Source organism: Rattus norvegicus, chromosome 3 (assembly GCF_021556685.1).
Source record: "Rattus norvegicus strain SHRSP/BbbUtx chromosome 3, alternate assembly SHRSP_T2T, whole genome shotgun sequence".
In the NCBI taxonomy this organism is placed as follows: Eukaryota; Metazoa; Chordata; class Mammalia; order Rodentia; family Muridae; genus Rattus; species Rattus norvegicus.
Genome location: NC_141536.1, coordinates 152048470 through 152278799, shown reverse-complemented (window position 1 = coordinate 152278799; position 230330 = coordinate 152048470). Strand labels below are relative to the sequence as shown.

Below are 230330 nucleotides of genomic sequence, written 5' to 3'. Positions count from 1 at the left end.
AACAAGGCTCTGCGGTAGAATGTTCCAGAGGGAACAGCATGTTCAAATGTCGAGAGGAAGGACCTCTCATAGCTGCCTGGCATACTCAGTGCAGAAGGTGGCTTCTTGGGCACTGGACTAGGCAGGACTATGCAGAGAATAAAACACAGGACTCACACCACCAACTGTATCCACTGGGTACAGGGGATGTCCCTTAGGTCCTATCCACAGATGTTGGGTAGAAGGACATGGGATTTGAAGGTCAAAGTGTAGAGATAATCTTCTGTGTTCTGTGTAGAAGCATCATCTGTCAATAAAAAACTGATTGGCCAATGAGCTGAGGCAGGAAATAGAAGGCGGGACATCTGGCAGAGGAGGGGTGGGTGGGATTCTGGGATAGAATCAGGCGGGAGGAAATTCATCCCGAATGTTGATGGAGACAGACGCCTGAAACTGAGTAGAGGTAAAAACAGGTTAACTGATTTGTGAGCTAGTGGGGCGGAGCCAAAGCTTTAGGCCTAGGCAGTTATTCAGAAACAATTCCTTCTCAGAGTCATTATTTCAGGAACTTAGGTGCAGATAGAAAAGTCTGCGGTCATACCAGGGTTACAGCTCAGTTGGTGGCGCTTGTGCCTGGCACGCACAAATCTCTCAGTTCCCCAGCATTGCGCAATAAACCGGTTGTTCTGGTTCGTGCCCACAACCCCAGCACTTGGGAGGTAGAGCTGGATATCAAAAGTCAAGGTTGTCCTTGGCTACACAGAGAGTTTGGGTCTAGAATGGCTACAAGAGAACCTACTTGAAGAAGAAGGGGGCGGGGAGACAGGAGCTGAGGTGCTTGGAGAAGGCTGTGGCTTCCAACACCTCCACCAGTTACAGTGCAACATACCTGTGAGCCCAGATTACAGAGGGCTAGCCTGGGCTACAAAGCAAGACCCTATCTCATAGTAAAAACAAGCGTGGAGTCTACATACTCCATCCGGGTCACACCCAGGCTATGCCTACTACTGCGGGTAGAAGATGAACGTCTATGTGACCTGCCTCAGTCGGGGCCTGAGAGAGAGATGGCGTGGCCACCTTGGGCGCTTGCTGTTCGTAGCTCCCTGTTTGGTCCTTTCTATGCTCGTTGAGACTAGGCTATGCCTCATGTAGGCAGATACCAGGGAGACTGGAAAGGCAGATTGCAGTCGTTTGGTTAGGTGGTGGGAGCAGAGGAGTGGCACACAGGACCCGAATTGGGCAGGCGTGGAACGAGAAGCAGCTGGGCTGTGTGGCTGGCATGCCGGGGTGGGCAGACAGCTGCTGGTATGCAGTTGGCTCTGAGCCAGGCTTGACACCCTGTCTTGATTGCTCTTCCACTCTGTGGCCTCACAGAAACTCTGTACCCTCTCTGGGTCTCAGATAGATGTGCACAATGTCCACGCCAAAAACCGTCTTTATTTCCTGTTGCCGTCTCCAAGACCTGAGTTTATGTAGGACAGTGATAGGCTCAGCAAGGCAAGGCCATGTGGCTAGCTTCCTGTTGTGAGCTGTGCAAAAGCGTCAAGTGCAAATCCTGAGACTGGTCCCTAGAGGAAAGGCCTTTCTTTTTGTCCCACGGACATTCCTTCTTTTCTTCCTCTGTTTCTGGTCAAAGGTGGGATGGTGATGTTCTTCAGTGGCCTTGTACCGTGGGGGTACCTGGAAGACAGATCTCATGCACAGGGGGAGGTAAAAATAAGGCTTTTTTTAAAAAGGAGCTTGGAGACAGGCAAGGGCACGCACACGTGTCATCCCTGTGCTTTTTTTTTAAATTTATTTAATACTTAATAATAATTCTTTGGTTTCCGGGCAAACATCCCCCTCCCCCCTCCCCTTCCTTATGGGTATTCCCCTCCCAACCCTCCCCCCATTGCCGCCCTCCCCCCAACAGTCTAGTTCACTGGGGGTTCAGTCTTAGCAGGACCCAGGGCTTCCCCTTCCACTGGTGCTCTTACTAGGATATTCATTGCTACCTATGAGGTCAGAGTCCAGGGTCAGTCCATGTATAGTCTTTAGGTAGTGGCTTAGTCCCTGGATCCCTGTGCTTTTAAGGCTGAGGCAGGAGGATAATGAGTTTAAGTTTAGCTTGGGTTAGTTACATAGAGAGACCCTGACTCATAGACAAGAGAGGATGGATCCCTTATGATGTGGAGAGCTACACATGTGTCCTGGATGCTCCTTATAGATTTAATTTACATAATTAAGGGGCAGTGGTATTTAGTGTGTGTGTGTGTGTGTGTGTGTGTGTGTGTGTGTACACTGCTGCTTTCTTCAGATACACCAGAAGAGGGCATCAGATCTCATTACAGATGGTTGTGAGCCACCATGTGGTCGTGAGAGTTGAACTCAGGACCTCTGGAAGAGCAGTCTGTGCTCCTAACCTCGGAGGCGTCTCTCTAGCCCCATAGCCACCGTTTTTAGTATGTATATAGTCTCATAGGCCCTGCTGTTTGAGCTGACATGAGTTTGGGTATTCCTGGAGTTACTGGTGATGTAAAAATACCATTTTTGCTGTTGTTGTTGTTGGTGGTGGTGACCACACATCCGGAAGCCATGCTGAATCCCATTTACTATTTTGTCTGTTGGTTGGTCTAACCTTGTCTCTCCCACTTCATGAATGGCATCTTTACTTGCCTTGCTGTCTGGCACCAGGCCTCAGGCCACAGCAGCAGTATCTGCTCTTCTTGCCTTTTCCTGGCCCTTCAGAACACAGACGCAGCTTTTGGTCATGAAAAGCTCTGTGAGATTAAGGTACTTCTTTTCCCTGAAGACTTGGGACCTCCTCCAAGAGCCGTCTCCTCCAGGCGTCATGAATACTGGGCTATTTTTTTCTCCTTGATCCTCTGAGGCAGATATGCTGGCGCGTTCTCTGTATGGTGTTTTCTCTCGGATAAACTTCCTGATAGTGAGGGAATGTGATGATTTTAACCTTGCCGGATTGAGCCAGTATTTTATTTAGTGTCTCCATCTGCTCATAAATGAAGTGGGCCTGTACCATTCTTTTATGTGTTGCCTTATCTCGCTCTTGTCACGGCGGACATTTATGAAATAGCTCCCTTGGCAGCTTCCCCTCTCCTTCCCCAGTCTCCCTTGTAACCTGTACAGCATAACAACCGTCTCCTGCAGTTCAGCAGGGCTTTGCCATCAGAGTCCCTGGGGCTGCTGATTTGAGACGGGGAAGGTCTTGACTGCCATCAGACTGGGAATCTGATGCCTCAGTTTCGATTCTCCGCTTGTCCTCGGGCCAAGCTTTCAGCATGTCAGTGTTTGTGTGCACGAGAGCAGACTTGCATGTGGGGAGGCCGCAGGTCAAGGTAGAGTTTCCTCCTCTGTGGCTCTCCACAGAGACAGGGTCTCTCTCTGAACATGGAGTTGCTGTTTCCCTAGGCTGGGACCCTCCTGTCTCTGCCTTCCAGTTCCGGCATTACAGGTGTGTCCTGCCATTTTCAGCATTTTTATATGAGGTTTGGGGATTCAAATTCAGGTCCTCGACCTTGGATCCACTACCCATAGAGTTATCACCTCCTCTTTAGTACTTTATACCTCCCTAAAATGCCTTGTTCCCAGGTTTTAGGCATTCAGATGCACAAGTACAGCACTGGTTCACCGTGGCCTTAAATTACTTAACTTCTAGGTCCAGGTCATTGCCACCATTTTGCTGTATATTTTATTTTACCTGGTGAGGGTGGTGCTGGGGATGGACCCCAGGGATGTGGGTAAGTGCTCTGCCCCTGAGACACACATTCCAGCCCCTCCTCTGCTTCGTAGCTCTGGTCAGCCTGCTCCAGCATGTGTGTCTGCTATTAATTTGGTCTTGTTTTTATGAATTCTTTTGATCTCTAGCTTGTTGATTTGTTCGCACACTCTCCCGCTGCACACAGCACTTTCTGTTTGGCCCTTTGATGCTGACTTTTTCTGCATCTTTCGCAAGGTCCTGTGGATCACAGAGGGGGCATGAGCTCCCACCCCTCAACTGGGGATTGCACCTCCAAAATGGATGCCCCCACAACCCTGCCTCTGCCGTGATAGGAGGGGGAGGTTGGGTCCCTCTGTGGCTTCCCTTCCACATGTTCTGAAGGCCAGGCAGGAATTCCCAGGTGCCGTGTGACAGGCCCCTAGGGACAGCTGTGGACTTGGATGGTTTACCAGTTGGCAGAAGGTTGAGCTGGCCAGGAGCCAGTAGGAGATGACACCCGCTCACAGAATGGCTGGAGTGTGGTGATCACAGCGCATACCTGTGACATAGTTCACATGCCCGTGTGAGCTGGGGTCTCAGAGAGAGGGGAAGGCATGAGGATGATGCCAAGTGTGATGCCCTCAGTGAGCTGAGGGTTATGGTGGCACATGACAGGGCTTTGGAAATTTGTATGAGGATTTACTCAAGGCATGCTGGGGAAAGCCTAGCATGTAAGTGTCTGAATGAGTCAGTGTGTGACCGGTCTTTGCTACTTTGTGGGAGTCTTATTTTCCCACCCTCTATCCTCCTCCCGATTTCACCTCCTATCACTAGATAGGAGAGAAAGAAGGAGAGAGGAGAGAGAGAGAGAGAGAGAGAGAGAGAGAGAGAGAGAGAGAGAGAGAGAGAGAGCCCTGAAACTAATTTATTTCCTTTTGTCTCTTCTTTGAACAAACCACACACACTCCCCCCAACAACCAACAACACTAACCTCATCTCAGTCCCTAGCGTTTAGATAACCTTTGAAAAGTTCCCAGAATTCCAAACATCACACAGTCACAGAAGCTATCTGCAGCTGGCAAAATCATGCTTCTGCTAGAGCGCAAGGCAAATCATAGTCAGCTGCTGCGTGCAGTCTGAAGTGGCCATAGATCCCCACACCTGGGATTCAAATGAAAGCACATTCTTATACTATTTCTGTGTTTTTAAAGAAACAAAAATTCCAGAACTCTCTCAGACGTCAGTGACCTGAAGAAGCCAGGCTCCAATCCCAGCTTTGTCGCTGTGCACCTTCGGCCAAATCCTTTGACTTTGTTGGCCTCAGTTTCTTTTTTCTTTTTTTCTTTTTTTGGCCTCAGTTTCTTAATCCATAAAATGGGTGAGAAGCAACTCTGTGTTTTCCAGAACCTCTAGCCCCCAGAGGTCTACATTTTATATTACCTGGAAATCACTTATTTCCAGAGGGACAGCTCTGACTCAGTGAGAGGCTTGGAGTAAGGACCTCAGCAGAGAACCATAGATAACTCAGAATTCAGGATACTGAGACCAATTGATCAGGACCAAACCAGGGGACTAAGTTATTCCTATCCCACCTGAGAGCCCCTGCCTTGGACAGAAGACCCCAGCTCCAAGGTCTTACTTCTCCATTAGGGTCCCTATAGGCGCCACTATCTGTCTAACACACCACTCAGATGTCCATTCTTCCGTTCATGTCTGTCTTACCCATTGTCCGCCTATTTGTACATTCGTCCATCCATTAACCCATCTGTCCATCTATCCATCCATCTTCCATGTATTCATTCTACAAACCCTGGCTGTACAGGCCATGCCTCGGTGTTAAAGAAGAAGGAACAACATGTCCCTGCCCACAGTGAGCTCATGGGGTCAGGGGTCAGAGACCAGCAGAATATTTCCACATAGTTAGTAGGGAACGCCGAGGAGAAAGAAAGAGAGGGAGGCCTGAGCCAGCCTCGGAGGATGAGACACTGAATTTGGAAACAAATGCAGGGGTCCTCTGGGTGATCTGAGCAGGGGCAGGAGGAAGCAGAGGCCTGGAGGTGTTGGGCTTGAATCTGGATGGAGCCATGATGTGGGGAGGGAGCTGAGGGGATCTGCAGTTGAGCAGGCAAGTGTCAACTGGCGAGCATGTTGGTAGCTGGGGTGGGAATGATGCCAAGGTCTTGGGTACACTGCAGGGCTGCTTGGAGAGGTAGAAAAGCCTTCTCCAGCAGGTGTCAGAACCCCACTCCTGTCCCTGCCTGAGTGATGTCAGGTGACTCTATGAAGCCCAGTCCCCAGGGATGACATCACAGGTTGTCTTTTTAGCCTCCCAAGACTCTTCTGGCTCCTGAGTCATATGTGGTCAGCAGACTGAGGACCATGTGAACACGTGGCCTGGCCTGCAGCTAATTGTTCCCATCCCTGCTGTGCTGGGGGGGAGCATTGGCTGGGGAGAGGGCAGGGCTTGGTTAGTAGCCGCCCCTGAGCGTTCTAGTCACGGGGTGGCTGAGTCATTGTCCCACTATCAGCTTGGGCTTTGGAGTTCCTGATTGGGGGATGGGAGATCCATTTTCCCTGCTCGTGGCTGCCTCCAGACAGCAAACTCTCCACTCAAAACATAGCCCTCAAAACTCCCAATGTTTAAAATGGCTTCGGATGCAGCAGGAAAAGGGGTCCTAAATGGAGCCATCCCTAAGACCCACCATGGAAGACTATATCTTGTTTCTCTGAGACATTCCCACATAGCCCAGGCTGGTCTCAAGCCTGCTATGTAGCTGAGGATGACCATGAACTTCTGCTCCTCCTGTCTCTAACCTCCAAGTGCTGGGATTACAGGATTGAGCGATCTCACCAAGTTTTTGCAGTGCTGGTAATTGAACCCACGGCTTCGTGTTTGCTACATAAGCATGATACCAACTAATCTACATCCCAGCCTGGAGAAGCCCTATTCATAAGAGTCCCACACCCTCATGCTCAGGAAGGCAGACAGAGGCCCAGAGGTGGAAACCACACAACTAGGGTTTGTTCCTGCTGATCTCTCCTGTGCTGGAGACACCCCGGGTAGCTAGGGCCAGCTCTGTAGGATCTTAGAGTCTGGGAGACTAGGAGTTTCTCCTGGGGTATATGCAGGCAGCTCTAAGGTCAGGTCTCCGTTGGGCAGCCACCCCATCCCCTGAGAAAGCGGCTGCAGGGAGCTGTGGGCAGGGGTGCACATTGCAAGAAAGTTAACTGTGACGTGTGTGCCCTAGGCAAACAACAACTGGCTCCTCCTCTGTGTAGAGGCTGAGAAAGCCCTGGACCAGGAGCCCCTAACTAGAAGGCTCAAGACCTACGTCATGCTCAGGGCTCAGAGGTGACGCTTGTCTGTCCATCCCAGAGCCAGAGGAAAAACATGGATGTGGGCTGATCTAGACAGTGCCCCCGAAAGAGCAACGAGTGACCTGAGGGCGTCAGTTTGTCCCCGTTTCTCCAGAGACTGAAAAGGCAAATAGTACCCTAGCCCACTGCTGTTGTGACTGGGGATGGGCGGTGGCCCCCAAAGTATTCAGTGCTTCTGCATAATAATAAAGCTCCCCAGATGGGATCTAAGTCTGATTTACATTCATAACTTCAGCTTCTCCATAACTTCAGGCCTATTTCTACAACAAAGACTTTAGGGTATTAATAGGAGACACGGATGGTTCTGGGCAACCTTAAATATTTAACCATTTAATTCCGTCAATAGGCCCATAAAAGGTACTTGTTAGCACAGTCCCCGATCCAGAGGTGGAGAAACTGAGGCACCGAAAACTCGCATTAGCCTTACAGAGTTAGCCAGCCAGTGGAAACACAATCAGAGTCTGAACCCTTTGCCTCCAGAGTCACCTCTTGTGTGTGTCTCTTGAGGGAATGACATTTTCCCGGGAGTATCTAGTAAAGGCCTGGTCCCTCTGTTCAACCATTGCAGCAGGATGCCCATGGATGGTCTGGAGGGTTGCTGTTCCCTGTTCACTCATTTGGCCCTCACTATCCTCTCCCAGGTCGGCCATGAAGGTAAACAGGGCTCAACTGCAGCCTTTCATAGTTCCTGCCAAGCGGGCACTCGGGGTCCTGAGGATACCAAGGGGATCCCAGCCCAGCAGCTGGGCGACCTCAAGGCCAACATTTCTGTAAACATCCCAGTGAGCCAGCCCCCCGAGGTTTGGCAGGCCTTGTGTGGTTTCCTCTGACATGGCCACTTCCGCCCACTCTGCCCGGCTAGGCTTCCAGTAATGGTATGTTTTCTCTGGAGTTTGTGGTGCTAATGGTATGGAGCCCTGGGGACTTCCTTCCACCCCATTCCCTCCAAGGGGCCTTCTTGCCCTTGAAAAGGCTGAGAACGTGCTGCCCAGTGGCCCAGACACCTTGTTCTAACCACGGCACCCCCAGGATGTATAGACCTGAGTATCACACCCATCACAAACCTAGTGGGGATCAGGCAGAAACAACCCTATCCACAATCCTGAGGAGATGGCTGAGTCAGTAGGGCACCGGACACTCCAACCTTAGAGGTACATTGCCTATGGAGACCTGGGAGAAGAAGATGTGGCTCAGTAGTGGGACCCTTGTCAGGCAGTATAAGGACCTGGAGTCCACCCTCAACACTAAAGGAGGAAAAAGACCAGCAAGCATTTTCTAGATACAACTGCCTGGCGTGAGAGGAATAAGACAGACCTGGTCGTGGCCTGTCGTTCGCTCTGTCACCTTGATTGTGTCATGTCACTCTGAGCACAGATTTCCAAGTGGATTCTTTTTTTTTTTTTTTTTTTTTTTTTTCTGGAGCTGGGGACCGAACCCAGGGCCTTGCGCTTGCTAGGCAAGCACTCTACCACTGAGCTAAATCCCCAACCCCTCCAAGTGGATTTGTTGTGAGGATTACAGATCTGGGACAGGGCTTTCACAGATGAGGTATAAACTAAGGCTGGGGAAGGCCATCCCATGTGTCCCACATCTTCAGATGACAGAGCTGAGAATGAGCTCACAACCATGCCTGACACTTCCCCTTCTCAACCGCTGAGCCACTCACTACCTTCCTCAAATGTGAACACGGTGTCAAATTGCACAGCAAGCCTCAAGCCTGAGAGTTCTCGGAAGCTCCCAGCCCCACCTGAGAAGAATCTTGAGTCAAGGGCACATTAAAATGGTGGGGTGTCCCACTTGTGGGAGGGAAAAGGGGTAAGTCAATTTTCTGCTCGGTGATGGCCCCTTCGTGAAGTGACAAGCCCTGGTGTGCAGGGCTGAGGTGCATGGAGAATCCTCAACAGAGTCCACATGAGGCAAGGCACAGGACCACTCAGGCAGCCTGGATGGAAAGTGAATTACAAGTGGGAACAGGGAGAGAAACTAAGCTTGTACAAACAAAGAGGCTTAAGATAGCTCCTGTGACAGCCCACCTCCCTGAATCAAAACTACTCACTTCGTGCCCCACTTCATCCGAATCAATGTGTTCTGTGTGAGGCTTGAGCCTGCTGGGGGTCCAGAAGTGACCCTCCCTCCCACTGAGTCCCAGCTCCTACAATGGCTGGGTACCAGCAATGGGAGGAGGCTGGAATCCGGATCCTGCAGGCCCTCAGAGCCCCTTCACCCCACAGGGAAGTGAGTAGTGACTCAAGGTCCATATCCCAAGGCTGGAATGAAACCCTGGCCTGGTGCCTGGAAGTCTGGTCAGCCCCTGAGTCCTGCATCCTTTGCATGGGTATGTTGACAGAGGAGGGACTCTCGTGAGGATCCATTTGGACAGAGAGTGAACAGACGTCTGTACCGAGAGTCTGCTCTGCAAACGGAAGTCAAGGTTGTCCTTGTTATCAAGGCATCAAAGCATGAAGGCAAGACCTGTGGTCTGGAAAGAACACAGAAGTAGCTTCCTCTGGTCCAGAGATGCTCAGGGAGCATCCGCCCCTTCTTGTTGTTGGCATCTGACTTAACTGAGGAAAGCCAATTCCCTTGGGTAGGCATTGGGGCGCCTGCCTGGAGCCAGCTGTACGTCCTCTGGTGGATGGAGCAGGTTAGAAGAAGATCTGGAGGTTGATACTATCTTGAATCCTCTTGATTCCAGTCTTTCCTCGATCTGCATCTTTGGATGAATTCTTTAACGGTTACGTGCCTCAGTTTCTTCAAAACATGCGTGCCTATAGTTTAGACTTCACAGGAGCATCATAAGAATTAGAGGAAGCCAGCATAGTGCCTGGCACATGCCAAGCCAAACACTGGACAACTATTCTATATATGAGGGTTGGGAGGGAGAGCGTGGTCAGAGGTAAATTTCTGGTGTCATTCCTCAGGGTCTACTTCGTTTTCTGAGACAAACAGGTTCTCTCTCTCTCTCTCTCTCTCTCTCTCTCTCTCTCTCTCTCTCCCCTCTCTCTCTCTCTCCCCCTCTCCCTCTCTCTCCCTTTTTTAGAATTTCATCACTTTTCCTTTTTTCTTTCTTTCCTTTTCATTTTAGATGTATTTATGTGTAAATACACTATAGCTGTCTTCAGACATACCAGAAGATATCAGATCTCATCACAGATGGTTGTGAGCCACCATGTGGTTGCTGGGGATTGAACTCAGGACCTCTGGAAGAGCAGTCAGTGCTCTTAACCACTGAGCCATCTCTCCAGCCCCTAGATAGGTTCTCTCACTGGCCTAGAACTAGCCAAGTAGACTAGGCTGGCAGGCCAACAGGGGCCAGCGATCTGCCTGACTCCGCCTCTCCGGTACTTGGGTTTTATTTGCTGCACCGCACACCTGGCTTTAGGTGGGGGATCAGTTCAAATCCTCCTGCTCTCCTGGCAAGCCCTCTGTGACAGTAACACAGAGGAGGCCTTGGATGGAACCAGAGAGACTAGCCATTACGCATGCTAAAGGGGACAGGGTGTGACTGCATGGGCAGAAGTGGAGGGACGCTGAGGGGAACCCAAGAGGGACCATGGCTAGGAAATGGATCCTGTCTACTGCAGAAAAGCAGCCAATAGGACATATAGGAGCTGGAGTGGCAGCTCTAGGACGGAGCAGTTTTGTCCCACGTGGTATCCTGGTCCCCATCTGCAGCAACATGAAAATGAATGTTATTGTAGGTGCCCGGTCACCTTACCCTGCCAGACCTTTTTTTTATTTTTTATATTTTTTGGATAATGTGAGAACAGTGAGTGGTTCGCCCAGACTGGTGCCTGTCCAGCCACATAGCTGGGACGGAAGGAATGGAGCGTAGGTCTCTTTGGTGTTAGGCACCGGACCTCCTCTCCAGCAGCTGGATGTCCACAAGAGCTGCTTAGAACCAGGGCAGTTGAGAGAGCCAGTTTCTAGTAGTCTCTGGGGTAGGGGCTGGAAATGCCTGTCCACATTCCTGGGTGTTAAGTCTGGGGACACAGGCTCCTGCCATCAGCCATCACATTCCCCAGAAAGAATCTCTATTCATAACAAACCCCAAAGGTCACCAGTCTGGGAAAGAGCCTCCACCCCAGGGCAGGGCGGAAGGGCCCAGGCTTCATGAGAACACTTGGCTTTCCAGAGGTGTGACCTGCTTTTCTGGTAGGCTGAGTATCCGTCCTCCCTCAGGTGCTCCCAGCATGGACTGTTAGACAGGACGAGTGGACTAAGAGAGTGAAGGGGTTGCCCCTAGAGAGCCCCAAGTCACTCAGCTTCCTCACCTTCTCCTAGCTGGGTTCCTCTCCTGACAGCACCTACTGCATACGGTTGTCATGGGGAGCCCTAAGATATTTTCATTCAGTGACTATTTATTGAAAGCCCACCAGCTTTCACCACCACGGAGTAAAGCAGAGTCGACTATCTGCTGTCAAGCTTTTTTTTTTAGAGGAAATTTTAGGATGATTACGATTCCCTTTAGAAAATGTTGGCACCAAAGACATAGAACAAGTTGAGGAAAATGTCAACAGCTGCGGAGTTGAAATGATGGATAAATAGCAAATGCTTTCTGCATGTCTGAATATTTTTTTTAGAAAGGAAAAGAAAAGAGAAGGAAAGAAAAGGAGAAAGAACAGGGGGAAACAGGGTTGTAGTAATCAATCAGTTATAACCTCTTCCAGACAAGATGGCTGCTACCCACAAAAGGATACTCTAAGTACTTGACATGGTGTTAGGCACATAGTAGGGCTCATCTAGAACTGGATTCAAACCCTGGCTCTGTCTCTTCTATTTCAAATGTCCTTGGGTCATCTGTCCTTGTACTTCAGACCGCCCTCCACTGAGGTGAGGCTAATGGGTGTCGTGTTGACTGACAATGTGGTAATAAATTCTTCACCTCGATAGACACCAACGGATAGGAAATTTATTATGGCCTCTCGTTCATAATGGGGAGACAAGGTGAAGAAGAAAGGTAACGTGGAAATTGGGGTGTGGTGTTCCAGGCCAAGTGCAGGGAAGGCCAGGTAGGGGGTGGTGAAAGAATTTACAGGTTGCACAAAGGAGAAAGGGTTGTGTTGAAATTCTCAGGTGTGTTCTCAGAGAGGCCAGCACATCACAGCATGGCTGGGCTGTTCTTTTACCTCAGCTGAGGGGGAAATACCTCAGCCCCCTCAGTGTAGGACTCCTGGGGAAACTGATATTGGAGCGAAGGAGGGTGGCAGTGGGCGTTAACTGTTTAAATGTTCTTTTGAGTTGGATCATTGGAGTAAGATACTGTGGGTTGTTGAAATTAGGCTCCAGCCGTGTAAGACTCAAGTCCAAGCGCTCGCAGCCTGATTGTTAAAGGATGGGAATTTTTGGTTTATTTTTGACCCTTTGCCTCTATATTTCTTCCTTGACAGATGGGCAAAATCAAACCATTGACAAGTGGCCCAGATTACCCCACCGTAGGCACCAGATGTTTAATATTGGCGCTGCAGGGGTTGGTGTTCTCCTTGCTAGATGTCAGCTCTAGTCCAGTCTTTCCTCGCTCTACCCTGTCCTTCCCTTTGGAATGAAAAGGCTTTACCCTGTGCCATTTTACGTCGGAAGTGCATGCTTTTTTTTTTTATTTTAATCTTTTAACTGTACAGGGGCTCAAAGTAAAGAGATTGCCTGTCTCAGAAAAGACTTTGAACTTATACGTTTGGACAGAGTTGGAACTTTGAAAGACTTTAGGGAGTTTTGGCATTAGAGGTAGCAATGACATAATTTTATGGTTGGGGAGCATCACCACAACATGATGAACTATATTAAAAGGTCACAGCGTTAGGAAGGTTGAGAACTACCATTCTAGAGGAACGAGACAGACAGAATGAACTTATTTGTATAGAAGGGGCTATTAGAGTGGCTTACAGGCTCTGTTCCAGTTAGTCCAACAATGGCTGTCTCCTAACTGAAAGTCCAGGAGTCCAGTAGTTTGGTCCATGAGACTGGATGTCTCTGTTAGTCTTTAGTAGGCTTTGGAACACTGAAGACATAGGCTTTAATACCAGTGAAGCAGGAGCAAAGACAAACAGGAAAAAAGAACAAACCCAAGAGCTTCTTCCTTCTGTGTCCTTTGTCTAGGCTGCCAGTGGAAGGTGTGGCCCAGATTTAAGGTGGAACTTCCCACCTCAAAAGACCTGGATTTAGGGTAGATTTTCCCACTTCAAATGATTTAATTAAGAAAAAAAGGAATCCCTCTCAGGTGTACCCAGCCACTTGGGTTTCAGTTATTTCCAGATGTAGTGAAGCTGACAACTAAGAATAGCCGTGGCAGATGGTGGCGGTTGATATCTCTGAGATGGCAATGGCCCGAGACAGTATGATCTGGGACTTAATACAGTGTAGTCTAGAAGAGGATAATTATGCTGTCTATTTTCATGTCAACTTGACACACCCTAGGGTCATCTGAGAAGAAGAAATCTTTTTCCTTTTTCTTGTTAAGATTTCTTTATCCCTGTGTGCGTTGGTGTTTTGTTTTGTATTGTGGCTTGCATGTTTGTGTGAAGGTGCCAGATCCGGCAGAACTAGAGTTACAGACAGTTTCAAGCCGCCATATGGGTACTGGGAATTGAACTCAGGACCTCTGGAAGAGCAGCCACTCATCTTAACTTCTGAGCCACCCCTCCAGCCCCAAGAGATCTAATCAAGAAAATGCTCCCTTAGGACTCGCCTCTGGGAAAGTCTCTGGGGCATTTTTGGCCAGATGACATGGGAGGGGCCCAGCCCATTGTGAGTGCACTGCTGATGTCCCTCCCCCACCCCCACCCCCCCACCCTCACCCCACCCCCCACCCTCACCCCACCCCCCGCTGGTCTCGGGTGCATAAGAAAGTAGGCTGAGCAAGCTATAGAGAGCAAGCCAAGATCCCTCCATGGCCTCTGTTTTGGTTCCTGCCTCCAGGTTCCCACTGTCCTGGCTTCCCTTGGTGATGGACTTATATGCTGTAAGAATAAATAAACCCTTTCCGCCGCAAGTTGCTTGTGGCCATGATGTTTTTATCACAGCAATAGAAGCCCAACTAAGACACCGAGACAGCAGAAGGTTAAGTAAGCAGGGATTGAAAAGACAAAGCCAGATGAAATGACAGCGAGGGGAGCCGGGAGCGTCCAAGTCCACCTGGCGAAGTTGCCCGGAAATTGTCCCCCGCAGAGATTCTCGGAGAAACAATGTAACTAGATTCTCGGAGAAACAATGTAACAATGTAACTGAGTGAGACCCAGACTAAATAAAAATACAAAGCCGAGTAAGAAGTCCTACCAGGGAGACAATGGAGGCCAATCATGGCCAGGACAGGTGTTTTCCAGAAAAATAACATGCAAGCTGTGAGAGAAAGAACAAGGCAGTACTCCAGGCTTGATGGGATACTCCACCTATCAGAAAAGGGAGAAGAAAGACACCAGCCATGACCCACGCCACAGTGGGGGTTGCTTTATTTTTCATGAAAGCCTCCCTCCATGAGGCAGGAGAGAATCAGTATGGGAGACAGGCTTAGATATGATCAGTTAATCTGTACTTGGGATACCCTGGCGCTCCTCTGGAGTCTGAGACTCTTCAGCTGAGTTACGGGGTGTGTTTGTGTGGGGACTGAGGTAACTTGAGTTACAGGCCCTTTAGGGGAGCCTGAGGATGGGTGTGGGGAACCCTGCTGGGATGGAGATTTTTTTCCAGCAATAACAGTGTAGAAATGAAGCAAACGATTTAGTTTCTCTTTACTCAGAGCCGGACAAATTCGTTTTGACAGAACAGAACATCTTGAAAAGATTTTTATAGTAGTTGAGAAAAGATCTGGTGGGACATGGGTGAGGGGGAGCCTTGGCCGAGTAAGGATAATTCCAAATCAGAAGTTATGCCTAGTGTGTCCACAGGGTCACTTACCTGGTTAGCCCTTGGGACCCCCTTAAACGGGCTGAATTTGGTCACCCAAGTGACTGTCATTGTAGGTCTGTCTGAAGGATCACCAAGCACCGCCCCCCACCAATCAGGTCAGGATGAGAGCTGTGGCCAGAAGCTGAGAAAGGTTTGTTTCTATTGCTAAATATGTTTGGAAATGTTTTCCTGCTCAGTGTCTGGGACCGTATGGATGGTCAAAAGTTAACCATTTTCTCATTAGACTGTTAGGATCAGAAGTTCTTCGTGGGTCACTCCTAAGGGACTTAAATTTCCTCCTATCATCGCTGTCTGTGTCACCTGCCAGGATGAATCAGGGCCTTGATGACCATGTAATTGAGGGGACATTTATATCTCCAATGACTAATTTTCCACTTTGCAGGATGTTCTCCCATTAAGAGTTTCATCTCTAGGGTTTCATGGTATTTCTGATCAAGCCAACAGATTTTATGAGATGAAACCAAGTTTTTTTTCAGACTTGTGGGGCCCTTTCAGAGGGGCCTCATGGTCCCCTTCATCCTGCCTAACCTCACAGGACAAGAAATCAAATATTGGTAGTATCATTTGTCTTCTTTGGTTTAGGCCTTCAAAATTAAGAGGCTGAATACTCAGGACAGTTTTTATCCATCTTGAAGATGAAATAACAGATTCTAGTTTTAATTTCTGTGTAACATTTAGAGAAAGCTTAGTGAAAAACATGTTTCTAAGCGACCGATTTTCTTAAGACTTCAGCTTCTAAGTTGGGCAGATTTTAAAAAAGGAGTAATTATCTTGATAAAACACAATCTTTGTTCCTGAATTCAGTTATTGCCAATGTTACCCAGAACAGATCTTAAGAGAACAGAAGAGGCACATCGGTTTTATGTCATTGTACTGACCTTGGGAGTTTTAATAAGCTTTCATCATCGTGGGTACACTGCCTTTAATTCCCACCTTTTGCAAACCTCTGTGCCTCCACCAGGCCTCCTCCACTGTGCCTCTTCTCTTAACCTTTCTGGTTTGGGCCTCCTATTTCCCAGTCTGTTCCATACCACCCCTCAAATTTTTCAGTTTTGTTTTAACCTTTTTTTTTAACAAAACAAAAAAATCTTTTTTTAAAGGTGTATTTATTTATTATATACATTGTAGCTATCTTCAGACACACCAGAAGAGGGCATCAGATCCCATTACAGATGATCGTGAGCCACCATGTGGTTGCTGGGATTTGAACTCAGGACCTTTGGAAGAGCAGTCGGTGCTCTTAACCACTAAGCCATCTCTCCAGTTCCCAACAAAACAATCTTTATGCAATATATTCTTTTCTTTTTCTTTTTTTTTTTAACAATATATACAACCTCAGGACCTTTTCATAAAGTTCCGGGAAAGAAGACCAGGCCCTTTGTCCTGTTGTTTCTCTTTCTTTTAGTGGTCCCATTAAAATGGTCATTCTTTCTAACCTGGAAGGAGGAGGAACAGGAAGAGGAAGAGGAGGAGGAGGAGGAGGAGGAGGAGGAAAAGGGGAAGGGGAAGGGGAAGGGGAAGAGGAAAGGGAAGAAGACGAGGAGGAGGAGTTGGGTCATTGTTAGCAGTCCTTATAAGAAATAGTGTGAGTGTGAGTGAGAGGAAGGTCGTGTGTACTTTCCCAAGAAAGGGCCCCTTTGGTTAGACTCTGTAGTATTTAGTTTGTCAAATCAGGAAGCTGCATAGAAAGAAGTAAACAGTCTTCAGTGCTGTTCCCAGAGATGCAAAAAGAGGCCACAGAATGAGCAAAGTTAAGTATGACACTGTGGACACAGTTATAGGTGGCATCAGGCAATTGGAGGTGGAGAGAGGCAGGGCCACAACAGAAGAGAGAAGATCAGGGGTCCCACAGCACAGAGAGCAGTTAGAAGGGACATCCTTGGGGAGAGTCAGAGGGAACTGTAGGTGTGGAACCCACGAGGGACTTAAGGACCACTCTAAGCCAGAGTGTCTCACTAAGAATGGAGGGCCTCCGGCTTAGGAAACTGAAACTCAGATTGACTGCAAAGCTTCTGGGAACACTGGGGTCAGAGTGTCCAGTTGGTCAGGCTGAACCAATATCAAAAGGAGACTCACAAACAGAAACCAGCTGTAGATCGGTTATGAGAGATAAGAAGGCTTGCCACCCTGGAGAAGAGAAAGGCTGATCACCTGTGTGTTTCGGGAAATCTGCCCGAGAGAAGTGGCAGGTTTGTAAATGCTGGTCATGTAGACACTGCTCCCTTTTGCTCTGGGAACATGGGCAGCGTGTGGAGTGCTAGAGAGAAGTAAGGAGATGGAGGAGAGAAACCCATCACCATGGTGCATGGACCCTCCACCATACAGCAGCTGCCAGTTTCCAGAAGGAAGGAAGGGTAGCCCTTGCCCTCATAGACTGATCCACAGAGCCCTAAAGGAGACCCCTGGCTTGTGGCCTGACAATATGCAGCAGCTTTAAAGCTCTAATAGGGTGCTAACCTAGCCTGAGTTCCTCAGCTCTCACTGAACCACCCATCCTGTCACCACAAACACCAAAATAAATAGTGGCCAAGAGAGGCAGTGTGGGACATTTCTGACACTACAGGCCACCGACACACTGTGAAAAATGGCACAGGGGAGAACGGTGATGTAGAAAGTAAAAGAATTAACCAGGACATGAGACACAAGCGAGAACTTAGTGAAGGACACTACAGAAGAGGATAGGCCAGGTCCCAGTGAGAGCATCACACTGTGGAGATGCTGGCCCTGGCGGGACAAGTTATTGTTCTTACTGTGAAAAGCCCACACCTGAGGGCCCAGGTGAGACCTCACCCCCTTGTTGAATAGTAGATTTTACAATGGGGGTTGTTTTCTTGAGACTTGAGGTAGATCATAAGAAATCAAGCCCAGGGACTGGGGAGTCAGTGAGTACTTGCTCAGTCAGTAGAGTGCTCACTGCCTGCACTTGAGGACCTTAGTTTACCCCCCTGTGTCTGAGTTTTAAAAGCCTGGTTAAAGTGGTACAGCCCTACAATCGCAGGACTAGGGGAGGAGACAAGAGGATCTGTGGGAACTACTAACCAGCCAGACTATAAGCAAATCTGCAAACCCCAGGTCTCCCTGAGACCTGTCTCAGAAACCAAGGTGGATAGCTCCCAAGGATTGACTCTCTCTCTCTCTCTCTCTCTCTCTCTCTCTCTCTCTCTCTCTCTCACACACACACACACACACACACACACACACACACACACACGGCCACCTGTGCATGTGTGCATCTGCTCACGCAGGAACACATACATGCATGCTCACATATGCCAAAGCAGAAGGTTTTTTTTAGATTTATTTTACTTTTACTTATCTGAGTGTGACTGTGTGAGCAGATATGCACATGTCTGTAGGCACCCACAGAGGACAGAGGATTAGATCTCCTAGAGTTAAAAGCCTTACAGGTAATTGTGAACCATCTGACATGGGTCCTGAGAACCAAACTTGGGCCTTCTACAGGAATAGCAAGTGCTCCTACCTGCTGAACCATCTTTCCAATCAAAGCAATTGAAGGTGGCTTTAAGTGCCCACCACCAAGCTTAATTGTCTTTAATTCCTGACACCCAATCCTTAAAAGAGAAAACTAACTTCTAACTGTCACACACATGCCATGGCATGAGCCTTTGTCAGCACACAAAATAAATTAATTTAAATGTAATTTAAAAATTAACAAGAACTCAGCAGGTCTTATGTAAGTTACCCCAGGTCAGGCTCCAAATGGCTGTGGCCTTATTATTAAGCCTAGAGTTCTGAGCATAGTTTTGGCCTTTTGTCTTTATAGTAAGCACCTCGGTGTACCTCAAGCATTGATGTTTGGCTGTCACCAAGCAGTGAGGAGCACTCAGATACTATCACCCTGCCCTCCTGGCCTACACCTCCAAGATTTGGTCTGTCTTGGCTTGCACACTCCCAGACACAGAGCTCTTTCTCAAATTCTGTGCATCAGGCAAAAGCCAGTCTTGACGTGGTTGGTCCTCATCCCAACTTCCCATTCTGACCAACATGTCATAAAGCTGTTCTAAACCTTAATTGTCCTGCTTGGGCGATGGGCACAGAGAGCAGAGACGCCATAGCTCTGAGGAGACACAGGGCATGTGTTCTGCGAACACATTTCACAGGCCCCTGTCTGGGGTCTGATCAAAGCTCTTGCCTGTTCTCATTTTATGACTTTGGAAATGTCTTTGAACTTAGGATCCAAGGCTTTTGAACGGCAGGGTGCTGGTTCCAGGCTCACAGAAGAGCTGGCGTGTAAGCCTCTGTGTGACAGTTCAGCTCCATGGATGCGGGAAGGGTTCAATCACTTTACTGTGGTTTGGGGCAGGCTCCATCTTAACCAAGACATGGGAAGGTTAACACATTGCTGTGAGTTGACTGGGTCTTCAGACCCATGTCCCTGAAATACGAAGGAACTCTCAACCTGCTTCTGGGTTCTTGCTCCATGGGGCCTTTCTGGACCTCACCTCTGAAGCCTTCTTCCTAATATCAGTACCAAGTAGGAGCTAGTGAGACATGGGTGTGTCTGAGAATTCCTCACACACCCCCCCCCAAGTTCATTCCCTTTGGCTTTGCAACTCTAGGCAGACATATCACCCTCTCTGAACCTCCTTAACAGCTATGTGTGGCACTGGAGCTGGAGGCTCTATTCCTAAGAACTTGGATGCTTCTGACATTCACAGACTCTTTTTCATAGCAGCAGTGGCCCAGAAGAGAGGGTGTGGCTCACCCAAGGGCTTAGGGTCAGGGCCCCTGCTCCGTGTGGAATTTGGATTTTGTTGCCCAGAACAGCCTCTCCTGGTGCCTGGAATCCCATCAGGAATGACTCACAGCTCTGGGAAGCCACTGGCCTCTCACCCACTGAGCAATAACAATAACAGTCTCCCGCAGTGGTGGTGGCTTCTTTGCTGAGAACTTTCACACTGCGGTCTCAGCTGCCCCTTGGCACACTGCCGAGAGTAGGCATGAAGGTGAGGGTAGGAAGGGTCAGGAAGTTATCTACCTACTCAAAGCTGCATGGCAAACTAGAGCCCAAACCCCAGTGACTCAACTTGCTTCTTGGACAGTGCCACACACACACACACACACACACACACACACACACACACACACACACAGCTTTCAAATGTTTTTTTTTAAACTGTATACAACAGCAAAACCATGAAAACTACCCAAATGCCCAGTGGCCAATGAATGGATAATCAAAATGTGGTATGTCTGTACAATGGAATATTACTCTGTCCTGAAAAGTAGGGAAATTCTGACTCATGCCACAACATTCTGCTATGGGAAATAAATTAATCTCTCTCTCTCTCTCTCTCTCTCTCTCTCTCTCTCTCTCTCTCTCACACACACACACACACACACACACACACACACACACAACCAACCAAACACTGGATGATTCCAGTTAAATGAAACATTTAAAGTAGCCTAGTCGCAAAGATTGAAAGTGAAGTTGCCAGGCCCTGGGTGAGGACAGAGGGGTAGTTGTTATTTGATGATACAGTTCCAGCTTTGTAGGAGAAGAGTCCTGTAGGTGGATAATGGTGGGGGCTGCAGACAAGGTACTCAGTGCCACTGAACTGTACTTTTGAAAATGTTAAGATGGGCTGGGGTATAGTTCAGGGCACAGCACATTCTCCCTGCAGGTGAGGCCCTGAGTTCAAATCCTGAAAACTCAAAAAGTTAAGACAGTAAATGCTATACTATGTGTACAGTACCACACGCATGTATGCACATAAGCATGTGGGGTACACATGCCCAAATGTGTGGAAGGCAGAGGTTGACATCAGCGTCTTTCTCTATTGCTCTCCATTTGTAATTTTTTTTCCATGTCTCTCACTGGATCCAGAGTTTACTGCTTTAATGAGGCTGGCTGGCTAGCAAGCCCCCAGCACTTGTCTGTCTCTGATCCCTGTCTGTCCCTGATCCTGTGTCTGTCTCTAATCCCCCGGTTGCTAGTATTTCAGACAGGCACCACTGTGCCTGGCTTTTTTCAAGGGTCCTGGGGATCTGAACTCAGGTCTTCATGCTTGTGCAGCAGTAACTGTACCCACTGAGCCGTCTCCCCAGCCCCAAGATTACAAAGTTGCAAATGGTGTTCCAAAGAGGAAGGTGGTGCTAAGTCTTGACATTTCAAAGAACGTGCACCATCGGGCTGGGAGACAGCTCAGCGGGAAGGGCTCTTGCCAGAGCAGCATGAAGACCTGGGTTCCATCTTCAGAGTCCATGCAAAACAGTCTGAATAAGATGTCACACACCTGCAACCCCAGCATTAGAAACCAGGGACAGGCAGATCCCAAGGGCTCGCTGTCAAGGGCTCGATGGCCTAGCCAGACTGGCATGGTGAGCTCCAGGTTCTATGAGAGACCCTAGGTCACAAATGAAGATGGAGTATGGTCAAGGAAGATACCTGATGATGACCTCTGACCTATACTTGGGCATGTGTACCCACACACTACACAATATAACACACACACACACACAGAGGCGGGGGAGGGAGGGGGAGGGAGAGAGGGAGGGAGAGGGAGAGGGAGAGGGAGAGGGAGAGAGAGAAACCCCTTAGTTTTTCATGATTTGTATCTGTCAGGATAAGTTATGTCATGCTGCTGTAACAAACAGCCCCAAAATTTGCTTAGCATCAGACAAGTGTCCCTGTACCCTACCACCTTCACGTCACATGAACCCACAATGTCTTCTTCCTTTCTACTCTAACCCTCCCCGTCTGCACCCGAAGCCCAGGATAAAGCCACTCACTGACCCTGAAGCACACCCATTCAGCTAGACTGGGTGGAGGGCAAAGCCCCAGCTTTTCCCAACACAGTGGCTCACCTGGGAAACAGACAATCCCTCTGAGGTGAGAATCCAAGGTCGATGAGAGCAATCAGCATGGCCAGGGGTCTGATGTCCATGTTTTTTAACTTCAGTGCTTACTCCGGCACGCAGGCAGGGATGGCAGGAGCTTCATCCCCTGCCAGCAGGGCCTTGTAATGAAGCCAGGAAGAAATGCCTCGCTCCAGCCAGCCTTGCATCAGGGCTGGGGAATGGTGGGATGGGGCCAGCGGCTACAGGCCCTTGTCTCACGCCAGCCTGGAATCCTTCCTTCCCAGGAATCTGTTTCCAATCAGTTGGTCTTTTTCCCCTTTCAACCCGACCTTGCCAAGGAACAAGCATGCGAACCAGTGTCAGCTCCTGCCTAGCTAACACGAATCCCTTGGAATTTCTGCTTTTTATCATGGGATGCAGGACTCTGCCACCTACCACGGGTGCTCTTAGTCTGCACGTCTGTGTACCTGTGTGTCTGTTCCCACTGTACTAGCCTCTGTCTCCTTTGTCCAGGCCCATGCAACCCATGCCCAAGGCCAGGCCTCGGACCCTCTCCTGCCACAGCCTCTCCCACCTCCCCTCTGCTAACACAAGACCTCAGGGCCGGGGTCTCCGTTCTTACCTACTCTGGTTGTCCTTTGAGGACAGGGGCAGTGCCATTCGCCACCTTGCAATGATCACCTCAGATGATCACGAATTGATAGAGCACTTCCATGGCCACAGCACCCTTGGGAGAAGTCAGTAGATTGTCCCCCATTTGACAAATGTGGAACCAGAGGCAATGAGTGGCAGGGGTTGGGGGACACAACCTGTCTCTCTCCAGGGCCCCACCCCCTCTAGCCACCCTACTGAGCGGAGCACACAGGGGTTGTGCTTTCAGGAGGGGGTGGGAATTGGCAACTCTCTCTGCACTTGTTTTCTCTTCTGGACATGCAGTGGGTCTGCATCTCAGCCCCTACCCTGTGCTGAGAAAGCCAGGCCTTTGTGGCAGACATATCAAAGTGAGTCTGATCTCCCTGTTGCTAGAGGAATGTCACTTTGCTCCCTAAAGCATGTATTGACCTTATCTGGGGAATCTCCTTCATCAATACGGTGTTCTAGAAGAGACCTTGCATTACATCTGAGTGAGCCTAGGCCTCGACCCTTTGGGTTCTCCTCCCAGTCTCTCTGTCTCTCTCCCTGTCTCTGTCTCTCCCCGCTAGTCTCACTGTCACCTCTCCGCCCCATAGGGACTGTGTACTTGTGGGAACACAGTACCTATGTAAGGTCAGCTTAATTTGCAAACACAGTCTCAATCTAGAAGTGAGAATGTCCAGGACTAGGGTTGTGGCTCAGTTGGTAGACTGCTTGCCCAGAATGTGTGAAGCCATGGGTTCAATCCCCAGCACTGCATGAATGGGACCTGATGGCCCACATGTGTCGTCCCAGCACTCGGGGAGGTGGCAGCAAGAGGATCAGAAATTCAAGGCTATCCTTGGCTACCTAGAAAATTCAGTGCCAGCCTGGGTCCATGAGACACCCCATGTGAGGGGTGAGGGGAGGGGAGAGGAGAGGAGGGGAGGGAAGGAGAGGGGAGAAGAGGGGAAGGGAGGGGAGAGAGGAGAAGGCAGGGCAGGGGAGGGGAGGGGAGGGAGGAGAGGAGAGGAGAAAGGGGAGAACAGGGGAGGGGAGGGGAGGAGAGGGGAGGGTCCAGTCAAAATATGACTGAAATCCCCCATTTGGATTTATACCCTGTTTTTCTCTAGCTCTCCTGTGATGCTCCAACTGGGTCTTGAGGTCCTAGAGGCCCTGGTAGAGGTCTTTATGAAGAAAAGGGGTCACTCCAGGTGTCCTTGGACTGGCTGCTTCACAGTTCTCTGGACCCATCACCCAGTGGAGTGGTTCTCACAGAGATGGCCTCTCTCAACCTTGACCTTTGAAGAGGCACAGCTCTGTTTCTGGGGGACCCTGCAAACCTCTCTTTTGGCCCTTGGGGTCTATATCCCACGCTAACTGTTGCTTCCTTTCCTCTCTCCAGCAGGTCCTAGTGGACAGGACAGCCTTCCTCCCCATATACGCACACACAACTCATATGTGATCTTGAAAAGCCCTGCGTCCACCAACCCCACCCCCAGGTCCCCTGACACCTAGAGTTGTGGCCACAGTGTGCTCAGCTGAGGGCCTGTCCGGCTCTCCCCCACACAGCTCTTGACATTTTTTCCCTGCATTTCATGGTCATTGGTGGGGAGTGAGAAGTGGAAGGCAGGCCCTCCATTTCCTCCTCTTAGCTCCTGTGCTTGTGGTCCACTGGGGAACAGGCAGGCTTGCAGACTCCTGTTTCTGCTTTCACACTGATATATTTAACCCACAGAGCCCCTCCCCTCTTCAGCCCCTCCCTTCCCCCTTTGGCTTGTTGTCTCTTACTTATTCCCAAGACGCTGAGGATCAATCCCAGAGTGTTGCAAGGCTAGTCCAGGACCAAGTGTACTCTCAGAGAGTTACACACCAGCTCAATCTCTCCTTGGATATTTGTATGTGTGTGTGTGTGTGTGTGTGTGTGTGTGTGTGTGTGTGTGTTGGGGTGTCTTTTGTTTTATGTTGTTATTTAATCAGGTGGATTGGGGTTTTTTTATTGTTTGGTTGGCTTTTTGATTTGGTTTTTTGAGACAGACTTCTCTGTGTAGCCCTGGCTGTTCTTGTCCTAGAACTCTCTCTGTAGGCCACGTTGGTCTCAAACTCAGAGATCTGCCTGCCTCTGCCTCCCAAGTACCAGGATTAAAGGTATGCACCACTATGTCCCACCCTCTCCTTGATTTTTATTACCCATCATTTCTGGGAAATTCTCTCACCTTACACACCCTTCCCCTTGCTTGGTTTATTATGTGCTAAGACACCTAGCACTAAGCACACTTTCTTCACTGCTTGTAAGTGTATGCTGAGTGTGGCCCTAGACGGCTGTTACCTCCGTTCACTCTTTCACATCAAAAGCAGGTAACAGGCTCGGAGTGTGGTTCTGTGATAGAGTACGGTTGTGTGCAGTTTTAATATCGTTTCTGCCTTTTGCCGGGGACCACAGCCTGAGCTCTGGACCCTCCTGGATCCCTTTTGTACCCACCTTATTATGCCCTGGGAGTCACTGCTTCACCAGCCCACTCCTATGACCCTTGAATCCACAGATAAAAGACACTCAGCCTTGTTACCTTAACTTGCCTGCAAGGCACAATTCCTGGGTGTGAATATCTCCTCCCTGGAAATTCGTGCCCTTATGAATTTATTTTCTCTGTCTCTCCCTCTGCCCTAAACTGAGTGGCTTGTATCAGTTAGGCCCTGCCAACATCCTTGGCCATCCACCTATAGAGGAGGCCGCAGGCCCTAGCTGCCCTGAGACCTTAATGATTACAGCAGTCTCCTTCCTCCAAAGCAAGGCAGAAAAGCCCCCTCTCTCTTTCCCTGTGTCTCCTTTTCCTCTTGGGACCCAGAAGTCCCACATGTACCTTCCACCCAGCAATTCACCCCCCAGCCTTCTTTATTGACAAACCAAGAACCAATTAGGGAATTAGACCTTAGTATCAGGACCTCTCCTTACAGAGTACTTGCCTGGTACAAGGTGAGGTGTTCAATTCCCAGCACTGCAAAAGCAAACAACCTCATCACCGTGTGAATTGTGTGTGAGGTGTGTGTGTGTGTGTGTGACATATCTAAATCAGAACCAGTCACATTCCTGCACTTGATGACCACAAGCTGCCAGCAGCTGGTGTATAGCAGCTGGGAGGATTTTCTGTCAGTTACTGCATGAACATTCTCGCTTCTGATAGATATTGTCAGGTTGTCTTTTATAGTCAGTAAAGCGGGGCACACCCCACAGACAACATCCAAGCTTATCACCCCTCATCCATCCCATCCTGGGTAGCTTCTGCCTGCTGGTTAAACAGGGCCAGCCGGGCAGAACAGCGCCAACACACAGTTCTCTTACAAGGCACAGAGTCTTTTTGTGTCAGGAGGCACGGCATTGCCTGACTGTGGACCAGCATCTGGCTTGCAGGGAGGTGGATGCCTTTCACATATGTACACCTCTCTCTTTTCTCCTCAGGCCCTCTTGGAGCCTGGGATGGGTGAAGGCTTGGTACTTCACCGGGCAGTGAGTTCTGCTGGCCACAATGCTGGATGCTGGGTGTTATCTCTGAGTCCATGCCACCCCCTGCTGGTCAAAATGAGTTTCCCATCACTGTCCTGGATAACAGAGTGTCTGGGGCAGCAAGGATCCCAGGGAAGGCCTTTAGATTCCAGGTAAGGTGTGTCAGCTGCCTGGGCTCACCACCTCCTCGTCTGCTGAATGGAAATGACTGTTCTCCCCACACACAGGCCTTGGGGGAGAGTGTTTAGGTGGTGAGATCAGAGTGCACTTGAAGGATGTGATGGATAACCAGGGCCAGCCATGGGATGCCTGGGGTTGCTGGCACTCTGAAGGGAAGAGTCCAGAGATGGGAAAGGAGACAGCTGGACGGTTGCACTTTCATGACCTCACAGCTATCCAGCAAGGGTTTAGACCCCAGTTTTCTCTTCTGTGGAACGGCCTCCTCACTGTCCAGCAAAGGGTGTAGACAAGAGGGATGCAGAAACCTTCACACCTGTGTAACCCTTCCTTGTGCCCAAGCCATCAGGGGCTTGGCCTCTCTCCCCACATCAGGCTAGGCACACCACATCCATTCAGTGGCATCTGAGGCACTAACTTCACCCTCTCCAGGAGCAGTGGACACTTGGTAGTGCCTTCTGCAAACGCACTTGCCGTGGTTTCTGGAGGCACCGGGTGAGAGGAGTGTATCTGACATAGTCTGACCCCAACCATTGGGCCCGATTCTCTTTGACGTTCAGCTCATGCCTAAGTGACAGTTACATTCAACTAACAGACAACTGCAAACAAACGTCTTCCTTTTGCAGATGTCACAAGCCGTGTGACCATGTGAATGCATTGATGGGGTGCACCAAAGGGAAGAGATGTGTAAAGGGGTGAAGAGCTTAAGGGACTCAGGATTCTCATTAGTCACCTCCAAGTCCAGCTCCTGGCCCCTCTCCTGGCCCTGGAGTGTCCCTTAATGGTGCTTTCTTCCTCAATGTCAAGGGCTTCTTTCAAACGAAAATGGCTTGGAAGCTTCTTTTTGAGGAAGGGGGGTTAGATGGTGTCATCTATCCTAGACTATTTCTGTAATGTGACAATAGTGCATTAGGAATTGTACAGATATTATATCCTTGTACTGTGCCTGCCTGTGAAGATACTCATTGAATGGGGCCATTAGTATGATAATTTTAATCTGAGTCTGGACTCCCAGCTTGGAAGTCTCGAGAGCTTTGCTCTCTTGACCACTAGAGGGCCCTAGACATCACTAACTGGCCCTGTCTGGCTAGAATGTCCTCATGGGCAGAATTAGCATAGCTTCCTTCCTGGCTCAGAAATGGCTCCCAGCTCAGCCAAGGATACAGTAACTGTCCTATGTCCCTTGAGCCACAAGTGATGAGGGTTGGTTGCACGGGTCCACAAAAGTTCTTTGAACTCCAGAGCTCAAACGGCTGCTGGCTCATCAAGTCCAAAGCGCAGGCGTCCCGGCTGCATCCCATTGCCTGGGCCAGGGTGGGCAAGCGAATTTGTCTGTGTGGTGCCTACCTCTCTGAGCTTCCTTTGCTCTGCGGTGTAAGTATCAACACCTGCCCCGGAATACAGTCAAGGTGGAAGAAACTCTGCTTTCCCCAACCTTCCACATCCAAGGTCAACGCCAAGCTACAGCCGGGAGCAGCCATTAGAGCAGAAGAAACACTTCAAAACGTTTTCCTAGCCCTATGGTGGGGAGCTTGTAAGGCCCTGGCCACCGGGCTTAACCTGAGAGCAAGTCGAGACTCGACTCCTTTGATGCAGGCATAGGCAGGAACCCAGCCCAGCCTTCCATTCCACCATTACAAGGTATTTCATCACTGCTGCCTGAAGCAAGGACGGAGAGCCCAGCATTTCCACAATGTCCAGAGGAGACCTTCTCTCTCGTCAGGGAGCACAGCTGCTTTCACTGGTGCCACAAGCACCGGGACCAGAGGGAGTCCTCCCCAGACCCTGACATCCTCAGGACGCTGGCAGCTCTGGAAGCCTAGAGAAAGCTCTCAGTCTCAACCTGGAAACCTGGGTACCAAGGTGGAGATGGCCCGACCCACAATGAACCGATCGCCATGAGTTCCTGAATCTATAGAGAGGGCCATTTTCAGACCTTGCAGGGCCATACCTGACTTCCTAACTTCCAGATCTCCAGATATTTAGCTGCAGCTTCCTTTTTCTTTTTCTTCTTTCTGAAATGGCTCATGTACCCTAGGCTAGCCTCCAGACTTAATAGAGCTGAGGATGACTTCCAACTCTTCCCCTGCCTCCACCACGCCCCAGGCAGTGGGAACATAGCCCCTCTCCTTTCCGTGCTCCAGGAGGAGCTGCCCAGCCCTGCCACTCCTCCCCACCACAATGGACTTGATCCTCTGAAGCTGGATCTTTCCTCTAAGTTGTTTCCGTCGGGTGTTTCGTCACAGCTTCGAAACTCGATTATTTGTTTCATAACTGGGCTCAGAGGTCACTGTCCATGACTGCTTGGGGCCATGTGCTTAGTCAAAGCATGGTGTTGCTCCCCAGGAGCCAACCTGTCTTCCTTCCTGAGACACATTTCCTCACCAGGACCTGGGGCTTGCCAGCTTGGCTAAACTGGTTAACCAGTGATGTCCAGGGATCCACCAGTCTCTGCCTCCCCAGAGCTGGGATCACAACTGTATAACCATCTGTGACTTTCTACGTGGGTACTGGGAATTGAACTCAGCTCCTTATGCAGGCATGCTCTCCTCTGCCTCTTTAACAAGCGTCTTTAACCATGACTACGTGTATACTGAATAAATATATTTTCACCCCAGTTTTATTCCCATCCATAGGTGTTGTCCTGTAAGTGCCCCGTCTTTGTGATTATTAGAGGTCAGAGCACTGGGGTTTTGCAGTGCTTAAACCAGGTAAATAATTGTCTCCATGGAAAGGCCACTTCCAGGCATGCTCTGTAGATGCCACAGTCATCTTCTCCCATTGAAACTTAAGTTAGAGGGGCTGGAGAGATGGCTCAGTGGTTACGAGTACTGGCTGCTCTTCCAGAGATCCAAGTTCAATTCCCAGCACCCACATGGTGGCTCACAACCATCTGTAATAGGATCTGATTTCTGGTGTGTGTGTGATGACAGAGTACTTATATACATAAAATGCATGAACAGATAAATCTTGGAAAAAAGAGGAAGGAAGGAAGGAAAAGGAAGAAAGGAAGGAAGGAAGGTTAAGGGCTGGAGAGATGGCTCAGCTGTTAAAGGCTAGGCTCACAACCAAAACTATAAGAAAGAAAGGTTAAGTTAGTAGTTCCAAATAAGGAAAGGGTATCCTGGGATTTATGACCTAGACATGAAGCTGACAGAAGTTGGCCATCAAGGAAATATCTATCAAAAGCACAACAAGCTACCTACCATGGAGATGGCTACAGCCAAGACAGACATAACAAGAATCGCCGAGGATGTGGGGAAAGCTGAGTTTTCCTGCACTATATTTGGGTGGCTGAAAGGGGCAGCTCCTTTGGGAACCGGTCGGCCGGCCAGCCGCCAGCCCCCCCCACTCCAACTCCAGAGTATCAGAGCTCTGCTCAGACCTGGAGTTTCCGCTTAAAACAGATGTGTGAACCAGCTCAGGACTGCCACAGGGGACAAAGGGCAAATAAACTTTATCACTGCTCGAAAGCATAGTATGTGTTTGCTTCAGTCCGTCCTGTGCTCTCCTCTCTGCAGCTTTGTCATAGAACTGCTGATTGGACCACAAGGTCAGAATGTCCACAGATTAGGAAGCCACCGTTACAGGACTGAGAGAAAACTAGTAGAGTTCAAGATGTCCATACACAGAGACACACGACACATGTACACACAGAGACCCACACACACAGAAGCACACAGACACACACAGACTTCAGAGAGAGAGAAAGACAGAGACAGAGGGGCAGACCCAGAGAGACACACAGAGACACACAGACCTCAGAAAGGGAGACAGAGAGACAGAGAGACAGAGAGTGACAGAGACAGAGAGAGGCAGACCCAAACAGACACACCACACACACACACACACACACACACACACACACACACTAAACAAAAATAAAGGACCATTTTCACTGAACAAAACTAGATAAGCCCTCTATCCTCATGTACTCTTGGTAGGTCTTAACACCTCTGGTTTTGGAGATCACACCCTGAGCAATGCAGTATTTGGCTCCCACGGCAGGTAACGCTTCTAAGCAGCTGGCTATGAAAACCCCAGGTACTTTGTAGATAACACCTGAGTCTGTGGGTGCAATAAGAGTTACCTAGACTATTTTGTAGAAAGCCACTGTTGCTAAGAACACTGACTCTTTGCCTGTACTTATGGGCACTAAAGGATGACCAGCATGGGACAACAGGCTTAGCTCGTCTGTCTTCAAACCTTTGCTGGCTCAGACTTTGAGCCAATCTGCTCAGTTCTACGTGTGTACACACTGATCATTGGGAAATGCTATTTTCCCAAGAGTATACTGCACATTGACCTTGGGCATTCCCAATGGAGCAGACATGTGTGTCTTTTACAATGCCCTTGTACTTTCCGAGCAACACAAATATGGGAGTTCTTCAGCCTGATCACAAATGGAGGTCATTCATGTAAGAGGGGGATGCTAGACGCAGGTGTTCCTGAGCTGGTTTGGTTATTACCAAGTACAAAGCCAAGGTGCTCACCCACAAAATGTAGAGTTGTTTTTAAGGTCATGACTATGGGGAGATAGTTCAGTTCTCAAAATACCTGCTATGCAAGCATGAGGACCTGAGTTTGATCCCCAGAACCCAAATAAAAAAAAAGCCGGGTGTGCTGGCTTGCACCTGTTACCCCAGTGTTGAGGAGACAGAGATAGGAGGGTCCCTGGCCCAATCCACAAGTTTCTGGTTCAGTGGATCGAAACTGAGAGACACATCTGACATCAACCCACGCATGCACACACACACACTCCTGTGTACACACATGGATACAGACATGTACGGCTGTGCCTGTGGTTATTAGAGCATCGCCATACTTAGCTGACCCTTCGGCTGCCTCCGTGAAGCAAGCAGCCTGCTCACCATCAATACTGCCATGGCTGGGGCTGAAGCTTCAGTAAGGGAGCTGTGCCTTTCTTCTTCATTGTAGGTGACTTGGTCTCATTCCTTCTGTTCCTGTGCCATCAGATCCCATGGGCCAGTAACCAGTATCAACATGCAAATGTTCTTCATGACGTCATCCATAAGAGTTGAAAGAAGAACAGGACCCGAATGCCTGTCACCTGAGAAAAGGGCATATTAGATGCAGTTAGTCCATACAATGAAATATTGTTCATCAATAAAAGGGGTTATCTCAATTACGGTTTTATTGCTGTGAAGAAACACCATGACCATGGCAGGTCTTTTAAAGGAATCCCATTAAATTTGGGGTTTGCTTATAGTTTTAGGAGTTTTGTCCATTATCATTATTCAGGGAAACATGGTGGTGTGTAGACAGACATGGTGCTAGAGAAGGAGCTGAGAGTTCTACATCTTTTTTTTTTTTTTTTTTTTTTTTTTGGTTCTTTTTTTCGGAGCTGGGGACCGAACCCAGGAGAGTTCTACATCTTGATCTGCAGGCAGTAGAAGGAAACTATAGCTCAAGCATAGGAGACCTCAAAGCCCGCCCCCATAATGATGTATTTCCTCTAATAAGGCCACACCCACTCCAACAAGGCCACACCCACTCCAACAAGGCCACACCCACTCCAACAAGGCCACACCCACTCCAACAAGGCCACACCCACTCCAACAAGGCCACACCCACTCTAACAAGGCCATACCTCCTAACAGTGCCATTCCCTATGGGCCAAGCATTCAAACACATAGTCTATGGAGACCATACCTAGATGAACCTTGATAAAAATCATGCTAAGTGAAAGAAGCTGTCACAAAAGGCCATGTGTTGCTCAACTATGCTGGTATGAAATGTCTGGCAAAGGCAAGTCTATAGACGTGGAAAGTAAGTTAGCAGGTTTAGGGGGGTGGAGGGGCTCTTCTGGGGGGATAGGTATACCTACTGATGGGTACAAGATTTCTTTGGGGAATGACAAAATTCAATGTACAGTGAGCTAAATATTTCAAATGTATGAATCAGATGGTGTGTTATAATTGTATGTATTTGCACTGCGTGCATGCATGTGTGCACACATGCTCATGCAAGTGCAAACATTTGTGTGCAGTCACATGACTCTCCACTCTGTTTTCTGAGCCAGGGTTTCCTGCTGATTGTGGGGCTCCACTGATTGCTGGATGGCTGATTCTAGGAAGTGTAGAGTCCCAGCCAGTCCTGGGGAATCTGCAAGTGCTGGGACTACAGCTGGGCCGTTTTCTATCGATGCTGGAGATCTCAACTCCTGTTCTCACACTTACACAGAAAGCGTTTTACCCACTGAGCAATCCCCCTCCCCCTGTCCCCAATAACATTTAAAAAGAGAATGGACACTCTACATGACAATGAAAGTATAGACCATGACTTCTGGGAGCATGGACTCTTAGTCAGTCAGGACCTCGCTCATCCTTATTAGCTTTCATAATATGTCTAGCAGGTGGTTTCCCCTCACTTTGCAAGTGAGCACACAGAAATCCAAGAGCCACTGAGAAACTGACACAAGATCTCTTCAGTGGTGGAGGTGTGATTTGAACCCAAGTTTGTGCTGTTTAAAACAATGTTTGTCTCCTGAGAAGGCACTGGCAACTGGTAACCAAGTCAGTTGCCAGACTGGCGCACAGCAAGAAAGGGAGTGTGAGTTCTCTGGGCTGGGCCTCCTTTCTCCTTTGTTCATTATCTGGTCCAGGAAGCCGGAGACCCCGGTCATGGCTCTCTATCTGCTGCTCAAGACGTCTCTCAGAACGTCCCTGCTTGGGGCCCCTGGAAGAAAAACCCAGCCAAGAACTGCCCTTGTGACCTCCAGGCTGGTTTCAAACAGAGCTAACTCAGTCCTTCCAAGGTTCAACTCTGTCTACCACATGGCCTTCAGGACTCCCCACCATCATTGTACAAAGATAAAACACTTGCCCAAAGGCTTGTGGGCAAAGATGTTCGTCCCTTGCTTGGAATAGAGAAAAACTAGAAAGAGTCTCAGTATCCAACACTAGGGGCTGGTTATAAGACACAGAAGGAAGAGCTCTGAAGAAACCTGCAAGAAAGCCAGATCCAGTGACTGAATCCCTTAAGGCCAGAACTTGGGGAACTAGGACAAAAGGGTGGCTGTAGGTTCAAGGTCAGGCTGGACTACAGAGCAAGATCCTGCTCTAAATATAAAGGCAACAAACAAAAAAAAAAAAAAAAAGAAAAAGAAAAAGAAAAGAATCTGGGTTTGACCAGACAGCTTAGCAGGTAAAAGTGCTCACCACACAAGTCTGATGACCTGAGTTTGATCTCAGGAGCCTACAGAGGAAAGCAAGAATCAACTCCTTAAAGTTGTCATCTGCCCACCAGACACACACACACACACACACACACACACACTCACACACATACACACTCACATACACACACATATACACACACTCACACACATGCACATACACACACACGCACATACGCACACTCACATACACACACATGCACATACACACATTCACATACATATACACACTCACACACACATGTACACACACTCACATACACACACATGCACGCACACATATTCACATACACTCACACACACATATACACACACTCACATACACACACATACACACACACTCACATATACACATATACACACACATGCACATACACACACATACACACATGCACATACACAAACACACATACACACACATATGCACACACACTCACATACACATATACACACACTCACACACACACGAAGAAAAGGAAGGAGGGAAGAGAGGGAGGGAAGGAGGGAAGAAAGAAGGGGGAGGGAGAGAGAGAAGGGGAGGAAGAGGAGGAGGAGGCTGTCTAAAAAGACTTGTTGGCATCAGGAAGCATTCACAACGCATGAAGGGAAAGGGGCAGAACACACCCCTGGGCACTGCTGCTGGGCACCCAGCTAACAATCCAGCCAGATGACAACTCCTCTAATCACCAAGAGTCTCGGGTTTTGTCTGTTCTCACTGTTGTGCCTGCTGTTTCCCATCCTGAAATGTGGATGTTCCTGCCCGTTCTAGATCGTCTGACCTAGCTGACCCTGCCTCATGCCCAGGTCTCCTCACTGGGAACCTCTTAGGCCCCCTGGAGCCACCCTCCCCTGTTCTCTATCACACTCTGAGCTACACGGTCAACTTTCTGGGGACTGCAGAAGATGAGAACACACTGTTCTGACGCCTATTGTCTTCTCTGCTCGTGTCTGTTCACCTCCCAGTGACTTCTGGGTAACCAAACTCGGGGGAGGGAGCTGCAGAGTTGCCAGGGGATGGGACGCACAGGGCATGGCCTGGACAGCACAGGGCGGCAGCTGACAGAAGTTACTTCACATACTGTGAATTCTCTCGGGTCAGTGAGAATTCTACTCAATGTGCCTAGAAAATAAGCACCTCTTTTTGTGTTTGCTTGCTTGTTTTGTTTCGAGACATAGTCTCGTGTACCCCAGATTGGCCTTGAGCTCATTGCGGATGGAGAATGACCCTGAACTCCTAATCCTCCTGCTCCTACCTCCCAAGTGCTGGGACTGAAGTCCTGCAACCCACACCCAGCTTAAAAGCCTGACTCCTGTTCACAATCTACAAGGCCTCGTATGATTTTGCTGGTGCTCACATCTCTATCACATCTATTTCGAATCTTCTCACGCCTCTGCTCCCATTGTATTCTCCTTTAAATGGTCCTCCAACACGGAAAATGCAAGCAGATGCTTCGACTGGTTCTCTCCAGGTCCTGTTCTCACCTGCAAAATGGCCATCTACCCAGTCCCCACGGCCCACACCACCTCTCCTCTTCCCCTCCCTCCCACGTATCCCATTGTGAGAGTTCTGTGAAGCCTGGGCGGACCCTGCTTGGTGAACCGTGCAGGGTACAGTAGCTATGAATGGCTGTTATTATAATAGCATTGAAAGCGGGGGACCCAGCTTCCTGGTGGGCTGGGAAGGTAGGAACTGGGTGGGAGCAAGGACAAAAGATAATTATTCCCTCTTGGCCCCAAGCTGGGCTGGGCTAGATCTGGTAGATCCTGCTCTGAGATCCCTGTCAGCAGCAGGCGAGGCCTGACCCTTTCACAGGGACCTGATGAGGCCGGGAAGAGCGGGGCCTCTGTGGGGTCAGAGGCTGATGGTCGCTTATCTCGCTCTCCCAGGCCAAGCTGGAGGTGCCTGGGCCAGGCAACAGGGGGCTGTCAAATGCCCTTTTACTTTGCAAGTGGCCAAAGATTTGACTTGCTCCCCTCTCTGATAACAGAAGGTCGGATGCTGCTTGCCAGGGACTTGGGGGAAGGAAGTGGAAGCGGCCGCTCTATGGATCTAGATAAAGCTTCAAGAGATCGGTTCTATGACAACACATTGTTAAAGATCTACAGTTCTAAACCTGTCACTGTGGATTCTGTCTCTCTAATGCCACCATGTCTTGCCTCGTGTGTTCTAAAGTTTCCTTGTTAGACACATATGGTTAGTAACCGTAACCCCCAAGACGCCTTAGTCTCCACCCCACTGCCTGCAGCTCCCTAATTCTAGCCATGGGGGTATGGTGACTAAGGACACAGACTCTGAAATCAAAAAGTCCAGTGACGACCTCCACCCCCACCCCCACCCCCACCCCCACCCCCACCCCCACCCCCACCCCGTGGACTCTGTAAGCTAGGCACTTAACTTCTCCTCATCTATAAGCTGTGCCTCATGACTTTGCCCACTTCTAGGATTGCCATAAAGTCAAAGCCCACACAGCATCTGCCATGTGAGCCGGCATCAGTCTCCACATTATCATTAACTCTGAGGAATATTCTAGACTTCGGAAGCCACAACATCAGAGACGTCTTGGAACGATGCCAGGTCACCCTAGACAAGAACAAGGTGACTGACCCCTGTACCTCAGGTGTCTGCAGAGCTGTTGTGAGGTGGAAAGGGGAGTTAGCTGTGCCTGTAGCCTTGTGGATGCTCAGGGTCAAAGGGGGAACTGTAGACAGCAATCAGCCTGACAGAACTTCCTATAGCCATCACTTTCACCCATGACAGAGACAGCACAGGCCTGGAGGAGAGCCCAAGTCTGTGACGCTGAGGCTTATGGGAGAGGATTCCTGCTCTGCTGGGAGATCGAAGGAAATAACTTCACCTCCTTTTTTGGCCTTGATCTCACTAGATAGCTCCCCAAATCCTTTCCATGTTTGGTAGCACAGTTGGCGAGAGTTTACACCATTCTAAAATAAAACTTATTAAACACGCTAAAGTTACATAATAACAATAAACATTAAGTTTATATGAGATCGACTTTGCCTTTATGAAGGCAATTATGTAAATTAAATGTGCGTCAATGTTTCCATCAGTGTAACACATCTCTGTAATAATTTTACCACTGCACTTTTCACTGTGAATCTTTAGAATACGCTCCTGTCGTATATGAATTTTGTGATGTCGGTTTTCTACTAAAGAATGAGATATTGCATCTTGTCTCTAGTGGTTGAGCAACACTTTTTTACCATTGGCACTTGGGAAAGTTTCGACATCTCCATTCATTATTGGAATACTAAAATTTCTTTCATAGCGAAGCTTTAAGGCCAACTGGGCATAGCTGTGAGCCTCTTAATCCCAGGGTACTCAGGGAGCTGAAGCAGGAGGATCATCGTTTGAGCCCTGAGGATCAAGGTCAGCCTCGTCAACACGGCAGGTCTCTATTTCAAAATGAAAACAACTGAAAGATAATGGTTGTCAGCTTAGATTTCACAGCGCTGCAAAATCAAAAAACAAAAGCTTGGCTCTTTCAAGCTGAGTTTCCTTGATCTTTAATCTTGAGGATTTTTTTGAACTGCCACCACCTATTAAAAAGCCCCGTGTCAACATCCTCTTTGGGATAACATATTTTGACTTTAATTATTGTCACAGTCAGCACTGCTTCACAACTTCTCCTTATCCACCTCTCTAAAAATGTCACAGCTACATCATGATACCCAAGGGAGAAAGGAAATGGCGGAGGGAAGTTGGAGCAGACAGAGGCAGTGTTCTCAATCAGTTGCTGTTAAAATACCTGACTTTGGCAATTCCACAAAAGCATGAGATTATGTGGGTGTTGGGCCTGGCCCCTCATGTTGTCGGGAGGCACCAAGAGCTGCTCTGAGACTTAAGCCTCTGACTTCACAGGAAATCCACCCCTGCCTCTCCTCGAAACAAAAGCCCTGTTCTCCCGCACTTGAACACCAGCAACTGCCTCTTGGACCTCTTTTTGCTCCTGTGTTTCTTCTTCCAGGGGCCCCCAGAGTAGGTCGACTGCCCATACCCAGCCCTATGGCCCTTGTGTCTAATTGCTCTGCCCCCATAAAACGAAGGCTGGTGAGATGGCTCAGTCGCTCAAGTACACAAGCATGAGGATCCCCAGAACCCATGGAATAATGTCAGGTGTATAATGAGCTTCTGCAGTCTAAGAGCTGGGAAGGTTGGCCCAATTGGTGTGTTCCAGGCCAGTGAGAGACCCCGTCTCAAGCCCACCCATGTTTCCTACATAATACTCTCAGAGCTAGGAAATTGCCTGAATGAATGAATGAATGAATGAATGAATGAACAAGTGAATGAGCCACCAGATGACCTCCAGTTTTTCAGGCTTGGGCAGGGAAATGTAATTTCTTAGCAGAACCCTTGATCTCTGCCTGACTGTGTCCCACCATGACTCATCTGGGACCCCAGGAGAAGCTGGTCTGGGTACAGCATAAGTGTCCTCCCTGTCCCCTTATCAAGAGGCATGGGGGAGTGTGGGAAGCAGTGTGAGAATCTTGTCTTCCTTTTCACAGTATTGGGAGTCACATCTAAGACTTCAGGCCAGAGCTCCTACCCCTGAGACATCCCCTTACCCTATGAATTTAAATATTTTTTAAAAATCTTTTTAGTTAGCATGCAAAATAAGGGGTTTTGCTATGACCTTTTTATACAGGTGGGTTGGAATTTCTCTGGGCAAGTTGGCCTCACTAGACAAAGTCATAGTACATTGATTATGTTGGTTAAGCCCTTTAGGTGTTTGATCAGCTGTTCTCAATGAAAGTGCTGACAGGATCTTAGAATAGATCGTGTGTAATAAGGATGGTGAAACATTTCAAATATATCGACTCATTTTTCATTTTATGATTAGATGCAGAGTATGTGTTAGGTATCGGAAATATGGAGTAGATGAAGCCTGAGGAATTTTGGTTAGGAAAACTGTGTTTGCGAATTACCAACGCTCTTCAAATCTGGCCTTGCTTTTAAGTCATTTCCAAGTTGGGAAGACAGACCTAATGACAGAGAAACGGATAGAATATGTGATGGAAATTAAAGTGGGAAGTGAAACTGAAGAGGTAAAGATTTTAGCCTGAGTCTGTAGGTAGGCACTTTAGGACTCGTGTATATCTTGGCGTAGCTAGAACTTAACAGGTCCAGTCCGACGGGGATCCATTTGAACAAAGTGGCAGCCTACAGAACGGGAAAGAGATTTTGCCAACTACACATACAAAAGAGTGTCAACACCCAAAATACACAAATAACTCAAAAAATAACTATATATCAAGAAAACAAACCGTCCAATTCAAACATGGCAGACAGATCCACACAGAGAATTCTCAATAGAGGAAATTTGAATGGCTGAGAAGCACTTAAATGTTCAACAGCCTTAGTCACCGGGGAAAATGAAAGCAAAACCAGTTGAGATTTCGTGTACCTGGCAGAATGGCAGAGACCGGTGAGAAAAGATAAGCTGGTTAGGCTGTGGAGGAAGAACACCCATTCACGGCTGGTGGGGGTACAGCCTCGCACAGCCTCTGTGGAAATCGGTTGGCAGCTCCCCGGGAAGATGGGAATTGCTCTGCCTCAAGATCCAGCTGCACCACTCTTGGGTGTATACCCAAGTGCTTCCTCCTCCCACAGAGACCCTGCTCGACCCTGCTCACTGCTGCTCTATTCAGAACAGCCAGAAACAAAACATGCTAGATCACCAGAGAAATGGGTAAAGAACTCGAAGTACATTTATTTACGCACTGGGGTATTACTCAGCTATTTAAAAAAACAAAACAAAACAAAATCGTGGAATTTGATGTCCTCACCCATGAAATGAGATTAATGACAATGCACAGGACATACGAGATCAGAGGAAGCACCCGGGCCCTGGAGACAGAAGTATGGTAGAGCTTCATCTTTAGGAACAGGAAACCCAGCAGAACCTGCCTTCCCGTGCAGGCCTGGCTGCCCCATGCCCACACCTTCACACCATTTCTCCTGATGTTTCTCTGTGGACGTCAGTGAAGGAGATGGACGCTTGTCGTTTGAGCTCTTTCCTCCCCGCTGAAGTGACGGGTGTTGGCCTTTGTCCATTGAGCAGAGCTCTGAAGTTCTGCAACTGTCCCTGCACTTGAGTTCTTGTAAAGAATTAAGTCAGTGCCATCCCATGTCCTCAGCATGTGTCCTGCAGGTAATTGGCAGGGGAGTCGGGAAGGAGACACGGTGCCTCCTGTCCCCAAGTCATCAGCACTGCCTCACTACAGTGGCAGCTAAGGAGCCTCCTATGTGCCCCACTTCTGGTTCTCTGTAAAGTAGCTGACATTGTCTCTAGCCCTCAGAGAAAAAAAACCAAGGCTCTGCCTGGCATGGCTCCCAACAAGGGGTCTCTTCTCAGCTAAGCAATTCCTTTTTAAATTTAACACCTTGGCAAAGTAACTCTAGCAAACAGAAGGACTCTCCCTCCCTCCCCTCTTCCTTCCGTCCTTCCTCCCTCCTCCTTTCCTCCCTCCCTTCCTCCCTCCCTCCCTTCCTCTTTCTTTGCATTCTGGGAACCAGACACCATGATCGGCAAGCATTCTCACTACTGAGTTGTGGTCCCAGACTTTACAATTTAGTTTTTAAAAATCTAACTCTTTTTCTAGCCAGGAGCAAAAACAGCAAAAAATAGCCACGTGTTCCGTAGCGAAGAAACAAGGACTTATCCCAAGCGTTCACACCTGTCAGCCGGTACGGAGTAGACGTTGACATGTTTGTTGAATAACTGGCAATCACTTCATCTATCACTTGTCTGCCGTGGAGAATGATAGCTCAGAAGACGAGGCCCACCAGCCCAAGGGCCAAAAAAAGCAGGAACCTGTGAGGATCCTGATCAGTTGTTTAATCCACATGTTATCACGTTAGAAGTTAAATGTCTAGGGGCTGGGGACACACATCTCACTCAGTTACTACTTACCCAGAATGCACGAAGCTCTGGGTTCAATCCCCAGCACTAAATAAAACCAGCTATGATGGCAAATGCTTGCAATCCCAGCCCTGGGAAAGTTCAAGGTCATCAGGTCATCCTTGGCTACTTAATGAGTTCAAGGCCAGCCCATGCCTCAAAAAGTAATAATAAAAGAAAACTTGGATGTCTTGGTAACATTGTAAAAATCAGAAGATTGTGAGAACCCTTTGGTCTGTGGTGGACATTGGCACCTGTGCCTGTTTTCCTCCAGGCAGAGTTAGATGATCTTTCCCAGGCTCCCTTGCAGTTAGGCCCGTGGGACTATGTTCCAGCCAAAGTGATGTGGACAGAAATATGATGCTGCCTGGTGCATAAAACCTCCCTCACCATAATCTTCCCCTGCCGTTGGCCAGACAGAGAGGGCCTTGGGAGATGGCAGAACCACAAAATGAGAGTCTCAGGAGCTCTTCCACAGCCAATGGAGCCCCAGATGACTCACGTTGGACGCAGGGGAACAGGAAGCAAACCTTGGGAAAACCAGACTCTGGTCTACCTTGCTTCCTCTCTCTCAAACCAGGCCCACATCCTTCACTGCAGACGCCAATCCCCTGGCAGATAGCAAGACCTCAAAACCAATACATTGGCCAAAGAATCCCAGGCGGAGTTAAGGAAGCCATTTCTGGTTTGGGGCAGAGCTGGAGAACTTAATGAATGTGTTCTCTGTGGGATCCTAACAGTGGCTATGCTGGGTGGGGAGGTCCAGCCCATCTCGAAGCCACGGGGATCCTCTCATGCCTGTTGAAACAAGCATTTGCTCCCTGTCCTTCCCACCAGCTACAACCACTGCTCTTTAAGTACCAGGAAGACATCACTACATGTAGGGCCTAGGGTAGAGACAGAAGACAGAGGCCCCTGGTCCTCAAACTTAATTTAGAAAAGGCCATGCTGGAAAATTCCTAGAACCCAAAAGTGTTGTGTATACAAAGGTTCTGAGTTGTCCTCTAGGGCTGACATGACAATCACACAATGCCCATTAAACTATAGAAATATCAAGGGCTCACACAGCCCTGCAACAATCCATACAGCTTTGGGGTACACACACTCTAAATACAGGAAGTTTCCAATCAGACTCATTTGGTAGCAAAACACCTGGCCCAGAGGTGCGTTTGATTGGCATGTCCAAAGCCCTGGGTTCGCTCTTCAGCACTGCAGGAGCTGGGCCTGGCGGTTCACACCTGTAATCCCAGCACTGGGGATGTAGAGGCAGGAGGATCAGAAGTCTGAGGTGATCCTCAGCTACAGAGTGAGTCCAAAGCCAGCCTAGAATACACACGTCAAAGGACCAAAAGCCAACAAAAGTGAAATCCTAACTTGAAAAGATGCACGGCAGAAAAAAAGAAAGAAAGAAAGAAAGAAAGAAAGAAAGAAAGAAAGAGAGAAAGAAAGAAAGAAAGGAAGGAAGAAAGAAAGAAAAGGAAGGGAGGGAGGGAGGGAGGGAGGGAGGGAGGGAGGGAGGGAGGGAGGGAGGGAGGGAGGAAGGAAGGAAGGAAATATATGTGGCCATTAAAACCTTATTCTTTGCATGAATATCAATGCGTTAAATTATGGGGCACTAATCTAGATCTCACTAGTGTGGTAAATAAATATATCATGAACTCCAAAACACTCCACATCCCAGAATGCACTGGTACCTTGAGACACCACGGTTGCTGTTACAAACCTAAATAGAGGGGCTGGGGATTTAGCTCAGTGGTAGAGCGCTTACCTAGGAAGCGCAAGGCCCTGGGTTCGGTCCCCAGCTCCGAAAAAAAAGAACAAAAAAAAAAAAAAAAAAAAACCTAAATAGAGGACCTGTTTATCAGCACCGAGAACGTAGACTCCCACACAAGCAAGTCAGAGGAGTTTGTCTGAGCCAGGCTCACCTGGGAAAACACACACTCTAACTGCCCAGAATTGGTACTCTGGAACCGATCCCAAGGCTCTGGTGTTACAGAGTTAACAAGAACAAGATGGGCAGTTATGGCTGGTTGGCTTTTGGTGACAGGAATGTTGGGTGTTGGTTGGTCCCTCCCGCTCAGGTAAGATAAAGAGAGAAGCTCAGGGAGAGCATTTCCGAGGAAGCTTTTGCCTCACACAATGTCAGCATGTCCATGACGGACAGAGGTGAATGCTTTAAGACCCAACTCAATTAGAGCATGAGATTTCAGAGCCCTCAAGCCCAGCAGGCCGAGCAGGAACTTACTGGTCTCTTTTCCTTATTTATGACATCACCACCTCTTCTCCCCATCTCCTTTTTTTTTCTTTTTTTCAGAGCTGGGGACTGAACCCAGGGCCTTGCGCTTGCTAGGCAAGCGCTCTACCACTGAGCTAAATCTCCAACCCCCATCTCCCTCTTTTTGAGATGGGGTCTTATGCACCCCACACTAGTCTCGAATTCACCATAGAGCCAAGTATGCCTTTGAATGGCCGACCTCTGTCTCCCGAGTGCTGTGTTTACAGGCATGCACTACCACACGCAGTCTACACTTGGTCAGTGGAACCCAGGGCTTCCTATGTGTTAGGCAAGCATCCCACCCACAAAGACAGATCCCCAGGGGTCCCGAGCTGCTCGACACAACCAAGTAAATATTACATCTGGGGGTGTCTGGTAAGAGCCTGGGGTGGAGAGGGCAACACTGCTCTCACCTAGGACTCTGAAATCGGCAGGTCTACGGTGAATAAATGTCCCTCCCAAGGAACTGAGGAGACGAGGTGAAGCGAAGCTTGTCTGATTGGTCTTTGGTAACAAAAACCAATAGACCAAAGGTCGAAGAAGCAAAAGGTTGCTGAAACCCATAACCCGTTATTTGAAATCAAGCCGCTCCCGTCTTAATTTCGGTATTTCCCGTTCTGCCTGTTTCTGCCGGGCTCTTTCACAAGCTCAGTATCCATCTGCTCCTTAGAGGTCTGGAAACCATGGCCGTCCTATGATATGGTCCCGGCGTTATCAGAAACCCGTCCGCAGCCCGGTATGTCTTCAGTCCTTTTCCTGAACCTCCTGGAAACGTGAGGATTACTGTTATTTCCAAAAACCATCCAGACGAGCTTGCCCAAAGCAATTTGACTATGGGCAAGATTTTAAGTGGTCACGAGTAAAGGACCAGCAACACCTCATAACACAAAGAGAAAATTTGTTTTTCTGTGACGTCCAGCACGTCAGCATTGGCATTAGGACTCACGACAATCAGACATCGGAATGTTAGAGTTGTGGGATTTGGATTTGAAAGTAGAGGCCTCGTGTGTGTCTTTTGGAGTTTGAGGTGCAGTGGTGAAGGCCAGGGAGATCTCTAAGATAGACATGACTCAGACTACAGACAACTTTTCATGTCAGTTCTCTTCTTCTATCATGTGGGTCTGAGTGTTCAAACTCAGGTCATCCGGCTTTGTGGCAAGCTCCTTTACCCACTAAGCCATCTTGCCAGCTCACGGGAGGAAGTTTTACCCCAGAGTCAGAGACTACATTCCAGAGGTTACAGTGTACTTACTGTGCCTTCTCTTAAAGCTAAGGGATGTGGGGTGAGGTTATCTGAGTTATTTTTGTCTGGGTGGCTTGACAAAGAATATTTTATTGCTCTGTCTGGATGAAGGTTAGGCTAGATGTGATATCTGCAATTTAAGTCGATTTTCACACACACCCCAGTCTGGTGGTTATTGATTTCATGTCTAGATACCGTAGGCAAGCATGTCCAACCTGTGGCCTGCAGGTCCCATCTAGTTGTATGTAACCAAGCTATGAGTGTGGCCCAACTCAAAGTCGTAAATGTATTTAAAATATTATGAGCTGGTTTGTTTTGTTTTGTTTTGTTTTTGTTTGTTTGTTTGTTTTGGCAACGTTTTTGTAACAACATAGTCTCCATCTTGAGTGTGAACTTTGTGGGTTGTTTTGCCGTGTCAAAGGGTCAGGCACCTCTGTCCATGCACTTTGTGTGCTTTGTGGGCCAGTTGTGTGTTTTTCTTCATTTTTGCTTCTCTCCGGGGTCCTCCCCCTCTGACCGCTTTCTACTCCCTGCCAGGTCACTATTGCATCCCTCCCTCACAGATTCCCACCTCCTAATGTTTAAGAAGCTGCAAGAGGATGAGGGTTCATTTTCTCCCAGTACTTCTGGCTGTCTTAACTGGAAATACCTAGAAGCCTGCTGCAGGAGATCCAGGGTTGCTTTTTTAAGGGGATACAATGTTGCCACTTTTTTTTAAAGGAACCTTCATATTGACAGAGAGGGCCTCGATCCTAGAAGGTGCAAGATTTATAAGAATTTACTGGGCGGTGTGGTTTGTAATGCCAGTACTTGGAAGAGAGAGGCAGGAGGACTATTGCAGGTTCAAAGCCAGCCTGGACCATGAAGGCCAAGCAGGGCTACACAGATCCTGTCTGAGAAAGAAAGGGAGAGGGAAAGGAAGAGAGGGAAAGGAAGAGGACAGAAGAAAGAAAAAGAAAAAAAACCAAGAATGTTTAATATATAAGAGTCAGAGGCTGGGAAAATGGCTCGGGGGTTGAAGGCCCTGGCTGCTCTTTCAGAAACTCAATTATAACCCAATTATGCCTCCCAGTTCTTAGGTCAGGTGGTTCACAGCTGTCTATAATCTTAGCTGCAGGGGACCCACCACCTCTGAGGGCACACACATACATGTGTGCATGCTCACACGCAGACACAGACACATAAAATACTTTTAAAACGTAGGGTCAGATCCAAAGAGTAGACTAACAATTACCAGAATCCCTGAGAATGTTAGGAGTGGTCTAGCCTCCAGCGAGCATGCCTGAAAGCCCTTGTACTTACTGGCTGCAGATCCCCCGGATGCCCCACACCTGAGGTACTTACTAGAACTGAAGATATATTTGAATGTAAAGCATCCTTGAAGGGCTGAAGGATGCCTTTCTGCAGGGGTAAACCGCACTGGGTGGGGAGGGCAGGCAGACATTGTATAGCTGCAGGGTAAGATGCTACAGCTGAGTCTGGAGAATGCTGGAATGTTCTGTCTTTTCTCCCTGCACAGAGTGGCCACTAGAGTCTTTTCTTGAATAGATCCTACAGTAGTTGTCACAGCCCTGGGAGCTCATGTCCCCTCGCTCTGTGCTTTGGGATAATACCAACGACTCCAATTATTGGTTAGACTTTCTTGTTGGGTCTGTTTAAGACCATGGAGGGAGCCAAAAAAATCAATCAATCAATCAATCAACCAACCAGTCAGTCAGTCAATCAGTTCCTACTCCCATCCCTGTGTTAGAGCTTAAATCTTCTTAACTTTATAGGAGTTTGTGAGTGTGCACATACATGGCATTTGTGTGTGCATACATGACATTTGTGTGTGCACACACATGTGCTCATGTAGAGGCCAGCAGCAATGTTGGATGTCTTCCCTAATTGCTCGCTGGTTTTTTTTGTTTGTTTGTTTGTTTTTTGTTTTTTGTTTTTTGTTTTTTTTGAGACAGAGTCTCTCTCTGAACCTGGTGTTCATCCATTGGTTAAACTGACTGCCCTGGATCCTCCTGTCTGAGCCCCCAGTTCCGGAGTCAGGTGCACACTGCAAAGCCCTGCAGCTTACATGAGTGCTGGGAATCTGATCTTCTGGTCTCTGTGTTTGTGTACCTTACCCACTGAGCGGCCTCCCCAGACCCTGGGATTCTCTATATTACAAACTTTTCTTTTGACCCAGTGTGGTGATGTACACTTGTACACCCAGCGCCACCTCAAAAGAAAAAAAAAGGAAAACTTTCATTTTGTAAATCTAATAATGCACTCTATTTGACTCAATATTTCAAAATTATCATTTTTAACAAATAATCGGTATAAAAATGTTTTCTATTCTGTGGGGTGAACTCACAGCCTTGAGATAGCAAGTGAGTACGGTACCGCCGAGCTATATCCTAAGTTCCGGTCTTTTTGAGACAAGGTTTTCCTGAACTCAGGCTTGAGTTCACAATGTAGCCCAGGCTGGCTTGAAAGACTTATTCTTTAAGCTGTCATATAAACTAACATGTTTGGGTGACATGTTCACATGTACGTGTCCTTAGACTTTGCTCACATTTACACACAGCCCAGTATGTTTTCCTGTCAAAGTCTGCTGAGGCTCTTGGGGCCGCTGGTAAGGCTGCGTGAAGAGTCCTTTTTCCTCTAGCAGCTGTATCCTCTGCTGGGGCAGGTTAGAGTTGTTGAACAGGTGGCTTCCCTCAGGCTGTCCTAATGACTGTTTTCATCCGGTGTGGGGGAGTAATACGTACGTGTGCACGTCTGTGTGTGTGTGTGTGTGTGTGTGTGTGTGTGTGTGTGTGTGTGTGTGTGTGAGCATTTGCCTGTGCCGGCTAGCACAGAGCCGGAAACTGATGCAGACAGCTTCCTCTCTGTAACCTGGAGCTTGCTGTTTCCACTAGACTGTCTGCTCTGCTAGCCCTGGGTTCCACCAGCCCAATGGCTGACTTCTGAAGGATGTGTTCTGAGTAGAGCTCAACTTCTATGGTCTCCACAACCCCTCTGATCAAGAGACAGGTGACTTGCTACGATTGTCACTTTCTGAGTTTTGGCCGACTTGGAGGGTAAGGGCCTTACCTTACCTGACATCTCTTTAACTTTGGAAGATCATTTCTTGTCTTGGCCTTGAAAAAATGGCTGTTGGACACTCAGAATGGTTTGTCTGTCTCCCCTCCCCCTCCTGTGCTGTGTGTATGTTTGTGTGTGTGTGTGTGTGTGTGTTTGTGTGTCTGTAGGGTTTGGCTGTCTTCTGTGTGTGTGTGTTTGTATGTGTGTATGTGTATTTGTATGTGTCTGTGTGTGTCTATGTGTATGTGTGTATGTGTGTGTCTTTGTGCATGTCTGTGGGGTTTGACTATCTGTTTTTGTGTGTGTATGTTGTATGTGTGTGTGTTAGAGTTTAAATCTTTATAACTTTAACTTTGTACAACAGTAGTAGATAAAGAAGCTTGGACACATAACACACTTATGTGCATTTAGACTTATGTGTTTACAAATATACTATTTAGGTTATTACTAATAACCTAAACTAGTATTTACTTAGCTGGAGTTATAGATTAGTTAAAAGGCCTAAAGACAAAGAGAGACACAGTGGGGAGCTGAGGGGATGCATAGCTCACCGGTGAAGAGCACTGGCTGCTCTCCCAGGGGACCCAGGTCCAATTCTCAGCACCCACATGGTGGTTCACAAGTATCCTTAACTCCAGTCCCAGGGGATCCAATGCCCTCTACTGCGAGTGCCCGAGGAACCAGGCACACAACTGGTACACAGACATACATGCAGGCAAAACAACTATACACACAAATAAAATAAATATTATTCTTTAAAGGCCTAGTTTCCTAAGTAGTAAAAGCTGAAAAAATTAACAGAAACCACAAGCAATTATCTTGTAAAAAAAAAATCATTGTTGTTTGGATCTCTCTATGTGTGTGTATGTTTCACATAGGGTCTCTCTGCATAGACAGACTTTCTTTGAGCCAGATATATAGTCCCAACTAACCTCAAACTCCTCCTGCTTCTCCCTCCCTAGGGGTAGGATTACAAGCATGCACTACCATACCCAACTGAAAATCACTGTGCTCAAACACTGGCCCAAACTAACTTAGAGAAGGATGGGTTTATTTGGCCTACACATCCCAGGCACAGTCCATCACTGAGGGAAGTCGGGGCAGAAATCCAAGCAGGAGCAGTGGCAGGAAGCAGAGAGAAAATCTGCTTATTGCTTGCTGGTTTCTTCAGTGACCTTTCTCACATAATCCAGACCCACCTGCCTAGGGGTGGCACAACCCACAGTAGGCTGGGCCCTCCCACATTAATTATCAATCAAGAAAATGCCCACAGGTCAATCAATCTGACAGATGTGGTTCTTCAGTTGAGTTTCCTCTTCCCAGATGTGTCAAGTCGCCCAAGGTCAGCCATCACAGTTTTTAAATCTGTTTTTGTGAATGTCACAAAAAGCAGATATCGTTTTGTTTGTTTGTTTGTTTGTTTTTGGTTTTATCTGGAAGCAATCCTCTTTTAATCCAGAGGTATTATTTTCTTTCTATTCTTTTTTTAAAATATATTTCTATACCTAAAATTTTTAATATAATTTCTCTTCTCCCCTGCCGTGTGTGTGTGTGTGTGTGTGTGTGTGTGTGTGTGTGTGTGTGTGTGTGTGTTTGCAGGGTTGTATGTGCCATGGTGCACAACTGGAGATCAGAGGACAACTCTAGGGAGTTGGTTCTCTCCTGCCACCTTGTGGGATCCAGGAATTTGAACTCAGATTGTCAAGTTTGTGTTCAAATGTCTCTCTACTACAGAGCCGTCTCACCAGCCTAGTTGTTACATTTTCTGCCTTTTTTCTTTTTATCTTTTGATTTTTTGAGACAGGCTTTCATGTTTAGAAATTATCAAACACACCATCTAACATATACATTGTTCCTTCATTTTTTTTCTTTTGATTTCTCGAGATAGGGCTTCCTGTCTAGATACTAGCAAACACATCATATACCATTTATAAAAGGCAGCATATGTAAGTATGTATGTATGCATGCGTGTATGTATGCATGCATATATGTACATATGTGTATATATACACACATGCATACACACACACACACACACACACATGCTGAGATTATATAAACTTTAAGCTAAAACTTGAGTCCAAAGACAAAGGAATGTGGTGAGATTAATCTCCTCTTTTGAAAAGAAGTATTGGGGGGGTTGGGGAGTTAGCTCAGTGGTAGAGCGCTTGCCTAGCAAGCGCAAGGCCCTGGGTTCGGTCCTCAGCTCTGGAAAAAAAATAAATAAAAGAATTTTTAGAAAAGAAGTATTGATGCTGGGTGGTGCTGGTGCACATCTTTAATCCCAGTATTTGGGAGGCAGAGGCAGTTGGATCTCTGGGTTTAAGGCTAGCCTGGTCTAGAGAGTGAGTTCCAAGGTCAGAGAGGGCTACACAGAAAAAAGTGTAAAAAAAAAAAAAACCCAAACAAACAAGTAAACAGATAAAGCAAAACGAAAAGGAAAGCTGGAGATGGGCGGGTAAGAGTCCTGCAACCCAGTGTGAGGCAGGGTTTGCTGAGAATTCAGGCCCATCTTACAGAAGGTGAGTCTTTGTGAGTTTGAAGCCAGTCTGGCCTTCACAGCCATGTTCCAGGACATATATACAGAGACCCTGTCTCAAAAGCAAACTAACAGTAAATAAATAAACAAATCCTGAAGTAATATAAGCACACAAATAAGTTGATTTTTAGGTGGTGTAATTTTTTTTTGTTTGTTTGTTTTTGTTTTTTGAAAGCAAGAAGAAGGGTTTATGTAACTGAGGTTTCCCCAACTCATAATCTTCCTTCCTTAACCTCTCCAGGGCTGGGATATAGACTGTGTCACCAGTCCTGGCTGGAGGCCAGTCTTAAGCAAGCCTCACAGCTGCCTGGATTTTAGACAGTCGTTTTTGAACCCTTCCCCAGTTTGAGCATTTGCTCCTGTGTAGGCCGGGCTTGTGATAACCTTGTTGAAGCTGTGTTTTCAAAAGAAACAGCAGGAGAGAATAAGCTAAAAGAAAAAATGAGAAGCCTCTCAGATGTAGCCCTGAAGATGTGTGTGCACACACACAGACGCTTACACACACACACACAGGCAGGCACACACACGTGTACGCACACATGCATACACACATATATATGCACACACATGCATGCACACACGCATGTACACAAGCACACACACACTCACAGGAGTGTCAACCTAGATATGAAAGATGAGCTCAGAGTATAAAACTGAAGCAGCTGCAGATTGGTCAATATTGCCTTAAGTCACATCAGTAGAGGCTCATTTTGATGGCTGAAGCAAGAGTCTGTGTTAGGGAAGTGTTGGGGCTCAGTAAACTATGCTGCCTGAAATGACCAATAGGTCAGATATCCTCCCTCAGATGTCTCAGAAAACCACAACACCAAGGACTCTGGGGTAGCTCAAGGTAGGGACAGCCACACTCTGCGTCCTCCTGAGGGTTGCTGAATGGCTTCTAACCCAGGAATGAGATATGTGAGGCCCTGAGAGGGGGATGCATGGCATGTGGTCAGACAATCCAATGCCTCCAGTAAGACCCTAATCACCATAGTCACCCACCCTAGGCTATGATGAGCATCTGTCTCCCTTCTTTGGGATCTGAAGACCCTCATATAGATAAGTCTCTAATGGAACCATGCCTGAACCCATCAGTCTTGTTAGCCCCCATCAAGTCAGTAGTCACATTCCAAGGCTAATGTCAGCGTAATGGCAAAATGACAGGTAAACAGGCGTGTGACGTCAGCCACGATCATGAACACAGCTAAGAAACTAACAGAACACAGTCATATTAAATCTAAGAGTCTTACATACCTGCGGAAAACATTTTAAATAACATAGCATCCCTTTTAGCCACAGAGGGGTTACAGAAAACATAAACCTGGGGCTGGGGAAATGGCTCACAAGTGCTTGCCTTGTAAGCAAGAAGGCTTGAACTTGATCTCCAGAACGCATGCAAAACAAAGCCAGGCCTGGAAGTTGCACTCACACTCCCAGCACTGGGGAGGCAGACACAGACAGCTCCCTGCGGCTGGAAGATTTGCCTGCCTAGTCTAATCCATCAGCTCCAGGCCAGTGAGAGTCTCTGCTTTAAAGTAAGGCAGATGACACCTGAATAACACTGAGCTTGTCCTCTGGCCTCCACACATATGTTCACACATTTGTATCCACACCAACACACACATGCACTAGCTCACACTGTGCACCAACACATACGTGCACACACCTACATACACACACAATTATACAACGGGAAAGCACAAACCTCAACCGTGTGTTGGAAGTCGGCTTCGTGGGAAGAACATTTATACAGCCTGAGAGGATGAACAACCCAGTCCAGAAACCAAATTATTAACAGATCCAAGAGGTCTCAGACTAGACATCAGCATTCAAGAACATAAGAGAAAAAGAAAAAATAGAGAGAAAGGCTTCCTTTCCAGTATGTGACTAGACAGCCCGAGGGGGAGTCAGCGGGTAGAGAACCCGGCAGCCCATTGTGCTGAGTATGGTTTGTGTGTGTGTGTGTGTGTGTGTGTGTGTGTGTGTGTGTGTATGACTCAAAAAAGGAGAGGGTAAAGGGGACCAAAGCACAGAGTCACTCCCAAATACGGAACTCATATGACCTTATGACCATATGACCTTACCCTGAGACTTGGAGTCTGCATTCCATTTGGAGCCTGAGTGTCCTGCATGTCAGGGCCAGTGGCTATGTAGTGGTGAGGAGCTTCTGGCCTGGTCAGGGCCCCAGAGTTCTGGTGGTGCTTCAGACAGTGAGGTGCCCTCTTGCTTGATAAAGGCTTGTGTGTGTGTGTGTGTGTGTGTGTGTGTGTGTGTGTGTGTGTGTGTGTGTGTGACAGGATCTCTTATAGCCCAGGCTGGCCTCACATTTGCTATGTAGCTGTGAATGACCTCAAACCTCTAGTCCTCCTTCCTCTACCTCCAAGGCACTGAGAACACAAGTGTGGGTCACTATGCCTGGCCTGGGTGAGGTCTTCAGACCAGAGCTAGCAATGGACAAGAAGTGAACAGGGCAGGTTATCTGGGGACCGGCTTATTAAATGCTCTATATTGAGAATCTGAGCGAACTGTTAAGAAGGGGGAAAACCCTTACTTCAGGGAACTGTGAGGGGAAAGGGGTCCGCGGGCTGCCTCATCAGAGACTGGAGAGCATGTGCTTGTATCTGCAGAAGTCAGAATACAGAACTCCCAGAAGGGCTTTTCTGAACCGTGAATCAAATGACTGAGAAGTTGCCAGAAGAAAGGAAGAGATGGGGGTGGAGTAGATCCCACGGTCAAGTGCACAGTACAGGTAGGGTGTGGGCAGAGAGGCACAAAGGCAAAAGAAAAGCCAGAGCTTATGTGGTCCCTCCCTGCTTTCTGGGTGATTGAAGACCCACCTAAGACTAGAGGCTGCCCTCACTTGGGAGGGTCGTGGTACAGCATGGGAAGAACTGTATGTAGCATTCCTCGTTCTCAAGGAGTCCTGGGATCCAGCCAAGAGCTGATCAATGGCACTGACTCAGCAGGGATGGGCCAATGCCGCCTGGCTCGACTGCTCTTTTCACAGTGGACTTCATGGATAAGTCTCCCAAGTGCTGGGCCCTTGAGTGAATGTGACCCAAGATGGCGGTGGGGTCTCTTAGACCCTTCCAGGCCCATGCTCTCTGCGATCACTGAAGGAGCTTCCTGTGTGTCTCGCATGTGTGGAAGCAGCTGGGGCACAGGATGAAGGCTCTCCTGTGGAGAAGGTCTCAGCTTTAGGGAACTAGCTTCCTTAATTTGGGCTCCTTGGAGAGAGACTTGGCCCAGAAAGCACTGAGTTAAGTGTGTGGTTTATGGGAGAAGCTTCTTAAAGTGTCACCTCCCGGTCAAGAGGGCCTTTCATGTGTCTGAGAAACCCTGTCACCTTAGCCTGAGATACCTGAAGAGACACGTGGACAGCCTTTGCATGCACCTCCCAGACGAGCTAGAAGTTCCCTCCACCAGTCCTTCTGCTGTCTCTGTAAGAGACCACTGCAGGTCATGGATCAATGTCCCGATTCTGTGTTCTTCTAGTCTGTAAGAAGCAGCTTCTTCTCCTCCTGGAGCAGAGCTCTCCTGTAGTAACCAAACAACTAGCAAAAGAAAACAGTGGCTCACCGACCAGGGATGTATCTAATAAGTGACTGCTTATACGCGTGTCCTCAACTGGGGGTGGCAAGGCGGTTCATCAGGAAAGGCACTTTTGCTGCATAAGCATGGTGACTATAAGGTGTGGTGGGAGAACAGGAACTAAAACAGCTACATCAGCTGCGGTGGTTGACATCTTTAATCCCAGCATCCAGGAAGCGGAAGCAGGTAGATCTCCATGAATTTAGGGCTAGTCTGGTCTACATAATGAGCTCTAGGCCAGCCAGGGCTATAAGAGACCTAATCTCAAATAAACAAATAAATGATTGAATAAATAAGTAAATAAATAAAGTTTTAAAAACCAAGATTAACATGTAAAAGAAGTTGTCTGAGGAACACTGGTAGCCCTCCCTTGGCATGCCATCATCTGAATGCAAAGCCAAAAACACAAACAGGAGGTGGGGGCCGTGAAAGACCACCTGAAGCCAGATGCTATCATGGGCTCTGTCCTCACCTCATTATCCCACTTCTACTCTTGAGAGACTGTGCTATTTCTTATTTATATTATTGTTTTTTTAAATGACTTATTTTTAACATATGTGAACAGGTGTTTTGCCTGCATGTATGTCTGTGTCAGATACTCTGGAACTGGAGTTAAAGACAGTTGTGAGCTGCCATGTGGATGCTGGGAATTGAGCCCAAGGTCCTCTGGAAGATCAGTCAGTGCTCTTAACCACTGAGCCACCTCTCAAGCACACACACACACACACACACACACACACACTCCACACACACACTCACATACACACATACTCACACACACATTCACACACTCACACACTCACACACTCACACTCACACACGCACACACACGCACACACACGCACACACACTCACACACACTCACACACTCACACACACTCACACACACTCACACACATTCACACTCACACTCACACACATACACACACTCTCACACACACTCACACTCACACACAAACACACACTCACAAACACCCACACTCACAAACACTCACACACTCACACTCACACTCTCACACACACACTCACACTCGCACACACACTCACACACAAACACACACTCTCTCACACACTCACACACATTCACATACACACTCACACACACTCACACTCGCACACACACAAACACACACTCACACACACTCACATACACACTCACACACTCACACACTCACACACACTCACACATACACACACACTCACACACACTCACACACTCTCACACACACACACACACACACACGCTCACACATGAGGGTATAGTTGTCTTTGGACGTCAGAAGAGAATGTTGGTTCCCCTGGAGCTGGAGCTACAGGTGTTGTGAGCTGCCTGATGTTGGTGCTGGGAATCAAACCTGGGTCCTCTGCAACAGCAGTCAGCGCTTTTAACTCCTGAACCATCCCTCCAACCTACCTTTTCCTTCCTAAATAATTTGTCTATCTCGATCCAATTCCTAACTTAAGCGGCCTAAGTTTCCCTCAGCCTCCTTAATGGCTGCTAGGATTCTCACCTAACCTGTACTGCTTTTCTTCTAGGCGCCAATCAAATTGTTTTTGAGCTTCCATTTGAATCTATTCTAAATTCTTTGATTAATGAGACTAAGAACTTCAAAAAGGAACCTCAGTTTCTTTGGTAACAAAGGTGAGAGAACTAACTCCACAAGGTTGTATTCTGATTTGTATTCCCTCCCATCACACACACACACCATACATACACATACAGACAACATACATACACATACACACACACACCATCTATACACACATACCACACACACATACACACCATATATACACACACATACACCACACACACATACACATACCATGTACATATACACACACCATAAACTTACACACACCACATACATACACACCACATATATACACACACATACACACCACATATATACACACACATACACACCACATATGTACACACATACACCATCTATACCCACATACCACACACACATACACACACATACACACCACATATGTACACATACACCCCATCTATACCCACATATCATACACACATACACACCACATATATACACACACACACCACATACATATCACATACATACACACACATATACAGAGCACATACATATACACACATACCATCTATACACACATACCACATACACATCATATATATACATACACATACACACCACATACTTACACATATACCATACACACACACACCACATACATATATACACACCACATACATACACACATACATACACACCACATATATACACACACATACACACCACATATGCACACACATACTACACATACATACACACTACTTACATATACACACACCACATACATACACACACATACACACCACATACATACACACACATACACACCACATATGCACACACATACTATACATACATACACACTACTTACATATACACGCACCACATACATACACACACATACACACCACATATGCACACACATACTATACATACATACACACTACTTACATATACACACACCACATACATACACACATACACACCACATATGCACACACATACTATACATACATACACACTACTTACATATACACACACCACATACATACACACACATATACACCATATCCATGCATACAAACATACACACCACATGCATATACACATACACACCCCACATATACACACATACACATAGACACACATAGACACAAACACTAGTGAATAAAACAGACTATCAGGTCCTCTGCGCCTTGTTTTTGACTTGCTCGCTGGCTCGCTGGCTATCTGGCTTTAAAGAGAGGCCTTACTTTTAACTCATTGTAATGGTAGGGAAGGACCACAGTGCCCAACCCCCTACAGAGACAGAGGCAGAACTCGGCTCCTGTTGCTTCCTCTAGAGAAAGCCCAACAACAGCACAAATATTCTGACTTCCTCCAAAATATCTGGGAGGTTTGCATCTCAGGGCAAACCCATTCCAGATTCAGTCACTTCTGTATTTTGGTCTTGTAGCCTCCAAAGCCTGGTATGACAAAGGCTTGCTCCCCCAGACAAAGGCTTCACAGTGGTTCTCCACCTTCCTAAGCTGCAACCCTTTAAGACAGTTCCTCATGCTATGGTTGGGTTGCTCTTGTTTGCTTCCTGGTCACCATGATGTGGGCCACAGGCCCCACACCTCCCAAACTGAGCCAAAATCACCAAACAAAATCCCCAAATCCTTTTGTTCTCTAGGATTCAACAGCCTGAGTAGACGTCATAGTGACAGGAAAACAATATAGCTGCTTCCCTTGAAGTTAGGAAAGACAGCGTTCAAAGCTGGTACCAATTACTTTTTTTTTTTTCGGAGCTGGGGACCGAACCCAGGGCCTTGCGCTTGCTAGGCAAGTGCTCTACCACTGAGCTAAATCCCCAACCCCGCTGGTACCAATTACTACGTTTAGAGTGGGCCACCAGAGTCAAGGGAAAGCTTTATTCCACAGTCTCTCTGTGGTCATCAGAAATCTCACCCTAAAACAGACTCTCACAAGATCCTGCAAGAAACAGAGCTACCTTTCCCAAAGTCCCTACACTTCAAAAACTGAGGCAGAAGGCGCTTTAGTTTCAGGCCAAGCTGCTGTACATAGCTAACCTCTGCCAGAGAGAAGAGAAGAAAGGAAGGATTGGAGGTCTCTGTACCAACAATGAGGGTGGCTACCTGAGGGGAAAAAAAGCACGTTCTTGATTCTCAAACTAAATGTGACAAGCGGTGCCAAGGGATCTATTCTTACAGAAGAAAGGGAAGAACAGGAATGGCTAACCCTGGTTGTTTGTCCATTGCTCAGATCAATAAGAACAGATTAGTCAATGCTCACTTCCAAATTCCAAGCAATTATAGTGATAAATGAGAACAAGACATTCTCCTAATTGTTCACACTCTAATGGTATCAGCCTATCTATAGGGACCTAGATTGAAATGGCTCAAGGTCTAGACTAATTATATGATCAGACTTTGGAATCCAGAAGGCTGTAACCACTATCCCAAGACTCATATCTTCCAGCCCAACTAGGAAATCAGACAGTTTTCTTCCTGTTTCCATAAATAAAGGGTGTGGCCTCTCTGGCTAGATGACAGACGGACAGCATTTCAACGGACTTTCATCCACTGAATCACTTAGTCCTCACGGTCATCTGCTGAGGTGGAACTTGGATTCTATTCTTATTTTGTTCATGAAGAAAGTAGAGCAAAAGTACATTGAAATGGTGTGTCTAAAGAGACACAACTGGAAATGGTTGGAGCTGAGGACTGGACCAGGCACTCTGGTTCCAGAACCCACTGTGGGCCTCTCCAGCCTTTGTCATAAAAAAAAATAGGCCATGTGGGGTGGGGAGAGGTATGTGATGGCAGATAGGAAACAGTGTGTGTGTGTGTGTGTGTGTGTGTGTGCGTGCTTGTGTGTATATGTGTACGTTTGTATTATGTGTGTGCTTGTGTGTGTATGAGTACGTGTGCCTGAGTGTGTATGTGTGTGTGTGCTTGTGTGTATATGTGTGTGCTTGTGTGTATGATTGTGTATGTGTGTACTTGTGTCTATGAGTGTGTGTGCCTGTGTGTGTACTTGTGTGTATGGGTATGTATGGGTATGTATATGTATGTGCCTGTGTGTATGTGTGTATGAGTGCATGTGTGTGCTTGTGTGTATGCATGAGTGTGTATGAGTGCATGCACCTGTGTCAATATGTGTGTATGAGTATGTATGTGTATGCTTGCGTGTGTGTGTGTGTGTGTGTGTGTGTGTGCATGTACACGTGGAGGACAGAAAGGGATTTTAGACATCTTCGTCAATCACTTTACACCTTAGTTTTTGAGGCAGAGTCTCTCACTGAACCTGAAGCCCATCAATTTGGCTAGACTAGTTGGCAAACAAGTTCCGGGGATCCTCCTGTCTCTGCCTCCCCAGGGTTGGGATTGTAGGCACAATTTCACGTGGATTCTGGGAACCGAACTCCGTTCTTCATGATTTATCAACTAAGTCATCTCCCTGCTTCCCCCACTCCCGGAGTAAGCTTCTAAGCCAGGTGAGCGCCCTCAAGACGGCGCCTAAGGAGCTTTCTCTCTGGAGAAATGACCAGTTCTGGTTCTCCACGACACAGTTTTGATTTTACATTGAAAACCCTGCCCCTGGGGAAACTCTGCAGTCCAGGAATGCCGTTCACCTAGTTCTCAGCCTCTCCCCTGTAATAATCGCAGAAGGCCACTGAGGGTTCCCCGGGTCTGAGACACATGCTAACCGTACCACAGTCTACACGTTTTCGTCTTCTTGAGACAGAATCTCACTACATAGTTTGAGTTTCCCTCAAACTCATGATCCCCTGCCTCAGTCTCCCATGCACTGTGACTACAAATGTGTACCATCCTCCTGGTTGTTAAGAGCTTCTCATAGTGCCTCCTGGGGGCATGGATACTGGATTTCATCCTTACCACAGTGGGAATATACCTCTGGAAAGGGATTAGCTCTAGCATTCCAGTTTAGAAATAACATCCTCAAGTTTAATTCATCAAAGACCAAACTGACATCTAAAGAGGGGGCTAGGCCAGAAACTCATATTCGGCTGTATGGGGCTGGCCCAGCCTCATCCAGGTTCAAGGAAGAATAGTCAGGTCCTGCCTCTTAGCAGGGGCTCAGGTTAGAGCTGGGACGCGGCTATGCCTGGGTGCAGAGAAAAAACAAATTCCTGTGTGCTGAGAATGCCAAGGGCTTCCAGAGCAGACAGAGGAAGCAGCAGCCTGGGAACACAACATAATGTTCTAGAGCCCCAAGGCTTCTCTAGGCAAGAGCATAAACCAGAGGTTACTGCCTCACTGGAGCCCATTGCAATCGCTTATCTAATGTCACTGTTCTCTAGGATTCTGAGAGAATGACAAGGAACTTGAGAGCACTCCTGTACATACACATTCATGTGCGTGCACACACACACACTCACACATACACACACACAAGCACACACACACAGACACACACACACACACACGCATACACACACACACACACACACACACACACACACAAATACACATCTGCTGACTGGGACAATGACACCCTGTGTGGTGATAACAGAAGACAGGAGGAATCAACTGTACTGTGGATGCCATAAAGCCAGTAATGAGTGGAGATGGCCAAGGAACCCAGGGCCTGAGACATGGGTGTTTTAGGGGAGCCACTGGGACCCAGCCTTGCTGAGCTCCCCAAAGGCTCAGGGGTTGGAAGAACCAGGCTTCTCTAATGAACCAGAGGTGAAGGGCAGACTGCCAGTCAAAGGGCTGGTTTACTAGTGCTCTGAGGAACAACCAGAGCTCTTTTCATAATGGGCACAGACAGGATGGGATCTTCCCCACCATGACAGGAGACCGCCCCTAAAGGTTCATAAAGGGCTCAGGAGTAGGAATGTTTCTCCTCCCACAGCCTTAATGATGTTCACACCAATGCCCTCTTTTGGCTTGCTCTCTTATTTTTTCTCCTTAGTCACAAAGAGACTCAAAGACCTGTCCAGAGAAGTCACATGGGTACCAGTGTCTGGCTTCCTGCTCCCATACTGTCCCCTTATCTCTCCTCAGTACACCAGGCCATTTGATGGGACAGGAAAGGGCTTATTGCCTTGCACTGTGTAATATCTTCTTGCTTAGTTTTCTGGATGCTGGGCACAGAACCCACGGCCATACCTGTGCTAAGGAAGCACTCTACCACTGAGCTGGGTCCCCATCATGCTCTGCTGTAGTAACAGGACCTTCCTCTCAGGCTCCATTGCATTTAAGTGTGGCCGTTGGACTTCCTAAATGAAAACTGTACAGAGATTCAGGGAACCGAATCTTTAAAAGGAAGGTGTCGGTGGCTTCTTCTCTGATCTTGGAACTGCCGAGGCGACAGTCTGCACCTCAGCAGCTACAGTGGAGCATGGGGGCTTTACACTGCAGGTAACAGAACAAAACTGGGCTTAGCTGTCTTCACAGGGACGTGGCGTCATGGCCTGCCTCTGGCTTTCATACATCAGAGGAAGAGAAAAGTGTCTTACAGTAACCACTATCATTTGGGGATTTTCTGCTCTGAAAAAAATGCTAATCCTCTTTTGTAACCTGAGGTGAGGTCCAACCTCTCCGTGACTTTCTTCCCACTCAGAGATCCTGGGAGATCAGCCAGCAGGGGACCTTGGCTGTATGGAGTTCACACATCCAGGGGCAAATCTGGAACACAGATGTTTTCTGTAGCCCCTCCGAGGTTTAAAGAATTAGGAAACACTCGAACATGTAAATGTATTCTGTTGTTTTAATTCTTGGTGAGCCTTTTTGTTGTTGTTGCTGTTGGCGTTGTTGTTGTCGTTGTTAGTTTGAATCAGGGTCTCATGTACCCAGACTAGCTTCCGGGCTACCATGTGACTAGTGATGGCCCTGATTTCTTGATCTGCCTGCCTCTGTTGTCTGAGTGCTCGAGTTACAGGCAGGCCACCACTCATGGCTTATCCAGTGCTGGAGGCTGAACCCTGGGTCTTTCGAATGTTCCAGGAGCACAGCACCAGCTGAGGTACACCTGCAGACCTTGACTGGGCCTTAAACGTTAAAGCCCAGGACTCTGGGTCCTCTCTCGTGGCTGGAGGATCTGGCTGTTGGGCCAGTGTCTCAGCACAGCATAATTCTGCCTGTTTATTCACGGCAGGGTCTCATGTGGCTCAGGCTGGCCTCAAACTTGCTGTAAAGCTGAGAATGGCCTTGAACTTCTGGTCCTCCTGCCTCAGCTTCTAGGACTACAAGTATGCACCATCAAAACAAACGTTTAGATGTGGCATCTGCTACTACCTTGGGATGGTTCCTTATCAAGTAAGGATGCTCTCTTTGGCCCAAGAACAGGATTTGCCTAGGGCTCAGACTATGAGCCAGATATGTCCCCACATCAGCCCTGCACTAGGGATGGCTCTGGAGTATCCCAGGAATTAGCAATGATGTGTCATCTCCACTATGTTAAAGAGGAAACAGGGGCTCTGGGCTTGCCTGAGGCGGCAAGCCACAGGTCATCATGAGTTTTGACCATCTGTACTCTTTAACTGCTCTGTCAGCACTGACCCTACAACCCTGGGGTTTCTGGACGTGTGCACAGCCTCTCAGGGGAAGAAGATAAACTTAATGACCTTTGTCATCATGTGTCACATTAGGAGGGGACAGTTTACCTGAAGAAGCAGAGGGAAGCATCATCCCCTATTCACAAAGCCTGGCACAGAGCCAGACTAGAGAGCTATGTTTAGCAAATGAGGAGGCCACACTCTTTAGTAGCCTCATGTCAGAGCAGAACCAACAGAATTCAAGCCTCCTGCCCAGGCTCTTCCCCCAGACCTGGCTGCTGCCTGGCCTCACTTGCTCTCCCTAAGCACCAAGCACACTGCCTAGCATGTTCATGCTCAACTCTGGTGCATCTCTCACCAGCCCCTAACTAATGAGGGTCTGGCTGATTTCGGTCCTTGCACCTTGGGACTGCAGGGCCTCTGGGAGTACTAGATGGCATCACATAAGAGACCATACTTAGGGGCTGGGGATTTAGCTCAGTGGTAGAGCGCTTACCTAGGAAGCGCAAGGCCCTGGGTTCAGTCCCCAGCTCCGAAAAAAAGAACCAAAAAAAAAAAAAAAAAAAGAGAGACCATACTTAACATGTGCTTAGTAAACGGTGGGCAACCTCCCCTGCAGCCACCAACCTGACTTTCCGTAGGGCTGCACCAAGGCCTTGCTCAGATAAAACTCCACTTTGTCTCGGGGGAGCCACAAGGACCAGAGCTTCCTGTGACACTCTATCATACACACCCCACAACACACAAGCTTACTTTTCTCAGACCTGGGCCTCAGCCTGGAGATCTGGAAAAAAAATAAACCCACCCACCATCTAGAAAAAGTCATAGGGCTTTCATCTTTAATTGGTGTATACTAATTGCACAAAATAATGGGAACATGCATGCAATTCGCTTTGATAATACTCCCCTGTGATTACCTTCTCCATTTTTCCTCCTCCTGACCCTCGTCTGACCAATAGCCCCTTTCATGATAATTTTTCCTCTATATCCTAGACTTAGAGAAAAGGTGACCTCCTGTGACGTACTTTTCTCTTTTAACTTGATTTATTTAATTTAATATGGAGACTTTTGGTTCTATCTGTTTTCCTTCTAATAGTATGATTTCATTCTTTTCACGGAACATTAAAAAAAAAAGAAAAAGAAAAAAGACAAAGCCTCCTGTAGCTCAGGCTGGCCTCACACTCACTGTGTAGCTAAGAATGACCCCATCCTTCTGCCTCCACTTCCCAAGGGCTGAAATTACAGGCGCGCCCCCACCACGTTCATTCTTCACAGGATGATTTTTTTCTTAGATTGTAGTGTATTTTTAAATATATATTTATATTTATTTATAGATATGGGGGGATGCAATGGAGTGAAGTGCCTGTAGAGGCCAGAATAGGGTGTTAGATTCTCTGGAATTGAAGTTACAGATGTGAATGTGAGTCAACCCACGTGGTGCTGGAAATCAAACCGGGAACCTCTGTGAGACCAATGTGTGCTCTTGAATCCGGTCCCTCACAGGGCTTTCAGACCTCAGGAAGACAACAGCAAGTCTTCTGGGAAGGGAACGCAGGGGCTTCCCCAAGGAAGGAACATTCCAACTCTGGTGGGCTGTGGATGTTACTGAACTACATTTCCCAGCTCACTCCAGCCCCCCTACATCGCTGCGACCCCTAAACCAGCTCTACCGTGCCTACTACAGTGACCTCTACTGCAACGACTTAAATGTGCTTCTTTGGAGCCTGGCTTCCTCAATCTTCCTGTTCTGACTGGCTGTGGTAAACCTGATAACCAGTGTGACCTTGAGTCCCCAGAGCTGTAAATTCAGCAGGATCAGAGGGGACCATCCACCCAGAAGATTGAAGAAGTAGGAGCTCAGGGATCAGGGACTAGGGATCAGTATTGGGCCTGGTATTTCTTTGTTATGGCCTCTTTGCTACAGTACTCACCAGTGAAAAACTGAAGAGGTTTTTTTTTTTAATTTTTTAAATTTTTTTTTTAGGTTTTAGTTTTGAGACAGGGTCTCTCTCTCTACATAGCTCGGTTCTGAAACTCACATAGACAGGTTGGCCTTTGAATTCACAATAATATGCCTGCTTCCACTTCCCAAGTGCTAGAATTAAAGCCCAGCCTAGCAGATTATAGTCCTTTTTAAGTGGAGCACACCTGCTCGCCCTCGCCCCCCCCCCACACACTAACTTTGTTACTTTGTTACCTTGGCTGTCCGGCTATTGAGTTACCAACGTTATTAGCAAAGCCTAACTTGTCTTAGCTGGAGATCACTCCTAAGCAATTTCCACAATGCAATTTTCTTTCTTTTTTTAAAAAAATATTTATTTGAATGAGTACATTGTAGCTGTGTTCAGACACACCAGAAGAGTGCATAGGTTCCCATTACAGATGGTCGTGAGCCACCATGTGGTTGCTGGGAATTGAACTCGGGACCTCTGGAAAAGCAGTCAATGCTCTTAGCTGCCGAGCCATTTCTCCAGTCCCACAATGCAATTTTCTAAGTGGAACTGGATTGACATTTATTTGAGGCAGAGTCCCACTCTATATCCCTTAGTTTTGTGGAAATCTTGCTTCCATATCCCAAGCACTAGAAATACAGGCATGAACCACTTTGTCCTGTTTGGTGAATTAGCCCTGAGCCACTCCACCCTGGTTGGGGTGAGCCCTTGAACTTGGCTTTGCACAGAAGCTAGGAGAGCCAGAGTTTCTGTGTGCTTGAGAATCTACAGTAACAAACTGTGCTATGTGCAGAATGTGTTTAGAGGAAGGCACCTCTCTCCATTCCTCTTCCAGCTCTTGGCCTGATGTGTGTTGTGTGGAGAAGGTCAAAGCCAGTTTGTATCAACTAACAGGAAGCAAATGACACACTCAAAGAGAGTATGGAAGAAAATCTAATAGAGTGTCTACAAAGATGTGGGCCATGCCTATGTGCTGGCCAAGTAACCTGGACCTCCCTCTACATGGTGAAGCTTCTTCCCACTGACACCTGAATGTCCCCAGGTCTGCTCTGTCTCTGAGGCAGGTCCTATGCATCCACTGGAGTAAGTTTAGTTATGTTGAACTAACTATGTGTACTGAGAGAATAATGAAAGCAGTCTTAAACAATACCAGAGGGACATCAGGGAAGGGGATGGGGGAATACAGTGCTTCCCTGCCATTCAAGAAACCTGGGATTTGTTCTTTGCACAGCTGATAATGGAGGAGAGTGAGTGGTTAAGACCCTGGCTCTCTGGGCCCTCAGCTCGCAGAGGCTGAGTGCGGAGTTCAGCCTCATCACCTGCCTGCTGCTAGGTTCTCTCACGGCCCTGTCTTTCTCTGTATTCTCCTCGTGGTGCTTCCTTAGATCTCTTCAAATAAGCCTCAAACTTTGTCTCAGGGTCTGCTGCTAGGAAAACCCTAATGGAGGCAGCAGAGCCTGGAAAAGCAATCAAGCATAGTGCAGTTCTTGGGGTCATTGCCTTGGAGACGGTGACAAGAGGGGAGCTATAGGGGGAGTAGAAAGGAGGGAAGCCTGCCAGAAGTTATGGCCTTGCCAGGAAGCCAGTTCTGCTTGATGACTCGTGGGGAGTGCAGGGAATAAACAGCCTCATTTCTCCATCCTGTCACCTCCCGCTCCTCTGCCTGTGAGTTCATGGTGTTGTGGACACTGTAAGGTTGCTCTGACAGGACGGTTTGTGTATCCAGTGGTGAGGCCTACCAAAGGCTTGTAGCCTGCTGCTCAGCTATTTTCGGGAAGTTTGGTCCTGCCCAGAGTGCAGACTTTCAAACACTCCAGAATCTAGAAACTTTTCCAGGTCTGGTCAGGATGGAGTCACATAGTCTGCAGGGCTGTGGCAGGTGGGGGGAGTTCCTGTCACCAGATTCGGTAGCCGATGAGAAACACCTGCTGTAGCTTTGTAAGGCATCAGGGCTGAGCTCCCCTGGACACCGAAGTGAGCTGGGCTGCTGAAGGGGTGGCTTTACAATATCTGACATGGTGGGATTTTAGGGGTGGCTGAAAGCTGGGGCTTGGCTCAACAACCAACTGGAGAAGCTGAACATGGACTTCCCACCCGTGACAATGTCATCTCAAGTTCCCCAAGAGAAAAACCAAGAGGCCCCAGTGGAAGTTGAAAGAGCCCCCAAACCCCTCTAGAGAAGAAAGTTCAGTAGCCTCTTCTGCCATGTTCTATGAGCAAAGTCTTCAGGATATCCCAGGGCAAAAAGCCAAAACCTCATTTCTATCAGGCAATGACAGGATCAGCAAAGACTTGTCACTTTTGGAGGACCAGGAAGTCATTTTGGATCGACTTTGGTGAAGGACTTGACACCGCCTAGGCTCAGCTACAGAATCAGAACCAAATTCAAGTGCCACCTCTCTCTGCAGTGCACTAATCTTCCAGGAACCCAGTGGCCTGTGCCCTCTTGGGACCTCAGCAACTTAATCTGAAGTCTGATGATAACGGCTCCTGCTGCACAGGGTGTGGCCAGATTGAATGGGATGATGTTTTCATAGCGCCTCCAGGGCACCAGCCACCGAGGGTGTGTCCACATGTGACGGTGTTGTCATGTATCTGAAGTAACAGAGAAACCTCCCACAAAGCTACAATGTGTTAGAAATGTTTCTTTTTCTTTCATTTTCTTTTTTGAGACAGAATCTCAAAAGTCTCAGTAATAGCCCAACATCCTCCTGCCTCAGCTTCATGAATACGAAGACTGTAGGCAGGCATTACCACTCCTGTCTTAGAAATACCATTTCCATCCACCCTCTCTCTCCCACAAACAACTGAATCCCAAATCTGGATTCTGCCGCTTCCAAGAAGCAGGGATGTAAATCCATCATCTTGCCCAGAGTCCTTGTCTCTCACCTGCATCCTTCCTGGTGTACCATGCTTTCTCTGGCCCCTGTCATGCTGTCCCCTCATGTCAGGACACCCAGGCATCCTTACCTCAACCTGCACACAAGTTGTTTAAGGAACTTGCTATAATACAGTCCTGCACTCCCCCCCGCCACACACACACACACACACACACACACACACACACACACACACACACACACACACCTGTGATGTCCACCTGACTAAGTTCCTAGACTTTGAGCAGCTGGAGGATTTTTCCAAACAAAGGTCTGATGCTGTCCTGAAACCACTGACAAACTTTCACTTCTCTCCAGGCTCACGGGAAGGGCCAAAGCCCACTGTAGCAAATTCGAGGATTTAGCTTCCATCTCACCTGATGGCCCCAGCTCCCCACTCTCCTACCTCCACTACCCCCTTATTTATAAGTTTGTTTATTTACAGACAGAAATTGCATCTCACCTCGTTCTGGGATGCTGCCACCAAACTGATGCTTCTAGGTGCCCTAGTCTTCCCAAAGACTTCAGCATGCCCCACCCCGGGGGATGACAGTATGAGATTTCTCCTCCCCGATGCACAGAGCTAAACACGTCTATTTTGGGTGGGTGCCCTGTTTAATGTGTTCTAGAAGTTGACCATAGTACGAAGTTTTCTGCAACTTATAATTTCTGTCCCCATTCAGTACCGCATCTGAGCACACCTGCCGTGCTTTGTAGCTGAAACTGGCTTGACTGCTGCAGTGGACACGTTGTCTATGCAGCACACAGTCCGGTGTGTTTGCCCACAGCATTGATGTGCATTCTAAATACGTCTCCACACGTGGGCACATTTCTCCAGCGTAACTAACTGCCCCAGGAGAGATGAACTATGTGTTCCTGTCCGCCCCTGTTTCTCCAGTCGCCCTGGAGCCTGGAGTCCTTTCAGACTTAGCTCCCAGGAGACTCACTCTCTCTCTCTCTCTCTCTCTCTCTCTCTCTCTCTCTCTCTCTCTCTCTCTCTCTCTCTCTCTCTCTCTCTCTCACACACACACACACACACACACACACACACACACTCTCACACACACAAAACCATGTCCTCTGCATCCCACCCGCCCTCACCTGGTGAACTCCAGCCGTCGTAGCCTCTAAATCTCCCTAATTACACACTTCTGGCTTGTGATTCTGCAACAAGTGGATCTATCCCTCAGAATCCAGCCCCATAAGGCTTCAGGGCTCTGTGCCTCCAGCTCCTGCCTGCACAAAATAGGCGCCCAAGGAATTGTGGAAGCCTCAGTACTGAAGGGGCCCGGGAAAGGGCCAGGCTCGGTGAGGACATAGGAGTTGCGACTGCAGGGATCTCACCTAGGAGTTTTCTAGGGTGTAGCCAGTAGCAAAGGTCTGGGGTCCAGAATTCTGTGAAATGCGCGCCAGGGTTGCCGGCGAGTAGAGGGCGGGGCCCGGGTTTCGGAAGGCGGGGTCTCCAGTGTGGGCGGGGCATGGGCGGGGCTGTGCCGGGGCAGCCCGGTAAAAAAGAGCGTGGCGGGCCGCAGTTTCTGAAAGCCCTCGGGAAGTGACCCTGCCACCGAGCCAACGCGGACCCAGAGAGCTTCAGCGGAGGGAGTCGGAGCGCACGCTCAGCACCATGGCCCAGACGCCCGCATTCAACAAGCCCAAAGTGAGCATGGAGGGGCTCTGTTGTCCGGGTTCTGTCCTGGGCTGCCCCGGGGCTTAGCGGGGCCCAGCCCTGACCGCTTTTGCCCTAGAAGCATGGGGTGGCGGGGCACTTCTGCAGGCGACTCCCCTCGACCCAGGCCTTAGCTTGCTTCCGGGATGTCGAGCGAGAGACGATGTGGCAGGGAGCGTCCAGAACCTGGGGGTGCCTCCGGTCGGCCTTCGGGTTCGGCTGCTGCTTATGCGAACCTGGGAGTGCCTCCAGTCGGCCTTCGGGTTCGGCTGCTGCCTCTGCCCGGTCCTCTCTAAGTCTTAGCCTCGCCGTCTGCCAAGTGGGCATCCAGTGCGGTGGGGCTGCGCAGCTGTGTGGGACTGGACTAGGACCTGGATGTCTGAACTCTAGTAGAATGGGCCTCAAGGCTGTTAAATGTTCAATGTATGGCTTTATACTGAAGTGTTATGATTACTTTGTGGGCACCAGGTAACCTAGGTTTGTGGATGCGCCCGTGGGATCCAAACCAGAAAAGGGATAGAGGCTTCAGGACGCTGGGGAGGAGCCTACACATCCTGGCCCTTTGGCCATATGGGTTTATTCAGGGGTGGAGCCGTAGCCCTCGACCCCAGAGGAGAACCCCTTGTCTGTCTGCCCACAAGCTGTGGCTTCTTGGAAACAGGTCCCCAAGGCCAGATTTGCAGCCCTTAGAGATTCCGTCCAGCGAGGGATTAGAACCAGTAGTCAGCCAGGCAGATTGAGCTGGTCAGCAGAGTGTGTGGGACTGAGGACTCAGGGGGAGGAATCAGAGACAATCAGTCCGAGACTTACCCCTCCAAGAAACAGATGCTGAGTGTCGATGGCAGACATGGCAAAGGTGTTAGTGAGAATCCAGTGTGTATATTGTGCTATGTATGTGTGCACAGAGGAGTCCGGAAGAAGGGTAGTGGGAGTGTATCCCGCCATCCACGCACTTACCATAGGGAACCCACTCTGCCCCTCCAGCTAGAGGCTAGAAGGGCAGGGCAATTCTTCCTGCCCAACCCATGCCTGCTGTACATCTTGTCTGGTGCTCTTGACCACAATCAGTGTGCTTAGACATCAAAGGCTGTTCTTTCTTTTTTTCTTTTTTAACAGCCTGAATTCTCCCCACCCTTGGTCAGGGGAGCCACCTCTCCTGACGGGAACCTAAAGGGAAGATGAAATCCCCTGTTTGGGAGTGACTAGAGTGAGTGACAGGTCACACTTCTGTGGCACCTGCGCTTTTGTAACAGCTCTTTGGCGGAGGGCCAATATGTCATGAGCCCTGGTCTTGTCATCTGATCCATGCTGTCCTGTCATTTCTTCCCTTGGGGTCTTACACTCCACACCTGGGAGAAAGGACTTCACTTCTAGGTCTGTTAGCATTGGTGTCTGGATGTTAGGAGGTGGGCAAGCAGAAAGGTAGCATGTTGGGCTGCTATGTCTGAGGTGGGACAGGTCTCGTGTCATGGTGAGGAAGGAATGCTGCTGTGACTGGCAGAGTGGAAAGGAGCCACTGTGGTCAGAGCCTGGCCAGCCTGTACGAGAAGCTAACAAGGGCCCAGCCTGTAACACCAAAACTACACATAGCTAGTGCCTTGACTTTGCGAGGTAGCCAGCGCCGTCTCCATGGATAGATGGGGAAGCAGGTACAGAAAGCTTAGTTAGGATATAGCTAAGCTGGGAGACGAGCCGGCATTGGATCCCATTCCCTAAGCCAGGCACCATAGTATACATACCTGTAATCCCTATTATCTGGAAGGCTGGGCCAGGAGGATTTTTGAGCTCCAGGCCTGAACTATATAGCAAGACCTTGTTTTGGATGAAAGAACAAAACATAAGCAGAAATTCCATGTCCCCGTCTTACATGGGTGATCTCTGCAAATGTTTTACGGATAAGATGGCATCTACCTGAGCCAGGGACCTTTGCTGGGTTCTTTGGTTTCTCATGTCTACACCAGTTAGGACTGGAGCTTGGACAACTTCAGGGTGAGCAGATGAAACTGGCCAGAGTTTGTTTTGTTTCTTATATATGTGTGTGTGTATGTGTGTGTGTGTGTGTGTGTGTGTGTGTGTGTGTATGTATGTGTGTGTGTATGTGTGTATGTGTGTGTGTGTGTGTGTGTGTGTGTGTGTGTGTGTACAGATACAGTGTCTTGGTTGTTCACCACTGGAACTCCAGGCGAGCTGCACCGGTTTTCCAGGGATTCTTCCTGTCTCTGCCTCCCATCTCACAGTAGGAGTGCTGGGATCTCAAATGTAAGTTACCATGCCTGGCTTTTGTGTGGGCACTTTAGATGTGCATTCAAGACATCCGGCCTTAGCTGGGCAGGCTGTAACTGGGGAGGCTTGGGTGGCATTGAGATACTCTTGCCATGCCCCGCAAGCAATGGAAAACTGCTGGTCCATCAGCCTGCTTAGAGAAGAAAGACCCTAGGCACGTGCTAGCTGCTTTGATTGAGTGCTTGCTACGTGTTTGCTTCTTTAGTACTTGCTGGGCACTGTAGAAGAGGAGAGAGAGAGAGAGAGAGAGAGAGAGAGAGAGAGAGAGAGAGAGAGAGAGAGAGAGAGAGTGTGTGTGTACGTGCATGCATGACCTAGTAGCCCTTATCACTCTGTGCCCACTTGAAGCAGGACTAGAAATCCCCTGGTTCCAGTTGCTGCTGTGTTAAAGGCTCATGCTGACCTCGTACCCCTGGCTGTGATAAGAGCTGAGGCTCTTTGGAGTGATTATGAGTACCAGGAACCTTTAGCAGTTTCATTCACAGAATCAGTGAATGACTGAACAGGCTGCTGTCTGCATCCCATTCACAAGTGGGAGTTGTTGTCCAAGGAGTAGAGAAGAGAAAGGTTTGCTCAAAGCAACACCCTCTGTGCACTTTACATCTCCGACTCAGAGGGAACTGGCCCAGGTCGGGAAGGCTGTTTCTAAATGGGTCTTTCCTCCTCTGCAGGTTGACAGACAGCATCAGCCCAGTGACTCTTTGCTCTGTCACACTTGGATGTTTGTTCTGTACCAAGTGTGGTCTAGCTGATTTGTATGACTTAAGTTGCCAGGGACCAGCCTCGGCTGAGGGCAGGGTCTGGAGAAGGGTGATGTAAGAGAGCGAGGGGAAGGAAGGATCACACAGGGGATGTCTTCACTTCTTGAGACAGAGAGGAAGCACATCGAGGTATGGCTTCTCCTACTCTGACAACTTTTGTGTCTTTCAAGCTTTATTTAGATATAAAATCATTTCCTCAGAAAACTTTATGCATTGATTATATAGCTTTTCAAAATGCATTTTTTCCTAAAGTCTTCCTTGATTACATAAGAATATTGAAAGAGGAACAAAGCGAGACAGGAGCTAAAGTTAACATTATGATAAAATCAATTTTCTTTAAACTCAGTTTCTTCTTCCTTAAGATCAGTGTCATACCACTTTGCAGTTACAGAAAGGCTAGGTAGGATGGCTCTATTTTAATTTGATTCTGTTTCAGTCTGGCATAAGATTAATAGATCAAAAGTTATTTCCTGCTACCTATTATATCCAACTTGGCTTTCTACAAAAGTTCAATCTCTAACCGTATCTATTACAGTTCTGAGAAGAACAGAAAAACATTCCTAAAACCGCTTACTTTTGCCTTCAGGGAGGGACCAAGTCTTATCATAAACTTGCACGATCAAAATCTCTTCCTATGGGCTGGAGAGACGGCTCAGTGGTTAAGAGCACTGACTGCTCTTCCAGAGGTCCTGAGTTCAATTCCCAGCAACCACATGGTGGCTCACAACCATCTGTAATGGGATCTGATGCCCTCTTCTGGTGTGTCTGAAGACAGCAACAGCATATTCATATACGTAAAAGAAATTTTAAAAACAAAATCTCTTCCTATTCATACAAGTTCCTTGCTTCTAACGTTGAACATTAAAAACCTAGCAATTCAATTACAGCTCGCCAACTTCTAAAATGTCCCTAAGTTTTTCTTCTTTCAGTAATTCTTCTCAAATCCCCCATCTCATGCTTACTAACAACGCTCTCTAGTGACCTAAATGTTTATTTAAGTGGTAAGTCCTAGAGACTCAATTTTCTATGTAGCTGGTTTTTCCAGGGAGCTTTCGTACATTTCACTCTTGTTTACACTAGCTTTCTGCTATCCCTGTTCTAGCTTCGTAGGGAGAGGCCTTTAACAGTAAGAAGCCTACGTGTAGCAAAAGGCGTGAGGCAAGTATCCATCAAGGGTGGGGAGGGGTCAGTCCAGATGGCCGAACCACCGGAACTTTGTCAAACAGCGCCTTGAGGACAATTAGCATCACCACTAAGTCATGTTTCATTCACGCTAGCCTCTGGGGTAGTCCTGCTCTCTTCATTTACATAGGAGGAAACTGACTCAGAACTTGCTAAATTAGCAAGGCCAGACCGCAGCTGAGCTGGCCCACAGCTCGGACTGCCCGAAAACTGAAATTGGTGCTATTGACCGCTTAGCTAATAATCTTTCATTTTCCTTTTGCTGAAAAAGCGGGGGAGGGTAGTAGGGAATGTTACAGAGCAAGGAGTCAGAATCTGCCCCTTGGCAGCTTAGGCCTAGTCAGACAGACTAGGGTAGAGCCCCCTGCTTCTCAGCTTGGCAGCATCAAGTCCTCAGGCACACCCTGAAGCTCAGCTTCCTTCCACAAGGAGGGATAGAGAAACAACTGTTCAGGGCCTTGGGGAAAAGCTACACGCCCATGGCTTCTGCTACAGTGCCTGGTGGGTAGCACAGGCTTTCAAAGGTGTGGTTTCTTTCGGAGGTTACAATGGGTGCTTCCTGGACTCTGGGGCACCCTCACTTCTTGTCTTGTGGAGACAGAGCCCCAGGTGCACCTCTTTGGGTTCTTGGGCCTCTCTTTACCAGCGCCACCTGTTCTACCCCTGGGTGAGAGCCGCTCACCTGTTTTTTGACTCGTGTGGCAGTTGTTGGGGAGGGGACAGAAGATTTGGTTTCGCAAAAGCCTTCGTTTGACAGAAGCAGAATGAAGGACCAGGAAGGGGAAGGGGGAAGGGGAAAAGGGGTCTGTGGTCACACAGGGAGGCAGGAAGGCCAGCCAGACTCCTGATTTAATACCCAGGAAGGCTGCCCTGTGAACTGAGAGGACTCTTCATTTGCTTAGGTGACCTGAGTGTCCTGTGGTGGTACCTCCTGGGGTTATGGAAGGCAGCACTGTGGGATAGCCTTGGACAAGGGGAGCCTTAAAATGAGGTTAAACGCTATTACCATGAGGCTAGGGATATGGGTGAGCCATGCCCCAAAATGCCTGCAGGGCTGAGTATCATCTACTTTCTGGTGGCCAGAGCTAGCCTGAGCTGGCTGAGTTCTGATCTCACACTTAATTACTGGAGTCAAGCAACCTCACCTTGCTTTAGTTTTCCTGTTAAACACAAACCAGACGTGTACCCGTCTCACAGACACCACGTGTGGGCCTGCTTAGAATGGGCATGCCACTGGCAGCTGCTGTCTCTAGGGACCAGAAGCATCCTGGTCACATTTGCCCATCATCTGCCTAGCACCCTGCATTGCAGGATGAAGGAAGCATATTGCTGTGAGGGTGGGGGTGGGGGACCTTCCAGCTTTAGGGTCGTACAAGTCTCTGGCTGTGACATCCATTCGTTTGTAATACTGTTGGGACCTAAAGCAAGTTCTTGAGCCTCAGTCTTATCACCTATAAAATGGGGGTGGGGGGTGTTAATAGACTGAATTTCCAGACTGTGGAGTAAGTCATAAGACTTCCCTCAGATGAAGATACTCCTTACTGACTTGGGGACTTCTGGGGAAGCTCATGAATAGCAGTGACCTTAAGGTTTCAGGAAACACAGAGGCTCCTTGGCTCCTTCCATTCTCCTTAGAGCTATAGGAGTCCAGAAAGGGCAGAGCTTAGAGGGTTCCCTGAAGGAGGTGTGGCTGAGACAGCTCATTGGCCCAAGGAAAGGTACCTTGTTTGATAGTTTTATCCTTAAAGCCAGCTGAGAGGCCTTAGGGCATGAGGAGCTGACCCTGGCCCCACCCAGGCCATTGCCTGGAGTAGAGGCAGGAAGGAGGGACTGGGGCTGGCTTTATGGACACCTGTGGCTCCTCTGTGATCTGGCCATGGTGTTGGGGGTCTGGGTGCTCCTCCTGGGCTCTCTACCAGAGCTGCTATTGTTGACATTAAGCCTGGGGTGGTGGAGGGGGTGAATCATTGACACTCGGCAGAACTAGAGCTGGACCAGGTGCTATACTAGGCACCTGAGACACAGCAGGGTGACCCAGACAGGTCCCTGCTCTCGGAGAGGCAAAAGCAGATGAAAACAGGGGGCAGGCGTGGCCACACCTTGAATCCCAGAGCAGAGACAGGTGAGTTAGAGGCCAGCTACATAGTGAGTTTGAGAACAGCTAAGGTTATATATAGAGACCCTCTCTCAAAAAAATAAATAAATAAATTAAAATTAAAAAGAGAGAGAGAGACAGAGAGAGACAGAGAGAGAGACAGAGAGAGAGAGAGAGAGAGAGAGAGAGAGAAGGAGAGAGAGAGAGAGAGAGAGAGAGAGAGAAGGAGAGAGAGAAGGAAGGGCGGGGGTGGGGGGACATGTAGAAAAGAGAACAGGGTTGTGTGTTTTAAGGGTCTGGAAGCCTGGGGACACATTGTCCTATTGGGATAAGCCATCTATAGGCCTGAACCAGATATGGGAGTATGTAGCCAAGGTGTCTGAGATTTAGATCCCTGACCTGGTTCTGTCCTCTGTCCCAACATGTCTTGTGACCAGGAATGCTGGGAGTTGTGACTGTGCCTTTCTGGACCTCACCTATGTGGCTGACATCTCTTGGTGCTTCCCTAGTTCTTGGACACAGTAATTATCTGTTAGCTACTAAGCTGTTTCCTGTCTCCAGCAGCAGTCGGAGGGCTTCCTGCTATTCTCACAGATAATGGGCAACTATGATCCAATCTTGCAAGTGACTCCAGAGAGATGCATGACACTCCTCTCCAGGGAGGTCAGGGGGCTGGACGGAGGCCAGGCCCCAGGGTTAGGGTAGTGCTGTGGCTATGAACTAGACCTGGCCTGAGAGACAGAAAGACTTGGTTCTGACTTTGCTGTCCTGCCGTGGTTCTCAACCTCACTAATGTTGCAACATTTTAATATGGTTCCTCGTGTTGTGGTGACTCCCAGCCATGAAATTATGTCATTGCTACTTCATAACTGCAATTGTGTCGGTTATGAATTGTAATGTAAGTATGTGGCATGCAGGATATCTGATATGGGACCCCTGTGGGAGTCACGACTCATTGGTTAAGAACCACTGATCTACTGCTAGTCTGTGCAGGCCTGGGGAGGTCCTTACACCGCTCTAAGCTTCGCTTCACAAATCCAGTTGCAATAGCAACTTGGCCTAGGGTGAACCTTGCCACTCTGAAGAGAGACTCAGAGTGGGGGTCTAATGACAGTGGGGGCTCTGAGAGCCTCGGCACCATTGCCATATCCTCCTGTCTGCATGAGGCCAGCAGGACAGTTATTAGGAGCTCAAGAGAAGACTTGGGTTCACTGTCTGATTCTGAATCTTTGGAGATTCCTTTAAGCCTCAGTTTCCTCTTGTGTAAAATGGGTGTGGAATCCTTGCCTTCAAGGACACAATAGACACTCAATTGTTGAACTTCCTGTCTGTTCCTTTTCCCAGAATATGGCCAGGAGGACAGGCTTGTACCTCCAAGCTTACCCCCATGGTCATCTGGGATGGTGGATTGGCTTCTCAATGGCAGCTTTCTGGAATGTTCACTGGGATACCTGTCTGGAATACAGGCTGTCTGTGGAGATGGCCCAAGCCTCTGCTTCCCTTGTCCCCTGCTCCATATGATAGTTTCTGTGGAACGTGATGGGCAGTGGATCCATTGCCCCAACCTGATTCTCTGAGACCCTTCTCTGGGAGCTGTTGTGTGTTGGAGTCCTGCTTGCCAAGCACCTACTGGGCATACAGTGTGGCATACTCTGTGCAGCCGTAGCTGGCTCTCACATTAGCAGTCATCTGTGGAGGTTTGCTTCCAGCCTGCTCTCCACCCTGGAAGCCAAAGAAAGCTTTTAAAAGGCGCCTCCCCTCTTTGAAAATATTTCTGTTGAAAGTCCATCTCTGTGAGCAATTCCTGGCAGGTTTCTTGATTCCAACAGGCGGTAACTCCATGAGCCCTGCTTCTCTCTAGCCTGCTCTGCCCTGGGTATCTCCTTCGAACCTGCCTTCTGGACATGCATTCTATATGGTACCCCCTTTTTTTTCCTTTTCTTTCTTTTTTTTTTTTTTTTTTTTTTGGTTCTTTTTTCGGAGCTGGGGACCGAACCCAGGGCCTTGCGCATCCTAGGCAAGCGCTCTGCCACTGAGCCAAATCCCCAACCCCATGGTACCCCTTGATATCTGCTTTTCTTTTTAGCTTGTGGTTCTGGATTCTGTGGGTCATTGAGCCTGGGACTCAAACCTCAGGAGAGCTCCTGTTCTGCTAAGTGGGGACAGGGTGGAGCATACCCAAGAGGGTGTGGCTGCTTCTAGAGCTGGCTCATTGGCTATCTGCCTGGAGCTTCCCAGAGCCATTCGGTTCCCATTGGTCTCCAGGGGCACGGCAGGTGGAGCGGTCACATCCTGGCTGTTGTCACCACAGCAGGGAACACTGTGGAGCCATCTTGACATTTAAGTGCTTTTCCCCAGCGTGGCCTTACCCTGGCACCCACTGGTGAAGATGCAGGGCCCAGAGACCCTGCCTTGACCCGCTGTTTGATCCCTCAGCTCACAGGCCGGAGATCCGTGACCCACAGAGCCGGTGTGATCCTCATCTTCCCCTCCCCCTCCTGGGCTAATTGTCAGCCGTTCGGAAGTATGGTTCATAGGTTCAAGATTTTCTCCACTTCCTTCCAAATCCCTGCTGTTCCCAAATATGGAATCTGTCCTTGCTCAGGCTTCTGGCACAGGGTTCCAGCCCCCTTTCCTCAACTTCGAGTGCACGTTCAGAAAAACAAACAAACAAACAAACAAACAACAACAACAAAAGATTTTAAAAACAAAACAGGACTGAGGGTGTGACTTAATGGCAGAGTGCCAGGCCTGCGCAAGGACTTAGCTTCCATATCTGGAACCCCCAAAGTACACAGGCACACGGTTGTGCCCGACATACCCAGAGGACTGAGGCAGAACTAATCCAGCTGAAGCCCAGACTTCAACAGCTTCCCAGTGCTACTCAGTGTTCTGAAAGGTCCATGCAGCCTGCGTTCTTAGACTAAGGGGTACCGATCTGTCCTGCCAGCCTTGACCTCTGGCAGGGCCTGGCTGTATGAGATTCCTGGGGCAGCTGTAACAGGCCACCACATGCTAAGTGGCTTTGAAGCCACAAAACACACCGGGCTCCATTCCCAGCATCACAAAGACAAAATAAAGGCAGTTCCACGCCTTGCCCCCAACCCACACTCTGCCGTCCTACAGGCCACAGGTCTAAAGTCAAAGTGCTGAGCAGGGCCTTGCTCACCCCACAAGCTCAGTGGATCAGTCCTTTGGTTCTCTGTCCTCTGGTAGGGTCAGGCCTTCTGGGCTTGTGGCCTCGAGGCTCCAATCTCTGCCTCTGCGGTCACATTACTTCTTGTTTTGAGCATCAGAACACTTCCGCTACCAGGACAGGAGAGCACATTTTGGGCTTGCCCAGAGTCTGGGGTAAGTTTTTCCAAGACTGGATGATTCCATGTGCTGCCGTCTAAAATTGTGCATGAGTTCTTATGTCACTGTCCAAGGTCCTTGCTGCTGGTTCTAGGGCTTGAGATATGACTCCAGCGTCCCATGGTTGGCCCAATGTTCTGATCCATGGAGGCTACTGCTCCTCCTTGATTAAGCCACCAGGACCAGCCTCTGTGCTATGTTCTCCAGTCTGTTTTCCTCTCTGGCCTCTGTTTTCCAGATTCTGCCTCCCCTGCACTAAGTGCCGGCTTAAGCCAGGGCCTGGTCCTAGACCCCAGCCTTAAACTTGTATGTGGTAGCTTTTCTCGGCCTACCTCTCTCGATAGCTTCACACCTCAAGCTGGCCCCTCTGTGCTCTCACCAAAAAAGCCCATCTTTCTGTGGTCACACAGCTCTCCTGGGTGGTTCTGCCCTACTGTTCACGGTCTCAGTGTTTCCCTTCCTCCCAAACACCCCCACTTTGCCCTGTCACAGGCTTCTGTGCGTACTGTTGTCTCCGCTGGAAGAACAACAGAAGAACTGTCCCTTCCTCACCTTCACTCGCCTGTTGGTTCCTTTGCACACTTCAGTGCATGGCTCGGATTTTCTGGGAGGCTGTTTGCACCATTAGTGTTTCCGGTGGGAGCACCTTGGTTCACACTATACATTTATTCACGTCTCTAGATTGTCCCTTGCTGGACTGTGCGTGCTGAAGGAACAAGACTTTGACCCTCTTGCTTGCTCCTGTAGCCTCAGCAACAAGCAGGGGCTTCAACTATTTTTCCTCAAATGAAAAAGTCCTCAGTGCTGGGTGTGGCGGCTCATGCTCAGAATCCTAACACCGGGCAGGCTAATGTGGGCGAATTGCAAGTTTGAGGCCAGCCTGAGCTAATTGTGAATCTTGGGCCAGCTTGGGTAATAGAGTGAGGTCCTGTCTCAGACAACAATATGAAGACCAAGAGTTCTGGAGCGTCCTTGGCTGTCTGGTAAATTCAAAGCCGGCTTGAGCTACATGACACTGTGGTTTGTTTAAGTGATAAACGGCACAATTTTAGCAATTGCTATATGCCTGGAGCTTCGTGACCAACCATCCTTGTGGGCCCTGTTCATGAAGACCTGGAGAAAGGTGTACTATTCTCCCCATGTGACACAGGAACCCAGAGGCACAGAGTGAAATATTGGAGTGATCTGGTTGTTCTAAGGTCTTACCAGCTAGAGGTTTTGGCACCTCTGGCCCCTGTTGCCCTGGACCTGGTTTCTTCTGCTGGAAGCATGTTTAGTGACAGTTTCTAGGGGCTATCCCTTGGGCCAGAAGCTCCCAAATGTTCCTCTTTCCAGCCAGGCCTGCCAACCTTCTTATCACTGTCTGGGTCTCCCTCTGTCTGGGAAGTTTCCTTCGGGACCTGGATCAGGCAGATGACAAAGTCCCTCAAGGCACAGGCTCCCAACACCTGTGCTACTTAACAGCCATTGAAATCATCATCTCCTGGAGGCACTTATAGCTTCCTTTGGGCCACACTTCTCCACATTCACTGCCTAAAATCTTTGCCGTAGTTTTTGCACAGGAGTGAGCTATCCCACACTGTTCAGTTGACACTTAGGACTTACAAGTGCAGAGCTGGGAGTCCAGACAGATGGACTCTCTACAGAGCCCCTATGTGTACTCTCAGCTTTGTGGACAAGGCGTCATACACGGGACCGGGCAAATAAGGGCTGGTCACCAAGACCCTTTCTAGAGGATCAGAGAGACTTAGTTGTCAATATGTTGCCTGCTAAGGCAGGCCTGAGTAGCATCTGTTTGTGAAACAGAGCCTGGTACTTACGTATTTACTTTGCAGTCCCAGAGTTGGGAGCACAGAGCCTTGTACACGCAAATATGCTGTACGCCCCACTGGAGTCTTTTTTTTTTTTTTTTTTTTTTTTGGTTCTTTTTTTCGGAGCTGGGGACCGAACCCAGGGCCTTGTGCTTCCTAGGCAAGCGCTCTACCACTGAGCTAAATCCCAAGCCCCCCACTGGAGTCTTTTATTTCAGTGTGTTTGTGCACACATGTGCACACATGTGCGTGTGCGTGTGTGCAGGTATTCATATGTGTATGTAGGCACATATTCGTATGTGCCTACAAGTGGAGGCCAGAGGTCAGTACCAGGTGTCATTCCTCAAGTGCCACCCACCTTAATTTTTGAGACAGGGTCTCACATGGGGGCCTGGGGGCTAAACCGTTAGGCTAGTGAACCCCAGGGACCCTTCCCTCTCCATCTCCCCTGCTCTGGAATTATGGGTGTGTGCCACCACACTTTTTATGTGACTGCTGACTGAGCTCAGCTTGAGTAGGAAGAACCTTACGAACTGAGCTCTCTTTCAAGGCCCCAGAGCCTGTGAGTCTGCAGTCGGCTTTCTGCTAAACTCAAGAGCTGAGTGAAGTGGCTCTCATGTGGTAGTGGCTGGCCCCCGCTGCGACCACAGCTGGCCTTGTGCTTCTGATCACAAACCTTGGAGTGTTGCTGCTGCTGCTGCTCCCCAGCTGTGGGAAAGCAAGGGTTGCCTCCCCGTTTCCATTGCTTGCTTGCTGTGTAACTTTGGACAAGGTGCTTAAACCTCTCTACACCCCAGTAACCTGAGCTGTGAACTACACAGCACCTTGACCACCACCCCCCCGAAAAAAAACACATACAGGTGAGCTTCGGTAAAAGCATGCTCTTAGGTAAAGAGTTTAAGAAGTATACTGAGTAAAGTCTAGGAGAAGGTGGCTTCTGAAGGACTCTGTGGCATCTCATGCTCTTTCTCTGCCCCTTATAGGTAGAGCTGCACGTCCACCTGGATGGAGCCATCAAGCCAGAAACCATCTTGTACTATGGCAAGTAAGTCCATGAACAACCACAGTCCTTTCCAGGATTGCATAAAGCATACAGCTCTTCTTAGGGCCCTCCACAGATTCCCAGGGCTCTGTCCGTTCCCCGTGGGAGTCAAGCCGGTCCCTGATGGAAGATGGTTATGTTCTGGGATCTTTCCACTCCAGCCTCCATAGGTTGAGGTGGGAAGTGAGCATCCTTCCTCCTGAGCTGTCAGGAAAAGTGAGCCCCTCCAGCTGTCTCCCACAGTCTCTAGTGTCTGGCTGCAACTCTACCTCTGTCCATGCGACAGCCCCCCCGGGTGTCCAGGTGGCACTTGGCAATTGGTCTCCCAACTCTACAGCTTGGCTCCCACTTCCCTGGGAGAGCTCTACTAGGCCTTTTCTCCATGTTGTTCTTCCTTCTAGCAGCCTCTTCCTGTCTTGGGCACAAGCACACCGCCTTGGCTGTGCTCACTGAGTAAAGTTAGTGACTCCTTCCCACAGTGAGGCAGGCAGTTCTCTTGTCCAGCCCCACCCTCTTTATAGAGGGGAAGATGGAGTCGTGGCAGCCAAAGGCTTCCTTCTGAGCACAGTGCGGGGTTTTGGTTCAGGGGTACCGCAGAGTCTGGAGTACTCTCGGCAATAAAACCAGGGATTTCTGGGAGGTCGGCCGTGAGAAACGAGACTTGGGGAATATTTAGTTTGCCCCATGAAGGTCGCTTTCAGCTGTTAGTATCAGTATTTATGGCTCTAGTGTCAGAGGGACACCTGTGGCCTTATCTCTGTGTGGCCTTTGGTCATTTGGCTGGTAGGTATTGCCTCAGGGCCTTGCTGTGCTCATTTGGGTGGGACACTGAGATGGGCTCTAGGCAGGCATTATTAAAGGGTCAGAGAAGGCTTATTAGCCAGGTCAAGAAGGCATGGGTATCCAGGTGGGGTGGAGCCTCGGTGGGCCCTCACGGGGGAGAGGAGGTTCCCCTGGAGTATTAAGGAAGTAGAGGCCCTAGCCTACAGTGTCCAAGCCAGTGACCCCTCCCATTGTCTTGGTGACTGTCTTGGTGTCCATTCTTCCTCCAGCTCCTGGGCTCCTGCTATCCATGGTGCCTCTTACCTCCTTCCCAGGCCCTTCACCATCCTGTGACTCTCTATAGAGTATACTGAGGCCCCAGGCCCCTTCACCGCCGTGGGCCTCTCTATAAAGTATACTGAGGATCCAGCCACTACCTGTTGTTATCATTGTATAACTCGGAGCCACCACTGTCCCTTCTCTTGTCACTCTGCAGACTGTCTGCAGGTGCCATAGCCTCGCCATGCACTGGGCTTTAGGGCTGCAGTCTGACCGCTGTCTCTAAGTACAGTCATCGGTGTGTCCCTCTGAAGCCTCTCCAGGAGCACCGTGGCTGTATCTGGCTTTAGGAGGGCAGCTTTAAGGCAGTCTGGCCAGCTGCAAAAAGTTTAACCTGGAGGGACCAGGAGGGGACTGAGAACCTCCCTCTTTGAGTCAGCACCATAGCAGGGACAGGTATCCTATTCCCATGGTGCATTATGGGGACCTAGGACTGGCGAGGATTCGTGACACACAAGCTGGAGCAGGGAGACATTGGTGTTTCCTACTGGGAAATTAGAGGAACATGGGTTTGTTTAATTTATTGTGGTACTGGGAATGGAACCCAGTGCCTTCTGCATGCTGTGAAGCTGCAGTCTAAGCCCCTCAGCGCGTGCGCGCGCGCGCGCACACACACACACACACACACACACCAATAATAATAATAATGATAATAATAATAATAATAATAATAGCCATGATAAAATAGAAGAAACCAAGGCCTACAGGGATCCTATGGGCTGGATTTGAGTCACAGTGGGCAGAGACCGCAGTGCATGCGCAGAAGGAGGAAGCCTCCCCAAGTTCACACCAGCTTCCTGCAGTCCACGGGGAGGCAGAACCCGTGATGTAGGAAGAAGACTCTAAGGCAGAGGTGGTGGTGCGGGGTTGGGACGGTCCTGAGCTGAGTGGCCAGCACAGCAAGCCTAGGCTGGGTGGGGCGGGCTGCTGGGACATGTCAGCCAGGAGTGCAAAGGGAAAGGTCCTGCTACCAGTTCCTGTCCCGGGAATTAAGACACCGCACAGTAGCTATTGTGTCTGATAGCTTCTCTCTGGGCATACGTCCAGATGCCTCGGCCTGCCCCTGGACCTGATGAGGAAGTCATGGGCTCGCCACAGTCCTTGCCCTGTCAGTCCCTTAAGAGGTAGTGACTTGTTCTGGCTATTCCACCCAGAGTGCACGGGTGCATTTTAATCCTGGAAGTCAAGCAGGGCCAGCCTGCCGGTTCTTGGATGGGAGATGCGTGATTTTTTTTTCATGGCTTCTGGTCAGAAGTCTTGGGGGTGGGGGCTCTGCTCTTTCTCTACGCCTTGGAGTTTGATTTCTTCAGCTGTCCCAGGGAGGAGCTAGGTGGGAGGAGCGCTCATTTCTGACTGGGGCAACGACCAGTCTGTTCCATGCTGCGCTGGGAGGCCTGGCTGGATCCTGCCCTGGCATCTCACCGTTTGTTTTAATTTATTTTTGTTAAGTGTATGCATTTTTAAAATTTCATTTTATGTGCCTCGAGTGTTTTGCCCACAAGTATATGTGGAGCACATACATGCCTGATGCCAGCAAAGGAGGCCTGAAGGTCCTGGATCCCCAGAACTGGAGTTACGGGTGGTCAAGAGCCTCCATGTGCGCCTTAGGAAACAAGTGGCAGCCTTCTGCAAGAACAGCCAGTGCTCTTACCCATGGAGCTCTGGCTGCAGCCCCTCACCTTCAATTTTATTTTTAGGAAGAGAGGAATCGACCTCCCGGCAGATACAGTGGAGGGACTACGCAACATTATCGGCATGGACAAGCCTCTCTCGCTCCCAGACTTCCTGGCCAAGTTCGATTACTACATGCCTGCCATCGCGTAAGTTGCTCCCTAACCCTTGTGTCCCACGGCAGCATCCTGGAACCCAAACCAGGCCTGAGCTGTTCTACAAGGCACTCTGCACCTCGACCCTGCTTCTTACCACAGTGAGCACATGAGCCGATTTCTCCTGTGCCTCCTAATCTTATCCCACCCAGAGGCGGCTTCTGTCTCAGGGCGGAGGAGGCTCTGCATGCTGAAGCCCTGTACTGATGTAGAGAACTCACTGTGCTCTAGACCCATGTCACCATCCCAGATCTCATAGGAAGAGCCCTAGTCCTAGATAAACTGAGGCCACAAAAAGGCATGGGTACAGAACAGAGAAGGACCTAAGCCAGGTCCCCCATTCCCCAGGCTAGACCTTTGGAAGGGAGCCAGTGCAGACATTGGAGAGGGACATGGAAGTGGGGTTGGGTCTTTCTCTGATGTCTTCAGTCACTGGGTGAGTGAAGACCATTACCAGTGTCTGAGAAGGCCCAGGAATGGTCACTAGAGAGAGTGCCAGAGAACTCATGACTGAAACCTAAGTCTGCCTTCTGACCCAAATTTACCAACCTCTCTCTGTGTCGCTCAGAGTAAACACCAAAAACCACAGGACAGGTGCACAAGTCCGACAGCTTTGAGCTCCTGCTTTCATGGATGCTGACTCCTCCCCTACCCCTGGGTACTAGCCCCCCACCCCACCCCCACCCACCCCACCTCAGATCCTCTGCCCTTGTTCTCTCAACCTGGAATACTGTTCTCTAAAAGCCAATGGTGTCCCTTCTCAGCGGGGTCTTTCTGACCATGTTGTGGCAGGCCATATGACCTCCTGGCTTTATGTGTATCCATAGCATTCCCCTGTCATAGATTGTATGACACCTGGCTCTCCTGTCACTGGGTGATGGGAAGGCTGGGATCCTAGCACCTGTTTACTGAGTACTAAGGGTCTGGGCCCACTATGGGGGCTTAATACCCACTGGAAGAATGAATCAGACTAGCACTGTGAGAGCTGTGGGTGGCTGGGACTGGGAAAGGCAGTGAGCTCTTCACTGCGGCAGAGCTGACCCCGATCCTCCCTCACCCACTGATCCACCTCCTAGGAGTGACTCAGTGCCCCAGAGGCGGGCCCTGTCTTCTCCCCAAGGGCTGTTAGAGCACTCACTTACCATCCCTAACTCCGGAGGGAATCCTACCTAGGCCCGCCCATTAGCATTTGATCACTGCCCACAGAGGCCTTCACAGGTAACTCCTGCCTTGCTCATGGAGCCCGCACTCAGCAGCAGCCACTAAAACCCTTCCGGCACGTGACTGATCACTTCTTGGCCTTTTGGCTGAGACCGAGTATAGCATTTGTCTGCCCGTCCAACTGCTGGCCCAGGTGAGGTTTCTGATGGTCCCGTACAACTCCCGTACGATAACCCTATCGAAGGGTAACTGACCAGCCCAGGATCACACACACTATGAGTCCATGACTGAAAACCAAGTTCTCCCATCCCAGAGTCCCTCTGGATTCACCATCTTCCTGCCAGCCTTGCATCCATTATTCAACCAATACGTAGCTACTCTGTCCTAGGCACTTCCTCTGGCCTCGGTATCACAGCCGTAACGAGATAGATGAAGAGACCCTTGCTTCATAAGAGCCAAGGGGGGAGGGGTATAGCCCCTAAAAGGAAGCATGGGGTATCTACTGTCAAGTGGTGATCAAGGCATGGAGAAAGGATGCCAAGAGAAGGTGGTTTGAGGAGGCCTGGGCAGAGGGCCTTAAGCTGGCACTAGGTAGGGGCAAGCAGAGTGCCAGGAGACTGTGACCCAAAGTCCTGAGGTGGGAGAGACAGGCTTAGAGGTCCTTGGCTAGAGGAAGAATGTGTGACACAAGGTGCTAGGTAAGCTGGTGACTCTGATGTCCGGGCTGGCATGGAGTCAGGTCTTTCTACACAATTGGAAGGCGTAGGGGCTCAGAAGAGAGGAACAGTGTGCTTTGGTTTCCTTTAAAAAAAATTATATATCCCAACTTTTAATCATTCTCAGTGCTTTGTGGAGAGTGGAGTACTCTGGGGCAAACTGGAAGACATGTCTCTTAAAGGCGAAGTGGTCACCAAGGGTAAGGGGCCACAATGAGTTTGTAGTTCATTAGTACAGAAGAGATACCAGGGCTTCCCAGGGGGCTTGGCTCTCCTCTGCAGGTGCCCAGGCTGGGAGAGCCTGTGAGCTGGAAACAGGCCCCTCGCTTGCTATGGAGCCCCCAAGGAGCTGAAGGTTGTTGCCAACCTGTGTCTTTCCCTTCCCAGGGGCTGCAGGGAGGCCATCAAGAGAATCGCCTATGAATTTGTGGAGATGAAGGCAAAGGAAGGCGTGGTGTACGTGGAAGTTCGCTACAGCCCACACCTGCTGGCCAACTCCAAAGTGGACCCAATCCCCTGGAACCAGGCCGAGTGAGTGACAACAGTGGAGGGGCGGGGCTGAGCGGGGCTCTGAGCAGAGGACAGAGTGCTTGGAGCCCTGGCCTTGGCCTGGTCCATGGACTCAGAGGACTCAACTCAGCCATAAGCTGATGATCCTATCCCTCTCCTTGAGGTTATGTCTCTCCCCTTGGCTAGCTGCCATGATTCTTCCTGGCTTAGCTGGTAACTTCTAAAGCCATTTGCTCAATGAATGCGTCGGGCCCATTGCTGTCTTCTGGTGGACGCCCTGCTCCTTGAACCCCTTATTCCTTCCCTCTAAGCCATGATTCTGATACACCACGTGAAAAGTGAGATTGAACAGGCCCAAATCAGCCCCCACTCCATCTAGAAATAGGGAGGGCTATCTGGCATCCTCACACTGGGATCTGGCAGTGTCCAGACAGCTCTAAGGAAGTGGGCCACTGCATAAGAGCTTAGAGTCATGTCTGTGTCTCATCGGAAGACATAATTCAGGGGCGAAGCTGCCCCTCCCTGTTCCAGTTCCGTGGCTGCCCATGGCCTTCCCTTGGCCTGAAGTCCTCCTTCCTCCTCTCCCCACACAGAGGAGACCTCACCCCTGATGAGGTTGTGGATCTTGTAAACCAGGGCCTGCAGGAGGGAGAGCAAGCATTCGGCATCAAGGTCCGGTCCATCTTGTGCTGCATGCGCCACCAGCCCAGTGAGTACCGCTGCGCCCTGCCAGCTGCCTGGCCTAGCCACAGGGCTGGACCTATTCTATCCCAGTGTCCCCTGCCTCATATTTCTAGAGCTTTCTGAAAAACACCAGTGAACTTTCGGTGACTCTGAGCCTCCTTAACAGGAAATCTGGGTCTTGACAACCACGTTGACTCAGAGGAAGTCACAGCCAAAGGAACCTAGACAATAGAGAAAACATGCAATGCCACCTAAGACTCTGTGGTCTGGCCCTGTCTTATCCGGGCCATAAAGACTCTTGATAAGTCTGATTTCTGAGGCATCTGGGAATCTTTCCTCACTACTACTACTGGTCAAACCCTCAAAGCTCAAACTGCAGAGCCCTTTCTGTGACCCTGGGCAAGTCACATCCCCCCTCGTGAGCTCGTTCACACCATGTCTGGGAACAGTCACACTCACTTCATGTCCCCACCCTAAGGATTAGTGGGAGCCAAAGCTATGGGCTGACACTAGGTTATGGGGCCTGCTACAACAGGGTATGGTCTCTTCTCTAGCCCTCAATGTAGCCTGGGGACTGAACTCGGGTCTCAGGCTTAGGGCTTTACCCGCTGAGCCATTTCATTGGCCTACATCGTAATAACTTTATGGGGCTCTTAATATAAAAGCACATGAGGTATTAGCAATAAACTAATATTCCCATGAGTTATATTCTGGGCTAAATGTTAGGCTCTAATTTTCTATCTTCTCGGTGAGGTAAGTCTGCCATGGGGGTTGGTAAGTACCAATGGACTAGCCCCTCAGAAAACACTGCCATGACCTTGTGCAATGGTTGGTGGTGTCCCTCTGGGTAAGGGCACTCAGGCTTGGGTGGGGAGGATACAGCAGTCAGGATATGAAGATACTGGATCTTATATTTTCTCTGGCCTCAGATGAAGGATTAGGGCAGGGGGTGGCTGGCAGGCCCTACTCCATTCCTGTTTGATGAGGTCCCATTGGACCTCTTTCAGGCTGGTCCCCTGAGGTGTTGGAGCTGTGTAAGAAGTACCATCAGAAGACCGTGGTGGCTATGGACTTGGCTGGGGATGAGACCATTGAAGGAAGCAGCCTTTTCCCGGGCCACGTGGAAGCCTACGAGGTGGGCCTGGGGCCTGAGAAGTGGTGGGGATGGCCCTGGGGAGTTTGGATGGTGAGCTTGGGGCCTTCTGAGGCTCCCTGTATGTCTTGGCTGAGGTTAGGGACTCAGAACAGGGTATAACCTAATGCCCCCACTAGGTGTTGGGAGAGCTGCGCTTGAATCTGCAGCTGCCTCCTGGGCCTGTGGGACCTTGCGCAGGGCTGCAGTTTCTCTGGACCTCATTGCTTTGATTCTAAACTTCTTGTTAGGCCTTGGTCACGTTAACTTGACCTTCATGAGCTCCACCCTAAAACAGTGTAACAGTGTTTGCTTTAGAATATTAGACAATGTGTCTAAATCCTTCAAACAGTATCAGTGCACAGAAGCTGCAGAATAAAAAGTTTCTACTCTATTCATGACTTGGGAAACCAGGCCACACTGTCCTGTACACTTCTTGAAGTAGCCTAGTCTGATTCTGGGGACAGTCACACTTGCCAAAAATCAGATCCCAAAGTGTAGCAGAGACAGAGCTCGCTAGAGCCCTCTCAGAGCCACACCCAACCTGTGTTCCCCTTCCAGGGTGCAGTGAAGGATGGCATTCACCGGACTGTCCATGCTGGAGAGGTGGGCTCTGCTGAGGTGGTGCGAGAGGTAAGGAGCCAGTGACCCTGGGCCTCCTCTTCTGATTCTGTTCCTGCTCCTGGACTGAGCTCATCTCTGCTTCTCCACAGGCTGTGGACATACTCAAGACAGAGAGAGTGGGGCACGGCTACCACACAATAGAGGATGAAGCCCTCTACAACAGGCTACTGAAAGAAAACATGCACTTTGAGGTGAGATGCCAAGGCAGAGAGAGAGAGAGAGAGAGAGAGAGAGAGAGAGAGAGAGAGAGAGAGAGAGAGAGAGAGAGAGAGAGAGAGAGAGGTGTGTCTCTGGCTACCCCATACCTTTCAGACAGAGGCAGGACAGGCAGGCTGAGTGGGAGTGGCCACATGGTGGAGGTTTCATGGGGCCTGAGGCAAGGAAGCACTAAAGCTGTCAGGATAGTTACCTTAGCAGGTGGCTCAGCCCTGACCCGGTTGGCCCTGGGCCCACTATGCCAGTCACACACCTGCCCCTTGCAGGTCTGCCCCTGGTCCAGCTACCTCACTGGCGCCTGGAATCCCAAAACGACGCATGCAGTTGTTCGGTGAGATCTGGTTCCCGGGACCCATCTGGTTATGATCTGGAAAGGAAGGGGAGGGAATGGGGGTCCTGGCCATCCTGATTCTTAGTAATGAAGTCACTCTGACTGGCTGGGAAGCAGGCGTTGCTCTTCTTGTCCAACAAATGAGGACTGTGACGCTCAGAGGCCACTAACTAGTAAAGTGGGGCCCCGCAGCTCACCAGCCACGAGCTTCTGCATTCTTGTCACCCAACGCTGTCTCTTAGGCTGTGGGAAGATGAGGCTAGTCTGTCTGGCTATTGCTATTATTGTGCTCCCCTGAAGGCTAGCTTCAAGCTTTTCCCCAGAGCACCTCTCCCATACTACCTGGTTCCCATCAGCAACTAAGAACAGGGCCTTCCTGTCCTAAGTCCAGGTCCCTATCAGGCCCCAGGAGAGCAAGGCAGGGTACAGATGGTAAGAACTTGGGCTGACAATGCAGGTCAGCACTGGTCTGTCAGCCAAGCTTACACAGACAGAAGGACTGTGCTGTGCTAACAAGAGGCTCATGGGCTTCCTTAGTGCATGGGTGCAATGGTGCCTGTGGGACGGCCAAATGGAAGCTCTTGTGGAGGCACACGGGTCTGTAACACGCTGGCGGGGGGAAGGTTCAAACCATCTGTGCAAATACAGGGCTGAAGAACAAAGACTGGGAGATGGGGATCAAGATGAATAGGAAGAGAACCTGTAACAGTGACATTAGGAACAGGCAGAAACAGAAGTCAAAGACATGTCAAGGTGTCCAGGGCTGCTTGACAGCTCAATGGGTAAGGGTGCTTGCTATGCAAGCATGAGGCTGGAGTTCAGGCTTCTACGTAAAAGGCCAGGCATGGCCATCACACCTGTGACCTTAGTACTAGGGAGGGGAGTGGAGGCAGGAGAATTGCTAGCCTCAAAATGGTGAGCTTCAGGTTCCATGAGAGACCCCAAGTAAGGTGGAGACTGTCAGATAAAGACACCCAACGTCCTCCTCCAGCTCTGAACATGGGCATACACACAAAAAAACAAAAGCAAAAGTTTAAAATAATTTTTTTTTTAAAGTATGGGGTCAGAGATACCTAGGAATAGTGCTTTGAGAAAAGTCAAGTGTCAAATTCTGGAACTGGTAAGATGGCTCAGTGGGTGAAGGTGCCTTCCACAAAGCATGACAACCTGAGTTTGAACCCAGGAACCTATATAGTAGAAACAGAAAACTGACAGTCACAGATTGTCCTTTGACCTCCAATCATGTTCCGTGGCATGCATAACCGCATCCTTAAATCAGTAAGAATTTGAAAGTGTTGAATAGTACTATCCAAGCGAGTAAGGTTGGTGCTAGCAGACACCGGTCAAGCTCAACAAGATGGCGGGCGGGATTGTGCCGTGCCAGGAAGTTCCCATGCTATATTATAAGAGCCATGTGGCAAGGGGCTGAGGACTGACTGGGGAGGAGGGTAGGGTGCTAGCCATGCTCCAGGACTGAGAGGGGTGAGGCCAGAGCTTAGGGGTTGTTGTTTTGCCAGCTCTCCAGACCACCTTCTCTGGGGCTGTCACCTCAGGCCATTCTGCCTTTGCCTCTGAGCTGGCTATAAATCAGTTCCCAGCATTCCTCTTTAATAGGAGGGTGCAACCCTTTGTGTTGTACAAAGGTAGAAGAGGGAGGTGGTGGACTGGCAGTGATGGTTCTTGGAGTAAAGAGTCTCTCTTTTCTTCCTGCCCGGCCCCTCCCCTAGCTTCAAAGATGATCAGGCCAACTACTCCCTCAACTCGGACGACCCCCTCATCTTCAAGTCCACCGTGGACACTGACTACCAGATGGTGAAAAAAGACATGGGCTTCACTGAAGAGGAGTTCAAGAGACTGGTGAGTATGAGTGAGCTGTGAGCTTGACACTTGGCTCGGGTGCGTGCATGTGCGCATGTGCCAGCGTAGATTGCCAGGACCTCTGGAGACCAATAATGGGTTGGCCCGACCTGCCATGCTGAGCCTAGCACCAAAAGCGGTCCACAGGGATGCCTCAGCACCAGCATCCTGGCTGAGGGGCCAGGCAGCTTAGCCTTTGCTTGGGTTGAGTCCCTTAGGGGACCCCTCTGCCAACAAAGGTGTGACTGGAGATTTTTGTGACATTTAGGTTGTTCCTAGGCTAAGACCTTGGTCTTGGGTTCAGACGTCTGAGCGAATCCCTGCAAGCAAGGCCTGTGCCCCACATCCAACACTGAGTATGAGGCCGGTGGTCTCCACTACAGTGCCCCTTGCCCTTGCTCAAAAGGTCGCTCCCTCCCTTGCACTCTGACTCCACGTTTTTTTCCCTTCTAGAACATCAATGCGGCGAAGTCAAGCTTCCTCCCAGAGGACGAGAAGAAGGAACTTCTGGAACGGCTCTACAAGGAATACCAATAGCCACCACAGGCTGATGGTATGCTTCTGCATGGGCACAATAACCACCTCACCCTGTCCCTCTTTGACTTTGTGCGTGGCTTGTGGAAGAAGCCCTTGGGAGGGAGCATACCTCTGCAGGGTTGCAGCAACCACCCCATGCTGTCTCTCCACACTCTCTGTGTAGCTTGTAGCAGAAGTCTTTCGGAGAGTGGGGACAGCCCTGAGAATAACGGGGACTGTCTGGCTTCTGGGCACAGTGGTCATTGTCTTGTCCGGTTGGTATTTCCTGAGCATTATGTCACGATGGGCTCTCTGACGATTTCTCTCAACCATCAGGGCAGCCTGGAGAGCGACCTGAACAGCAGTTGGCCCAGTCCTAGTTCATGAGTGCCTTCATTTCCTTATGGCCTTGGCAAGCCACACCTTCCCTTGCTTGAAGCCTGTCCTGCTGTCTGTGGAAGGAAGTCACTCTCTGGGCCTGGAATTCTGTACTTTCTATTATGTCTTATGTGTTACAAGATCTGACCTTTCTACTTCTCTGACTTGACCTGCAGGGCAGGCCCCCTGAAGATGGCAAGGCCGCTTCTCCGAGCCTCATCCTGTGAATGGAGTCTTTACAACTCTGACATACTGACCTTCCTTCCTTCCTTCCTTCAAGACCTTGAAGTGGCCAGGTCTGTCCTCTGATTGGATGTCTTGGCTAGGCCCAGGGACCTTGACAATCATGGGCATGAATGTGAAACCTTCCTTTCTAAAGCTAAAAATACGGTGTTCAATAAAGCAGCTGGTGACTGGGAACTTGCAGCTCATGATTAATGTGGCCTCGGGGCTGCTGGCTAGGGTGACAAGAATGGACGAGCCCGGGGCCCTACACTAAGTAGCAGGCTACGAGTGGCCAGGACCTCTTTACTCCAGAAGTGATACTTTTCCAGAGGGGCTGTTAGAGCAGATCCTCCTGAACTCTTTAACCAGTCCTTTGGGTTATTTTTATTATTTTAAAGATTTAATTATTTTTACGTATATGGGTGTTTTGCCTGCTTATGTGTAATGCATCATGTGAGCCTGGTGCCAGAGGTCAGAAGAAGGCAGGCCCCACCTGCCCTGGAACAGGAATTTAGGTAGTTCTAAAGCACCGTGTGCACATGTGCACATCAGAGGACAGCGGGTGAGAGCTGGTCTCTCCTTCCACCATGTCAGTCCCAGGGATTGGACTCAGGCTACCAGGCTTGGCAGTAAATCTCTACTCACTGAGCCATCTCACCGGCTCCTTTCAGGTTATGGCAGGTGTGGGCTGTGGGTGGGTGGGGGGAGGAAGAAAGGGCTCGTGAGATGCCACATGAGGCATTGTGTTGGTCACTACGGGACAGAGGGCAGCAGTGGGACCCTGTGGGCTGAGGGTGTGGGGATGCAGAGCCCAGCTGTGCATTTGGTGGTTAAAAGGAAAGATCTTAAGCCAGTCACACAAATCACCAGCATTTATTTCCTAGGTCTAAGTATCAGTCTCTTGGTACAAAGGGCAAAGAATTGGTCAGTTAGTTTTGAGTCCAAATCCTTTCCCAAAACTGGATCTGTGAGGCTCTGTGAGGGAACTTAGAGCTGCATAGATCATCAGAACTGAGCTTAAAATGTCTTTCAAAAAAAGAAAAAAAACCAACCAAAAACCAAAACAGAAAAAAAGTGATTGTCCGCTCCCCTCTCTCTCTCTGAAAAAGTTATGTTTTTAAAAAATGTAAAAGAGGCTTTAAAAAAGGGCTAGGAAGATCTTCTCAACGGATGGCTGGCTAGAGGGGGCTGGCTGGAGGGGTGAGTGGTGGCCGGACATCCCTGTCCAGGTGACAGCCGCTCACCTAGGGGCAGGGCCTGGCTCGAGCCCCGCCCAGCTGAAGAGATAACACCTCATGGTGCTCGTGTCTCTGAAGTGCGCCTGGGCACCCTGGGCACCGTGGGCACCGTGGGAGGTGGGAAAGAGGAGCCTGTGGTGTGAGTGGAGGACTTTACTGGAGCAGGGGCCACAGAGGACTCCATGAGGCTCTCAGTCAGCCTGGCTGGCCAGGGCTCCAGTGCAGGAGGGACAGCAGGTCTCTCTCAGCCTGTGAGGACCACAGGCAGACTCAGGATGAGGTGTTCGCGTCACTGCTCTCCGGCTGGCTGCTGGCTTCCTTGTCTGGGGTACTTCCCTCTGCCTGTCCTTCTGCAGGGGAGAAGAGGAGTCAGTTCTCTTCTTTCACACATTCATATGCTGTGAAGCACAAAGTCCTGGAAGGACCGGCCAAACTGACCGCCAAGGCCAGAGAGGCACTCGTGTCTCACTTTACCATGAGAAGGCTGCCAGGGCTGCTAGGATGCTACAAAAACTCAGGAACATCAGTCAGGATTATGGACATGTGGATGAGCATGTGCTCTCTAGAGGGGAGAACGTTAAATTCCCAGCAGGAAGTTATGTGCTTAGCAAATGGGAGTTTCTACTCAACCAGTGGGCAGCTCAGGAGTACCCACCATGGCCTGTACATCCCAAGGTAGAGGATGTCTGACTCTGAATACCACTGGCAGCATCCACTCCTGCTCTATTCCAGCCAGCCAGAAAGCTGGGCTGGAGTATGGGTCGGCAGCAGGCTGAGAGAACAGCCTTGCAGGCCTGGCCTGCAAGCCCTCCCTCCCAGCCTCTCCAAAGCCCCGCTGGAGGGTGGGGCCAGCATCTTCCACTGATGCTGGCTATGGGCAAACCTCAATAATGCGGTCTCAAGCACCAGTGACCCTGGTGCCACTGAAGGTCCATGTCATTCTGCCATCAGGCCTGTCTTTGTGCCTATGTTGAGCTCTGGGTCTGGAACTCTGTCAAAAAATCCACATAGCAACCTGAAGGTGTGGTTAGGGTCAGGACGCCCATAAGAAAGCAGGCTCAGAGGGCTGAGCTGATGACCTGCAGCCAAAGGGGAGAAGCTGCTTACCGTGCAGCGCCACTGCTTCCTCAGCTGCACTCTCTGGCACTGATAGACGGTGCTGGCAGGGCGGCCTCCCACTGCCCCACACAGCAGTCCTTGGCCCTGAGTGCTCATGGAAGTAAATAGTGTGCACAGAATTTGGCACTGTGGCTCAAGTATGTGCCAATCTGAGCCTGCCTGGCCTGAAGCTGCCTCCTCTGAGGATGGTGGCCGAACCTAGGCTGATCCACAGAGTTCTTCTGGCCTCTGGAGGCCTAACACCCATGACTGCCTCTGAGGTAACATTCGCATTTGTGAAGCCCCCATAAGCTGGGACCCTTTAAACTCCCCCATTGTCTCTGCTCTGTTACCCCACTGCTAGAGACTGCAGGCAAGTCTCTTTGCAGTAACCAACCAGGCTGGGATGAAGATATTCTGAAGAGACTCTGTCCCTTACCCTGGCTGTCAGACTACTAAAACACTGGATTCCCAAGAAATTAGATATTCCCAAGGATCTCCTGGTGAAGAACAAAAGCCTAAAGCCTGAGCCAGCTAGAGGGCTGTGTCTCCAGGAAAGAGTTCTGCAACACCGGGGCTCGAGGACAGTGGGCCTGAACAATGAAGGGTCGGTGGTAGGCAGACCACACCTTGGACAGGACAGCTTAGGTGTGCACAATGCTGGCCTCTACTTAAACCTGCCCTCATGCAGGATCCCAGAGATGAAGTTGGAGGATCACCTGACCTCTCTGTCCCTCTTCCCAACATGGCCACACTGAATAAAACTGCTTTTTAAATTTTTATTTTTACTTTATGTGTGTGAGTGTTTTGCTTGCATGTATGAATGTGAACCACATGCATGTGTAGCATGTTTAGAAGTCAGATGGTATTGGATCTCCTGAAACTGGAGCTACTGATGTTGTAAGTTGCTATGAAGTGATCTTAACCACTGAGCTTAACCACCAGCTCCTAATTTGGCTGTTTTAATTGGCTTATTGAGGACTGATGTCTGAATCTGGTTCGATGGAACACAGGCTGTGACTCTGAGTCCTCTCTAACAATCATACTTCTTCTGTGCCAGCCCCAGGTCTCCCTCAGTTGGGGAGAAGGTCCTCTCCCATCAGTCCTAGGGAGGAAAGAATGTGTGCTGCCCAGGGTCAGTACACCCTCATCTCCATGGCTGACTATGCATCCTCTTCCTGTTAGGCAAAGAAAAGCAAATGTGTGTTCCATGTCTAAGACAGCAGGGACAGATAAATGTGTGCACTGCATGCTGGAGAGTGCTGACAGATCCAGCAGGCCACAGGCTTGGGGAGACCAGGTAGCTAAGACTTCTTATGCCTACCCATACCCTGTGGGGACTGCAGTCCTGTTCCACCCAGGTTATGCATCAGCCTTGAAGGCTGTGCCAGAGAAAACTCTGGGGCCCTTGGCCTGCGGGTCAGAATCTCAGGGACAGCATTTAAGGATCTGTCCTTGGTTTATGTGAATCTGCTGGGCCCAGAAATGCCTGGAGACACTTTACTGTGAGGCATCCTCACAGAAGGCTTCTCATAGCTGGTCACCTTGCCTCAATTCTATCAAAGGTGCTCCAGTCCCTGGCAGCAAGCAAGTACTCATGTCTCCTTCATGTACTGGGAGGACCCAAATACCACAAAGACCCTCAGTAAGGGCGGACGGTGCTGTAAAGGCCTGTATGGGGGGACTAGCAGCTGTGATGGCTAAGGAGGGAAGAAGGCAGCAAACAGCTGATGAGAGCCAAACAGAGCACAGAAGCCTTGAAGAAACCCTTGGCACTGTGCCTGGGTGCTAGCTGGGCCCACTGCTCATTCAGCTGGACAGTGAGCAGCCGATAAATAGGTACCTGTCACATGCCCAACACTGCTAGTCACAGAGGGCATGAGACAGCTCAGTTCAGAGGGGGTGCTTACAGGACCATGGAGACAGGGAGAAGGGGTGCCTCTGATTGAGACAAGCTATGACCAGGAAAGGCCTTAGCACAAAAGGCACCACAGTGAGAAGCAACCACCAGAAGCAAAGCCTGCGGGCCTTTATTCTAGCTGAAGAGGGAGCAAAACGTGGGGAATAAGAGTTGGGGCTGCAAAGGAGGTGAGCATTGGGCAGATGTCCATACAAACAGAAAGCAGGGTGCAGTGCTAGGAAGGCCAACAGGGCCTCAGATGGTAAACTGAGTGAGGCTCTGGGGGTAAGAGGCTCTCTCAAGGCTTAGAGACTGTCATATTGATGATGGTCATTTGCTGGGTGAGCCTAGGAAGACTCCAGTTTCTCTTGACCTCAGTTGATCTATCACATGAGAGACTTGGTCCCTGCCCCCAACATCTTCCCTGTTCCGTGTTCCTAAGTCACTTCTGGGCAACAAGGACTAAGAACTCTAGGCTGGGGCCACACAGGTAAAGGCAAGGACCGGCTCCTGGAGCAGCACAGTAGAAAGCCGCAGTGCACCATGGGAATTGATATGGCAAGCACGGTCTCTGAGCCTGCCGCAGAGAAGAAGTGGTAAGGAAGGCTTCCCAAGGAAGTTTCGGTCTATGGCTGACTGTGGACCCACACTGAGAAGAGGCCTCTGAGGACAGAGAACAAGTGGGGAGCAGGGTGTCCCAGGCAATGCTGGGTCCTCTTGGTTTCTTCATTGGGTCATTCAGCCTGTGGTCACAAACATCCTGCCATGTGCAGGTATAACAGGGTTCCTCTGTTCTGAAACTAAAGCCAAAGAAATGAGGCCTTTGAGAGTCATGTGGCTGGGGGCTAAGCTGGCTCTGGGAGTAAAGGGACAGCAGGTGGCTGCAGCTCCACTGGGGTTATTCTAGACAGAGGTAGCAGTGAGTGAGGTGAAGGCCCTCACAAGGAAGCCCTGACCCTTTATAGAGACCCAGACAGAGATGGGTGAGTGGAGGAAAGTGTGGGTAGGGCTGGGTGGGACCCAAGGCCAGGGGATAGACAGCAGTGCATGACTTCCGGTGAGCACTGAAGAGTAGCATGGCTCTGAGGTGTGACCATGGAGTCTGGGGCAGAAGCCTGATATGGCAAGATCGGCTAACTAATCCTGCTGTCTGCTGTGCAAGAAGGGCAGAGAGTCCAAGTGGACAGCAGGTAACATGGTGGCTGTGTGGATGGGGAGAAGCTAAGGCGTGGGCTCCTGGAGGTTAGGATCCATTACAGAGATCTAACAGGATTTGTTGGAGTGGGGGCAGGAGAGAGACAAGTGCCCCAGATACTCATCAGAGCCCTTAGAACCAGGATGCTGGCACACTCTACCTAGACATTGGCTGGGCTCTGCCAACAATCGAAAACAGCCCCAATTTAAATGCAGCTGCTTCCCTGAGGAAGGTGTAGGGCCTGGAGACAAAAGCTGGCAAACTACCTCCCCGTCAGCCCACCAGGATGCTGGGGCATTGACTCTGACCTGCCCCCTCAAGTGCGAGCTCGCCCATGTCTCCAGCTAGCTTCCGCACGCTCACGGCCTCCGAGTCACCCTGGATGTCAGGGACTGCATTCCGACGGCCTGTCCGGTCACAGGAGATGAAGTCCGAGTAGGAGGACTCGACTTCCATCATGCCTGTCGCATCGCTCCTCAGGCCTGTCGGAACAAGAGCAGAAGTGAGACACTGATGTCCTTTGACAAAATGACACTGTCTTTCCCACTGAGGACTAAGTGGAAGGCACAGAAAAACAAACCCTGTGACTCCAGTTAAACAACTCCCACCCACATCCTACAGAACAAACGTGAAGCCGGGCACACTGGTGCATGACTTTAATCTTAGCACTTGGGAAGCAGAGGCAGGGAGATCTCTGTGAGCTCTAGGCTAGCCTGGTCTACCTAATCAGTTCTAGGATGGCAAAGGCTACATAGAGACCCTGTTTTATTTTTAAAAAGAAAGAAAAACAAAGAGAGGGCAGTAGGAAAAGAGGGAAGAGGAAGAGAGGAAGAGAGGGAGGACAGACAGACATGCATGAGGGTCAGAAGATGGCTAGGTGGGTAAAGGTGCTTGCCACCAAGCCTGATGCCTGAGTTCACTCCTCAGACACCATGTGGTAGAAAACCAGAACAGACTCCTGCACATTATTCTCTAACCTTCACACTTGCACTGTGTACCTTGTGTACACACACACACACACACACACACCCCAAAATAAATGTAAAAATGTATAAAGAACATGCATTCCACCTTGATTCAATTCAAAGTAAAGGTGATGATCAGCTTTGCACGCTCACCACACCATGTGCCAGCATTGTCTAGGGGCACAGAGGGAACACAGGGCAAGCCAGCACCATTCCCCTGTCACAGAGCTTAGAGTTCACTGCATACCACGTCAAGACACCATCACTTAGCTCATGACTATGTGGTCAGGGCTTCAAGGGCCAGAGGGATGGCCAGGACCCAACCAATGAAAAGCAATATCAGCCAGCAGCATTCATGGGCAGTACGGAAAGATTCTGGGCATGGTAGTTTACACCTGTAACTCCAGCACTGAAGAGACGGAGGCAGGAGGATTGTTGTAAGTTCAAGGCCAGCCTGAGCTACACACTTGCATAGTGAGCTCTGGGATAATAGAATGTGACCCTGTCCCAAGTAAAACTGTAAAATGAAGAGAGAGAGGCAAAAATTGTAATGAAAGGAAGAAAGAGAAAGAGAAAGAGAGAGAGAAAGGAAGAAAGAAAGAAAGAAAGAAAGAAAGAAAGAAAGAAAGAAAGAGGGAGGGAGGTTCCCCTAAGGAAGGGAACGGCAAGTACTGAAGCTCTGAGGAAAGAAGATGGGATGGAGCAGAAGAGCAGAGAGGTCTCGCAGGAGGGACAGTGACAGGGAGGACACTGAAGGTGAGGAAGGGCGGGTTGCACCCTGGAGAGGTTTTAGGTAAGATCATGAAGACAAGCGGTAGCTGGGTAAGATAGGAGGCTTCTGGGGAGGTCAGATGTGACGCTGCCGCAGGGGCCAAGCAGATACCGAGATGGATTTTAGACACAACCTCAAGAACAAATATGTGGGCAGTTTCTGTCTGACACGGAGTTTTGGTTTCTGACAGCTATGGTGGCATCAGGAGGTCGGGGAGAAAGGTGTGGCTACTGAAATGGGACCCAGAGGAAAGCATTTGGGATGCCAGGTGGGTGGAAAGGAACCATTCAAGGGTAATTCCCTGCTGGCTTCAAGTTCCCGTGAGCCACCCTCCCATGGGAAAAGTGGGGAGGGCACAAGGAGGAGGCTGGAGTGGGAACAAAGGTGAGAGACCAGGAATGCTCACTGCCCTGTGGTGGACAACAGTCTAGAGCAAAGAGAACCATGGTTGTAAGGAACACGGTAATTATTTAGGGGCCATAGCATACATTATATTTCAGTCAATTCTGCGGAGCAAAGATCAAGGCAGGAGCAAAATTCTGTGTGAGGGAGTCCCCACTGCATCCAGCAGATGGCGCACCCCGCCTATCTTTCTTAGCTGTGGTGAGCAGCAGAGCTATGTTGAGCCTCCACCTAAAGAACTCCGGGAGGTGGTTCCCTCTGCTGGTCACTCTGCCTCCACTTCCTTTGGGGAAACTGTTCAAAGCCTCAGTACAGCTGAATAGGCTGTTGCGATGGTGAGGACACTGCCTACAAATGCTGAGGCTGCAGCGGAAAGAGTGGTGAGGACAGTTACCAGGCGCTTGCTTCGTATCCATCGCTCTCAATGGCCCCACCCACTCCATATGTAAGCACTGTGTTTGTGTATCTTTATAACCTAACCTGACTTGGAAAGATCTCAGGTCGATCCATGTGGTTACTAGGCTCAGATTTTTCCCCAGGTGAAGTCGGCTGCCCATGTAAGGTGGGTCAAACCCTGGGCAACCCACACTATCTGTTGCAGCCTCTTTCCTCAGCTCTTTTCCAGTTAGAACGTCAGTTCCATGAAAGGGGATTTGTGTCTAGATTTTCAATGCACCAGACTGAAAGGCCTGATCTTGGCAGCTGAGTCAAACTCACTCTGCTGCTTCCTTCCAAGATGCTGGGCTCGGCACCTGCTACAGAGGAGTGTGCTATAAATACACCTGGATCACAGCTTTTCATCCCCCCCACCGCCCCCACCCATTATCTTCTCCGATCCCTATCTGTGGGATGATAGCATGATCCAGGGACTGCAGGGAAGGCTCAACCTGCCAGAGTGTGCAGTCTTATGCCTGTCTCCAGGACCTGATACCAGCAGATGGAGTTACCTGCTAAGCCAGCCTGCTAGCCTCTCACTAGGACAGACTCCCTACGGCTCTAACCTTGCTTTGCTATGTCTGACCTTTGAACCACCCAGGCAGAAAGATGATGCTGTTGGCTCGGGGAAAGATCACTGCCAAGTCCCACACTCAATTCTGGAAAGCATCCATCCTCATCCTCAGGAACCGTGATTCCAAACACAGCCCTGGGGAGTCTTCTGACAATACACACACACCCACATTCACTGTCTTCCATGTCTGTATTCTTCATGCTATGGTGGCAAAGGTCTAGATTACAGCTACTTGGGATGCCAAGGGAGGATGATCTCAGGTCCAGCTAGCCTGAGGTACATAGCAAGATGCTGTCTCAATAGGCAGACAGACAAGCATGAGGAAATGTTCATGTATATTGTAAGTGAAAAAAAATCATATAGTTACATATGAGTATTTAAACTTGTTTGTTTTTCTTTTTTTTTTTTTTTTTTTTGGGTTCTTTTTTTTCGGAGCTGGGGACCGAACCCAGGGCCTTGCGCTTCCTAGGTAAGCGCTCTACCACTGAGCTAAATCCCCAGCCCCTGTTTGTTTTTCAAGACTGCTTCTCTATGTAGCCCTGGCTGTCCTAGAACTTACTCTGTAGACTAGGCTGGCCTTAAACTTAGAGATCCACAAAGTCCCTCCCTTTTTCCTTCTCTTCCTTTCCCCTTCATTTTTTGTAAAGAAAACTTTCATTTGTCCTTTTGTACCTTACTATTACTGTGTCTACATGACATAGGTGTGAGGGAGCACAATGCTCACATGCAGATCAGGGGACGTCTTTGGGGAGCTCTTCCTATGCCATTCCGGGTCTGAATTCAGGAAGTCAGGGTTTCGAGGCAAGAGCCTCTGCCCACTAAATCATTTTGCTGGGCATCCTTTCATTTTGCTTTTTCTTCATCCAAGCATATGTCTTAAAAACAAGTTCAACTTACTCTGAAACTCTGGACGATTATATCAAAACACTAAAAACATATCAAAGTCCACTCAGCCCTCAGCTGCCATCAGCAGCTGCAGGATCCTCTGTGGTCACAGCTGCAGACTTAATTACCCTCCCCCAAAGACCTTGAGTCCCTTTTCCTTAAAAGCAGAGCACCCACATCAAAGGCTCTGCTCTTTCCTGTCCTAAACCCTGCCTGGGGCCCTCCGCACGCACACTGTTCTATTTTTCCCTCCCATTTCAAGCCACCCTGTGTTACTAAAACCAAGTAGCTGAGTCGACCACCCTCAGCCCCATGCTTCACATGAGACAGACAGGATAGACTCAAGAGTTTAAAGACCACAGTCATTCTTCTGCAGTCGCCTCCCTCCAGGGTGAATACCGTCTTCTTGTCTTTGTACCATCAAGGCTGCTCCAGTGCCTGCACACAGTGGGTACTTCAAACTTACTGAATAAATAATGAACTTCTAATAGCCCGAGTCCTACTCCTGAGGGGCCAGGCTGGGTCACTGACAGCACCCTGTGCACAGGACTCCTCTACTCTCCACTTGAGAAATGAGGAACCTGAGGCTGGGGCGGGGGGTGGAACGACTTCTCAGATCACCGCCTCCCCTTCTTCTCAGCCAGCCCCTGATCTCTGGTGCCCCCACGCTGTCCTTCTGGGTTCCCTCTTGCTGCTCAGCATCGACCCTCTCGTGCTGAGATGAGACACCTGAGTGGCACCATTAGGAACAGCAACACTGTCTTCCTTCCTGGGCAAGGGGCAACCCCAATAATTTGTTCCCCGAGACAGAACTCTATGGCCCTCAGCTCAGGTCTCCCTCAGTCTCCTCTCATGAGTTACTGCACAGTACTCACTTGGGTGCATAGACCCAAGCACCCTGGTTTCCTAAACCTGCACTTCCCCCACACAAGTGGGCCTACCTCTACCTTTGGCTCACGCTCAGGTCCTCCTCCTCTGGTGGTCTGAGGGACACTCAGGGAAGTAGTCAGGCTGGTGGTCACACCTGGCTCAGAAACGTTCAATGATTTAAAAGAGTAAAGCCAAGCTGAGTAACCGACTGTGCATGCCTGCCATCCCAGCACTCAGGAGATGGAGGCAGGAGGATTGGAAGTGTGAGGTCATTCTCGAATATACAGCAAATTCAAAGCCAGTCGGCCATAGGAGCCCCTATCGTAAAGAAATAAAGTAAGGCACACACACTGAGCCATTCATACCTACTGCCATAGGAGTGTTCTCAATCAACCAGCATGTGGGGCTGCTGCTTTCTCTTCTTAGCCCTGGCCCAGCGCAGATCTCCAGGAGAGAGGGCCTGGCCTATAGCAGGTGCTCAACAAATATTTGGTCAGTTAACAAAAAGTTTATGGAGAATTGAACTGAGAGGCAGTCCAGAGTCCATCTAGAAAAGACTGCTGCTACTTGGGAAAACTGAAGCTCAAAGAAGACGGCTAGAGGGTCACCTTTAATTACAGGAGGCAGAGGCAGTGGATTTCTGAGTCTGAGGCCAGCCTGGTCTACACAGAGACACACAGACCAGCCAGAGTGACGTAGTAAGGCCTGATCATAAGTACCACCACCACCACCACCACCACCACCACCACCACCACCACCACCACCCACGAGAGTGTCTGACCCAAAGTTCTAGAATCCATAGGCCTGAATACCTAGTGCAGCGCTCACTGCTGTCATCTGTCCCTGGTGACATCACTAAGATCAGGGCTGCAGGTGAGCTGTGGTGAAACTCATCTAATGCAGCTGTCAAGCCAGCCTCCCTACTGACCACTTGGGACACACTGGACATCAAGTGTCCTTTGCCCCTGTACTTGGGACTAACCAAAGCACCCTGAAGTTCATGGGCTCAAGTGAAGAAGAGGTGAGAATATGGGCTCAGAGGGGCTGGAAAGTTCCATGAGACGTGAGAGGTACCAATTAATAAACCATCGCTGTGTCCCACTGTGGCTGAGCTATCGGTAAACCTTCCCTTCTGACATTTCACTCAGCTCCTTTGTTTACTCTGTTTAGCGGTGCTGCAGAGCCAAAAACCTACCCCTCCTTCTCCTGTGCTTCCACTGCTAGGTGAATAGAAATTCTACTAGTAGGCAATCCTGGCCAGCATGGGCACTATTTCACCTGAGACCTAGCTCACAGGCTCAGTTTAGTATGTGATGAACTATTCTGGACTCTATGGTGGAAGGAGCAAGGGATAGACCCTTGTACCACAACAGTGGTAAAGGTCTGACCCTACCCTCACAGCCTCAGACTTGCAGACGCCCCACCCCCACCCCCCAGCTTCCCAATAATGGAACAATGGAGTCTGATCTCTAAGTCTCTTCAGCCTGGACATTTCATGGTCTGCTGCTCACCACAGATATGCCCGGCACCTTGCCCATGTGAGGTACACACCAGAGATAAGACATTCACAATCTGGGCTGGAGAGATGGCTCAGCGGTTAAGAGCACCAACTGCTCTTCCTAAGGTCCTGAGTTCAAATCCCAGCAACCACATGGTGGCTCACAACCATCTGTAATGAGATCTGATGCCCTCTTTTGGTGTGTCTGAAGATAGCTACAATGTACTCATATATAATAAATAAATAAAACATTAAAAAAAGAGACATTCACAATCTGATACAAGAAAAGGCACTGAGTGGGTATGTTAATCTACTGTGGCAGATCCTAAGACTGGCTATGGAAGGAAAGGGTTTTCTAGCAGTGCACATGGTTCAGTTAAAGGTGGGAAGGTCAGAGAGGTAGCTCTGGGGTAAAATTAAAAAGATAGAAGGGGGGAAGGTGGAGAACCAGGTGTGGAGACATCTATCATCCTAACCCTTGGAAGGAGAGGCATGAACAATTCCAGATGTTCAAGCCCAGCCTGGTCTACACATAGAGTTCCATAGGAAGATCCTGTCTCAGAAATCAGATAACCAAACTAACAACACTACCTCACACAAATGAAGGTGGCGGGACCAGAGAGATGGCTCAGTGGGTAAGAGTACTTGTTGTTCTTCCAGAGGTCCTGAGTTCAAATCCCAGCAAACACATGGTGCTCACAACCATCAATAAAGGGATCTGATGCCCTCTTCTGGCCTGCAGATGTAATGCAGTAGAGCACTCATGCATAAAATAAATGGGGGGATGAAGGCAGCTAAAGAATAAAACCAGGCACAGTCAACAGCCAATGTGTCTAACAGCTTCTATCTCAGTCTGTGCTCCATGGGGTGCTAAAGACCAAAGTGTTCTGCCTTATCCCTGGAAGTTTGGGGAGCTCTGTGGGATCTGGATGCTTCTAGGGAACCTGACCTTGAACACCCAGGTTAGAAAGGAGACACCAAAACCTCTGTAGGTGCTTGTTCTTTCTTGTCCCCACAGGATGGCCTCTCCCTCTGGTCTCTCCACTGCTTTCCTTGGTTCTGTAGACTACAGAGGCCCTGGGCTGTGCCAAGAGTCTGAGTCTGCAGCTGCAGTCCTCATTGCTAGGGCAGAGTCCATTACAACTCCTAAATGCTTCCCAAATGCATTTGAAAGGTCATTTCCTGTTTTCTTTTTCCTTTTTAAAATGATGAAACACTTTGCAGGAGTTACAGAAAAAGCAAGCAGACTATTTTTACAGAGTACACGGAGTAAAGGAGTAAGGAGCCTTGTGAAAGGTTTCTTAGAGTGGGCAAAACTGCCCAGCATCTCTAAGGCCAGAGTGGGTTTAGATATCTAATAGAGAGGTCAGGATCTACTAAACCAGCAGTTCTCCAGTCATCTCTGTGAAGGAAGCTGGAAGCAGACAGGCCACAGGGCTGGCCTCCAAGTGCCCCTCCGGAATGCCCCAGGGCACATGCAGTGCACAGTGCACCCCTGTGCAGGGAGAGGCTTTGATCAGAGGCTTTGACCAGCGGGCTCCTGGCTCATGGAAGGAAAGCCCAGGCTTTCATGGTGCCGCTGTGGGACTTGCTGTGGGAGATGTTGTAATGGGAGGAAAGGGTAGGGGTTAGGCAGACAAGGCCATCAGTTAGAACTTCTCCCCCAAACCTCAGTCCCATTGCCTTCCTTTAAATACTGTTGATAATCCCCAAAGAGTTTCAAGCCTTCTTAGAACGTGTGAATCTCCCCACTTTGTATACACATTGTATCACTGGGCTTCCTCATCAACACAGCAAACATCACTGTCAAGTTATCAGCCCTCCCTCCCCTTCCCAGTTTCCCCTGTTCACTGGTGGCTGGAGTTGAAAGCTGGGAGCTTTTCTTGATCATTCTTCTCTGCCACCTGCAGTTTGTCACCAGGTTCCATTGTTTCTGCTTGCAAAACAGTTCCAGTGTGTCCACTGTCTACCCGCTAAGTGTCATGCAGAGGCCCTCAACACAGTCCTGCAATTCCTCTTACCCCAAAACAATTTCCCATGCAGCCCCTGAGTTGTTCTTGAAACAGAAATTGGGCTGTGGGATTCCTCTGCTCATTCAACATCAACAAAACCCCAACCTCTCTTGTCAGCCCCACACTCCCCCGCTGTCCCACACTGACCTTCCCCACCGTCCTTCCCAGTCTTTCACCATGTCTACTTTCTTCATGGTCTATTTCTGCTGTCACACTGGACCCTCTAATTCTCAAACCTAATGTAATTCCTGGCCTTCCCAAGCCTCTTCCCTCTGCCTGAAGCATCCTTGGACACTCTCACCTCCTGTACACTGTAGACAGACAGGTGGCACTCTAGCCTGGCATTCTTAAAGGTTCCTGCTTTGAGGTCTGCAGGACTCAAAACCACCAGGATCCCTGTCTCACTGTCTAAGTCAATAAGGCCTGGAGCCTGGAGGCTAACACAGTGGACCTAACTAGGGTGTTGGAGGCCAATGTCTGTCCCAGAGTTGGCCAACTTACCTGACCAAGGGACGAGCAAGAAACATTAGTGCTAATTACTGCCTTGCTTGTGGCTGTGGAATTTTCAAGGCTCACCAACAGCAGAGATCCCAGTGGTGTCTCTCTGGCTGTATACCAAGTCTATGACAAAGAAATCACTACTGTGACTATTTTGCTAAAGATAGGAGGTTCAGAGAGCTCAGCAGCTTGCCCAAGGTCACACGGCACAGGAGGTTCAGAGAGGGCAGCAGCTTGCCCAAGGTCACACAGCACATGCAGAACAGGAGCTGGTCTGTTACAGCTGACGCATGGAGGTGACCTATGACATGCACTCGTGTCTAATGAGACTGTTTTAGGTTTTAGAGTCTCTTTTTTTTGTCCTTTTTTTTTTTTTTTGTCCCCTGCCTACCCAGCCACCACAGTCTCTAGCCTCAAAGAAAGAATTTCAAAAAGGAGAGCAGAAAACAGGCAAGGCTCATGAAAATATTCCACTGTGCTCGCCAACAGAAACAGCAGATGCATTCACCACGCTTAAGCAAAGTTCTCTGCTCAGTCTTCTCACTTGTGGTTTCTGGTTTCCAGTCAAAGTCTCACAATGTATCCCAGGCTGACCTCAAACCTCTGATTCTCCTGCCTCAGGCTCCCTCACGCTGAGTACAGGCCGGTAACCCCCACACCTAGTCCTCTTCATTGGATTTTGTACTTGAGATCAAATTGTTCAGTCTTTTCACCAATGTTTGGTTGAGTCTATACTTTTTTAAATTTATTTATTCAATTCACTTAACATCCAAATATTAGCCCCCCTTACCCCATGTGCTTCGAAATTCTTAATCCACAGCAATAGAAAAAAAAAAAAAGTGGGATATCAATTTTAAAGCTCCACCCTTTTAGCAGCCCTGCCCTACCCAGCAGGCTGTGTTGTGACTTCTGTGGTTCTAAGGGGCCATTGGGATAAAACAGAAAACAGTCTTGCCGGACCTCTCCGTGGCTAGGCACACTTCTCCCCAACTCTCCCCACTTGTGCCTATTTAAGCTTAGTTGGGGCTCAGCTTCGAAGCAAAACTTCCAGAAAGGGGCAGCCTCCCTCTCCTCTCCTATGGAGGGGGCAGGAAGGGAAATCACTTCCAGGCAGGCTCGCCAAGGTCCCAGGCTGGGCTAAGCTGTAGCTCTGCTGGTGGCAGGTGGGTGCCTCTGGGCATGGTTCCCCAACCTTAGGGGTCCCACGTGCAAACAGAGGGAAAGCAGCCATCTATCTCAGTAGTAGTTCTATAACACACCTACATCTAAACAGCTGGGGATGTAAGTCGGTGACAGCACTGGCCTAGCATAACACAGTCCTGGGCTGCTGTTCCAGAAAATACATACGGGCACGAGGGCCCAATTGAAATCCTTTTGGATGAGTTACAAGCTGGCTTTAGAACTAACTTCATTTCTTCCATTTTCTCTCTTTCATTTTTGGGAGGCCCTGGGGATCCAACTTGGAGCCTCCATATCCTCCTGAGCTATACCCTAATCTAATGTCTAACATAAAATGAAGGCTGGCGTCTGACTCTAGGATGAAGTCAGGGAGTCTCACTCTCCTGACTCTCCTCGGACACCTTTCTCCAGCACGTGAGAAATACAGGAAGTCAGGGGCTGCCATAGAGGAGTCAGGCACTGACCACTGCACAGACCGTGTTAATCCTGCTCCAGTCACCATCTAGGTGTGCCACAAGTACCTAGGCTGCTGCTCAAAGGCTGGCCTACAGAAATCAAGAGAGACAGTAACTTCCTACTGCATTTCCACTCCTGGGAATCAGGTGATGTGGTATGCAATAGTGGAGAGCTGGAGCAAAGGAGTCACTTCCAGTTCAGGTTTCCTCTCCAGCTCCTGTCATAGTCACCCCCCAAAATACACTGAGCAGGACGAAAAAATTTATTATTATTTCTACAATAGTCATCCATTCATCCAAAAACTTACTGATCACTCACTGAGTACTAGATTTGAGACTACATGCTATGTACACAAAACAGCAGCCAGACACAAATATGGCCTTGAAGAAGCTCAAGGTCTAGCAAGGAAGACTGAAAAAAGCTTAACTCTTCACAAGTTACAGAGTGTGAGGCACACAGGAGAATTGCTAGAAGCACTGGGTGTGCTTTCAAACTTCCTCAGTGGGTCTGTAAATGACAGATGGGATGGGACATTGGTACAACAGCCCTTGGTGACATTTTACTGATGGGAAGCATGACAGCCCATATACCTGGTAAGGGGGAAGAGTTTAGGAATACTCAGGCTTTCATATATAAACCTGTCAAATGTCACAAACATTGGCAGCTAGAAGCCATAGTAAAAAGGGATAGACAGAATGACAGAGGACACCTGGCACCTTCCTCAGGTGTCTGTGTATGAGCACAAGTGTATACACACACACACATAAATAAATCTTATAAAACCTCCTGCCCCTTGCCTACATCAGTTCCAGAGTGATCTAGATCAGACACATGCTCAGAGCTTTTAGCTAATAAAAGCATCTATAAAATACATTAGGATCAACTTTCATGTCTCTAGTTATTCCCTGGGGATGGATATAGCCATAGCATCAGGATTCTCAGGTTATTACTCAAAGTGTCAAAGCCCTCATCTGGAGACACAAAGTAGATTAGCAGTCACTTGGGACAGGGGATGGAACAAGAGGGTGATGGCAAAAGGGTGCAGGGTTTCTTTATGGGTGAGGGAGATGTCTGTCTGTAGGTGATTACAGCTGAAGGGCACTGACTTGTATTCTTCAATGGGTGAATACTATGTGGTATGTGAATTCATAAAGCTGCAGGAAGAAAACACACATTCTAATTCTAATGGAGAGAAACCCTGCTCATGTAGACACTAGTGCACTGGCATATTATGCCCTAAGCCTTCCTTCAGGATTTTAGATCACTCTTATGAACGTAGTTTCTCAGACAGACAACCACACAGAACAGCCCACAGTGTCTGGGCTGTATGCCCTATGGAAAACAGTTCCTTATTTTTCTACCTTTTCCCCTAAAAATAAGGCAGGTGAGCAGGTGTGCTTTAGTTACACACTTCTGACTGGCTCACTGGCTGTGTAATCCATGCAAGTCACTCAGACTCACAGAACAATCAGTTTCTCCACATGTAAAACAACAGCACCCACTTCCTTAGGGCATTATGAGGATTAAATATGACAGCATGCAAGGTGCATTTATTGGTACCCATGGCAGTGGATGCCAGACTGAACTGAAGCAACATTAGTTTATTTTGTTTTTTTAAGCAGGGTTTTCCCTCTTCCCTCCCTCCCCCCTCCCTCCTCCCTGTTATTATTGTTGTTTTATTTGTTTGTTGTTTGAGACAGGGTTGGTCTGTGCAGTCCTGGCTGTTCTGGAACTCACTCTGAAGATCACCAGTCTCAAGTTCACAGAGATCTGCCTGCCTCTGAGTACTTTGATTAAAGGTGCACGGTGCTCAGAACCAATCAGTGCTCACAATGTACACATCAGTGTTGCTCACAACTGTCCTTGCATAGACTCAAACCAGTAAACTCATGTCATGTTCAGAGCACGCAGGGGTTGAGAGGGATGAGGTGAGAACCAGGTTGTACATTTTATGATGAGAGTCTGGAACATCCCACAGAGTAGCTGCGAGCTTCTGCAATCCTAGGTCACCAATCTCAGCTCACCCTTGGCAGAAATACCATAATCCTGGCACCTGCAAGTGCAGATGGCCTACAGTGCTGGGAATTATCTCTAGATCAAAAGTTCTCAAATTCTAAAGGTCAAAAATACGTTTGACAATTTAAGGAAAACGATGGACATTTACCAAGAAAATGTGTATCTGTAAGCATCAAGGGGTGCTCATGACTATAGGAATCCTGGAGTCCTTCGGTCTTCCCACAAAGCTCAGCAGTGTCAAGGTGGGACAGGACTCTGGCCCTCAGTGTTCCAAAAGCAGCTGCAGCAGAGGCTAAACCCTCTTAAGCTGGACCTGGGTAGAAAAACACCCTGGGAACTAACAGTTGCAAATATGCATCTAGGGGATTCCCAGAGGTCCTAAGTCAGAAGAGGACACAGCCTGGGGTCCTGGGAAGCAGCTGGCAGGCAGGGTACACAGGCTGATGAGCAGGGTGAGAGTACTATTCTCATGGGGGCTTCTCACTAGAGACGGTGGCTCTGCAAGCAGAGAAGAGGCCCAGCAGAGGGGCTGGAGGGCGGAAATGCCTCAATCCTGGGAGTTTAGAGAGGGGAGGAGCGAAGAGGGAGTAGACTGTGCCCTGCTTACAGGAGATGATGGCACTGGAAGGAGGTGGGGGTGAGCTCTGGGGAAGAAGCCGAGTCAAGAGCTCCACATTACACGGTGCCAAGGGAGCAAACCACAGACCATCCCTCAGTCTTGGGTTCTTTACTGTAAAAACAGTGCCATGGAGGACTGCTGCCAAAGTAAAGAAAATAGGTGCTACTTTCTCAAAGTCCTCTCCATCTAAACTGTGAAGAAGCACGGAACAGAAGTACAGGATGAGGACTGGAAGCTCTCTCTGCCAAGAGTTCAAAGCCTGGTCTTAGTACACAGTTATGGAGGGATGTTGAATCTCCTCAAACCCCTAGTTCTTTGCCTGTGAAGTGGGGATAACACTTCCCCACATGCTGAACTAGAAACTAAAAATATTAAGTACATAGTTCTTGGCCCAGATAAGATATTCAAGGCAGGAGTTGCTACCATCCAAAAAATGAAGTAAAAACCTACACTTTTGAGTAGATGAAAAATAAAAGGCATAGAGCTTTTTAAGAGGCCAGAATGAAATGAAATGTTGGTTGCCACCTTCTGGCTTTTGATCGTTGGCCAACTGATGCGATTTCTAGAAGCTTAGGGTTCCCACTCTGTAAACCACAGATAACAACATGAATTGCTGAGTAAGATGCCAGGAAGAACATGGCCCACGATGCATTCTTATTTCTGTGCTAGAGTGAAAACCACTTTCTAGATGGCAAAACAGCTCACCAGGGTTAAATGACAGCTTCCAATGACCTGGATAGATGTTTAAACCTTTTCACCATTATGGTGGTAAAATTAAAAAATAAAACATTATATATTTAGATATTAAATCACCTAAATGATTACCACATTTAGCTAATTACAAGTCTATCACCTCACTTTTGTGAAGAGACAACCTAAGATCTGTTCTCTTAGCAACTGTCAGGCACCCAACACATTGTTACTAGCACTAGTTGTCATTCTGTACGTTAGACTTATTATTGTTATTTATTGTATAGCTGCAAGTTTGGGGTCTTTGGCCAACACAGTCTCATTCCTCACCCCTCACTCTGTTTCTCTAAGTTTTTTAAATTCCACATAGAAAGGAAATCATGTGGAATTTCTTTTCCCCTTGTTTTTCTAAAGATAAGTGTCTACCATATCCACCCTTTCACAAATGACAGTCTACCTTTCCACTTCAAGTAATATGCATGTGTATACAACATGGCACCCCACACACACACACATACTTTCTCTGCCCATTCATCTGTCGCTGGACACTTAGATGCTAACATATCCTGGCTACTTGAACCATGATGCTGTGGTGAACATGGGACCGCAGACATCTACTTAGAAGACTAACTTTATTTCCTTAGATAAATACATGGCAGTTTCTAGATCATGTGGTAGTTCTATTATTAATTTGGGGTGTTATCTTATTTTTGAGACAGAGCCTCACTGTGTAGCTCAGCCAAGCCTCAAACTCACAGCAATCCTCCTCCCTCAGTCTCCCGAATGTGAGGATTATAGGTGTGAACCACCAAACCTGGCTACTTTTAATTTTTTGAGAACCTCTCCAGTTCTCCATAACAGCTATGCTAATTTACATTCCAACATAATGAACAAGCGCCTCTGAGTTCTCCGAACCTTCCACAGCCGTGCTCTGAACACACGTGAGGTGGCTAACTCACTCAGTTAAACTGCATTTCTCTGACGATTGTAGGCTGACATCTGTCAGCCAACTGTATGTTACCCTAAGGAATTAATTATTGGAGTAAAGCAGTGAATGTGTAGTTCTAGCTCTAGGGAGGTAGAGGCAAGAGGACTGTGATTGTAAGGTTAGCCTGGACTAATATAAAGCCCTACCTCAAAAGAGCAAAAAAAGGAAAAATTTAAAAGGCCAGGTATTAAGAGCCATGTGTGTAGCACATGACTAGTGCCATTATTTGGGAGCAGCGGGCAGGAAGGCCAGGAATTAAAGAACCTCTTAGCTGTGGAGAGAGCCTGAAGCTAATGTTGGCTACAATGTTTTTCTTGGTTGTTGTTTATTTAAAGTATCTGTAGGGGTTTTCTGATTCTAGAGAGATATTGCTCAGTAAAGTGTTTACTTAGCATGCACTAGACCCTGGGGTTCTATCTCTGGCACCACAGAAACCAGTGTGACAGTACCAGGGAGGCAAAGTCTCAGGAGTTCAAGGCCAGGGCTCAGTAGTTTAGAGCACTTATTCTTGCAGAGGACCTGGGCTTGGTTCCCAGTACCCACACAGTGACTCACAACCATCTGTAACTCTAGTTCTAAAGGATCCAATACCCTCTGCTGACCACCAGTAGTAGTACAGGCAGTAGGCATGCATGTGGTACACAGACATACATTCAGATAAAAACTCATACATATAAAATACATATAAAATAATAAACACCTTTGATTCCAGCACTCAGGAGGCAGAGGCAGGTGGATCTCTGAATCTGAGGCCAGCCTGGTCTACAGAGTGAGTTCCAGAACAACCACAGGTACACAGTAAAGGATGGCAGTGTTTACCACAAGGCTTGCTAGTTCTAAAATCCTTCTGTTAGCCATGGCCAGGCACATACCTAGTCTTTAGTCAGCATTTGTTTGCTCCTCTCTAAAGGGAACATCATTGGAGGGAGGCCCTTAACATGGGTTGCTGGCAGCTACTGAAACCCTAATATCCTTGTGAGGATTTCAGCAGTACCTTACATGACAAACAGGTAGAGGGATTCCTGTCAAAGCCCTAACTGGGCAGGTCCTCAGAGGAAAGAGACAGGAGAGAGGGAGAGCTCACCATCCTCCAATGGACAGACGAGCAGCTGTGCTCTCAGGGATGAGGGCCTCTACTTGGACTCTGCTTTACACTGAGTGACTCTCTCTGCCCACCACCTCCCCATTCTCTCCAAGGAGATCATCTCTCCCAGACTCTGTCACCATTCCTCAGCAGGGTCCACAGGCAGGAGGAGCACAGGCCCTGAGGAAAGGCTGTGATAGCAGATGGAGAGGGTAAGAAAATTAATGTGGCCCAGTTTCCAGAAAAGTCACCTTTCTAAATCTAACTCACATGGCTCCTGGAATATCACTCGGTGACTCTTTGCTTAGAAGTAACAGGAGCCATTTGCAAACTCCAGCCCTGGCCCGTGCTCTACACGACACAGGCCCATGCACACCCCTGCCTCCCTCTCCAGGCTCTGGGCCTTCCCAGTGCTGCTCCAGAAGGCTGGAGGCCTATAGCCTGTTTGTCACACTCCACTCCAGGCCCCTGTCACCTGCTTCTGCACCCAGTGCAGATAGTAGTCATTCATCTAGTGACCAGACCCTTAAGTTTCATGAGGGCGAGGACTACTCTGCTATTTCTGCTGTGGTATCCAGTATCCACCTCACACTTGCTCACAGACTGAGATAAAAGATATTTTTACAAGACTGTCTTCCTCACACATCCCTGACTGAGCAACAAAAGCACAACAGTCCAGAAGAGATGAGCCAGGTTCCCAAATCCTTTCTGACCATTCTAGTTGTGGCTTAGACCTGGTAGAAATGGTTCAACTGGGCATGGGTGGCTTTTGTTTCTTACTCCCTTCTCAAGGACACCTTCCTGAGTGGGTAGATGTCTGTGAACTCCACACTCCCAACTTGACAATTAGCTGTGAGTCACAGGAGTTTTAGATTTGTGTGCTTTAGGTGAAAAGGTATGGTGATGTACACCTTTCCTCCCACCATTGGGAGGCAGAGGCCAGCCAGGGTAAAACAGTAAGGTTTGGGGGTGGGGGGTGGGGTAGGGTGGGAACAAACCAACAATCATGCTGTCTATTTTAGATTATGTACTGCTATACCTCTCCCAGTATGCCAGAACACCCGGCTATCACTAAAACTATGAGCACTGACCTCTGCGGCCCACTTACACCAGGTGCAGAGTTTGTCTCCAAACAGAAGGTGCCTGCCCCATCCCTCCTAACAGGACTGTGGGGCTGGGCCCATTTCTTTGGACTAGGGTTTACTTTTAGTAACCAGTCTTAAAATGACAATTCCCATAACGTGCCCTGGTTGCTGTAAACACTCCTTTATAATAGATACATGCAGAAAGAATGGAGTCACACCCAGCCTTGCTGATCAGCTATGTATGACTCCCTCTGTTTGGGCACATGGCTGAAGATGCCCACTAAGGCACCGGAAGGAAGGAGGGAAGAAAAGAATGAAGGAAGGAAGGGAGGAAGCTGTCTCTCCAATGCTAGGAAGAAACTGCGTGGATGGGCCTCATGCCTGTGGCACGGCACCATGGTATTATGTAAGCGCTGCTAGGAGCCACCCTGCCTTTTCTTCAGGCGACTATAATTCTTCTCAAACTTCATTTAGAACCTATTAGCTTTCTTTCCTTCAAGCAGGAAAATAAAAAAGGAAAAAGGTGTGTAGGCAAACTTGTGATGTGGTGTACAGAGGTGCGAACTACACAGCTCCCCACCTAGTTTAATTTCGTCTTCCTGCTTGCATCTCTTCAGAGTTTTCACTCCTGATTAACCAGTGTAGAAATCTAAGGAACCAGAAGAGATAAAACAAGGTTAGCGAGTCAGACACACTCTGGGCTGTAAAATGACCACCAAGCCATGAGCACAACCTTCAAGTAGACTGACCCGACGTCAGGAATTGATTCCATGGATACACTCAAGTGAGGAGAAGGTACTGTGTGAAAATGACTGTCTATATGGGGAATGGATTAAGTTCTTGGGGATCAGTATGCCAAGATACTATACAGCCATTTCAAAGTATAATATTCACATGGAAAGATATTTATGCTTTGTTTCTTACAAGAATATTGTGAAATTGCATATATTACTTCTGCTTTTGTGTGGGGACAGTCTTCCTAGGTAGTACCAACTAGCCCCACAATCTTCCCCCTCAGAGCTGAGGTATATGACCCCAGACATGCATATGGGACAGTAAGCTGCATTTGTTTGCAGGTTGTTTGGGGAGGGGAGGAATCAAAACAGGTCTTCAAATTTTCCTGTTTTGGTTTGTCAGACAGGCTGCTGACTAGCAGGAATCCTTTGTGTTGGCATGCAGATTTCAATGACCCTAGGTCAGCCAGGGCTACAAAGTAAGGTCCTGCCTGAAAAATACATAAAGCCTAAATCAGAACACCTCCCAACCCCCAGACCATGCCATCCAGCCCTGGGAGTGGCTGACTGCTGGGAACTGGCAACTTCAAACCACAGCATCTCTGCTCACTGGGGCTGCACCCAGCAGATGCCTTGGCTTCCACAGCTGTGAGAGCAGAAGCCCAGAGAGGGGACATGTGACCGACCACTTCTGAGCCAGTGAGTCAGAAGGAGAGCGCAGAGGCAACGCTACAATAAAGTACAAGAAGCCGAGCACTCACAACAGGCGCCCAGCCCATCAGCTCCCTGGAGGGCCTCTGTGCTCCTAGCGTTTGCTTAATTGAGAATAAAGATTTCAATAAAACAGCAGAATGCCTCCATCTCTACATTTCCTAAAAGCATATTTTGCTTTGCCTCTTGCTGTACTTAACCAATGCCCTGTACGCTTCATTGGCAGCGACCGTGTAGGCCCACATCTCCAGGCCCTGCTGCACTTTTTTCCTCTTTTCCATCATCCACCCAGCCATCACCTTGCCAGTACACGTGATGAATGAATACTGGCTGACAACACAACAATGTTACCAACATGAACGGAAGGTGTACTGGCTTCAGTGCTGCCAATTTTCTGCCTTTAGGCTTGCCACCACTCTCTGGAGCCTCTCCGAGTACACAGGACAACAGGTTTGTTTTGTTGAAACAGGGATTTTGCAACAGAACGTTTACTCCTTTAGCAGACTGTGTACAATTAAAAATCTTATTCCTGGGAGGCTGGCTCACTAGTTGTGTTCAGATGCTGAGTACACACGGCATAGTTCACAAATGCCTGTGTGTCTATAACTCTGGCTCCAAGGGATCTGACCCCCATGGGCACCTACACACACACACACACACACACACACACACACACACACACAATGTGTTATGTGTGTGGTGTGTGTATGCATATATGTATGTATGTGTATTTATATATGTTTTACTCTAAGTTAGTAATATTTATTTTTTTCTAGTCATTTACTTAGTTGAGATAGGGTCTCTCTACATACCCCTGGAAATCACTATCTGCACCAGGCCTGCCTCCAAAACAGAGTTCCACCTGCCTCTGCTGTAGGAATGATGGGATTAAAGGTGTGTATCACGCCAAGCCTGACTTCCTTTTATTTCTTTAATCCTGAGAAAGCTTTTTGTCCTGGGGGGGTGTTTATTTTTAACTTCTTGTTCTGTTACATTATTATACATTTAGTTTGATATCTTTTTTGTTGGGGTTGGGGATTTAGCTCAGTGGTAGAGCGCTTGCCTAGCAAGCGCAAGGCCCTGGGTTCGGTCCCCAGCTCCGAAAAAAAAAAAAAAAAAAAAAAAAGAAAGAAAGAAAGATATCTTTTTTGTTTTGTTTTTTAAAGAATTATTTATTTATTATATATAAGCACACTGTAGCTGTCTTCAGACGCACCAGAAGAGGGCATCAGACCCTATTACAAATCGTTGTGAGCCACCATGTAGTTGCTGGTATTTGAACTCAGGACCTCAGGAAGAGCAGTCAGTGCTTTTTTTTTTTTTGGTTCTTTTTTTCGGAGCTGGGGACCGAACCCAGGGCCTTGCGCTTCCTAGGTAAGCGCTCCACCACTGAGCTAAATCCCCAGCCCCGCTTTTTTTTTTTTTTTAAAGATTTATTTATTTACTATATATAAGTACACTGTAGCTGTCTTCAGATGCACCAGAAGAGGGCATCAGATCCCATTACTGATGGTTGTGAACCACCATGTGGTTGCTGGGATTTGAACTCAGGACCTCTGAAAGAGCAGTTGTGCTCTTAACCGCTGAGCCATCTCTCCAGCTCCTTTGTTTTGTTGTTTTTATGTGCCCCTGTGTGTACACTTCCTGTGTGTCCCTGTGTGTGCAACAATGTTGTGTGAGAGTGAGAGAAAGACAGAGACAGGGAGGGGGCTACGATGCTATCATCCATACACTTTCTAGGTCACAATTCAAAATTTTTCAGTAACTGTATAGTTGGCCACCATCTTGGCTGGTAACTATATATTTTAAAGAAGCTTTTTTAAAAAAGATCTAGGCCAGGGCCAGGCATAGTGAGCATACTTGAGTCCAGCACTAGGAAGGCAGAGGCAAGCAGATCTATATGAGTTTGAGAACAGCCTAGTCTACACATTAAGTTCTGGCCAAGTCAGGGCTACATAGTGAGACTCTGTCTCAAAACAAATAAATTAAAATAAAAATTAAAAGGTCATAATATCCCCCTTCATATTCCTACCACACCACCATGCAGGAGGCCTGACACCCACTGTTTTGTCTAGGGGTCCAGACCGATAGAGGTGCAGCCCCTACTGGCTCAGATGGCAGCGGTGCCTGTAGACTGCAGTCCAGAGCATGGACTGTAACAGGAGGGAGGGAGCATCACAAGAAACACTATAGAAACAAGCCAACAGAACATCATTGATGACGTTAGACTCCAAGTCACCATCCCTATAGTCACGGTTCTCAATCCGGGGCCATCCCCAGAGGGGCCACTGCACTTTGTGAGGAAGGTTTCCTCCTCCACTCCTCTGAAGCGCAGGAGACCAGAAGGTGAAGGAACAAGTGCCTTGGCTGTGGCCACAGCTTCCAGTTGCTTCCAGCACAGCACTGCAAAGCTGTAAGCACAGGAGCTGGAGGGGCAAGCATGTGCTAAGAGAACGAGCGAGGCTCAGAGCCTCTGCTGGCTCCACTGACTGAGGGACCCACAGCCTCTCCACATAGCTCTTGTACCACTTGGCACATGGCACAGTAACTGCTCACCCCACTGCTGCCATCCCTGAATCACAGGACTTGGGAGGTAGCCCCATGATAGAGTGTTTGCCTGGCATGAACTTAGTTTAAACATCAATGCTTTGGTTAAAACAAACGATACAAACAAACAAACAAACAAACAAAAAACAACAACAACCCAGGAATCATGTGGAATTTTGAGCAGGGCCTGGTATCACATGCCTTTAATTTATAGCACAAAAGAGGAAGAGGCAAGAAGATTAGGAAAGGCCAGCCTCAGCTATCTAGTGCGTTTGAGACAGAGGGATGGGAGGTAGGACACAACAATTGTGGGAACGTGATGGCAGCCCTAACCTGAGGGCACTGTGTAACTGCTTGCCCAGGAAGAAACCACTCTGTCCCTGTCATTAATGACACTTCTTTCCAGTTTCCCTGGGTGCTCTAGTTTCTATGGTAATTTATACATGACTCTCCTATGTAGCTAAGGAATTCTGGTACCAGGTACCCCTTAAATAGCCATTGACCTTTGTCCTGAAATACATGAGAGATTCTAGGGCCCTGAAAAATGGGGTTACTGATGTGAGCTAATTAACTGCTTGCACTGGCTTCTGTAAACCCACCATTGCTGTGGGATCAGATAAAATGATAAAATGTCTCTTATAGCTGTCTAAAGGAGCTGAGAACAACTAAGGGCCATAAAGCAATTTTCTTGCCCAGCTGTGGATTCCATAGAGCATGGGATAACTGCGATGCCCACTGTCAGGAACCCTTCCTTTAGCACCGTTTGGCTCTAAGACTGCCATCCTTCTGCTGGCAATAAGAGTAAGTTCATTTCATCTACATTTGAGTCTAAGCCTTCAGTCTTGGCCAGTGGATTCCAACTCCATGCAGTAGGAGAGCCCTCGGCACACATTTACTGGATGACAGAGGCCATCTATGAAGTACATAGAGCTGACCTAGAGCCCTGGGACGTAAGTGTGCATTGACCACCAGATACTTCTTTCTGGGGGGCTCTGAAGGTCCTCATCCTGTCCTAAAGAGCGAAATGGAAGCAGTGGTTTCTTCGAGCATAAACAAAGCTTCTCTTACATTGGGAATGCTGGCTTCATAGAGTGGTAAGTTCTAATCTGTACTTCACAGCTGAGTGCAGCTCTCAGACAAACCATGCCTTTTAGAGGAAGCCAGGCCAGTGCTGAAGCATTTCCGGGAGGTGGTGAGCACAGCTGTGGGCCATGAGTAATAACTGTTCCCAAGAGTTCCCGCCTCTGTCTGTGTAGGAACCACTTCTGGTGCCTGTTATTCAGCTAAGTAGACTGAGTGTGCTCGCTTCTAAAGACTGCAGCGGGCAACAGTCTCTTCCTGCAGCTGCCAGGCCAGGGTCTTCTGCTCCCCCAGGAGAGTAGCACCGCTTTTTTTGGTCTCCATGCTGATGGCTAACTTGAAGTAGAACATTTGGTGTCTAAGTGACAGAAAGCAGCCCTGAAGCCTGGTTTGTAGAGCAAGAAGCATTCCTGTGCAGACACAGAGTCTGTGCACACACCAACACTCTCCCTGGTGTGGTAAAGCAGCAGTGTAGACATGAAGCTTGGGTTTATTGTGTTGTTTTGTCATCATCTTGGTGGTGGTGATGGCGGTGTGTGCAAGTGCATGCAAGCCCACCTCTGCCATGGCGTCGTGTATGTGGAGGTCAGCCTTCCATATTCATTCTGAGAATTGAACTCAGATGGTCAGGCTTGTGCAGCAAGCTCTTTTACCCACTGAGTCACCCTGTTGGCCTTGTGTTTTGTTTTTATTTTGTTGTTTGTCTGCTTGTTTGGGGGACAGTGTCTCACAGTCCAGGTTGGCCTAGCACTCACTCTATATAGGCTTGAGGTTCAGGATAGCCTGAAATTCACGCCCATCCTCTTGCTTTAGCTTCTCGAGTGCTAGGACTACAGGTGTGCCTTGCTATGCCCAGTGCCTCTGGAGTCTGGTAGTAATGTACAGGTGGTAATTTACTGTATTTCATCCACCCCACAGCCTGCCCTGTGGACTGACCTGAGTGTGATCCCAGAAGCAGACAGGCTCTGAAGGAGGAATGAAGAGCTGCCTAGGGCATCTGAGTTAAGAGGGAGAGAAGTGGTGTCTTTCTCATCTTCTCACCGAACTCTGGACTGAAAGCATAGGCAGACTATCAGGGATCACAGAGGCCCACAGTGGTCAAGGGCCAGGAGCCAGGCAGCAGACCAGAGGGTAGACTGGGTGGGGAGTGGTAAGAAAATGAAGCATATAGCCGAAGTCATAGATTTAGACCAAAACATCACTGCCTTCTGACTTTTATACAATACCCCTCCTCAAGTAGAGAGGGACACTGAGCCCCAAGGGGTGACGTGGACAGAAGAACAGTGGGCCAAGCTAAAGGGTGACAGCGATGGCCTATTTCCCATCACTTGCCACATGGGAGAACTAGGGCAACCCGCCATCTTTGTGCCTCTTTCTGTGTAAGAGGGGGAAATCTCTCACAATAAAAGGGATCAGCAGAGCTGAGATGTCCAGCTTTGTACAACACACATTTGAGGAAGATAGGAAACCCACACAGGAGTTCAGCACAGAAGTCCCTTCCACAGCCTACCTCTATTCCCAAGAAAAAACTCACCCCCAGGATGGCACAAAAGGGGTCAAAAAAGCCTTGTAACCACACTATGGATGCACAAACAAGAAACGCAAGCCACCCTCACCTTGCACATGAAAAAGACATGCCAACTCTTTCCACTCCAGTTTCCATGCAGGGACCCAGCAGCCCAAGCCCCATCCTTTCAGAGAAGCATGGTTCACTACCACCTTAGAAAGGGGGATGGCCTCTACCCAGAGTCCCCAGTGCTTGGGACCAGGCTTGGGGTGAGGCACAGAAGAAAGTCCAAGTTTCCCACTGTCCTTGCTACGGGTAGCTACAAGGTCACTATAGATGGCACAGCCACTGGGAAAGTCTGCCGCTTTAAGATAGGCCAACAGACTCTGAGAACTCTCCCTCTAACCCTGACCTTATTTCAAAGAGTTTCCAAACAATACATCCTCCTGAGGATTAGGGTCCCTGATGGCCTTAAAGACAAAGAATTAAGGAGACCTGGAACAACAGCTGACTTTTGCTATTGTTTCCATCCTGGCTGTGGACATCCTTTCTCTACAGCAGTGGTGGCCAGGACCCTAGGTTAAAAGAAAGGGCACATAGGCAAGGACAGCAATGATTTTTCTCCTTCTTTCGCTCATCTTTCTTGACAAACTAAAAACTAGAATGGTAGCTTTTAAGTTCAAGTGGAATTGTTGAGGCTGAGAGATGGCTCAGCAGTTAAGAGCACTGACCCCTCTTCCAGAGGTCCAGATTTGATTCCCAGTGCCCACATCAGGTAGCTCATACAAACATCTTTAACCATGGTCCCAGGGGATCCCATCAATGCCCCCTGGGGCTCAGAGTCATACAGGCATGAGTACACAGTTGCACTAGTAAGAATTAATTTAAATGAAAGCAGAATTGTCTCTTTCGTCTATGTGCCTAGCTTTCTACAGATTGTAGATCACAGGGACAGGCCAATGGAGACACAGGAATTGAAGTTACCCAATAATTATGTACATGGAGCTCGATTGACTTAAGAAAGGAGTTCAGAAGAATATGGAAAGATTTACCTCCTGTGAAGATAGGCAGGGGAGTCATAGTAACCATCTGCTATGGTAAAGGGTTGAGCACTGAAAGGGTGTTAACTAACAGTCATTTTGTCTAAGCCCCTCCTAAATGTTTGTAGACACCAACTATTTTCCTCTTTCAGGCACATCAAATCTGTAGAAAACCATAAAAATTCACAAGTAACTTAATACTGCCTGGGGTGGGTGTGTGTGTGTGTGTGTGTGTGTGTGTGTGTGTGTATTGTATGTATGTTCATGTGTAGGAGGGAAATTCACTTGTGCCTGCCTGTATCTCTATGTCCATGAGTATGTAAGCCAGAAGCCAGCCTCAAGGACCTGCCTCTGTTACACTCTACCTTCTTTAATGCAGGGCCTTTCATTAAACCTGGAGTTAAGTGGGTTGGTTAAGCTGCTAGTTGGTGAGCTCTTGGGGTGAGTCTGTCTCCATGCCCCCAACTCTGGCACTATGAATGCACTCACCAACATTTCATCAACGCTAGGCACCTGAATTGAGGCCCTTCTCCTTATACAAGCAAGCACTTTATCCACTGAGCCATGCCTCTTGCCCACTGTCCTCTTGATTTTCCCACGTGGCTAGTTTTAGCCATTTTGGAATACTAAAAACCTAGGGTACTTTGCTCCAAACACTATAATGGTCAGCCTCAAAGAAAAGAAGTACACATAGGTTCATCTGGTTTTGTTCCCTCATTTAGGTACAGCAAGAAAACTCAGGTCCAAGTGTATGAAATGCTTTCCTTGGGTGGCTCTTTATGTATAGTACAGTGGCTTTACTTTTTGGTGGTGCTGGAGAAAGAAATCAGTGAAGCCATATATATAGTGGCAAGTGTCATACCTGGGCCACACCTATTTGATCCCTGCCTTTTGCCTTCCAGGGCTGGAATATTTCCCTCTTAGCTATAACTTCTCAAATATATTTAACCTGCTTGGCTTAAACCTATTTGCAGCTCATGTTTCAGGGGATCCTGTGCCCAGTTCTGCCTCTGAAGGTACCAGGCATGAAAGATACAGGTAGATCTCTAGCATATACATGCAGGCAAAACATTTATACACATAAACAATATAATACATACACAATTTAAAATACATTAAGGATTCAACCTGCTACTTGGGGAGATGGGCCGCAGCCTGCCATAAACCACTCTAAACCAAATGTGAGGGCCTCAGCTGAGACCCAGCAAGGGACCTAGGGCGAACAAGCCCCGACCACCCCTGCATGCAGAGTGGCTAACCTGTTGGAAGTCCTAAAAACAGGCTCCAAGAGAAAGAAAACCTAACGCCTTACATGCCTCTTTACTTTCTAGACAAACAAAGCTTTAAAAGGAAGCAAGGAAAAAGCCACAGAGCCAAAGCTAAAGATCACTCCTTCACAGCCCACCTAGAGTTCCCCACACAACTGCTACAGTATATGGGAGATAGCTTCACAACCTAAGCAAACTGGCATTTAACATCTTACCAGCACTCGAGAGGCAGAGGCAGGGAGATTAGGAGTTTTAATATACCAATTTTATATATGTGAGACAAGTCTTTCTAGAATTTGCAAAACTTTTTTCATTGGAATTTTAAAAAGTATTTGTAATCAGAAAACTAATAAAATTTTACAGACAGCAATTTCTAAGATTAGACTTGGCCTTTTAGCCTGTATGTGGGCAAGAGGGTGCTCTGAAGGCTGTAGAGACTGTTGCAGCTATGAGGAGAAAGTCTCCAGTGGGGATGGAGCCTGCCTGTGAGAATGAGGCTCGCACTCTGCGGCCTTGGACAGCTGCAGGGAAGGCTGCAATGTCAGAAGCAGTCGTCCATGCACCGTAATACAGAAAAAGACCCTTTGTGGGCAGCAGGCCGGGGTGATGGAAGGTAAGGCAGCCCGGTTGTACTCACAGGAGCCAGGTCTCCAAGCACAGAGGTCCCAGGTCAGAAGGATAGGTAGGTAGAACAAGAAGCCAGAGCTCAGAAGGGCAGGGCAGGTGGGGCAGACAGCTCGCTCCTGCCCTTTCTCTCTCCCTGTTTCTCCTAAATGAAAAGCACTTCGAGGTTTTAGTGGGTGTTTCCCAGTCTCTGGCCAAGTAAGTCCCCATTTGTTGTAATCCAATTCTCGGCCTGATGATGTCAACCACTCAACCCACTTGCTCAGTTTCCACCTCTCTGTGCACAGGAGAGATCCATTTCCTTTGGACAATGAGCCAGAGGGCTGTAACTGCATCCCAGGCCCGTCACATTCGCCAAACATCCTTCCTTCAATTTTCAATGCTGCGGCCTCAGTGACAAAAAGCTTCCTATGTGGCCGGTCAGTGGCCAGGACTCCCAGCGTAAATCTCTCTGCTTCTTAGTCACTGGGAAGACTGGCAGCCTGCATGCTGCTGTGCTCCCATTCACTTCTTTGGGGTGGAATGTGCTAATCAGGCAGAAGCCCTCTCTGTGTCCCCACCTCTGCCCCTCTGCCCAGTCCTCCCAGGTGTTTCATTTCTCTAGCCTCCTAGGAGTGTGCTGGGCACGGTGTGTATGTGTCCTAATGCTCCTATGAATACACACAGAAAAGGCTGGTCACAGCACTGGTCTGTTGCCTGGAGAACTGGCTTCGGGGCTCAGCCCTGCCTCATTCAAGTCACTGGTCTTTGATTTCATCAGTAAAATGATAACATGGATGTCTTCCCTGTCTGAAACTCCACTGGAAGCTAGTGTGTGCAGAACTTATTATCAAATACATCTTGGAGTTTTTTTACTCCAGGCTAACAACCACATGCCTGAGCAGGATGAAACCCTGGCCCAAGATGCCTGGCCTTCTGGGCTCCCAGGGACCCCTTTATAGTGGAACTAAAACATTTCTCTGTGAGAAAGCCCAAAAGAATTCAGCGAAGGAGTCCCAGAGGGCATGAAACACGACAACAAAACTACTAGATAAGATAAACAAGTAAGAGAATTTAACTGTCCTTAGGGACAAACCCAGCATGGTTAGGCTACATAAGAAGAATGTTGCATGTGCAGTGTGTCCACCAAGGAGAATGGCTAACCTCTTGCTCTTGCCTGTGAGCATCAAGGAGACCTAGGCAGGGTCTGTAAGCACCGTGAAGAGTCAGAGGCAGAACCTGGGTCCTACATGGCACACCCCAACTCCTCAGACCCCAGTCTCCATCTCTCAGTTTTCCTAACTTAAAATGAGATGCTAGTGGCTTTAATTTTTTTTTTTTTTTTTTGGTTCTTTTTTTCGGAGCTGGGGACCGAACCCAGGGCCTTGCGCTTCCTAGGCAAGGGCTCTACCACTGAGCTAAATCCCCAACCCCAGGCTTTAATTTAGGATCATGGAAAACTGACACTTACAAGGGGACAGAGATAGCAGTCAGTACAGACCAAGTATGCTAGCTCACAGACACTAGTTCTCATTGTGGGATATCATCTATTTTGATTCTCACAACACCCCTAGAAGAATTATTATTATTACTCTCTTTCCTCAAAAAGAAAATGAAACAGACATTATGTGATTGGCTTAAAGTTACACAGCTTGAAAACAAAAGGGCCAGAACTAGAAACTGAGGCTCTTAACTCCTAAGTCAGTGAACATCACACATGTACCAATGCTATTTTTAAAACACATCCCACCCAGCTGATAAGAGAAGCACTTACCAGGTCAGAGGGTGGGCTTACAGGCTTTGTGACCAAAATACCAGGTAGTTTTTAACTGCCTCTCCCCAAAGGGGCATAGCAGACCTGTGTATATGCTACTTTCACGGAGATGGAAAGTTAGGTGGAACACTGTCGGTCACAGCTCTTTATGGTAGATGGGGGAAGCTGTGCCTTTGTAACTTAATAGGAATTTTAATAAGTTCTCAGAAAACTGATGTTTATCAGGACTCAAGCAAACAGTCTCTTCTTGTGTGTGTGTGTGTGGGGGGGGGGTGTTGCGATTTGCCAACCAGAAGGCTTTAGACAAGTTGGTGAACTGTGGTGGAATAAAATCCACCAGCTTGAGAGCACAGGAGAGGTGTGAGGTCCTGCAAGCCCTGCCTTCCTCCTACTGTGGATTACCTAGGGCAATCTGTCTGTGCCTTGGCTGCCCAATGAAGGGTTCGATCACAACTTCCCCCAATAAAGTCTTTGTGTGTGCTGTATATGAATTCATGTTTGTGTAGGTATGTGTATACATGTGTACACATATATATGGAGACCAGGGATATATGCTGGATGACTTCCTCAATCACTTTCTACTTTATTTCTTTTTAGATTTATTTATTTTATTTCATGTATATAAGTGCTTTGCCTATATGCATATATGTGTTCTATGTGTATATCTGGTGCCTACATGGATAGGTCAGATGAGGACATTGGATCCCCTGAAATTGGAGTTATGGCTGGCTGTGAGCCACAGTGAGGGTGCTGAGAACCTAAACCAGGTTTTCTGTAACAGCAGCAAGAGCTCTAACCACTGAGCATTCTCTTCGGCCCTTCCACATCATTTTTTGAGATAGAGTCTCTCACTGAACCTGGAGCTCACTGATTTGGCTAGGCTGGATCGCCAAAGAACTCCAGGGCTCCTGTCTCCACCCCACATTGGGGTGACAGATGCAGTCATACCTCACTTCTACGTGGGTGCCAGGGTCCTCATGCCAGCGTGACGGTCATTGTACTTACTGAGGCATCTCCCCAAGCCCTTCTAGGTTCTTGTGAGGATTAAGTGACTGACACATACTATAAGTACAAAAATATTTGTCAAAACAACAAAAACCAACCAACCAACTACAACAAAGCCCAATGTCTTAATAGGAAAGACATGATTTTCTAAGTCGGACTTTCTTTCATGGTTCTCTGCCCTCGTGATGATTCAGTAAAGACAGTGGAGTGACAGGGTGACCAAGCTGAGTAAGAAGAATCGGAAGAATGGCACCGAACTTCTCCAGAATGTCAGGCTGAGTCCTGCACAAAGGCCCTCTGAGAGCTGCTCTCGGGCAACCCTGCCTGGAGGGGCTGGAGACTGGCCCACTGCTTAGCTGTGTCTTTATCCCACAAGCACAAGGGGCATCAGGAAATAAGGTTGCATTCATAAGAAAGTTCACTTTACTGTCACCACCCTCTAGCTTGGAACAAAAATAATAGCTCATTTACAAAGCATCAGTTGCTTCAGCACGTTGCCCTGACTCTTGCCTTGTAGTTCTGTGGTAGAGTGCATGAAGACAGAATGCTAACACCACCAACCTACAGGCATGGCACACTCATGCTGTCTCACAGCTGACAACAGGAGAGACACATGTAAACCAGGAGCACACACAGCCAAGCCCCATACACAAGTCATTTCGTGTAATCCGAATGTAGATCAGATGGTCAGACAGGGGTTCTCATGTAGGACGGGCATGGCAGTGGGGGAGGGATGAGCTTCTCAAAAGCCCAGGAAGGAAGCGGCAAAGGCTGTGCTCTGTCTCAGGGATCTCTAGGGCCAGGCAGGGCCAGACAGCCCTGATGCTCTCACCCCTCATGCTACTGCCTGTGAAAGGCCTCTCCTCATTCAGCAGTATCAACCCCATGTTGGGGAGGAAAGCAAGTGCAGAACTCAGGGGCTAACAGAGTCCTGCATGAGAAAGCTGCCCTTTACACTGGCCTGCAAGGGCTTGGTCTGCCCTTTCAACACCCTCAGTGCTACCTTAGCCTTTTCTCCTGTGAGTGGCCTTCATTTCCAGGTGAGCATTACTCCTTTGCTAAAGTCTTAAGGGGAAGATCTGTTTCTAAGTGATATTTTGTATGGATCATGAGACACCAAGTAGCATAAGAAAATCCATAAACACAAACATTTGTTGGATGTTTATTATATGCAGGTGACAGTCTATGTGTCTGTCTACATCAGCTCACCAATCCCCACAGAACTCCTGTGAAGGAGGCAGAAGGGCTGTTCCCTCCATTTACACAGGCCAACTGGGCCATCTGTTCAGTTAGCAATACACTGGTATTTCTTGTGTGTGTGTGTGTGTGTGTGTGTGTGTGTGTGTGTGTGTGTGTGTGTTGGGAGTGGTGTTGCTGTTTCTCCTAATGTTTTTAGACTGGTTCTCACTCTGTAGCCCAGACTGGCCTGGAACTTGTGGCAATCCTCCTGCCTCGGGCTCCCAAATGTTGCCATTGTAGGCATGTGCCACCACAGCTGGCCACAGCTATCTCTAAACAGGAATGTATGCATGAACAGATTCTGGCTATCCCTATTCACTTTCTTGATGCACAGAGCTGATGCAAACTGCATGCTGTTTTGTTTGTTTTTTCTAGCTCTGGCTGTTCTGGAATTCACTGTGGAGACCAGGCTGGCCTTAAATTCACAGAGATCAGCTGACAGTGCTGAGATTAATGGCATGCTCGACTATACCCAGTTGTGCATGCTTACTTTTAAAAAAAGAAAAACGTGCCCCTTGTACAGCCTGTGCCCTGTCAAAGGCAGGCTGCAGATGTGACATTTACTTCTTCATTGTGCCACAAAGCTACAAGGCTATGCTTTTTCTAGATAACAGAGAAACATGCTGAGATTTACAACTGCAAGGAGAGCTTCTTGCCATTAGCTGTCCAGTAATAACAACTGCTTATGTGAAAATGGTAATCTACAGAAGAACAGGGGGAAAGACAAGAAAACTATCTGTCTGCCTAGCATGCAGACATAACCAGAGAGCCTCCTAGTGTACAGATCTCAAAATCAGGTTTGAAATCGGAAACGTGAATCATATGAGAAGCCATACAGTCAACCCTACAAGAGTCACAAAGACACCTTCAGTATTTTTACTTGAACTCAGCCATAAGCCATGCTAGCCCTTGAGTTCCCAGGGATCAATCTTCTCACTGTGGCTAGTAGGACACAAGCCACCACCCCTGGCTTTTTACATGACTTCTGGGGATGTGAGCCTCGCTCCTCACAGTTGGAAAGCAGGCAGTTTACTAGCCGTATGGGAGTGTCCTCCCAGAAGGCAGAAGGTTCTCCTGAAGCTGTACAACCTACAAGTTTAACAGGAGGCGGTTTGACGACCTTGAGTCTTACCAGTGCCACTCTGATTGCCCCGCCCTCTGGTTCTGATTAATCAGATCCCACATTAAATGTCACTTTCTTGAGGAGGCCTTGTTTGGAGACACATTAGCTCCATGCTCTTAGCTCATTCCTCCTGCTGTGTTCTCCTACCACAGTGGAAAGGCCAAAACATCTCTGATATATCCATTCCAAGAGCCTCAAACAGCTCTGGCTGGAAACACCCCCAACACACACACACACTGATACCCCACACACAACCCACACACACAGGAAAGGACAATGGAGAGGGAGACACAAGGCAAAAGGGATGTTGATTCTAGAGCAATCCTGGAAGTCCAATGTGTCACTAATTAGGAATCCCAGAAAAGAAAAGGCAAAAAAGAAGATAGGAAAGAATCCTTAAAAATTCTGAGCGGTTTCAAGAGGTGGAGGAAGACAACCTTCAAGCTAAGAAGAAAGGAGAGAGCACCAGTGACAGCCGCTGAATCTTGCCCAGGTCTGAAATCCCCACACTTGGGAAGGTGAGGCAGATGCTTGCTGAGTTCAAGGACAAGCTGAGTTATATAGTGAAACTTCTTTGTTAAAGAGTAATACAGACATATATGGTCTTGTTTAGCTCTGACTAGAAAAGTGAATATGGAAGCTAAGTGGAGATCTTTGATAATAATAAGGGCTGTTAATTATTGCATGCATGAAACTAAACATAAAAAACTGGGTTTTGTTGTTTGTGGGGGTTATTTGGGATAAGGTAGTTCAATGGTAGAGGGCTTGTCTAGCTGCTGTGAAGCCCTGGCTTTGATCCAGGCATCATAAATAAACAAACAGGCCATGGTGGAACATAGTTGCAACCCAAGCATTACGGTAGAGGAGGGAGGATCAGAAATTTAAGTCAGACTTCAGCTACACAGTGAGTTTGGGCCCAGCCTACACTATACGCGACTGTATAACTGTACAAAATAAAATTAGAAGGCAGGTGATAGTAACATAAATGGTTACCTCAGAGTGACAGGGGCACAGGAGAATGAGGCCTTTCTGGACTCAGTTTATTTTGTTTCTTAAACTGGGCTTGGCCAGGCACGGTAGCACAAAGGTTTAATCTGAGCACTTGGAGACAGGCAGGGGGATCTTTGTGAGCTCAAAGCCAGTTTGGTCTACACAAGTTCTAGGCAAGTCAATCTCATAAACACAATGAGACCCAATCTCAACAACAACAACAACAACAACAACAACAACAACAACAACAACAGCACTTGCCCATTCATTCAGTGGTATCTTACCTGTACTTTAAATGTTTATCTTGTACTATCAGTTACTAGAATCAGCTTTCAGCAGGGCCTTTTGTTAAGGCCAACATCTATGCAGCCCATGTAACTTCATGGTTAAAATCCTCGGTCACCTAAGGATGTAATGTAACCACTGCTGTTCCTGCCACTTTGCCACTGCATTCTTAGTTCTAATTGTCACAGCAATCCCCCAAGGACCCAGTCTGATATCATCACACCTTCCCTTCACATTCTGCTACTTTGGTAGAACCCAGGAAGTAATTTTACAGAAATTTTCTCATCAAATCCATGGAAACAGGGAAGTCAGGAAGTCAGGACTACCCTCATTTGAAAAATGAAGAATAAAAAAGTAAATAATTTGCTCAGGAATTCAGATTTCCCGACCCCGTCTCTCGTGTTCTTTCTAGCAGACCTTTCATCTGCTGCAACCCTGCATAGGCATTTGACTCACAGCCACTGTGAATGAATACAGTTGAAGGGAGACGAGAGCAGGCAGAGACAATGGAGAGGAGACCCCACCACAAAGGAAACAGAGTAATCAACCATGGAGTGTCCTCGGCTGCTCTGTCAGCATTCTGTATGAGTCTTGAAGGGGCTCTGGAAATGCCAGCAGCCAGAACCTGGCACATATACCAGCTGTTGGTACAGACTGCTCAGAGTTCTGATAGCTGGTACCACTCTTGTTGGTTCCAAGAGAAACAGCCATGCATGTCTCTGCTCTGAAAGATGCTGCCTGTGCCTCCTCAATCTGCTTTAGTCTAGCCATGTGGCCCAAGGCTTTTAATTCCTGCCAATAATCTTGGCTAGGGCTGGTCTAGCGCAGCGGTAAGGTGACAAAGCCCCACAACAGGAGGGGCCAGAGCGAAGCCCTATATGTTCCGGTAAATGGGCAAACACCTGATCCAGTCACTTAAACCTCGCAGAAGCTGGTGTCTCCACCAGCAGACAGGGGCAGGATTTGGGTGCAGAGCACTGAGGTGCAGATTCTGCTCCCAGCCTGCTCTGGCATGTGAATAATAGCCAAACAGCAGCTAGGGGAAGAGGCTGTTTACTTGAGTTCAGACTATTTATAGCGTCAGCAATCTGCACATATTTGGATGACAAATCTCTGCGTTTCAAGTGAGCCAAGCTTTGCTCCTGGACAATTTCAACAAACACATTCCCTCCCCACGCCACCCCCGGGTCCCCCAACACATGTTGCCCTCAGGATGTCTAACTCGAGTTGCTGAGCTTCTAAGGATTATAAAAAGAAATCACATTTCAAGAGCATGTGACTTTTAATTCACTTATTTGTGAGTTTGAAATACATAATACCTCCTTTAAGGCTTAGATCATAAATCCCAATCCATACCCATTCTTTAATAGTATCCAAAGATCCCAACAGTATCTGAATGACGATGATCAGCATGTTCTGAGTTGCTATAATGCTGTCGTGCTCAGCTCAAGACCTACACAAAGAACATTTCTTATGACAGAGTTTGTGTAGGAGGATAAAGGTTTTCAGAAGTGATCTACAAATACGTAACCACATATATGTACCAAACAAACAGTCAGTGCAGGACTGCCAAGGCCCCTGGAGCTCACTGCTGCATGCCATACAGGTGAAAGGTGGGCTGCAACAAAAGGCAGGCAGAGCCTTCTGCAGCTTTAACTCACGAACAGCATGGCTGATGAGTCCATCTGGGAAAGCTAGCTACCTCTAAAAGCTGCCTGGATTTTAGAACTAGGCGTTGCCTAACTCTGAGGTGAGAGTTGTTGTTAGGTCCATATGCAGGGTGGCTATTTATGTTAGAGGCTGGCAGTGCTGTCACACAAGGCATCCACAAAAGCAAACTGCTGATGAGTGAGGAAGACATCAAGTATGAGGATGATGCTGGACAAGCAGTGTATGGAGAGGGGACACAGCTTGTCTTCGAAAGGACTGACCTGTTTCCTAAACCTTTCCTCTTGCTAATGATACTCACTAGAAGACAAATGAAAAGGTTCAAGCAAACCTTGAAGTTTTGTTACTTTTTGAAGTAGAATTTTACTTCACAGCTCTGGCTAACCTGTAGATGATTGTGCAGAACAGTGCAGCCTCATCTGTGGCATTCCTCCTGCCTCAGCCTCCTCCAGGATGCTGAGATTAAGGTATGTGGCCCCATGACCAGCTTATACTTACTATAACGCAGAGGACAGGACCCAGGTCCTCAGGCATGCTAGGTAAATGCTCTACCATTTGCAGCCCCAGCTTTCAATGTGTACTTCTTGGCCAACTGACTGCCAATGTGGAAATTTATCACACAAAAATAACCAGACAAGAACCCGAAGTAGATGCATCTATCAGTGTTTATATAGCATAGTAGGTACACAGTGTTTTCAAGGTAAGCATCGGTGACATGTTTACACAGGTCACCAGCTATCCATAAACCTCAAGTCTACTGACTGGTAATAGGGGCCTCATCTCAGAGAGTCAAGATTAACTGAGACAATTTGAAGTTCCCAGTTTTAGTTCATAGTTTACGATTTGTTACAGTCCCCAGAGCTCTTCACCTCTGTAAAAGGATGGATGGATGGATAGATAGATAGATAGATAGATAGATAGATAGATAGATAGATAGATAGAGATAGAGATAGATATATAGTTGTAAAAATAAAAAAATAAAAAGTAATCTTTTATCCCCACTAGGTCTACACTGCGGTGCCCCAAGATATCTGCTAGATATCTTGCCACAAGCACACATCCCAATTCCACGATGGCCCAGTGTTTCTAGCCGCCGCACACTTTCTTACACTTAAATCGCTACATGAAGGACCATACAATACAATAATCTTTGATCTGATTGAAAGATATAATTGCCCACCTAAACATACAAAGCCCTGTACATATCCATCCCTTAAGAATTTCATAACAGGGGTTGGGGATTTAGCTCAGTGGTAGAGCGCTTGCCTAGCAAGGGCAAGGCCCTGGGTTTGGTCCCCAGCTCCGAAAAAAAGAAAAAAAAAAAAAGAATTTCATAACAACCTGTAAAGGTACAACGTGGAATCTTAACGTCAGCCTCCATGTTGTCTCTGCTGCTACTCTCTGTCTCTGCCCCTTCCATTCCCGTCTCCTCCCCTTCCTTCAAACTTTTCTCTTGCCCATCCTTCTTTCTCGTCCAATGACAGGCCTCATTCTAACTTGTACCTGCCTCATCTGTGACATCATCCCGCATACACACACACACACACACACACACACACACACACACACACATACATACATACATATCCACATACAATATGAAGAATTGCTAAATGAGGCTCTCTCTGGATACCTAGTTACATGAAGCATTCATTAAATTATGTATTTCCACAAGACCTTAATTTTTATAAAGTGCATATTAAGGATATAGTCACGAAAAAAATAAGATATTACTCTTTAGGACAAGAGGGTGGTGAAGGTGAAACTTGGGGACAGAGCAGTTGCTCAGCATCAACAAGGCTCTGGGTTCAATCTCTAGCTAGCAAAAAGAAACAAAGAAAGGATGGAGAGACTAAAACTAAAGGAAATTTAGCAGAGGAGAAACCATTTGGGCACAGTAATGGGAACTGGCTTAGTAGATCTCAAAACATAACCCAGTTCCTAGCCAAGTGGTGGTGGCACATATCTTTAATCACAGCACTTGGGAGGCAAAAGCAAGCAGATCTCTGGGTTTGATGCTACGTTGGTCTATATAGTGAGTTCCAGCCAGGGCTAAACAGCAGCGGCGGCGGAGGAAAAGGAGGAGGAGGAGGAGGAGGGGGAGGGGGAGGGGGAGGGGGAGGAGGGGGAGGGGGAGGGGGAGGGGGAGGGGGAGGAGGGGGAGGGGGAGGGGGAGGGGGGAGGGGGAGGAGGAGATGAAGAAGAAGAAGAAGAAGAAGAAGAAGAAGAAGAAGATGATGATGATGATGATGATGATGATAAAAACAAAGAAAACCCACAAACCCACACCACACAGTTCCTTCTGAACTCAAGAGACCAACTGGTCAGTGAGTGGTGAGGGCCTCCACCAGGCTAAATACTGAAACTCAATTCCCTAGACTCCCTTGGTGGGAGGAGAGAATCTACTCCCTCAGGCTGCTGTTCTCTGTTACACACACACACACACACACACACACACACACACACGAACACACACGTTAAAAAATTCTTTTGTTCTAGGTAAAAACAAGGTGGTCTTGGAAGTATTTACAGCTCCTATCCACTGTGAGGGCTGACACTCAAAGTAACAAAGAGCATTACCTTAAAAACACAACCACCCAGGAGATTTATTAGGGCGGTCTCATAAAGTCCAGGATGGTATTACAACATAAATACAAGAAGCTCTTTATAATCATATCTGCCTGCTAAACAGGCTTCTGTCAAATACCTGGATCTCATGGCTAAGCACAATTGAATTCAGCTCTGCAAAATGTGACAGAAATAAAAGCTGCAGGTTTCAAAGTTGGACCCAGGAGGAAAACCTAGGGTTCCAGAGTCAATCTGTGGGTTATAAACAAGAACGTGAACAAGGAGCCTTAAGGAGGGCAGAAAGTTAGGGTCCTCAAAAATTACCAGCCAACAATCCTTTCAATGCTTATAATGAGTGCTTCTCTGTTCTTGATGAAAATTAGGGGATAGTTTCAACTCAGAGCTGACAAACTAAGAATCAGAGAAGGGGTTGGGGTTCATTTGGAGTGCTTCCTTACCCTGCAGCTTCACCCCCAAAACTGACAAGAAAATTAGAGAAAGAAGGGGATGGGGAAGAAGAAAGGGTGGGAAAAAGAAACAGAAGAGAAGGGACTGAGGTGCCCTAAAGAAGCATATGCCACAGATCCAGGAAATCTATAGAAACCTGGGGAAACTTTTGGCTTCTGCGAGGCATGAAACCAGGAGTATAGATCTCATAGGGCTGGGGTACCTGGATCATAAGACATTTTTTTGAGGTATTTGTTTAGTTTCAAGATAGGGTCTCATATAGTCCACGCTGGCCTTAAATTTGCTACGGTACCTGAAGATTGCCTCATACTTCTAACGTTAGGATTGCAGGCATGGCCTGCCATAGCCCACTTTTTCTGTGTTAGGAATCAAATCCAGATCTTTGCGCATGTCAGGCAAGTACTCTACCACCTGGTTTCATCCCCGCCCTTGACTAATTATCTAAAAAGAGGGTTCAAGGGATAAACACATGATGGTCAATTCTGCTCTTTAATTTGACTGGATTAAGACTTGGCTGGGTAATGATCGAAGTTCACTCACTGTGCACACTCTCTTGAATTGTGTATGTGTATGTCTGTGTGCATTCACTTGCATTTTCAGAGATAATTAGATCTTGAGGACTCTGACCTCATAATGGTTTAATCCTTTGATGGATTCTCATGATAGCTTTACTGGGAGTTGGTGAAAGGTAGGGGTGGGGCTAGTTGGAAGTAGGTCAATGGGAGCATGACTTTGAGGCTGTATCTTGCCCTGGCCATTTCCTGTACTCCCCTCTGTTTCCTGTGTGCTGAGAATAGCTAACTTCTGCCACATACTCCTACTTCTGCCCAAGTGCAAAGGGTCAAGTGAGCATGGACTGAGCTCCTGAAATGCTGAAGCCTTCATCCCTTATGGCTAGTTATTCATGTCAGTTATTCAATCCTACGACACTAAGACAACTACTATGCTTGAGTGTGCAAAATACACTAATGAGACTCCTCCATATCAGTGAAACACGTTCCTACTTTGCAGAGATTCCCTACCCATATATTCTATAGTATGTATCCCTTTGGGAATCTAGAGGAAATGTTTGTTTTCAAACAATTTTTCTTTCAAGGGTTCAATGGAATCTGACAATTATCTTCAGGTTTGTCAGAGATCATATCCAGGAACTCTCAGATTCTTAGGAAAACTACAACAGTTTCAATGGACATTGCTTGTTGTAATGGGTGTAAAGCCACTTCTAGTGTATACAAAAGGCACCACAATACTACCAATCTCCATTCATTCATTTATAAGTATGTGCTAGGGTCAGGTATACCAGATCCCAAAGACATCAGATCTATGCAGTGTGGCCCCTTACAGGGTTAACAATGGACCGAGGGAAACAGCAGAGCAAACAGACAACAGCAAACAATATGCCAAGATGTTAGAGTACCTCATCGAGTGACCTCCTCCCTCAATTTCCTCTTTGGCTCCAGGACTTACTAGCTACAAAACAACAGGTGGAAATGACTGACAGGAACACAGAACAGAAAAGAAAGCAATAAGCAGTCCAGAGACTATAGTGTGTGGAATGTAAAACCATGCCAGGAAGTTTGGTAAGGTAGAGCAGGTCAAGACTGGAGACTCGGTGGGCACACACCTGAGGCTTAGGTGACTCCCAGCTCCCTGCCAGATTCCTGACTTGAAACACATGCCATGTTTCTCACATAGAAGAAATATGTCCTGTGGTCACGCAGGCTCAAGACAGTTCTCCATTCTAATGAGGTACCTAGAGGTACCAGAGGGCTTGGTCAATAAGCTTCCCTTCCCAGACATTCTTCCCTGCAAAAGCTATTTAATCTCAGGCACACCCTGTGAAGTAGGGTATAGTTTTACACATCCATTTTATGCCATGGTAATAAACTGTTTAGAACCCTGGGCTGTCCCTTTTCATCAGGAACCACCATGGGGAGCCGTGAAGGCCTTCACCTACAAAGCCACAGACTAATCTCCTGTAGAAGGCCTCTTTGAGCTCCCAGCCACAACTGCCACCCAAGCCTGTCTCTGTCAAGCTAAGGACAATCATCCCCATGGGACAAGCCAGAGCTCCCCCTGCCCCCAGCCCCAGGCTAGATGCTGTCCCCAGCCAGCAGTCCCCAACTCTGTTCTCTGCTCTTTGCCCAGTGGCAGCCTAGATGTCCAAGAGTCTGAGCCCTACCCTACAACCCTGGCCTTGTAGGAAGCCCAGGGACCCCTGAGACAGCCCTGGCTTTCCCACATCTCAGACTGTGCTTCCCCACCCCAGGAGCAGTGCCTTGGTGCTTCCCTACAGCCCAGTACCTGCCACACAGGCAGCATGGGGTAAGTGTGGTCAAACTCCCTGTGTTCAGCCTCCCCAACATCCATGCCCTGTGGCAGGACTGAGGCAGGCCTACAACCCAAGAAGCCTACAATGCTGCCATGGTTAAACACCCAGCCTGCTCTCCTGGTAGACTGGTGAACTCTAAGAATATCTCCAAACAAGAATAAGAATAGGTTTCTTGGGGCTCACAAGCAGAATCAGTCCACAAAGTGCTTGTTGCACAAGCAAAGGGGCCTGAGTTCAGACCCCAGCATTACCCTTAAGAGGAGAAGCCAGGGTACAAGTGATTGAAATCCTGGTGTTGGGGTCGATCTAGGCCGGCCATGAACACAGTGATCCCTCTGCTTCTGCCCCCTAGTGCTAGGATCAAAGGTGTGTTCTAACATACTCAGACTCAGATACTCTGTAAGTGGTACTTCAGGAAAAAAGAATTTGGGGCTGGAGAGATGGCTCAAGTTAAGAGGACTTGCTGCTCTTGTTGAGGACCCAGGTTCGGGTCTTAGCACCCTCATAGTGGCTCACAACTGTTCAGAGCCCCAATTCCTGGGAATCTGACACTTTCTGGCTTTCCTGGGTACCAGGAACGGTAGACACACACACACACACACACACACATACACACACACACACATACACACACACACACACATACACACACACACTCACTCTCTCTTTCTCTCTCTCTTTCTCTCTCTCTCTCTCTCTCTCTCTCTTTCTCTCTCTCTCTTTCTCGCTCTCTACCTGTCTTTTAAGCCAAAGAAATCAAATTAGCTGTCTAAAAGGAAAATTTTTTTGAGATTTATTTTTTATTTTATATGTATTGATGTTTTGCCATCATGTGTGTCTGACTCTTGAGGCTGCCAGAAGTGGGTGTCTGATCCCCTGGAACTAGAGTTTCAGACAGTTGTTAGGCTCATGTTACGGGTGGGAAACCTGGGTTCCCTGGAAGAGCAATCAGTACCTTTTCTTTTCTTTCTTTCTTTTCTTTTCTTTTCTTTCTTTCTTTCTTTCTTTCTTTCTTTCTTTCTTTCTTTCTTTCTTTCTTTCCTTCCTTCCTTCCTTCCTTCTTTCTTTCTTTCTTTCTTCCTTTCTTTCTTTTGAGACTTTTTGAGATTTCTCTGTGCAGCCCTGACTGTCCTAGAATTCATTCTGTAAATCAGACAAGCCTCAAACTCAGAGATTCACCTGCCCCTGCCTCCTGAGTGCTAGGATTAAAGGTGCACACTACCACTGACCAGCTCCAGTTAACTTAGGCACCGAGCCATCTCTCCAGCCCCTATCTTTTGAAGTTTTAATAATATATCACCTACTGTGTGGGTGTATGTGTGTGTGTGTGCAGACATATATATGTGTGGAAGCCAAAGATAACACATGTGTATATATGTGGAAGCCAGAGGACAACTTTTGAGTTAGTTTTCTCTTTCTACCATGTGGATTCCAGAGTTTGCACTTTTACCTACTGAGCCACCTCCCCAGCTCAAGAGAACCCTTTTAAGAGTTACACGTGGGGCCGGAGACAAAACTCAGTGCTCCGAGCTGCTTGCTGTTCTTGCAGAGGACTGGAGTTCAACTCCCAGAATCCAGCTCCAGGGAACCGCTCGCTTCTGAATTCCACCAGCACCTATTCACATGTACACATACACACATGCAGATACACACACACACACACACACACACACACACACACACACACTTTTTAAAATTAGGCTGGCAGTGGTGACACATGCCTTTAATCCTTTAATCACTTGGGAGGCAGAAGCTGGAAGAGGGACCCACACTGTTGGAGGAGAGAACTACTCTACGGTTGATGCCAGTCTGTCCTACAAAGTGAGATCCTGTCCTTTTTGTGTATATTTTAGATTCTGAGGTGACGAAAAGAATTTTTTAAAGAAAAATTGAAAAGTTGACTTAAAAAGCATGGGGTTTTGTAGTACCCAAGTGGATGGAATTTTTATTATTTCCCCTTATGTCTGTTCTCAGGTTGTTTGTTTCTGTGGTATTGAGACTAAATCCTGGCCCTTATGCATATGAGACAAGATCTCTGCTGCTGAGTTATAGTTCTAATACTTTAAAAATATATAAAATATTATTTTAGGGCTAGAAAAATGGCTCAGTGGTTTATAACACTTGTTATTCTTGCAAAGAACTTGGGTTCGGTTCCCAGCACCCACATCAAAGGGCTTACAACCCCTGAAGAATATATTTACTTCATAAATAAATCTTTAAAGTATGCATTATTTATTTTATTTGGAGACGGGTTTCAAGTTGATCAGCTGACCATTATCAGTCTGTATTCCAGACCCTGAACTTTAAACCTTCTACCTGGAGGTTTGAGTGTTGGGGTTAGAAGCATGAAGCCCAAACCTGTCAAGTCTCATTCTATCTGATGTTTATTTCTCTGTATTTCTTTTATTTTTTGTGGGGCTGTCAAAAAGAGAGAAGGTAAGAGTTATCATTTCGGTACATTATAATGGATGAACTATAAATGTAAATTTCTAGAGGTTGAAAATTCAGCCTTATGTTGACTAGAGTGGGTGTTCTGCTTTGAATGTGCATTATCAAAGATTTCTTTTTAATAATAATTCCTGGTGTTGTGAAGACATGGGAAAATAGAAGTCAAATGGAAAAAGCCAGGTCTGATAATTCATGACTGTAACTACAACACACGTGAGGTTGAAGCAGGCATACTGCCATTGGTCTGAAGCTAGCCTGGGCTAAAGAATGAGGCCTTGGGCTGGAGAGGTGGCTCAGTGGTTAAGAGCACTGCCTGCTCTTCCAGAGGTCCTGAGTTCAAATCCCAGCACCCACAAGGCAGCCTACAACTGTCTGTAACTCTAAGACCTGACACTCTCATATAGACAGACATGCATGTAGAATACCAATGCACATAAAATAAAAATAAATAATAAGTTTTAAAAAATGAGGTCTTATCTCAAAACCAACAAACAGCAACAATAAAGATATACTTTTTTCTTGGCCTGTTGTGGCAGTCTTGTCCTATAGCCCAGACTGACTCACCAGAGCCCAAGGTAGCCTCCAACTCACTCTGTGGCCAGCCCTGGCCTTCAGTCAATGATCTTCCTGTTTCCACTTCCTATGTTTGCAAAGCTGGGTTGGTCATGTGCATCTATACTCCCAGTGTGCCTACAGTGAGATCAGGGAACTCCTGGACCAGCTAGCCTTGTTTATGAGGCAATGAACATGAGACTCCAGTCTCAAACAGGGCAGAAGGTGAAGACAGACACTTGTCCTAACTGGAGCAGCAGTCCTCCAACCTCCAAACACTGTGTCACTGTGCCTACACTTACACGTAAATACACACATGTGGTACCAGCTGGTTAGAGTAAAATACACCTATAAACCCAGCACTTAGGACATGGAAGAAGGCAGATCACAGAGTTCCATGCCAACTTGGACTATATAGTGAGTTCCTGGGCTACAGAGTAAGATGACATCTCAAAGCAAAACTAAACTGGTTGGTGAGATGGTATAGCAGATAAAAGTGCTTGCCACAAAGAATGAAAACCAAGTTTGACCCCTGGGACCCAGATGCCAAAAGAAAAGAACTGACTCTTGCAAGTTGCCCTCTGATTTCTACTCTGTGGCACACATGTGCCCTATACACATCACATAAGAAACATGCACACAGATATAAATAAAATTTAAATACACATAGGGTTATTTTTTATTTATATTTTTGAGACATGGTGTAATTAGTCACTGTTCTATTGCTGTGAAGAGACACCATGACTAAGGCAACTTATAAAGAGACATTTAATTGGGGCCGGCTTACAGGTTCAGAAGTTTAGTCCATTACCATCATGGCAGCATAGTGCATGCAGCCAGACATGGTGCTGGAGAAGGAGCTGAGAACTCTACATCCTGATCCATGGGAGATGGTTGTACAGGGCAGACAGAGAGAAAGAGAAACAGACGGCCTGGAATGGGCCCAAGTGGCATATGTTCTCCAACAAGGCTGCACTTCCTAATTCTTCTCATCTTTCAGGTAGTGCCTCTCTAGTGACTAAGCATTCAAATACATGAGCCTGTGGGGCCATTCTTACTCCAGCCACTACACATGTGCTCACTGTATGGCCCTGGTTGGCCTGGAACACTTTGTAGACCAGGCTGGCCTTAAACTCATAGACTTGGGGTTGGGATTTGGCTAGGTGGTAGAGCGCTTGCCTAGCAAGCGCAAGGCCCTGGGTTCAGTCCCCAGCTCCAAAAAAAAAGAAAAAACAAAAAAACTCATAGAGATTCACCTGCCTCTGCTTCCTAAGTGCTGGAATTAAAGCCATACATATATAAAGTCGTTTTTATGTTCCTTTGGGCAGTATATACAAGCATGTGCACACTCTGACATAAATAAAAGATTTATATTATTAGAGTTATTTGTGATACAATAAAATGGAAACACATCTGGCTACTACAAGCTAAGGAGAGACACATGCTGCAGTATCCTCTAAACCATTTCTGGACAGTGCTCCTAGACTCTACATTCCTCTGCCTCAGTTTGCTCTGCCCAGCCTGTGCCTAATACTGCATAAAACAAGAAAGCCTCCTGGGAGTCTGAGGCAGGAGGATCTCAGATTTGAGGCCAGCCTGGGCTACACAATGAGGCTTTGTCTCAAAACAAAACAGAGAGGAATCACAAGGCAGACAGTGAAGAGGAGGTGGAGGGTCCTTGACTCCAGCCCTGACTCAGGCTGTCCTGGAAGGAAGGACCCAGACACCAAGGAGGAGAAAGAAAGGGAAAGGCAGGGTAGGTCCCAGAAAAGAAAAGAAAAGAAAAGGAAAGGAAAGGAAAGGAAAGGAACGGAAAGGAAAGGAAAGGAAAGTAAAGGAAAGAAAAAAAGAGAAGAGAAGGGGGGGGCTGGGGATTTAGCTCAGTGGTAGAGCGCTTGCCTAGGAAGCACAAGGCCCTGGGTTCGGTCCCCAGCTCCGAAAAAAAGACCAAAAAAAAAAAAAAAAAAAAGAGAGAGAGAAGAGAAGGGAAGGGGGAGAGGGGAGAGGGGAGAGGGGAGAGGAGAGAGGGGAGAGGAGAGGGGAGAAGGAGAGGAGAGGAGAGGGGAGAGGGGAGAAGGGGAGAGGAGAGGAGAGGAGAGGGGAGAGGAGAGGAGAGGAGAGGAGAGGAGAGGAGAGGAGAGGAGAGGAGAGGAGAGGAGAGGAGGTCTAGAAAGGCAAGGTAGAAACAGTACAGAGCATGAGAGGGGACCGTGCTCCTGAGTCAGGAGACAGCCTGAGGAGTGCTGAGCCAAGGTGAGAGGGTTTACACGCCTAGATTCAAGGTCAATGCATACATACACAACTAGTTCTACACCAACATAAAAGCCTGAGTCTGTCAGGCTCTGGAGAGACAAGAACTTCTTAGAATTCCGTTATTTCCTAGTGTTTTTATTTTTTTATTTATTTTTTTTCTGGAGCTGAGGACTGAACCCAGGGCCTTTCGCCTGCTAGGCAAGCGCTCTACCACTGTTAAATCCCCAACCTTCCTAGTGTTTTTAAAATACTGTTCCTATAAGTTTTTGTTGGTGGTGTTGGTTTTGCTTTTTCCTTCCTTCCTTCCTTCCTTCCTTCCTTTTCTTTCTTTCTTTCTTTCTTTATTTTTAAGAAAAAAAAAAAGAAAGTTGAACGGTCCTGTATCTCTCAATGCCTTTAAAAGTTTGTTCATTCATTTTTAACAGAAATTGAAATACTTCCTAAGCCAGACATGGTGATGCACACTCATAATCCTAGCTATTGGAAGGTGGAGAGGGATAAGAAAGGAAGGAAGGGGGGCTGGGGATTTAGCTCAGTGGTAGAGTGCTTACCTAGGAAGCGCAAGGCCCTGGGTTCGGTCCCCAGCCCCGAAAAAAAGAACCAAAAAAAAAAAAAAAAAAAGAAAGGAAGGAAGGAAGGAGGGGGAAGAGGAGGAGGAGGAGAATGAGGAGGAGGAAGAGGAGGAAGAGGAGGAGGAGGATCAAGAAGACAAGGACAAAGCGGACAGACTGACTAGAGCTGGGTGTAGCTCAGTGGTACAGAGCCCTTGTCTGTAAGGCCTTGGGTTCAAGCCCAGTGGAATTGGGTCAAAGAGTGGAAAACATTTACAAAAATAGCAGAGTAATATGTTAATGATTTCTGGTTCCACATCAAAAACCCTCATCTTAAAACAGAACAGTAAAATGATGCCAAGTTTCAGTAAATGTACAGCTCTAAAACCTAACAATATGTTTGTATACTTGGAAAGGGAAAGAAGGAAGTCTCAGACAACAGAAACAATCAAACCCACAGTGATTCTTCTCTGCTTTGTCAATGGAGTGGAGAGGGAATCCCATCTCTGTACTTGGTCTCTCCCTGTCCACTCCTTTGGTAACTTGAGGGGGTTGGTTCCAGCCTTCTACTGTGGACACTGGGATTGAACTCAGTTCAGCCAAGTACAGGAAGTGCTTTTGGCCACTGAATATCTCAACAGCTTTATGAGTCTTTCTTCAAAATGCAGGCTCTGTGGAGGCTTTTCAGGGACACTTGAGGAACTAGTCTGTGGTGCTGCTCTGTCTGACACTTGGGCTCCTACAAAGCATTGAGGGGTTTGTCGTCAAAACGCTGACCAAGAGCCAAGAGCCTAGTGTGTTCCTAAGCAAGTATCCGTGCCTATGTGGCAGGACAGGCCCCTCTGCTCAGCCCTGTTTCCCATGGCCATGTCCCCAGTTCCAGCTATCACTCAGTAGTAAGGTAGAGCTCCTTCCCAATGGCCTTCCATAAGGTTATGTGTGGGCTGCTGGTTCCCTGGGTGCTCGTGTATTTGCCATGAGTTTTCTGTCATGAGCAAGCTTTATTCGGGTTAATGAAATTCCCCCACTTGCTTACTGGCCACGGTTTTCTTTGTGACCTGACCTTGCTAGCATCTGTGTATATATCTGTGTTCAGTGTAACACTCACTGTCACCTCAACTCCTTTCAGTTTCACCCAAAGCAAGCTCTTCCCCTCCCCCACTTCAAGGCTGCCAGTTATGGCTTTTTAAAATCTTGAACCTTCCTCAGCTATCTTACCCCTGGCCTTTACCATTTCTCAGCTTCTGTGCCTTCTCCTCCAGGAAGCCTTATTCCCTCACCTCCGCCACATACGAAAGCCCACATGCAGGCCAAAATGACACTGCTCCCCTTTACATCTATAAAGCATGTGGACTGGGGTTGTAGCTCAATGGTAGAATACAGTCCTAGCACGCAACAAGTCACTGGGCCCTACGTTCACAACAGGGTAACAGTAATTAGCTCAAAGGATGGGTGATAGAGGAGGAGACAGGTCTACTCAATTGTCAGGCATGACAGCAGGTGGCCCTGGGGTTTAGTGCATCTCAGATGATCAGCAGAACACATTTAATGAATGGTAAATGAAGAAGACATAAGGATACTGGCCATTCTGCTCTGTAAGCCCTCCCCATTTTGTTCCTCAGAAACACTGTCAGAATTCTGCTCTGCAGTCTTAAGCCCAGCACGAGGACATCAAAGCCCTGGCTCCTATCTCAGAGGAAGAAAATTCCAAGTCCAACAGAAATTACGGCGGTGGCAGTTATAAGAGAGAGGCTTCACCCATACACTTGTCCAATCACTCAGCCCACTTGTCTAGGCAAAATTCTACGTAATATGTTTGGCTACATGATCACACTGACTATACCAGGGTGGTATAAACTTTAGACTGCATTGGGATGAAATCGGTGATAGCTTTCGACCTTGTAGAGTTTTTTTTAAAAAAAAAAAAAAAAAAAAAAAAAAAAAACACAACTAATTCTGAATTCCCTAAAAAAAAAAAAAAATCCCCTCCTAGGCAAGATATCCTTATGAGGCAGTGGGAAGGAAAATGAGGGTGACTCAGCCTGAGTCAAAGCGAAGAGAAAGCACTTCTGGTAAACAGTTGCTCTTTTCCAGACAGGATTAGGATTACCCAAACCCCACTGCTAAAAATACACAGATAACAGGTGGTATACATTATATAAGTGCTTCCAAAACAGACTTGGTCACTGACTCTAAAAAGAGAACAGTTAATAAGAGTCAGCCAGGCCTGACTCTCCTTGGAGGAGCCCCAGGAACAAGCAAATGTCTCCACTGAAGCGACAAAAGCCCCTGAGTGTTCCCACCGCTCTGTATCCTCACAGCTTTAACTCTTTACAACCAGTCCGACGTAGGCTACTGCACTTGCTCCCTCCTGCTGTGGATGGAACCCAGGATCCCCTAGAGCTAGACAAGAACTCTACACTGTGCTATACCCTCAGCTGTGAGACATGAAGCCCACACAGCCTGGATCTCCCACTCAAGCAGTCCTACTGCCACGCCCTCTTCTTTTTGTCTGTTTTCATTTATTATTACTGGGAGAGGCATGTGTCACAGGCTGCATTCTGGATGACAATTTTGTGGACAATTTCGTGTAGATAGGTCTTGCCTCCCATCTTAATATGGGTTCCTCAATAGGAAATTCATTTTCCCAGGCTTATATGAATAGCATTTATAACTGCTCAGGCAATGCATGGTACTCCTGCCATAGCCTCCCAAGTGCTAGGATTACAGGCATATGAAGGGTTCACTTCAAACAGAATGCTTCATCTGGTAGCAACTTCTGTGCCAAGACAAAGGAGACAGTGGACCCAATCAATTCCAAGCTACAAAAGCTATAGGATCATCAGGGCATGACTGATCGCAGTGCCACATGGTGCCACACGGTGCCTCATAAACATACCCAAAGCCCAACACATGCTGCCCTCTTTCCCTTTCCAGTAAAACCATCATTCAGTCTGGATTCCTTACTTGAAGGATCAGTCCGATGAAATTAGCAGAGGATATTTCAAAGCCCTCACTTGCCCTCCCCAGGCTTCCCTCCTCCCAGACACCCCTTTGTTCTCTTTATAACATCAGTTCCTCCTCCCTACCCTCTGCTATCTCTTGCTATCCCTCTTGCTGGTTTCCCCTCTCTCAGAGAGCCCTGGCTATGTCTAGTCTATTCCTCTTTCTCCCAGGTACATCTGGCTGTTCTCTCTCTCTAAACTATACTATGAACCAGTCATGTTAGCAGTTTCTTTATTTTGCCCCTCATATACATCTGGTGTGGAAACCCAGGATTTGACTCTCCTAAGGTATGGATCATTTGTTTCTGCTGGCTTCTGCCACCTACCGCCTAATTGACTCCAAACCCTAGACTGCCTGCCTCTTCAGCCACTTCTCCCACACCTTCTCTATCCACTTGTTTCTGCTAGCCTACTCAGAATCGTCTTGGTCTCTGGCTCCTGGACCTGCTCTGACGTGCTGGGCACTGACCATACAGAAAGGCTATGTCTCCTGTTGGCCCGGTACAGTCTGCTACATGATTCTCCACTATGGCTTAGAGCAGAGATGCTAAGGCACTGACCCCCCAACCTATCTCCTGGAATCCTTCAGGTGCAGTTCATATCTGTGAACCTCTTCTCTTAAGCCTTTCTGATCTCCTCTTTGCTCTACATTTAAAGGTTGTCTTCCTTCCTGCTTGCTCTATCCATGAGCGCTCTCATCCAGAATTAGATTCACTGACTCCTCACCTGCCTTCTCTAATATTTGTCCTCTTCAGACACAGGGATTTCATTAAAGCCTCACTGTGTTTCTGCAAAAGGTTTTGCCCCAGTACAGCTCAATGGCCAAAAAATGGCACCCTTGACTTCCAAATTTCAGACAACTATAGCTATTGCTGTTGCAGAAGCAAACAATCCCACAATCGCCTCTGAAGCCCCCTCTGCTTCCTGCTCCTGTCTTCTCTCTGAGCCTCTTTGCTCTGCTCACTCTAGCTGCTCTCTCTGACCCTAACTCCAGTTTTACAGGAATTCAAATGTCTCCTGGGGATGGGTAATATTAAACATTGTTACATGCTGTTCTAATTTAAAAAAAAAAAGCTAGCTCTGGAGTTGGGTTATAGTCCTGTCTCTCCAACCCAAGCACAGCAAGCTTGTTTAAAAGCTTCCTCCAAAATCTCTGTCTTGGATCAGGTGGGCCACCCGATTCTGTAACAGAGAAAATGAAACAGAACACCCCTCCCCCAAAAAGACACTATGTGCTTTAAAACAACCAAGAAGTAAACTATTCCCCAAAGAGATACTGCTTCTTGTCTCAAAGCCCTCCTCTGGGTTATGTTTAACTCTCTAAACTCTTGCTAAAGTGTAAACTTTGTTTTAATCTCAGGATTTGTAAGTTCATTGGGTGAAATTTAAAATTGGTAAAATCTGTAACAAAAAGTTATCTTAAAACTTGTAAAAACAGGTTGATAGCTTAAAAAATCTATGCATAGTTAATCTTAATTTCTTACACATGCTTGCATGTAACAGATCAACTCTTATTTTAAAACATTGCTCTGCTATCGCATCCTACTATACACAGGACTCAGATCCCCCTTTTATGAAAAGTAGAACTTACAAACAGCAAACAATTGATGACTGAGGCTTATAAACTCTGAAGGTTGTAAAGGTCTGACCACCTAAGCCATGTAGAGTTTATGATTGAGGTCTGTAAATTTTCCGTGTCCGTTAAGGCTCATAGAACCTGACTTGAAGGTATGTCTAGCCTGTCTGTCTTTACTGACTGGGTAAGCTTTATCTACTGGTATAAACTGAGTCATACAAGAAACCGTGTATTCTATGGAAGCAGACTGTAAAAAGGTCCGAAAAATAAGGCTCCCCGTCTTTTTATGGGCTGTATTTACAGTTTAAAGTTTCATTTTAATGCTAAAGAATCGTCTATTCAAAATTTTAAGGTGTAAACTTAACAGGAATAAAACTGAACATCCTAATCTTACAAAAGCTACTGACTTGTAAACTGTTAGAGATAATTAAGACAGGCAAGTTAGCCAGTAACCTTATAAGTGATCAATGTGCTCAGAACTATGTTTATAGCCATGCTAAGTACAAATGGAATTCATTAACAGGACACGATTTAGCCCCCTGTATATGTTGTCAAGGTCAAGCCTAAAACAAGTAACTAAAAACTGTAAAATTGGATATACAGAATCATTAAGATAAGTGGTTCTCAACCAGTGGGGCATGACCCATTTGGGAGTCGAATGACCCCTTCACAGGGTCTCATATCAGATATCCTGCATATCAGATGTTTACATTATGATTCATATCAATAGCAAAATTACAGTTATGAAGTAGCAGTGAAAATAATTTTATGGTTGGGGTCTTCACAACATGAGGAACTGTATTAAAGGGTCTCAGAATTTGGAAGGTTTAGATGATATCCCTCAAACCTCTCAGAGAGCTACTAAATATAGCATTTAAGATGTTTAATGAAAAAGGCTTCCCTGATAGAAATACCCGCTTCTGGTAGCAGCAGTTAAGGTTATCTCCAAAGAAGACAGGCAGCAGTGAACTCCACCTGGGCCTTGCGTCAAGTGTAGCAATGCTGGCCAGTAAACAAAGAACTGCCCCAGACCTCACCAGGGCCCACCCAAACTGTGGACACTGTTGGGTTGACTGCCAAGGTAGGCCAGGTCCCAAAGTCTTCCTTCACAGGAAAATCTCTCAGACCTTCTGGGTCTGGCATCCGAAGGGTAATGCTGTCCTGTGTGACAGCCGAAGACTTAATGCTGTCCTGTGTGACAGCTGAAGACTCACAACCTCTGCCCCCAGCAAAGTCATCCAGATTGAGATCATGAGGATCCCAGGCTGGCTTTCCAGGTGCTGGGCAAGTCTCTGTCGTTTTGATAGAGGCCGTTTGATTTATACTTCCCACTGAACTTTATATTCCTCAGATCTCTATGATGGGGTTGATACAATACAACAAAGCTTCATTTCGAAGCAGCAAGCCAACCTCAGCCAGTTCCTCCCCAGGCAGCAGAGAACGAGGCAAGGCACACTTCACAGAAGGTCCTTACAGCTGGGAGTGAAATGATAATTTTCTGTGCTTTTCAAAGATTACTATATGGATATATTTAAGTGTGGTAGTGGCTGATATTGTTTACATCTGACCCAAGCTCGTGTTCTGAGCACTCTTAAGAGGTGGGGTCTGGCTGGCAGAGGTGGGTCATTTGGGGGGCTGGCCTTTGACCCACCCAGGTTCTATCTTGTGTTGTTGGCTTGTCCCTCCATGTGAGGAGGCCCTCTGTATACTTCCTGTAACCATGAGCTCTGCCATGACTTCCCCACATGACAGGCTACAACTCTCTGGGACCATTATCCCAAAGGAACAGCTCTGCCCTTGTTCTGTCAGGCATTTTTGTCACAGCAGCAAGAGAAGTAAAAACCACAGTTGCGCTGCATCCTGATCATGAAGATGGACTATCGCTTTTCAAGATGTTCTTATTGAAGGAGACTAACAAAGGGGCACATGATCCCTCTCTGTCACTTCTTACAACTGCATGTGAGTATACCATTAAACAGACTCTTTAAAAAGTTTACCCCAGCTATGGAAAGAAAAGATTTGTCTATATGTACAGTATGTATGGATACAAATCTTATAAGGGTAAGACGCTAGGTATGGTGGCTCATACCTGTAATCAGCTTTGAGAGACTGAGTCAGTAAAAATGATTCCAGCTCAAATTCCTGGAACTCAGTTCCAGCAGCCTACAGACTGAGACTCCGTCTCAGTAACAAAACAAAACAGGTGTAAGGACGTATAGCTCGGCACTTGGTACAGTGCTTGCCTAGCCTGCATGAGGCCCTGGGTTCAACTCCCGGCATTCCATAACCTGTAAACCTAGCACTCATGGGATACAGGCAAGAGGCTCTAAACACCTGAAATGCCAATATGTGGGAAGGGGGAAAAGAAGAGTGAGTTCAAGACCAGTGTGAGCTATGTACAAAGATCCTGCGTCAAAGCACATTAACCAACCTCCTGGAAAGGAAGACTGAATACAAGTTCACCTTCAGGAAGACACCACTAGAGGATGACCAGAGATGATCTGTCCCAGCTCCCTTGAAAACAAGTATCCACCAAATACACCGAAGTCACAGGAAACAAAAGTGTGTGTGGGGGGGGGGGGGACGGACAAAGACCACTACATGCCAGTGTGGCTGTACTTTTTGTTCGTTGGGGTTTGAGGAATATAAAGTTGGGGTTTAATCTCCTTGAAGTTCATAAATTACAAGATGGTATGAATGAATGACAAATGCTAAAAAGCCAAACTTATGCTATCAAAAACAACAAATCAATGTTTAAAAAGTCAAGCCTAAACAAAACAAAACAAAACCAAAAAAACAAGAAAAAAGAAAATTTTAAGACTTCTTGAGCATTTGGGTCTCATACACTGGCCTTGGGGCACGGGTTTCTGTGACCCAGGGATGTGAGGGCTGTCTTGTCCAAACAAACACTGCAGACATTTATTAGACCAGCAGAGTAGTCCACGTCTCTTCCCACAGAACCAAATGCTGCTTATCTGGGACAGATAAGTCTGTTCCTGTTTGGAAGGATGTTCTGCATAATCAGAATTCTTTGTAGCACTGAGAAGGCAGTTGGTTTAACTAAATTTTTGTTTAAAAGAAAAAAGACTGACTTTCCTACAGAAATCCTGGCTTTGGGGAAAGTAACACAGTAGTCTGTGGATTACGGCGTTATCTTTAATTAGGGGTTGACAAATGACTGTGAGAAATGTGGACAAATAAGGATACTATTTATATTTCAAAGACAGTGAATCAGATTCTGCTACAAAAATTTCCCAACACTGCTCCTTAGCCAAGGAATACTTGGAAAAATTATTTTTATTCCTTTATCAATTTGGTTGAGAAGAATTTGAACTCCAGTGCATATATGGACAAGCTGTAAAGTGAAAGTGTTTTCATGCTTTAGAAATGAACATTTTAGCAGGGCTCAGTGGCACATACCTCTCATCTCAGTACTTGGCAGCAGAGGCAGGTAGGTGGATCTCGGAGTTGGAGGCCAACCAGGGGTACACAGTAAGATTCTATACTAGATAGATAGATAGATAGATAGATAGATAGACAGACAGACAGACAGACAGAGAGAGATAGAAAACAAAAGAGAAAGAGAGGGGTGGGGAGGAAAGAAGGTAAAAGAAACAGTTAACCAGGCATGGAAGGTAGTGCATGCCCATAACTGCAGTACCCAGGAAGACTCTACCGTACATTAAGACCAGCTGGGTCTACATAGCAAATTGAGACCAACCAAAAATCCATAGAGTGACTCTATCTCATAGTTAAATAATAAAACACACTTCTGCAAATGAAAAACAGAATTAATTGTGTTATAAAGTTTATCTGCTGTACTGACAAACAGAGCTTGGGAGGAAGCTTATGAAGTCTCAGAACAGAAAACCATACAAGGCAGTAACTTAACACCCCAAACATCCCAAGGGTATGATTCCCTCAAGGTCAGAATACTCTGGAAAACTGTCCTTAATGTTAACTCAGAATGCATTTACATTACTACCTGCCATGTTCTGATGGGTTAGATGGCTTAGATACTCTTAGCCCCATTCTCTTATAAAGAAACTCTAGTTTGGGAAGGGTGGCACTTAAGGTCACTTAGTTTAGTGCCTCAACTGCCACACTTGCCTTTCTGTCTCCTGCAGGGCAGTGCTGACCACAGAGCCGGCAGCAGTGGCACCTAAGTCACACTCCCCATGCAGTGGGCGTTGCTCTTTGCACTTCTGTATCTCAGCTCAGGTAGTGTGCACAATAATCCTTCACTAAAGGCAAGCTGGCCTTTCTGTGGGCCACCAGCCTCCTCTTTGTCTGCTCTGCTCATCTTACATGCCCTGTATCTCTACCCAGATAATCAAAATGGCCACCCTACAACCCAATGTTCTCTCCACCTTCATCTCAAATCATAACTCATTCTAAAATACTAGTAATCATTAAGCTGGATAGTGGGTAATAAGGACTGCTTTTTACTATCTGCTCGTATTTTATTTAGGTTAAAAATTACCTCATAAACATTTATGGTTTTACCCTACCACAAAATTTGAGGAACTGAAGAAGCTTGATGACTAGCCTCCTAGCCTCCACTAACAGTGACTTCAAAGACAGTGTTTCTAAAGAGGGCTCTGCAGTAAAAAAAAAGGGGGGGGGGGCATTTGTCCCAAGAACAAAGATTGATTCCCCAACTATGTGTAAGGCTGGGTAAAGGTTCATGGAGGAACTCTTGTCCTCACCAAGCTAAGAATTGATTAACACACACACACACACACACACACACAGAGAGAGAGAGAGAGAGAGAGAGAGAGAGAGAGAGAGCGCGCAAATGTAATTATGGAAGGGACTAGTCATTGTGAGAAATGTTACAAAAAGAAAAGTTCAAAGTGCTACAGGAGTTAGAAAAAGAAGGAAATTCCATTATACAGAACTCTCCTGAACTCTCCAGGGCAGTCCAAACTTTTGACATATCAAGTATTATTTAAATTCAGTAAGTGGCTCACAGAAGGGTGAGTGCTAAACACAAAATCGGGTCTGGAAAGCCACCTTCTCTTTTATGGCATCCTGGTGGCTTGCAGAGAGGGATTGGGGATGTAAATTCTTCTGCAGTCTCTGGATCAAAACAAAGATTAGAGAAAACGTGTGTATGAATGTGTGTATATGGGTGTGTGTGTGTGTATGCGCCCTCGTATGCACATATAGGTGCTCACACATTCAGAAGCCAGGTTTTGTGTGTGTGTGTGTGTGTGTGTGTGTGTGTGTCTAAGACAGTTAATTGAACATGCCAATTCAGCTAGACCTGCCAGGGATTCTCCTGTCTCCACTTCCTCCGAGCTGAAATCACAGACATACGTGGCCAGCTTTTACATGGGTACTGAGGACTGCATTAAGGTCTTCAATCTTACCAGGCAAGCACTTTACCCACTGAGCCATCTCTCAGTTGACATTTAAGGGGTTAAAGATGCTCAGTTAAGAGTGCATGCTATTCTTTGACTCTCTAGCTTTTTGTTACCAGATGATGCTATTCAAGCTACTGGAGAAGAAAAGAAAAGATGGTAATGAGTTTGCCCAACACCCAGACCCTGGATGCTACAATATCAACCTAGTGTAATAGTGGCATGACTGTCACGGAAGTAACCAACCACTTTCTGATTCAATTTGAGGCCTGCTACACAAGAGGAAGTTGGTGTCTGATATTATAAAACTGGTCAAAAAGCCATGGTGGAGAGATCATATTTGTAGAACCTTCTTTTGTTGTTTTTGCTAAAATGTTCATGTTGTTAAATTGCCTTCTAAATGTCTCTATCTCTACATCCGTGGCGCTCAGCCTTAGTCAGAGAAGCTCCTTTGTAGTAGGCAGTGGCTAATGAAGAAGTCATAACTGTCTGAATGCCGAGAATAAGTGACCACGAGCACTGAACACTGAACAGACATCTGTGTCACACTCCCCATGCCCAAGGTTCGAGAACACTGCAGAGGGAGAGGGGAAAGGGGTGTTAGGAGCTACAGGAGGAGGAGGAGTGTCATGAGATGCTGTCTTCTGAACATAACATGGCTTTTAGAGTCATGCACTACAGCAGTGGATACATTGGCAAATCCTGCACAAGATCAAAACAACAAGATCAGTCAACATCCTCATCAGACAGTACTACCAGTTTTGGACTCTGGTCTCTGTCTCTGTCTCTGTCTCTCTCTCTCACACACACACACACACACACACACACACACACACACACACACACACAGGGGTGGGGGGATGGGCAGGAAGGTGGGAGGGAGCATGCTGGGGACATAAGGGGAGGGGGAACAGAGGAGCTGGGAATCCAGCATGTGAAGACTAGGGGCTCGGGGTGCGGCTCAGTTGGCAGGGTGCTTGCCTAGCCTGCAGGAAGCCCTGAGTTTGATCCCCAACACCACAGGAACCTGTATATCATGGAGCACACGTCTAGCTACAGAAGCTCAAGGTCACCTTCCCTTGCTTAGAAGTAATTCACTATCAGCCAGGCTAGAGATTGTCTCAAAAGAAGCATGGGCCCAGGGCTAAGGGTATTTATTGCTCAGCATTGTATCATTTGCCTGGCCCTGGCTCCTTCACTTGGGAAGGAAAGGTGAATGGGAGGGGAGGGAGGGAGGAGAAAAATATAGAAAGACATAGAAGGAAAGCCGAGGTTTTACACCTAGGACACAGGTTCCAGACGAGTCTCGGCATCCTCTCATCTAACGTTCCCCTCTGAAAACAGGAAGGACCTTCCCTTCCTCACAGGGCTGCTACAAGGGGAGATGAGACTATAGGCTTGTGTCTTTCAGAAATCGGAAGTGTTGAGATATTTACAAACATTAGTGTAACACCTGGCTCCCTCCAGATGCTCTGAAGCACATCTCAGGATGTAGGTCTAGAGGAGGTGATGGGGTGAAGTCATCCAGACTGAGAATTCTTTGTTCTTTCTTCATTCATTCATTCAATTTTAAGATTTATGTTTTGAATTTAATTTTTTTTTAAGAGACAGGATCTCACTATGTAGTTCTAGCTGTCCTGGAATTCACTATGTAGACCAGGCTAGCCTCAAACTCACAGAGATCCGCCCACCTCTGCCCTGAAAGTGCTGGGATTAAAGGCATATGCCACTACACCGTGCTAAGACTCATGTGTACTTTTAATTGTCTTTATGTGTGTCTAAGTGCAGCTCCTCTGGAGTTTAGCTACGATCTGCTGTGGGTCTCCGGATGTAGGTACTGAGAACCAAAGTCAGCTCCTCTGGAAGAGCACTATCCATTCTTAACCCTGAGCCCTTTTCCAGCTCAGATCCTGAGAATTCTTGTTTCCTTAAAATGCCCAGCACTTGGTAAGCAGAAGTAGCAAGATTAGCAGAGTTCAAGGTCATTCCTGGCTACAGATAGAGTCCTAGGTCAGCTATTGCAAAACTTAGAGGGTGGGGGAGGGGGGAGATAATATGGCAGCATGGCCTGGTGTGCATACCTTTAACCACAGTATTCCAGAAGCAGAGGTAAGTGGCTCTCTGAGTTCAAGACCAGCCTGGTCTACATAGTGAATTCAGGCCAGCCAAGGCTGCATAGTTAGACTCTGCCTCGATGATGGTGGTGGTGGTGGTGCTGGTGCTGGTGCTGGTACTGGTGCTAGTGATGATGATAAAATAAAATGAGGTACTGAATCAAGGGCTCTTTCCCCCATGAACTTACAGCACAGACATAAAGTGCTTCCCTTCCTCACACTCTCATGCATCACAGCAGCATTAAAGTCAGCAGAGCCAAAACACCGAAGCAGCCCAAGACTGCCATGATGGAGATGGATGAGCCAAGCACTAGAAGCACAATGAAAAAAAAGGAACCAGGGGGCTAGAGAAATGGCTCAGTGGTTAAGAGCCCTGATTGTTCTTCCAGAGGTCCTGAGTTCAATTCCCAGCAACCACATGGTGGCTCACAACCATCTGTAATGGGATCCGATGTCCCTTCTGGTGTGTCTAAAGACAGTCACAGTGTTCTCATATAAATAAATAAATCTTTTTAAAAAAGGGAAAAAAAAAGTAAAAGTAACCAGGCTTGGTGGCACATACTTTGTAGGCTCAGAATACAAAAGGCTGAGGCAGGAGGACTGCTTTGAGTTTGAGACTAGCTACATAATAAAACTGTCTCAATAAGAGGAAAATCTGGCATGTTCTAACAAGGCTGAACTTTGAGGACACTATGTTAAGTGAAATAATTGATCACTGAAAACAAAGGACGAGTGACTTCATTGCTGAGGTATCAGGAGGGAAGTGAGCAGTCAAGCAAATGGAGATTGTTTAATGAGTATAAATACGAGTTATGGGGAAGGTTGGAGTGATGGCTTAGCAGCTAGAAGCACTTGTTGCAGCTTTAATCCCAGCACTCAGGAGGCAGAGACAGGTAGATCTTGAGTTCAAAGTCAGCCTGGGATATAGAGCAAGTTCCAGGACAGACAGGGCTACACAAAGAATCGCTGTCTTGAAGAAAAAAGAAGTACATAGGTGTTTTGCCTACATATATGTCCATGGACCATGGGTTTACCTGGTCAGAAGAGTGTCAGATCCCTTGGGACTGGAGTTACAGATGCTGGAAATTGAAACTGAGTCCTTTGAGACAGCAACAATTGCTTTTCTTCCTTTTGAGGGTGTGAGGATTTTAAGACTGGGGTTCTCTCTGTAACCCTGGGTGTCCTGGAACTCCTTCTATAGATCAGGCTGACCTCTAACTCAGAGATCCGTCTGCCTCTGCCTTCCAAGTGCTGGGGTTAAGGGCTTGTGCCACCAGGATTTCTTAATTATTTCTCCAATTATCTCAGCACATAATATAAAAAGAATAAAATTACACCATCTAGGTTGTGACCAAGAGTAAAAGCTCTGAGTAGGGAGATGCTGCACAAGCATGAGGACCTGAGTTTGAACGTCCAGCACCCACAGAACAGATAGATGTCCACGGGGCTGAGGGATGGCTCCAGACTAAGAGCAGTTGCTACTTTCACTAAGACCCCAGGTTTAAGTCAGCACCCACATGGTGCCCACAACTCCAGCTACATCTACAGGTACATATGCATATGAACACACCTGAGGCAAACACACGGGAGATAAGCATAGCTGCACATGCCTGTAGCCCCAGCACTGTGGGGGACGGAGGAAAGGGGATCCCTGCGGCTTGCTGCTGCCAACCCAGCTCTAGGTTCAGTGAAAGATGGAGAGTGATGCAGTAGAACGTCACACCTGCACACACGGGTGCACACACCATGCACACACCATGCACACAAAGATTAAACGCTCTGGAGTCCTCAGCAAACCAAAACACAGAACCCAAATATTCTCTGATCTGGGGTAAGCATTTTACCCCATAGTTTTCATCCATAAGCCGAAGATCATAACAGAACGTCTCATAAGGTTTTTATAAAGATTATATTATTGAGGGATTTTAGAGTGTTTGCCTAGAACCTGCAAGGCCCTCAGTTCAATCCCCAGCAACCTGTCCCATCAATGACAAGGTTATATTGAGATCAGTGGAAGAGAAGTATGTAATAGACTAGTTTAAAAAGGCCTGCTATCTGCCAAGAATGACAGTGCCGTTTGCTCTCCACACTCACACCTTGGTCTGTGGATGTGCCCTGCCACCAGTGCACTTCTGGTGACAGTAACCTCTGCCTAAGGCTATGCTCTCCTCCCTTTCAGAGACAGTTGTGCTATCGAGTTTCCCCTCCACTCCCATGTCTTCTCAGCCGTTCCTCCCACCAGCTCTATGCCAACTGCATTTAAGTTGTCTCCCATGCTTTAAAGAAAAACCTTCCCTACTCCTCAGTCAAGCTCCAGCCTTCTCCCTCCCTCCACAGCCATCCTGCTCGAAGCTGCCTACGCTCTGTCTTCTCACATCCCACTCTTACCTCTTCCCACTGATCCATTACACCGAAGCTTTAGAAGCTGGGACATTAGAGATTCCACCCCCGCCGTTTTGCCACATCTGCTCAGTCAGGTCCCTAGTGACCTCTGGAACTTATTTACTCAGATGGCACCTTCTGACTTTAACTGTAGGCGCTGGCCACCTCAGTCACATCTAGTAAAGATGGTCTCTGCCTCTGGTCTTCATTACCACACATTCTTGGTTTCCTTTTACTTCCAGAGCCATTCCTTTTGGTGTCACCTAAATGAATGGTTCTTCCAAGACTACGCAAAGCAGCAGCCCTCAGATCTGGGTCTTAAAAATCTCTCATTATCTTCCAGTATTATTTGGGGTTGGGGTGGGGGGGAAGAGAGGGGATTGTTTTGTTGACACAAGGCCTAGCTATGTAGCCCAGGCTAGCCTCAAACTCCTGATCCTGCTTCAGCATCCTGAGTGCTGGCTGGGCTTGCAGGTGTGAAGCACCACACTTGCTCAGCACTGACAACCCACTTGAGCTGTAGTGAACTGTTTCCACATCCACAGACAAACGATGCCCAGTGTAGTAGCCTGCCTTTAATATTAGTACTCTGGAGGCAGAGGCGAATGAGCTGCTGTGGGTTTTAGGCCAGCCTGGCCTACAAAGCATGTGTCTCAAAATAAACAAATCCACGAATAAACTTGTGTGAGTGCATGTATGTGCTGAGATAAGGTCTCTTTCAGCCCAGCCTAGCCTTGAACTTGCTGCTATGTAGCCAGGGCTTAAACTCTTGATCCTCCTGCCTCCACCTCCAAATGCTAGAAAGACAAGCAGGTGCCATGCTGGGCTCAGTGCCATTGCTTTTGAATATGTTTTGAAATACTGACTTTTATCTCTCTAGATAGAGCTAATTCTCCACTACTCCTTCTCCCAACCTCCAAACCAGACCACATACACCTGATCAGAAACACCCCATTAATGCAGCCACTTGTCAGAGGCAGGATTTCCTAACTAGGCTCTGATCTCTACGATAAGGACAGCTTTCTCATTCCACACTGCCCATGCGGGCACCTCATACTTCCTATGGGTTAGATGAGGTGAGTGAAGACAGTGGAAACCACATGGACACAGTGTGTAGAGATGGGAAGGAATCAGCATTAGATAAGGCCATGAGGTTGTGATTGCATCCTGGGACTTTCTAAGAGAAGGCCAAGAGTACATAGCTCAGAGGCAGAACCCCTGCCTGTGGTGGGCAAGGGTCACCACAAAAAGAGGAATCCCCAAACCCCCCATCTCATAATTCGCTCAGCATGCCCATGGTCAGGAGTGGGTCCCAAGAATCTCCAGAACAGTAAGCTAAATAAACTTCTTTTCTTTCTAAGGCTAGCCAACCTCCGGTATTTAGTTTTAATAATGAAAAGAAGGTCTAAGACAATAGTCATTATCTGTTTTGGGTTTTTTTTTTTTTTTGAATCGTTATAAAGAACTGGCTGCAAAGTGAAAAATAGGAGTGATGAAACCAAAGAGAGTGAGGGTCTACTTCTGATCAAGCGCACGCACCCCTACTAATGAGAATACTCTTCAGTTCACATCTGTACCCTACCTAATTCAGGAGGTGGAGACACGAGGGTCACGAGTTCAAGGCAAGCCTTAGTTACCCAGCCTGTAGGCCACAAAATCCTGTATAAAACAAACAAATCCCTTGAAGGCTCGCAAAAAAATAAAAACCAAACTTCCTAAAACTTTACCCATAACGCTCCCCTTTCTCCCCACAAAAAAGTCTGTCAGGAAGAGCAGAGGCTTATCCCTCAATCAAGTAGAGACTATTTCTACCTTTTGGACTCTCCCTTCCAGTCTGAAATTCTTGGGAGAATCTCTAGAAGTTTGGCTGCCTCCAAGACCCTGTTTTCCTAACACTGGGCACACCAGCCTAGTCTTCCGGCCAACACAAAAGGCAGGCTTCATACCTCCTTTTGGAAGTAACCTTCTTGTGTAATCTCTCTCTGACCACCTCTGAAGGTCTACAACCGCCTTCACTGCATCCAGTTTCCTGCACGCGTAAAACCATTGCTCAAATTACGCCAAACTCCAACCCATAGGTCAGGTTCCTACGGACAGGAGTGGAGTTCCCGAAGGACAAGACGGCTCATTCACTTTTTTTTTTAAAACCGCTGGCGATCAGCCCGGGCCCTGGTTCTCAATAAATACTCAACGATGCTCCTAGTAGTAGTAACAAGAAAAGCGCCCATGTAGCGAGAATTTTAACTATATATACACGTTGTGATCATCTTATAAGACAGACATTATTACTACTATTATCCCCGTTGTGCAGGTGAGAAAACTGATTCAGAAATAAGTCCAATCTCGCCGAACACCACCCCCCCCCACGAAGAGCGACACCCGCAGACGTTCTCTTCAGTTCCTTGCTACTCCGCGACCAACCCTCATAAAATAACAGCTTTTTAAAAATTATTATTTAAAAGGAAAACTTTCGAGTGAGGCTCCAGAGCTGCGTAAGAATAAAAGCCGAAAGCGCACCCACCCGAACACAGCCGGGGTCAGAGGGCGTCGCAGGACCAGCTCGCCGGCCCAGGGGACAAAGGTCCGGCCCTCCGTCCTTGCCCGGCGTCCCCGCGGCCCGTCCCTCGCCGGTCGCCCGGAGGACCGCTCCTCTCCGGGTCGCGTCTGCCCGCTCTATCGCCGCTTACCTGCCGCCTCGTCGCCTCGCGGAGCCCGGGCCGACGGCGCGAGCGCCTCCCCGGGGCCGCCTGGCGCCCGCAGCCCGCCGCCGAGCCGTTGCCTAGGCGACGCGGCTACCGAACTCCCGCGTAGCTCGCGCTAAGGCGGCCGAGAAGGGACATAGTTGAGAGCAATGGGCGGAGGAAGGAAAGCAGTCCTGAGACTGGGGCCTTAGCTCTCCAGAGAGGTGGCCGGTGGAAGAAAGGCATGGAGGACAGTGAGGTTCTAGGTGAGGGCTTGTCCCTCGGATGCTTATGCCTCATTTCGTCTTTGGCACACGAAAGAGGAACATTTTGTGACTCTGACCCAAGTTTGCTAGGTTGGTAATCTATGTTGTGTTTTGTTTTGAGTTTGTCTTTGGTTTCTCCCCCTCCTCCTCTCTCTCTCTCCCTCCCTCCCTTCATTCTTCCTTCCCTACCTTCCTTTCTTATTTCAGTTTGTTTTTTAATTTTTTTTTTTTTGAGAAAATATCCCACGTAGCTCAGGCTAGCCTTCACCTTAGTCTACCTGCAAATGACCTTGAAATTCTTCATCCTTCTGCCTCTACCTCCCAACTACTGGAATTACAGGCACGAGCCACCAGGTCTAGCTTTTTTTTTTTAATTACTTTTTTGATGGTGGTAGATATGGAACTTACACACTCCCCACCCCACTCCTACCCCCACACCCCCAATCCCCCCAACCCCACCCCACCCCCAAACCCCACCCCCCCAACCCCCCACCCCCGGCCATGCTTGACAAGTACTCTACCACTGAGCTACAAGCCCAGCCTACTGACTGGAAGTAAAGACTAGAAAAATGATACAGAGTGACAAATTCCTTTGTTGTATTCTCTGGAAGGAGGGGGTGTGACAAAAAGCGAGTAAAAGGGTTTTTTTGGGGGGGGGTAGACGGTGAGAATTTAAACACCAGAATTAATTTCAGCATGGGAAATAATTAACTCATAATCAGCAATTATACTTCCTGGGGAAGCCCTGCATATATAAGGAACCCTAAGCTCAAAAGATGCTCCTAACTGGTGTGGAGCTTGAATCCACTAGGGGAGAAAAAAAACAAACAAACTAAGAATTAGACTCAATCAGAATTCAGAGTAGGTCAGTTTATTCTTACCACTAACAGAATCATAGCCTTGAATGGCAGCCTTAGAGGTAAGTCAAAAGATTGCCTTGCCAAAGGGTGGCTAAAGGAAGGGTTTATAAAGATGGATGGCAGTGGTGGGTATCACAGTTATTTCATGCTCGGTGGAATTCACAGCTGGGTAAGAGCTTGATTTCCCCCTCCTCAATTGTTCCTCATTCCACTGTACAGAGATAAAGGGACCATCTCATCTCAGTCCCAGAGCTGTATGCGGGTTTACAGAAGCCAGAGCAATGGGGTTGACTATCTCACAGAAGGACGCCATGTTTTCTCTTCCTATCTCACATAGGTAAGGCCTATAGGACCCTAGGATCACACAGGCATGTCTGAACAGAGGTCAGTGGCTATGAGGGGATGCTCGATACCAGGCTAAGTTCCTTAGCCACCACAGGGGAGTCATGTCTAAATTGCCACAGAACCTAAAGCATGCTGGGAAAATGGAAAGAAGTGTCATTAATGACGGGGACAGAGTGGTTTCTTCCTGGGAGAGCAATAACACAGTGCCATCAGGTTAGGGCTGGTTGGCACGTTCCCACCAGAGTGCTAACTTTTGAACTGAAAAAATGACACATTTACTGGGAGTGATAGCTGAGCGGTTGTTACAAATGACCTAACAACTCTCACCAAAAATAGCAATTTCAAGAATTGAAATAAAAAGCACCAAGTTGGGGCTAAGTAGGTAAGAGGATGTACTATACTTCCAGAAAACCCTGGCTCAATTCCCAGCATTTGCGTGACAGCTAACAGCTGTTCTTTAGTTCCAGTTTCAGGGGACTTGATGGCCTCTAGCCTCTGTGGGCACCAGGCACATACATGGTACACAAGACATGCATATGGACAAAACACTCATACGCATAAAATAAAATTCCCCTACACATTTGTAGCAGATGGGCAGCTTGGTCTTCATGTGGGCCCCTAACAATTGGATCAAGGGCTGTCTCTGACTCTGCTGCCTATCATTGGATCCCCTTTCCCTGACTGGTGGGGCCTCCCACCAGTGGGAGAGGGACCACTTAGCATCTGCTGAGACTTGTCCTAATTCCCCTTCTTCTCAGAGAAGGGGAGAGGATAATGGGGCGGGGAGCGGGGTGAGTGAAAACTGGGAGGAGAGGAGTGAGGGGGGCTGCTACCAGGAAGTAAAGTGAATAAATAAATAAATAAATGAGGGCTGGAGAGATGGCTCAGCGGTTAAGAGCACTGACTACTCTTCCAGAGGTCCTGAGTTCAAATCCCAGCAACTGCATGGTGGCTCACAACCATCTGTAATAGAATCCAGTACCTTCTTCTGGTGTGTCTGAAGACAGTGACATCGCTCACATGCATTAAAAAATAAATTAAAAAAAATCTGCGCTAGCATTTAAAAAAATAAATTAATGAAAAATAAGTGAAATAAAAATAGTTTTTAAAAATATTAAAAAGTTCTTTTTAAAAAGGAACACAACCTCTGCTTAGTCTGAACATGCTCACTGGGACACCGAAACTGATGGAAAGTTTAGGATCAGACTTTTTCAGAGGGGATAGCCCAGTTGGTACTGACCTTGCAAGCATGAGGACCTGAGGTCAGATCTCCAGCATCCAGTGATGTCATCTGGGCCGGGGAGGCAGAGACAGGAGGCTCTCTAAGTACAGGCCAGTCAGCCGAGCCTAAATGCTGAGCCCCAGGTCCTAGTAGCAGACCCTGTCGCAAAAAACAAGGTGGATAGTTCCTGAGAAATGGCAAGGTTTGAAAGGACAATGTAGACCCCGTTCATCTCTGTGGAAGGACCAGACCTGATTTTCAAACAAGGCCATGAGGCACCAGCTCCGAGATAACAGACTATAAGTCCCAGAAACTAGGCCATAAGATACCAGTTCCAGGAACAGACCATAAAATCCAGAACAAGATCATAAACCCCCTCCCAAAGAACAGCCTGGGGATAGCCACAAAGATGGAGAACTATCTTATCTCAGAGTGGAACAAGATCATAAACCCCCTCCCAAAGAACAGCCTGGGGATAGCCACAAAGATGGAGAACTATCTTATCTCAGAGTGGGCCATCTGCGCTGGGCAGTCCTATCCCATCCTATGGTTAAACGTCCATGACATAGGAATGCAGACCACTGACCACCCGTGACCCCCTAGCACCCACCAATGAAATTTTAGATTATCTAATCCTTCTAGAGTTCCCCCGGTTCCCTATAAGAAGGCCTGTGTGCCTTTGTCTGGGGTCGCCATTCTGGAAAATGGCTGACCCCCACACGCTGGTTGTTTCTGCAGAATAAATGCTCTTTGTTTTTGCACACTATCTGAATCTGCGGTCTTCCTTCAGCGATTTTCAGACCTTTCCAGGTTGACCTCTGCCCTCTGTGTGTACATGCCTACACATACACACACATGTAAGCAAATTTAAAGGCTATTTAGAAAAGCAGTCTTGAGAGCAGAAGGGGAAAAGAGATCAGTGGGAGGGTACTGTGTATGGCGGTGACTCTCAACCCAATGCCTCTCCTTAATACAGTTCCTCACGCCGTGATGATCACCAACCATAAAGTTATTTTCGTTACTACTTCATAACTTTGGTTCTGCCACTGTCATGAATCATAACGCAAATATCTGATATGCAGATAGTCTTAGGCAACCCCTGGGAAAGGGTTCTTCAACCCACAAAGGGGTCATGACTCACAGGTTGAGAACTACTGGTTTAGGGCAAAAGCCAAATTGTGGGAGTTCCATCTGGCTACAGGTGCCAGCACACAGAGACACATGTGGCTATGAAGAACACAGGAGGGTTGAATGAGAACAGCCCACATAGGCTCCTGTGTTTCAATGCTTGGTCCCCAGGAAGAATTAGGAGATGTAGCCACCAGTGGATGACACACGGTGGAGGAGGTGTTTCACTGGGGATAGGATTTACATGTGAAAAGCCCACAGGATTCCCAGTTACACATACACACACACACACACACACACACACACACACACGGACACACGGACACGGACACGGACACCTGCATGTACTTGTATACCAGAATGTAAGCCCTCAGCTACTGTTCCAGCATTATACATGCCTGCCTGCTTCCCTGCCTGTCTCCTTAATGATCATGGACTCTAGCCACTTCCTGACTGTGTTTTCTATAAGCTGCCTTGGTCTTGGTGCCTTATCATACCAACAGAAAAGTAACCAAGGACAAGGTTTAATAAATATGATGCATGGATAAAATAAGATAAGAGGGTTCAGTGACCCCAAGTCAGTCTTCACGGGGATGACAGGAAGTTTGAGATTTTGTTGACAAGAGAAACAGTGGGGACGGTTGGCGGGTGCAGCTGGCAAGGCAGATAATCTCAGACCGATGAGTGGTCTTGCTCGGTGCTTAGGGTTGAGCCTGGGCACAGTGGCCTAAGCCTGTAATCCTAGCACTGGGGAGGCAGAGGTAGGAGAGAATCCCAGTGAGCTCAAAGCACATCTAGTCAACATGGCACGATTGAGGCCAGTCAGGACTAAATGGTGATACTCCATCTCAAATAAACAGGAAGAGGGACGGGGAGATGGATCAGCAGGTAAGAAGGGCACTCGAGTGCTGCCCGTGCAGGGGGCTTGAGTTCTTTTCATAGCATCCATGTGTAGGCTCACAATCTTCTATAATTCCAGTTCTAGGGATCCGAGTTTTAGCTTCCCAGACACCTGGCATGCATGTGGCACATGCAGAAAAAGTAAAACTGAATGAATCTTAAAAAAAATAAAGTCAGGCACAGTGGTGCACACCTCTGTATCCAGCACTGGGGGGACAGAGACAGGTGGATCTCTGTGAGTCAGGGGTTCAGGGGAGACCTGGGAGGGGGCGAAAGAATAGGGGACAGGAGGTGCAAAGAAGGAGAGCATGTCTGTGGTCTGATCAAGCTCTCAATATTTAATTAAAAACAGCCACTTATAAAGACAAGCAGGCGGGAAGGTCACCCAGGACTCAGGACAGATCGGTCACTGCCACCAACCTCCCTATAACTCTAAACCGTAAATTGTGAGTATAGGCTGATAAGAACAGACCTCTGGAGACAAGAAGCTGTAAAAGTGATAAGAACAAACACCTGCCTAGGTGTCCCAGAGGGTGTAAGTGGGCTTGACATTCCTGAAAGATTCCTGAGACGGAGGGTGTGTAAGCGGGCTTGGCTCCCCGCAGCCAGTGAGTTCCAGACCAGTTGAGACTGCATAGAGAGGCCCTGTCTTAAAAATAAATATCAGCAGGCTTGGAGATCACTGAAGATTGGCCTCTCCCTCAAGACCTCACGATCACTTTCGGCTCCTCCTTTGACCCTGATGCCAGGTTTATTACTTAAGAGAGGAGTAGAGATAGATTGGGGGAGGAGGTGTTAAAATTTCCCCTCCATAAAATTTGAAATGCTACATGAAACAGGGTGGGGAGTAGGGGGGAAGAGGGGGGCGGGGCAGCGGGAGGCACAGGGCTTGGCTGAGACCCATCAAGAGAAGATTATTATTTTCCTCCCGGTAACACGGATTTTGTTGTTGTTTATTTTCTGTTTTCTGTTTTGGAGATAAGGGTCACATCCATGTTAGTCTAGAACTTAATATGTCAACTTCCCTGTCTCAGCCTCCCAAAAGCCACACCCAGCTCCGTGGCTACTTTTTTTCTTTTTTTAAAGATTTATTTATTATACATCAGTACACTGTAGCCGTATTCAGGCACACCAGAAGAGGGCATCAGATCCCACTACAGATGGTTGTGAGCCACCATGTGGTGGCTGGGAATTGAACTCAGGACCTCTGGAAGAGCAGTCAGTGCTCTTAACCGCTGAGCCATCTCTCCAGCCCAACATGGCTTTTTTTTATTATTATTATTAAAAAAATTACATGGATTTGTGTTCCACTGCGCACATCTGGAGGCAGAGGGCACTTCTAGGAATCACTTGTCTGCTTCCGTCACGTGGGTCTGGCAAACCACATTTAGGTTGTGGTCTGAAGAATTGGCTTGGTGGTTAAGAGCTCTGTCTTTTATAGCATTAGTTCTCTGAGTTTGAGCTTCTTCCCACGTCACTTAGAGCCTGGTTATCAAAGGTCAGTCTTTCCTAATAGCTAGAGTTAGGCACTTCAGATGTGGATAGAGAAATGAAATTTAAAAATCTTCCCTGAAATTAAAAGATAATAGATTTGTTTGAATATCCCACATATAAACAGAAATAATTTATAGAAGACAAATACACACGCAGAGAGAGAGAGAGAGAGAGAGAGAGAGAGAGAGAGAGAGAGAAAGAGACAGTACCAAACATAGTCTATCTAGTTTTTAACAAACAAACAAACAAAACAACAGAATTTTAGTTGGCTAAATTACCTGGTTCGATTACCTGCTGCCTTCACGTTGTTGGGCTAGACAATATTTTTTTTTTTTTGGTTCTTTTTTTCAGAGCTGGGGACCGAACCCAGGGCCTTGCGCTTCCTAGGCAAGCGCTCTACCACTGAGCTAAATCCCCAACCCCGACAGTATTTTTAATTATTATAACCTTAGTCATATTATGTTATGCTACATGCTAGTCAAATACAGAGAAAAAAATCAATATAGATTAAACTCAGGTCATAATGGCTAGACTTTGATGTTATGTGTAGTCCAGGAGTTTCTCCCTTAATGGCACAGATTTTTTAAAAAAATGTTTTTATTTATTTATTGTATGTATGTGAGTACACTGTTTACTGTCTTCATGCATACCAGAAGAGGGCATCAGGTCCTATTACAGATGGTTGTGAGCCACCATGAGTTCATGGGAACTCAGGAGCTTGGCAAGAGGAACCAGCGCTCTTAACCACTGAGCCATCTCTCCAGCCCCTGTTCCTGTTTCTTAAAGATGCTTTCCAGTCTACTACTCAGCCTCATCTACATCAGATCCTAGCAATGCACCTTTCAAACAATGAGGAAACGCAATGTTTTGTCCTCTGGGGGACGCTGGAAAGAAGGACACCTTACACTGAGTAAACCTTTGGAAAGGCTGATTAACTGATTAGAACTTCAGTGATTACTACAGAGAGATTGGAATGTTGCAGGTCCAGAGGCCAATTATGGTTTTCCTTGGGCTATCTTTGTCTTCTTCAGTAGTCATCTATCCCTTGAGCTCCAGCATGTCTGAACTAACATCCTGTGATTAACTTAGCAGGCCTTTGGCTTCTTAGCTCGTACCACCCAGAAGGCCAAGGCTGTCATCAGAGAGCGTCAGACCTAAAGAGATTTTTCCTTCCTCCTCTTTGCTGTAATCTGCTGTCCATAGTTTGATCTGTTGCTGTGTAAAACACCACGATCACTAGCAATTTGAGGAAGAAACAGTTTATTTCAGCTTATAGGTTGAAAATCCAGCGAAGGAGCTCTAGACAAGAACCTGGAGGCAGCATCTAAAGGAAGATCAGAGACTATGGAGAACAGCTTGCTCTCTCTGGCTTGTGTTCAGCCAACCCACTTGCCTGGGGATAGTACCAATTCTAAAGGGAACACAAAGCAAGGGGTGAGGGGTAGTGGGGAGCTGCAGTGTTATCTAGCTGTATTTTGAAATTACAGGTTAAGCAAGGGAGTACCCGTTGGAGACTGGGCTGTATCCAGGGCACCAGGCTTCACGGTCCTTACCTCAGCTTTTTCAGTGAGTTCCCTTCCTGGACTCTGGCCTGGAATTTTCGAATGACAAGGGAAGAAAGCAGCGGGCAAGCAGCACACAGTCAAATAGGGCATTAACAGGCAATGGTTGTGTATTGTTATAACCTGTGCACGTTGGCTTAGACAACAGTGGTTTCTATATTCTTTGCTGGTTAATGAAGGCACTGAGGTAGCAGAATAAACTCTATTTTGTTCTTAAGACTCCATTCTAAGTTAACTTGCCCTTAGAGAGGCCTGGCCCCCTCCCTTGAGGTCTGAGAAAAAAAATGTCCTTGGCCACTGCAAAATAGGACACAGCAGCTGCAGCCGGCTGATGGCAACAGAGTGGGCTAAGGAAACCTAAGGCTTTCCCAGGTCAAGGTACTCCTTTTTGATGGATACTCCTTCCTTGTGGTTTAACCAGATGCTGTAAAGCAATTATCTGAAAGGCCACATTCCTGTACCCTCTCATACAATGCCAGGGCTTGGAAGCCCCCACTTGTGGCTTTCCTTTATAAACCTCCTTCACTTTAGACCTGGGATGACTCCCCTTCCTGCTCCATCTGGAAGGTTGGTGGCCCAGCCTCGAACTTGAATAAAGACCCTCCTGCGATTATATCGGGTTCTGACTCCTGGTGGTCTCTTTGGGGATTTTACAATCTGGGCGCAATGGTTAACAGACAAGAAAACTTTTGGAGAAGTGGGATGGGTGTTCATTCCTAGGCCTGGGAACATGACCTTGTTTGACCCTGCCACCAAAATGAGGAAGTTGTCCCTGAAATATCTGGACTCAGACGACTGTTTACAACAGAAGCTGCTCAGCTGCAGGGAAATCCCTAGCAACCCTGGGGCCCGAGACCGTGAATTTAGTTTCTTCATATGAGTAAATGGAGTCTGAAAGCGAAACGGTTAGTACTTAGCATAAGTTTCTTTTGCTTCTTCCCAACAAAATGAGGACGTGACTGCTCTAAGGTATGGTTGAGAAGGTTTTTATTATAGCTATGAAGGAGAGTACAGCACAGGCATGTGCAAGAGTCTAGGACAGGGAGAGAAAGTGGTGGACTGAACTTTGCCAGCGGACTGAACAGGCAGAGTGAGGGGACATTACAGATCGTAACTGATTATTAAATGGCCCAATATAGCCTGTTTGCCTCTGAGTTTGCAAACATTCCATCTCTCCATAATCACAAAGTACTGCCACAATTTAAGTCTGTAGGATCTTTAATAGGGATGTAGTTTCTTCAGAGAAGTGCAGTTCACAGGGGACTTGCTATATCTCTCTGTACCTTCCTGTCTCCTCAGATCACCAGCGCCCCAAGCGAGCCCAGAGTTATATGCCTTGAACCCTCCGTGGCCTCTCCAACCCCAGCAGCCAAAGCCGGCCCTCCCCTCAAGCGCTCGGCTCCACCTTCCTCCCTCAGTGGGCGGGGCCTCTTGATGACGTAACCTGGGTGCCTTGCGAAGGGCGGGCCCTGTTTCCGGCTTGAGAATTCGTCCCGTTTCTGAGGCGACGCCTCAGCCGGCAGTTAGCCATCGCGCAGGGACCCGCTCGGAGCGGTGGGTCTCGGCCCCAGCGACACCATGGGGGCCGTCCTTGGCGTCTTCTCCCTCGCTAGCTGGGTGAGTCCCGAGGCCTCGGTCCTCCGGGGCCTTAGGCGCGCGGGGAATGCTTACCAGGCCGCCCGAGGCGGATCCAACACTCTATGAGGCTGGCAGAGAGGAGCGGGCAGGCCCGGGGCTGCGAGGGCCTTGCGAGGGCCCAGGCCCGGTAGGCGACGTCTCGGGGTCGGGGTGCGGCGGCTTGGCTGGCTCTCGGTGTTGGCGGAGGGTCGAGGGAGGCCGGGCCGCCATTGTTTACAATTTCGACGCCCCGCCCCCGCGAGCCTTCCGGACCCAGGGTTCTGGCGACCAGGCGACGCCAGGGTTCCAAGGCGGGGGTTCATGAATGGGTGGAGATTTAGGGACACTGGAGTCATTTTTCTCCATAGTTCGGCATATGCCAGCGCTACGCAGGGTGGGTTTGGGGACGCGGATTTTAAGTCAGCACCGCTGCAGGTCGCGAGCAAAAAGGGCTGGCTGTGGGCGTTTATTTAATTAGAAGCTCCGCGGCCTAAACATTCTAAGCATTTTGGGATTAAACACCCAAACATTGTCAGTAGTAAAATATTTTTAGAAGTTAATTTTAGGATCTCTTTAACCTACGGAACAATCTAACAAATCTGCCTCAGAGGAACATGGTAGCTTGAACCATTGCCTAATTGTTTCCTCCTTCCCGAACTGATGTAATGGACCAAGGACTCGTCTCTGCTAATGTCAGTGGCATGTCTCAGGGCAGAGGGAATGTCGCACATATCTTGTTTATTTTTCTCTTGCTTTGAAACCAAAATCTGAAGATATGCTATCCAGATGTTCATATCTAGAAGCTCTTGCTTATTTTGTTAATTCAGTTTTTACCCAGTAGGGGGTTAGTATACCAGAGTGGAGTGAGGGAAGAGAATAATAGGAAATTAAAGGATGTGGAGGACCTGGCATGTCAGATCATGTGTTATCTCAGCACTCGGGAGACCCCGTCTCAAAACAGGGAGGTGCAAATTATAGTTTATGGGTATGTCTTTAGAGGCTATAGGTTTAGTCTCCAATTGCCAGTACCCACCCCATCTCCTATCCCCCCCCACACACACACACAAAAAACGGGGGCAGGATATCAAGGAGCCAAATCATGAAGATACCCATTATATGCTTTTATTTTTTAGGTAATGTCTTTTGTCATTTTGAGTGTTTAAGATTGAACCCAGAACCTTGTTGATGCAAAGCTTATCTTTGATAGTTCCTCCAGCTACACCTCCAGTCTGGCCTTAAAGCCTTCAGCAATTTCAGAGGACTTCTGTATTTGTTTAATTTTTGCCTTATTGAGCTAGGTCGCCAGATCTCCCTGAGTATCCCTACTGCTTTCATTCACAATCCTTCTGATTGAGCCTCCAGAGTATTGGGATTGTAGGGGTGTGCAATCTTGCCTTGCAATTTTGGCTTTTGTATTTATTGATTGATTGATTGATTGAAATAAAGGTTTTACTTTGTAGCCCAGGTTGGCCTTGAACTTGCCACAATATTACCTCAACCTGTCAAGTGCTGGAGTTATGGGTACGAGCCCCCACTACTGGCCTGTCTTAACAAACCCTTCAAGTTATTATTATTTGGGGGACAGGATTTCACTTTGTTAATCCAGGCTGTCTGGAACTGCAGATCCTTCTGCTTCAGCCTCCTGAGTGTCAGGGTTACAGAAGTATACCGCTTTGCCTGGCTTTCTTTTTTTCCTGAAAAGAATATATCTGTGTAAGACTGAGATCTTGGTGATGAGTAACTCAGGCAGGTGATTAGGTCTTGCTGCTTGTATGTCTGACTTAGGAGGGAAAGTGGAAGAGGCAAAAAGGAATTTAGTATGAGGACAAGGAGTTTTGTCGTTTGAAAAGTGGGATAGATGTGTCGTGTTTGTTTTGCATTGGCATGAGAGTGTTTTGTATCAGCATGAGAAATGGTTCTCCCTTGCCTTTAAAACATCCCTTTAAATGGGGGTTCGTGGCCACATTTTTTAGAAGTTGTTTCTTTAAATCAGATGAGGGAGACTTTGAGGCTAGGTTTTTGACCTGAGCAACAGAAAGAGTTGAGTTCTCCATTCATGAGATAGGGAAAGGATAGAGCATATAATAACAGGGAGATTGCACAGAAGTTACTGATTGCCTACCGTGCACAGGTCTAAAGTACAGCCTCCGCTAAAGGTCATAAATACACAGAGGAATAAATAGGTATATCAGTATCTTAGGGTTTACTGCTGTGAACAGATACCATGACCAAGGCAACTCTTTTAAAGACAACATTTAATTGGGGATGGCTTACAGGTTCAGAGGTTCAGTCCATTATCATCAAGGTAGGAGCATAGCAGTGTCCAGGCAGGCATGGTGCAGCCAGAGCCGGGAGTTCTACATCTTCATCTGAAGGCAACCAGGAAAAGAATAGCTTCCAGGCAGTTACCTTGATTACAGACTGTGCCTCTGCATTTTTGGTTTGCTGGTAGTCTTTACTTTCTTTGGCTTGTAGATTTGGACTTGACAGGCCTATAATGGCCAGGATGTGAGTAATCCACCCAAGACAGAAGAGGACAATAGAGAGCTTACTATCTACACTCTAGTACAGCTGCAGTAGGCAGAACAACTGTTCGGTCTAAGGGGCTACTTTCATGGGGCTGTGTCTCAAATAAGTGTAATAGTTGTGCCCTGAGTGGCTATAAGAGGTTCGTTTCTTGATTGTTAGGCAGAATTTTTATTATTTCCACAAGAAATAAATTTTACAGAGTAGTTTGAATTAACTACCTGTGCAGGATAGTCAGGTGTTCCTAGGGGTCAAGCTTCAAGCAGAATCTGAACCTACTCATTAAAGAATGGAATAGGGTGGGCATAGTCGTATATGCCTTTGATCCCAGCCCTCTGGAGGTACAGGTGAACAGATCTCTGAGTTCAAGGCTAGCCCAGCCTGGTTTACACAGCAAGTTCCAGGACAGCCAGTAGCTACATAGACCATATCTCAAAATAAATAAATAAGTGAAATGAAAAAATTTTTTGTTGTTTTTTCCAAGACGGGGTTTTTCTGTGTAGCCTTGGAACTCGATCTATATAGACCAGGCTGGGCTTGAACTCTGCCCACCTCTGCCTTCAGAGTTCTGGGATTAAAGGAATGCACCACCATGCCAAGAATGGAGTTTTTTTTCAGTGATATTTAAATGCCATAAAATTGTAGCCAGAGGTTGTTTGGGTTAATTCTTTCTGAGGCAAAAGTAGGCTTATTCTGAGATTAGAGTAGTTCCACACAGTTGTGCCTTCATATTTGACTAGCTCTTTCCTGTACCACAAGGTGGTGTCTAAATTGTTCCTTTTTCTCACATTGGTCTCATTGGGTCTTAACAATTTTGTTTTGAGATTAAGCTGCATAGTAGCCCTGGAATTTGCTTTTGTAGACCAGATTGGCCTCAAATCTTTAGCTGCTGCCTTTGCTTCTGCCTCTCAGGTTTGCCTCTCTCTCTTAGGCTTGCACCACCATGCCTGGCTCAAAACACATGAAATACAATCACTAGAGTTGAACTATAATGTGTCTCTTTTGGACTGAGGCTGACTGGTCTCGATCACACTTCCTGTTGGTTATACTGCAATATATTGACCCTTCGGAGGTCAGGAATTCTGCTGGTTACTTTATATTTTGGACATGCGTGCCATTCTTCACAGTAGCCTTGTTCAGATGATAAGGTGGCGTTAGGCTCATTTGACATCTGAGAGAGCTTTTATGTTGATCAGCTTGCTCTAATGGAAATAGTCTGATACATCTGTAAAAGCTGTAAATGATTTTTGAGACCATGTCATAAGAGTAGAGTCATCCTCTTTTTTTGTATTAAATATTTTAGATTGTTTTATGTGTAGATTGTTTTGCTACATTTCTGTATGTACACCACCTGCATGCCTGGTGCCTACAGAGGTCAGAAGAGAAGGTTGGATTCCTGGAACTGGGGTTAAGGCTGGTTGTAAACTACCATGTGGGGAACTGGGAACTGAACTCCAGTCCTCTGGAAGAGAAGCAACTGCACTTAACTGCTAAGTCATCTTTCTAGCTCTAGTCATCCACTGTCAATAGTTATTGGTTATAAATCTGTATTAACTCATTCTCCTACTGTGATTTGATAATCTCAAATATCAGTGTAAGTTGGGTAGTTCCTAACAAGCATGTAATGTTGTCTTATTTGGGGGCAGGGCAATGTTGGAAGAGGGTCTCACACTGACATCAAATTCATGGAGATCTGCCTATTTTTCCCTCACTAGTACTAAAATTAAAGGCGTGAGCCACCAAACCTGACTGTAGTAATAATGTTACCTTATGATGAAACATTACTTTGGGAGCTAACTGTAAACAAAAAGTAGAGTTGTTTGTATGTTCCTTACATTGTTCTCTCATACAATGTGTTCTCTGTGAACATACTTTGGAAGCTCTTGCTGTTTCAGGCGCAGTGTGGTAGGCTCATTTATTATAGTAAAGCCTAAAGGAGTGTTTTATTAGAGTCCATTTGACAGAGAGAAAACTGGGTTAAATACATTTTTGCTGAAGTGGTGGAAATAATACTGGTCCTAAAGCCTCTGCATTTTTTTTTTTTTTTTTGGTTCTTTTTTTCGGACCTGGGGACCGAACCCAGGGCCTTGCGCTCGCTAGGCAAGCGCTCTACCGCTGAGCTGAATCCCCAACCCCGTAAGACAGACTTCTTATGTAGTCCCAGCCATCTTCAAACTCAGGATGCTTTTCCATGAACTTCTTCCATGCTAAGAGTGTGCATGTGTGTTTGTGCCTTGGTTTTCTTGGTTTGTAGACCATGTAGCCTGGAGTGCATGGTTCTTGTGCCTCTGCCTTCTAAGTGCTGGGATTGCGGGCACATACATGCCACATCAAACCGGATTCTGTTAAAACTTATAAACCCCAGTTTGCCTAAGAGCAGTGAAGGAGCTCTCATGGCCCATGGTGTTGCTCTTACAGGTTCCATGCCTATGTAGTGGTGCATCATGTCTGCTGTGCAGTTGCTGCCCCATGAGTAAGAATTCCACTGTAACTCGGCTCATCTACGCTTCTATTCTCATCCTTGGCACTATTGTGTCTTGCATCATGATGACAGAAGGCATACAAACTCAGCTGAAGAAGGTAAGTAGAAGCCATAGTGTTTTACCAGGTGGTTATTTTTTATTACTTTTTATATTTTACAATATTTATAATTGCAACTTTTGCTGTTATGCTTGATCATGATCATTTAGTTTTTTAAAAATTTTATTTTCTGTGTATGAGTGTTCTGTCTACATATATGAATGACCATCAAATGTGTCATGGTACCTTCAGAGGCCAAAACGAAGGTGTTGTATCCCCTGGAACTGGAGTTATAAATAATTGTGAGCCTGCCATAGGAGTGCTGGGATTAGAACCCCAGTCTTCTGCAAGAGGAACCAAGTGCTCCTAATCACAGCCATCTCTCCAGTTGTAGTAATTTGGGACAGTTAGTGTTGTTGTTAAAATTATTTTTATGACATATAGTTTCTTGTAGCTTAGACTGGCCTTACTTTGAACTCTTGATCCTCCTGCCTTGACCTCTCAAGTACTGAGATGGCGGTACAGCTGGTTTAGATTATCTTTGGATCTTTTCAGGACACATGACTGCAGAAGAAGACTCTGAGATGTTAGTCTTCTTGTAGACATAGAAGTCAGAATGAGCATTGTTGGGCTCTTAACAATCCAGAGAAAAACAGAATTTAGAAATTACTCTTTTCCTTTTTGTATAAGTTTTAAGCTACATTAGTACTTTACTTTGGAAGGAGTTTACTGAAGCTGAAAAATTCTGTGGGAAAATAGAGATAACCTCAGGAAGATGGGTTACTTTAGGACTGAACCCATAGCCTCATCCTGAGTCCTGCCACTGAGCTAACCCTGTTCAGAGAAGGGCTTACTAATTGACCCAAGCTAGTCTTAAACTCACCATATAATCCCAGCTGGCTGGGAACTTGTGGTCATCTTACTTCAGCCTCCCAAACTTTGGGGTTATACAGGATTAACTATCATAACATGGATGTGTGTGTGTGTGGTGTGGTGTATGAGATTTTTGGCTGCATGTATGTATGTGTACAATGTGTGTGCTTGGTGCCTTTGGAGGTGAGAAAAAAGAAAGCATTGGCTCCCTTGGAACTGGGATTACAAATGAACAGTTGTGAACAAGCATGTGGGTGTTGGGAAGTGAATCTTGGTCCTTTGCAGAAGTACAAAGTGTTCTTCATTGCTAAGCAGTCTCTCCATCTCAGCTTTTAGTTTTTAAACATGGTCCATGTATGTTCTTATGTAATAAGATTGTAGTCGATTGGAAGTCAAGGAAAGAAATCTCATAGCCTTGAAATTGCTAAGGGGGTCTTACTTATTTTATTTATTTTAACAATTCCCTGCTTCTGTAGTAAGGTAGCTTTTGTTTGTTTGTTTGTTTGTCTTGATGTTGTTATTCTCATGGAATTGAAATTCCTTGCCTCCTCAGATTCCTGGATTCTGTGAAGGAGAATTTCAAATCAAGATAGTTGATACAAAGGCAGAGAAAGACTGTGACGTGCTGGTCGGTTTTAAAGCTGTGTATCGGATCAACTTTGCTGTGGCCATCTTTTTCTTTGCCTTCTTTTTGCTCATGTTAAAAGTGAAAACGAGTAAAGATCCCAGAGCAGCAGTACACAATGGGTATGTAAGATTGTCTTTCAATGTGTGTGGTTCCTCTCCCTCGGCAGTTAATATGCATTGGAATGGAAGCAATGAAATCTTAATCGGTGGCCAGATGCACACATGAACAATTGTTTATTGTCATAATTTTTGATAGGTTTCTTTTAGGTTTCTAGATTTTTATTTAAGTACCTTGTAAAATAGGTCCGAAACAGTGCTTAGACGTTGCATGTTTTCTTCATTCATAGATAAACATGTATTTGGGACATGTATAATCACATATGAGCACACACACAGCATACATATAAGATAAACAGTAAAAAAGGAAAAAATATATGGGCTGTTGATTTATTTAGTCTCTTGGTTCCCCTCTGACCATAGTTCCTCTCTCACATGTACTTCTCAGCTGGAAGCTGATAGGAGCTTTGTAAATACTTTGTTTTTATTTTTATTTTTTTATTTTTTATTTACTTATTTATTTTATTTTATTTTATTTTTTTTTTGAGACAGGGATGCTTTGTGTAACCTTGGCAGAACTCACGGCAGACTAGAGTGGCCTTGAACTCAGAGATATGCTTGCCTCTTCCCTAGTGCTAGGATTAAAGGGGTGCTTCACCACTACCCAGCAAATACTGTGTTTTTTATGGATGTTGTAACTGAAATTCAGAGAAGTTAAATATTTCTCTTAGCTGGGAAAGGTTGAAGATAGGAATAACATGTATGTTTGTTCTCAAAGCGTGATACTTCATGTTCTGCCACGCAAGCCCCATTGGTTGGTTGGTATGGTTTTTTAGAACAGGACCTCATCAGGTCAGGCTGGCCTTAAAATCCTAATCCTCGAACCTCCACCTCCCTAGCGGGGTCACAGGTGTGACCTCCATAGCCAGCTCAAGACAGTAACGGTTTACAGATTTAAAGTCTATTGGTCCTGGCCTTTTTGCTAATGAGTTCTGCTATTATGGACAAGGTTTTTGTGTCCTATTTTATAAATGTAGGATTGGGGAATAATTTCTACCATAAACATGACGATTAGAACGACTCTCCATGTAGAACTGCTAGAACTTGTAATTTTACAAAAAAGTATTATCTTTATGAGCTAAAACTAGGAAAACTCTAAATTTACTCATAAGTGTGACTTATCTTACATGCTAATCGTTCTCTCCCAGAAATAATCCAGCTCTTCTGACCCCCAGCTCTCACCAGAGTTCAGTTTCCTGCCTCCTACTTGTAGCTATTAGCAAGCCACCCTATCCTCAATTTTCTAGATTATTTTTATCTAGTGCCATCCTGCCTTGTGACTACTAGCCCATATACTAAGTCATGCATAGACTGGGTATTGAAGGAACCCCTCCAAAATCCTCAATAACCTATATTCTTCCAGGATTTTTTCCTTTGGGGCGGGTACCTCTTTATATTCTGAGGGAACTGAAGGGAACTGATGGCCTTTTCCCTTTGACCCTCCATTTCGCTATCCATAATTGTTGTCTCTTCATGGCTGCCCATGGTTATGCTGCTGTAATGCTGATGAAGCTCATCTGAAGGGTTATTAATAGTCTCCTCTTTCTTTCTGCTGGACCAGTATAACTTGCTCATAATAATACTGAGTGTGTGTGGCAGAGGTGGTGAGATTGAACCTAGGGCCTTGCATATTCTGGGCAACCATTCTATCGATAAACTGCAACTCAGCCTTTTTTTACTTTTTTTTTCTTTTTTTTTTTTTTTTCGGAGCTGGGGACTGAACCCAGGGCCTTGTGCTTGCTAAGCAAGCGCTCTACCACTGAGCTAAATCCCCAACCCCCTTTTTTTTTTACTTTTTTATTTGCTTTACTGAAACAGGGTTTTGATTTATTCTGTAGCCCATGCTGTCCCGGAATTTGCTGTCTTTCTACTTCAGCCTCTTGAGTAACTGGCATGTGTCACAAGGCCTGTATGAAATATTGAGTGAAGTAGATTGGGATCAAATGAAGAAAGAAGCCTAGATATATATATGTTGTAAATGCTAGTTGGGCTTTATTTTTGTAATCAGAAATGTATTTTTCTCAGTGTAAGAATGAAAATTCGCATTTCCTAAGTGAATTTTTTTTATTTTAATAGGTTTTGGTTCTTCAAAATCGCGGCCATTATTGGTATCATGGTTGGATCTTTCTACATACCTGGGGGCCATTTCACTAAAGGTATGAGTTACTACTGAGAGGTTACTATGTACAGTCCATGGTGATTAAGAGCTGCATTTCCATTAGTGATTGTACAACTGGCCTTGAAGATGTGGTATCCACTGGTGAGGCATAGTAAGACAGTGATGGATTAAAACCAGAAGGTAGTCAGTCCACTTATCAGCTTTTCTGTAACTACATGTTAATTACTATTTAATGGTTTATCTTCTCATTTGGTAAGAAAAAGTTCATCAGAGCTTTTCAATATGAGAACATTGTCATGCTGCCTTTTCTTTATCTTAATTTGCTTCTATACCATGGCAGCAGGTGGCATCTGACAGTCTCATTGGTTTTCCCCCTTCCACTAAAAATAAAGGAAAAGTCTTGTGGAGTTATTTGGATTGTGAGAACCTATTGAAGGGACTAAGTATACCACCTTGTCCTGTGTTTGTGTCTGCTTGGACACCCTCAGTTTCACCCCCAACAGCCACATCTACCTTGGCAACACATTCAGACTTTCCATGATTCTGACCGTGCTTCAGATAAGATAAGTTAACTGAAATAATTTCATTTGTGCAAGCTAAACAAAACTAAAACAATCAGATTCCTTTAATTGTCATGCGTTGTCAGGAAAATATTGCTAAGCTCTGCAAAAAGATAGATTTTACTCCAACCTCACTCAAAACACTGATGTAATTGTGGTTTTATCTTTAAAAACAACGTGCTGGAGCTGGAGAGATGGCTCAGTGGTTAGAGCACTGGCTGCTCTCCATAGCCATGAGTTCAATGCCCAGCAACCGCATGGTGGCTCCCAGCCATCAGTAAGGGAATGTAATGCCCTCTTCTGCCATGTGGATGCATGTGCAGCAGAGCGCTCATAGTAAATATTTTTTTTTTAAAGGACAAAAAAGAAAAGAAAAAAGCCCAGAAACAATGTACCCCTGAGCTTGAGCATCAAGAGACATTTTGGAGGCATTAGCCTCTTCTTGATTTATCTATTTTTAAAGGACTTTTATACTCTTAATTGGCTGATGCATGATCATGAGTAACTACCTACATCCTGTGATCAGTTCACTAGGCTCCTTTCAGTATAAACTAAAACAAGTTTTAGAAGGTCTCAAGGGTGAAAGGTAATTGCCACAAAACCTGATGTCCACCCTGAGCTTGACCCCTGTTATTTCAATTATGTAAGTCACAGAAACTGAGTCACAGAAACTGTTCTCTGATGTTTTCTGATGGCTGTGCTTGCACACACACACACACACACACACACACACACACACACACACGCGTTTAAAATGCTTCTAAAGGTGTGAAATCCAGCACAGCGTTCCTCAAATAAATGTAAATTTGAAATGATAATAATCAAACTACTGCTGGAGATAGAATCTTTTATCCTGTTAATGACTGCTCATAAAATTTGGCAGTCACCTGAAGTGTTTTTCTTATGGTGAGAAATATCTTCTCTTTGTTTACAGTTTGGTTTAGTGCTGGAATGTTAGGAGCCACTTTCTTCATTTTCATCCAGCTGGTGCTCTTGGTAGACCTGGCTCACTCTTGGAATGAATTATGGGTAAATCGAATGGAGGAAGGAAACCCAAGGCTCTGGTATGCTGGTAGGTATCTACACTCACCTCAAAGCCTCATGCTGCTTGCTACCTTACCTTAAGTAGGATGTATCATAACATCTCCAGTCTTAAATATCTTAGCTCTCAATGTAAGGTTTCTATTTTTAGAAATGCGTATGGGTGCTTTACCTGCATTTATGTCTGTGCATTCTATGCATGCAGCGCCTATGGAAACCAGAAATGCACATCAGATTCCCCTGGGACTGAAACCTATGGAAGAGCAGCCAGAAGTGCTGTTAACCAGTGGACCTTTTCTCCCGCTCTTACAGCTGCCTTTTATAAAGCTGGGTTCTGTCAGTTACGCCTGTTGTGACTTGTGTGCATCGCTGGGAGATGAGCATATTACGATCAGTCATTTATTCTCTCAGTTTATAATTAACTCCTGTTGAGATGCTAAGCTACAACTTTCAGACTTATACAGCTAATTGGTAATCATGTGAATGGAAAGGAATATTTTTGTAGATTATTTGAAAGTAGCAGATGAACTGTTTTTCCAGACCAGGGAGGTCATCTCATTATTTGTGAAGGGAGCCAGTGGCTGCCGAATGAAATTGTCCTGAAAAGGGCCTGTTTCCTTTACCCCAGACACATACCTGGCGTACAGTTACTGCCAGCTCTAACCTTGTTTGAGGAGATGAGCTCTGTGTAGCTCAAGCTAGCCTTGAACTTGTGATCCTTCTGTGTTAGCTTCCCACATACTAGGATTACAGGTACTTGCCCATTACACCTGATCCTGAACTGTGCTGTTGAAGGACTAAGAATCATCTAGAAAAGCTTACATACACATTTTTACTTAGTGGATTTTGGAGTTTAATGGTGAGTCATTTCAAAACTTAAACCTTGGGGCATTTCAAAGTTTACTATGGCTTATTGCTCACCATAGGAATGAATTCCATGTACAGCATGGAAGACAGTTAATCTTGCTTAGCTGTTCCTGAGATGGTAGACATCCTGTCCATGTGTTCCCTTCCAGCCTTGCTGTCGTTTACAAGCCTCTTCTATATCCTGTCTATCGTCTTTGCCGCACTGCTCTACATCTTCTACACTAAGCCTGACGGCTGCACAGAGAACAAGGTCTTCATCAGCCTGAACCTCATCTTCTGTGTTGCAGTTTCTATTGTGTCCATCCTCCCCAAAGTTCAGGTATGGAGGTGTTCTGCTTTCTCCTGAGAGAGAATGAATGCTAGCTAAGCTTAAATTCCAGTCAGGAACAACACTGGTTATCAGTCCTTAGTGAATCAGTGAATTTATATCATTGGTTAGCTGCTTAATATTTCACCATATCATGGTTTAAGTCTTTGTAATTATAACTTAGTAAACAGAGATGTGCTATTGGCGATATTTTTCCCCTTTTTTATTTTTAATTTTATATTTTGAGATGCTCTTACATCATAGCCCTAGCTGGCTTAATACTCGCCATACACTCCAGGCCTTGAACCTCAGGACCTCCTTGTTGGCATATGCCTATATAGTGATAACATTGATTTACTGATCATTAAAAACTAGGTAACTTGGGCTGGTGAGATGCCTCAGTGGGTAAAGATGCCCAGAATCTTGAGTTCTATCCCCTGGACCCTTAGGGTCGATGAGAACTGACTCCTGCTTATTCCCTTCTGATCTTCACACACAGCTACATATAAGACTGAAGTGTGATGATCCCCTTAAGGAACTGGAGGCCAATCTAGTGCAGCCCTTTCTCAAGAAATCAAGAGGAGGTGTCTGAGATGCTGCAGCCATGAAGGTGCTTGCCAGTTGACCTGAGTACTATGCCTGGAACCCTGTAGTGGAAGGAGAACCAATTCCTGACCTCCATACTTGAGGTCTCCCACCACACACACACACACACACACACACACACACACACACACACACACGCGCAAAATAATTTTTAAAAAGAGCATGAAGGGCTAGGACATAGCTTGGTTGGTTGATAGAGTGCTTTCTCAGCCTTTACAAAGCCCCGAGTTTGATCAGCACCAGACAAGGTGCTGCATGCCTGTAATCGTGGCATTCTGGAGGTGGAGCTTAAGGATCAGTTGTCCATGGTCATCATCTTTGGCTTAGTTCAAGGCCAGCCTTAGATTACTTGAGATCTTGTTTCAAAATAAAATTCTCTGTTCGCTCACATTTAATTACTTTCTGGACATGGTACATCTCTAACCCCAGCAGTGCTGGAGGTTGAAGCAGGATTGAGCTTGGGCAATGAGTATCCAGAAAAAAAGAATTACTATGAACAAAGAAAACTGAAGTTTCTGAGAAGTAGTGGCTCATCTAGCTATCTTGTGGTAGAGTTGAGCAGGGCTTTCTCCACACAGAGTCTAGAAGGGTAGGCAGTGGTAGTGCACACCTTCAATCCCAGCACTGGGGAGACAGAGGCAGGCAGATCTCTATGAGATCCAGGACAACCACAGCTTCATAGAGGAATCTTGTCTCCGAACTCCCCACCCCCTAAACAAAACCCCAAAACCCAGAAACTTAAGAGTCTAAAACCCTTTGTGTGATACACAGGACTTCTCGAGATTGCGAAATGCCTTTGCTGACCATTAGCGGGTGCATTGTCTTCCTTATTATTTTGTAGAGTAACTCAAGCTGAAGGGCTACCTGTCAGGAAGAATGACTTCAGTTTCTGATGATTGAATGCATCCCCCTCCCACCCCCACCCCCGTAGAGGCACACAGGCTGCAGAAGGTCATCCCTTGCGATCTGTGTGACATTGTTTCTGTTTTGATTCCACAGGAACATCAGCCTCGCTCTGGCCTCCTACAGTCCTCCATCATCACTCTGTACACCCTTTACCTCACGTGGTCGGCCATGACCAATGAACCTGGTAAGGGAACGGCCAACTCTTGATAAAGTACACACTAGAACTGGGGCGAATGTGACCCAAGCAGTAAAACTAACCTTTATGTGGTTCTGTCTGCTCGCACCAGTCCATTACATAGTGTGGGCTTTATCTAGCAAAGACTAAGTCACACAGTTAAGAGTGTTAGGCAAGGGTGAGCTTATTTGGCCTTTTGGCAAAATTTCTGTTTTCTATTTTTTTCTCCGCCCCCACCCCTACTCTCCACCCCAGACTTGACTAGGTCCCCTTTTTTGTAGTCCTAGCTGTCCTGTAGCTTTTTGTGTAGATGGACTGGTCTCACAAAGATTCTCTGGTCTCGGTCCCTTGAGTACTAGGATTAAGGAATTACTTCTCAATAGAATATTCTACAGATTCTTTTAAAAGGTACAGATTACTGTAGGATCCTTGACCTCCATGATGATGATCATTATGTTAAGCACCTGAAGTAAAATAGGGATCAGCTGTTTGGAAAGCCTGAGCGCCAAGCTACACCAGTGAGGCCACGATAGACATGGAGTTTTTCTCAAGCTAGACCATTGGTCATGCTGTCAGTACAGTATTGGCTACTGAGGCTCAAGTTGTTCTAAGCAAGCTGTGCTGTGTTTTAAACACAGCTAACCGGAGTGTGGACGAGCCCTCTGATCATTCTTGGTATGAACAGGAGTGGGCTGGAACTGATGATAACGAACGTTGCATTTCAGATCGGTCCTGCAACCCCTCCCTCATGAGCATCATCACACAACTCACCTCCCCCACTGTGTCTCCAGCAAATTCGACCACTCCTGCTCCTGCCTATGTCCCCCCATCCCAGAATGGACACTTCATAAATTTGGATGATTTGGGGGGACTGACTATCTTTGTTATCTGCCTTATATATTCTAGGTAAGAGGCACCTAATACACTATTTTCATGCAAGTGAATAATATGTTGGGTTTAAACCATTGTGAAGAGTTAAAATAATGTAGGGGTTTTCTGTGTGTTTTTGTTTTTTCAAGACAGGGTTTCTTTGTGTGCTGCTGGCTGGACTGGAACTCTTTGTAGACCAGGCTGTCCTGGAACTCTTCATAGACCAGACTGTCCTGGAACTCTTTTTTTTTTTTTTTCAAGAAGATGAGAATTATTTTATTCTCCTTAATACTAATGAACACTATAGTTAAAAGTTAATTATGGAATCTTAAAAGTTTCATCTATCTACATATTTTACTTTTTTTTTTTTTTATTAACTTGAGTGTTTCTTATTTACATTTCGAGTATTATTCCCTTTCCCGGTTTCCGGTCAAACATCCCCCCTAATCCCTCCCCCTCCCCTTCTTTATGGGTGTTCCCCTCCCCATCCTCCCCCCATTGCCACCCTCCCCCCAACAATCACGTTCACTGGGGGTTCAGTCTTAGCAGGACCCAGGGCTTCCCCTTCCACTGGTGATCTTACTAGAATATTCATTGCTACCTATGAGGTCAGAGTCCAGGGTCAGTTCATGTATAGTCCTTAGGTAGTGGCTTAGTCCTGGAACTCTTTATAGACGAGGCTGTCCTGGAACTCTTCATAGACCAGGCTGTCTTGGAACTCTTTTTTTTTTTTTTTTTTTTTTTTTGGTTCTTTTTTTTCGGAGCTGGGGACCAAACCCAGGGCCTTGCGCTTCCTAGGTAAGCGCTCTACCACTGAGCTAAATCCCCAGCCCCATTGGAACTCTTTATAGACCAGGCTGTCCTGGAACTCTTCATAGACCAGGCTGTCCTGGAACTCTTCATAGACCAGGCTGTCCTGGAACTCTTCATAGACCAGGCTGTCCTGGAACTCTTTATAGACCAGGCTGTCCTGGAACTCGAGATCTGCCTGCCTCTACCTCATCAGTGCTGGGATTTAAGGCGTGGGTCAATATAGTTCTTTTTAATGAAAAGTGGTTTACATAGCTTTGCCAACCCAGCTGTGTCTGTTTCTTAAAGTTAAGAAAATCCTCTCCTGGGGCTGGGGATTTAGCTCAGTGGTAGAGCGCTTACCTAGGAAGCGCAAGGCCCTGGGTTTGGTCCCCAGCTCCGGAAAAAAGAACCAAAAAAAAAAAAAAAAAAAAAAAAGAAAATCCTCTCCTAACGCCTCCTGCTATGGAGTACCTATCTGCACATTGATTGTAGATGAGCTTGAAAAGGGATATTTAAAATTACCTTTTAGGATAGAATACAAGGATTTGAGCAGAAAGTGTTAGTTGGAGTGTAGAGTGCTTGTCTGGGGTTTGTTAAGCCCTGGGTGTGATCTTAAGTTCTTATTTCCTCACTCATGTTAAGTAAAGAACTGTAAGTGTAGTGGTTCCTGGCACAAAACCACAAACACAACCTGCCTCATTTACCCATTCTCCACTCATGTCCTCTCCCATACAGTACAGTGTGTTAGATTACTATAGAAAAGTAAGAAATACTTAAAGTTAGCCGAGATAAATGTATTTCTATAAGTAGGCAAAATAAGAGAGACCAATATATTCTCCTTTTGAATCTACTTGTAGCACAGGTAACATTTTGGTATATAATATTTCAGACATTTGTCTTTTAGTCAGAGTAGCCTTCCAGTTTATGTATATAGATTTAACTTAATTTTTTTCTCTTTTTTCTTTTTCCTCCTATAAAGGACATTTAATGGGGCTGGCTTACAAGTTCCGTTAGCTTAATTTTTTAGCCATTTCATTTTTGTGAATGTTTTGTGGGGGAGCAGTGATTGCACCGTGGTGTGCATATGACAGTAATAGACACCTTGTGGGACATGGGTCTCTCCACTGTGTGGATCCTGGGCGCAGAGGTGAGATTATCAGACTCAGTAGCAGGCGACTTCACCCAGTGGCCCTGATTTAAAAAAAAAAAAAAAGATTGCCTAGGGATCAGCAAACTGCCATGAGTGAGGTTGGCTACCTATTTTGGGGCTTTCTGTTGCAGGAGCTCATGTCCAGGCTAGCTTCCCACTTGCTGTGTAGCTCACAAGAGGCTAGAATTGGTCCTTCGTCTTCCAGGGGTTGGTTTGTACCCGCTGTGTGATACCATGGTCACAGGACAACTTTGAGGGACGGGTTTTCTCTTTCCCACTCTGCAGTCCAGGACTTGAATTCAGGTTGTCAGGGTTGCACAGAAAGCAGGTTTACCTGCTGAGCCATCTTATTGGCCCGGGTTTAGAGACAGTCTCTCGTAGCCCAGGCTCACCTTGAATTCTGCATTCTTCTCCCGAGTAGTAGGAGTATAATTGTGTGCCACCATTCTGTGCTCGTTTGTTTTGTTACCTGCAAACAGACTTTGTGTTTGCTTTGGTTTCATGTACTTTTATTTATGTGTGTGTCTGTGTCAGCTTGTCTGTGTGCACCATTGAATTCCTGATCTCCTACATCAGCCTCTGCGTGTGGAGATTGTAGCTCCACCATGGTGTAACTTGAGCCATAGAGATAGGTGCCTTCTGCGTACAGGACCCGGCTGAAATCAGTTGCTGGCCATCACTTTTTCTTGTCTAACTTCTGTACCTAGAACTTTGGTACAGTGTTAAATAGTCAATTCAAAAGTGAGATTTTTGCTTTGTTGTTGACGTCAGGGGTGGGCAGTTTTTATCTTTCACCATTAAGGATGATGTTAAGTATGATGGATGCCAGCTCCATCAGTTGAAGAAAAGTCTATATTCCTACTTTGAGTATTTTCATCTTGAGCACTGACTGCTCTTCCAGAGGTCCTCAGTTCAATTCCCAGCAACCACCTGGCGGCTCACAACCATCTGTAATGGGATCCGATGCCCTCTTCTGGTGTGTCTGAAGAGAGTGATGGTGTATCCACATACATTAAATAAAGAGGGGGGAGACGGGTACCAATTTTGTCCCGTGCTTTTTCTGGCTGTTGAAATGATCGTGTAGTTTTTGTCGTTTCTCTGTATTTCTTATTTACTCACTAAGTTGTTCTTCTAGTGAGCATCCACAGTGCTGGAAATCCAGAGATGACTGTAGCAAGCAAGGTGGGATTGACAAGTGTTGGGGCAGGACACCTAGAGAGCTGTGAGAAGTGAAAGGAAGCTTCTCACCCAGCTTAGAAAAGGGTGATGTCAGGGAAGAATTCAGGAGGCTGTGACACTGAGACAGATGGGAAGGATAAGTAAGTTAGCTGGGAAGAGCTGGGTGGTACAGGACAAGTGTCGTAGTAGAATAGATGCTGGGCAGCGTGTCTCTGGAAGTGACCTATGGAGTGGCAGTTACTGAGAGTACCGTCCTGGAGTAACAGGCGGCAGGTTGTGGGCACAGCTTTAGGCAGGCTTCGTTTCCAAAGTAGGAACAGCCCAGAAATAACTACACATAGGCGGGCAAAAGAATGATTTCATCTGAAACAGTTCTCTTTTGATGTGACTTTTTTTGGATTACTTTCCAGCATCCGTACTTCGAGCAACAGCCAAGTGAACAAGCTGACCCTCTCTGGGAGCGACAGTGTTATCCTTGGTGACACCACCAATGGAGCCAGCGATGAAGAAGATGGACGGCCACGGCGGGCTGTAGACAACGAGAAGGACGGGGTGCAGTATAACTACTCCTTCTTCCACCTGATGCTCTGCTGTGCCTCCCTGTACATCATGATGACCATAACCAGCTGGTACAGGTGAGGCACGGACAGAAGAGCGCTCAGCCTTCGGGATGCCGGGGACATCTGCGAACTGTCCTTTTCTCTCAGAAAAGGAAGCTGTCTGTTCAGTGTCCTGCTCTGAAACCCTTTTGGTTTCTTTGAGAGAGTCTAGCTTCAAACTTCCCCCTGTTCTAGTTCTGCTGTACCGACCTTACTTCTGGGATTCTCAGCATATGCTAACATGCCCTGCTTGAAATAGAGCCCAGTTGGGAATTCTTTGCAGTTCAAATTATTGGTAGCTTTTCTAGACTAGTTATTTGAGAAAGAAAATCATGATAAAAAGCCATTCACTGTGACCTTGATAATTTTTTTCCTGTGCTTTTAGAGGGGCCATATTAAAATGTTCTGGTCAAAATAATATGTCTTAAGGAAGAACCATTTCAGGGATTATATTTCCATTTTGCCAGTAATCAGAGTGAATCAGGTGGGACTGAATAACCTTGCTGAAAGAATAGGTCTTGGCAAGAAGGCAAGAAGGCAGAGTCCTTTGGCCATAATAACTAAAAGCAGCTTCCCGGCTCCCTACTAGTGGTGCCAGCCTCTTACTGGGCTTTCCTGCTGCTGGCCAGGGTGGTGGATTGGGAGGGATGCAGCTTTGCAATACTAATCTTTCTCCCTCCCTATTCTCTTGTTTTCTTAGCCCTGATGCCAAATTCCAGAAGGTGTCCAGCGAGCGGCTAGCTGTGTGGGTCAAAATGGGCTCCAGCTGGGTGTGCCTCCTCCTTTACCTCTGGACTCTTGTGGCTCCCCTGGTCCTCACAGGTCGGGACTTCAGCTGAGCTCAGTGTATGGAGGATACTACTAAAGCTGACAGAGTTCCTCTCCTGGAAATGCATATCCATTTTACATTTCATCAACTAGACTACTAAGTGAACACTTTGCAGATTTGGCTGTCTTCAGGTTTATATCAAAAGGCAAGATTGAATAATGCTTGCTGCAAAGTCTGAACTTCATATAAATGCATATATATATTACGTTTATTTGTAAGGCTATAGCACAAAGGGAACATTTTTGTGTTTTAACATGAACAGCTGTGCTGTGAAGAGAATTCTTTATAAAGACCTGTAGATTCCTACAACTTTGGTTTAAGTTGTAAGTCAGAAGATTGTTGGATATTTAAGGCTATCTTTAATATATTTCTATTACAGTCTCCTTAAAAACCAAAAAGGAATGCATTAATCCACATTTCCCTCCTTCAGAGGTCCTGGTTCTTGGCAAGGAATTACTATGTGTGTAGGTCCTTCCCCAGAAATGCAGCTGCTCATGAGGCTGAAAGAAGAAGGCTATTTTGTTCCTTTGCTTACTTTTTATACTACACTGATGCTGCTTGATAGAAGTCTGTGGCTTTGTCAGAAATGTCATCCCAGTAAATGCTTTGTAGATCTGATTAAAAAGAACACTTGACTTGGGAAACACTGCAGTGTTATGTAATGATCTTGTTAATGAGTGTGTAGAAGTCAAAGGCATGTCAGTTTATTACATCTGCAACATAAAAGTGCTTAATTAAAATAGATATTTAGTTTCTTGTTTGTTTGTGTATTTGTTTAGAAAGGGTCTTAGCCATCTAACCCAGACTTGCTCGGAACTCAGATCGTCCTGGCTCAGCTTTCGGGTACTGAAATGTAGGTCTGTACCCCCATAGCTAGTTTCTTACGGCTCCATCTCCAGGTAGGTTTCCTTGTGTTGTTTGCTTGTTTGGAGAGTTCCACGTCAATCTGACATTTCAGGCAGGGTGCTCCTCTTCTTACACTTAAAATCTGACTAGTAAAGTTTTAAGTTCATTTAGAAACTATCTCAAGTATTTTCTCTGGGGAAGACCACTGTAGGGAGGACATAGTTTAGACACTGTCAAAAAATATATTCCTGAAAAGCAGTGTGCAAGGGAAGTATGATTAAAAACAGGCTTTTCAACAGAAACTCACCAAGTATTGGGTTTGCACTGGGTCCTATTGGGGTGTAAACAAGACTGATGACATCCTTCCATCTAAGGAAATGAGCTGATAGCTGGTGAGTTAGTGCTGAGAGCTCATCAGAGACCCTGGATAGAGGCCAGCACCGTGACTCCCAGAGAGAGGACCTTTGGATTTGTACCTTTGTTTACACCGGGCATCAGGCCAATTCATTTGCGGTTTGAAATAGAGATGTAAAGGGGGTTTGAGGAAAAATTGACAGTTTAGACAATTTCCACGTTAGTGTTGAAGCGGGTAGGAGAGACTGGTTCCTGGTTTAATCTGTGTAGATAGGTTCTGTTTGGGATTCTGGTTGTGGATCAAAAGGATGGAGGTGGTGCCTTCATATGGTGAGTACGTTTGGGAGTCAGACCTCTTGGGTCTGACTGAGCTCTGGTATTTTGTAGCTATTGAATGGCCATCTAATGCTTACTGAGTACATGGTGTGCTTGTTTGAAAATAAACTTGTCTCAGAATGGATCTATTATAAGAATGTTTGATAGTGCCAATGTCCCTATGGATTAAAACAAGACTGAATGTCAGGTGTTCAGAATCTGATCGAGGCTGGGTTGGAGGTGATCTTAGAGAATTAAGCTGATAATCGTAATATGGACAGCTAAGTAGAGTTGGAGGCTCGGGAAGCTGGGCCTGACGGGCTGTTGGGACCACTGTCCAACCTTTAGGATCATATGTGGAAATCAGAGTAACAAGGATTTGTGAAGCAGATAGTTCTGGCCCTTAATCTTAAAACCGTGAGAGACAAATACCTGTTTTTAACAGTAGGGGACCATGGTTACCTCTAAAAGTCCTAAATTTCAAAACAGTTCCCATTCTTTGCCTTATCTGATTCAAAATAAATGGAATTCTAAACTAAAATAATGTAATAAAGTTGAATAAAGGGTTTTTTCACCATGATACCTTTGAGATTACTTGAAATTATAAGTTCTCTTAAAAAGAGGGAGCAGTCCCACCGTTGCTTGGCTACACGCTAAGAATAAGTTAAGTCTGGCTGCTAACGTGAAACAGTTACTCATTTCAGTCTCAAGTGAATCATACATCACGTGCAGAGCTGTACATGGACATGAAGAATGCCGGCATTTTGAGTAAGCCTGTGGCTTACTTGAGAACAGGACATTGTTTTGAGTTATCTCATGAGACCACTTGATATTCATCAGACTCATCTGTAGACTGAGGGCCCTGACTCAGCTCACTGGCATGTTCTAGGAATTCATCGAAGGCACCTGCAGAGGCTGTCTACAGCTGTGGGAAACCAGTTAGCCCAGCTGGAATTAGCTTCCTTTCTAGGTCAGCAGATTCAGTCTGTGGGTCACACCCCCTTTGCAGAGGGGTGGTGGGGGTGTTGTTGAGCAACCCTTTCACTGGGGCCTCCTAAGATCTTTATATTACTATGTATAATAGTAGCAAAATTAACAGTTACGAAGCAGCAGTGAAAATAATTTTGTGGTTGGGGATCACCACAACATGAGGAACTGTGGTAAAGGCTGTCATCCTCAGGAAGGATGAGAACCACTGGTCGAGGTGAGTCTTTGCTTGTTTGCTCCATCTAGGTTGTCCTGGCCCAGAACTCACTCTGTAGGTCAGGGAACTCTACGGTTTCAGCCATCCTGCCCTCTTCTACTCACTAAACACAGATGGACTGTAGACAGCAGCCACCACCCCCAGCCTAAAATTTTATCTTTTTAACCAAAGGCACTACTAAAAATGGCCTTTGGAAGCCAGGGATGGTAGTGCACATGTATAATCCATTACTCAGGCTTCTAAGGCAGGAAGACCACAAGTCCTAGGCCTGACTTGGCTATGGGTCATGTTTCAGCCTGAGCAAAATAGGGAGACCATATCTTAAAATTAAAAAATAAAAGGAACAGACCTGTAGCTTAGTGGTACAGTGTTTGCCTAGTGTGTATGAGGTGCTAGGTACAGTCTCCAGTAACATTCCCTTCTCCCTACAAACAAGCCAAGGGCCTGGTTATTGGTAGGACTTTTGAAACTATAACAGATCTGACTGTAAGCAGGACAGCCTTTTTGTCTATGACAATCCCTTGCTTGATTGTGTTTTTCTTACATAGGAACAAAGCTAAATGTGCTGCTAACAGGTGATCTTGGTCACTAGGTGACAGCAGATGCCAGGCCTTATTATTAGCTGGAATTGCAGTTCATCTCTTTGCTCCTTTTATGTTGGTCCATCCATCCTGTCACCCAGGAACACAGAGTTGTAGTCTACACAGTGATGTCCTGATTCCCACTGTCTGACGTATGCGGGTCTTCAAGTGAAGAATCATACAATGTGGCTGGGGACCTACCTCAGAGGCTGGCATGCATGCATAAAGCCTTGAGTTCACTCTTTAGCACCCCACCCCCACGTCATATAAATAGCTACACTTGCCAGCTGTGCCATTGGTGTTCAACTCTTTATAGCTTATAAACCTCAGATTATAGAAGTGATTTGCCCAACATTACCCAGGGAATGGCAAAGCAGAAGAAAACCTCAGGCTTGACTTAGGGATAGGTCTCATTGCTCCTGGGCCTGCCAAAGTATACAGAACAGCCAGGAGAGACACGGGAGGGACCAGCCCACCACGTCCATATCACCTGCATGGGCATAGTATCTTTTCCTTTGAGACAGGGTCTCACCATGAAGTCCTGGCTACACTAGAATTTGTATATACCAAGGTAGTCTCAAACTCACAGCTCTGCCTGCCTCTGCTTCCTGAGTATGTGGCCTGGCTTCGTCACTAGTATCTTAAGGTCATATCTGTTGTGATTAGTATCTATTTAGGTATGAACATGAACTTTTTTAAAGTTCCCTAATGAAAGTAATTCCCTAAAAAAAAAAAAGGTATTACTAGCTTTTTACTCTTTATTACGGTGCTGGGGATCAAAATCCACTGCTTTTTGCATGTTGTTTGTGTGCCCCATCTCTAAGCCACAACCCTAGTCCTACTGACCTTCATCTTAAAAACAACCATATAAAACTTTTACTGCCACCGACTGTGACAGTGTTCAACCAGTGGCCATGTGCTTAGGCAAAGTTCTGCCTCCGATCAGGGAGAAGTACTGTTGATCCTCACAACTGCCTTAAAGTGGAAGTGAAGTGTCAGGCTGTTCTCATCCTAGGCTGATAAACAGGCTTCCCCAGAAAGACTTGCTTGAGGGGCTGGCTCTGCTGCGGCACGTGCACTTAACCTGTTGCCTCACCGGAAGTCAGCAGCAAGCCTGCATCCTGTGCTAGAGTTTCTCAACTGACTTAACCGTCATGCCAGGGCACCAGGACCCTGCTGCCCTGCTTTGGGGCATTACGTGTTCCTTCTGTAAACAGCAGGTAGCAGCTTAGCATGTAAGGCACAAGTCCCAGCCCAGTTCCTTTCATAGCCTATACCTGTGTATAAAAACGTTGTTACAACTTCAGTCTCAGGTGAAAAACTGTTGGGGAAATGGGTAATGAGGCTACACCCCACCGAGGACATTGGGGTTGAGGGTCATGGGGTTCCACCCTTCCCTGAGTCTCTATAGGCAATTAATGGTTGCTAAAGGAGAGGCGTTTTCTTCAGAAGTGCAGCCACAGGCAAATGGGTTATACTCCTGTAGTAACCCTAACTTAACTCACTGGTTCACACCAGAAAAGACCTGAGTAGAAGAGGGACTAGTTGAGAAAATAGGATCAGTGGGAGGGCGTGGATAAGAGATGATGGTAAGGAAATAATACATTACATCATGTATGAAATGTTACAATAAAGCCATTATGTGTACTTAGTGCATGAGATGAACCCTAAGGAGCCGGGCCTGGTGGCTCGTGCCTGTGATGTCATCACTTTGAGGGACTGGTGTAGGATTGCTCTGAGATTATGGTCATCCTGGACTATAAGAGTAAGATTTTGTCTTAGCCAAAAAGAAAAATGTACATTGAAGCACACGGGTAACCCCAGCTCTTGGGAGTGTGGAAGCAGGATTGTAAACTCAGTGTCATGCTTGGTTAATGTATCTGGTTTGAGATTTGATTGGACTACATAAGACCCTGCCTCAAAAAACAAACAAACCCAATTAACACAAAAAACCATCACCCTCCAAATGCACTTATACATTTGTACATGTTTCCAGAAAACAAGCCAGTTTCTGATACTTTGTATTTTTAAGGAATGGAGTCTCACTTCTTAAAGCCTTTTGTTAAGATCAAATGGAGACATATTGTCCAGTCTAACCCCAAGCCTCAGCCTCACCCAGAGTGGCCGGGACCAAGGCATTGCCAGTTTATTTGGCTCATTGTTGCTTGAAAGATTCCTCTCTATCTTCACAGGGATTGGCTACATGAGTGTAAAGAGAGATGTGTGCCACTAAACTCCATCATGTCCTGATGCAGGATCCAGCTGGGCTGCCTGGCTTTGACCTTGGCAAGCTAATGAACATTTGTGGGCCCCATTTTCCTCTAGGGGGCAATACACTTCATTCATGGTGCCTGAAGATTTAAATGAGATTATGCACTCTGTGTACTTGGCACACATGCCCAGCCCACAGGAACTCTTTAGGAACACTTTGTTCTCATTGGAAGGAGTCAGGGTCAGTCCAGAGAAATACCTCAGTCTTGGGAACTGAAAGGGGCATAATGGCTTCTGTGTGAAGCCCAGTCCATTTCCCTTCACAATCAACCGGTATCGAGATCTTCAGAGGCAGCCAGAGTGCCCCTCCCAACCTCATCTGTAGGGCAGGAAGCTGCCCTTGAGCCCGTGGTTAGGAAACCTGGTCTATCCAGGTCACCAGGACTACATAGTGAAACCCTGGGTCAAGAACAAAACCACAATACACTCAGTTTTTATTTTGGAGACCCAGTCATGCATACTAAAATTACATATTTTTACCATTTAGAAAAATGCACTAGAAAAATAAACTTTTGGTCAACACTGAAGTAGGTGAACCCACCACGTGTGCACATACTCAAAGCCAAACTGAATTTCAGTTTGGAGTAAGGAATGTGACCAGGGACTAAAATGGTGGCCTAGATTGGTCAGGAAAATAGCCCAGTTCCCACCCATCAGAGAGGGTATCGAGGTCTTGGCCACTGAGAAGTTTCAAGTATTCTACCTGTTGGGTTCCTATGCCGAGAAGCTGAGGCACGTCCACAGGAACCCAAAGTGGCTACTACTAACTGCCTGATGGGAAAAGGTTGAAAACACACATAGGACCCCAGGTAACTGAAAACCAGTAAATTTGGTCACAAACCAGTAAAACGTGACTCTAGCTGCAAATCCCACTGGACCTTCCTGTGGAGCACGTTCCCACTGAGAAGGAACGTTTGATGGCGCTTCTTGCATTTGTGGCTGAGTCTTTCTGAGTCAGGAGAACAGAGGGCAGATTTACAACGTGAGCAGACTGCAGTAAAGAGAAGCCTTAGCAAGATGTCTCCTGAGAGCCTGTGTATTTGGTGTTCCCTCCCACATGACAGGATCCCAGCACAGCAACACTTACATCAACTGAGTTAGCATTTTCCTTTCTGAAGGAAACCCGAGGATGAGGTATTATGATACCATAACAGCAGTGTGGCTGTTGCTGGCCAAACTGGCTGCTAGGTGGTAAGGCCACCTCAGGCATTCAGGGGGAATGGCTCCAGTCCCCCAACTCTGAAGAAACTGCCCTATAACCTGAGGTGCTTACAAAGATGAAATGGGAGTAGTCGAACCCACCTGTGCCTGGAGAAAGCCAAGGCGTAAGAAGCCAGCACTTCCGGTTGTTTCTGTAGATTTTATCTGTGTTTCTACATGAAGGCAGAACTCATACTTTTCTAGGAAGATGAACTGCCTGGAAGTCTGTAGAGGACTTGAGAAAGAGAAGACTCCCATATTCTTACACTAGGGCATCTCCGCGCCAAGCAGAGTGGAATGTCCTTATTTCCAGAGTCAGTCAGGAGCAGGATTGAGTGTTCAGCAGACAACCTCTGTCCAGCACTCGGTGTTAATGCTATACTCGAGACTGTGTAGGAAGATAAAGCTGGAACCCACTTCTATTTCCCTAGCCCCTTCCCAATGCCACATGACTTTGAATGGAGGAAAAGTTGACTTCCAGCTGTCAGAACTGTCTAGATTTTTACCCTAAAGTCAGATTCCTGCTCACTTGCTGGCTCTACCAGTGCGCTCCCCTAGCTGAGGCCTATGGTGCCCCTGCTGCTCAACAGTGGGGTTGCTTGGCACCAGGACATCCTGGTCTCACAGCCTGCTTCAAACCTGAGGTGCCAAGAGTCCTCTAGAGTCCACAAGTAGCAATGGGGACATAACAGATCCAGCCTCCTTAGAGTCTTGATACAATGGCTCCCTCTTGGCTTAACCAGAAAGGCTTAGCAAACAGGCAACATTTCTGCTCTGAGATTTCTCCCCAAGAACCTGGTTGTCCCTTTGTTAAGTCAAAGAGACTAACTAGTCACATGACACGATTTAAATTTAGGGAACCAGGTAGGACTGAGAGATTCATCTTTCCCTTTGTTTTTTTCCTTCTGCCTTTTCCCCAACTACCAAAGAAAACTTTTTTTTTTTTTAAGAGCTGGGGACCGAACCCAGGGCCTTGTGCTTGCCAGGCAAGCGCTCTACCACTGAGCCAAATCCCCAATCCCCCAAAGAAAACTTCTAATAAGACTCTCCACCAAGGCTAGAGAGCCATCCCGGGTCTTTTTAGGTGTCTGGGTGGCCATCCCTTTAGGCAGAAAACACCAGGAGCTAAAGCAAATAGCAGAAACTCAGCAGCAAATGGCCCTGATGGGCAGTCAAGAGGGTGTATCAGTGCGGAAGCTCAACCAGGAGCCAGGAGATCAAGGATTCGCATCTATGGTGAAAAGAGTGTCCTCCAGAATTGGCATTATTGAGGTAAGTGTCCATAAAGAGCTTCTGTGATGTTTTGGGAAGTGCTGTTAAGGGTGGAACAGCTTATTAACAACCAACTGACCTTTGGTCTCCAAGCACTGTATGTAAGCTGTATGCAACGCCCGCTTAGTCTAGGAGACACACAGCCAACAGTACCTGACACTACCTGACACCACAATACATGGTGAATACCAAAGGACACGCCAAAAGCCAAGGGAAAAATCACCTCACTCAGTGCTTGGGTTAAGGCTAAAATCCTGTCAGTTGTCTACGACACCCCAACGCAGAGCTAACAATCTGGCCAACTGGCCCTCCCACGCTAGACAAGCACTCCCGTGTCTGGGAGGGCAGGGCCCCCAGGTGAACCAGCAACAGCCTGCCCCCCGTATGTTTCCAGGGACACAAACTGAAAGAGCACAAGTCCGTGGCTGTTTCTAATATAGTACGAATGTCTCCGGTGTGGGAGGAATCTGTACAACATCCGCGTACAAGACTTGGTCAGCCTCACAAAAGCCATCCCTTTCCAGTTCACCCATCATTCTGCAAAAGCAGCTGGTTACCACCAACTCCCAGGAACATAGTAATTTCTTTAAAGGCCAGACGGTTCCTTTCCATAAGGCTTGTGTCTATAACACAAAACCAAGCCAAACCAAAAAGGCCCGGCCACCTCCAGGTGGTCATCTTTCCAAGCAGAAACCTAACAGAACTTGAGCAGCCCCCAAGGCCTTCATTCCATGGAGCCTAACTTAGAGTTGACAAGCTGAGGCCCCTATCCATCCAGTCACACACTGGACTCCTAGTCTAAGTGCTTTTAGCCACGCAGTCCAAGAATCCAGTATTTTATGTTGACCTGCATGATTCCATGGAGAACCAGAGCTAAGGCTTTATGGGTTTGGGGAGAGTGTCCATTGCAAGATTTAAGCCTGGAACCCAGGATGATTTATAGCCTTAGCTTCCAAATTTGACCTTTAACCTTTAAGTGCTGCCTGGGCCTGGCGTTTCTACCACTCAGTTAGCAGTGCTTCCCAGACCCAGCAATGCCAACTGGGGCCTGAACCCTGACCTTTGCAGATAAGCAGCAGTAGTCAACACCTACAGTTTATGGGAAAGAGACTCAAAGTCTCACGCATGGCCACCTTTCAGGATTGGCAATTGTTTCAGACTCATGATCAATCAAGTTGTCTACTCCTGGTCACTTCAGAGTGACTTTGACCCTAGTTCTTTCCAAGATGCATAAGAAACAGATGCAGCTTCCAGAGTAACAGTTGCAGACTTAGAGTACAGACATCTGGGAATCACCAGGGCAATTTCCATGTCTTCTTGGAATAACCTAGCTGGTCAGAGGTCTGCCTGTGATGGGCTCTCCTTAAATCTCTGCAGGCAGCTCCGTGCTGCACTGTGATGGAGCAAGACCGAGGTCCTGGCATCTTCAGCCTGTGCATTCGAAGAAGGAAGGAATTACACATGGTGATTCTCCCGGAAGAGGGCTAATAGCAGGAGTAGAGCTGGGACTTCATGGCTCGCATGGAGTCGTCACACTGCGCGTCTGAGATCAGCCCCTCAGGCAGCAGGGGCTGGCCCAAGAGACCATCGCAGCCAGACTCAGGCTGGCAGAACTCTTTCACAAAATCATCCTCCGAGGCCAGCAGCACCGCGTTCCAGCTGGCAGTGTCCAGCTCCCCAGCGGTGCCCCCATACTCTTTGGGGAGGATATTCCTTGGAAGGCTCGTGTGCAGAGAGCTCAGGTCAGACCCATGGAGGAAGAACTGAAACAGAACGGTATAAAAAGCACAGTCAGCAGCCCTGATCATGGGCACAAGATTGGGCCCTGCAACATGCCAGGGGAACATGAGGACCCAGTCCTTCCTCCAGGAGCCATTTTCTTCAGTGCTATGGCCATTTTAAGTGCCCAAATCCTGGTAAATGGCCCTTTATTCATGACATTGTAAATAACCCTAAATAAACTCCTTGGCTCACTAAAACAGACAAAACAGACATGAAAGTAGAAGTGGGTGGAGAGAGGAAGAGGCTGGAGGGAGGGGTTCGAGGACAAGCCTATCACAGGGAATAACAGTGACATAATGCAGCTGATTATCATAGATTACCATGCTGATCATGCGGGTTTTTGTCAACTTGATACAAGCTAGAATCATATGAGAAGGGAGAACCTCAATTGAGAAAACGCCCCAATCAGATTGGCCTGCGGGACATTTCCCGTCCCTGTGAAGGTGGTTCCTGGGGTGTATGAAATGGCGAATGGGGCAAGCTTTAAGCAGCAAGTCGTAAGCAGCATTCCCCGACAGTCTCTGGTTCAGTTTTTCCCTCACGTTCCTGCCTTGGCTTCCCTCAGTGAACTGATCAGGGATATGGAAGCCAAGGTTATGGGTTTATCACAGTGATAGAGACATAAGACACTAATAAAAGCATCTTCTAAGGACAGACACACACATGCTGGGGGAATCAGTAATGAATCAATCTCCCTGTGGCAGGTGCTCAAATAAACATGGGCTGAATGAACAAAGTGCCTCGGCCCCAGGTGCCTGTAACACCTTAATCCCCCACTGCACACCCCACTGAGGAGACATCAGTCCAGCCATGATGCAACTAATTCACTACCACCCCAGCAGTCCCGTGCCACCATCATTGCTCAGAGCCTCTCATCAGAAGGAGCCTTGTCCCAGAACAGTCCCTCCCGTCGGTGTCGCTCAGGTAAGGTCACTGTATGTATTGTCCTCTGATGCTCCCTCTTGCGGGCCTGCAAGGCCTGTCAGACTGGCCCTTTAGTTTCTCAGGCTTCACCCATCAGTCTCCCCATCACCTAGCCCTAGCGGCCAGCTTCCTACCCGCTCTCCCAGCCGGGCACCCTCCAGTGCCTCAGCTTTATTCTGTGTGGTCTCCCGGCTGCTGGACGTCTTGCTCCCTCACAAGTCTCAGTGGCACCAGCTCTCACTGCCTGACGAGTGCACAGCCCCTTCATGGTACTAACGCTCCGTTCACTGCAGGGTCTTTCCAGAGCGCAAGAAAGTTTGGGCAGGGATTTGGCATGGATTTCATGCCATCTAGAAGTTGGTCAATTGCGTTTTGATCGAGTGAGCAGTGACAGGAATAAATGAACACCGTCAGGGACCACAGAAGACGGTTTCAAAGATGCAACCTGTCTGCAGAGAGGGTCTTTAGGAACCGTGATGGGTACTGTCAACTGTCAAAGTGACCGAATCCCTTGGGAGACAGGACTCTGGGCATGCCTGTGGGAGAATATTAGGTCATCTGAGGTGGGAGCTGGATCCTGGTCTGCATCAAATGGAGAGAAGCAAACCCTGTCTTCTCCCTGTGGTAGCAACTCAACCAGCTACTTCAAGCTATTGTCAATAAACCCTTTGTGCCGTGAATGGCTTTTGTTCGGTGTTTTATCGCACCAACAGAAAGGCAGGACAGGAACCAACAGAGCTTACACCATCAGCACTTCTAAGTCTTAACAGCGGAATTACTGAAGAGATTCAAACCCCACTCAGGCCAGGCTCCACCTCTCTCTGTTAACAGAAAGGACCTGGGAATCTGAGCCCAGATTCTAAGTTTTAGCTCCTACAACCTTGAGGTTGTCTATTGTGTATGCTTCTTTTTGAAAAGCTATGAAACCGGGCAGGAGAGACGGCTCAGAAATGAAGAGCACTGCTGCTCTTCCAGAGGTCCCGAGTTTAAATCCCAGCATCAACGTCAGGTGGCTCACAACAGGGTGTAAACCCAACCCCAGGGGAATCCAGTGCTCTCTTCTGGCCTCCTCGGGCACTGCACACACGTGCACATGCACGCACATACACACACACTAAAATTCAAAGATCTTTAAAAACATATGATCAACTGTTGAGACTGAACCCAGTGTTTGGAGTGACCTCAGTGTCTCTGAGTGGGAAGGAGAATAAAGATGCCAGCCACATTTCCATCAGTGATCCTGAGAAAGATGGACTGAAAGGAAGACTCTTTTAAAAGTGTCTTCTGGGGCTGGCTGTGCAAGTTATGGCAGAGCACTTGCCAAGCATGCATGAGTTAGCAATGATGGATCCATCAATCCATCTGCTCGGTGACCTTTCCCTTCCTTTTCTAGACCCTCTTACACATAAAATGCCATGCTGGGTAAGCCAGGAGACCGGGAAGTCTGAGTGGATTACAGAGCGGAGAGGCAGTCTAATATAAAAATCCTGTCTTCGTCTTGGGCTCTGTTGTAAGCACAACATCCTGGTCCTGTTCACCCTATGGACAATGTCTTCTTCCCCTCAGAAAAAGAGTGGGCCATGTTTATTTGTACCATATGCTTTCCAAACTACTTCCTGGACAAAAATGCTGATGTTCTAGGGGTCACGAATAAATCAGGTGAGGAAAAAAAAAATCAAGGGAGATTTTTTTTAAAGTATTCCATTCAAAGGACGTCACTTACCCTGTTTGCAATTTTCTCCTTCAGAAATGGTTTTATGATGGCGAAAATGCCCTTAAATATCCGAGGTTCGTTTACTATGTGAACTGCTTTTATCCGAATGGGGAAGCCATCCTGTGGGTGGGAAGAATGCCTTGTTAGAACACTACAATATCTGCATACCGTCCCCTCTGCAGCTGCCCTCCCCATCTAAACCGTAACAGGCCCAGCAGCAACCTGGTCTGCCTCTCACAACCTCCCCGGAGCTAGCCCTGGTGTGAGAAAACAGGAACAAACTGTGAGGAGATCTGGGTCAGAAGAGCTAGGCAAAGAGGTGGGGAGCCCGTCCTACAGCAGCAAACAAAGGCTCGAGTGCACAGAGGAAGAGCTGAAAACAGTAGGCCTTCCAGGTCAGAGCTGCCCCAAGTGCATTTCCCAGGGTGCATCAGAAATGACGTGAAGCAGGGCTGCTTGGGAAATATTGTGAGCCAGAGGAATGCGGTGACCTACACAGTTAAATAAGTTTCCTTAGCCTCGCCTAGTGGCTGAAGCCTGTAATCCCAGCTATGTAGGAATTCGAGGTGGGAGGGTTATGAGTTCAAGGCCTGTTTAGAATACACAGTATGGTGGTTTGCATGAGATAACCCCCATAGGCTTGGGCATCTCAACACCTGGTCCCACTTGGCGGCTGTGTTTGAGGAATTGAGAAGTGGCCTCCTGGAGGAAGTGTGGCCCTGGGGACAGGCTCTGAGAACAGCCTCACACTATTCCTCTGCTCTCTGGTTTGTGCTTTCAGCTCCCTGTCCTGCCACAGGTTTGAGCCTTGACGCCGGCCTTCCTACCATAGTGGACTCTTATCTCTCTGAAACCATATGCGAAACAGACTTCTTTTCCTGTAGGTTGCCTTGGTCGAGGCTTGGATCATAGTGACAAAATGGTAAATAATAGACAGAGTCATTTCAAGGCTAGCCTGGGCTCCTTGGGGAAACTCTGTCTCAACATAAAAAGTGGTTTGTTGTTTTAAATATCTGGGCTGTAGCTCCATAGTAGAGCCCTTGCCTAGGGTGCAGAGCTCTAGGTTCAATCTCCAGGTCCATTAAAACAGAGAGATGTTCCTTTAAGTGCAGTTCTGTTCACTGTTTACACCACTGACGTTTACAGGGAGATTTACAAGAAAGAGACACAGTAAATCGCAGTTCTCAGACTTATTTAACCCTGACATTTTGGTCCCGTCTGGGTAATCTTACATTAGTAGGGAAATACAGACACAAACGCAATCCCAACACTGTGTGTCATTCAGAAGGAGCCAGCAAAACCGAGCTAGAAGCTGAAAGAATGGCTCAGCGGCTAAGAGCATTGTCTGCCCTTCCACAGGAACTGGGTGATTCCGAGCACCTACGCGTCGTCTGACAACCTAGTCTTAGGCAACCCGAAAGCTTCTTCTGGTCTCCTGGGACACCAGGCACACATGTGCAGGTGTACGAGCAGACAAAACACCCTATACATAAATAAAAACAGAACAGAGCCAGGGACGGAGCTCAGTGGTAGACTGTTTGCCTGGCATACATGAGATCCCGAGTTCTATTCCTAGCACAAGAAAAAACAAAAACAAAAACAAAAACAGGGGGCTGGAGAGATGGCTCAGTGGTTAAGAGCACCGACTGCTCTCCCAGAGGTCCTGAGTTCAATTCCCAGCAACCACATGGTGGCTCACAACCATCTGTAATGAGATCCGATGCCCTCTTCTGGTGTGTCTGAGGACAGCTACAGTGCACTTATATACATAAAATAAATAAATCTTTAGTAAAAAGAAAAATAGTGAAAGCTAAGGAAGACCAGGTGTTCAAATTTATAGTCATGGAGCTGTGAGGCAGGAGGATTAGGTCAATCTTTGGCTACCTATCAAGTTTGAGGCCAGCCTGGACTACAAGAGATTCTGTCTCAAAAAAACAAACTAAAACGATGACCAATGCAGGAGTGGTCTGCGAGAGTGAGTGGATCCATGCGGGGCCTGGACACTGTGGGCTCAGGGAAGGGCAGTTGAGCCTCTGACTCCACAGCTCACAAGAGGCAGCACCCAAGGGGCAGCCCAGTGAACAAGAGCCCAGCCTTCCATAGCTGTGGCACACAGAGCAAGTCCTCTAGGTCTCAGCTTCCCCATCTATCAAAACGGAAACTAATTCTTGCCTGCCTCAGCGTGTTCCCTGAGGGACTGAACCGTAACGACAGCAGTGCTTTGTGAACCATTAAGCAGGGACAAGTGATTCCTTCTGCAGGCCAAAAGCACTGAGGATCACCCTCCCTGACAGTGGGGAGTGGGCTTCTGTGTAGTCCTCCATAAGATGGTAGTGAGTGGACGGGGCTGTGGGGGGAAGCAAAGCCCCATGGCAGGGGCATGGGGTGCCCAGGGCCATACCTGAAGGATGCCAATCACCTTTCTGGCGATAAAGGGGCCAAAGTGAGACGCCTTTGATAAGCTCACTCCCTTGTAGTCGGCGAGGATTACAACCCCGTTCACCTGGGTCTCCTCGGACTGAATGAGTTTTTCTAACGTCAAGTAGATGGCGCGGATGTTCTCGGTGATCGGGTAGTTGCTCGGTATCCATCTGTCTGAGGTCACAAGAGATGGACAGGGTTACAGAACAAGTGCAAACAAGCGCTCAGAGGAAGACACATCATCTACAGCTTCAGCTCTGAGATGGAAGAGAAAGGCACCTGTACCACGGTCCTGCCCGGCAGCTGGCAGGACCTCCCAGACCCCACTGAGCCTCTGGGGACAAAAGCACCACTGGCTGCTGAGGTTAAAAGCCTGAACTCTGAAGTCGGGCGTGGTAGCCTCCGACCTCCACTAGCTGTGTGACCTTGGGCAAGATGCTTCCACACTCTGAGCTTCTCTCTTAAGTAGACAGGTAAGGACACCTGCCCTCCTGGCCACCTCTGCTTCCTGCTGTCAAGTGCTATTACATCACCACACCGGTTGTCCATTCTAGTCACACAGGCTGCACAGAACTGACTTGACTGATGACTCCAGGGCGGGTGAGGATTGGCACTGGCTGGCCAATCTGGTATAACATCCTGGTCAGAGCACAGGGTCTAAGCCAGGCCACCCAGAGCGAGGCTTAATCTCGGGTGTGGTTCTTGGGAAAGAGAAGCTCTCTCCTCCCTGAAATCTGAGGCCAGAGCTGGTCTGACATGAAGTCCAAGCCAAGGCTGGCAGATATGGAATCACCTTTCCAGTCAGGTCCCCTCAAGTCTAACTGAACCCAGATGTCACCTGAGCAAAGACGTTCTCATTTCAACTGGTCTGAGCTGGCTTTCGGTCATTTGCTCCCACTCACTCACAACTCCAGGGGTGTGGCAGGATGGAGCACAGCCATATTCCACAAAGCCCCCCTCAAACTCCTTCTTGCAGGATGTGTGCGTCATTAATATTTGCATATTTAATGATTCCTCTCTTTGGGAAAAGGGTAACCATGACAATGGTATTTTTGACTGTTAGTCACTATTCTTTTTCTCTTCTTCCCACCATTTTTCTGGCAGAGTTTTACTCTGTAGCTCAGGATGCCCTTGAACTGTCAGCAAGCCTTTCGAGTGTTGGCATAACAGGCACGGGCCACTGTGCCCAGCTGGCAACTATAATTCTCAAGAAAATCTTCACCAAGACCTTATGTCAGGGGCTGTGGGAGCACTTGGGAGTTCAGGTCTTCTTCAGTTACACAGAAAGTCCGAGGCCTGGGGGCTGCAGAGATGGCTCAGCGGTTGAGAGCACTGACTGCTCTTCCAGAGGTCCTGAGTTCAAACCCCAGCAACCACGTGGTGGCTCACAACCATCTGTAATGGGATCTGATGCCCTCTTCTAGTGTATCTGAAGACAGCTATGGTGTACTCATATAAACAAAAATTAATTTAAAAATTATTTTAAAAAAGAGATAGTTCAAGGCCAGCCTGGGCTACATGAGACCCCGTCTCAAAAAAAAGAAAATTCACCCCTAAATGCTGGGGGAGGGATCCCTGGTCCTCAATTATGTGGGCCAGTGGTAAGATCCCCATGCTCAGGTAAATAACCCCCAACCTATGTTCATGGTACAAGCAACTCTACTGAAATGCAGAAGGCTAACCCCAGCCACCCATTCCCTTCGGGGGTTGGGGCCAGGTGGGGGCCAGGTGGGGGTGGGTGCGAGCACTGAGGGCTTCTTGGGAAGGAGGAGCTTGGGGACGGGGGTCGGGGGGGGGTGGGGAGGGTGATAAAGGATAATGGGAGATTATAATCAAAGTAAACATACATATGTATGTTTGAAATCATGGGAGAATGCATTTAAAAACAAGTTCATCTTGCTAGCAATGGGATATTTGATGCACACAATTATTTTCTTTTTAAAAACATTTTTAGGAATGTGTGTATAACACATGTACGCGATCATGTGTGAGGGGACACACATGCCATACAGCATGTGTAGACGTCAGAAGACAACCCTGGATTGACACTTTCCACTTGGGATCCAGGGATCTGAATCACGCCTGTGGGGCAAGTGCTCTTACCACTGAGCTTTCTTACCTGCCCTCTGCAAAATTCTCCTAAGTCTTTGCCAAACTTGGTGATTAATGTTCATGTGAATTAAGTCTCCTCTCTATAACATACCATCTTTCAATCACATCTATCTCAAAAATGCTTAAAAAAAAATAAAAGGGCAAAGTAAAACCCAGTTAGCAACACAGCTTCATCCGTAGGCTTCCTCCTAAGAGGTTGGGTCAGCAGGGAGAGGCCCCGATCTCATCAAACACAAGGACAGAATTCATCTCACAAGCTCAGCTCCTCAGGAGGAGGCACAGCCAGCATGGTGCATGGGACCATCTGATAACACGCTTGTGAGGGGCGCTCATAGCAGTCAGACAAGACTTGCCAGCTGTTTTCTAGGTCTCTCAGTGCTCAGAAATCTGCACTGCTTGTTTTAAAATAAACATCTCATTTCAGAAAGCGCCTAGCACAGCAGGTAAATCGGCTTCAGCTGTCTGTCACGAGGTGCAGGGTGCAGAGAAGGGTCTAGACTGTAAAGACTGTTGGTAAAAGAAGGACACGTGAGGCATCCAGGAGGGGAACCTGGAGTCGGCCATTCGGCAGACACCCCTTCAGGTGACTGCAGGCAGAGGGCTGCCAGTGTGCTCACTACTTGGCCTGCTTAGGAGAAGTGCTGTAATCTAACTTCCATTCTCTCCTTGGTGTTGCAATGAAGGGAATGGAGGGTCTGTGAGTGGAGGGAAGGCTCTGCCTCAACTGCCCTGTTGCCCTGGAGACAGAACTAGGAACCAGAAGGTTGGAGTTCCCACACCCTCCACTCACTGGCCAAAACATTTCTAAATTTTTGAAGTGCTGTAACAGCGAATGAATCAAGGGGTTCTGATCATAGCTCAGGGGTACAGTCCTGTCCAGCAGGTGAGGGCCAGGGTTACACTCCCAGCACTGAAGAAAAATAAAACAGTAAAAATAAAGTGAATCTTGTCAAGGTTTAACCTAACAGAGGAGAGGGGGATGGAGGGAGAGAAGAGGCGCTGTTCCAGGCTTCTGCCCAGCCACACCGCTCACTTAGACCTGTACTCAGCCCACTCGGGGGAGGCACTGGGAGAGGCTTGGCAATCGTGCCTGCTCCTGTGACCAAGAGCAGAGTCCTGAGCCCACTGCACGCTCTCCTGTGGAATCTGAGTTTGCACTGACAGGAGCTCACTGGGTAGCCAGGTGGCCTGAGAGCTGACAGGGGCCAGATTTTGCTTTGCTGCTCTTCAGAGGAAGAGCATGAAGAAGCTGTCTGTGCCAAGCGCAGACGGGGCTGGAGGCCTGTGCTCTGGGGTCCATGTTCTGGTCAGACTGGTGGCATCTTTGGTGTGTTAGATCTGGGAGCCGTTTCTGCCTCATTAGGTCAAGGCTTCCTTGTTGTCCTCAGATAGTCTGAGGATGGTTTTGTCATCAAAAAGACCTCTGAGGCCAGCCATGGCGATACACACTTAAAATTCTAGCACTTGGGAGGCAGAGGCAAGAGGGTCAGGAGTTCGAGATCATACTCTGCTGTGTGGGGAGTCTGAGATCAGCCTGGACTGTTAAAAAAAAGCCAAAACTAAAAGGAAAAGAACCTTCACTAAACCAAGGAAGTGGGGGACTATGAGAGACAACAGAGTGAAGGACAGACCCATCCCAGAGACCACACAATCCCCCGTACCTGGTCGGATGCAGAGGACATGGCAGCCCCTGGGGTCTGTGTGGGGCAGCACTGTGAGGAATCCAGAGTTAAGAACGTCTTTCAGGGCTGATGGCCTCAGGTTGCTGAAGACCTCTGGCCAGCTCCGCCTGCAGCCATGGTAGTTGACCAGCAGCTGCAGGGCCCGGTCATAATCAAACTTTCGGGCCCTCAGAAAGCGCAACAGGAAGGCATCATCCAGCGATGTACTCAGGTATGGGTACTCCTTCCGTACCATGTCTCGAAGGGCCTGCACATCCCGGAGTCTCCACTCGGGCTTCTCCTGAAGCTCTTCCCTGGCCTTGGTGACCAAGTCTTCTGTCAGCGAGCACACGTAGCCGGGAGGTTCCGGGGGAGGCGGTGGCAGCTCATTTTCGGAGAGTGAGGCCACAGAGGGGCTGGTTCTCACAGAGTCACTTTCTTCTGACATTAGCTATCAGGGTCCCTGCTGACACACAGGCCACAAGTGAGGTTAAGAAGGTGGAGCATGAAGCCAGTGGTGGTGGTGTGTGTGCCTTGAATCCCAGCACTCAGGAGGCAGAGGCAGGAGTAGCTTTATGAGTTCAAGGCCAACCTGGTCTTCAGGTGAGTTCTGGGACAGCCACAGCTATTACACAGAGAAGCCCTGCCTCCAGAGGGGGAATGGAAAGGGGTGGGGGAGAGAGTGCAAACATTGCATCTTCAAGTGAGTTCTGGGACAGCCACAGCTATCACACAGAGAAGCCCTACCTCCAGAGGGGGAGTGGGAAGGGGGGGGAGAGTGCAAACATTGCATCTTCAAGTGAGTTCTGGGACAGCCACAGCTATCACACAGAGAAGCCCTGCCTCCAGAGGGGCAGTGGGAATGGGGGGGAGAGTGCAAATGTGCATCTTCGGTTGTTGGTACTACAGATAACTCTTTTGCCACACAACCATAAGGACCAGAGTCTGACCCCAGGAACCCACAGAAAGCTGGAAGAATTAACCCCATTAGTCTTCTGTCCTCTCGGAGAACACCTTACATAGTCACTCACATACGTGTATGCATGTAATTTTAAAGGTGACGCCTTGCTTACATGGGACCCTGGGAAGAACGATCATGATCTGAGTCACATACCTAAGTCACATCCAACAACTAAAGACTGTGTCTTCTTGGAAGAGTCTAAACAGAGGCTCAACTCGTCATCACACAAATGAGAATGCAAACATCAAAGACCACCGAGATTCAAACCCAGTACCAAAAAGGGGTCTAAAATACTGGTGAGAATATAAATTCAACCTTTCTAGAAGACGGTTTGTCAATCCTGAAATTCAGAACTAGGCTGGAGAGATGGCTCAGCGAGCAAAGTACGGTTCTGATCCCCGGTATCCACATAAAAGCCGACTGCCTGTGAGGCTGGAGCTCCGGTGCTTGGGGGAGCAGAGGGCAGAGCCGGGAGGATCCCTGAAGCCTATCGGCCAGGCAGAGTAGCAGAGCGAGTGAGCTCCGGGCTATTAGCCTGTCTTAAGAAATAAGCTGGGAGGGAGGCTCAGCAAGTGAAGGCCCCAGGCACCGAGCTGGGCAAGGTGAGTCTGATCTCTGGAACATTCTCTGTGGGAGAAGAGAACCGACTCCCACAAGCTGTCCTCTGATCTCCACACCCACACTGTGGCATAAACATGCCCAACCTTGCCCTGTGCAAATTAATAACTGATATACATTGACATCTCACTCACAAAGAGGAGAGAGAGAGAGAGACAGACAGACAGACAGACAGACAGACAGACAGACAGACAGAGACAGACAGACACGGGTCTTCATGAATTGACATGGAGGAAAAAGCCAGAAGAGAGTACAGAAAACAATCAGATTTGTGTGGAAGGAAATAAAAAAAATTTACCAACAGTTACCTCTAAGAAATGGATCTGAACAACTGGACATTTAAGAAAACTTTCTAACCATACTGGGTTTTTTTCTTTGAGACTCACTATGTAGCTCACCATGGTCTGGCAGTTGCCCACCTCCCGTCTCCGCCTCACATGTGTGTGACGCCATGCTCACCTTGCTTCTGTCTTATTTTTACAATGTAACTTACTATGGTGATCACGGAAATGTGTCAGATCTGCTGCTAAGGACACAGAACCGAAGGGACCAGCTGCTGTCCCTTCAGACACCACCCGCTTAAGGCCATGCTTTGTACAAACACTCTCCAGTTCCCCAAGCAGTGAATGACCAAGAGAGATGTGGGTACCTCCAAGAGGCAACCCTGGTTCATGTTCTCTGTCCCTCTAGCTGGATTCTTCCAGGGCCTGGACTGCTCTCAGAGAGTCTTCCCACCTATGCCTCCTTCCCGGGGGCCAGCCCTCCATGACAGACTGGAGGCTCTTCCTTTGTCATCCCTGCATAAACTCCACACACTGCCTGTCCATCTGTTGACAGTAGGGCTTGCTTGACACTGGGAAAGCCTGCACTCACTCACTGCTGGATGGAAACGAAGGGCAGCTGCCTGCGCTGTCCTGGGAATAAGCTAGCTGCTGGACTCCCTGGCTGTAGAGCCTAGGCCTCTGTCTCCATCCCATGCTCAACAAGCAAAGCAGGGCCGCCTCAGAGTCTTGTTCATACCTGTGACGCCCTGGCTAAATTCCTGCTCCACGGAGGCCAGCGGCCAAGCAGGCCACTCCCTCCAAATCTCAGGGTTGCCAACTCTGTCTCTCAAAGTCTAACCTCTGGATCCATGAACTTCATGTGCTTGCTTACAAACATTTATCCTCATCCTGGGCATATCCTGGTCCCTCTCAATGGTACGTCCTTCCTCCAGCTCTTCCCAACCCACACAGATTCACCCTGAGTCCTGAGTGGATGACACACATGCACCCAGCAAATATCAAATACTCAGGATGTACCAGGTTCTTTTCTAGGTGCTGGGGTTGTAGATGTAAAGGAAAAAAATCCCGCTTCACTGGGCCCAGTGGAGATGGGAGACATTTCTAACCATAATAGCCAGCCCATTAATATGAAGAAGAAAAGCAGGAGGTAGGATCAGGTTTGCAGTTTTAAATAGGGCAGGCAGGCAAGGCTCCTCTAGGTAACACTTGAGCAAAGATGAGAGGACAGGATACATCAAACGCATCACATGGTCGGGTGAAGGTGTCTGAAGATGCCTGGCTTTTCTGAGAAACAAGAAGCCCCAGTGTAGCTAGATTGTAGAAAGCAAAGTGAGAGAAAGCAGACGGATTCAGAAGCCTATTGGGGGCTAGTGGCCAGGGCGCAGTAGGCCTGTGAGAACTTCAAATTTTTGTGCAGAGCTGGTTGGACACGATCAGATTTCCGCTCAAAAGGACGACTCTACTGTCTCAAGTACACACGCGGGGTGAGAGATGGCTTCACTTGCAGCCCCGGCCTGGCTACCTGACTTCAAACTGCGGAAACGAACTTTCCAAAATTTGCAAAACCCACGCAAAAGTGGAAGGGGAGAACCAACCCAAGGCTGACCTCTGACCTCCACATGTGCGCCATCTACACCCACACACCCCAGAAAGTGAACATGATGGTCTGGAGCGGTGGCTCTCACCCTTCCCAACGCTGCGACCCTTCGATACAGTTCATGTTGTGGTGACCCCCGACCACAGAAGTATTTCCATTGTTACTCCATAACTGTCATTTTGCTAGTCATATAATGTCAATATCTGTGTTTTCCAGTGGTCTTTTGTGAATCTCGACCCACAGATTGGGAACCACTGGTGTAGAAATTTCACCAACAGTCCAGGTGAGAGGGGACAGTGACATGAAGAGTCAGCTGTCACTACTGTCTATAGAACTAGGCTCGAAGGCCCTCTTGTACGTGTCAGGCCCTGTGCTGACGGCTGCTAGGGACACAACAGAAAATAAAGCCTCGCCTAGTGCAGATTACATCGTAGAGGATTGCAATGAGGTCATACGTGCTTGAGGGTTTTGCTTTGAATCAAGGTCCGCATTGTACATGTTTTCTTATTTCGTCCTGCATGTTGCTGGAGATAAAACCCAGGCGTCTGGGTATGAGCTCTGTGGACCAGCATAGCCCCCATTCTTGACATGCGTGCAGGTAATCAGTGTGTGAAGTCCGGGCTTGTTCATTAACCTGAATGTAGCGCCTAAAAAGCTATTAAGACATATAGGCTCCACATCATAAATATTTTATTTTAATGTACTTTACAGAGGTGTGTTGAGCAAGGGATGGGACAATCCTAACCTCAGGGGAGCCACCCTGGGCTGTTTCCATGGCAGTCACCAACAGCTAATTCCCAATTCATTGCCTGAGATTGACTGTAGTGCCACAGGCTACAGAACCAGCCTCAAAGTCCCTCTCCTTTCTCTCCTTTCCTTACCAGGGAAGACAAACTAATAACCCGCCATCTTTGGAATAGATCACACCTCTGACACCCTCTTCGTAAAAAGCTCTTCTTCATGTCTGCTGCTAATGGGACAACTTTTCATCTTCGTGGCTCAATTGTGATGTGATCTATTCTGTAAACCTCCCACCCCCAGCCCCCAGCTTCCTCAGGGTGAGTTCCTCCAGTTTTCCACAGCACTGGGTTCCTATTTGTCTTTGGAGACTTTTGCTCAGTGTACAGGTGTTTACACGAAACCCTTCAGACTCAGTTCCCACCCATCATTTAACAAAGAATTACTGATCGCCTCCTGTACATGTCAGGCCCTGTGCTGACGGCTGCTAGGGACACAGCAGAAAATAAAGCCTCGCCTGGTGCAGCTTCCATCACGAAGGACTGATGAAAGAGGTAATATGTGCTTGAGGGTTTTGCTTTGAGTCAAGCTCAGCATTGTACATGCTTTCTTGTTTCTTCCTGCGTGCTGCTGGAGATAAAACCCAGAGCCTTGCACACGCTAAGCACCACTCTACCCCTGCACTGCACTGTCAACTCCACATTTCATCCTCACAATACGGAGCGAGCCCATTAGCATCACTTTCCACTTTACAAAGGAGGGAGATGACTTCTACAACGTGAATCCCAACAAGGCACAGAACTTGCCTGTGGAGTCACAAGACCCAGTGCCAGCTCATGACAGCACTCAGTAAACATCAGGGGAAGTATGGCAAGTCCTGTCCAGTGAGGCAGAGCGAAGGAGTGTCGAGCCCCACCCTGGCCTCATCATTTCTATCGTCCACCTGCAGCTTCCTGTTGAAATCCCCAGGGGCTCAGCAGTGGCTGTCAGCCTGGAGAATAACATGATGGACAGGATATAAAGCCTGACCTCCTTCCCACCTCGAGCCATCTCTCTCTCTCTCTGGAGCATCCCCTCTCGTCCACAATAACAGGAGGCAGGAAGCCACTCTCTCGGAGCCCCAGAGACCTCGGAGCCGCTGACAGCGTTCCAAGGCCCCTACTTCCGGTCTTCGCCCCCTCCCCAGGTGTCCCCATTTCCTGGGGTCTCCCGCCCCTCTGGCCCACTTCCGGCGGCCTCGCCCTCTCCTGTCCCTATCTCTGGCCCCTCGGCGCACACACGGGCTCGTGGGCACTCACCGGCCCGGCGGCGGGCGGAGCGCGGGTCACAGCGGCAGGAGCCTCGGCTGGCAGAGCGCGCAGAACAGACCCGCACTCCACAGCCGGCCGGCCCGGCCCTCGCGCCGGAAGTGACGTTCTGGGCGCGTGTAGGCGGTGCCCATCTGGGAGTGCGCATGAGTGATCTTTGCGGCGTTGGCTTGGGTGTTGGCCCGGGCTGTATAGCTGAGTTGGGTGGGTGGATTGGAAACTGAGGCCTGGGGGAGGAAATCAGCTACTCCCCTGGGACATACTACCGTATGCCTAGTGTTCTACACCACTGTCTCATTAAATAGTTTTTTGGTTTTTGTTTTTTGTTTTTGCAAATCCCCCTGCTTCATGATAGAGAATTGTCAAATCGGTGCACTAGACCTAGACCTCAGGATTATCATTTGCAGAACTACTAGGTCCTCAGCTGACATCTGGACTGACTGCCTGGTGTCAGTGTGCCATCGACTGAGCCACTCTGGCCAAGTGACCTTGCCTCCTGGCCTCAGTTTCTTCATGAATAACACAATTCTTGCCCTGGACCTCGACTCAGAAACTGCCTTTTTCCTGCTTTGGGGCTCTCACAATGTTGTCTCCAGACGGCAGAATTTTGGAAAGGAGTTTACTAGCTCCACGCCTGGTCCATTAACTATCCTCATCACACAGCCACAGTTTGTGTAAGGGCAAATCTCTGAGATTCCGATTTCAGGTAGAATAAGGACAACAGACCGTTTCTAGAAGTTCCAGTGGACCAAGAGAATGTCACATTCATAGGGGTGACCTTAAGTTCCCTCATTCCTTATGTTACAGAGAAATGGAGTCTTAGAGTGGTGGGAAGTGACCTTCAGGGACATAAGGACACATGGATTTTGCCAGACGCCAAACTGCATATGTGGGAGGAGTGTGAGGTAGCCCGGGAATCCTGAGTTGTGTTTATCTGGTTTTGTTTGTTTTTAATAAGAGGGTGTCTGTAGACCAGGCTAGCCCCCAACTCATGACTCTTGTGCCTTTGTCTCCTTAGAGCTGGTAAATATGTACCACTACCCCAGGTTACAAGCCACGAGACTTGCAATCCTAGGTTCTCTCTCCGGCCCCCAACTTCCAGGCTGCCAAATAAAATATAGAACACTCAGTTAAATTTGAATTTCAGATAAACAAAGGTCTATTTTTAAGACTAGGTGCCTTATGTAACATTCGGGACACATACTTTAGAAAAATGTTTGTTTCTCAGAAATTCAAATTTAAATAGGCGTCCTATTTCACCCCTGGCCCAAATCTAAGGGTTAGTTCCCTGTTCCGCCTATAACAAACTACTACATGGTGGCTTCAAGTAACACACATGTATTCTGTTGCTCTGCTAAAGACATCAGGGAGCCAGCAAGGCTGCTTTCTCTCCGGGTACTTCTCGTCTTGTTCAGCTTGCAGACGCTACTGGTATTTCTTGGTCCATGGTCTTCCCTACATTACGCCACCCTCTTGCTGCTGCTGTCACGACTGCAGCTGACTGATTCCTGAATCCTTTGAGGGGTGGGGGAGAAGAGAGGGAGAGATGCGAGCCTTGTAAAATCTGGTAGCAGTGCTGCTTGTGTGGTACAGTGCCTCATAGCCCAGCTGCCCCGGAAACTTGCTGTAATCTAGGCTGACCTCAAGTTCACAGTCCTCCTGCATCAGCTTTGGACGTGCTGGGATCACAAGTGTGAATGCTCATGTATCTTATAAAAGTCATGTTCAACTATTTGAGAAATCCAGACATTGAGATGCATGCCTTTCACACCAGCACCAGAGGAGGGAGAGGCAGATGGATCTCTGTGTTTGAGGCCAGCTGGCCAGTCACAGGACCACGAGTAAGACCCTGCCTCAAAGATTTGTCTTGTGTTTGAGACAGTTACTCGGGTAGGTCTTGAACTTTCAGTTCTCCTGCCTCAGCCTCCTGAGTAGAAAAGATCAGAACACACATCTCATCCAGCTTCCTGCCTCACTCTTATAAGAATGTTTACAATTGCATCGGGCCCATTATTGGGGGGACCCAGCACAGCCTCACCATCCGAGGGTCCTTAATCACATCTCTAACTTCTCTTTAAGCCCATGAGATATTCATGAATCCCAGAGGCTAAGATGAGGACATCTCAGGGGACAGGACATGAGTCAGTCCACCAAAATCTGCTAATCTTAATCCAAATCGTATGACGTTGGCCAAGCCATTCAAAGCCCCAAAGCATCTAGATCTCTGTGCTGGTTAGTGTTAACTGGCAAATTCACAGGCTCTAGAATCACCAGGGATCTCTGGGTGTGTCTGTAGGAAATTGCCTCAATTGCGGGCCATTGAAGTGTGACGACTTTAGCTGGAACATTCCCTGGTTGGGATGCTGGACTGTGGGGAAACGGAGCTAAGGTAGCAGCCTGTGTTCATTTCTCTCACTCTGCTTTCTGACTGGAATGCAATACATCCAGATACTTTAGTGCTTGCCTTCCATGAAGGCCTCCCCTGAATTGTGAACCTGAATAAACTCTTCTTTCCTCCTCTCCCTCCTCCTCCTCTTCTTCCTCTTCCTCCCTCCGTCCCTTTTCTCTCTCTGTCTCTCTGTCTCTCTCTGTCTCTCTCTGTCTCTCTCTGTCTCTCTCTGTCTCTCTCTGTCTCTCTCTGTCTCTCTCTGTCTCTGTGTGTGTGTGTGTGTGTGTGTGTGTGTGTGTGTGTGTGTGTGTGTGTTTGAGACAAGAGCTCTAGCTATCCCGGAACTCACGATATAGACCTGGCTGAACCTGAACTCAAAGTGACCCACTTGTCTTTTTCTCTCAAATTCTGGGATTAGAGGTGTGAGCCACCACACCTGGCCACCAACCCTTCCTTTCTTAAGTGGCTTTATCAGAAATAGAAAACTAACATAGTCTTCTTTAGCCAAAAAAAAAAGCTGTTTAAATGGGCTCATAGGACAAAAATAATAAACTTTCCTCAAGCTGACTATATAGTAGGTAGCTTCTCTAGCAAAGCTTTAACCCTGCTGGCCTAGGTGTTGAGATTAAACCTCTCTAACCCATATGAACCTCTTACCGGCGGCCCTGGGAGCCCAGCCTGCAATTCTAAATGCTGACAGCAGGGGGAGATGAGCTCGGTGGGGATGGTCAGCCTTCCTCACTCCGAGTGAAAGTTTAGAGATGGCAGAAGGGTGTCAGATAAGCAAGACAGGACAGAGTTCTCTCATGTTGAGCAGCTGTAGACAATGAGGCACTAGGCTCATATCATATGAGTTATTCCTTACACCCATACATATGTATATATACAGAATATGTACCCACATATGTATATATTCATATATATGTTTATATATAATAATATATGTGTGTATATACATATATGTATATATGTGCATATATATGTATATATATGTGCATATATGTGTATATATGTGTGTATGTGTATGTATATGTATACATATATACATACACATACATGCACATATATACACATATATGCACATATACATACATATATATATATCCTTATAATGCTTATACTGAAAGCAATGGCAAAGATGGTCTTCACAGAACAGGGCATTCCAGTTCAGAAAGAATCCAAGAGGAAAGAGTCAAGTTCAAATGTCAGCGTAGTCCTAAATTCTACTTCGTTCTAGAGAAGTCCCTTTGGTTTCAGAGGTTGAAGGACAGGCTCCGATCGAGGAAGGACCAGAAGCTGTCCATGATTACAATGAAATAGCTGAGCAGAGACTTGAATTTCTGTAGTCTTTCCTGTCTTGGACTTAGAAGTAACCGACCAGGAACATCGCACTAAAAGGACCCATTTCCATGTGCACAAAGGAGGGTTTGTGAGCCTCGTGCAAGGGCCCCTGGGGAGCCCCGAGGAGTGAGAGAGAGAGATCTGGTCCGCTGGGACTCGGAATGTCTGCTAGCTATGGTCACCCTACTCCAGAGCCGGAAGGTCACCAGAGGTCAGCGTACCCTGCAGCCTGGCTTGGAAGGATGCAGACAGCTGCTCTCTGAGCTTCCTTGCCGGTGTTCCACACTGGCTCAGAGCGCCTGAGACATTTCCAGCTGACTCTACTTCAACTGTCTGTACTGGAGATTGCGGCATGACTCAAGGGGCTATTTTAAAACGAAATGTATAAGTATGTAAATGCAGCTCATAGGAATCTATAACCCTGGTTTTTTTTTTTTTTCTTTTTTTCGGAGCTGGGGACCGAACCCAGGGCCTTGTGCTTGCTAGGCAAGCGCTCTACCACTGAGCTAAATCCCCAACCCCTGTACCCCTGTTTTTGAGGCAGGGCTTTGCTCTGTAGCCCTGGGTGGCTTGTAATTCACTGTGTAGAGCATAATGGCTTAAAACTTGCGACAAGGGGCTGGAGAGATGGCTCAGTGGTTAAGAGCACTGACTGCTCTTCCAGAGGTCCTGAGTTCAATTCCCAGCAACCACATGGTGGCTCACAACCATCTGTAATGGATCCAATTCTCTCTTCTGGTGTGTCTGAGGACAGTGACAGTGTACTCATATAAAATAAATAAATAAGTCTTAAAAAAAAAACTTGCAACAAATCTGCCTCTGCCTCCCAAATTCCGGGATTAGAGATATGAGCTAACCCCCACCCCCAGGTTCTATGAGGGTGCTCCCTCACCCACTCACCCACTCACCCACTCCCCTCCCACCTCCCCTCCCTGACTTCCCCTACTCTGGTACATAGAGCCTTGACAGGACCAAGGACCTTTCCTCCCATTCATGCCCAACAAGGCCATCCTCTGCTACGTATGCAGCTAGAGCCATAGGTCCATCCCTGTGTACTCTTGGGATGGTAGTTTAGTTCCTGGGAGCTCTGGTGGGTCAGGTTGGTTGATATTGTTCTTCCTATGGCATTGCAACCCGTTTCAGCTCCTTCAGTCCTTTCTCTAACTCCTCCAGTGGGGACCTTGTTCTCAGTTCAACTGTTGGCTGGGAGCATCCACCTCTGTGAGGTGGATGTGTGGCACTCACTAAATATGAGTCCCCTGTAACTCACCAGAAACACTTAGCTCTATGATTGTGGCAATATTACCAGCATGGTTAGAAATACTTGGTGCGCCCTCTTTGTCCTCTCTACCCTGGGAGCCGCTCTCCTGCCTCGGCCCCTCACCCCTGAAAATGTATGCCTGCTCCATATTCCTCTCTACCCGCTCCCTCTCAGCTACTGAGTCATCTGTCCGCTGTGTGCAGTGGAGTTGAAGCGAGCACAGTCACCATCAGATGAGGGCCTCAGCAGCTTGGTGATCCAGCGGCCTCTGGCCTCACTAATCCCTAGCCGCAGCTTCCGGATGCTCCACATTTCAAGGGACATCAACGCAGCTGCCAAGTTCATTGGCGCTGGGGTTGCTACGGCTGGGGTGGCTGCCTCTGGGGCAGGAATTGGGACTGGTTTGGGGGGAGTCTCATCATTGGCTATGCCAGGAACCCTTCTCTGAAGCAACAATGCTTCTCCTACGCGATTCTGGGCTATGGCGTCTCAGAGGCGATGAGGCTCTTTTGCCTAATGGTGGTGGGTGGCCTTCCTCATCCTCCTTGCCACGTGGAGCCGCTGTCTCCACTTCCACCTCTCATAGTTCTTTCATGTCCGTCTGCCCTGTACATTCGTTTTTCTGTGCCTCCCCAGGGAGCCCAAGGAAAGTGTTTGCCTCAGGGTTTGACAGAGAGAAGACAAATAAATACTTTATTGATAAGAGGAAAAAAAAGAAAGAGAGAGAGAGAGAGAGAGAGAGAGAGAGAGAGGGAAAGAAAGAAAGAAAGGAAGAAGGAAAGAAAGGAAGAAAGAAAGAAATGCTTGGTGCTGACCAGGGCTTACTGTCTGCCCGGCATGGACCCCAGATCGTCTAAGATAGTGGGCCCCACAATGCTGGTGCATTTATGCTTCCAGTTTTACAAGGCTCAAAGAAATTACCTGTGGCCACAAGGGGCTGCTAAAGTATTTTGGGTTTTCTGTTTTTGTTTTTGGCTACTTTTAAATTTACATCTATTATTCATTCACTCATTCATTGTGTTTCTTTGTGATATTCGTGTTTGTGATCTGTGTGTTCAAGCGGCATGTGGCACATATGTAGAGGTCAAAGGTCAACTTTTTAGCAAATTGGGTTATTGTTTCCCTCTCTCTCTCTCTCTCTCTCTACCTTGTGAGTCCTGAGGATCAAACTCAGGCCACCAGACTTGGCTGCAAGCTCCTCCACCAGCTGAGTGGCTAAACTGTGTCATCAACTTTGCAAATGTCTCCCCTCCCCCAGCATCTGCTAACTGAGGTCCTGGGGAGAAGTGGGGCCCCCTTTATTAGTTTGATTGTTTTGGGGGGCTGCAGATCCAACCTACGACCGTGTCCACACCACTTTATGTCTGGCATTCGGTGCTGTTTGCGACAGTAACTTCCCTTACTGGGCGCCTGCCCGAATGGGTGTCGTGAGTTCTCAGGGAGGGAACCAGGCTGGGACTCTGAGAGGTAGAGGAAACTGTCCGACTTACAAAACAGGTAAATGGCTGTGAGGGGGTTGGGCGCTGGAGTTGTGGGGCGGGGAGGGCCCTGTCTAATTCTTGGGATTCTAAAGAACAAAGCATTCCATGCCCCTCAACAACTTCACTTGCTGGGTCTGACCCACTCTGAGGTCAATAGTTGCCCAATTAGTGGTTTGGAGACCCGGCTTGGCTGGAAAAGTGTCCAGACCTGGTCTGGGGGAAGTCAGAGGCTTGGCAAGCACAAAACAGATGTCTGACTTCAACCGGAGGGTCATGTGAAGCCTGTGACCCCCTGGCCTGGCATGCCTCAAGTGCCAGAGTCTTCTGTTTCTCTGCGTGCTACTTTCTGCTCAAGAGCCCGGGACCAGGCCCTAGAAGAGCAAATCCAGGTCTTTGAATGGGGCTCAGCCCGGTGGATTTCCCAGAAGAGGTCAGAGCCAGCTGCGCTTTTGTGGTCACACATTGATCTCCCTGAGTCAGCACGGCTACTTGGAGGGACAGGATGTCCTGTCTGTTCCCAGGGGCTTTGGACCCCAGCCAGACTGAATACTTTCCAAAACATGGCCTGAAACGGTGACGGGGCAGGGATAGGAGAGACCCCACCTCTCCCCCATTAATGTCAGCCTAGGAGCTCACCTCTCCTTCCATTATTTGAGTACGTGGCCTGGACCTAGTACTGTGCTGGCACTGGGCTGGGTTCTCTGGACTCTACTAACCCCACAGAGGCCCTGTGGAACAGCCTCAGATCTTCTGAATTCCAGGTGGCAGCTGCGCAAACAGACCCAGAGGCGAGTCCATGATCTTGGCACTCAGAAGGCTGAGGCAGGAGGACCTCAAATTTAAGATCAGCCTGAGCTATATACAGTGAGTTCGAGGCCAGCTTGGGGTTACACCGTGACAGCAAAATCCTGTTGAAATAAGGGAAGAGAAAGGAAAAGGAGGGGGAAGGGAAGAAAACAGAGAGGTCAAGTGATTTGTAAATGGTCACACAGAGAAGGAATTGCAGGTCCTCACTGGGTGTCCTAGTGTGTCGGATTTGATGATGCTCTGTAAATTTACTGGGTCACACACACACACACACACACAGCATCACAACAAGACCAGTGGAGAAATATCACTCCCTCCTGAAGAAACATGAAGAGCGAGGCTCGGGAAGCCGGAAGTGAGGGTGCAAAGTTGGAGAATGCTCCCCTGGGGTAGCCAGCAGTCATTTTTCATGGGTAAAGTTCCAAACTCCCCCCTGCTAGGATCTGATCAAGAACAACAGAAGCTCCTCCCCGTCCTAGATTCCAGAGTTTACTCACAGGTTTCCTGGGGTGGGAGGAGGGAGGGGAGGGTACAGCAGCCATCTCCTGGGGAGGACTGAAGAAGGGAGGTGCTATTTGGAAAGCTCAAGTATGGGAGCTTGACACAGGGATGGCTAGGGCTGAGAGGAATGGGCTGCCTGGTGTTGGAGAGACCTGCAGTTGTCAAGGTCAGCCCACACTCAGGGACAGTGTGCTTGAAGGTTTCCCACATGCCAGTGTGGGCAGAGACCGCCTACAAGAAGGACTCTGCTTGGCTCCTGTGACCAAAAGATTCCTGGAGGGAGGGAGAAGGTAGACAGCAAGACACAGGGATCGGATCTGGATTCCTAAGGGGACCCTCACTATGCATACCCTGAAAGAAAACTGTATCCCCCAAGGTCAAAAGCAAGAGAGGCCTGTGTGTACAGTCATGTCTGTGTGTACAGCTAAGTCGGAAGCCTTAATGTCTGCCGGGTCTAGGGAGTTGGAAGGCAGCCAGGCTGGGGCGGCTCGTGGTACCCTTCTTACCTCCACAGCATCCCTGGCCCAGAGGAAGGGATAAGAGACATCTGTGCCTCGCCCGCTCCCCAGCAAGCATGGATGGACTGTGGAAGAGGCTTACACCTGAAGCAGGTTGGGAGTTTGTATTGGCAATTTAGCTGGACGTTCTAACCAGAGATTATGGAGTCTCCCTAAGCAGAAGAGCTATCAGGGTGAGTCTCATCCCAGAGATGGGAAAACAATTTCTCTACAGAATACATTTTTGTTTTTGTTTGTTTGTTTGTTTGTTTCTTTTTGGAGACAGGGTTTCTTTGTGTAGCCCTGGCTGTCCTGGAACTCCCTCTGTAGACCAGGCTGGCTTCGAACTCACAGAAATCCTCTGCCTCCTGAGCGCTAGGACCAAAGGCATATGCTACCACTGCCGAACTTCAGAATATATATTCTTTAAGAGGGATTTTTGGAGTGGACTGGGAAGAACGCCTCCATTGGCTAAGTACTCACTATGCAGATGGGAAGACCTGAGTTTACATCTTCAGCACCTAACATAAGAGAAAACAGAGCAACGACGAAACGAAACAACAAAAAGTGAAAGCCGGCAAGACAGCTCAGCAGTTAAGAACACGTGTTGCTCTTGCAGAAGATCCAGGTTCCAGCCCCACCATCCATGTGGAGGCTTGCAACTGTCTGTAACTGCAGCTCCAGGGAGTCTGATGTCCTCTCAGGGCCTTCACCGGCACAGTGCACGTGGGGTGCACAGACACTCACGCAAGCAAAACACCGATACAATAAACAAACAAAAGGCGGGGGAGGTGGTGTGCAGCTGTAATTCTGTGTAGGGGAGGCAGAGGCAGGCAGGTCCCAAGGGCTTGCTGACCAGCCAATCTAGCTGAATTAGCAAGCGCCTGGCTTAGCGAGAGAAAAACGCCCGTGAAGGATGATGGCAGGAGACACGATACTTTCTTCCAGTCTCTACACGCGGTATTCATGTACACATGCATGCATGTGCGTGCGCACACACATTTTCTAGAAATTAAAAAAAAATACAGAACTGCCTTGCTAGTGTCAGAGCAAGGTGGGGTTTTTCAATGGGCTGCTCTGACTGAGTGGACACCTTCCTGTCCCTTCCCTTCTCTAGTGGGGGTCTCACTGTGTAACTCCAGGCTGGTCACCTTCAGAGTCTGTCACTGGACGCTTGCCTACTTAGAAGACTTTCCCTGTGTCCTCCTCTGCATTGTTCCCCAAGTGTACCTAGGAGGTCTACACTTGAACCTGAGGGACCTGGGTCAGAATCCCAGCTCTAATCTTGGAGCTTCACGTCTGCCATCTAATTAATAATAACCGACAACTCCCCAGGACTGTCTCAAGGATCGAATGGGAACGAGTTCACATTAAACCATCAGCACTGGCCGTGATCAGCCTTCCCAGCTGTGCTTGCCAACTGCTCAAGTCTCACAGCCTTTGAATCAAGTACTTTCTACCCCGGGCTCTGTTAACTACGTAGGTGATGCCCAAAGTTCACGGTAGTAGGGGAAAGGAGAAGATGATAAAATATGGTGCGTTCCACAGGTCAACAGGTCATCTGAAACACCAAGGAAAGGCGGACACGGACGTCTCCCAGTGGTTGCCAAGAGCCAACTGTAGTTAGTACCCTATGGTTTGGTTTGGCTTTGGTTTTGAGACATGGTCTTATTATGGAACCCAGACTGACCTTGAACTGTTAAACCTCCTGCCTCGGCTCCCCAAATGCCAGACTTGCAGATGTGAGCCACTGGGCTGATTATTAAGGTGAAAGCATTTTGAAGACCAGGGAATGTCACCTTGACACTAAGTGGTGGCAGTGCCCAAAAAGCCAGATCACGTTTGCATCTGAATCCAGAGCGGGTCGAGTGCGTCCCAGCTGAGTTTTCTCTGGCACCTTCAGGGAGAGTACCAAGGCTGGGGCTGGACTTGGGACCCGTCCGGTTAGTGCAGGTCTGATTTTTTTTTTTAATGTAGCGTTGCGACAGATGAAAAGCAAAGAGTTGCCCTTTGGAGTCAACATCTCGAGCTTGTAGATTGTTGTAGTCATTATGGAAATCAGTATGCAGGTTCCTCAAAATACTAAAAATAGATCTCCCACATGATCCAGCTGCAGTACGGAGATAGCTATCCCAAGGTGACTATGCCAGCATTCCAGAAAAGCTATACAGGTTTACTGATGCCTGGTGCATGATAGCCAAGACACGGAACTAGCCTGGGCACTCAGCAACAGATGAATGGATAAAGAAAATGTGGCAGAAATACACCATGGAATTGTATTCTGTGTCAAGAACATGGAGAAGATGGCCTCGACCTTCTGGTCAACCTCTTGAATTCTGGAGTCACAGGCATGAGCCACTGTGTCCATGGAGCTCCAGCCTCTGCCCTGGGTTCCTCCACGGCCCAAACTCGGCGTAGTGGTCCGTGCTTGTGGTCCTTGCACAAGGGAAGTTGGAGAAGGCCAGGGCCATCCTCAGCTCCATGTCCGGTTCAAGGACAGACTGGGCTATGGAAACTTTGTCTCAAAGAAACAAATAAAAATAACAAAAAAAAATGTTCCCCCCACAAAAGGATAAAATTATATCATTTGTAGAAAAATAGACAGAACTGGAGACCCTCACATTAAGTGAAAAGTCTTGGAAAGACAAATAGCTTATGCTTTTTAAAATGTGGGATATGTATTTAAATATAATACACAGCACATAATTAGCATGCTATATAATGTGCACGGGACTTGAAGGAAGAGAGAAGGATGAATGAGAGGTTCTGGAGAGATGGCTTAGTAGCTAAGAGCACTGGCTCTCAGCACCTACATGGCAACTCACTGCCATCTATAAGTCCTGTTCTAGGGGTTCTGATAGCCTCTTTTGAACTCTGTAGGCTCAAGGCACACATGTGGTACACAGACATATGTGCAGGCAAAACACCCATAAATAAGAAAGAGAAAAGAAAACATCACTTTTCTTCTCTTCTTTTTAAAAAAGTTTTATTTATTCTATATGAGTGCTCTATCTGCGTGCACATCTGTGTGCTAGAAAAGGGCATCGGATCCCATCGCAGATGGTTGTGAGCCATCATGTGGTTGCTGGGAATTGAACTCAGGACCTCTGGAAGGGCAGCCAGTGCTCTTAACCACTGAGCCATCTCTCTGGCCCCTAAAATCACCTTTTAAAAAATTAAATATAGAGAGTGTAGACTTAACTGCACATATGTGTATGTGCAAACGCATGTATGACATGAAAGTAGGAGAATTATCGGGGTGGGGTGAAAGGAGATGAGGGAGTGAGGAGGAGGGAGAAGAGCAGCGGGGGGCTCAGTCAAAGTACAGAGTATATGTATATTATATAACATATGCGATATATACTATATTATATAATACAATATATTATATATATTAAAAATCACAATGAAATTCACCAATTTATGCACAAACTACATGTATTTTAAGAGAACGACTAAGCTTGGGTGAAAAGGTAACTTTTGTAGTCCCCGGAGTGTTATGACAAAATGTGACCACTTGGGGGCACTCCAGCCAATCTTCAACGGAGAGATGCTACCACGTTTGATAAGAAAAAATATGGAGGGGCCAGGAGGATGGCTCAGTAGGTCAGGGCACTTGCCACTCAAGCCTGAGGACTTGGATTTGGTCCCTGGAACACACAAGGCACGAGGATAGAACTGAAAGCTGTCTTTGACCTCCATTCCCAAGTTGTGGCAAATGCACCACCCACATAATTATATTTAAAAAAAAAAAAACAAAACAACTAAACAAAACAAAAAAAAAACCACTAAACGAAAACCACTGTCATTTTCATGACCTGAGCTCTTCCTGTGAAATCCTAAGCTGTGTTCAGAGGGTCATGAGTTAGAGGATCTTTGGGTTGTTCGGTTGTTGTTTGTTTTCGTTTTCGAGGGTCTCACTGTGTAACTCTGGCTGTTCTGGAACGCCTTATGTTGGCTGGACTCAAACTCCCAGAAGCCATCTGCCTTTGCCTTCTGAGCGCTGGGATTAAAGGTGTGCGCGTACCACTATAGCTGGCCACCTTCTCACTTTAACTTTGTAAACATCCCATTCATCTAAAAAATGATTTTATAAAAGTGTATGTGTGTGTGTGTGTAAGTGTAAATGTATGGCTTGTGTGTGCCAATGCCTGTGGGGGTCAGAAGAGGGTGTTGGCTCTCCTGGAGCTGGAGTCCTGGGTGACTGGATGCTGGGAACCAAATTCTGATCCTCTGGAAGCACAGCAGGTGCTCTTAACCAAGAGCCATCTCTCCATCTCCCTCCCCTCTGGTTAGACAGTTACTTACTGACTTGCAGCTAGTTCCTGAGAACTTTAAGCATCGAGTCTAATGTTGACTTTCTGGAATTTTAAACTGTTTCTCGAGCCCTGTAACTCACACTACTAAGTGTGCAGCTCCGTGAGTCAGTGCACACGTTGGCTTGAGGCTGCAGGTGAGGCGCTTGGACCCATGGGACTGTCTGATAACTGCTTACTCAGCTCAGCCGGTTCTCTCCGTCTCTGGGGGGGGTCAATGTCATCACCTTGCACTTTGCCCTCTGTGCTTTTCCATATTGTCCCAACTCTTGGGAGACACGGGTTCCATTTTAATAAAAACAATATGGGGGCTCTAAGGAGGATCTCTGGCATCTAAGGATGAGCTGGAGGTACTGAAGGGCAGGCCAGAATTCTCAGAGGGTCCAAGGGACGTGCTCCTGACAGCTTGTTAGGGGGAGACCCCATCCCACGAGTTGGGGACCTAGGGTCCAGTCCTGGTTCCTTCTCTGGGTCCCTGTGACATGACATTGTGAGTCACTGATGTCCCAATCACAGAGTGGCCCTCTGTAAATATCTGCCTGATGCTAGGTTTACCCTACCTCCCTCTCCTCCCCCACCCACTCGCCACTCTTCCCTCAGGCCTGGGAAGAAATGAACTGATCAGGTGTAATGGTTGGTGGACACAGGCGTTTCTTTAGCGAGGAAGATCCTGAGCGTGCCAGATCCAGCCAGATGGGTAACACGGGGTGACCCGTGGGGAGTGGTCCCAGAAATTATTCCCCCTCCCCCACCCAATATGTAAAGGAGATATGAGGCCTCTCCCCAGGCAGGGAATGATGGGAATTTTCTGCCCATGTTCCCACTTACGACCAGTTCCTGTCGGGGCTGGGCCCACAGGCCATAAATTCAGTACTCATTCGTCAATATCTGGCAGCTCAGCATTTGTCAGGAGCCTGTCGCCGTCCTTATCTCGTACACGCCTTGGCATTGCTTCGCCACTTTTTAAAAATAGCAGTGTTGTAAGCAGGGCGCTTTGGTCATCTCTTACCTTGGAGGTGGGGGACCCCAACTGTGATGGGTGGACTGAGGAGCAAGAGGGTTCAAGCCTCTGGGGTTTGAACTCCTAGTCAGCTCCCTCTGGGGCCTAGGGTGGGACCTAATGGAGAATTGAGAAATGAATGGTCATTTAGAGCCAGCACAAAACCAAAATGAGGCTCCTTTGCTGGGTGACCTCAGGCAAGAATGCTTCTCTCCTCCTCCTTTTCCTCCTCCCCCTCCTCTTCCTCTTCCTCCCCTCCTCCTCCTCTTCCTCCTCCCCCCCTCCTCTTCCTCCCCCTCTTTCTCTTCTTCCTCCCCCTCCTCCTCCTCCTCTCCCTCCTCCTCCTTTTCTTCCTTCTCCTCCTCCTTCTTCTTCACCACCAAGTGAGAAGGAATGGGGGTCCTTTGCTTACAATGACACACAAGTGCCCTTGACCCATGAGTCTGTTGTTCATGGAACAGAACCAGCTGCTCTTCCAGAGGACCCAGGTTCAATTCCCGGAACCCATGTGGTAGCTCGCAACTGTCTGTGACTCTGGTTCCAGGAGATCTGGCACTCTCACACAGACATACATGCAGTCAAAAACACCGATGCACATTAAAAATAAATAGATTATTTTAAAACAGAGTTGGGACTTGGGTTTGACCCCAGGGACAACTTGGATTGCCATCCCCAGCCTCAGATCCCTCATCTCCCTCATTGTATATGAGCCCACTCTGTCTGCCTTGTGTCTTGGTGAGAAGAGGTGAGCTTTTTTGGATATTTGGGCTGGTGGAGTTGTGAGCAGAGAGACCCTCCCAAGCTGCAGGCCCTGCTGACTCCTTGCCCCTGTCCGCAGTATTGTCTGAGTGATTTCTGGGGTAGAGCGTGCCACTGTGATTTCATGGAGTAGACCCCAGCACTTCCTGCTGCTGCTCTGACTAGAAGGTCACCATTTACACTAAGGCTGTGACCACAGTGGCCGGCTACCTGCTGGGAGACTAGTACTTCTCACAGGTACCTCATGCACCCATTGGTGCCCAGGAAATCACCTTAAAGGCAGCCTGCCTTGTTCAGTCTCTTTCTGACAGGCAAAATCCAGAATCTTCAGAATCTCATAGTTTCTTTGCCATAAAACTCTTTACCTCTGAAGGCTGGTCATATGAAATACACAGAGGATTCCAGGCTTAGGGCAGGGATGTGGCTCAGTTGGCGGGGTGCTTGTCCAGTACACACAAGGCCCCGGGTTAGATCTCAGCACCACAAAAACATTGTCTTCAGCCTTCACACGTTAGATACCAGACAGAGCTTAGCCCGGTATCAGGCTAACAGAGAAATGACTCCAGAACTAGGGATGCAGCTCAGAGGTAGAACACTTGCCCAGGATGCAAGAGGGCTGGGTTCTACCCTCCTCACTGCAGGGGATCGGGAGGGCAAAGGACAGCTCTAAGGAACGGTGAGAGACCCAAGGGACAGCAACAGATGCCAGAATCTCAACACCACACACACATGCACACAGACAGACACACAGACACACACCACACACATGCACACACGCACACACACATGCACATACGCACACACACATGCACATATGCACACAGACACACAGACACATACACACACAGACACACACAACACACACACACACACACCACACACACACCACACACACACATACCACACATACCACACATACAGACACACACATAGACACACACCACACACACCACACACACCACACACACCACACACCACACACCACACACATACCACACATACAGACACACATAGACACACACTACACACACAGACACACAGACACACAGACATACACACACACACCACACAGATACACACACACACCAAACACAGCACACACCACACACACATACCACACATACAGACACACACATAGACACACACCACACACAGACACACAAACACACAGACACACACACACACAGACATACACACACACACACACCACACAGACACATACACCACAGACACACACACCAAGCAGCACAGAGCAGTGGCAGTGGCCCAGACCAATAGCAGGTGCAGAAGTGACACCAAAACTGAAGCAGAAGCCATGGAGAGATGATGTCACCTCAGCCGAAGGTAAATGTAGGATAAATGTAGGCATTCTCTCTCTCTCTCTCTCTCTCTCTCTCTCTCTCTCTCTCTCTCTCTCTCTCTCACACACACACACACACACACACACACACACACACACACACACAGTTTTTGAACTCTGGGGAGTCTTTGTTTTGTCAAATTCTCCCAGAAGTCAGAAGGCATGAGGACACCTCTTGGGACTGGAGGGAGAGCCTGAAGATCAGATAGTGCATGTGTGGAGGTCATTAGTGGGAACTGTCCCAGTGAGAACAGCAGAGGCAGACCCCAAGGAGACTGGCAAAGCACTGTGTTTTGAGTACTGTCTCCCAAATCTTGTGTCGTTGAAATGTGGTCCCTAACACACCAGAGCTGGTAGGTGGAAACTTTAGTGAGACTGATCAGATGATCGGCTTGCGGATTGATGGGTCATAGGCTATTCCAGTAGTGGTCAAGCACCACGGATCCATCCTACCTCATGACACCCTCCACCACGTTCAACACAGCTCCACGGCCCTCAGAGCATACCAGCGTCAAGCTCTTAGGCCTCTCAGCCTCCAGGGCCATCAGCTAAGCATGTCTTTATAAACCGTTATGTCTCCTGTGTTTTGTCATAGCGACAGAAACGAATCAAGACGCCAGTCGATTCGGATTTCATCACAGGGAAGAGCAGGCAGCGAGCTCGGAGTTACAAAAGCACCCGCTAACCCAGTTGTTTACTTAATCCTGATTGTTTGTTCCATTGATTGACTCCGCTGTGTGTACCTGGTGAAAAGCAAACAATCAAATGGGCAAAAGGGCATCAAATGAGAAGCAGCTCTCCCTCTCACCCCTGATCCCTATCGACCACGCCCCTTCTCGCCAGGCTGGTATCCCACCCCCACTGCAGCACCGGTGCCTGCCATACATCCTGTGAGTGTTCCTGAAACGGGGGTCTCTCCCCCGATCCCTCACACACACCCTCGACCCCGCTGTGCCATACTTTTGTATAATTGAGGGACTGCAGAGATGACTCAGAAGGTAAGAGGGTTGGCTGCTCTTCTAGAGGACCCAGTACCCACATGGTAGCTCGCAACCATCTGTAGCTAAGGTGCCAGGGGGAATCCAACGCCCCCTTTTGGTTCCTGTTGGAATTGCATGTGTTTGGGGCAAGGACATGCAGGCAAAACACAGCACATCAAAAATAAACACATCTTTTAAAACAATCTGTTTAGCGAAGATTTTTGTGGAAACCAGACTTGGTGAGCAGAACCTGGGATTCCTTTAATCAGTGTGCTAAACTGAGAATCCCTGAGACTGTGGCTCTTGTAAGTGGGAAAAATTCTTGCCCAGACTTCTTGTCTAAGGACCATTGGGGTTTAGGAAAGGCTTCACTGTGCCTTTTGATTGATTTAATTTAGGCCGATGAAATGTAAGACACTTGTCACGTAAGCTTGTTGATCTGAGTTATTGAACTCAGGACCTGCATGGTGGAGGGAGAAAATGAACCTGCTAATTGTTCTCCAACATACGCCTGTGTGCTGTAGAGTGCACACACTCACACACATGCACACCTTCTCCTTACAAATACATGAATAAATTCAATTTTTTTATGTTTTTTTTTTTTTGGTTCTTTTTTTCGGAGCTGGGGACCAAACCCAGGGCCTTGCGCTTCCTAGGCAAGCGCTCTACCACTGAGCTAAATCCCCAACCCCGAATAAATTCAATTTAAAAACCTAAGAACTGCTGGGCAGTGGTGGCACGTGCCTTTAATCCCAGCACTTAAGAGGCAGAGGCAGGCGGATCTCTGAGTTCGAGGCCAGCCTAGTCTACAGAGCTAGTTCCAGGATGGTCAGGGCTACACACACAAACCCTGTCTCTAGTGCCCCCCAAAACCCCTAAGGATATTTAATATTTTTTAGGAGTAGCTAGGTCTGTTATTAATGTACCATCAATAGAAATAAAAACTCAGTAGCCCCCTGTCTCTCCATGAGGTTGAAAAAACACTAACAAAAAGAACCTATGTTCTGGAGTCAGAAACCCTGTGGCATTGCCACCTCTGCTTTGATACCCAGAAGAGAGTGCGAGACTCTTCAAGGCTTCCAAAGCTTCAGGGAGTCCAGGGCCATTTTGAGAAGACTCCTTGGTGTTCCGATTGGTAGTCCCTCTTGGCGCCGAGTGGCAGGTGTACATTTCTGGGATCTTGTTCAAGAGGCTTCTTAAACACATTCTTGTGTGAGACCTCGACACAGTGTCACAGAAAGCACCACCCAAAAGCATGGCCCCTTGACTTCCACTCGGACCTGCGGGCCTCGGACAATTGCTGGAGCTTCATCTTATTCCTTCAAGAAAGGAACCACATCTTAACGTCGTCTTTTAGTCAGTTTGAGTGTGTCAGCCAGGGCCTCCAAGACTCCTCCTTAGGGCTGGGGTCTGTCTCGAAGTGGGTTTTTTAGCTCCTGGTTCGGCTCACGGGTGAACCCAGAGTTTTGATCCCAGCAGGACAAACTCGAAGCTGTCTCCATCCCAGTTAGCTTACATCTTGGCTGAAGCTCACTTGAGTTCAGTTCCTCGGCTTCCTATTTAATAGTTTTTAAGATCAGAACTAGGGAGGGATTGAATCCCAGATGTTGCACTCGCTAGGCAAACACTCGACCACTGAGTTGCACCCTCTGTAGTATCCCATACACGTCTCTCTCTCAGATGTTCATTTTCACAATGGGTTTTGTATTTATTGGGCACCTGACTTATTTATTGACTAATATTAACTGAGCACATGTATCGGTCGACATTTCTATAAATGTCATGCTATATGACATCAAGAT

At 47.6% G+C, this 230330-nt stretch overlaps 4 protein-coding genes, 2 long non-coding RNA genes and 1 pseudogene across 23 annotated transcripts; 4 read left to right on the top strand and 3 right to left on the bottom strand.

Annotated features, from left to right (window-relative positions):
* Nucleotides 1-7357: 7357 nt before the first annotated feature.
* On the bottom strand, nt 7358-22613 carry LOC134486202 (uncharacterized). Its single transcript, XR_015684819.1, has 2 exons — nt 21788-22613; nt 7358-10723 (listed from the first exon to the last, which is right to left on the bottom strand). It is a non-coding gene; the product is annotated as an uncharacterized LOC134486202 (long non-coding RNA).
* A 44752-nt stretch (nt 22614-67365) lies between these two features.
* Ada (adenosine deaminase) lies at nt 67366-91483 on the top strand. 2 transcript variants are annotated; one of them, NM_130399.2, is made up of 12 exons: nt 67366-67474; nt 79953-80014; nt 82810-82932; nt 85203-85346; nt 85919-86034; nt 87017-87144; nt 87703-87774; nt 87855-87956; nt 88248-88312; nt 90040-90169; nt 90623-90722; nt 91240-91483. In NM_130399.2, exons 1-11 carry the CDS (start codon nt 67442-67444, stop codon nt 90704-90706), a joined length of 1059 nt encoding a protein of 352 aa, NP_569083.1. In that variant the 5' UTR covers nt 67366-67441; the 3' UTR covers nt 90707-90722; nt 91240-91483. The 2 variants fall into 2 exon arrangements, with proteins under 2 accessions (NP_569083.1, XP_087504062.1); XM_087647936.1 differs by lacking the exons at nt 67366-67474; nt 79953-80014 and adding an exon at nt 81872-82236.
* A 659-nt stretch (nt 91484-92142) lies between these two features.
* On the bottom strand, nt 92143-159730 carry Pkig (cAMP-dependent protein kinase inhibitor gamma). 15 transcript variants are annotated; one of them, XM_087650000.1, is made up of 5 exons: nt 159458-159717; nt 154522-154679; nt 114328-114396; nt 97028-97201; nt 92146-92876 (listed from the first exon to the last, which is right to left on the bottom strand). In XM_087650000.1, exons 4-5 carry the CDS (start codon nt 97176-97178, stop codon nt 92797-92799), a joined length of 231 nt encoding a protein of 76 aa, XP_087506126.1. In that variant the 5' UTR covers nt 97179-97201; nt 114328-114396; nt 154522-154679; nt 159458-159717; the 3' UTR covers nt 92146-92796. The 15 variants fall into 15 exon arrangements, with proteins under 15 accessions (NP_001388722.1, NP_001388724.1, NP_001388726.1 ...); NM_001401793.1 differs by lacking the exon at nt 154522-154679 and having other exon boundaries at nt 92143-92876; nt 159624-159730; NM_001401795.1 differs by lacking the exon at nt 154522-154679 and having other exon boundaries at nt 92143-92876; nt 159458-159513.
* Nucleotides 159731-159813: 83 nt separating this feature from the next.
* LOC147995798 (uncharacterized) lies at nt 159814-163082 on the top strand. Its single transcript, XR_015684805.1, has 3 exons — nt 159814-159973; nt 160963-162742; nt 162820-163082. It is a non-coding gene; the product is annotated as an uncharacterized LOC147995798 (long non-coding RNA).
* A 5783-nt stretch (nt 163083-168865) lies between these two features.
* On the top strand, nt 168866-188318 carry Serinc3 (serine incorporator 3). 2 transcript variants are annotated; one of them, NM_001008312.1, is made up of 10 exons: nt 168880-169011; nt 173956-174117; nt 175484-175677; nt 177751-177830; nt 179288-179425; nt 180411-180580; nt 182174-182264; nt 182981-183161; nt 186657-186881; nt 187546-188318. In NM_001008312.1, exons 1-10 carry the CDS (start codon nt 168973-168975, stop codon nt 187682-187684), a joined length of 1419 nt encoding a protein of 472 aa, NP_001008313.1. In that variant the 5' UTR covers nt 168880-168972; the 3' UTR covers nt 187685-188318. The 2 variants fall into 2 exon arrangements, 1 of the variants encoding a protein (NP_001008313.1); XR_015682785.1 differs by lacking the exons at nt 186657-186881; nt 187546-188318 and adding an exon at nt 184312-185073 and having other exon boundaries at nt 168866-169011; nt 182981-183547.
* Nucleotides 188319-193662: 5344 nt separating this feature from the next.
* Ttpal (alpha tocopherol transfer protein like) lies at nt 193663-211893 on the bottom strand. 2 transcript variants are annotated; one of them, NM_001430201.1, is made up of 5 exons: nt 211828-211893; nt 206332-206797; nt 202539-202732; nt 200147-200257; nt 193663-197480 (listed from the first exon to the last, which is right to left on the bottom strand). In NM_001430201.1, the coding sequence occupies exons 2-5, from the start codon at nt 206777-206779 to the stop codon at nt 197202-197204; spliced, it is 1032 nt and encodes a 343-aa protein (NP_001417130.1). In that variant the 5' UTR covers nt 206780-206797; nt 211828-211893; the 3' UTR covers nt 193663-197201. The 2 variants fall into 2 exon arrangements, with proteins under 2 accessions (NP_001417130.1, NP_001100007.1); NM_001106537.2 differs by having other exon boundaries at nt 206332-206794.
* Nucleotides 211894-216958: 5065 nt separating this feature from the next.
* Atp5mc2-ps4 (ATP synthase membrane subunit c locus 2, pseudogene 4) lies at nt 216959-218258 on the top strand (annotated as a pseudogene).
* The last annotated feature ends 12072 nt before the right edge of the window (nt 218259-230330 follow it).

Coding starts and splice junctions, on each gene's coding strand:
- Pkig (XM_087649990.1), bottom strand. Junction 92,877..97,027: donor GCTCGCACTTGAGGGGGCAG/GTCAGAGTCAAT, acceptor TCTCCCCTGCAG/AAGGACAGGCAGAGGGAAGT.
- Ttpal (NM_001430201.1), bottom strand. CDS start 206,779: ATGTCAGAAGAAAGTGACTCTGTGAGAACCAGCCCCTCTGTGGCCTCA. Junction 200,258..202,538: donor AGGTGATTGGCATCCTTCAG/GTATGGCCCTGG, acceptor TCCCACCCACAG/GATGGCTTCCCCATTCGGAT. Junction 197,481..200,146: donor AGGAGAAAATTGCAAACAGG/GTAAGTGACGTC, acceptor GTTCTGTTTCAG/TTCTTCCTCCATGGGTCTGA.
- Serinc3 (NM_001008312.1), top strand. CDS start 168,973: ATGGGGGCCGTCCTTGGCGTCTTCTCCCTCGCTAGCTGG. Junction 182,265..182,980: donor GGCCATGACCAATGAACCTG/GTAAGGGAACGG, acceptor GTTGCATTTCAG/ATCGGTCCTGCAACCCCTCC. Junction 186,882..187,545: donor ACCATAACCAGCTGGTACAG/GTGAGGCACGGA, acceptor TTGTTTTCTTAG/CCCTGATGCCAAATTCCAGA.
- Ada (NM_130399.2), top strand. CDS start 67,442: ATGGCCCAGACGCCCGCATTCAACAAGCCCAAA. Junction 87,775..87,854: donor CTGCTGAGGTGGTGCGAGAG/GTAAGGAGCCAG, acceptor GCTTCTCCACAG/GCTGTGGACATACTCAAGAC. Junction 90,170..90,622: donor AAGAGGAGTTCAAGAGACTG/GTGAGTATGAGT, acceptor TTTCCCTTCTAG/AACATCAATGCGGCGAAGTC.